Below are 268,753 nucleotides of genomic sequence, written 5' to 3' on the forward strand. Positions count from 1 at the left end.
TCTCTGACTCCAAACACAAAAGGAGAAGCTGTGCTGCAAATTCCCAGCTCTTTATTCCCAAGCAGTTAAGCCAAACCATGAAATGGGAACAGAACTGACTTGGATGAAATAATCTCCCCCCAGAGGGTGCTGGCACTGCCCAGGCTCCCCAGGGAATGGTGACATTCCTGAGGCTGCCAGAGCTCCAGGAGTGTTTGGACAGTGCTGCCAGGGATGCCCAGGGTGGGGTTGTTGCGGTGTCTGGGCAGGGACAGGGGCTGGGCTTCATGATCCCTCAGGGTCCATTTCAGCACATGAAATTAATTCAATGATAAGAATGAGAATTCAGTGATATCCTGGAGTATCCATACCCCTGGTGAGTTTCAGCTTTCTGTGTATTCACCTTGTACACGGTGAATTACACACCCCTGATTCTGCTCTATGATACTCAATCCTTGGAAATTTTAACAGCATTAGTAAAACAAGAAGATGGTGCAGATAATGAAAAAATTCTGTATCTCTTGTTCCTGGCATAAGGGGAAAAATGGGCATGTAGAACAGTTCCAAGTATACTAATCACAAATAGTCCTGGAAAATATTGCACAGATTCTGGAGAATGAACAGCCAGCTTCACAAACATTTCAATACTGCACTTGGCTTCTTATCTTACTCCTTGTAAAGCACAAATCAAATTGTACACATAAGAAAATATACTCAACTAATTATTAAAAAAACCCCAAACAATTGAATTCTTTGAAGACAGGAAGCAAATAAAGCTGTTAGAGCATACTCCCCTTAAAACAGGTGTGTAAATAAACAAGATTTGGCAGATTTGGCAAACTGATGTTCTGCAGAGCTGTGGGAAAGGAACAAAGCCACTTGGGGTGCATGTCCTCACGTGGAAGTCACCCCTGTGCCAGCTCCAGGCCTCGTCTGATCCCCACAGCCAGGAATGATGGAGAGGATGGTGTGCAGCCAGCATGAAACCCACAGCCTGAGTGAAGTAAAGGCCAGTACCAGGCATGGGTTAGAAGCCACTGCAGACTCCAGTTTATAGATACAACGTATGTCCTGTGTGAAACACTTCTGTGAGCAGTGTGCAAGCCACCAGTTTCATAAAATACACAAGGAAATGCAAGTGTTCTGTAGCAGAAATGGGAGCTTGAATCCAGCTGGAACCCCTGGCCAGCAAATATTTAGGAGTTACAAGGTTTTGAGTGTCTATTTTAGTCTCAGCTGCTCCCATCTCCTTCCTGCACAGCACTTTTCCCCCTTCTGACAATAAATTATGTTTGCATGAGCAATAAAGCTAACTCCAGGGGGTGCAGCCATCAGAGCTAACCTCCCAGAGGGAGCCAAGCCACAGATCTTACACAAACAGTTTGGGTGTTGTTTCCTTATCTAGGTGTAGCTCTGCTGCCTCTTGCACGAGCTGCCCAAATAAATGCTAGCCATGCAGTGCTCTGGCACAGGGACAGTGGATTCACCTGCCTTTTGGGGTGCTTCCCAGGACTGCCAGCATCCATGGAAGCTCAAGGGTGCACTTTGTCCCTCAATCCAACATTACTCAGCTTTGCAAGCCAGCAGGAGCCAGGCTGTCTGCTCACACAAAGTGCTGACCCAAACATCCCAACCGGGAATTTATTTCACTTGCAGTCATATTATTGCATTTTAAAGCCACATAATAAAATTAAAACACCGGGAAACTAAATCATGGAATTCAGTGAACATAATCATAGAGATGGGAAGAGGAAGGAAATCCAAAGGAGCTGCAGAGAGGCAGGATCAAGGATATCTTGACCACCCCTCACATGTTTACTTTAAGCATAATATTGCCAGCAGGACGGAACACCTCCCTCCCATGCCTATAGCTCTTTTTAATCCTAGGTTGTGATGTATATTCTTTGTGAAGGAATTGTTTAACCATTTGTTCTACACTTCTGGGGATCAGATAAACCCTTCCATTCTGGTACTTTTGAGGTTCTCTTCTCTCCCCTTATTAGATTTGCCCTTTCCCATTTTCTAAGGGCCAGGCCCTCACCACCCTCACAGCCAAAAATTTCCTTCCTGTACTGTATCTAACCCTCTGGCAGTGAAAAGCCATTCTCCCTCGTCCCCAGTCCCTCTCCAGTTCTCCTGGAGCCTCTTTAGGCCCTGCAAGGGGCTCTGAGCTCTCCCTGGATCTCCTCTTCTGCAGGGGAGCACTCCCAGCTCTCCCAGCCTGGCTCCAGAGGGGCTCCAGCCCTCGCAGCACCTCTGTGGCCTCCTCTGGGCTCTCTCCAGCAGCTCCAGGTCCTTCCTGTGCTGGGGTCCCAGAGCTGAACACAGAGATCTGGGTGAGATCCTACCAGAGCAGAGGGACAGAACCACCTCCCCTGCCCTGCTGCCCACACTGCTGGGTACAGAAGCTGTGACAGGGGATTGAAAACTGCAGGCAAAATAGTTCACAGCACAACTATGTCCTGATAAACAATGACTAGTATTAATTGGATTAACTGAGAACTTAATTGGGTGGAGTGATGGGAAGTACATTCATTCTCCTTTTGCAGAGCATGGGAAGAGTGTTGCAGGGTGTACATGGGTGTAATGTACAGTAGAACTGAGCTCATTAGAAATAAGAAAAAATTCCTCTTTTTCTGCTACTTCCATGTTATTGAATTTCAAGCACGTGTTTTTGATCTCTGCAGAGTATTGCCAGGATAGAAGAGGGTATTTGCCAGCAAGTTACAGTAATTTGAATTTCAAAATGGAAGCTTCAGACCTGCAGGTTGTGAGAGGATGCCTGGTTCATACCAAGGGGATATACTATAAAACAATTACTGCAGCTTGCTATAAGTTTGTGTTTCTACCTATGAGAGGGATGTGATGATACCCATTAAACAGCTGATGACAGTATTAAGTAAGGCTTCAACTTGAATAAAAATAACTATAAGTAGGATTTATTTGCATATAAACAGTAGAAAAAGAGCCATATCAGATATTTAACCTGACTTAACTATTTAAAAGGGACAAAACAAGAAAAAAACCCACCTTGTTTTCTCATACGATGAACAGATTAACAATAGGAAAAGAAGGCAGGCTTTCAAAAGCTACCTCAGCCCTTTATTTAGAGAGCTCTCACAGGGATGATGCTGCAGTGATCCCGAGCTGGCTGCTCCAGGAAGGCTGCACCACTGTCTCCACTCACACAGCAGCTGCTCTCGCACTGGGACACCTGCAGGAGCTACAGGAGGTCAGGGATGGGGGCCCAAGGTGTGGCACAGCACAGCACCACATCCCTCCCTTTGTCATCTCCTCTCCTGCAGGCTGGCAGACCTGCAGATGGGCCTTGACCAGTCTCACATGGTCCCTAAATGCAGAGCAGATTAAAGACCTCCCTCATCCAAAACGATGGGGCATTTAATTAAAACCATTTTTTGGTAGTTCTACCGTGCTACTTTGTAAAAATATGGGGGAGTTTTATTTCTGAAATTCTTACAAAACCCACTGGTTCAGAGAAGACTGGAATCTGAGTGTTGTGTAATTATTATTGGCAACCTCATATGAGGCAAATATGCAAACTGGGTACCACTCTCTAGCTGTGCAGAAGGACATTATGCTTTTGCCATGGTCACACTGCACAGCACACAGCAGAGAACAGCTCTGGACCGACAGCCTCAACATTCATATATTTATTTGTATGAGACCTTGAAGCATTTCTGTTAAATAACCATCTTGGAATATAGAAAACTTACAATTCATATGAATAATGAACTATCTATGTTGTCTTTAAGGCACATTTTCTATCAAAATTTCATTTTGGTCCAGACAAGCAGTTGCATTTCAGACACCAGCTATCCAGGTATCTGGCAGGTTTGTTTGTTGTAGCTATCCTTATGACTGTAGACTTCAACAACGTGTATGGAGTTCACTGTCTGCAGTGTGGTGTTGTGTCTTGGTCCTGCGTGTGTCCCAGGAGCACCACTGCTCTTGGCTGCCTTCAGCAGGTGACTGCTGCCTTTGCAACACCTGGCAACGACATCATCCCGACTCCACTCTTCCTGGCACCTGTGAGCACAAAGGGAAAAGTTATTTCTGTTTCATTCATTCTGGTGAAGATACAGAATTTGTGCATTTTATTGGCACATCAGGCACACAGGTGTTTCACAAATGACTTGTGCTATAACATAAGGAATTGCTTCTCCCAGCATCAAAACCAGTTGGGTTTTATGTTTGTTTTTTTTTTTTACAAAACCAGAAGTGGGGCAAATAACTGTGTCATGGTAAGAGCCTCAACAAGCTCTCAAGTACCTTTTTGCTGGGTACTAACTGAGCACTGAGCACCCCTGTGACCTGCCATCAGGAAACAGAAGCTAGGTGGGGTATTGCCCCACACCTCACTGCCGAAAGAAAATCTTCTGAGATACTTGCTGCTGTGCATTTATTTATTTTTTTATAGTATAAGGAACTCAGTTCCATCTTCTTGAGGTGATAGTCAAAGGTCAAAATAAAAATCAAATCAAAGCAGCACATACACAGAGAAGGACTGGAATTAAGTTTTATTCAAAACAACCTTTGATAAAAAAAAGTCTTTGTAAATTGTCCTGCCTGGATTACAGCTCTGTCAAGTCCAGGTATTCTGGTTCTAGAGCAATAAATATAGCTCACCTGGGCAGAAGGCATCCCACCCTGATGTTTTCCGCTATAAAGCCCTATGTTGTGAAATACTGCAATTACCCATAGCCCACCACCAACTCAGGAACCCAAACTAGCTAAAAGTGTACTTGGAGAAGAACTGTACTCCTGGCTTAGCAACCCGTTCCTCCCATCTCAGGAGCTATTAACCCTTCATTGACATCTGTCAGCACAGGGTGCCCAGAGCAGCTGTGGCTGCTCCATCCCTGGAGTGTCCAAGGCCAGGCTGGATGGAGATTGGAGCACCCTGATCTTGTGGAAGGTGTCCCTGCTCATGGCAAGGGGAGGAATGAGATAGTCCTTAAGGCCCCTTTCCATCCAAACCATTCCATGATTATGTGATTCTGTAAGTGTAGGATTAGACAGTAGGCACCTCTCTTCCCTGCAATGGATCAAATCCTGAGCACATCAGAGGGACAGTGAAGCCAGTGGGGTTTCACCTCAGCAGAGGATAAGAAGAGCTATTAAGAGGGTTGCAGTGTCACCAAGGGATAACTGTGCACGCAGTGGGCTTTGCCCTGCGTGGGTGACCTTCAGTCAGACACAGTCCTCAGCTTGCTCTCTCATCCCTGGAAGCTCTGTACTTTGTCCTGAATAAGTGGGACTGTTTTTTTCAAGCACTTCAACTTTCTTTAACTCTAGTTCCCAACTGGGCTACTTCAAAACATCACAGCAAGAGGATCAGAACCCTTCTCTGCACTCTTACCTGGCAATATAAACCTGCCCTGGGTGCTGCACAGCCAAGTGCATGATGCATTTGACAAGGACAGCCTTTATCTGACAGATAAAATTTGGAGCTCCCATCAGGGGAGAAGAATAGCCATCACAGCATTTGCCAATGGGATTTAGAGGATTCACAAAAATAATTTTTTGTGTGACTCGAGAGCTGTTCCTTGCTGGAGGGAAAACACTGTTAACAGGACATCCGAGACGTGTGAGAACGCAGCCACAAAGCTGCCTGGTGCTGGCACTGCCTCTCAAAACAGCTTTTATGCTAGAGGATGGGAGGGGATTTTTTTGTTGCTGTATGCCTGGTGGCTTTGTACAAGACCCTGGGGTAATCAGGAAAGCATTATGAAAACAATAATAGCAGCTCTATTGAAAGCACATGTTGCTGTACATGCCCCCTTCGAGCTCTTGCTATGACAGTTAAGACTGAAATTCAGAAATGGGTGTAATTTAAAAGCCAGTTTATCCTACCCTTCTAAACAGGGCCCCAAGGTAAAACCTCGCTTTCCCTGACTCAGCTTTCTTTGAAACCTGCACGTTGAAAGGTTCTGGGAAGATCTGAGCCTCTAAAAGGTGGTGGTGGGGAACACAGAGCAGAGGAAAAACAAGAGGGAAAACAAACAAACAAACAAACAAACAAGCAAACAAACTCCATGAATAGAGCAGCTCAAGGCTGGACCAGTCACAGGGAAAAGCAGGGAAAAGCAGGGAAAGGAAATCTGCCCCTCTGCTGTGCTGGGTCTCCTCCCCTTCAGTCCTTTGTGCCATGCAATCAAAGATTTTGTGTAGGGAACTGTATCAATTCCATACAATTGTATCAAACAGGTCATTTGCCCTTGGCAGCCCTTTCACTGGATGCTCTATGTGATGCAGTATTAAACCCCACAGCGATGCTGAAAGTGCTGAGCCACGCTCTCCTAACAGGACTTTGGGATTTTCCACAAAACCTTTTCAGCTGGAATTCTTTGTTGCTAGATTGCCCTTATTTGCTTTTTGCCAGGTACAATGGTAAAGCATCTTGTAGTCAGAAAGGGCTCTGGTACAAAAATTTCAGCTGCTAAAAATATCTTCTGTGTGAGAACACACCAGCCTGCTTCTCTGCAGAAGGATTTTTTCTTCTTGGTAATATGCTCCAGCTGTGTGAATAGCTGAAAGGAGGACTTTAAGCCTACTGAGACATGGGCTTTTCCATTTGACTTGCCCCTGCAGTCAGACCAGCTACTTCATAGAGAATGTTTTATAGCTTGACTTAGAGCTGTGAAAAATAATTCACCTCTAAACAGTCCAAGTCTGGGATGCCCAACTTCTTCCAAATGCTTCCACACTAGACATAAAACCACACCAAATTTCTTTGATTCTCTTTAAATTGCATTTTTGAGCTGGACTACTTTTTTTCTGGTTTTCTCAGCTAACAGAGAATGAAAAGGAGTTAGTGTACAGCTACATTCAGTTCTCCTGAGTGTGGAAAATGCTGGATCACCAATTCCCCCTTACAAAAAATTAGCACATCCCTTGAGTCAAGAGAGTATCAATTCCAGGACAGGCTACAGGACTTCTGCAGTGAAAAGCAAAGCAACAGAGCCCAGGTGTGGCCATTTCTGACCATCACTAGAAAGCTGATACAAACTGAAATGAGTTTTCTCAGTGTTTTCTTTACACTGGCTATCTGTGCTGCTCCTGGGACAGTATCTTCTACACATGATGATTTATAAATAGGTTCCAAAAGGGGAGTGCCTGGTTCTTTAATGTCTCTTCATGCCAGAAGGGTTTGCTGTTTGCTCTTACAATGTTACACTAGGCTGTGTGTATTTTGCCAGACCAGAAGCATTTCAATTGGATTCAGGCTCCCATTTCTGGCACAGGACACTTACATTTCCTTGTGTTATTTATGGAACTGATGGCTTCACTTACAGAACAAGTGAAAATGCTACAAACTACTTAAACAAGCACAAGACAGCCCCCTCCCTGCATGGATACTTAAAATTTAATTGATGTACATTACAGCAGGATAGGATAATTCTTTACAGGTTTGAAAACTGGCAGTGATGTTTATCAGAGCAATTGCTTATTTGCATTTCCTCACCCTGTATTTTAAACCTGTTTCCCTAGAGCAGCAGCTCTGCTGAGGCTGTTGCACCAGTTTGCTATGAAGCTTTGCCTGCTTGCTGAAAACTGAGGGCACTTTTTAAGCTCTGTTGGGGGAGGTTTAGGTTGGATATTGAGAAAAAATTCTTTACAGACAGAGTTGTCAAGCCCTGGAACAGCTTTCCCTGGGCAGCAGGTGAGTGTAGTCCCTGCTGGTGTTAAGCTGACCCCACTCTGCACGTCACACTCTTCTCCTGGACACCCATTCCTTCAACAGAACGTCTCAGTGACCTTCACCTCCGTCTCTCAAACACTACCAGCAGCTGGCACAGAGGAAGGACAGCTGCCATTAAGTTTCTCTTTACTGATATTTTACCCCGTGCCTGTCACGGGGCAGAAAACAACCCACACCTTCTCTGGCAGCTGCCTGGTCCCAGCTCTCCCATGTGGCTGCTTGCTGGCACGGCACAGGACTGTCTGTCTTGGGTGCACAGTGCTCCAGAGAAGTGTTACAGCAGGGTCAGGTTTTATTCTTCATCAGAAAAGAATTGATTCAAAAATAACACATCCTGGTACATCTTGCAGTCAGGCTGTGAGAACCATTCCCAAGATGCTGACAAGCCCTCTGCCCAGCAATCCTCCTGGGCACGGCTTTGAAGGCTCATGGACATTGTTCTCCTCTAACTACGTGGCTCAGGGCTGCAGCTGATCTCCCTTCCCTAGACACAGACCCTTGTTTTCAGCTAATCTGGCCCAAACCTCTGCAGCACAGAGAGAAGTGCTATCTCTGCTGCTCTGAACTTCTGACAAGCAATGCTGGGGAAACACCTCCCTCCCAGCAGCACCATGATCTGTAAATTGTTTTTCCCTGCTCAACATTATTTATGTTTTCAATAATGTAAGAGAGAATATATGCTGGAAATACTTGCAGGTCATGCATATTTCTGCTAAAAACTGATATGTTCATCCCCATTATGATTCTTTACCTCCAAATGAAAGGGGTGCCATCTGCAGTGACTGCACTCTGTAGTTAATGATCCTGGTATTTGTACACATATTTCTTATCATTTTAAAGCAATTTGTTAAACCAGCAAAGCAGTCAGAATGAGGCTCATTATAGCTAAAGCAGTTGCCACTAAAATTCAATGTTTTCCTTGCAAAACTACATGTTTGTAATGTTTGTTCTATGCTTCAAACATGAGGGGAAAAGTTCTAATTTTGTGGCTGCCAGGTCCAGAACAGCACAATGGAGCCCCTACTGTCTCACAGCTGGGCTTCTCTGTTATTTATAACCTCTACACATCAGCATTCTGTACCAACATCAGGTCACCTCATTGCAGCCAAAATTATCTCATCAGCATACTAAAAGCACTGCTTTAACTGATCAGTATTTCAATCCTAAATTTGTCTGTAAATCTTAATACCTTACCTGCCTGAAAGAACTGAATTTTTATTTTATCTCTTCTTACAGTATTTTGTTCCTAAAGTACTGAATCAAAATGTTAATCTCTAAACCTATTCAATTAAGTCTGAAAAGTAGCACAGCCCACATGCTTTTCTAGTAAAAAATGAATTAACATACACTCAAGAGAGTCTTCTTCAAGGGTGGAGGAGTTCTTACTCTTCCAGATACTACAAGAATACTACAAGAAGCAGCAGAACAGTTTTCTTTAAGAAAAGAGAAAGCTATTGTAAAAATGACTGAATTTGTAAGTCCTCCACCCACTCCCTTGTCAGATATGGACATCACTCACCTCAACTTCCCCTTCTGAGTGGACTGCAGAGCCAGTGCCCATGGCTGGGTGTGGGAACTGAATTAGCTGGGGTGGGTAACACCTTGGACCAGGTCCCTGACACGGAGGGAATGAAGCCAAGGCTTGGCAGGGGGTGCTGGGGCGATGCTGATGGAGTCATTCCATAACAGGTCATGTCCCTGGGCTGTGCTCACCCCTGGACCCCTGCCCTCAGGCACCCCTTTAGACTGTGAAGTTAACCATGCCCCAGGTGTTTGGATGCAGCCCCTCAGACCATGCAGTCCCTGTGAACATTAAAATCTCTCTCTGGGCACTGTCACACCCAGCCTGATTCATTCTGCCACGCTCGACCCGGCCAAAGCGGACAAGAGGTCTCAGAACCACACTGAGACAGCTGGGCTGCAGAAAACAGCATGGAAAAGGCAGGCAGGAAAGGATTCATCCCCTGCACCTCTTCAGACAGCTTCTGCATAGGAAAACCAAGTAGGATTGCTGTGCTCAGAGATCTTGTGATGCATTGGGCAATTCCTCCAAGTGTCTGAAACCTTAAGACACAAAGAGGATAGGATAGGATAGGATAGGATAGGATAGGATAGGATAGGATAGGATAGGATAGGATAGGATAGGATAGGATAGGATAGGATGATAGGGTACAGTAGACTACACTACACCACACTACATTAGACTGAAATATTTCATTTGGAAGAGGCTGACAAAGGATCATTGGGTCCAACTGCCTGACCCCTTCAGGGCTGACCAAAAACTAAAGCTCATTTTTAAGGGCATTGTCCAAATGCCTCTTGAGTAATGCCAGTTTGAGCCACCACCAGGAACCCCCCTCCAGGATGCTGTTCCAGGGTCTGACTACCCTCTTGGTACACAAATGCTTCCTCATGTCAAGCCTGAGCCTTCCCTGAGGAGTTTTGGTTAAATTCTCTTTTGGTTTGTTCTTGACCACGGATATGCAGAAATATACAGAATCTTTCCTTTGGGACTGCTTGCCCTCAGATTTTCTGCTGTTTTCCAACCATGCCATGTTCCTGTGTTTATTTCTTCAGACAATCAATGCTGTAACAGCTTCACCTCTGCAGCAACACCCACAGGTTTAGAGATTTCCTCCAGGCACAGGCTGCCAACATTCCCAGCTCACACTGGAGGGGAAATGGTACCACAGCAATCACCCAGACAGGGAACGTGTCCTTTCATGCTGGTCCCAGCTCCATGTTTGCATCTCCCCAGTGTCTGCATCTCCTCCTGTTCCAGCAAGCCAGGTGAACACAGGATGAGGAAACTCAGCCTAATTTGCTACACACAAAAAATAAGCCTTGCAAGTGAAATACAAAGCTGACAGGCCATTTGTTGTCTTCATGAAATGGGGAATTCCCACATCTTACCTTGCATGTCTATTCATTTTACAGAATTAAATAATAAAAATCAGCATCTTTTACTAATTACTTGATTAAACAGCTCTTATCTGAGTGGAAAAAAGGGAACAAGATATAAATAAGGGTCACATCTGTTCCAAGAGCAATTCCAGGACAGTTTTATTCAGAATCACCTTTAATGGCACTTCCATCTCTGATTAGAAGCAGAACCCACTCTCCATATGCAAAACAGCCAGACTTTTGGCTCAGGGTGCATAGGCTGATATACCTGCTCTCATAGCTGGTTTTAGCTCTGCTTAGTGATTAGCCAGGATCCCATCACCTCATTCAAATCCACTACATTTTAACAGCCTTACCTGGAGAAGCCTTGGTTATCATATGCCATGTTAGTCACATCACCAAATACAGAAATATTCCTGAGTTTCTTATTGCTGTTGTTATTGTTTCTTCCCTTATAACCAAAGTAAGCAGCTTGCATGTGCTCTAGTTCTTCAGTCCTTAGCTGGTACCACAGCTGCATTTCTCTGTGAATACACCAAGCAGTAGAAGCAGTACTGTGATAAATGGATATGTGACCACAGAGCTGACTCTCTAGAGTTTAAATCTCATTCCAGGTTTACTGAAGAAAGCACTTAAATATGTGCTGAACTTCATGTGTAAGCCAAACTTGTAGAGATTTAAATGACACCCTAAGATAGGGAGTTCATCAATAGCATAAATATTAATGTGTAAAACAGTGCTATTTTAAGTACTGTCCAGCACTCCTCAGAAGCAAACAAACAAAAAAATGAGAGCAATTTTCTTATGAGCACCAGTGGATAGTTCAAAGGAACAAACCTCCAAGAATTATGTCCATTTGATTCAGTGTTCTTCCAGACTACAGGTAATAAGAAAAGTCATGTAAGGTGGGATGATGTGTCAGTGTTCTCATGGACCTTCATCAGTGACATCAGGCCATATCCCATTGTGTGTGAAAAGACTTCAGAGCATCTCCATTTTATGGGATAAATTATTTCAGGAAAAAAAAATATTTTTTGTGACTTTTTGAATCACTGCCATTCTTAAGGCTTCCAAAATCACCAGGCAGGTTGAAAAGATATTGACTTAAAAATGGAGGAGACAGGTAATGTTGCCTTTGTTCAGCATAGAGCATATTCCCTCACTGTCAGAATTCTCTTCTGGAAACGCTCAGGGCTGTTTTCATGCTGGTCTCTGCAACTCTGAGGCAAGGAAAAAAATCCACAATTTCTTTTCTTGTCTTTAAAAGAACTCGAAGATTCACAGAATCAAAGACACTCTCACTGGCTGAAAGGACAAGATCAAATTGTGAGAACTGGCAATGCTGATTTTGGTGACATTTCTGTCTTCTTGGGACACAGTCCTGCTCTTCCCAAAGAAAACAGCAGCCAGGGTCCCTCAGTGGGTCAAGATCTGTGAGGAGGATGAGTGGTGGGAGGCCTTTCAGCAGCCTAAGTCCCTTTTCTCATCAAAACACATGTGGGTGTGGCAGTTTAGTTGTGAACATGGTGGTAGTGCTGTGCTGACAGTTCAACTTAAGGCTTTTTTCCAATCCTAATGATTATATTTTGATTAAACACAAGATGACACTTCACAGGTCATTAGACACCATACAAGGCAGGTTTGTAGGCAGAGGTGATCTCTCAGGTGACCAAGAGCCAAAAGAAGACAGGCAGACCTCAGAGCTGCAGGCAAGGTGAGGACATCCTCTGTGCTCCATAGGTACAGATTAGCTGGTCTTTCACATATGGTCTAAGAGACACTTACTTTCCCCCCAAGAGTTCTCATTTTGTATTAAGTTATCAAGCCTGCAGCTTTTTGTCAGATTAATGCTTTGTGCATCCAGAAGTCGATCCACTTTTCCACCTCCATCACCAACAGAGATGCTGCCACTGCACCTGACAAGTTTCACACAGGGTTATTTTACTTTTTCTCCCATGACAGGGAGAGTTTGTTCGTGACTTCAGCTCTTTCTGACAGAATGGATAAGACACACCATGTCTGTAGTGCCCTTGGAGCTGGGCTCTGTTGCCAATGGGATGGAGAAGCTCCTTCAGGAGACAGGGACAGGAGCACAGGGGCAGCAGGGAACTGAGAAGGCCTCAGCAAAAGCAATCATTTTACAGCCTGATGACAGAATCAGGTCATAATGTCCAGTGTGAAGGGCTTTTCTTTTGTAAGAGAAAAATATCAAGTCATCACAATAATGGGAATGGCTACCTTTTACAAAATATCATTTAAAATAAATGAAAAGCAAGGATTGTGATATCAATAGTCGTACCAAAGGAAAAGTGGCACTTCCAAAAATGTCAATTAACCTTTCATTTCAAAGCAACTTATTTCATGCTACCAGTAAAAACCTAATATTATGACTGACACAAAGGACTTTCATTTTTTGACACAAAAAAATCTTTCAAGAGAAACAGAAAATCTCTATTTTGGCTACACTTGGATTTTGAATGACAGAAGTTCCCCCTTCAGCTGGTTCCCATGTAGCTTCAGATAAAGCACAGTTCAGCACTGAAACCTTCACTGCTGTCTTCCCCAACCTCCCTCCACTCCACTGGGTGGGCTGGTGGGAATAACCAGCAGGAAAAGTGAGAGGGGAATCAGGTTCCCATGGAAAGTTTTCTGCAGCAGTGACTGCAGGTGGATGCTCTCGTTAATGTGCTCCTGCTGACACCATCCACACTGACTTTTTATAATGGACTGGATTGAAAATTTGACTTCTTCATATTCCTGTTTATAATCCACTGATTTGTGCTCCAAGCCAGAAGACAAAATCCTCTGTCCTTCCAGCCCCACACTGGGACAGCTTTGAGGATGCTCTGCAGATGGTGAGGGTCTGGATGACTCTGACACAGGGAGAGTCCATTTCCCAGCAGTGTTGAAAGAAAGAAAGGAGAAAAAAAGGAAAGAAATAGAGAAGAAGGGGAAGCACTGCCAATCTTCAATAACTTGAGGAGAGAAATGCTGTGCCAGAAAAGAAGACTTGTGTGTTCAGCTTCTGCATAATCCTGGGTAAATCCATATCTCCTCAGGCCTGTTGAGGTTAACTGATATTAACAGGCACCAGGTATTTAAATACTCTGGAATTCCAAGTCTTTCTTTCCAAGCCTAAAGCCTGACCTACAAATTAAGGATATTGAGTAATTAACATCATTGCAGTGCTGCAAGCAGCAAATACCTAGAAACACTTGTTATCACAGCAATGGGGTCCATATGATGTACACTCTTACATTGTTATTAAAAGTGTCTTCTTGACATACCTTTGAGTTCTCCTCCTCTCACTTTTCTTCACACACTTGATCAGACAGCAAGTTAAGAAAGCCATGGACATCAGCAGAATGACAGCACAGCTCACAATGGAGGCAATCACTGCGACCTTAAAGCCAAAAGTCTCGTACTTTGATATGGCTGCAGCAAAGCAAACACAGAAATGTTTCTAAGATCAGTCCACAAATTTTTAATCTTTCACATTTTCATTAAACCATGCTGAAACCTACCTGCTTCACACTTCTGCTCAGTAAGGGCTTTCATATTATTGTGTGTCAAGACACCAGAGTATTTTGGTTTCAGCTTAGACCTATGCAAGCATCAAACTGGACTATGCAAAAATCCCCTGTTTATAAGTTACTAATGAATTGTTCACAAGCATTTCACCACTGCAATTAATTAAACACAGTGCCCTTAGCACTGCAGTAGCTAAAAAGCACAACTCTGTTGGCAGATCAAATGCAGATGAGCTGCAGACTTGTCATTAACAGGGACTGAAGCTACAAAAACAAATACTAACAGTGGTACGTGGTCCTAAAGAAGCCATTTAGAGCAAGGACAGTTCCATGTAATTACATCCTCTTTGGCAGGCAGCAAACAACAGGTCTTCCTCTGTTTGGGGAAGGATGTATGATAGAAGAAGTGGCCTGCAAGGCTGAGTGTTTGCAGGGATCTGATGCTGGAAGTGAGCTGACAAAAGGAGGAGTGGGAATGTGGTGTGGCACAGACCTCTGCCAACTCACTTGGAGCAGTAAGCGTGTCTTGCTTCAAAACTCATCTAGTTCTCCCAATGTCACAATGACCAGCATCATAAATGGTTCAGCTGAGCTCCACACAAAGCAGTATATTTCTGCAGCCTCTGGGGGAAAGATTTCTCTCATTTTTTCTTCTATGGGATCTCCAAACAAGAGGTAAGAACAGCTGAGTGTGTGAGAGAGCACTAAGTGTAAGAGCAATGTATCCACTGGGAAATCAGAAGGACACGAGGTCTGAGGCACCTCAAAGCTCAGGGGCACCAAGTTTTGCTTGGGTCTACTTCTGGTTAAATTAGTAACAACCTTATAACAAACAAGAAGGAACACAGCTAAAAGGTAGTTACTGCTGTTGCCATTCCAACACTATTTCTCTATACCTAACTTCCCCATGCAGCTGCCCACAGACAACAACCAAGAATTGTTCAAAAAGTCTCACTGTGCTTCTTTTACATCAAAAACATTGATGTAAAATTGTTAGAAAATTAGAAAATGTCATTGTTAGAAAAGACAGCCAGGAGATGAGATGTTCACAAATATGCTTGCACATCAGTTGGTCATTCTCATAGTGCTGGGGTGATTTATGATGTGGTCTATTCCCTGATCCTCTGCTTTATGCCCCAAAATGGTTTCTGTATCTCTAAGGTGGGTCGGGGGGGGAGCCTTTGCTGGGCTTTTTCAAAGCCTCACTGCCCCAGCAGTCCAGGGAAGTGGTGCAGTCTGGGTTTTGCTTGGCTAGCTTGGGGTTTCTTTCTTAGCCCAGGCAGAAATTTGTTGGTTTATTTTTTCCTTTCCCTGGGCTTGGAGAGGCTGCAGCAGCAATCCTTTGGTGGCTTTTCGAGGTGAGCTGGAGGGTTTGGTTTTGTTCCAAGATTAGAAGGAACAAGCTTCAGGAGAAGAATTGGCCCTGGTGGGAGAGAGGGGCTGCTCTGTTTCAGCCCCAGACCTCAGAAAAAGCCTGACCCAGAGAGGGAAAGCACACCTGCTCCACCTGCTGTGGCTGTGGACAGGGGACTGACCCCAGAGAGTCACTGGCTTCCCACCTGTTTGCATGAAACTTGTTTTTTTCCCTGAGACAGGAGCTGGTTTCATCCCTCTCCTCACCTGGCTGCTGGTTGTTGTGGGCTTTTATCTTCCCCTGGCATTTTGGGGTTGATATTTTTTTCAGGAGAGGAGGTGGTGGTGGTGTTAAAATCTGACAGTGTCTAGCACTTATTTACCTTTTTTCCCATGCTGTGTGGGCAATCTGTTTGTCAATAAATGGTTGGTTTTTTTCACTTTCATTTCATATGAATGAACTCATAGTATTCATTTCTTATTGGTGGAAAGGGCTTGTTGGAATCTGTTTTTTAGAACACTCATTCCAGAGTGTTTTTCTCCTAAACTTGTCTCTAAAGAGATGAGAGATGAGACACCCATAGATTCTCTAAAGCAACATACAGCTTTTAGCTAAAGCCAGTTATTCCAGGTGCTACCCGGACATGAGATCAGGGATGAATCCAACAGAGTCTTTTTTGCCTTGTGATGATGACAAGTCAGAACACACATGGAGTGGAATTACCATCAGTGGGGCAACTTTGAAGAAAACTGAATTTGTCTTTTTCTTTTTTCAGTTATCTAGAACAAATCCTAACGTTGCAGGAGAGGCAGGGCAAGGGAGGGGCAGGCTTTGGGAAGAACCTTACGCTTGCAGGAGGGCACTCCGGCTGTCCACTGCGTGCTGTTCCCTTTCCAAACGCAGGAGACGATGCCTGGTCCCTCCAGCTGGTGCTCAGCAGGGCACTGGAACATGAGCACTGATCCCACATCGGTGCCATTGCCATGAAGGAGCTGGAGAGAGCCCAGCTGGGGTGGGAGGAGGCGGCTGCACTGCCCTGCAGAGCAAGCACAGACACAATGCAGCCCCACCACCAACACTGAAGGTCCACTGAGGTTTTACCCACTGCAGACCGTAAATCAGTCACAGTTAATGGGCAGAACAAATCCCAGACCTCGGGGTGGCCAACACTCTGCCAAGCACCAGCCCACGGCCACTCTCCATCAGTGCCATTCAACAGCTCCTCTGCCCTCATCCCCAGCACAAAGCAACTGATGTCGTGACATTATCTGCTCAGGCTGGTACATGGTGAACACTAAAACACTAAAAACAATTAGAAAAAAAGCCATTTTTGAGTGGCACAGTACCCTATGGATCCCTGTGTTATTGGATTCTGATTAATTTAATACTCAGGATGGCTGGGAGTATTAATTACACGTCTTCCCCTATGCAAATTTCCAATACCTTCTGGCCTGATCATGCAGTTCAGCACCTTGGCATGATTTGAACAAAACTTCTTATCTTTACAAGCACTGCACCTCTGTTTGGCTTGGCTGAAAGGGTCCAAGGGAAAAAAAAACCCACAGAAAGTGGCATAGAAAGGCATACACATATATATTATCTCCCTTTTCAAGTGACAAACTCAGCTTTACAGTAAATCATTAATTTTTAATACATTTTTCTTCATTCCACTTTTCTATAATTCTGTTGTTTATAAAGCTGCTCCTTGAGCTGTGGAGCTGTTCTCCCTTTGGCCACCTAATGTCAGCCACTAACTTCATACAATAAGTGCTATTGTCACAACATTCCTTGTTTACAGTCACTTTAAACAAAACTTTCAATGTCAAGTCATTAAGACAACATATAACATCTAGATAATTTCAAAGGTAACAAATACTTTTTCTGTGTCTGTACATGTGCATTGTGAAAATCTAGAAACTTGGGGGTTTTTTAACTTTTACAAAAAACCAGCACTGCTTCTGCGTCAGAGCCCAAGTTCCCTGTTTTTCACTGGATTTCCAAATGACTTCAGAAAACTCAGAGGCACAGTGCTGCAAGCACTATGATGACACACACAAAAATATTAAAAGAGGGAAAATGTATTTTCCACATCTACAGGCAAAAAGGAATTACAGACTCCATGAGAACATCCTGACAGAACCACATGTTGCTAGCAAATCTATTTTATTTTTAATGCTAAAACTCCCCCCATGTCATTAATTGCTGTTAAGTCCCTAGATCATACACAGCAGGCAGGTGTCCCACCTATCTCAAATTCATGTTCCTAAACTCCCTATCCCTGGAAAACAAACACGAAGGAATCTCAGCAAAAGACCAAACAGAAGTCCCAGGGACAATTACTGGGCTAATCTCTTGAGTAAATATGCACCAAGCACTAGCTTTTAAAACCTCAGCTCTTTAATTCCATGCAGATTATTTCTGTTTGTTTTGCCACTTCATTCAGCCACTTACTATGGCAGCAATTGACCTCAATGAGAGCAAATATTTTTGATACAAATGGTTTCTCCTCACCTCTTGTCCTTCCCACCCACATCCCTGGAACACACAGGATGTACTGGACAATTTTCCTCCTCACTCCAGATGAGTGTTACAAGTTTGGGCTTTTTATCTTAATCACTCTGTGGCTTACCATGAGTAACCATTGTCCTAAACTGCAAAATAATAAGGATTTTATATATAGATGTTTGGGGTTTTTTGTTTGGTTGATTTTTTTACAATTTCAAGGCTGTTTTTCGAGATCAGACCACATTTTTAAGAGTTCACACTGGCGACTCTTTGAGCTGTACAACATGCAAAAAGTAATGAGAGCTGAACTGGACTGGATGCACACCTGCTGGGCCACCACATGAGCCTCAGTAGAGGCACTCAGCACACCTGGACTCACTGTCCTCCAAAGAACAAATAATATGGCACAATATCCACAATATCTTTAAAGATGTATTTCATTTAAACCAGAATTAACCCTCCTGTGTAACATGTGCAGTTGCTGGGGTGTTTTGAATCTTCCCTGCCCAATCCTTGCCCACGATGGTGTCTGCCAAGTGCTTAAACCTCTGACTGGCAGTGATCTTTGTCAGCACCATTCCTCAGCTGTGGGCTTGAAAATATTTTTGCTCCACTTGAGCTCTACAGAAATGTCTACTTGCCAGCATCCCCTCAAAATGTGGGTATTTCCATGGTAAATGGGTATTTCCATGCTTTGCTGCAACTGCATCACGATTGTGCCCAGAGGATCATTCCCATGTGAATGTAATTGGGGCTGGAACCACAGAGGTGCATCTCAGTGAGAGCTGCACATCCAAAACCTTCTGTAGCTGAGCTGAAAGCTGATCAGCAACTTCATGTACCTGCACTCGTGCAGAGGAGAAACACCATTCTTGTTTTAGGAGCTTCTCAACACCATTTCATCCCACTAAAGTAAAAAAACTTAAATGTGTCACTGCTTTTTGCTTTTCGTTGATTGAAATGCTTTTCATTTATTGAAATGTCCAGATGGAGTTTTTCCAGAATGTTTTTTTGAATTTCATCCAAGCTGAGATTTAGCTTCTCTGCATAAAATTTGCCCTAATTTCAATCATCATCTTCTAAAAACACATTTGGAAAACTTTCCTGCAAGCTCTAGCATCCTTCACTATTAGCTACCTGTAATGTTTTCATAGTCAGCCATGGCATTCACTTTTCTGCTAGGTTAATTTTAGCCTTACATCTCCAAAGAATCATGTTTAAGTAAGCTTCCATCCTTATACTTACATAAACAGATGTTCCAGATAGACTTCTTTTTTGAATACTCTTCAGGCATGTTCATCAGACTGAATATACTACAACCAAGAATTTTATTACTGTTTTTATTAATATGATCAATTTTATTTTTGTTTTCAACTGAGACTGGTGTCTGAAGCTGCACTGCTCCCTGGTAAAACACAAATATTTGTGCTGACCAGACTTACATTTTGATTTATTAAATATCTGGAAAATGTCATGTTCAGGTCTTGGTTTGCATAACTGCTGGCACCCAGAAATGCAAAAATTAAAAACTGTAAAAATTGAATAAATCCCCTGATTAGAGAGCTGGAGGCCCTCTGCTCTGGAGACAGGGTGGAAGCACTGGCATTGTTCAGTCTGGAGAAGTGAAAACTCTGGGGAGATCTTACAGCCCCTTCTGGTGCCTAAAGGGGCTTCAAGGCAGCTGGAGAGGGACTTTGGACAAGGGCCTGCAGGGGCAGGACAAGGAGGAATGGCTGAAGCAGGGCAGATTTAGGTGGGATACTGGGAAGAAATTGTTCCCTGGGAGGATGGGGAGGCCCTGGCACAGGGTGCCCAGGGAAGCTGGGGCTGCCCCTGGATCCCTGGCAGTGCCCAAGGTCAGGTTGGACAGGGCTTGGAGCAGCCTGGGACAGTGGGAGGTGTCCCTGCCATGGCAGGGGTGGAATTGAATGGGCTTTAAGGTTCCTTCCAACCCAGAACCTTTGCAGCTATTTCTGCAGCTTTTTGTAGAGCAGAAGCTGTTTTATAAAAATGCAATTCTCAGCTTGGCCTCACGCTGAGAGGATATCCAGTGTTCAGAAAATCTCTGAATCTGAAGCTGCTGTCTGGCACTGGCTACAACAAACAGGTTATTGCATATGACAAATAACTATCCTCAAAGTAAAGACAGACAATAAAGTGCAGTGTCCTCCATAAACTCTTAATTCACCCGAACCTCTGGGTTCAGAAATAAACACATACATAATTTCCAGGCACTGAAAAACGGAGAGTAATGCAAGAATTAAAATAATCCAAAATATCTCTTCTCATGTACAGACAGGATTATCTGTACTGCAAAATTGATTTGTCAAAAAGAGGAACCATATGGTTTCACTGTCAGCAAGCTCTGGGTTTATGTTTTGCTGATAAGAAAAAATAAATGAGAGAGCAACCTAGGCATGCCTGCCTGGTAAACATTTCCTGTGCTCCTTCCACAGCAAAACAGTGACTAAAAATCAAATACATTGCATAAGTACCTATCAAAATGATCCAACCTACAGAAGTAATTACCTGGAAGCATGTTAGCAAGGGTGCCACTTGGTGTCTGTGCAGAAAGAGGGTGATCCATGCCTTCACCTCATTATTCCCATACACACAAAGGCCAACCCCTTTGCATTGCTTATTGTTGGCGATTTAATATCACTAAAACATGCTGGAATAACTAGATGCCAGAAAGCAAGAGAACACTAGGCTCTCTCAACCCTGTAGAAAATAAACACACCAATATTACTGCTGCAAGTCTCTTTTCCTACAGAAGCACACCTCAGAAATTGGTGTCCCTGCAATCACAGGCATGTTAAGCATCCACAGCAAACTCACAGAAGAGCTCAATGTGTTAAAAAGCAAAAGAAAAGCTGGAAGTGAAACATGAAATAAAGCAGATGTAGTAAAGCATGTTCTATCGAGTGAAACTGTCTGGCCCTGGCACTGGTCTCCTTGACACCATGCTGTTCCTTCCTTGCAAAGCTGGCCTCGAGTCCTGCCAGGGCTGGGCTTTTAAACCAGGAAATGACCACCAGGATCCTCCTGATCCTCCCACGAGAAAATCCAGATGCTGGCATGGCTTTTAAAGAAATTAGTGTGAAACATGACACCAAACCCACAGTGAAAGAGCAGGGTGAGACCCAGGCTATGGAAGCTGTTGTAGAGATGCTGGAGGGCTCTTACAGACCTGTCTGCCTTCCAACACACAGGTATGGCTCTGTGAAGTTACTCCCTGGGGGAAGCTCTGGAGGTTCAGGTGTGGCACAAGCCACGTGCACCAAAACATCTGCACACCCATTACTGCAAGTACCACCTCAGAGGCAGGGCCAGGCTTGGCCACCACTGCTCTGGGAGCTTCACACCCCAGATTCTGATGGAGACCTGCAAGAAATGAACAGCAGCCACAGGACTGTTCCTCCAGGCCAGTCGCATAAAGGAACATCTGGACAACAGCACAGGGTAAAACTTGCAGGTACCTAAGGAACGCATCTGTTACAGCACATTACCTGGCAAAAGAAATGCAGCTTGTTAATATGTGGTTCTGGCACCTGCCTCATATCAGCATTTCCAAATGAAAATATTCCCCAGAAAAAATTCCATGATTCTATTGACAAAATCATTTTTGAGTGTGATAGAGGGAACCCGATATCTGATGATTCTTATAGACCACCATTAACCATTTGTAAAAATACTTTTTCAGAAAAACTTGTTCTCCTGTTAATACATAATTTCCATGCAATTCAGAAGGAAAGCAAAAAGGTATTTGAAGAGAGTTTATCTCTGTGTTTACACATCCATGCTCAAATAAGCTCTCTGCTCCCACCTGTGTTACAGCAGATACCTCAGGCTCACTCCAACCCACTTCCTTTATTTTATTCTGTGGTCTGTTTTGTAGGTAAAACAGATTTTTCAGTGCATGTAATTTACAACGTGCAAGGGTTGATGTGCTGAGACTACCATCCATCACATTTTGGGCAGCATTGCCCATGGAACCACAGAATGGTTTGGATTGGAAGGACCCTTTGTGGCAGTTTCACATTGATCGGCATTTGGGGAAAAAAGTAGGAAAACACCCAAGGAAGTGATTTCTTTAAGCTACTGGGAGCTTCTTCTGTGCCTAGGACAGGCCAATAGCTGGCTAGTGACAATGTTTTGCACCATTTAGAAATTAGATTTGTCTCCGTGAGATCCACATTTTAAAAGCCACAAACGCGGGAAATGTCCCTGTTTGGTTCCAGGCTGGAAAGGAGCAGAGCTGTGGTGGGGCGGGCCCAGCTCCCCTGAGGCCTGTGCGGCCTGGGCTGGGGGGGGAGGCCAGGCCGGAGCCCAGCGGCTCCCGGGCAGGGGATGGAGGCCAGGGGGTCCCGGGCCCAGGCTGGGCCAGGCCACGGCTGCCACATCTTGCCCACACTGAGCCCCCTCAGCCCCCACTGCGGGCTCGAGACCCAGCCAGCACCTGCCGCTCCCAGCAATGGCTGCAGGGAGAAGGAGGGGCCCAGCACGGCCTGAAACCCAACACCTGAAACCCAACACCTGAAATCCTACACCTGAAAGCAAACACCTGAAATCCAGCACCTAAAACCCAACACCTGAAACCCAACACCTGAAATCCTACACCTGAAACCCAACACCTGAAATCCAACACCTGAAATCCAACACCTGAAACCCAACACCTGAAATCCTACACCTGAAACCCAACACCTGAAACCCAACACCTGAAATCCAACACCTGGAATCCAACACCTGGAATCCAACACCTGAAACCCAACACCTGAAACCCAACACCTGGAATCCAACACCTGGAATCCAACACCTGAAACCCAACACCTGAAACCCAACACCTGGAATCCAACACCTGAAATCCAACACCTGGAATCCAACACCTGAAATCCAACACCTGAAACCCAACACCTGAAATCCAACACTGTGACTGCCACGGCCACTGCCCATCTGCAGGCCTGGTGAGATTTAACACTGTCACTGCACAGATGAGACCTGCAGACCTTGATCTCCCTCCAGGGACAGAAAAAGAGTGATGACACATAAAAAGACAAAACACCAAGGTCAGTAAAGAGTCAAGCCTCAGATGGAAGAAGAATGAGGAGATGCCCTAAAGGGGCTGAAATAATCCTCTTGGTAGGGCCATGGAGATGGACAACGATACACTGAAATATCCCCTTTAACTCATGAGAGAGTATGGGGGGATGGAGTATTCAAACTGTAAATGTGACAGAGGCATCCACTGATGAAGCCAAGCAGATGTTAGAGTAGCTGTGATCCCATGAGAAGTTTGAACAGAGAGAGAAATGAGAGTTGATGAAGACCCTTTGGCCCACAGGGAAGAAAACCTCTGTTCCAGAGGTTCTCTGTTTCCTGCTCTGTCACAGAGACAGATGAAGAGAACCTTTGCCTTTGAATAACTCATCCTTAAACTAATACCCCATGAGTTCATACCACATGGACACACCTCTAGGAGGGCTGTGAAAATGGGAGGAATTTCATGAAGGCAGAAATTTTTGCCCCGGTGGCTGCTATTCATGGAAATGAAAAGCCACGAGAAAACAGTTTCTTGTGGAGAAATGACATGGCATGACAAGAGAAAACTCCTCTCCCTACAAGGACTGATGAAAGACTATTGTATAGTTGGTACTGCTTTAAGATCCCAGGTTTTGTCTCTGTGTGGTCATTTGGGAAAGGAAAGAAGTTGGGGATGAGGAGGAAAGCTGTTTAGAAAATTTTACTCTGATGCTTCTTATTCTTGTAGTCCTGTTAATAAACTTTCTTTATACCTTTTAAGTCTGTTTTGCCCTTCTCCTAATCTGTATCTCACAGCAAGAAATGAGTAAGTGCCCTGGTGATTTCAGCCAGGGCTAAAACCCACCACAATATTTGGTGCATTCGCTGAGAAACTCAAATTGGTGAATCTAAGCCACTACACCCTTAAAGCTCATCACATTCTGACCCCTGCCATGAGCAGGGACACCTTCCACTATCCCAGTTTGTTTCAAGCCCTGTCCAACCTGGCCTTGGACACTTCCAGGGATCCAGGGGCAGCCACAGCTGCTCTGGGCACCTGTGCCAGGGCCTCACCACTCTCTCAGGCCACCCTGGGACCTGCAACATGGGAATCCCAGGACAAGCGTGCACTTCCCTTCTGCCACCAGGTCCCTCTGTTCCCAAACGGGTTTTGGTGGGCACATCCTTGCTGGTGTCCTTCATTGGGCCAGTGAAGTCTGTTTGTTTATATAATTTCAAGTTTCACTATTATTTTTTCCCAGCACTCATGAATAATCTCACATTCATTAAACAATTGTGACATTTCTGCAGGGGGGTGCATGTGGAGGAAGGCCAGTCCTCTGACAGGCTGCCTCCCTGGAGATCTGCCCCTAAGATAAGACAAAACTACTTAGTCCTGGTGACTGAGCTGTGGACCCCTTCCTTCTTTGGGTCCTCATGTTATCTTCTTGTGAACTATTGGCCACTTTACCCCAGTCTCAGACCATTGGCCCTTGTCCCAATTCTCCCCTTCCCTATAAAAACCCAGCTTTTGCCCAGTTCAGTGGAAGTTCCTCACTGGCCCCTTGCATGAAGCCTGCTATTAAAGGAATGCTACACGGGCTCCCATCTCTCGTCTACGTGTCAGCTGTGGCAACCCATGAGCAGAGCTGGGCTGATCTGAGCTGTTCACAGAGCAGAAATCCCTCCTAAGCCTGGTGAAGCCTCAGACTGCTCCGAAGGGTTACCCCTGGAAGCTGCAGACTCCCTGGATGGCCGTTCCTTCTCGGGACCTTTATCTGGGATAGTTGGTGGCAGAGCTGGGGGTCAGACAGGCCCCCTGCCCCAGCCTCAGCAGGTGCAAAGGGATCCCCTAGCTGGAAGGACAGCCACTGAAGAAGCCAAAAGAAACCCCATGTGTATTTCCACAGGGAAAGCACATATCTGTTAGGAGCCATGGACAGAGGAAGGATGAAGGATGCCCCACCAGAAAAGTGGACAGGACAGAGGCTGTGTGCTGCCCCATGGGAAGATTCCTGGAGGAAGGGCAACATTCCTGCATGTCCACTGCCCACCTTTGACACAGTCCACTCTCCTCCACTGCTCTGGGTGCTGCAGGACACAGAGCTCAGCCTGGCTGCATATTTGCCTTGCCTGGGTCTGGCTTATCTGCCTGCACCAGCTCTTTGGTCTGGCTTGTGCACAGTGATGTGCACATGCTGGGGTACTGAACAGGGAGGATAAGAGCAGATGTGCCTGGACGATGTGGCTGGTGGTCTCTTGCTTATACATGACACTTGCCAGACTGGGCACAACCTCTATGGATGACAGAAATCCCCACTGCTGGGGCCACATTGCACTGACCTACCTCAACCAAAAAAATTCTCAAGGAGAAAGGGTCCTGAGCAGGACAAAAACTGCTTCAGTCATAAAAAATCTACCCCCAATGTGAAATTTTAGGTGGACCAGACCTGCATGCTACTTGATGGTTATATATAATTTTTTTTGCCAAAAAGCTTAAACTGTAGGAATTGCATTTCCACAAAGAACTGATTTGTAAAGACTATAGAAACTTTTCAGCATTCTCTCTTTGAAACCACTTTCCTGTTTTATAACAGATGATGTAATAGAGGTTTGTTAATTTTCATGGGGAATTTCCAACCACCCTGTTAAGCAAAACCAGCCTGAATGGCACAGACCTTACCTGCATTCCCTCCCCCTGGCTGGCCCATTTTGGCTTCCCTAAGTCTTTCCCAAGAGCAATCTGAAGCTGCTCCTGTCCTTGGTTTGCTGTGTTAAGCTGTGAAATGCACACCACAGAGCTGTGACCTGGCATCCACAACTGTCAGCAAGAATTTCTGTGAATAATTGATTTAGACAGCAGTCTGAAAAAGTTAGCTATATCCTACATATCAACCTTTTATTCTGGTGATAGAAATCATTCATGAGCTGAGAAACCAACAGTCAAATTTAAAACCCTTCTCCGTGGTTTTATCACTTTTTATTTTTCTTCTTTCCTGGTTGGTTCTTTTCTTGAGAGAGTTTGGCTTTCCTGTTCTGGGCTTTCATGCAGAGGGATGTGCAGCCCCCGAGCACCCCGCAGACTGCTCGGGGAGAGCCACGCAGCATCCTGCCAGGAACAGCAATGATTAACAGCACAAGTCAATAAACACATCTACTTTCGGCCTCCCTGCACACAGGAACTGGTGCAAGATGGCACAAAGATTGACAGGAATGCCAGTATAAGGACAGGGAACCAGTGCATTGTGTTTGCTTTTTCCCATTTAAAAAGTCAATGATTGCAGCTGAGTTATGCACAGAATGACAAGCAGCTTGAGAGAGCAGAGCTGAAGGTGGCAGCCCCATGTCCTGCCCTTCCTTTGTACATGGCTAGGGAACTCAGAGCTACACCTGAGAATACAGCTTCTGGGTTGACACAGATTAAAATGAATGAAAACCTTAGCCCTAATCTAAATTTCTGCAGGTATTAAGAATAATGGGCCAAACACCAGAGCTCTCCCTCCTGTGTAAAACTGTCTCTGGTTTTGTGGGGCACGGCTTCTTAGAGCAAAGCAGAACCTCTGTGTCCAGTCCAGATGCCTCTTTGGACCCAATCAGCTAGCAAAGATCTTGGAAATAACTGTGGCTGTAAGCAGAAACCTTCCTGGGTGTAATTCTGCTTTCACACGAAGGCACAAATTTCTGCTCCACTGAACAGGAAAAATCAAAACCCAAAACTTGCCCTTTGAACTTCTCTGAGCTCCACCAGGCCAAATCATCTTCCCACACACTGTTCTCAGCCTATATATGCACTCAGGGAATTTTGTACACCATCCCTTCACCCTGCTCAACTTCTGTCCCTATTTTCACCTCTCCTCAAATCCATTCCCAATCAAAGCTATTCTGCTTAGGAGTCTGGCATACATGAGCAGCGTTGTGACTGGCTTTACTTCATCCCAGAAATAATAATGGAATCATCTCTCTCAGGTCTGTTGGGAGGAAAGGCAAGCAGTTAACCCATCCCTTTCCCCAACACTGCTTCTACCAGCCACCAGCACTCCAGTTTGGGCTGAAGTAGCCGCGAGCGCTGTCCCCCCAAACAGCTACAGACCCCCTAAAGATGCTGCTGGGCCACAGGGCCTCTGCTCTGCTGCAAAGGCTCGTTTGTAACTCAGGCACCAGCTCAACCTCATCTCTCAGACCCTCAGCAGACACAGGAATCGATTTATTTTGGGGAGCAGTTGCTCATTCTGCAACTTCTGCATTTCTCACTGTCATCTGACAGCCAAATGAGAGGCAGACGTTCATGCAGACTGCAAAATCACCTCTCTACCAATCCTGATCCACTCAGCCAGTCAAAACTGCTCCTTAGAATAACATGCTTGCTCATCTACGGCTGCATTTCAAAGACAGCATGTCAATAAAATGCCTAAATGAAAACTAACAATTGTCCTATGTGCCAGCTTGTCCACAGCATAATACTGAGGGCAAGAATCTACAGTGCACATAAAAAGTCAGTGGCAATCATGATTAATAAGCAAAATAATGCTAATTCCAGCACAGTTACAAATCTCTTTGCTGTAGAGTTGCAGAGATGCTTGGGGATGCTCTGCTTTTCCAGGGGAAAGGTCCAAGGATGTCCTGGCTCTGCCACAGTGGGAACAGCAAAACTGGCAGTGGTTTTGCGCTTTAAAATAGACCACACCACACCACCCAGAAAATGCTGTGTCAACCACTGTCATTGGGGTGCTTCTGTGTTTTGAGACTGTGACTTTTTAAATTTCAATGTTTTGGATCCAAAGCATTCAGCTCATCTCATTCATTAGCTGAAATGCAGAAGTCTACTAATAATCTGTCTCTCTAACCTAGGTAATTTCAGAGTCGCTAGGATGAAGCATTGGAGAATACCACCTGGAACAGTCTTGCAGTGTGGAGGACTCAGAAAACCCAATAACTCTCTTCATTCTCTATTTTGTGCTGTTCTAGAGCTTTGTGACAAGCACAAAAATCCTTCCCTCAGAGCACTGTCAGTGCCTGGTGCAAATGCCTAACCACCCAGATTAACAGCTTGCAGTACAGGAGATAAAGCTGACATTCTGCAACTGCCACTTCTTTTACATTACTTAACACAAGGCTTTACTTTGAGCTCATGGGAGAACAAGAAAGGAGAAATAACTGGAGAAATTACAAGCCTATATATTCCAAGTTGTATCACCTTCTGTCCTGTGGAAATGGGAATTTGGGACCCGTGTTTTCTCCTGCAGCCTAAAAACTGAACCACATCTCAGGATCACAGGGACAAGGTGATAAAATCCCATGCACCTGTTCTACAGAGCAGCAGCACTCCTGGCTTTGAAGAACAACTTTGTTTTTGCTGTCCTGGAAGAGAAACTCTAAGTTCTTAGTAACATAATTTTGGTTTCTGCACTGCCAGGGAATTTCCTGGAATTTCACTTCAGAAAAATAAAGTTGCTCATAACAAAAGAGCAAACAGTTTAAGTCACACCAAAGGTACATCCTGGTACCAGCATCCCACCCTGGCCATCAACATCCAGGCCACAACTGAGCCAATATGTGCTGTCCCTCTCCTTTCCTCCAGCAAACTGCAACTTTTATCTGTTCTAAGCCAGAGACCCTGTCACCTTCTTTCAGTGGTGTCTGCTAGATAATGCCTCCCACAACTGGGTCTGAATGGAGCATTGACTGCAGCCTGCAGCACTTCCCACATCATGAAACCTCTCCCCTTCCCTGGTCTGGAAAGTGGAGGGACAAGGCAGAACCACAACTACAAGACAACAGCTCAGCAGTGAAATCTTCTGATTTATAACCTGTCATAGCGAGTGTTTCTGCCAGATCCTGCATTTACTGCCTCTCTGTCTATGGCTGCACTCGTGTTTGTGGATGCATCCCTGTGTTGACAGAAGTATGTGCTGCCTGGTCTGAAAGAGCTACAGGAGGGTATTGAGGAATGAGAGGAATCACAGAAAAAAAAGGTACCACCTTGGATAACCAGAGGGCCAGAGCCTCCCACTTCAGCAACATAAGAACTAAAAATAATTATATGCCTTTGTGCTCCTTCCTCTCTTTCCTGTTTCACCCAGAAGCCCCCAGTAAACTCTGGGCAGCTTCAGAGGCACCAGTACCTCAGTGGCTGATGACAGCACTCTGCTCCACTGCGATTCCCACAGGGCAGGAGAGTGCTCAGGGCACCTGACACAAGCCTTTCAGGATCTCAGAGCCTTCCCCAGAGAATTTACTGAGCCTGGCAAGTGCTGTTTGATGAGTGTCCACAGAACACCACCACAGTAACACTCTAAATGCCCCTGTGACAGCACAACAGCCATGGTACAGAAGGCTCTTCTGAGTTTCAGACATTTGTTGTGCTCTTCCCTTGCCCCATGCTTCTGCCCTGCTGAGCCAGGGAAGCACACTGCTGGCCTCCCCAAACACAGGCTGGGACTGATCTCCCTGCTCCTGTCAGTCCTCCTACAGAAGGCAAGACCAGGAGAAGCACAGGGTGTTTGAATCTCACAGCTGTGTCTCAGGAAGCTCTAAGACCCTCTAAGTACTCCAGGCATCAAGGCTGTACTAAGGAACTTCCTTTAATTTCTCTCTCATTCATGCGTTAATTCAAATGGAAATCCTGCCACATTTTTTTCATCCTCTCAAAAGGAACATGTGAGGGAGTTTATCTGTGCAAATCTTTATTATCACCCTATTGCTCATGGCCTGAAAAAATCATAAAGGATCATTTCACCAATAAGGTGAAATTATTCATTTCAGCAATAAGGTGAAATGAAATGAGGTGTAATGAAAGATACTGTATAAATGCTGTACAACAATTGGCAGCAAACAGTGATGTATAAATAACATTTAAATGAACAAGAGTTTAATTTAAAATTATACAAGCAGCCATCGTTTTAGCTATCTAAACTGCTTAGGACTGCCAGTTCATGCTCCAAATGGGTGTTTGTGAAGGTGGAATGAGGAGCATGGAGAACAGATTCCCAGCTAAGGTCTGGCACAGCCCCGTGTGCTCAGGGATCACAGCTGCTCCTCCAGCCAGTGCAGCAGCTCTGAGCCAGGGTGTTCCAGTTCAGCACCTTGCTGAGAACTCCTGCTCCACAGTTTTGGTGTAGTTGGCTTGGAAAAAATGGTCTTTGTTGTTCTGGCTGGAGACATTGCTGAGAGGAGCCAGGTCTATAGATATCCAAGGGATTAACTGAGGGTGGATTTCTAATTTGATCACCAAATATTTTTTGGCAGATTGGCATTTCTATCTGTTTTGCCACAGATCTACACAGAGCAAGATTAACCCATACAGAATCAGAAAGTCTGAGTGCAACACAGGACATAGGACTTCCAAAACTCCTTTTGGTGTGGGCAAACCCAGCCCCACAAGACTTTGACACAACAAATAAAAGCAGCCAAATATACACCATTCTAAAAAAATATAAAAGTCAAATAATTAGCAACACTATCAGGCTAGAGCAATAAGGTTTACGCTTGGGTTTGAGTTAATTCTCTAAGCAGGTTTCCCAGAACTCGTTTCACATTTTCAAATTAACTGCTTTATTAAATTCAAAGTAAACAATCAAGCACTTTCAGAGGATACAATTTAAAGCATTGCTGTGCTAGCAGCCCAAATACATTTGCCAATTTCTATAGGCACAACAAAATCAGGTCATTAACAAAGTCTGTTAGAGCTTCATGAGGCGAATAAATCGCAAGGATATGCAGGCTGCACACGAGAAGGACGTCCCTGGATTTCAGGAGCACTCAGCCCTGCTTGCACTGAAGGCAGGGAAAAGCCCATCTGCCCTGTGATCTGAAGGACAGAGGAAGAAACCCCAGCAAGCAGCAGGTCACCACAGCTGCCCCAAGCTCCGGCATCCTTCCATCTCCCCTCGCTCCTGGACTGCAGAGGTGGCTGTGGCTGGGAACAAGCATCTCCTGCTGTCCAGACCATGGCTCTGCTCCCTCCAGGCACAGACACCCATCAACACCACAGCCCTGTGCAATGGACATGTCCCACCAGTTCCCCCAAATTATTGAAACCACTTAAGCCAAAGAGTTTTTGAAAGGATGTTATGGTCTATGCAACCAAACTGAGTAACAAAACTCAAAAGAAGAGAAAGATAAGAAGGAAAAAGCTTTGATTAGTTTCTCATTCCACCCCTCAACGTATTACTGCATTCCATTAAAACACCGTATCTTAATTTCCCTCCCAGCGCGGTGACATCTCAGAGTGATGTCTCTGAGAACCAGCACCTTCCATCCCTGTCAGACACTCCTCTCTGCCCCCATTTACTCGTCCCCTGTGCCCGCGGCCATCCCAGCGACTGAACCCCGATCTTCTCTCACTGAACCGCAGCCCCTCCTGTCGGGGATCCCCTCGGTGCCCAGGGCTCCGGCAGTCCCGGGGAGCCGGCTGGAGGCTCTGGAGTGAGGCTGCTCTGGGCAGCCCTGGGGGTGCCCGGCCCGACCCGCAGCTCGGGCCGGCCCCGCTCGGCGTCCGGAGCGCAGCCCCGGCAGAGCCGGCTCGGGGTCTCCGGGACCGCCGGGACCGCCGGGACCGCCGTGCTCGGGACGGCTCCGGGACAGCTCCGGGACACTCCGGGACACTCCGGGACACTCCGGGACGCTCCGGGACGGATCCGGGACACTCCGGGACACTCCGGGACACTCCGGGACGCTCCGGGACCCCCGCAGTCCCGAGAACTTGGGGGTGCGGAGCTCTGTCCCCAGCGCGTTCCGCGGCTGCGGGAGCGGCACGGGGTGAGCCGGGAGGGGCCCGGGAGGAGCGGGGAGGTAGCGCAGCCTCGGCCGGGTGTCCCGAACAGAGCAGCTCCGGCCGGAGCCACCGCGCCCTGCGCCCGTCACCCGCATCCCTACGCGGGAGAGATCCCGCTCCCCGATCCTCCCTCCCTGCATCCCTCCCTCCATCCCTCCCTCCCTCCATCCCCTCCGGAGCCACGCGGGACGGAACTCGAGCGAGGAACGATGCGGGGCCAGCTCGTACCTGGGTATCCGCGGGGGTGCCCGCGGTCCTGCCCCAGCGAGGGGGAGCGCGGCGCGTCCAGCCCGGGCGCGGTGGCTGCCGGCATGGCTGTGCCGAGCCCCGGGCAGGTGCACGGCACGGCACGGCACGGCAGGGCACGGCACGGCTCGGCACGGCACGGCACGGCACGGCACGGCACGGCAGAGCACAGCACAGCACAGCACGGCACGGCACGGCACGGCACGGCAGAGCACGGCACGGCACGGCACGGCACGGCACGGCACGGCACGGCACGGCACGGCACGGCACGGCACGGCAGAGCACGGCACGGCACGGCACGGCACGGCACGGCACGGCACGGCACGGCACGGCACGGCACGGCAGAACACAGCACAGCACGGCACAGCACGGCACGGCACGGCACGGCACGGCACGGCACGGCACGGCACGGCACGGCACGGCACGGCACGGCAGAACACAGCACGGCACAGCACGGCACGGCAGAGCACAGCACAGCACGGCACAGCACAGCACGGCACCGCCTCCGCCGGGGCCGGGCCCAGCACAGCCCGGCCCGGGGAGCCGGGCAGCCGCGGGGCAGGGGAGGAGCGGCAGCGGGGAGAGAGGAGGAGCCGCCCGGGGCCGCCCGGGGCCGCCGCGGGAGCCTCGGGACAGCGCCGGGCCCTGACACGGGGCTCGGCCCGGCGGGGATGGGCAGCGCCCGCGGCGCCAGGCACGGGCTGCCCGGTCCCCGCTGCCAGCCCTGCTTGTCCTGCCCGCTGCCTGTCCCCTGCTGCCAGCCCTGCCCGCTGCCTGTCCCCTGCTGCCAGCCCTGCCCGCTGCCTGTCCCCTGCTGCCAGCCCTGCCTGTCCCCTGCTGCCAGCCCTGCCAGCCCTGCCCGCTGCCTGTCCCCTGCTGCCAGCCCTGCCAGCCCTGCCTGTCCCCTGCTGCCAGTCCTGCCAGCCCTGCCCGCTGCCTGTCCCCTGCTGCCAGCCCTGCCTGTCCCCTGCTGCCAGCCCTGCCAGCCCTGCCCGCTGCCTGTCCCCTGCTGCCAGCCCTGCCAGCCCTGCCTGTCCTCTCTCGCCTGCTGTCACTCCCCGAGGAAGCCAGGCTGATGCTCGTGGGCACCCCAGTCCTGTTCTCATGGGTCTGGTCTTGCAAACAGTCTACTGCTCTTCGTGTGGTTATATTCCAGGAGCGGAATCTCTTGTATACATCCAGTTTATGGTCTACAAAGCTGTGTTTGTTTTCACTGGGATCTGCAGCTAAGCCCACTGGATTGTTCCCAGATCCATCATCCTCTCTGAAGCTGGGTGGCACTCAGCAACCTGCACAGGGTACTTGGTGAAACCCCAATGTGTGTGTCATTTTGTGCTTGTCACATCCTGGCCATGTCACCCCCTGCCACGTACTGCCCTGGCAGCATCACCACACTGAGTCTGGATCCCATAAGTGTTTGCTGAGATCCTCGATTTGCTGACACTGGCAGCGGGTCCAAACAAGGCCTTTAATGGTCTGCACCGTTTCTGTGTCCACAGAAAACAAGAGGAGGAACCAGGCTCTGCTGGAGCAGCTCTGTGTGTGGGTGTTGAGCCCATAGTCTGGGGCCCACACCAAGCACTGCAACTATTAGGACTATTATACCCTCCCATTCTTTTTTTCACCTGGAATTAGAAGGAAGAAAATAGTCTGCAGGAACAGATTAGAGAGATGAAATTCCAAGGTGTGCCAAACCCAAATAGACTGAAATACCTCTTAGGGTTCTTCTGGGAACACCAAATGGAGCAAGATCATGCCCAGATGTAAGGTGACACAGCCCAGCGTGCTGCTGGCTGCAGCACTCTTTCCTGTGAGCTGCTTATCTAGCAGGGAGGCCTCGGGAGTACTGCAGATAAAAGGGACTGCTATTTCCATCTCTGCAACTAAACCACATTCAAAAAGCCATGCCTGGTCATATTATAGCAAAACCCCAGAATTTCTGAAAATGCTGCAGCTTATTAATTAGGTTTGTATTTCCAGTAATGCCAAATATGAATCAATCTAATTAAAGACAACAAGGAACTACAGCTCCTCCAGTCAAGTCTAGTGAAACTAGAAGAATACCAAGACAGAGAAGTAGTTTTTTCTGTAAGTCACTATCCCTGCAGCTGGTGTTACACAATTCAAGTTGAACACAAGTGTGTTGCAAGTCAAATCTTCCCTTACAGGCACTCACAGAAGCAAATTAAGCAGCAGCACCTGAATTCTACTCAGCTCATGGCAGCATTCAGATTTGCTTTGTAAGGTTTTGCTTTTTTGTAAGGTTTGGTTTTGCTCCACATGCCCAGGAACAGCACAGGCACTGTGACCCCACAGAATGTCACTCACCTCCCTGGCTGCAGGTGAGTGCTTTCGTAATTCCAAGGCCTCTGGTTTCACCTTCAGCATCAGGGGAAGCCTTGCAGCCCCAGCCAGACACTTGCTGCTCTTGCTTAGGGATTGTTTGGATTTCACTAAGCTGCCCTAAGGCATTGCCATTCTTTAAATCCTAGTTATTAGAGGTGGCTCCAGGCATGCCAAGGGCACAAGCCAGCTGAAGTGACAGTCCCCAGAAAAGCTGCCTGGGCAGCTGCAGGGCTTGCAGCGTGTCCCACAGGCAGGGACACTCTCCCAAGCCCCAGCCTGGCACTGGCAGCTCTCCAGCCATCCAGCAGCAGCAAGCTGATCTCCTTTCTCCTCTCCTGGCTGGCCCTGCTCCCACCCCTCCTTCCCTGAGCCTCAGGAGCTGAGGCTGCCCCAGCTGAGCCTCAGCCCCTCAGCCCCAAGCAGTGACTCTTGAACAGTACCAAAGGGCCAAATGTAGGTGGAGAAGATGCAGGTGGATCAAGTGGATCCAGATAATTTCTGGAATGCTGTGTCTCTCCAAGTTGTAATTATGTGTGCTCCTCATCCTGACCACCACACTTGCTCACCACCTGCAAAATGAGCACCCACCAATGTGCATCCCAGCTCTAGGAAGGAAATAAATAATTGGAGGCTGGCCCTGTCTTTTTCCACTGCCTTTTTCCCTTGCCCTTGCCAGTTCTTTGTATTTTTGCCTTTGCCAGCTCTTCCTTCTGAGGGTATAACACCACATTTTAACAGAATAAGAAAATTAATAAATAAGTATTCAGAATGAAAAATGTGTGGGAATGAGATTAAATACAGATAATTGATTTGTTAATGAAATCTTCCCAAAATAAATCCAGGGTTGTTCAAACCCCTTAATCTGTGATTGTCAATTTACAGAAAAAATAAAGAAAAAAATGACAGACATCAGTATAATTCAGGCAAGAGATGATGGGCACCTTGGAGAGAGACAGCAGCTCCTGGAGGAGCAAAGGAAAGGTTTATCCAGCTGTTGACAGGAAGGACCAAGCAAGCTCTGACAGATTTTTGAGATTTAGCTCCCAAACACAGCAGAAATGTCGTGGCTGTGAGGCAGGCAGGGTCTGGTGCCTTGACCTGACAGGCACAGTCACAAAGACCTGGTGTGTTTTACTTCATAGCTGTAAGCAGCAAAGTGGAGAGGACTTGGTGCAGCTCCACAGGCCACATCCCTCATGCACAGAAAAGGTTCTTGGCTTATTGTGAGATTTTGGCATCTTTTCTGAGATGTGCTGATGTCACGACACCGAAGCCATGGGTATTGTACTTTTAATCCCCGCTTCATCAAAATTCAGTCCCCTGGTTAAACTTAACTGCTGCTGCCCCATCTGAATTTTTTCCTCTGGTCTTATCATGGCCAGCAGATATATAATTCAGCTCTATACAGAGCTAGAAAGGGGCTATTGGTGGCTTAAATCTTATTTATGCACTAATACGAAGGCATAAGTAGGATTTATGGGATGCTTAATCCCTGTGCTAACCCTCTGCACAGAAGCAGGCTGAGCTCAGAAGAACAGCTTTTATGACAAAGGAAAGTCTAAAGCTTACAGCTTTCATGACAAATAGTGTCAGCAACACCTATTTCTTCAGCTTTGGGAGTTCCCACTTCCTTCCAAAGGAGAGAAAATGAGGAAGGAGAATGAAACAAAAGTCCTGTCCCTCCTGCCTTTGATCTGGACAAGATTAGATCCTGCTGTAAATTTAGGACAAGCCTTCAGAGACATCTAGTGATTTCTCAGAGGATTTGATTGTGATTTCACAGCACTGTATTCTGGGACCTTGTGCTGGTCAATCAATGCAGCCCAAGACAGACTCTTCTACAACAGCATCCTGCAGCCTGGGGCTGCTCTGGGAGAGAGCTTTGCTCTTGCATTATTGCATGTTGGCTTGTTAAAGTGTTCACTAAGCACATTTCCCTTGATTTGCTTAGACTCATAGAATGAGACACAAAAAACCAACCAAATAAAAACTCCCACCTCCAAACCAGAAATGTTACTAAATGAGGAAATTTTCAAGGCAAGCACTCTACATCATTATATTTTCAAGGAAGCTTGGGAGAAGAAATAACATATGCTGGAAAGAATTCCTTTTCATGGTAAAAGCTACTCTTCAAGAATTTTTTTTTCTGTGCAGACTCTTGGGAGGGGGTGGGTAGGGAGGAAAGATTCAAGTCTCAAGAAAATTTTCCAGTAGATAATCAAATACATGACCTCTAATTTTTTATCATCATGGACTTCAGATATATGATTTATTCACCAATGTAAAAAATAAACCAAACCCCAAACAAGGATAAGTCGTTTTCTGTAGGTTAAGAAAATACTCACTGATGCAGATCACTAATTTTCAACAAGCCTAAAAAACTCTCTGTATGGAGCATTTCTTCCTCTCTATCAATATCAGAAAATGTGGAAGGCTGAAGAGGAAATGAAAGTTAAACCAAACCATTTAAAAATACAGTACTGTGACAGATTTTATTTCATTTTGAGTGATACTACATGCTTACTACCACTAGGAACAGCCATGCCTTTTTTTTTTTTGGTTTGTTTTGGACTTTTATATATTTTTTTTTAATCTATATTAAATGTTGACCTAAACTTTGCTGTGCCTTGGAAATCTGGCTCAGGAGTTAACTGCAGGAATTTTTATTTAAATAGATAAGCATTTATGTTTGAAAATAAGACAAAAACAGGTGAACAGAAAAATTAAATTACAAATTCAGTTCATACAAATATCTCTTACACTATGCACTAAATCCTGTTAATTAGCTGAGGTCTTTTAAAAATTCTTAAAATACTTATGAAACATTATTTACAAATTATATAAACAAAATCTAGGCCACTTAAATTAACCAATACAACAAAAAAAGTCACCTTTTTGTATGGTGTGTACTAAAAATGTTCTTGTTTATTGATCATAACCCAGTTTGCAGTATAAAATGTTTGTTCACTTACATCAAAATGGGTTCCAATAGAAGGAAGGAAGGTATTGGTTCCAGAAGAAAGCAATCAATATAATAAATGCTTAAAATCAATGAGGCTTCTTAATGTTCTGTTCTGCACCATTTGCAGTCAGTTTTAGAAGTCCGTTCTACAGTATTTGTCATTTGAACAGGTCATCTCAAAATAGCAGAGACACGGTTTTAGCAACCAGAAAATACTCAGTACATTGCTCACACATCACAAAGACCTTACCAGGAGGGCCAGGCAGAAAATGGAATGTCAGTGGCCAGCACAAGCCTTTACAACATTTAACTTAAGAGGCAGCATTTATAGAACTAATCACAGACTATACACATCCTGCACTCAACAGCAATCAAAAGGACTGGAAAATATACATTTAGGAAAACAAAAGACTGATGGGTTTCCATTACCTCTGTTAAAATGAATGCTTTGCTCCTTGTCTTTTGTTTTAAAACCAGCATTGACACCACCACCAACTATAACTACTTTTTCCTTTAACATAACATATGGCAGGTAACTACTGTACGTGAAAAATGTACAATAAAAGGTGAGAAACCACTGAATTTCCTATGCAGACACATGAAAATATAAAGCCATACAGATTCCAAAGTGCCATGAATGCCAAATTCAAGTGATGGTTTATAGCATGTATGAAAGAAACTAAATGAAATTTGCTCTAAGGGTTGCTGAGCCCTTCAGCTGTATCCTCAGTCTCCCCTTTGGCAGCTTTGGTGAGAATTTCCATCCATTTCATCTGCAGTTCTTCATCTTCTGCACTGAAATAGAGAATTTGATGGGACTGGCAAAGCTTAAAAACGTGCTTCACTTCAAACTTCTCACCGGACCCCGGTAAACTGACTTCGTAGCCAGGCAGAGGGATGGGCCGTGGGCTCCGTGCATCCTAAAGGAGAGAGAGGAGATGTGAGAGCTCTGAGGAGCAGTTTGGGGCAGGAGGGGAGGGCACACGGCGTGGGGCCGGCAGGCACACACTGCAGGAAGCACACACACTCCTTGCTCAGCGGGCACGAGGCACTACCGACTGCTCAGCTTCAACCAGCAAAAAGCAATGACTTTAATCTTGGGCTTTATTCTTACTTCACTGATTTCCTTCCACAGTAAACATGGCCAGGGATTTTAATATCATTTCATGTAACTTATGCACGTGTCTTTTAGAAAATTTCCTCTGCATTAAGTGCAGGCAATGAGATCCAGCAGAGAAGGGTTTGGTGTTGTCCCTTTTGAACATCACTTTTTGTAGGATTGGTTAAAAGGAAGCAAATAAGCAAAGCTGGACCCTGAGAGACACCAAGGCAACTGAAGAGCAAGGGAAAAGTCTTTGAAAGAAAAGACAATTTTTGATTTTCAGTCATTTATGATGCCTTTGAGAGTTGTCAAGGAAGCTAGTGCTTAAATTCTTGACCATCCTTTAAAAGCCAGCTTGACTCACAGATCTAAGGAGCAACATACAGCGCTCTAACAGCCACATCTTGAGCATCAACCAACTCCTCTCCTAAGCTCTCAAGGAAGACATATTTCAGCAAGGCAGGGTGTGCCATGGCCAAGCAACCTCTTTACCTGTTCCCAGCAAACTGTTTCTAAAGATGAGTCCCCAAACTGAAGTCTGAGTCACACAGGCACCAAGCATCTGTACAAAGCTGTCACCTTCTGTTAGCAGCTGCTTGTGTTGCAGCCCCATACCAAAGCTAACAAATCATCCCACAGAGAAGTGGCAAAGTCACTCTTTTCTGAGCCCCCACACCAAATGCAGATGACTTGGTAAATCTGAAAGAGGACCAAAACTCTGAGAACAATGGCCAAAAAAAGTGCCTCCTTTTCCAACACTTTGTCTAAAGTAATTCAAGTATCAAAAATACTCACATCAATTCAAACACATACATTAACTATATGGGCAAGAAATACAGTCAAAAATGTATCACAGTTTATTAAATCAATACAGCCTTCTTGATTTATTCATCTATTGCTTGTTATTGTCCTGCAAAAATGCCAGAGTCCAACTGCTTGAAGACCAAGCACTATTCAGTGACATTTAAGGCAGCTTTAGGCCAAACCCTAAAGTTACACTCAGTTCCCACTTGAGTGTAACTAGCTGTTCTAAATGCAGCACAGTTTCTATTCCCTGACACCACAGCCACATCCCTATAAACAGGAAGGTCTTGCCCATGCAGAAGAAGTGGCATGTACAGAGCAGCTCCTGCACACATGGCACTGCTCAAGCAAGCAAACGTGGGACTGATGAACACAAATGCACAAGAGCACATGCAAGCTCAACCATGCCTGCTTCACTGGTCTTGGTTTGGAAGAGCAGACATTTAGACTTGTCAAATGGAAAATTGTAGGTTGCCATGACAATGACAAATGATGCTGTTTATAGCCACGAAGTGCACTGTAAGAGCAAATTGATGTTTGAGTTGTATGTGTTGCACCTACCCAAAATGTGCAGACACAGGCAAATTAAGCAGTCTGCCTTTGGTCTTGCATCCTCCCTTAATGTGCTGCTTTTGGTACTTTGTCTGTACCTGCCTGATCCAAAAGGAAGGGATTTACATTATCTCTGAAAAGCTGTACTACTGACAGGTAAAGGTGAAACACTTGGCCTTGAGGAATACCCCACCCCCAATCCAGACTTTTCTTTGGGAGCAGTAGCATCTGTGAATGTCCTTTGCCCCTGAGCCCTTCCCTCCTACCTGAAGCCCAGCAAATCCAGGTGCACCCAGGAGGAATTCCAGCCCTATAGTGAGCATGTAAGTAGGATTTACAGGCCTTACAAGAGAGATGAAATTCATGTTTTAGTTTTAAGAGCCTACCGGATTTGGCTGGTTGGACTGTATTTTTAAAATAATTTTGCATGTAACGTAGTATAACTGCATGATACTGGTATCTCATCAAACCAAAATACCCTGTGCTGAAAGAACTTCACCTCAGGGCTGATTACAATAATTTTCCTCAGACAGTGAGTGAGAGATAAAAATCTAGTGGATGTGTAATACCGTCAGCAATCACAAGCACTGTGCACTCATCCTGACTCTCAGCAGCATGAGAGAAATGAGTTATTTATCTGGGTCATTACAGCAGCATGTATTTATTGATCTGTTACAGCCATTGCAACACCCAGGCTTTAAGATTTGGGAGCAGACAACTCAGTTCCACCACACAGGCAGTTCTGTTTCAGGCACCCCTGCATACAGACATGCCTCTTGCTCTTTGCAGTGTATAAACTCTCTCAGACAACAGTGACCCACCAATGGCATTTCCCCCTCCTAATTCTGAGAGGGCTTAGAAAATCCCTGCTTTTTTCTACCCAAACTCCACTCTTTATCCACTCATCATATAACCCCAACCTTACACAAGTCATTGAGAAACTCCTGTGGGGCAAAGATCTTCAGGACCAAAAAAGGGCAGGCAGAGTTTTGTGCAGGGCTGCAGGATCAACAGGCAAGCAAAAAAACCCAAACAACTTCTCAAAAACACTGAGCTAAATTTCAAACTCAGCTACTCCCTTATTTACTAAAAGTAAATCACATTTACATGATGAATGGAAGATTTTTCTTCTTTATAAATCAAAATTTTCTCTTGGATCAGGCTTGATCTGATATATACATAAATACACTAGCTCTAGCTATATTAGTTTTACTCTTTCTCTTCCTCCAAAATCCATTACTTTTCCAGCTAGCTTGGAAGCCTTAACTTTGCACATCTCAGGTAAGTTCATGTCAGAGCTTTGCAAGTAGCTATGCATTTTACAAGGCCAACAAGGGCAGAAGGTCCAGGTGGAGCCCTGGAAAAAACTAATTTATCTCAAAACTGCTGCTCCTTACACTTGAAGTGGTCTTTGCTTTATAAGTAAACTCTTTCAATTTCACTGAGATAAACCTGAAAACAGCTGTACAAATCGTGACACCATTTGAGGACAAATCAAACTGGTATGATTCCCAAACCTAAACAAGCTGGGAATCCTCATCTGTAAAGCCTCATACAAGACTTGAACTGTGAACACTCAGGGGATTAATTCATTCTAAAGCAAAAGAGCAGATTTCTTGCTATTTTAAGTCTGTGAGTCATGTTTCTACCTGCACTAGCATCCCTTCTCTGGCGTGAGGACCAGGGGTGCAGAGGAAGAAGCTTTCACTGTATCCAAAGCTCCAGATTCAGCTTGGTTTGCTCTTTCCCCCCCAGGAGGCAGCCATTCTTTCTGTTCCTCTTTACAATAATCCCCCAACTTTCAAACTTCTACTTTACTCTGTTTCAAGACCTTTAATACTGTTGTTGGCAATATTATTCCCAAAAGACATATCTCAGGCACTGAAATGCTCCTTTGCAGATTTAAAGAGGTCTGTGACATCTACAGAGGTGGCTGTGCAAAACAGAGCTATGCCTGAGGAAAGAATATTTAAGCACATGGGTGGCTCACAACTGATTCCAGACATTCAGACACCAATAATGAAGCTCTGGAAGAGATTTTCTTCAGAATTGTAGTGTATCCTATGTAAACCAGAATTAACAAGAATGTTGGATTAATATTAATAGGACTTGTTTCCTAATTTTTGTTCTGCAAAAAGCTGGATGCAAATTGAAGTATACAAATGAGAATGGCAAGCCCTTGAAGAAAGGAATAACTTTTGTTGTTTGTAGTCTCATTCCAGACAGTAAATCCTGGTAAGATAAATAACCTTGTCCTTTTTCTTTCTTGACACTTTATTGAGAGATTTATCTCACCCCTGAAATAGCTGAGGACACTAACCACTAAATTTAACTGTCACAGAATTGACTATCAGTGCCAAAGGCAGCCTTTTCCCCTAAAAGAATAAGATCTTACTAATAATATCCAGAGGCTCAAGATCCAATTTGGCAGGACATGGACAAAGTACACAGCAACTGAAGCAGAGGAGCTCCTCCAGCTTCCATCTGTGGCTTTGCATGACTGTCAGGTGGGGCCTGCAAAATCAAGCATCATTGAGTTTGCACTGAACACAGGTGATTTATGTCCATGGGTTATTACTGGTGCTGTACTGAAACAATCAGTTGGGTAGTAGGAGAAATTCTCAATCATACTTGTAAGGGGTGCTCTCAACTTCTCAGTCTGCCAACTCTTGGATGACACACATTGTTTCTGAGGAAGGTTGTTGTGGTGACACTGGTGGTTTGGGTCTTTTTCCCTAGGACTGAGATTGACAGGAGAGAGGCTGCTTTCTTCTGTTTGGGATCAGCTGTTAATTGTTTTTTATCTATATTATGTATATACAAGTACAAGGAGCTACATCCACTAAGAAAGAAAGGTGTAAAATGGAGAACAAAGAATCTCTTTTAGGTCTTTTATGTGTCTTTATCTAATAATCAAATGTTAAGTAAGTTATTTTTTTTAGTGGTTTAATGTCTTGATGCCTGTGTGCTGCACTGCAGATTTTTTCATTCAATCACTTATTATTACTTAAAAACCCAAAGAAGAAGAGGAAAGAAGAAGGACAAGAAGGAGAAAGAGACAATGCCCGAAAGTCTTCATCTTAGATTTACTTATTAATATAACTAAAACTCCAAACTCTAACTTTTTTACCTAGTGATTTAAGAGATCTCTAACTTACACACTCACATTATTAGTTTCTTAACTTTAAAAGCTGTCTCTAGAGTTTTAGGCTAAGCTCAGTGCTCTCCCGGGTGTCAGAGCCAAGCATCACAAATAAAGGCCTATTTTCTGTGCCTCAGACTTCAACAGAAGGCCAAAGAATTTAAACTTCTCTCCCTCCCTTCCCACTCTCCTTGCCCAAGTGTGAGACAATCTGGCTTGGTCTGTGTGGCTGCAGGGCTTGCACTGGCCCCTGGCTGAGGCACAGCTTGTGCATCAGTTGAGAAGTTCTGCGGGTGAAGCTGGTGAAGCTGTTCTCTCTGCTTGGCTTTTTAAAGCACTGCTCCTTTCCCCAGACCCTGACTCCAGAGAGAGCCAAAGACTGGATTTGTTGCCTTTGTTTCAGTGCCTTGTCTGAAGCTGTTTGCTTTTCCAGTGTGTAATTTCATGTCCTGCTGGCTAGGAGGGAAAGCAGGCAGCTCACTGCCTGCAGGGTGAGCTGGAGCCTTACCCAGTGTGGGGCTGGAAACACAGAGACAGCCAAGGGGGCTGAAGCTCCAAATTCAAGCTTTCAGTCTCTTTTGAGCACTATGTTTAAAACAATAGACAAACTTGTTTAAAGCCAAAGGTGCTTCTGGTGACAGGCTGCAAAATGAACACAACTCTAATGACAAGGTGTAGTATTTGTTGATCAGATACAGGGTGAGCTTTACTCTGAAATGCTTTATAAAATCACAGGGAAAATTGATTTCCTTGACTGTTCCTAGCCACCAACAGATGCTAATAAAAAGAAAACCTTCTTATCACTAGAACTACAGCAGGGTAATGGCTGGCTGAATTCAGTTCCATTCCTCCTTCACACAGGAGATAAAACAAAGCTCTGTATAAATGTGTCAAATGCCAAATGCAAAACTGGATATGGGCAATCTCCTTTCAGCACTGTTGTTCTTCAATGCTAAGGAAGCGTGACAGATATTTCTAGCTTGGATATAGATGCTTCTATCCCTTGACTTTCATCCCACACAAATGCTAGCTAATTTCAACGGTACATTTTGAGACAAAAAAACTCTTATCAATGTAAGTATTTCAAGCAAAGATAAAACTCTATGATGCTATGACAAGGAGCTTCTTAATTTTTCAGGCTGAAGAACATCTACATTTTCACAAATTCCTCTATCCCATCAACCCAGAACTAGGTTTGTTTTTTTTTTTAAAAAAAAGAAGCTTGAACCAGCAATTCCAGCAATTGCAATATCCAGCCTCCTTTGGAATTCTATATATTTAAGAGGAAAGTGCTTTCCCTAATGACAGAGTAATAAAACCCTTGACCACACCTGTCTGAAACCTTAAAAAAGCTAAAGCATAACCTAATTATTCTTGTTTTATCCTCTTTTTTTTTTGCTAAATATTTGAATGAAAAAGCAATGAGCTTTAACATTTGTTCACAGCTGTATCAGCAGTAAGTACAGGTAACAAGGTAACCTAAAATCTCTGAGGCTTTGTGCCAGATCCAGAATAGCAAATTCAGTTCTGTTGTTGAAACCAAGCCAAATCCTTTGACCCATTTCTCAGCTCAACATATTTAAATTTAGGCTTTCCTTTTCCTGTGTGTTAACCCTTGTGAATGCCATCTTACCTGGCTGCTGCCTTGCAGATACAGAACAAGAGGCTCATTCCTGGGGATGGTCACCCACACTTTGTACCAAGTCTTCCCTTTCTCAAGGAACTGGAGGTAGCTGCTGAACAGGCTGTTTTCAGCCGCAAGGATGCTTTGCTTCTGGATGAGGGGGAAAAAAACAAAACAGAGTTGTTTCCATTTCTGTTTAAGTGAGCAAAATACTTAGAATTAAATAAAAAATACTCAAGTGGTGCAGAGTCAAATAACTCTTGAGGGCGAATGTTGGATAGGCCATAACTAAATAAAAATTAATAATTATTGCATACAATTAAGAAATAGCATCATTCCATGTGACAGAGGCTGAACCACCATTCCCAGCAGACATGAAGCTAAATTCAACTTCCACCCAGTAAATTGGTAATTAAGATGATGCAGCTTATTTCTTGCTTAGCAAAGTAGGCTGGGAGATTACTTGAAATTAATGCTAAGGGATCCTCTTGTGCATGGATGGAGCCAAATCAGAGCACAAAAAAAAGAAGAAATTGTTGTGTACTGATAAAAGCAAAGAAAATCAAAATTCCTGTTTGCATTAGGATTTGCACGGAAGTCTCCTGAAGATCTCTGGCAGCTGCTAATAACATTTAAGTGGCAGTCTCCTCAGCTGCTACTAAGCTTGTTAAGAAAGTTTAATGTAAATAGAAGGGAAAGAAAAAGCCTGACTCTGATCTTTTCTTTCTATACACTGGCTTTCTTGCATTTTATCTCATCCTTTCAAGATTTAACAAAAAAAAACGAGCAGCCTGAGTAGAGGATGGGAAAATGACACACTTTTCCTTGAGTTTTTACAGCTTTTTGCTGTAATCTGCTTCCTGAAGTAAAGCCATGGGTCCCATTTCACTGGTTTGCCTCTCAGCTTTTCAGATTAACAGGGCTCTCTCTTCCTTGTGTAGGTGCAGGTTTGCCCCTGAAGCTTTTCTTATGGAAAGAGTGCTGCAAAATTTGTTATGAGATACCACAGAGTGCATTGGCACCCATGGAGAGCTCATAATCTGTAGGCACAGCTGGAGTACATATATCACAGAATCACAAAATGGCTTGGGTCAGAAGGGACTGTAAAAACCATCTCATTCCAACCCCCTGCCACAGAGGGGAATAGCTATATTCCACACCATTCCACATGTATACCAGATCTGAAGGCTTTGATGGGGTCAGGCTCCAGCTCCAGAACTTTCTCTGCACTCTGCAGACCTGGCAGCTCAGGGCAGAGCAAGGCAAACCTGCAGCTTTACCCCACTCTATTGCTGAGATCTTGGATGTGTTTGGGTACAAAACTGACAAAGCCCCCAAGCAAGAGAGTTGCTACATGAACTAAGAGTGAAAAAACAGATCTTATTTTTTGAACAGCTACTGTGCACAGCTCAGGATTGGAAATACACCATAACAGAAAGCAGTCAGAGGGTTTTCCTTCTTTTTTGTGACTTTGGAAGCTGAAGCTTAGCTGCCAAATCTGTGTGCATCCCTGTGTGACCAGCATCCTATGATGAACGCTCACCATCTACCATCAGCATCCAGGCTGCAGGTGTGTTCAATGAGAGTTACAGGTCAGAGGATTAAATATCATGGTGAGGCAGAAAAGAAAACCAATTTCATAAGTTTTTAATAAATACACTAAAAAAAGAGAGCCACACAAAGTTTCTTAGGCAAAGACTGTACCTCTGCAGCTAGTCTTTTCTTCTGTTCCCCAACTGCCTCCACCCCAGGGCTGCAGGGGCTTGCTGGGAGCTGCAGGAAACACTCTTTACACACTCGATTATGGCGGCTGTTATCTGCAAGTGCCTTAAACTCGGAGCATTTTGCACAGATCACCTGTAACAGACAGATGGTGTTTAATTAGCCATGTTTAAAACACAGCCCTTTATCAGAGAAATTGACTTGCAGAGTGGTTGTTAGTAAAGCAAAATTCTATGAAAGCTAATGTAAACTTAAGATAGAGAGACCAGTATAATATTCAGTATATCTACTTCTATTAATAATTAACATGTTTGTGATCCTATGCCATATACCAGAATACCAAATTAAAGAAAACTAATGTCTTTGGGGAAATACTGTATGACTAACATCATGCAAGTTTGCTTTTCTTGTCTTTTCTTATAAGACAAAAAGAGCTTACGTTTACAAAGCAATTAGTGCTTTTTAATGGTCTAAGAAGGACTGATTTTCAGAGTGAAAGTGGCTGACATCTCTCATCAATCAAGGACATCCTGGAGAACTGAGGAATCTGGAAAGCACCAACTATTTTAAGAACACAGTCCAATATATTATCCATTACAATTGTTTGTGTGCCTCAGCTGCCAAGAGCATGCAGTGGGCACATTGGGCCTGAGGAACCAGTGCTTGGAGACAATGCTGGATCTGCAGCTCCAGATCCTGTTTTCATGCTAAAAACTTGTCTCTAATACACCTGCTCCAGGGAGAAAAACTGTCTCCAGGGTGTCAGCCTGCTGGACATCCATTCTGAATTTCTGTACAATAATAACCACAAACCTGCAGAACACATATATGTTGTTACATGGTTCACTGTAAGACTTTAATTACTATATGAAAAGAACTGCCTTAATTCAGGAAATGTTACCCAAACAAAAGCAAGACAGCATTTTTAGCAACATGATAGTCATTCATTGAGACAAAATAACTTTAATTTGAATGCTATTGCCACACCACAAGGCATTACACAACAAACAATGGTTTAACAATAAATTATTAATGATGTAATTCTTGTTATCTCCCTGCTCCTGGGGGAAAGCCATTATTTAATTTCTTTAGTAACACTGTCTTTGCAAGGGGATATTTTAAACACCCAGAAATGCATTTCATTGTTTAAGCAATTATTAATAAAAATGAACCCAGAAGGTTGAAAATCCCAGCTCTAGGGTAAAAATGCCTCCTCCACAGCAATTTAATTTCAATTGGTGAGATTGAGGTTTCTTTAAATATCTTAGCTATACATTTAAATCTCTCTGCAGCTGAAAATTTATCTCTACTTCAAATTACTACTGTTATTTAAATAACATTTCTCTTAGTTACATTAGGAACACTGAATGAGGTTTCAAGTCATCTTGCAGAAATCCATCTCATCTTGGCCATGGTTATGATTTACAGGAAAAAAAAAAACAAAGGGAATTCAGCCATCAATAAATGGCTCTAGAGGAGGTGGCTGAGGGCCTTCAGTAACTCAGCCTTGCCTCTCTGGAAGAGATTTGCTTTGGTTTTTCAAGCAGGAGGAAACCACTTTTGCACAGCCTTTATTTAGGGAAAGAAATGCAGAATCACGGAGTATGCTGAGTGGGAAGGGACCCACAAGGATCACCAAGTCCAGCTCCTGGCTGCACACAGGGCATCCCCAAGTGTGACAACCTGTGCCTGAGTGTTGTCCAGACTCTCCTGGTGCTCTGGCACGTTTGGTGCTGTGACTGCTTCACTGGGGAGCCTGCTCCACTGCCTGACCACTCGCTGGGGGAAGAACCTCTTTCTAATATCCAACCTAAACCTCCCCTGAAACAACTTCAGGCCATTCCCTCAGTTCCTAGGAAAGACATCACAGAGAAAGAGATCAGAGTCTGCCCCTCCTCCTCCTCTCAGAGGAAATTGTTGACCCCAGCAAGTCTCCCTTCAGTCTCCTCTCCTCCAGGCTGAAGAGAAGAAGTGCCCTCAGCTGCTCCTCACCTGGCTTAGCCATTTTCATTGCCTTCCTTTGGTGATGCTCTCTAATAGCTCAATACCATCTTTAATATTGTATGCTCAGCTGTTTATTTTAGAAGAGCTGCTGTCTGGGTGAAGTGAGGCTGTCTGAAGGCCACTGCTTCTGCAAACAAGTTACAACCCCAGATACACACCCACCCCCAGGAAAAGCACCACCTTTCTTTCTATCCACTGAGGCACTGAATTTGCCTTTAAACCAACACAAACTAGGACCCTTGCACCAGTTTTGCTCTTTTCCCCCTGATAATGAGAGAGTAAAGCAAGTGGAAAAGCCTGCTCTGATGACTTGCCATGAAGCAGAATGACTATTAGTCTCTGGACTGAAAAAATAAAAAATGGTCTTCAATGGTGTCTGCAGAAGAAACCCAGGAGCTGAGCGTGCTGGGATACTTACTGCCCCACACTGCTTACAGTGGTGCCGCCTCTTCGTGATGGAGTTAAAGCTCTCACTGCAGCTCTTACAAGACTGTTTCTCTTTGTCTCGCTTGGATTTGGAAGATTTCCTAGAGGAATCACTCTGAAATTAAAAGTACAAGTACGTGATTAAAAAATAATAATTGGAAAATGACAAAATTGTTCATGGAGTTCCACTGACAAAGATGGGGTTCACTCCTTTCTAGGAAAGAATCTGCATGACTCTGCTGCTTGTCTCAGCTGGAGTTCTCGCTCAACCATCAGGGGTCTTGGGGGGACATTATGTGATCTCAGCCCCTCTCTGCCCACTCATGTCCTTACTGCCATGGAACAGTCTCTCCTCCCTGTCTGTCAGTGGGGAGATGGAGAAATGGCCTCAAGAAAAAGCTTCCCTTCCAGCACTCACCTCTTTCTTTTTCAAGGTACATGTTGACTTTGTGAGTGTGTTGTAAACTTTCCTCCCTTGGTGGGGAGGAGATGTGAAGATTTTGGGGAAAATGGCTTGACTGAAGAAATGAATGGTATTGGGAGTGGACTTTGCACCATCCAACTTCAAATGCTTAATTTAGGAGTTTTATTAGGCTCCCTCCCAGCCCAAGATGAAGCATAAAACTCCTCAGGAAGGCAGGGACACCCACACCAGAAACATCTGCACTATCTGCTGTCTAGGTGGCCAGGTAAGGTTAGCCTCTAAATCCAAACTGGTACCTAAAGTCACTCAGCAAACACTATTGGACCATTTCCTGGTAAATAGAATATCATTACTGGATCCAGCATAAACTGGACTTGACAAGCCTGGAGGTGTTCAAGGCCAGGCTGGATTCAGCTCTGAGCAACCTCATCCAGTGGAAAGTGTCTCTGCTCACAGTGGGGGCTGGAATGAGATGATTTTTAGGGTCCCTTTCATCCCAAACCATTCCATGATTCTGTGATTAACTTGCCAACGCAATGTTCAGATCACAAAAACACAAGGCACTGTATAAAGATGTCTTTAAGTGTTTGATGAATGCCAGCAATAGTTCACAGTATTTCTCAACAATATTGTCAGAATACAGTGAGAACATGAGTTTGAAACATTGTTGTTGTAGTTGCAGAAAAGATAATAAATATGAAAAAGTCTTTATTACTTGGCAAATTCCAGTGAGCTATTTTAGAAGAAAGACTTTTTCAATAATACGTTATTTAACTGCTGACACTGAAAAAGAATTTAAAAAAAACTTCTGTCCATTCCTGTGAAAACGAGGAGACCATCCTGCACTGGAAGTGCCCTCATCCCACCCAGGGATGGTTCAGGTGACCTTACCACATGCTCTTAACACATCATCTGAACAGAGGGGCTTTTGTAACAAACAAGGACATGCACTGTAACTCACATTGTCCATTGTGGATAAATTTAACAGTCACTTTGCAACTGTGTCCTTTATTACACAAGCTACTTTATTTATTGCTGATGCCTTTTAAAAGGGGTGATAACACAGAGCTGCCTTCACTTCAGCTTCTTGATACTAATGAGCTTGAATAATACACTCACATAAAATCTGTTCAGAGCCAGGATCTACTTCTTTCACACCAGGCTGCTTTGACTGCTTGCTTTTACTCTACTGCATTTAACTCTCTAAATCATGACAGTTTCCTCCAATATTAAAATTTTGATGGAAAAATGGAATATAGCCTAGCAAGAGGTACAACTCATGTAACTGCATGATGAAGGCCTTCTTAGGTGAGCAGACATCTGAACTTAGTGAACTTATGCTGCCTCCATTTGCTTCTGAAATGCAGGGAAGAATCACCAAAAAGCTGGTAAGAACAGCAAGAAAACCAGTGGGCTGCTGTTATCATTATTTATTACTCACTATATCATTGGAGAATCACACAGTCCCAGAATGGTTTGGGGTAGTAAGTGACCTTTAAGCCCATCCAGTCCCATCCTGCCATGGCAGGGACACCTCCCACTGTCCTAGGCTGCTCCAAGCCCTGTCCAACCTGGCCTTGGGCACTTCCAGGGATCCAGGGGCAGCCACAGCTGCTCTGTGCTCAGGTATTTCATTCTGTCTGGCCCAGCAAGTAGAAATTCAGCCCCAATGTTGTTCATGTACTCATAAATACTGTCTGATGAGACTCTTACATGAGCAGACACATGAGCTACAAAGCAGTTTTAGTTATTTTCCTTCTCATTATTCTCTTACAGCTGTATTTTCCATTTATAAATTAATTACTTGAAGTAACCCACAATGGTGTAGAACATCAGCAAGTGCTTCTGGAAATGCTTACTATAAGCGAAAAATTATATTAAATTATATAGCGAATTTTGTACTTTGTAACCTTTCAGTTTGTTTCTCTACATGCCAACATTATACATGCAAGACTACATGTAAAACCATTTCCATAGGCTCATATTTCCTCCTGCACACAGAAGTCTGAGCATAACCTTCACCAGCAGCGCAGAGCAGCAAGACAATCCAGCAAAAGGTGGATTGACGTAGAGATGGAGATGATCCTTCCTGCAGTAGGATTTCACTGTCTGCTTATGCAAATGCTGAAGAAAATCCCAGAAGCCTCTCAAGCAGGCTGGGGAAGAACAGGAAGGCACTCCCAGTTCTCTGGCCACCACCACCACCAAGTGGTTTGCACGTGAAGCTGTTGAGCACACCATGCATTGCTTGTGCTCTCACTGAGCTGCTACTAAAGGGATGGCAGCACTAAAAATTCATCTTTTCTGAAGCTGCAACTAACATTTTCATTATTCTCATTGATATTATCCATTTTTAGCAACATTAGAGCCCAGAATCAATACTACACAATTTTGGGTATTTTTACCTTTATCGTTTTGATAACTCCATTTTTATTTCTATGTCAGAAATTAAATTTTTCTTTAAATGCATGATTTAAGGAAAATTACTTAACATACCAAGATATGCTATTCAAATCACTGACACAAATATTTATAATCAACTAAAAAGATACAATTTGTTAATTCAATTACAAATAAAATTTACATTTCCTGAAGATACTTAAGACCAACCAAAATTTTTATGTGGGTTTGGGTTATTTTAATACTATAAAACATCTATTTTTTTTTTTTTAAGTAGCCCACTAAATACAGCATCTGTAACTCAAGGCACAAAACACTAATCACAAAACTGACTATAAATAAGGAAAAGATTGTTTAGTGAAAATATGAAGTAACAAAAAAAATAACCAGTAAGAAGCACACTAATCACAAACACAACTTGCTTTTTGTATAGGTCAGGTTTCTGGCTTGTCTAATGGCTTTGCATTGACACTGTGCATTCTACCAGAAGGTTCCAAGCTTGGCCAGAGGTCTGGTGGAGCTGCTAAATGGCTCCTTTGTTACTAAAATAGCCATGCTAATACATAACATCCTATAGCATGTCTCTACAGGTAAGGGTATTTTTGGTGGTTGTTCTTGTTGAGGCTAATTTTCAGTAGATTCAACCAACCCTAGGCATTTCCTGAAAGTCTTTTTATCTAGAAGAGAGAGATAAGAATGATAAAAAATAGACCTTATTAAGGTGTAACCCTTGGGTTTGCCTCAGCAGCAGTCATAGCTGTTTTACTGAGCAAAATGAATAATACCCTTGAAAGACTATTTTGCTTTTGTGGCAGCCAATGTTTTACAGGCCAGAGACATACAAAAATACTATCATCTCTTCCTCTGCACTAGCAAAAACATGGAAAGCATACTGTGGAAGCAGTGATACTCAAAATTTGGCTCTGGAGGAGAAATTCAGAGTTACACAATACAACAGCATTAAACACATAGGTTTTCTGGTATCTTTTTTCCCTTCTTCCTTCAAATAATCAGTGTAACTCCCTATCACAATTTAAACACATGCACAAAAAACCAACCAACCAACCAAAAAACTACAAAAAAATCCCCAGGAAAAACAAACAAACAAACAAAGCTCACACAAACCTCCCCCCTCTCCAAACCCAGTGCTACAAACTGAAGGAATCAATTCTGATGCAGCATATATCCACTACCTGAGCTATGTTACTTTAAGAAGTTTCTGCATGATTTGAGAAGAAACCCCCACGCATCCAGCAGTTAATAAAGTCAGCTTTCTAACCCAGCAAATCAGTTGGAGAGGTTATTTGCTGTTTTTTGTGACACATCTGAGCAGGATTCAAATTCCCTTATGCTGCAAATGGCGAAGGAGGGGCCCAGCACAGCATGAAATCCAACACCTGAAATCCAACACCAGAAACCCAGCACCTGAAATCCAACACCTGAAACCCAACACCTGAAATCCAACACCTGAAATCCAACACCAGAAACCCAGCACCTGAAATCCAACACCTGAAACTCAGCACCTGAAATCCTACAGCTGAAACCCAACACCTGAAATCCAACACCTGAAATCCTACACCTGAAACCCAACACCTGAAATCCAGCACCTGAAATCCTACACCTGAAACCCAACACCTGAAACCCAACACCTGGAATCCAACACCTGAAACCCAACACCTGAAACCCAACACCTGGAATCCAACACCTGAAATCCAACACCTGAAATCCAACACCTGAAATCCTACACCTGAAATCCAACACCTGAAACCCAACACCTGAAACCCAACACCTGAAACCCAACACCTGAAACCAAACACCTGAAATCCTACACCTGAAATCCAACAACTGGAATCCAACACCTGAAACCCAACACCTGAAACCCAACACCTGGAATCCAACACCTGAAACCCAACACTGTGACTGCCACGGCCACTGCCCATCTGCAGGCCTGGTGAGATTTAACACTGTCACTGCACAGATGAGACCTGCAGACCTTGATCTCCCTCCAGGGACAGAAAAAGAGTGATGACACATAAAAAGACAAAACACCAAGGTCAGTAAAGAAAGAGTCAAGCCTCAGATGGAAGAAGAATGAGGAGATGCCCTAAAGGGGCTGAAATAATCCTCTTGGTAGGGCCATGGAGATGGACAACGATACACTGAAATATCCCCTTTAATTCATGAGAGAGTATGGGGGGATGGAGTATTCAAACTGTAAATGTGACAGAGGCATCCACTGATGAAGCCAAGCAGATGTTGGAGTAGCTGTGATCCCATGAGAAGCTTGAACAGAGAGAGAAATGAGAGTTGATGAAGACCCTTTGGCCCACAGGGAGAGAAGAAGAAAACCTCTGTTCCCAGAGATGATCACAGAGACAGATGAAGAGAACCTTTGCCTTTGAATAACTCAATCTAATACCTCATGAGTTCATGGCCCATGGACACACCTCTAGGAGGGCTGTGAAAATGGGAGGAGTTTCACATTGCAGAACTTTTCCTGGATGGCTGCTATTCATAGGAATGAAAAGCCATGAGAAAACTTTCTTGTAGAGAAGTCTCCATAGTATGACAAAAGAAAACTTCTCTCCCTACAAGGATTGATGAAAGACTATTGTATAGTTGGTACTGCATTAAGATCCCAGGTTTTGTCTTTATGTGGTCAGTTGAGAAAGGAAAGAAGTTGGGCAGGGGGAGAAAACGAAGTTTTACTCTGATGCTTCTATTTCTGTAGTCCTGTTAATAAAGTTTCTTCATACCTTTTAAATTTTAAGCCTGCTTTGCCCTTCTCCTAATCTGGATCTCTGCAAGAAATGAGTAAGTGCCCTGGTGATTTCAGCCAGGGCTAAAACCCACCACAATATTTGGTGTATTGGCTGAGAAACTCAAATGGGCAAATCTAAACTACTACACCTATAAAACCTATACTGAAGTATGATTTTTTTTCCTGCTACAAAACAAACTTAACCCACCTCCCAACACTGCTCTGAATAAAGTATTAGCTTCAAGTTACTCACCCCTCCTAATGCACCACCACCATCTGCTCCTGGCATTGATTCCACTGAGCTGGTGCTGGCTATCTGAGGAGAAACACAATGACACACAACAGATTCAACATGGACATTCATCCTCAAATATATTAAACACTGAAAAAAACAAAACAAAAAAACCCTCCCAAAAAACCAAAAAAATCCCACCAAAAAAGCTACACCCCCATAAAAACCCAAAACAAAAACCAAGGGAGGGGGGAAGAAAAAGACTTTGCTTTCAGCCCCTCAACTCTTTGCTTGTGAGCAGAGTTTAATTCAGATTGCAGAATCATAGAATAGTCTGAGTTGAAAGGGACCTTAAAGCTCATCTTGTTCCAGCCCCCTGCCATGAGCAGGGACACCTTCCAGCAGCCCTGGTGCACATGTTGCACATGTGCTCAAATATGAGGTGGGCTCTGATGTTGATGATTTTACAGATGGCACTGAATTGCTGCAGAAAGCCAGTGCCATGGTTTGAAGGACACTTCTCTACTGGAGCCTGCCAGCCAGACCAGCAAGGGCTCTGTGAAGGCACTTTATTCTGAGAGGAACAAAATTTATTCCAGTAAAACATCACTCTGTTAAGTTTCTCTTCTTCACAATACATCTCAATCCCTAAATAAATACAAAATGGCATTTCTATTTGTTCAGTTATAGTGATGTATATGTACTAAAGGCACATAGGTGTTTGTATATCTATATATATTCCTATAGAGTCCATATATAATATTCATATATCTATATGTATGCCATATATTTAGATATATACACATTCAATAGTATTGAAAACATACAGAGGGCAAAAAACAAGCTTTGTACATTAAGTATCAAAATCATACATTCTAAAAAAAAAGGAAAACCACCTTATCTGTAATTAATTTACAGGGAGTTTGCTAGTTTACACGGGGTTCTCAAACTATTAGATTCTTTATGATAAATTCTCCTGTTGTTTCCATAGGTAATTCTTCCTTTGCCAATCAGACAACATCTCTAATTTCAAGATAATCCAAATGGCCAGTGCATTTTGGCTTCATTTCATTTTCAAGCAAGAAGGTTTAATCTCTGTTTAAGTGGCCAAATTAATTCTGATGCCTCATTGGATCTATTTATATTCTAATAGAATCAATCAACTCTTTAGAACAAGGAAAGGAACATATGCATCTCCTGGGGGCAGGGCTGTGCTGACCTAGAGCACTTCTTCAGGGAATTTGACTGAATTAAGGGAAGCACCACTACTCAGTTCTAATCACCTATTTCTGCCTCTTAAAACACCCAGCAAACCTAAGGCATTCGCATCATCAGTTCCACTGTCCTCTGCAAAGGGGGTTCTTTTCACTGGAATCCCAATCAACCCAGTGTTTTACTCTCCCTAGTAAAAGGACACCTGTGCACTGTGATGGGTCTTGGAAAAAGAAATGTGGAGAAAAAGACATTTTCTCCACAAGAAATGTGGAGAAAAAAAACACAGTTTGAAGAAGAGCTCAAGAAAACCCCCAGCAAATTTAGGGAAGAGTAAATTTGTCCAGTTGCCTATTCAGATCCCCATGTCTGTCTGTTTATTTGGAATAATGGGCTGAAAATCAAATACCCTCTACTCTTACCTGGAAAATATTTCAAAAGGGCTTCTCCCTGTTAAGTTACCATTACCACTCACAGTGTCTCAAATCTGGTAAGAATACAGTTATTGACATGTTTGTCAGAACCACCCCAGATCTATGGGGAAAGAAACAGCAGAGGGAATAATGATGATTCAGCATCTAATATTCATGATTTAACTAACAGAAGCAGTCTCAGTCTCAAATCCTAGGGATGCCACTTCCACAGAGCTCAGCTCTCTGCAGCACTTTTCCTTGCCAGCCTTCCAAGACTGCACAAGCTGGGTCCATCACCACACCAGGAGCTTCCAGCTCTTCTGAGATGAAGAAATGGTAAAAGAGGTCCTTTTCCTTGGGAACATTTTTAGACAGCTTTTAAAAACACCTTTCACATAGCCTGGAAATGCTGCAGGTAAAAATGGAGAAACTAAACCACATGGGAACCTGAAAGCTTTCTAAAAAACTTTTTGAAAAGACAACTGCTACCATTACCCTGCCTGGCAATGACACTGGCAATTGCTCTCCTGACAGCTGAGAGTTCATTAATTGCTGAAGACCTGCACTGCCATAATCTTAAGAGTAGGTAAAATTTCACATCTCTGCACCTCCCAGAAAGCATAAGTTTTCTGTAGGCAGATTTCAGGCTGACACCAACCCTGAATGCTGATATGAGCTCATGTGAGTCAGCAGGGAAACACAAGCATGGTCAGAGTTGCATGCACTGGTCATGAACTGCAACCAGTCCTAAGCACTGTAACAGAGAAAATATATGGCCAAGGATGGGGAAAAAACCAATCTGACTCTTTTTTACAGGCTACTTTCTAGTACCTGTCACAGATTCAGCCAGGAATCCACAAGTGCATATCTGTTTCTTGACACATAAGAGAAAAAAAAGGGTTACTTTCTCCTCTAAAGCTGCTGCCCAATATTCCATAGATGTCTGGTGGATGCTACCCAGTGCAGTGCATTGCAGTTAGAATGTTCTCAGTATTTGTCCAGTTTTCTTCACAGAAGAACTTTCAGCTCATTTCAACTGACAGCAATTACTGTCACATTTAGCTGTGACATCAGTTTCAAAGACGATTATTTAGAGAAGCTAATGTCCTAAAAATGCAGGTTAGTATTCTGGCATTAAAGAAATTACAGCATTAATATCACAGCCAGGGATAAACCAGACTCCTGCTCTGTTTGGCTTTTATGAAGTGTATAATTATGTAGCTACACCATGAACACAGAAGCAAAATCAAATTGAATTTACAAAGCAAGATAGTAACAATGAACTTGACCAGATGCTGTTTCTTAATTACATAGAAAGAAGTGTGCTTATTAGTTAGCTTACTAGCAAAAGATTTTTTTCCATCAAAACATCCTGGCTCTGAATGCAACCATGAATTAATGGAAAAATAACGGCATGAATGGATTATTTTCTAATTTTTTCCCCACGTATTTTTAGCTGATGAATATATCAGGATAAGTAAACTATGCCAGATTCTGAAAATGGCTCATTGCTGGTTGCTATCAGTAGAAGGATTCTAGACTCTATTGAGATCTTCACTGTCAATCTGATTATGCTGGGATGAAAGGGATATCCAGCATCTCTCCTGAGGCCCCTGGGAAATCAGTCAGATAAAAAATCCAGGTTATTGAGTCACCAAATCAGTCCTGAACCTCCAAGGAGAGATGTCAAAAATGGTTAGGTACCAAAACAAAAAAAAAAAGCCCTAAACAATTTTGGAAGACCAGGGAGGAGGAAGACAAAAAGCTCCAAAGTTGAATCCCTGCAGATGGCCCTTCTCTCCCTCTTCTCCAAGACCCACCATGTCTGAAGTCATAAAGTCACAGACAGCACTGTATGATATATCTAAATATTTTGCTCTCCCAAGCCCCATTCCTCTTTGTAGGAAATGCCTGTGGTTATCACCATCATTTTCAAGCTGAATGGAGAGATGCTGTCCTGATGTGAATACTTCTAAAACAAAATACCTACAAAAACACAACACAGTGATTCCTTACGGCTGTAGAGAAACAATTAACTTTCAAGACTATTTTACATATTTAGTTGAAGAGTATTTTTCTGAAATATATTTACTATCTATAAGGCAGTATTTTAAGATCCTTTTAAAATGTGTTATTTTCCTTCCAAGTTTTTAAAATATTTTAAATAATAATAACATCAAAGCAATAATCCCAAACTATGTCTCTGACAAGATGGGGAAAAGTAATGAATAAAACCTCCCAGGGACACAAATAACATTCTAGACAGCTAAGCACTTGTAACATTGAGGAATTATACCTGTTCTGCTAAAAAAAACCACCAGCCTGGAAAACATGCCTGATGGGTCTTGGGCATTGAATTGTCCTGGGTAATTTATTCTGTATCTGCATGGCTTAGTAGCTGTGACTGATACACATCTGAGAGCCAGAGAAATGGAGATGACTGCCCTGTAATGTCATATAAAAATCCAGAACAAGACTCCACTAATTTAAAGGTAGCTGTGCAGTTCTTAACTGTAGGTAAAATTGTTCTGGCAAAGGAGAATGAAGCACTGGTACTTACTGAGGAATCAGGAAGATGCTCCTCCTCTTGTGAAAAAGAGCTATTGAAAGCTCTGAAGGTCTCACTGTTCTGTTTGTGCTTTTCTATTGTGGCTTGAATGACCTGAGACAAAAATGTCAGCAAAAATGAGAAGCATCACAAAAAAAATTTCCCTCATAGGTAGGATTATCATTTGGTGAAAAACCCTTACACTTGTATAAATGAAAGGGAAACTTAAAAACCTTAAGTGGTGGTGCTAAAGCCATTATTGTTTCAGTTAAAAACAAAGACTGCCATCAGACAGTGTCTCCACAAGTCAAACTGGAAGAATATACAAAGTCTCTTTTCATACTGGGCCTGAGGAATGCAGGAAAGGGAAGCCCACTGGAGCCCCCAGACAATTTCTGGGGCCAACTGGTCAGCACTGGGACCCTGACTGAGCTCCACACTTCTCCATGAGCAGCTCCATCAGACTGGCCCACCCAGCTTCCCTGCACAGCCACATTAATTCAGAACCCCAAAATGATGATTTCAAATGCTGCCTGCATGGTGATTCCCTCCTTATCAATGGTGCTTTGTACTAACATGAATCCATTCCTTCTTCTCCTCTTCTGTCCTGTTAAAACAAAAGAAAAATAGAGTAAACATCATCATTCTACTTACAGTATTTTCAGTAAATTCAATTCCCAGCTTCACAGCTTTATATTAATTATATTTTTAGCTCTGCTATCTATTTATAAACATTATTGATAATTCTTGACAGTAATTATTACCAAATGCCAAAAATACTTGAGTTGTTCACACAATGGACCCTACAAGCACTACTATAAACACTGTAAGCATTCAATAAAGGCAATCAACACACTTTGACTTAGGACCAACATTCTCTTACATATCCAAGTTACCCACCTCTGCTGCTCACCTTGTGATTTAAAGTTCTGTCACACTAGCACAGCCCATAGATCAATTTCTCCACACATATTCACAAACCCTCAAAGAAAGAACAAGTACCATACCTGGCTTGTAGTTCCAATGATCTCTTTTTTCCTGTTATGGAAAATGTATGGGCCACATTTTGCTTGGCAATTTCTTGGACCTGTAAAAAGCACATCAGCTTTTTACTCACTGATCTTGTCTTTCCAACTTTTTTAATGACTTACAAATACAGTCATTCTTTGGAATGCTTAGTTGAAAGGATCATTTGGAATAAAGTATACAAATAGAAAAAGTAAGGGACTGTTTCCATAGTTACCTGTCTTGCTACAAAACTTGTGGGTGTGTACCACCACCAAGAGTCCTAGAGCAGTAGGGGGAGAAGGTGGCTCCTGTGCCAGCCAGGGTACAAGGCAAGTCTCTCAATCCAAACATGCCACACAGTCACCATTATTCTGCTCTCCTTTGAATGATTCTTATAAAAATTTTAAAAACCCAACTGTCAGAGACTGAAATGCTGTAATTTATGTCTTAAACATCTTCATGAAAGACTTTGGCCTGTTATAGCAAAACTGTACAAAAGCTGCAGAGAAAACCACCAAAACCCTGACTGGAGCCCTACACAGCTAATGGATGAAGATAAGATGAAGTGACTCAGGGGAGAAGAATACATCCACAGAGGGATCAAGCTTAGCACCCTGGGGTGGAGGCCACAGCCTCAGGACTATCAGCTGCCAGGCTGGAACAGACCCTCTCACCAAAGGGTGGGGGTAGGAGAGGTTTTGGGTGTGTCTGGAGGAGGTCTCTGATCAGACAGTGAATGCCCATCCCCAGCTGCACAGAGGAGCTCAGCTGTGGGCCCCTTCACCCTGGGAAAAGCTGCATCCACACCAAGGACAGCAGAGTCATGGCCCATTACAGACTCCCCAAAGAGGTCCCCAGACCCTGCACCAGAGATGATTTGACAGATCACAGAGTTGCAAGGGACAGCATCAAAGTTGCCCTCCCCACCAGAGGCACCTGAGCATTCCCACCTGGCCCAAAGCACTTTATTAATCCACTGGATTCCATACTTTTCAGCAATGGGTGGCAGGGGGACCACCAAGAAGAGCAGATGGAGGGGAGCAATGCAATGCTGTTGGGACCCTGGCAAGGGTGATATGCTTCCACCTAACCCCAGTCACCCTCTCCCTGTCCCCCACCTGTGCACACCTCTTTTTCTATTTCTTTCCTTCTTTTCTCTTAATTTCTCTTAGCCTCTTTTCCTGTTAAATAAAATATATCACTTTTTTTGGCATCAACATCTAACTTTGTTTAGTTTTAATAAGTTTTGGAATATATTTTGAACCTTTCTGGGTTCAATCCATTTTATTCACAGAGGCTTAGTTTCTTCTGGTCTTCTATGTTAAAGCAGTTCGTAACATCAAACAACCCAAAAAACCCAAAAAGAGACAGAATCATAGAATCATTAAGGTTGGAAAAAATCTTTAAGATCCTCAAGTCCAACCATCAAAACAGCACCATCACATTCACCACAAAACCATTTCCTCAGGTGCAACATCCACATGTTTTTTTGAACACTAACAGAGATGGTGACTTCACCACTTCCCTGGGCAGTCTGTGCCAGGGCTGGACAACCATTTCAGTGAAGAAATATTCCCAAATATCCAACCTAAACCTCCCTGGGTGCAACTTGAAGCCACCTCCTCTCATCCTGTCACCCATGAGAAGAGACCAACCCTCGTCTGGCTACACAAACCTTTCAGGCAGTTGTAGAAAGTGAGAAGGTCTCACTCCATAGCTCCAGACGGAATCCCCCCAGCTCTCTCATCAGATTTATGCTCCAGACCCTTCCCCAGCTCTGTTGTGCCTCTCTGGACACACTCCAGCACCTTGAGGTCTTTCTCACAGTGGAAAAGCTGCACTGATCCAAAGTGATCCAAAGCCAGGTGTGAGAATTTTATTCCATTTTTACATTCACATAATGTTACGTGTTTGGATTCAGCAGGGACCCAAAGCTATCAAGGTGCATTAGGAAATGGGAAGAGATGCAAACCTGCAGTCCTGCAATGTCCATCTTCTCTCGGACACTGAACTTCTGGCCGATCAGCCTCAGTTTTGGCACACAGTACAGCACCATGCTGTTAAACTGAAATGAGGCAAGAGTTTAGCTCAGGCACTTACATGCTGCACACAGCCTGCACCGTCAAACTTTAGGGCTCTGGTGAGTTTTATTTTAAGACATAGTTCTCAAGAAGAGATTTAAGGTGAGAGTGAGGCTGATGGATCACTATTGATAGAAGTGGGCAGACACAAACACATCAGCCAGTCACTTCTCCCTTCTGAATTTGCCATAAAAGAGCTCTTCTCCCAGTGCCAGTGAGAGCTGTCAGCAAGGTGGTTTGGCAAGAAACCACCTCCTGTGGCACTCAGCCTCTGAAGAGGGAGATGGAAGAAACCCCTTTGGGCCTGACAAGGCATCAGTGAAGGCACAGCAAGGAAGGAAAAAATAAATTTTTGAGGAAAAAAGCTACAAAACTTCTGCTTAGAAGGAGTAGCTGGGCTCAGCTGGTGAATGCTTTTTGTCTTTAAGCTTAGGAAGATGGAAACATACCAGAGAATCATAGAGTCAAAGGATGGTTTGGGTTGGAAGGGACCTTAAAGCCAATCTCATTCCACCCCTTGCCATGAGAAGGGACCCCTTCCACTAGACCAGTATGCTGTAAGGCCCATCCAAGCTGAGCACAACCCTGAAAATAAAAGAGCAACTAAAACACTCACCAGGAATAAATACCTATCCTGTGCTGTGCCATTCTTTGCTGAAAGTTTCTGAATGTGTCCTTCTTTAATGAGCTCATTGGCTGGGTTAACAATATCCTCTTCACCACCCAGGCGCTCATAGACTTCCAAAAGCTTGTGCATCTTTTCCTGCAGGTACAAACCCCCATCAATTTAAATTTAAAAAAATTATTCCATGTGGTCTATTGCCCACCATTTAATTTCTGTGGTAAGTGTATGTAAGTTGAAAGAAAACTGTCTTCCACTTGCACTATATCTTTGCATTTATATTAAAACCTGTTGCATACTCTTCAGTGCTATTCCCCACTCTGGATTGCTCATACTGGATTATTTATACTTGGATTGTACCATTTAATGACATTTTGAGATAAATTTATTTGATACTTTTAGACTATTACTATTCAATAATAAATGTGTATCATAGAACCATAAAGGTTGAAACAGAACTCTAAGATCAAGTCCAAATATTAATCTTTGGAATTTTAGAAGCAATGTCCAATAAAATCAATGGCCAAATTGGAGACCTGTACATTACCAAATAATGGAAGCGTGATTTATTTTTCCTACTGCACCACAGCAGGAGTGAACAGCCAACAATTAATTCAACCCTCCACTAACTTCTGGAGATTTTGCTACAGCACTCACTTTCCTTTCAGTCTGGCTTGAACCTCAAGCAGCAAAATTATTAAAGTAGCCTTTTCCAATGGGTTCTTGTCTACTAACAGAAAAAGCAACCAGCACAGAAACCAATGAGCCAAAGAGTTGTTTCATATTCCTGATAACTGCAGAGATACTGTACACAGCCCCCAAGAAAAGTTGTTAACCAGAAAAATTTCCACCAAAATATGTCCTTATCAAGAGAACATGCCAGACTCAAATAGAAACAGATGGTTTCCTCACTGTGTTTTCAGACATACTGACAATACACAGACATCAGCTGGTTACAGACATAGCAGCCACAGGAAACGTGGTCTCATGGTGTCCCCACCAGCTGGGGAAGCAAATATAAACCTTGTTCCCCCAAATATTCAATGGGTTCTAAGCCAGATACACAGCATTTCAGGCCTGTTTGATACAAAATGTCCTGAGACACCCGGGTGCACCAAAGAGATAACATCTGCACCTATAAAGCCCATTTATTTTAATGGTAATGCACTGGTTTTTCTACATGTAAAACATGTGCTAATGTCCAAAATCTCCATCTCTGACTGCACAGCTTTTGAAGCACCACTTTCTGAAGCTACTGATGCATGCAAAATGCACATTCTGTACACTTAAGATGAGCCAAAATCAAATCAAATCAAATCAACCTTCATTCTGTAAAAGAACTGTAGGACTAAAAAAACAGTGTGAAAATCTGCAAGGACACCTTGTGAATGGGCCTAATTGGAATACTTTCAACACTTTTCAAGGAAAAGCAAATAATGTCTTTTTTGAAGACTTCCTTTTTCAACTCATTAGGTCCTAAAGAAAGAGGGAAGTGGAATTTAAGCCCAAAAAGCCACAGAAAACTGCACTCACAATAAAAAGAACTCAGACACCCAACACATGTTGAAAACCTGAGTGACAGTCAGATATTCCTCTCCAGTTACTGTACTGAGCCTGTGGCAATGGGAGGCCCTCAGTTTAGCCAAATGTTTCAGTCAGGTCACAGTTCCATTCTGGAATTGCTACTCACCATCTTCCGGATGGCTGCGTTGGAATGGTTTGCTGCTGTTGATATCAGCTCCAGTGACTCTGCAATAAAGGTACCAATAGTTAAGCATTCTCTAGATTATATCTTTTAATAGCACCTTGGGGGATGGGTTCAGCTCTCTGAGAATTGTTTTCCCTTCAAAACTGATGATACATAAGCAATTATAGACAAAATCACTTCTGCCTGTTCAGCTGATCTATGTTTCATCTTTCTCTCCTAAAAATCTAGATGAGCCAAAGCACACAGTGACAAAGAACCCATCACCAGTCTTCCCAAGCATATTTTTAAGACTGTTTTCCTAAAATAGGGCTTGCCTGCTTATGGTGACATGGACCCTGTTTTGGCTGAGATCAAAAACTCCTCGTTATCAAGAGAAGTCCATTTCTCCTGTTTCACCATATAAATATAGTCTATCTGGCCTTCTTGGCAAGAAATACACATTTAAATACAATACAAATTTAAAACCATTCCTCCTTTCCTCCTCTGGCCTCTGCAAGGATATCCTCCTGTCTTTGTCCTTGGCCACATAATTGGTTAAACATTAAAGTGTTAGATGTTCTACTATAGCAAACTTCAACATATTGTTGCTGTTTATTTGCCAAAGCTGCTTTCATTCCTAGAGCAGGTATTCCAACCCTTTTCTTCTCAACTCCAAAAGCATTCAAAATCCCTTTGGCAAAAATTTGATTAATTCAATTCTACATTTCTACCATAGTCCTGGTTGTAAGTATCTGAACATGTGAAGAAAAAAACTGCCCAAGATTTCATTGTGCTGTTAGACAGAGAGGAGTTTACATGTACTTTCAGCATCTTTCCTGTCTGGAGATTCTTCTGGAAGTTTCTTTAAGTAGTCCTTCAGGAGAAGCTCATAACGAGGAATCCTTTGCACTGGTTCAAGCATGTGATGCTGCAAAGTCAGGTTTCCACACACTTCCTGTTTCTGTAATGCAGAGAAAACAAGAACAGGAGGGTTTGTTTTTTTCCTGCCTTTGGTGTTTAACAGCAATGAAAAATGACCATTCACATAAAACTAGAGGAGTGTACAGGAGCTTCTCAAGCCATCATGGATCAACAGACTCATTAGGTTGGAAAATACCCATGAGATGATAAAGTCCAAACATAAACATAACACTGCCAAGGCCACCACTAAATCAAGTCCCCAAGTACCACATCTGCATGTCTTTTAAATCCCTCCAGGCGTGGTGATTCCATTACTGCCCTGGGCAGCCTGTGCCAGGGCTGGACAACCCTTTCCATTATGAAATTATCCCTAATATCCAATCTAAACCTTCCCCTGGCACAGCTTGAGGTCATTTCCCCTTATCCTGTCCCTTGTTTCCTGGAAGCAGAGCCTGACCACCCCTGGCTCCACCCTTCTGTTGATATAGGAAAAATTATGTTTATGAAAATTCAGAATTTTAAAAGCATATAAAGTGTAAGCAGGTGGAGGGAAACATAAATATAGCTTATTTTAAAGGCAGAAACAACTTGTAGCAAGAACACATAGGAATGTAACTTGTTAGGTAGAAACAGCTTGTAAAAGAACACAGAGGAATTTAGTTGCTAGGTAAAGGCCATAAAGGTAAGATGTATATTGTGAAAACCCAGTAAAGCAACACATAGGTATTGTGATAAACCCCATAAAGCAAAACCTGTGGTTTAAGAAGCCAGCAAGAACCAGGCTTCTAGTTTTGTCCAGGGCAAACTGACCTGGGAGAAAGCCAAACCCCCACTGCCCCTGCCCAGAGACAGAGGTCAGCCAGTGAACACTGAGGAAGACGTCTTTACTTCATCAGAAGACATCTGCTGGTGACCTCCAGGAGGTGTGGATTCATTATTCATATTCAGACTCATTATAATCTGAAGCAGGAGGTGGAGAATGGGCAGGGAATGGGCAGGCAGGGAGGTGTGGGCTTGTGGGATCAATGTGTATCTGAACCTGAAACCTGTCTCCATCACACAGGCGTGCATGGTGGATGATGCCCTGTGTCCCAGCTGGAATAAAACATACTGCTTTACAATTTTAATCGTAAAGTCCTTGTTCCACAACTCACTGTCAGGGAGTTGTGCAGAGCCTGAAGGTCCCTCCTGAGCCTCCTTTTCTTCAGGCTGAGCCCCTTTCCCAGCTCCCTCAGCCCCTCCCCAGCTCCGTTCCCTTCTCTGGACACGCTCCAGCCCCTCGAGCTCTTTCTTGTTGTGAGGGGCTCAGAACTGACCCCAGGACTGGAGGTGGTGCCTCAGCAGAGCCCAGCACAGGGGATGGCACTGCCCTGCTCCTGCTGCCACAGCGGGGCTGGAACAGGCCAAGGTGCCCTGGTCCTTCTTGCCCAGCTGGGCTCCTGTTCAGCTGCTGCCACCAGCACCCCCAGGGCCTTTCCTGCCGGGCCCTTTCCAGCCCCTCTGCCTCAGCTGGGAGCTGCAGGGGCTCTTGTGACCAAGGACAGGACCCAGCACTTGGCCTTCTTCATCCTCAGACCACACTCAGATCCAGCCCCTCCTTCCTGCCCTACAGCAGGTATCAGAGCTAGCAGGTTTTATGTGAATCTTCATCCCATGTCCGGTGTTTTCTGCTGATATGCAACTATCTTCCTTCAGAAGGCTCAGAAAAGCTCTTCCCATCCATGGCCCTGTGCAGCACTGTTCTCCCAAATACATGGAATTAGAAGGCCCCCAGGGATGTATTGCTTGCCAGAGCTCACTGTATGAGCAGCAGACACACTGCTCACACATCAGCTTTGAAAGGCAGAGATCTCTCAAATTCTACTTCTTTTTCACTAGGCCAAGAAGGGGAGGAGGTTTGAGTCTGATTACACTGAACACCATCCAATAAGGCACCGAGGTGCTCCGCCTACAATGGCACTGAGTATTGCAGTGTACTTGCTTTCATAGGATCCTGTGAAGCGAAAGAGTATTTCTATTTAAAAGAGGAGAGATGACAATCTCAGTAAGAATCAGTTACTTGCTTTAAAGCACACAGGAAGTTTCTGCTAGCTAAGTAATCTGACTCCACAGCAACATGTTAACCACAGACACACACCAGCTCTTCTACACAGCATTATTTTTACATCAGGCAACTAATGTGGTCTGTTCTAGTGTAAACAGCCTCTCTACAACCATGTTAATTTTACTGTGTGTTTCTTAGAGAAAGGAACTTCTTTCAAGTAGCTGCAATTTCCTCATAAATATTCCAGCCCACAGCATGCTGCTGACTTGCTCCATTCTCACAGCAAGGCAGGAGATAATGGGATGAATGTCTGAGAGAAAAATATTGGCTATCCTTCCAGAAGTTCAAGGGACTAAACTTGATAAGTCACAGTCATCAGCTTATAAGTAACATTTGATTTTTGTTTTCTGCTTTCCCTAATTTAACATGATTAGTAACAGTGAATGCCTTAACCTGTATATTATATATACAGTATTCCATTAGCAGCTTAGGTAGACAGTGCATCCCTGAAGGATCACAACACACTCCCAACTGGTATGCTGAAAATATTGTGGCTTTTGATAGTGCAGAGATATGTCAGATGGGTGGTCTAAGCATTCTGGGTCCAATCTCTGCCTCCTACACCTATGCTCACTGAGCAACAGAGCAGAACAGAGCAAAAGGTGCTGTGCAGGTGTGATTAAATATCCTCCAGTGCAATTCTGCCATCAGCAGGCTGCCTGTATTGCCAGTGCCTACACTGCCTGGCAAGAGCTCTGCTCAAGCAAAGCTGCCCATGGCCTGAACCAGTGCAGACCGACAGGTGACACACATCATTTGTGTTGGAAGCTGGCTGGTGGGAAGAGACAGGTGAATTTTGGAGAAGGGAGTTGCCTGTGCTGTAGGAAACACAGTCCCAAATGGATTTACCCTGCAGAAAGTCATGGCTTGCCACAAGCTGAGGACAGCAAAACACAGTGCTGGTGTGCATGCCCTTAGTGGGAGCAGGATGGGTACAGGCAGAAAAAGAGTAAGAAAAGGCCATGTAGAGCAGCAGTGTAGCAGGAAATGACCTCCCCCAGTCCCTGCTTCTCCAAACTTCTGTCTGAGTCTCTGACACAGCCCTAAACCTCCACACAGGGCCTCTCCTCCCCCAGCTTGCTAGGGGATTACTTGATTCCCGACAGCTGGCCCAGCCACAGTCATTCAGGCCCCCAGCCCCCATTTAGGGCAGGCAGCTGTGATCCCTGCTCAGCTTAACCCACTCCTTGCCAGCCCTCCCCTCCTGAAGGATGGTGTCTGCTTTCCCAGGACTGGCATGAGTGTGCTGGAGCCTGCATCCCCTCAGCTGGCCCAGGGGATGAGCAGGATAGAGCAGTTTTATGGAGACATTAGCATAACTGGAGCTCTTCCCCTCTCACTGTGCAGCTTTTTGTGTAATCATGAGTAAACACGTGAAAATCTATGTAAAGCATCCTCCCGTGGAGCTGTGATCCCAGGAGCAGCATGCCACTTTGGAAACCTCAGAAAAACCAGGCAAACAGCAGGTGTGGTCAGTGACATATCCAAACTTAAGCACACCCACCTCAGAATGAAAATGTATTTATTAAAAAAAAAATAAAGTTAGAAATGAGGAAGACAAATCCAAAAGAGTCAGAATTGCTTGGCCAAGGGTGAAGTTTCATTCTGTGATTTCTGATACTCCTCTTAAATCACAGAATTGTGAAATGGTTTGGGTTGGAAGGGACCTTGAAGACCATCCAGTCCAATCCCCCATCCACTGTCCCAGGTTGCTCCAGGCCCCACCCAGCCTGGTCTTGAACACTTCCAGAGATGGGCCACAGCTTCTCCAGGCAGCCTATGCCAGGGCCTCACCACCCTCACAGGGAAGAATTACTTTCCAATATCCCATCTAACCCTGCCCTCTGTCAGTTTAAAGCCATATTAAAAATTAAATTAAATAATAATAAAAAAAAAAAACCAAAAAAAAACAAGCTTGTGTGACAGTTGTATACCAGCAAAAGAGAAGAAAGAAATGACACTGAAATTGTGTATTTTTAGTGTAAGTGTCTTATTATCTTGACAAGGTGTTTGTTTTCCCAGTCCATGGACTGGGAAACAAATAAGCACACTGAATTAAGTGAGGATCTCTCACTCCTGATTCCAGCCAGCAGAAACTTAATTTTTTCCAGTAGGCAGGAGTGGGTGTGGCCAGGGCCCCAGTGTTACTGGATAACACCTCAGGTCATTGCCAGGCTGGAAGAAAGGATCTCACTTCAGAGGATAAGGCTCCTTATGGTGGAGCAGGTGTGGCACACTGACTGGAGGGAGTGGTTTGGGTGACATGGCTGCAGCTGGATTGAGCTCTGCACTCTCTCTTTAGTACACTTTTATTTTTATTATTAATATTGTTGCTTTTACTGTTTGTTTTCTTATCTCATTGGTGTTTCCAGTAAATTGTTCTTACCTCAACCCACGATTTTTCCCTTTTGTGCCTCCAGCTCTCCTCTTCAGATGCTCCAGGGGAAGGGGCAGGGAAAAGGGCAGAGAGGGAAAACAAAGGAGTGGCAGTGTGGTATTGGAGTCTCTAAACTGTGGAGTATCATTCCTAAACCATTACAATCTCAAGTCTTATTCATACCAATTAACAACATACCTGTATATTCTGAACAACGTCTTTGAAGGGAGAGGAGCGCTGCATACATGTGTTCACTATGTCCATGGCCCTGTCAAAGTTCTTTACATATTCTCCATACATTTTCAGAAAAGGAGCAAGTTTCTGCAGGATATCTCCCAGCCGTGGGTTGACACTCCTATGGTGAAGAGACAGGTAAGTACTGAAATCTCTGGAAATCAATGGTATCTTCAGAGAGAAAACACGGCTGTGAGATTTCCACAGTTGTCTCCCACATCCCAAGCACTTACACATGTGTGCAATCAAAACAGGCTAAGTTTAGTTTAAGGTAATCTATACAATATCCTAGATGAAACTTCCAACCTGAATCCTGATGTAAAAGGGATGGCATTTCTGTCCTCACTGTCTTAAGTGAAGAGCAGACTGACTACATCTACATATCTCTTCTGCCCAGCACAGAATCTCGTGGGAAACTTGTACTTATCAAAAATAACCTTTTCCACCATACTCAAAGATCTGAATTGGTTTTAATGCAAAGAGATGGTTCAGCTCAGATCCCCAGGGGCCAGTAAGCCCAGGCTGAGCAGCATTAGGCACAAATCTCTCTCCTGCAGAGTCATTGCCAGGCAGAGAGCCAGCCATTCTCCCCCAGTCTGCCTGTGCAAGACTGTCTTCAGCCAGCTGCCAAGCTTCTGTCCTCTTCTGACTCCCAGACTCTGCACTTCTCCTCCCCTTTGTTACAGTTATCCCTGCAAGTGCAAGTCAGGCACTCATTTATTCCTTCTGATCACTGATGAGCATGTGAAGACTGGACTCAGCCAAGAGAGAGCCAAGCCCTGGTGCTGTCTTGGTCAGCCAGGGTACCTGGGACTGCAGGACACCATGCAGCCCATTTGTCACCTCAAATTTGGTTTCCTAGATCTGACTTACAATTAACCTTTCTACCTATCACTGCATTTCTGCCTTATCTACAACTTACAGAATCATTAGGGTTGGAAAAGAGCTCTAAAATCAACAAGTCCCACCTGCAACTTGTTATAGTAGCCAAATTTTATTTGGTATTTGAAAATATTTCTTTCAGCTTTGGAGCCAAAACAAGCAATTTCATTCCTTCCTAGTACTGTAATTTCATAGTACTTCAGTAACAGGAGAGTGAGAATGCAGTAAGGAAAACAGCTCTGGCAATAACTTCGAACTGAAAAAGTGCTCACAATGTATTCTGGAAATTTTGAGTGCTCAGGCCTACTCCTTAAGTCAGAAATGTTTGAGAGACTTCACATTAACATATTAAATAACTAATGTAACTACTGCATTAAACAATAAAAAATTTGGAATTCGACTAGGCCTTATGGTCGCTACAGTTTCTTGAAAATGTATTTTGAAAATAATTGTAATGACAGCTACCTACCATTCTTGTGTAATTCTTGTTTTGAGCTCAGGAAGAAGAAATTGTCCATGGAAACAGTAGATGGAAGAAATATTTGAGAAGATGCCTGTTATCACATCAGATGAAATCCCTGCTTCAGACAATTTAGTGCAAAAAACCTGCAGAAGGCAACAAGACAGTACCAACATTTTTTAGCAAAAAACAGTCCTAGACATGCTGATTTTAGATTGTAATTTTGCAAAGCTAACTGCTTAGAACAGAGCTGCAGATTTTGACCCCTGGTAGCCTTGGAGTCTTCAGGAGGTTCACAAAACTTAAGCCCACTGTCAACCAGGGTTAGATATATCACTACAGGCTATAGAAAAAACTAGGAATATCTGAGCTGCAATTCAAAAAAGACTGAAATAACTGAGAAGATCAGACATCTCATATTTGGGAGTGCAAGCTGCAAAGAACATCCAGTCCCTGAAAAAGCATTTACTGATGTTTACACAAAGCAAAATTAACCAAGTGATTGGGTTTTTCTCAGTAGGAAAAATTACACTGAACAAAAGGGAAAAAGACATTCCCTAGATTTCTGTGGTCTAGAAACAGTCTCTGTTCATCTCTTACAAACACTGTAAGTCTTCCATAGAGCTCCAAGAGTTGTAGGGTGAAGGGTTCTCCAAGTTAGAGCTTCTAATATTTCTAGCCAGGTGACAATTTTCTCTTTTTTTTTTTCTACTCATTTTTAAAAAGCACTTGGCTAGCAATGTGTCTCATCCCCACTTTTATTTCTTTCCTGCACATTCATGGTTTTTTTCTTTGAGATAATTATAGAAATTACTGAATTGTGTAGCATCAACTCAAAGCCTATAAGAAAGAAAGCTCAGACTCATCACACCAGTTTCACATCATCCCCATGTGTAAACATGATGGACAGCAATTACAAAACACAGCAGTAAAGAAATAGTTTGCTGGAGGCATGGGGCTGACACATGTGGCCTGATTTTAGTAAAACTTCAACTTCTTGCCCATCAAAGAGCAATCACAGATTTCATCATTTCTCAGTGCCTTCAATGTCCCTGTGATTTCCTCTCCCCACACACCCAGGGAGGAACCAGATGCTGGCAGTGTCTGTGTCTTGGGCTTTCTCATCTCCCTTCCTGCCATCCCAAACCTCTGGCTCCTTCTCAGAGAACCCTCTTGCCCAAAGCTCACCTCTGGGACCCTCAGCACAGAGCCTGCCAAACAAACTCCATCTTCCACCTACACACAGCATTTCTACTGAGCTACAGCTTAGGCAATGGACAGGAGATGTCATTACTGCCCACTGAAAAGAATGGAGAGTTAATTCAAAATGGAATTACCTGGTCCAAGAGATGGAGTCTTTTAACATACGCTTCCTCCGTGTGGAGCAGCTCATTGGCGATGTTGAACAGCTTTTGGGGCTCTGTACACTGAAAAAAAAGTTACAAATGACATAATCCATCTGCACCTCCACGCCTAAATTCCACTAACTGTGCTGGTTTTCATTCTGTCAGTGTCCAAAATCCCTACCAGCAGAGTGAAAGAGGTTAACACATTTCAGAATCCGCTCCACATCTCTCAAAAGATCACTTTGCTCCAGAGACATTTTTAATGTTGTTTTCTGAAAGAGCAATTAGTAATGCAATCAGTGGCTGGTCAGGACATCACTTGAGTTCATTATGGCTTTATAAAAAGAACCAGAAACATCCTCTAAACCTGTAAATAAGTCTAGTCTATTTGAAAAACAAGGCAACAGATTGTAAATCAACTGTTCTCCTTTTTGGACTCAGGTCCTGTAACTAAAATGAAAACCAGGCTATTTGACCAGATTTCTACCCTTGCCAGCACAGCACTACTCTCTATGGCATATTTCTAAGATTTTGTGCAGCTTTAAACACAGGCCAGTTCCCTGGAAAGAATTTTCAGCAAGGTAACCCAAATCACTCAGTGAAGCCTTTCATTAAGCTCATTTTAAAAAAATAAAATGAGAAAAGGCTACTTTAAAACTCTAAATACAGTTATAAAACACTGACTTTAGGCACAGTTCAGCCAAAAGAGACCCTTCACTCACTAAGTGCTTCAAAATACCTGAATTACCAGAATACAGGCTTGAGGTTTCCAACAACCTTTTTAAGTGTTAGACTTTAAACACCATGCCTAAATAAAATGAAAGCAGTCCAGAACAGAGCATTGGCTGGCTTGCATTCAGGAATACAAGCATGGAAAATGGGCAGCAAGGATGATCAAATGTAAGGAAACTACACTGGGCTGGATCCAGAAAAAAAGACTTGCAATGAAGAGGTGCATTAATGACTCCTGAACTGGAGAACATTGACTGGGTGCAATTAATCACTATTTCTATGGGAAAACTGAAGGGCAACAAATGAAATCACCAAGGTGCTGCTTCAGGGGCTGCTTCCTCAAGCAACACTGCACTGCCAGCAGTAACCTTCACAGAGATTCACAAAAGAACCAGAAATATCCACAGAGGAAAAATTCAGCTGAAGTCTATTAAACACATGGGGCAATTTCCAGTTCAGGAAGCATCTGGGCCTGACACCAGTAGCTCCATCCCAAATGCCTGTCTCTGGTGCTTGCATTTGGGGCAAGGACTTCCAGATATAACCCTGTGGGTCACCATCAGATTGCTGGAAAATACCAAATAAATGCTCTCTTTAAGCTTCTTCAACATCACTCTATTTTGTTTCCAAATAAATGATGAGAAACATTTAATCACCTGCCCTCCACAAACACACTCAGACAAACTGCAGGACAACTGAAATCCTCAAAGGCTTTTCAAAGCAAGCCATGAACTCCAACAAATCAGACCCACAGTTGTCCTACATGGAATGAGATGTCACTTGGAATGATGCACCCACAGCTCCATGATGTATTATTGAAGCAAAGTGAATAGCTTTCCTTTATTTGAAGCAACATCAGACCTCCTTTGAAGCAAGGAGTGCTCAAATTTGAAGCGCTCAAATGCTTCAGATTTGTGCCTCTTTTTCCAGGCACAAATCTGAAGGTAGGCAAACATTCCATGAGTGAAGTTTTGACATGGAGTCTCTCTGCCCTGCCTCTCCAATTATTCCAAGTCAATTCAATATTCTTTCAAGCTCTTTCAACATGCTACGCAATATCCTCCTCTGTTCAATGTGCATTAATATTTAGGGGAGGAGAAAAAAAATCACAGCACAATAAGTTTTGGAATTGTTCCAAGCAAAGACATCTTATTAAAGTTTACACTGAAGTGCACTGCTGGCCAGTCAAATCCACTAACTACAAGGATTTCTCACTGAGAAAAGAATTTATCTGCTGGTTTTGCTGGGCACAAAGGAACACTCAAATGAAAGGTACTGATGTAACCAGCTGGCATGCCAGCCACCACCAGCACACTTTGAGTTGTTTGAATTCAGAATTGGAAAAATACTTAATTTCCAACCAAATGCATTTGTACTCAGAAGTAAATCTTTACATAACACAGGCGCTTTTTAACCTCCTGACCTTCACCATCTGCAATTCAGTTTATATTTCAAGAAAACTTGCTGACATTTGCTTAAATACCAAACAAGGGCTGAATAGACTCAGCTTGAGCTCAGTTTTACAGAGTGACTCTATCTTCAGTTGCTCTCTCTGCTAGGCAGGGAGACAGGAACACTTTTCAGACAAATTTGCAACATATTTGCCTTTCAATGGGCATAACATTTTAAATGAAACTGTAGATTAATTAAATGTGAGGCAGTCCCATTCTTCTTACTTCATTTTGTGCCATGGCAGGATAGTTTTAACAAAGCCTGAGCCATCATCCAGTTCACTAGGAATGAGATATTTCATGGTCCATGTTTCTAAAGGAAAAGATAAATCTGCAAACTGAGATTATGCTCTGCTTTGTGCAGTGCTCCTGCCACAGCCACAGCATCTCCTGGGCAGCCATCACTAGGACCTCACACCTGCTGCAGAGGCTGGGTGGAACTGTGTGGCTGGGGGGGTGACAAGAAGGATGAGAAAACTGAAGTGTTGACTTCATAACACAGAAAGTTCACTCCAGTGCTTGAAGCAGCACGATGCACTTTCACTTCTTTGTGGAAGATTCAAAAATTCATTTTCAGCTGCAACTGTCCATAAAGCTTTTTAAATAAAAGGAAACAACAGCCTGAAATCAAACAGAACCAGTTTCTCATGAAGGTCAGATTCATACTTGGAATGCATTTGCGCCTCAAATCTTGCAACCATTTTTCATACAATGGGTGTGCACAACTACATTCAGTCAGCATCTGTCTCACACAGGGCTTTCAGCAAATCTTGCAAGAGAGCTGCTGGGGTAGAGCTTAGGTTAAAATCATACATGATTATGCTTCAAAATCCCACCAGTCAGCTCTGCACAGAACACAAAAAGTCTCAAAAAGATTATAGACCACTTCCTACTCAACAATTCTGAAAACAATATGGAAAAGTTATCCTGTGCTTGGTTGTCCTTGTTGCACTGAAATCACATTTTCATTAACATATTTAAACCAAATATGATGATGATGATGGCATATCTGAATTTTCTCAACCAACATTATGACTAAAACATTGACATATGGACTTTTTTTTCAGAATATACATGGAGCTAATCTCACCCAAAGATCTGAGTAGCAGGACTGCAGGCCAAATTTTACAACACACACTGCACTATGAAATCAGATGTGAAACTCCAGCCATGGACATGCAGAATGGAAGCATGTGTCCATGAATGCATGAGATCCATGTGGGAGTCAATTGTTACTATTTACACAGCAGGAAGCAGGACAGAGGGAGAAAAGCATTTTTTGGTGATGACAAATGAGCATGCTCATTTGCTCATTTGCTCTTAGTGAAAAAATACCTAAATAAAAAGCTATGAAGCACTGATACCCCTCCCAGAAGCATTACTCAGGCTCTCCAGGCAGTCAGCAGAAGTCTTGGGACTTTGGAGTGTGACAGTCCCTCAGTCTCACTTTCATGTCACTTCTTTTCTTTGTAACCATCCAGGTTACTCCAGCATTACTTCCTGATGCTCCTGACATTTTCTGAGACATTATCAAAACTAATAAGCTCCCCTTGGTTCATTTTTATTTTGATAAAAGATAACTGGAAATCTCAGTAAGTCACTCCTGAGATTTTAAAACATGGTTTGTGCTCATAATGAGCCCTGTTAGACTTCTACAGACTCCTAAAGAAAGCCATGTCACTGCATAGCTAAACCTAGACTAAATGAAACAACACCAGTCACACATCAGGCAAGGTTACCTTCCCCAGCCATGGGCTGTGTGCAGGCTTGGGTGGAAGATGGAGAGATAACTGAAGTAGAACAGAATGGTTATTCATGAGCTTCACTTACCCTGATATCCTAGGAGCTACTGAGCCATCATTAAATCACTCTGCAGCTGTACTTATGCATTCTCCTCCAATTATAACAAGTTTCATATTTAATGAGACCACTGGTTACCTTCATGGTGCATCTGCAAAGCCTGGTACTAAGGGTAGGAGGGGGAATGCAGGAAAAAGACACTCTCTCCCAGCTAAAGGTTTTCTGAAGGAGATGAGCTCTCCCCAGCTCCCAAGCCAGCAGCTGATGCCAACTGAATTCTCCTCTCTTCCTTCAAGCAGGAAAGTTATCAGTTTTGTCAAGAGTGATGTGAAATTCCAGCCTAAGAATAACTGTGGAACAAGTCAACTTTGAATCACATTAGTTGTCCTTGCTGGAAGCTATAGCCCTTCACTCCAACCCTGAGTCCATAGTGCCCCAAATCTGCAGCAGAATCCAAGGGGGGAGCAGGGAAAGACCTCAAGTTGTGCCAGGGGAGGTTGAGATTCAGTATCTGGAAAAAGTTTCTTCACTGAAGGGTCTGGCACTGGAAGAGGCTGCCCAGGGAAGTGGTGGAGGCACCACCCCATAAGTGCTCAAAAAACAGGTAAATGTGGTGTTTAGGGACACAGTGCAGTGGTGGACCTGTGAGTGTTAGATCAGTGTTAGACTCAATGATCTTGGAGGTCTTTTCCAACCATAATGATTCTGTGGTTTTATGGACACTTGACAGAGAAATTGGTTTCCCCCAATGTGCTCCCAGAAGAGGGCACAATCTTTACACTGAAGAAGAGGCAGCTGCTTTCTCAGCCTTCCTCCTCTATGTGACTGCAAAAACAAGGTGACTTAGTGTAGCTTGGTAAACTCCAAACTGCCTTTTAGATGGAGAAATCAGCTCAAACTGCCAGGGAAAACCTGCAGTACATCACATAAATGCAACTCAGGAAGAAGGGTAATATAAAAAAAACAAACCAGATGTGTTTTCTTCTGGAGATACCTCTCTCATAAATTCACCAGGTGAGCTCCAGAGAATTAAAACCTTATAATTCTGTGTTTTGTCATCTTTATTTCCTACTATATGGACACTTAACCTAACAAGACTTAAAAACAGCCATCAAATCATCAATGTCTTACAAAACATTGGCATTTGTCAACAAAGAACTCCTTAATCATATGGTAAAGCGTTTAGCTTGGGGTTGTCACAGTTGGTTTGATACAGCATTCCTAGTCCAAACTGTAAATTTAATTACCAGATTAAAGATTTTTTTCAATGTAATGTATTATTTCCCAGAAGTTGGACTTTGGTGATTTTTATGGGTTCTTTCCAACTCAGGAAATTCTACAATTCTATAGTTTCTTCCTGGCCTGTTGCAACTAACAACATATCTTTTAAATAATATTTCAGTGGCACACATGCACATACATACCCATTATGAATATAAAATAATTAAAGTATGTCATAGCACGTGTATGTATATATGAACACACTTGTCAAGCTCTAAGAACTTGTTTGCCATTTTCATGGCTCTTTTATAGTCACCAGATGATTGACCTAAAAACTAAGAAATGCATTCTAATGTTCACATTTCCCAAGGGACAAGCGCTTGACAGACACAAATCATGATCTGCTTGGTGATTTCAACAGAACCACCCACATTTGTACAAACTGAGGTGTGGATGCTGCACTTTACTAGCTACAGATCATTAGCTGCAGCTGCTCATCATATCCTTCAAAACACAAAAATCCCAAATATTAACTTTACTGTCATCATGGCTTGCTGGGGGGGGGAAAAACTAACAAAACCAAACACCCCCAAATACAAACAAAATGAGCCACCAAACAAAAAGTGCAAGAAGTGGAACATTTTGCAGATATTTTGCAATATTCTTGGGTTTTTTTTCTGGAAAAAAGTCAAATCCCTTTTAACAGCACTTTTTCTAAAAATAACTGTCCTGATAAGCTGATAATCAAAGGAATCTGTCATTAATCTTACATAGGTGCTGCAAATGCACAACAGCCTGGACAACATTAGTTTGGAATCAAAGAAAAATCTCTTTTCCTGCTACAGTTTCCTGAAGAGTAATTTGATATAAAACAACTTTAAACACCATACAACAACATTAAAACAACTTCTTTGCACTCCAGAAGTGGTCACACCAACAAAAGCACAAATTTCTGTAAAATAACCACTCTAAATTCTGTGTGAGACAAGATTCTGATCCTGCCTGTTTGCAAGGTCCTGACCCTGCAAGATGCACTTTCCAATTAACTCTCTGAATAACATGAAGCTCCACGGAATACAACATGCTCTAGCAAGCTGAACCTAGACAAACCCAAACAACAAACACAACTTGGGAGTCTCAATCTACAAAAGTATTTGAATTTCAACAGCTTACCTCTGGCTGTGATGGATTCTCTTATATGAAACCTTTAAAAGCAAGCTGGGAACCTTTCTAAAAGACTGTCTAGGTCAGGAATAAGTTAGGACCTGCATAAAGCAGGAAATAATACTGACTTATCATGATCCTTTGAGGAAAAACCAGCCAAGCAAATAATCCAAACAATGTGTGAAAGTGATGCAAGAGGCCTCTTGCCAGTGTCAAGAACTGGCTTCTGAGCACTCAATAGTAAGGAACAAGCTGTCTTACCTTGTTTACATCCAAATACTCTAACTTTGGCACTTCTGCTATCTCTTGCTCCTCACTGCTTCCTTCATCAATGTCACTGTCCTCATCCTGCATGGAGTCTCTCTTCTGCTCTACAGAGGAAGGTTTGGTGCCCTTTCTGTCAGGTTCCACCTCTCCTGGGTTCCCAGCCATGCTGGGCTTCCTCTGCTCTGCCCCTTCTTCACTGGGGAACGTTTCCCCAGCCACACTACAAGAAGGACTGTCAATGCCGCTGTCTCTGTTGGGAATTTTACCACTCCCATTCAGTTCTGCACTTGAGTCTTTATTGCCAAGCTCTTCTTGGGGCTCTTTGCTCACAGTCACAGCAGTACAGTCTTCACGGTTTTTGTTATCACCTATGCTCAGCTCTTTGATTTTCATGATGTCTGTGTTAGTCAGATCCGTGCTGCACGGTACATTGGGCTCGGCTTCATCCAACTCAGTTTTGTCACTTGTGGAAGAGCCACCAGAAGCTGCTGTGTCACAGTCACACAAGCTCGTCTGCTTGGATGAGTCCAGGCCAGGTTCCATCTTAAGAGCCAAATTTAGCTGGTTTCTTTGAAGAACATGTACAGGTTGCCTGTGGGTGGAGAGAATGCACCACAGTCATATTAACACTCAGGTTTCACAAGTGCCCTGCAAGGGAGGGTCTGACTGTCCTTCGATTCAAGTTGTATTTCTTGCACCCCACTGACAATCCCAGAAGGTAAAAGTGTGCACACTGCAATAATAATGATCACCCAACAACATCCAATGAAAAAACATCACCCCTACACTCAACTGAAATGGCAGCACCAGAATCCTGGGCCTTTAGTGCTTTCCATGCCACCTTGAAGAACAGTCTGGTTTGAGGGCTCAGAGAAGAAGGAATCGTCTCTAAAAAGAAGCAATTGTTTCTGGGCTCATTTAAACAGGAACTCTCATTCTTCAACAGAGCAAAGTCTTTGTGGCAAGGTATTTTCTGCCAGAGAGGATGCAGCATGAGAAGGCACTGCTTTTCCTTTTTGAAACACAACAGGTTCACCTGGGTGATAACACTCCAAGGCACAGTACGGTGCATCTCTCCATCACCCTCTTTGTGAAAAAATCCCATCACTTAGCTCCATCAGGCAGATTTGTTTTTCGGGGAAATATTTCATGTGTTTGTAAAATGAGTTGGTTTTACAGCAAAATACATGTATTTTATCCAATTTAGAGTCTTTCATATGCAAAGTTTCAGAACAGCTGCTGTTGCACATGGCATTGTTTCACAGTACTCTATACCCTTCCCTGCCTCCAAGAAGCAAGAGCTGATGTTTATTCTATCTCAGACAGAAAACTCAATTATTTCATATCATAACAATCAAGTTCCTATGCTGCAATTCCCACATTGAACCAACTTACTGAAAGCAGATTGTGGGCTACTTGCCTCTGTTAGAATCTTAGCAAATTCAGCAGGTCTTAAGCTCCTTAAGCATAACTGTATGTTACAAATTAAAATTTGCAGCTTTTATTAAAAAGATACTTTGTCCTCAGTGAAGCTTTGCACTTGCAGTAGAAAACATCCCAAGAGGACTTTCCATGTGATCATCACAGTTAATGTTTTCTACTGTTACATTTTAAGTTAAAAATGCAGAAAAGGGAGAGTAGATCTCTCAAAGCCATATTTACCTAATACTTTCAAATTTCTCAATGAGCGTGTTGACTCCTGCTGATATTGGTATTTCTTCCTCTCCAGGTGCTAAGCTCCTTGATGACTTGGGATCAGCTGGCAAAGGCCGAGATGGTGCAGGAGGAATTCTTTCCTGCCCAGGTTTGAGATGGACAGGTTTAGGAGGTACTAATGAAAGAGAAGGGAAAAAACAGGATAAATCTCCATTTTCTTTATCCTAAACTGGAAACAAAATCCAGACCGAGAGGTATGCATTCTTTCCTCCTCCTTTTTAAGTGGCACAGGTGCAGTCCTGAAGTATTGCTTACACCAAAGCAAGCTGCTAAAGAAAAATGTCAGGCTTCTATTTTGTGTTTCTACAGCTGGCTTAGCCGTGCTAACAAACTGAGCGGCTTGCAGCACTGCACTGCTTCCTCATTACCAAACAGGATGCACAGCTTACACTTCAGTTTAAAAGTTTGCTTGCCATCTCAATCACATTAATGAGCTTCCCCTTCTATGACTTCTCAAAATTCTGGCACCCCATTGAATCTCATATTGGGGGAAAAAAAAGGCAGAGGGATGAACCACATCCCAAAATAAACCATCAAAACCCAGCCCCAGCATGGATTTCAGTGCCTTGTGTTTGCTTGGTCCAAAATGCCACAGGCTGAACATAATGGCTTTTCTTCCTCTCATTCTCCCTCCCCCTCTTGTCTGTGGTATAGTAGTCTTCACAAATTTCCTTCCTCTTTTAGTTCTATGTTGAGTTGTGTACGGTATAAATAAAACAAGTATTATTGTAAGAACATTCACATTCCACTTCAGGACTCAAAAGGAGGCCAAGGTACAAAGTTTAATATAATATTTAAAAAAAGGGTATTAATATGTAATGTCATTTTAAGCAATTTCAAATCTTCCACTGATTGCAGAGTAAAGGATTTATCACACACAGGCAGTAATTCATGACAACAGGTTCCCATGCTGTCATGGTTTCATACAGGGAAAGCAACTCCCATAGCTGCTGGGACTGACACTGGAAGGCAGGAAAACTGGCTGTGGGATTGTTCCCAAAGCACACACTGCATGGAGCAGCACTGCCAAGTGTGCTCACTAGACTATCCAAGGAGCTGACAGGTTAAATGAGGAAATTCTAACTACATGTTGTATTAAAAAACATTTTCTAGAACATTTTCTTTCAACCATTTCTGACTCTGATCATCCATTTGGCACACGTGACCAGCACTATAACGGGGCTTGAGTTAACAACTACTCTGAATATTACTTGCTTTAGGAGCACAAACAGAAGCATGTGCAACCAGAAAGTCAATTCCAATTGTCCCTTTCTTGCAGAAGGCTTTGCATCTGTTTTAAGATCCACATCAGCCCAGATGTCTGCCCTGCTCCAGCAGATGGGCAGCTGCCATAGTAGTCACAGCCAGGCAGTGGCCAAGGTCAGTGATGAAGAGCTGTTAAAGCATTTTGGAGTTCTGAGTACAGGGCAGATATTAAACTTCTTACATTACTGAGTTTATTTCAGCATGAAAGAATAAAATCAAATTTTCTAAGGATTTGATAGGTCCTCTTCCTATAAGAGGACTGATCTGCCCAATCTCCAAAACCATCTGAAATTCCTATCCTAAAATAAAGTTGTTAAAGTCCAATTTTGAAAAGAACTCTACAAGCCCTATCTTATGCAGGCATAACAGGGAAACAGGAAAAGAAAATCTTTTTGCATATAAATGGTATGGTGAAGATCTGTGTTATGTTCACCAGGTTTTCAAGTGCACACCATGTGACCAGTGAGTGTCTGGCTATATTTTTCCTTGTAAAAATATTTAAAAATATATAAAATATAAAAACAAGTATCCACACAGACATCTGGTGCATCTAGCCAAAGACAAGCTCTGTGCTCCTTACAGAGGGTGCAGAGTGCAGCAGCAGACATGTCAGAACCTACCCCACATACCCCATCAGGCCTTCAAAGCTGGCCCTGATCCATAGCACCCAAAGGTTATACAATAATATTGTAAAAGCATTTATAATATTTATAATAATATTGTAAAAAGCATTTACACTGGGTCTCAATGCTGTCCATGCAAACATTTGATGTCTTTCCTGTTAGTGGAATCATCTAAATCACCTCAGACAACACACTCTGCACTGGACCAAAAGGAAGCAGGAAAACACTTTTGTTAATTCTGAATTTTTACCTACTGAAGTAACGTTGAGAAATGGAGATGTCAGCATGGAGGCAAAGCCACTAACCCTACCAAGAACTACTTAGCAAGCGAAATTTCAGCCACACCAGATGTGGTTCAAGGCCAAGTTCACCTGGGTCAAGGCAATCCCAGATGCAGACTGGGTGGAGAATGGAACAAGATTAGCTCCGGGGAGAAGCATTTTGGAGTGTGGTTGTCAAGATGTTTGACATGACCTGACCACATGCACTGACAGCTCAGAACCTCATCCTCACCTGCAGCATGAGCAGCAGGTAAGGCAGATTCTCCCCCTCTCTCCACTCTGATGAGACCCCATTACAGCTCTGGGGACCCCAACACAAGAACAACGTTGATCTGTTACAACAAATCCAGAGGGGGCCACTGCAGGGGCTGGAGCCTCTCTGCTCTGGAGATGGGCTCAAAGAGCTGGCAGGGTGTTCAGCCTGGGGAAGAGAAGGCTCCAGGAAGAGCTTAGAGCCTCTTCTGGTGCCTAAAATGCTCTCTCTCCAAGAGAGCCAGAGAGGGACTTTGGACAAGGGCCTGGGACACCAGGACAAGATGGAATGGCTTCCTAACTGAGGGCAGGGTTAGATGGGAATGAATTCTTCCCCGTGAGGGTGGTGAAGCCCTGGCAGAGGTTGTCCAGAGAAGCTGTGACTTCCCTATTCCTGGAAGTGCCCAAGCCAGGTTGGACAGGGCTTGAAGCAACCTGGTCCAGTGGAAGGGGTCCCTGCCCATGGCAGGGGATGGAACATGATAAACACTAAGGTTCCTTTCCACCCAAACTCTGATTTTTCAGCTACAAATTTGCTACATGGAGGATACTAGTGTTTCAAATCATTTTCAGGTGCTGCCTGAAGGCTGAAGCCACATGCTGGAAAGGTCTCTCCTCATTCCTCCTCCTGCTGAAGGTTTTACACAGCAGCTCATGGCTTCAATTCCTAACTAGGATCCCTCCAACTTTCTGAAATACACACATAGAAAAAGCAGTTTACATCCCCAGTGATTGGAAATCAGTGCCATGAATACAACAGCAAAGTATTTGCACCAGGTGAATTCATTCCAGATCTCACTAAATAGACACTTTTGCTATTCCTTTTTGTTGTTATTACTGACAGTGGAACAACCATTAATGAAACTTGGAGTTTTCACCTAGAGGTCTTGGTGTAGTCTATAAAGACACAGACCATGTGAGGTGTTTCAAGCATGGATTAGTATATTAACTTAATGGTTAAGGTTTACTTCCAGAATCAGAAAATGCAATGCTTTCTTTGTTGTTGTTTAAGGCTGAATTGCTTTTGTATAGATATTTTAATTTGGAGCAGGTGGAGGGGCAATGGATCAATGTGTACAACACCAAAATATCTTCTTTTTCAGATGAAAATGACCATCTATCACATGGACCCATATCTGCTAAACATTTTGGTTTGTGAACCTAGTGCCTTCTTGAGGCTTAGCTTCCTTTGTTCCAAACACCTCTCAAGCTCCATGTTTTTGCACTCCCTTGAGGCAAGCACCCAGTACATACACCAGGGTAATCAACTCTACAAAGCATGGGGTGCTGAGAGTGGGGCTCTTGGAAAACTGGCATTACAAAGAGAGACCACATGCCATTTTGCTGATAAAGTAACATGAAAATAATTTATACTCTTTCAAGAAATTTCCTGCAGTCTTTTTTGCAGACTTCAGAAGCCTGGGGAGACCAGAAGAACAGCTGGAGACCAGCTGGAGCATGTTTCTTCATGGCTCCTCTTCCATCATACTTGAGATTGCCACCTATTTGACTATTAGGTGGCAGTTCTGTGGAAGTACCACAGCCCACAGGTGATTGATTTAGCTTCTACTTCTTATTTTCAAAATACATTCGTTCTATTTAGGCATTTCCTGTTGCTATACATGGTTCTTACAATAAATGGAAAACAGACCAGGTTTTAACAATAAGATATTATTACCTAATTTATATAAACCTAATTTTTATAAACCTATTACTACTTCTAAAAAGATTTATCAAAAATATAAATAATATTGTTAAATTCAACTTACACTTCATAGCTACAGGAGGTATAACAGGACAAGAAATATAAAATGACAAGCTAAGTAATTGGTTATTGCTGAATCAATTTCTTCTTGAAGGCTTCTCTAGGTGGTTATCTAACAGTGGAAAATGAAGATAATAAAACCTTACCAGCTATACATTACAATGTAAAAGTAACTGTTTTGCTGTGACTCAAATCGAAACAATAATTTAAAAATATTGTACTTCCTGTGCAATAGGAGCTTATACAATTTCTAGAAGGACAAAGCTACTTGCCTTGGGGTTTCTGTAGAGGATGCATTTTGGACAGTGCAGTTTTGGTTTTGGGCTTCCTTCCAGCCTGATGGAGACATTGTGCTGAGCTGAGGTGCTGCAGTTCCCCACATGCTTCCAACACAGGATTGGAGTCAATGTGACACTTGATTCGAAAAGGAGAACAAGGGCAACCTGAGGGAAGGAAAGAAGCCAGTATTTATTTTGTTCTATTGATCCTGAAGAAAATTTGTGCTACTTCTGGAAGTATGTCACTCATCCAAGCTCCTGAGGAAGGGAAGGGGAGGAGGAGAGGGGTAAGCCCTTCGCTCACAAATTATTACAACCAATACACCCAGCCTTTACAGCCCTGTTAAACTGCCTGACTGATAAGACAGACAGAATTTCAGCAATCCTTTCTTTAATTAATTATTTACTTCTTTACCACAGACACACAAAATCAAAGAGCAAATATAAAAGCTAAAAACCATTTCAAAAGGATTTCTCCAAACAGAAATACAAATGCTGCAGCATATAAAGTTATGTTACTTGATAAAATACAACTGTAATAGGATGATTCAGAAATATGTTCCACGTGGTGGGAATGGTACAAATGCCATTTCTTGAGATTTAATCAGTCATTTAATCACTAATTACATTTTATGCCTATTTATTACCCCTCCTTACATAAAATATTAACATGCCTGCAAAAGGCTCCAGTGTAGAAGATGCCATTAAGATACAATCCAGTGGCAACACAGAGGAAGATGTGATTAATACAAATGTTGGTCTTCAGTTTTACATTCTTGATTCACTTCTGTGAAAACTCGGAAAACAAACCATCATGGACCCTGCAGTATTTGATTTGGAGTTTTTCTGGACTTGTGGCAAGCCCACACAAAACCCTTATGTCAGCTTTTCTAGTGTGTCATGAGAAGGTTAAAAAAAAAGAGTTTAAAAAGGAATGTGGTTTAAAGTTCCTGCGTATGAACATATAAATATATAGGGTTCTGGCACTTCTCAGAAATGAAAAAGCACATCAAATTTAGAAATTTGAACATAAATGCACTAAAAAAGGGCAAAGAAAACATGACAAACATTCTTTTCCTATTATTGTTTTGAAATGGACTAGCTGAATTTACCAGAATCTTGCCAGAGTGGAGTGTAGCCTATATCACATAGAAACAATTCATCTAAAGGTGAAAAAACAGTCTTTGCCTTTCTGTGATGTCTTCAACAACATGGCTTTAGCTTCAAAAATGCAATCTACTTTCAGCCAGATTCCTATTAAGATCAACAACCTGAAATGAAAAGCACTCCCATTCACATCAACTAAATTATGCTGGATTTATATTAATGGTATTAAATCAGGATGTGACCTTTTGAATAAAGTCCCTGGATCTGAGCTATGCAGACTGAAGATTTTGTTGTCAAAAATAGATTCAGATGGCACAAATCTACTTACTGATCTCTGCCACCCAAATATACAATCCCTAAATTCCCCATGTATGGCTGCCAGTTGTTGCTGGTTGAAGCTTCATTAGCATTTCTACCACAAAAATCTTCTTTTCAGCAGATTTGAGACCAGCCATTAAAACATCCTTCCAGCTAAAACCAGGAAATTAAAAGTACTAGGTTCTATTCAAATATAATTTCATTTAACAGAAAAATGCAGTGAAAACAGACAAGATTATTAAAGAAGATTAATAGATTACTGCAAACACATCATCACTGACAGAATTTACACTGATGGCTCAGTTCTGGGTACCAAAAGCTCCCTGTGACAGCAGCAGTGCTGCCACAGGCCAGCTTTTAAGGGGAAGGACTATGACTTCTTCCTTGTGAGCAGTAGCTCAACACAGCCAGAAATTAAAACAATGCACAAGGGAAAAGCCTGAATTTGAGAAAATTAGAAGGGTGGCGTGCAGAAAACAGAGCCCAGTGTTTCAGCAGGTATTCACCAGCGTGACAGGAATGTAATCTAGCAATGTTGTATTTTCTTAAAAATTGCTTCAGTGATCCAGTTCCTCAGTGGACAAATCTCTGCACCTACCACAGCTCTAGAAAACTGGAGAAGACCCCCCTAACCTGTGCTGTGCTGTCTGTTGACACAAGCATGGCACCGGTTTCAGCTCTGGCTGAAAGTCCTGGTAGATGCCAGACACGTCCACAGTCCCCCACAGCAGCTGGAGGAGAGCCACAGCTTCTCCTGCCCCCAGGCACCACATCTCCAGGGGATGCCCAGCTGGACATCCTAAGCTGAGCCCAGCTACCCCACGCTGACTTGGGATAAAGTACAAGGTACCCTAAGCATCCGCCATTCTTCAACCACTGCCACAAAAAATAGGACTATACTGTATCACTTTGTGAAGTTTCAGAAGGAATTAAAACCCAATTCCTGTTTCTTTCCTCCTGGGATTCATTGCTGTAAGCCACCTTATTTTTTTATACTGGAAACAAAACCTAGTGTTTCCTTCACTGGTGTCAAATGTGTGGCACCACCAGACACCCCTTTTGTCTGGGCTTAAACTTCTAATCACTATTTACAGTACTGCAAAGCAGGGTGTTTTGACCCTTATTTTATAAATTCACACATAAATTCTTCCTCCTATGCTGTTCTATTAACTCCAGCATTTTCCTCAAAACCACTTAAAGCTCACCTCTTCCTCCTGTCCACAGCACAGCTGGGACCTCAGCAGGGGTGTGGGCAGTGTGTGTACAGCCCTGCTACAGAGCCCAGCTCAGGGACACTGACAACCATTAGCTGACATTATTCTGGCATTCCAAAACATCAAATTCAGCAAAAAGAGTGACAGAAAAGTTACCACCATAAGCTTTCAGAAACAGATGCAATCAAGCAAACATTTATGTTCCAAAGCAAGCAAGAATCTGGCATGGACTGCAATTCCCCACCCAAAGAGTGGTGTATCACTTACTTGTGCTCAAGCAGAGACTCACACATTTTCTCTGACTTGCTTAAGCTGCAAGACAGCCGAAAACAAGGAAGAGCAGCTCCTGCTGCAGCTTTAATTTAATGGGTTAAATGCCATGTTCACAGGAACTGACCTCCCCCAGCTCACTTCCGACCACCACTGCGGTTGGTGAGTCAAAGCATATAAACGTGGCAAATGCCCGTGGAGGAGTGTGCTAAGCACAAGTCACAGGAGATTACTGCTGGCTTTGACTTTCAAACCCTCTGAAAGGCAACACAGAGGATGTGGATGCTTTAGAAGCCTGAATCTTCTGAAACAGAAAAGAGAAAGCTAGATAGTGGAATCACCGATTCTCAGGATGGTTTGGAGTGGAAGGCACCTTAAACAAAAAGCATCTTGTTCCAGCTCCCTTCCACTAGACCAGGTTTCTCAGAGTCTCATCCCACCTGGTTTTGGACACTTCTGGGGATGGTTGGATCTTCACCAACCTCACAGAGAAGAATTTCTCCCTAACATCCAACCTAAACCTAAGCTCTTTTCATTTGAAGCCATTCCCCTTGTTCTATCACTACATACCCCTGTAAAAAGTCCCTCTCTAGCTCTCTTGTAGGCCTCTTTCGTATTTTTATAGAGATTTTTGCTTAGGTATAGTGTGATTTTAATGCAAGAACAGCCAGTAACAGCCAAAACATGTCATGGAAACCAACAAAAACACAGTTCTCAGGACACAAACTCACAGTCTGCTTCACAGTCTGAGAAGGGAAATGGGGGACCACAAAAAGTGACAATAAATGCAATTCTATCAGCAAGAGATGGAGCTTGCTAGAAGATTTACATCAAATGTCTTCAAAATGTTCAGAGCTTCTTCTTCCCCTATCCTGCTCTCCCATCAGAACCTCCACAGGAAATAATAAAGGATGAAGCAAAATCTAAAATTTTTGAATGAATGCTGCATTTCAGGACAGACTCCATCTCTGAGGAGCCACAGAGGGGCTGCTGCTTTGGGTTCTTACAAAAAACACAGTGCTGAGAAACCCTACCAAATCCCTCAGTCTGAGCAGGGCTGCCAGAAATTTGGTATATTCAGTTCACCTCACACCACCACAGAAACACAGACACAAAAAAAAGCTTTTCACAGAGAGAATTGCATCACTAAAATCAACAAATTTGTGCATGTAAAGCACAAGAAGGACCAAAAGTTTCCCTAGACCTATAACAGTACTACTTGGGATTTTTGGATTTGTTGTACCTTCATCCTGTTCTGACTAATTTTAACTGCCTTAGGAGAGAATGCTTTCTCTAACAGATGTTTCATAGCATCTCTAGTGTCACTACTGAACATCATTACCATTGTATCTTCCATAAACCTGCAGCAAAATACCCTGCCTTTATTCTCATTAGATTCTCCTAAAGTATATTCCTGCAAGCTAATCCAAATAAAGGCTGTGCTTTACCGCAAGCATTGGCACACACTTTACATCTCTCATCATCTGAATCACAACAGGCATATTCTGGAGAAAGGAGCTTTCAGCTCTGGCTTCTGCTCTTCTTGAACAGGTTTTTACATAAAAGGAGTAAAAACCTCTTTTACACACTCGTATCTGTCATTGCAATCTTGTTTTTACTGCCCTATCCAAAACAGCACCTAATCCAGGTACCTCTGCAAAGCTCTTCCAACATTCCTCTGCCTCTGGGACATTTCACACTTGATCCTGCAGCCAGGGATTTCTCCACAACTGCTTTAAAGAAACCATTCACAGAATTTTAATTACTCATTTAATCTTTATTTTCATTTATTTTCATTTAAAGAATTAGCTTTTCAACAGACCTACATCAAGCCTTTCCTCACAACAATAAAGCACACTCCTTGGCCCACCCAATGCTCTCCAGACAGGGTACTACAGCACAGCCCTCAGTTTCTACCCTGCATGTAAAATTCAGAACTACACCCTCCAGACTCACATTTGTCCAGACAGAAGCCCTGCTGGCACTTTTAGTTCTACATGAAGCAGGAATGCAGCATCAGTCCAGGCTCTCTGGTCCCCCACCACTGCAGGGGCAGCTTGGGCACCAGAGCCTTTCCCTCACACATGGCTTAGCTGGCAAGCTGCTATTAAAAATTGGCTATAAAAGTGATTCTCAAGTGTTTACATTTATATAATTAGAATGGTCAGAAGAGTTCTGAGTGACAGAAATGAGGAGCTTCAACACCTAATTCTTTATTGCAGCACTACTCAACAGAGATGTGCAAACCAAATTCCTGACAAAATCTTGGTACTTACCCAGTGACAAGGTAAAGAAAAGGCAAAAATACAAGCATGTCTCAGAAATCCTGCTGCTAAAAAGGCATTGCATAAAACTTTACACTGGGTAAAGGAAAAAAACCAGACAAAAAAATCAAGCAGGCATTTCACTAAGGAGGAAAATGAGAAAGAAAACAAAGTAAAGCACCACAGAATATATTCTCCTCCAGGACTAACAACAGGCACAATAAAGCCCAGAAACAAAAATATTTTTCTTTCCTGTATGAAACAGGATGTGGTACTGCAGTTAGCAAGCACTTACCTTCAGGTCCTGGGGTTATTGGTACAAAGTTTTAAAAAAAAGGTCTGATGTTTTTACTGACTGTGTTTTAATTGAGCCCCCTGTTAACATCCACACTGAGGACACGCCTCTGCTGCACAGCCCCAGCCTCCCTCCAGTCACAGGAGTCAGCCCCAAACTACAGGGCTGTGCAGGTTTATCAGTCTTTTCTGTCACTCTGTTTTGCTAATAAACTTCTAAGTGATTATAATTTAAACTCTGCTGGAGTATAGACGAGGACTGATGGATTTTGGGGGGCTTGAGGTTCTTTTAAGTAGTTATATATGTCCTCTCATGTGGTTTAACACAAATATTTTAATTTCTAGATCTGTGTCTGCAGTGCTGCTGAGTGTGATAATGCAGTCAATGTCCTGAACCAATATCAACATTGTGTGCTTTTCCACAATATCACAGGATCATGGAATGATTAGGAATGGAAGAGATCTCTGAGATCACCAGCTTGAACCATCAATCCCCCACCACCTGCATGTTCACCACTGAACCATGTCCCCAAGCGTCACCTCCACACATTTCTGAACACTTCCCCTTTTTGAACACTCCACCGCTGTCCTGGGCTTGACCACCTTTTCAGTGAGGGAATTTTCCCTGGTATCTAACCTAAACATCCTCTGGCACAAGCTGAGGCTGTTTCATCTTGTCCTGTCCTTTGTTAACTGGGAGAAGAGACTGACACCCACCTATCTGAGTGGCAACTCTCAAGTTGTCTCATGATGTTCTGTGACAATCTTGTACCAGAGTTATTCTTTCTTATTTTGTTCATATTTGTATCCCTTTGGAGAGCATCAGTCTGGCCTTAGGTTTCATCTGTCAGTTGAGTTGGACACCAGTAACTTTTGCATTAGCATTTCTAAAATACCTCAGAATTTGGGCATATCTTTACGGATCTGGTCCTAAACTTTGGCAAACTTAGGATTTCAAGTTTCCAGTGACATTCTCACAAGGCACACAGGAAACAGATTTCCAATTTGAAAACAGCATGTTTAATTTCTCTGTCTAGGGCTGGAGACTGCTCATTGGTAAGCAAATTCCTGCATTTAGCCATAGTCTTCTCAATATTTACATTTAGCCTGCTCTTCATATTGACATACAGAAAATAGACATTAGGGGATACTGAACATCAAATCCCCATAAGTGGAAGGCAATTACAAACTTTTATGATCTAACAAAATATAACAAAGAGGCTGTGAAAATCTCATTCTCCTGGAGGAATCATTTAGCTGACTTTCCCCCTCAAATGGCATGGCTTAATTAGGCTAAAATAATCACCACAGTAACTTTCTGTGACACAACATCAAAGGTAGAAGAGAAAAAACCCCTGAGATTCTCCCATCTAGTAAGAAAAGCAGGTTAGATGACATAAAAAGACTGAGGCACAAAGAGTGACAAAGTAAAGAAGAAGGAGCCTGGGGTAGGTGTCAGCCAGCCTGACATTGCAGGAGACAAAAGCCCTGCCAGAACGCTGCTCACAGCACACATCAGGAGGTTCAGACATCACATGGGGCTGTCAAACGCTGCTCCTTTACTCGAGAGAGGGAGGCAAGAAAGGATGAGCAGCCAGACGCATTCTTGGGTGCACACAAGTCTTGTCCTACTTTTGTGTGATGAAATGCAAAGCAACTCGTTTAACTTCAGCAGATTTCAAGACTTAATTCCTGCATTGGCCAAGGTGCAGATGCCAAGGTCCAGATATCAAAGTCCATCTTAAGTTGTTGCAGATGCCTAATTTAAAAGGGAAAAGGAGGACTAGTTTCATAAATTCATATATTTCATTACAATTAACATGAAACCCAGAATTCATTAATTTGTAAGACTGTGTTTTGCTTTGCTTTTCTCTTTGGCAAAAGGATTCATTGAACATAGAAGATAATGGGCCTTTTCCCCTTTTTCCTGAACTCAGGATTGAGTATTAAGCAGGTAACATGCACAGAGTAAAAATTAATTACTAGAAACAGACTAGAACTCTGTCTAAGGAGGTTTTAGTTATAGTGAAGTATTTCTCATGATGATTTTACCCTCATCATTCTCATCCTAGCCAGGCAAGCAGAAGTAAGGGCATTTCTCTGACTCACAGGACAAGTCCCACACACCACCACTATGGGACCCTTCAGCACAGCAGCAACATTTCTACTTATCTTTTCCTCCTCTTGCCTCGCCCCATTCAAACTCACTTTGCATCTCCTGTTTCTGGTTATTAACTCGGTTTAGCTCTGGTCTCCAGTTTCAGTCTGGCTGATTCCACCACGACACAGGGAAGCTTTCCCACAGACAACTCCTGGTCTCCCAGAAGGGAACATCCCATACAGAACTGATCCCTCTGCAGTGTCCCCAGAGATCAGCCAAAGGCAGCTGAGCATGACGTGCAGTGTGTACCTGCAACTCTAAATTCATTTTCACCACGGATTTCCTAACTTGAAGCTATCATTTTGCCTGACAGCCTCAGAGCCCTCCCCGATTTCAGATGTCTGTATCATCTCTAAGATGCCCACACTGGATGAGTCTCCTCTAAGATGCACACACCAGAGCCCCATGAAGGGAATGCAGGCAGAATCTTTATTCAGCATTCCTGAGGTTTTCCTCTAGGAGTAGCAGAGAGTTTGTTTTTCTTTTTCCCCCGACAAATAAAAGGTTTTTCATTATGATGAAAGAGCCCTAATTTATAATTACACTGATTGTGGAAATCAAAGAACTATTTCAGGCTAATAATACACCTGCAACTTCACATCTGTACTACTTTAACACAGGAATTGCAACACCAGAGTGATCCATTACTGTAAAAACCTGAAGAGATTTATTCTACAAACAAATTACTGCAGCCAAAGCCATCTCAGTTTGTTCCTTTCAGGTTACCTGCAGCTGGGTGATTTAGTGTCTTTGGGATTCTCTCCCAAGAACAAAGAGAAAGATGGCAGATCTCCAATTCCCAGAACTGGTGGGAAGAGGGAAGAGAAAGAAGCATTACAATGCCCACCTTCCAGTGATTTAAAAGACACAATGATGAGAAACAGCCTGATCAAGTCCTATGAGCAAATTCCAGCCTTCATTCAAAACCATGTCAAAAAATGTTTCATGTGCTTCATTTCTTTGTTTATTAAAAGCTTATTAAATTGTTATTCCTAATGACAAATGCAGCATGCAAGGATCCCTCTCTGCTCAGTTGATGTGCCTGTGCATCTTCTAAATGTCACACATTGCAACGTGCAAGATCTCATTTAACCAGCAAGATGAGTAAAAATTACCCTCCCCTTAAGATTTAATGACAATATAATTAATCTCTAACAGTGTCCCAAACAACTGGCTTTCTCTTTATAATCCTGAATTGCTTCATTAATTTTAGTAAACCAATAATTAGCCTTTGCTGATTTAAAAGTCTATTTAGGTACTAAATAAAAGTACGTAAAACTGAGCTCAGGTTCTTTGCTACAGACGTGAGTTTTGCAGGGCAGGACTCGCTTTTCTGTGTGATCACAATGTGCTGTCACTTCACACTGCAGAAATTAAGAAAATTCTACTTCATTATTGAAAAGCACAGTGAATATTTTTACACTATTTTGACAGCAGAGCTGCATATTTCAAAATCCAGAACCATTTCACAATAATTACTAAAACAAAACATATTTCATCTCTCAGTGTGGCTCAGCAACACCCTGCCTGAAGTTTAAAGCTTTGGCAGAAAATGGCCAAGCCACAGAGCCTTTGAGGTTGGAAAGGGCTTGGGGAGATCACCCAGTCCAACCTCTCTGCTCAAAGCAAGGCCACATGTAAGATCATATTTACAGGAAAATGGACATGGGCTAAATGAACCAGCCTAACCTTCTGGAACTAAAGGATGAGGTCATCTTTGTGGATAAAAAAGCTGATGTTGCAAGAAGAAAGAAGAAGCAGAAAAGCTGACAGACAAAGGGGTGTCAAACCAAGTAAAATGATGCTTACAGCATCTACCAGTTGGATTAAGAAAAGAGATGTGTGCTTGCCTGGTGGACACACAGAGCTCCCGATCAAGAGATGCGTGGACAAAGTGGAGCTACCAATTAAACAATGCCTGACTGTGTAGACCCAGGTAAGAAGTAAATACAAACAATGTTTAGAAGCGAAATAAATGGCTTTTGCCTGATTCACATTGAAGTGTGCAGAGTCCTTTGTCTCTCAGCTGACTAGAGAACACAATCTTTACCCTCTCTGCAGCCTCAGGCTCTGCACCCTGCTCCTCTAGAGACCTACACACCCAGGTTATCCCAGAGCCGCTCCTGAGCTCAAACTCCACACCCATTCCAGCCCTGGGGAGACACAAAAACATTTTCTGTACATTGCAGATGGAGGAACCAAGAGCAAACAGATTCTTTCCCTTGCACTTGGCTTAGATCACTGCTGCCTCACTCTGGGATCCACAGTCTCTAGGATCCAAAGTGAAGGCAGGAAAAAGAACCTGGGAAAGGTTAAAGCTGTCCACAGGAACAATGCACAGATAAATAGAGTGGAAGAGCTTGAAAACCACCGAACCACTTCCAGTATTTTGGATCCCAGTCACAGGATAGCATAAAGCATCCTTTATTTCAGCCAAAATTTCAGCTTTGGAGCTATTTCAGCTCCAAAGAAAGTAACACCAGAACAAAGGCCTCTAATAAAGTACAGAGAAAAACTGGAGTAAAAGGAATTAGTATTAGTTTTCCCAACAAAACTTCAGTTAATTCATGGTATTTATAGCAGCTGTTTGATCTCTCCTGTTATCTAAAATTGCACTTTCATCCAATCCATAGCCACTACAATGTGAAAACCAAGGACATTTTGCAAGAACCCGTTATCATTTGGGACATCAGCTTTAAATCACAAACAATAAAATCACTGTGAACGACTGCTAAATCTTCATTCTAAAGAAAAAAAACCAACATACTTCATCTCAAAATTGAATTACAACTCTGCCAGAAATTATTTGAAAAGAAATATTTTTAAGCAGTTGGAAGCTCAAGCTGAACAGAAACAGGCAACAATTTCAGAATCAGACCATTAACCCAAAATATCCATCCAAATTATTATTGTGAAAATAGTATACATTCTCTCTTGCTTAGGTGACAGCTTTCAATTCCTAAGTAAACTTAGAGTGTGGTCTATCATTACATAAAATATAACAGACAACTAGCATTTTCCAATATATATGTATAGCTAACATGGATAATTATAAACTACGTCACTTGCACAGGATTTCTGAATATTTGTGTTTTAAATTAGATTGCATAAAACAGCACATACTGCATGGTAGTCACTGTTTCAATAATTACTGGTTTCTATATAATTTCTGCATCATTATTATATATTATTCTTCCATTAATGGAGAAATATCCATGCATACAATGCATCTTTGCTTACTGGCAAAGATGCATTATTAAGAAAGGATGACTAGAGGGATTAAAAAATAAAAGCCATTATAGAAATTAAGATGCTATTAAGAAAAATCCAAAGAATTTTCACTGTAGAAGAAAGTCAGTGAAAGAAAAGATCATTACGAGATTATTTCAGATAATAAATGACTCTTGTAATAAATTTACAATTTTGAGCTCTTATAATAATTGACAGTGAGAGTGTAATTTAGTACTAACATCATAATCCTAACAGTCGCTTAGAATGGGTTGTGGATAAATAATTTTTGTTTGGTTGGAGTTTTTTCAGATCTATTATGGCATATTGGCTTCAGAGAGCTTTAGCTGCTGTCAACATCACAAGGAGAGGAACAAGACACTTTTCAGAGCAGTACCTTCACGTGTAAAATGAGGACCTGAGTTAGTATCCATCAATAAAAACAAAGCAGTGACATGAATACATCTCCAGATTGCCTAGGACACTTCCTGCTTCCTTGACAGCACACTGGTGTCAGCAAACACCACTGAGCCCTCCACAGCCCTTCCAAAAAAGAAACCAAAACCCATCAAGCAAGTGCATACACGAATTGCAATAAGAATCAATAACTGATGATGCCCTGGCCACCCTGCTTGACTCTGGGAATGATTGATACATTCCAACTCACTGACTGTCATTGATCATGACACTGACTGGCTGCAGTCCTGAGCCACACTCCCCTGTGGCACTGAGATCTCCTTCGGAATATGATGGGCAGACCCCTCAAAACACTGGGGGGATTGTCACCACAAAAAGTTACTGCTCAAAAGGCACCTTAAGCCATGTTATCCTAGCTCATAAATAAACTGAATTCAGAGATTAGCTTAGAGCTCAGGTGTGGTCCCCCTATATCCAAATCTGGCATTCAGAAATTCATGCAAAGTCTGCAGCAGCTGTGTCTCCCCACCTGCCCTGCCCAGGGGGGACAGCACTCCTCAGAGAAGCCAAACAGGACAGCTGCAGCTCTGGCAATTTCTAAGTCAGGCCAAGTGCACAGTCTGCTGTGCACATCCTGCTCTGCACAGCCCTGTTCCCCCAGCCCCACTCCAGTGTGTGCCACCGTGTGTGGGGCACATTCCCCATTGTCCATTCCCTCTTCTGTGCTCCTGCCTCACCTCTCAGCCCTCCTGAGACATTCCACACCAGGGACCAGCCCTGAGCTCCAGTGTCCACTGCCTGAAGCTGTGTTCTCAGAATGGGAACTCTGCTCAGGTTCTGTGCTCTACTGTGGCAAAAGAAAGACCAGATTTGTCAAGCAAAATGATTGCTTTGAGGTGTTTTTTAATTGAAAAGCTCATTTGCATGAAAGGTCAGGAGGATCAGGTATTCTGCTCCCTCTGGGATGCAGTTACAGAATCACAGAATGGCTAAGGTTGGAGGGGACCTTGAAGACCATCTCATTCCAACACCTGCCATGGGCAAGGACACCTTCCACTGGACTAGGCTGGTCAGAGCCCCATGCAATCTGGCCTTGTGAAAAAACAAACAGAATAAAACTAGAAACAAATTGAAAATCCTAGGTAATCTCTCTTCATAATTTTCTGGTCACAGATCCAAGAGTATTTCCTCTTTTTCACCATGGCTCACCTTCTTTTCCTGCCTAGATACATGAATGCAACTCCTACAGCATGCCCAACCCAGTATCTACAATAAAACATTCTTGAACTGAACAGATCCCTCTTCCTCTCCACAGAGCAGCCAGTCTGGGATTCTCAGATGCACAAAAAGGCAACGTCCCCTGCCACAGATGTATGCTGAGAAAGGCACAGAGCACAAGATGCACTCTACTGAGGACTTCTACATTCATCTCCTACTAATCTTCCACAAGGGGATAAATTTGATAACAGGAACGTGTGACTGGCTTAGTGTAACACACATTAAGTGTGCTAACCTCCAGTTCTTTTTGCATTTAATACAAGCAGCTACCCAATACGTGCTGTAGCCATCTTACAATTCTGTACCTGCAATTTTAAAACATTGAATAACATTTGAATGCCAGAGTGCACAGCATACACAAAGCACAGGCAGTTTTCAGAGTAAGTGACCCAACCAGGGATGTTCTCCAAATACTTCAGTTCAGTGACCAGATCTGATGATGGAATTACAACAGCTGGTTACAGTTCCATCAAAGAATTCATTCTAGCCATGAAAACATACAAATTTCTTCATATCAAGTAAAATTTAATTTCTTACACGTTCTAAACTATGTTATACATTAGGGTTCCTTCTTCTATACAGTAAGATATGTTTTATTTCAAAACATTTTCAGGATTAAAACCATAAAAGCTGTATAAAAACAAAAATATATTGGCTTCTTTGACTAAAGAACTTAAGTTGTATTAACATTTAACAGCACAAATTCCAATCCACTCAGCAACCTATTAGAAATACACATGATAACATTAAAATTACTGGGTTTTAACTTTGAAAAAAAATGTTTAAACAAACAAATTGTTAAATTTGTTAAATTTAATTGTTTCATCACCTGAAAGTGGCAAAGGCTCCAAGCAGTTTTGGTGTTCAAAGAGGATGCAAACAAGCCTTTTAGGAGTCACCACCATCTGGCCATAAGGGACAGCAGGCAGGAGTTGCCTCTCTCCCCAGGGACATACACACACTGAGCTCATCATTACCATTCTTATGTAGATCACACCATGGATGTTCAATGACATTTTACAGAGAGATAAGACTTGAAAGCCCTGCCCTCAGGAACCAAAGCCTTCAAGGACAGGGCAAAGCCTGTATACCACACTTTTCAAACTGGACCTATCCATGTCACCGAGAAGTAATTTAGGGGTCAGAGCCCTGTAAGAAGTCAGTAAGACATTGAATTTTGTAACCATTTCCTCAGAAAAGACAACAAATTACCTGAAGATTAAAGGTAATCTTCTAAATACCTGTGATTATTAGGAAGTCAGCTCTGAGTAGTGCTGCAGGACATGATGAAAGACACAAGCAATGGTTCTAGAAAGCCCACTGCGGGTCATACTGAACACCTCACCTCCTGCAAAGCAACAGCAATGCAACTAAACATAATCACAACAGAAAGTACAATTACAAAGTCAAAATCTGGTACTGCTACTCCACACAAGATATTCCCCCACATAAACCCCCTGGCTGTCAGTAATGTTCTGTCTTTCTCCAGTCTCAGTCCTCCATGACCTAAATATTCACTGATTAGTACTTCTCTGTATTTAACTCTTTGAGGGCCCAGCCCTGAAGCCCTTCATATTTTTCCATCCAGGCTGGACCAAGGAAACACAAGAATGCTGGGCAGGGAAGGGAAGGGAAACTCAACACAAGGCAGGACCAGCAGACGAGCATTGCTAGCGTTCCACGTTTTGTATCTATCGTCATTCTGCTTCTCAGAGTAGTATTTCCAAAAAAGGACATTTTAACAAACCAGACTAAACACCCAACAGCAGAAAGAAATGGTAAATCCTGGGCTAAAGGGCAGAATTTAACACAGGTACAAGATACAGGTGGTGGGACTAATGGTGTGGTTTTATACTACACTTAACATCCTCCCACTGAAAGAGTTTTTCTTCCCTGCTCCCTCAACCAAAGCCATTACATTCCTCTTACTTAGAAGGTTTTGACTCGACTCAGAATTGATTGAGCTGATCCCATGCATAGGGCAGTGGTGTGAAAGCCACAGTGACACCAAAGGCAGCAGAAAGAGGAGTTGGGGCTGCTGCTGTGACAGGTACTACACTCTGCAGAACCCCGGGCATGACATGGTTTACTGCAACTCAATTGGCCAGCAAACAGAAACACTTCCTTTCAATTATTATTACCTAATGGCACAGAAAAAAAATATATCAAAACCTCTTGTTCTGCAATAAAATACTTCTTCACTGGGAATCAGAAGTATTGAAAGTATTCAAAAACTGATACCATTTATTCCTCTTAAAAGCAAAGTCACCTTTACAAGGAAAATAACTCCGGTTTGATCTTTCCACCTTCACAGACCATGACATTTTTACCACTCATTTACTAAATATAACCTAAGTTAAACCAGTTTGCCTTTTATAACCAAAGAGATCGAGACCTTGAGCTTTTTCAGTGAAGTATGTTTCCCAAACCTTTACAATTTTTGTGGCAAGGGTTTTCTATTGCCATATCACATTTATAGGGGAAATTAAACTTCAACTGATCCCATGCTTAAGTGAAAAGGTTCAGTTTTGGTTTCCTGTTGGAACTTGCACATGAAGAAATTTTTTGGGGGGGGGGAGGGGGGAGGAGTGGAGCATGGCAAAGAACAACAGTTTTATTGAAAACAAGATTAAATTTTAACACTGAATTGCGGATTTATCCACTGTGATGAAGTCTTCCCTTTTTTGAAGGATGGTAAGTGGGACCCTGTAAGCTGGAAAGAATTTTTAAATTTTGGATGCAGTTCTTCATGGCGATCCATGAACCCACACTGCCTCTGCACCAGGAAGGGACAAGAATCAGGATTACACTGCAAGCTCTGACACTCAGCAAAACAAGGCTGTTCCTAAGAAAATACTGTAAATTAACTTAATCCTATTCTGTAGGACTGAAATCGAGACTTTTTTTTTCCCCCACTCAGAAATGAATAAAACTAATAAGAAAAAAACCACAGATGCCTTGATTTCAGGTGATCATCACTGAGCTCTTAGAGGACTACTGCTGAGAGCAGGTGGAGCAAAAAAAGCATCATTTCCATCACCAGAATCCTTAAGTACCAAGAATGCCATAATGGCATCACCAGTGTCACTCTGCCCTATTCCCCACTGGATTTTCGTACGTTAGAGGGATTTATTTTGGTGTTGATTTCCTTGCAGCATCAAGCTTGACTCCAACACTTGAAATAAAAAGAGGTTTCTTTTGTTGTTTGTGGTTGGGGTTTTTTGGCAGGGAAAGGAAGCGTGGGTTTATGTTTATTTTTTAGCTACTCCTAAATTCAGGACTTTAAAGTTTTTGCCTCTAGCATTATGATATGCATCCTAACTGTAAGAATCTTGAAAGCAAGGTATGTAACCACAAAAGTCTGTGTAACTCCACCAGGCTCTTGCTCTTACTTGTTTTTCTCATATTTGATAAATCTCATATTGAGATTTATCTCATTATTTGAGCCTCTGTCTCAAAATAAATCTTCTCAGATGTTTGAGATGAATTTCCAAAGGACTATGTTTTCTGCACATTTTCTATATTCAAAATTATAACATCAGGTAAGTTCAAGAAAAAGGGAAAATAGGCTACATCACACAGACATGTGTTTTTTCAAAGGACAAAATCCTACCCAGCTGTAGAAAATTTGTTTTTAGCATTACTTGAAAACTTAGCTCCAGCATAAGACAGAACTCAAGATTTTCCAAATTAAAAAAAGTCATTTTATTATTCATTTGGCATCAAATAAAATATTAGGTTAATGGGTATCCAGAGGAAAATGCATGGTTCTTCACATTCTCATGTCGAGATGCAGTGTAATAATACAAGGTGAAAGTCACTGGCATGTTGTACTTTCTTTTCATTGCCTCAGTACTGAAACACACTCAACTCTGCCACAAGGGCAAGTAAATCCATACATTCTCAGAAAATGTCACAGATGTCCTTTCCCTCCAAGTTTAGATGGGCACAAGCGACAACAGCAATGATTTTTACTTTCATTTACCCAAATGCTAGTGGGGTTTTTTCCATCATGAAGTATGATGATAACTGAGGAGTATGTAATTACCCTCCTCTGCTGACCCTGAAACGTCACCTCCACAGAACATCTGCTACTAGTCATTATTCCACCAAATTCATTATCAATTACATAGGGTGCTGCTACAAGTACGAAACAAACACTTCTCCAACCCTAGAAAACCTGACAGGAGGAGGGAGAAGACAACACCAGGGAGAGATCTCCAGGTAAGATGTCTCCTCCCCAAAGTCAATACTCTTCTAGAAGATTCCTAAGCTGGATCACCCCAAAATATCAACCACAAGATAAACACATCTAATTCCACACACGTGCCTGCAGCTGTGGCAGTGGAGACCAGAAATCAAATGCTGTTCCTCCACAACTCCCCATCAAAGCCTCTTACTCACTGTGCTGCAGCTACTGCCTTCCCTGCACACCCTCTCTAAGCTGGGGAAACTTTCATTCCCTTCTGAACAGTGCCAGGGCTTCAGGAGAGTGCAGAATTGCTGTTTGGTTCAACTCCTCACACAGTCTGCGTTCACCACTCCAAAATTTGTAAGTGGTGAAATGTGAAAGCCTCAGATGAAGAAAGGAGCTGAACACAAACCTTACTCCCCTGAGGCAGCATGGCTTCACTACGTCCCAACAAGTGGAGAGGAACAGCCAGCAACACATCTCACAAAATCCTCTTCCCCCTGAGAGGTACCCTCAGCACCTCTTGGCAAAGAAGGGTGCAAGAACTGTTTGTTTCCTGAGCATGATCAGTCTTTTTCCTTCTTGTCCCTGAGCCTGCCCCTAACTCCAGGCACTCCTGAACAAAGATTCTCTTACACCTTAGCTTGGACATAACTTTCAGGAATGGCTCTGGGTTCCACATGGGAACACCACAAGCACACGGGAATCCTCAGGACCACGGAAGAGCTCAGCAGAAGATCTGCAACACCAAAATTGCAGGAAAGGCAGGCCCTTAACTCCTGCTGGAGGTGCTCATGTCCTTGTTTAGATCCCACCTTAATTGTACAGCAAACTGTATAGATTGTGCTGAGCTTAATCCAAAAAAGCCCCGCATGCACCATTTACTTTAAGAGCTGGATATCATTAAAAGCCCTGTAGAAGCAGGAGCTGTAAGATACTCCTCATATACCTTAAGGAATAAGGATATGAGGAATCCTCATATACCTTAAGGAATGCCTAAATAACAAATATTTTAAAACAACAAAACAGCAAAAGCATGGAAGGGAAGTCTGATCCAGGTCCCCATGTTGTCATGGTGACTTCTCAGTCATTTATGTACTTCAGACACATTTAGAAAAAAAGCTACATTTTCACCCCTCCCCACCAAATAATGTAAGAAAGGGGAAAAAAATCCTGCCAGCTTGTCCCAAGCCAATCAAATGGCAACTGAATCCTTTGATCAGGCAGCACCCCTGAAATATTTTAACCAATACTTTTCCTGCACTGTGCATCAGGTACTCAGACAGGATGGAAACAGACATCAGCAGAAAATTCAAATTAATAATTCATCCAAACCCTTTACCATACAAGATTCTGACCACACTTGGACCCAACAGGTTTCCGCTTCCAGATTATTTAAAAAATAATTACTTACAACATCATTTCATTCATCCCCCATTTGCAGGCACTGTTTGCAAGCAATTGGTTTTTTCTTTTACCAAGTACTATGCGTTCCACATGCTGCTGTTATCATACAGAGCAATCAAACAGCCTTAGCCAGCTCAGAAAGAATAAAATCCTCTCAACATTTACACGCAAATGCCGCATAAATACGGATTTTCAAAAAACAAAACCAATACAGCTCATTATGGAGCTGCATGGAAAGAGCAAATGTTTTACTACCAGCACTAAATTGCTCACACTCAGCAACACCGCCAAACCCCCCCACACTTCCACAGCAGGAAAAGGCTAATGCACACCACAGTGGAAGAGCAGGCACCCAGTAAGACACCATTTTCTACATGATACCTGAAAAAGCATTCCAGACTCCACAAGCAAGCGCTGTTTGAACAGATCACAGCATGCACGCTTACCGGCAGCTCGCCAGCCCAGCCTGGCCAGCCATCTGCCCCTCGCCCACCACCTCCCAGCACTGAGGAAAACAAGGCATTCGCTTCACACACACCATCCTGATGACCCCCACCCTCCCCGTTAATCAATTAATGAAGCAAGACTGGTTTTTCCTTACTAAGCAATGTACGGACACTAGGTCACTTGAAGGTTGCCCGTTCCTTCCTGCTGCAGGGCCTCCCAAATAGAAATTGCCCAGCCAAATTCAGGCTTCTTCTTTTTTTTTATATATATATTCATTCAAAGCTGTAGGAATACACTCAGCCCTTGACAATGCCGGCTTGCATGATGAAAGAGCAAAAGTAGTTTTGAGGCTGCAGAATGCCTTCTCCGGGTTACCATGGAAATAAATGTGGGAAGGGGAGGGGGCTTCGCTGATGGCAATTCCTGCTACTTAGTGGAGATGTTCTGAAGCCAGACTGCGTGGGAGTGTAGTCCAGGAGAAGAAAATGTGTTTTACTATTACTACTATAATTTTACCTGCACTTCCTTTCATTTGTACCATATTTCACACAGTTGAAAAGCATGAAACTTCCCTGAAATGCTGAGAGGATGCTACTTGAAATAAGTACAGGATCCCTCCAATGAGGAGCTGAAGAAACTTCATTTACATATTGGAATTTATGCAGGAATTAATGACAAATTAATGTTCAGTTGCAATTAAAACTTGATTGACAAAGATGAACCTGTTGCAGCACTGAGGCTGTAGCAAGGAGGACCAGTTTCAGGAAGGCTTGGTAAGGAGCATCACCTTGTCATTAAATCACAGGGTAACCTTTCTCTTACAAACAATTCTCACACATAGTATGAAGCAGATCACCTCAAGGATCTTGTCCCTTGCAGAACTGAAAAAAGATCATCAACAAAAGCCCTGTGACACACTGCTCCACAGTGCTCCTCTGTGAGATCCTGACCCACACCACTGCCACCCTCCCCCTCCTTGGGTCTTGTCAGGATCCCCATGGAAAGTCAACAAAAATAATCCATGGGAGGTGGAAGCCTGGCACCAAAATCCCAGTGAGAACAGCCAATACAATTTCATCAAAATGATTATATTTTATACAAATTCAATTAGTATTTTTAGGACATTATTAGTAGTATTTTTTTGATATTAAGAATAAAATCTTCCATTGAAACAGAACGGTTAAACATTGGAACAGGCTAACCAGAGCAGTGGTGGAGTCACTGCCCCTGGAAGAGTTCAAAAAATGAGTAAACATGGTGTTTGGTGACACGGTTTAGTGGCTATCATAAGATTCAGAGGTTGGACTTGATGATCTTGTAGGTCTTCTTCAACCTCAGAAAGAGGTAAGAGCTGCTCACTATAGTGACATTAACACAATGCTCCAACCAAAGTGCAATACTCACTGTGCAATATTTGCCACAGAACAAAGCAACTTCTAGTCACCAGTTCACCACTGACTATTACCAATGTAATTTAATTTTGCACATCAAAAAATTCTCCAAACACTGTCTCTGAACACACAGAAAAAGTTTTTTAACAGTAGTTTATAAATAGAGAGCTCTACCTTGGCACATGAGCCAGACCTCCCTCCTTAGCCTCTCTGTAGAGGACACCAAAAAACCTATACTAACACAAAGACCACTTCGATTTACAAGCACAGAAGCTGTAGGTGATCCACTCCAAAATCCACCATTTATTTATTTATCATTTCCAATCGGCTTGTTTAGAAAGTTAAGCCAAAAAGAGAGGAGGTAAGCAAGTTGTGGGCCATATAAAAGGAGGGGTAGAGACACTGTGAGAACAATTACAAGCCAGCTGAGCACAAGGCTGGAAAAAACCTGTCAGGCTTTGGAGTTTCTTCTGAAAAGCCCAGTGCTGGCTGCTCCACAGCTGCTCCAGCCAGCCCCCACGCAGCTGCCTTCTCCCTGGGGCTCCCTCATCTCTCCAGTCCATGTCAGAGAAAGGGAGACACCACCAAGGTCCCAGTGCCCCAGGAGAAGTGGCTGATACCTTCCACCCAAGTGGGAGCAGGGCAGAACTGGTGGAAGAAGCAACCTAGGCCAGGGCCCTTTCTGACTCCTCCCTCACTTGCAGCAATTTCTGCCCCAGTCTGAATTGAGAGGAAGAAAAAAAGTATGAAAAGATTTTGCAACATGTCACAGCAGTAAGATGAATTAATACATTACATTCACACATATAAAATCCCTAGAACACACACTGCTGGCCCAGGAGCAGAGAAACCCCTCCTGGACCTGAGGGAAGGTCCATCTCCCTGTGAAGCAGAGCAAACACTCCCATCCATTTATTTCCACTGTTTCTCCTCCTCCTCAGCCAAATACAAGTTCAACATTTCTTTACAAGGCCACGAATCAAAAACCCTAATACAAATAAAACACAAGTTTGATTTTATGATATGACAATAAAAATCAGTTTTGCTGATCACATGTGACCCAGATCACACAGTACAACTCTCCCTGCTTTCCCAAATTCCTACAGGTGGCCTGGCCATCATGTCTTTATAATCACCAACAGCAAAATTTCACCCACAGCAAAATCTCACTTCATACACAAAGCCAAAGAAAGAGCAGAATTAAATCTGCTCATGTAAACACAGCAAAGCACTATAAACCACAAACAATGGGGAAGGGCTGAAAGGGGTTAAAAATCTAAACAGCCAGAAACCAGAGCAACCCAAAGCCATGGAGCAGCTCTGCAGGGTTCACCTGGCATGGGCTTAGGTGTTTCCAGCCACATCCCCTCACACCATGCCAGCTTTCCATGGTGCCCCTCTCCCAGCTCCAGCAGGCACCAAGCAGTGCAGGATGGGGCTGATCCAGGCCAACTCACGTGCCCACTGTCCAGCTGGCAGCTGCCATCCTGATGCCTCTGCCCACTTGTCTCCTTTCTAGGGACCCGTCTATCTGGCTAATAAATTTCGGAAAAACAGAAAAAAAAAAGAAAAAAAAAATGTTGTATAGATCCTTACCCATTTTATTGACTGCTCTGAAATGACCCTGAGGAGCAAGATGGGACAGAAAGCACAGTGCATAAACCTCACTCAGGAAAAACAGATTAAAAGCCACACCATCAACTACCAGGGGAACTCAACAAGACCAGGGAGCTCTGATTGATTATTCTGTTCTTTAAAAGGCAGCTGCCAGGGGAAGACAAAGGTAAACAGTGAGGCTGAGCAGAAGGCCAAGAAATTGCAGGGAGAGCATATATTGATTATTAAAAGTCACGAATATATTTATTTATATCTGTATACAAAAATTGTACATAGCCAGGAGTGTCTGGAAAGGGCAGCCAGGAGATTTATTTGAAGCCTCCCTGAACAAATAAAAAAGCATCACTGTTTTAGACTTTCTAACAGCTAGACAGCAACAGACTGACCAGCCAACATTCCTGTGATTATGGGGGTAAAATCACTGTGCTCCAGGAGAGGAACATACGCATCATACAAATCATACCTCGTCTCCTAGTAACAAGGCAAGGTATCAGATGTGCAAAGCTGAGGAGAAAAACAGGCTTTTGTCTTTTATCGCAAAAAAATAAATGGAACAAAATTGAAAAATGAGTGGCTATTAATTATTACATGATCCTCCTGTAATCTTCTTGAAGATTTTCATCAGAACTTTCCATGTGCAAAGAAATGAAGAGTTAATCTCATGGTTGGTGGTAGCTTTTAGATGACTGATAACCTCTTATTGGAAGAACTGATATAAAATTACCCAAAAAATCCCCAAAACAAAAAGAAGACATTGTTAAGGACAAACTATCACTTCAAATCATGTACCCAGAAAAACAGGGAACAAGTTGATATCTATTATTGGTTTGCCCTGTATTTTATGTTCTGACAACTACATTCACCTGCCAATGAAACAAAGGAAAAGTCAGCTTGCCTAACTGCAACACTGGTATCTGATGCAGCCACTTGTGTTGCTGTATATCCATATTATCATTAGCTGGATGCACCAAAAATAAATTAAAAACAAACCTTAGAAGATGCAATGAATCACGCACGCCACAGTGGAGCAAGCAAAAGAGCCTTGTTTTTTTTGTTTTTTTTTTTTAATGGATTTATATCTTTTAAATAACCAACAAAAATAAGTATAATTACTAATCTGTCAGAGCTGCACAAATGCATCATGTGATCTGATCCCAGAATTTCACTAAAGGTGAAATGGCACACCAGCCCATGGAAATGGAGATCTACAGAGGAGTTACATCCAGAGACACTCTGTGGTTTGCAATATGTATTTTTACAATTTTCTCCTTTGCAGAGCTAACTGGTTAAGGAAGGCAGAACACTCAGGGTATTTTTGTCAGCCATACAGGTTTGCCATATATTTCAACCTAGTCCAAGTCACCTGAAAGGAAACTGAAGTGATTTTTTAGAAGGTGACTTTTCACAATTCTCCTCAAGTTTTCGACATTTTAAACCCCATCTCTGCTAACACCCAGCATTTCCTTCTCATACAGCAGCAGAAAAATTCCTCATGTGCACTAATAAGGCATACAGGTGCTACCCTACAGACCCTGCTTTAAAATATCAATTTTAAAAAGCTACATAAAACAGTTTTCATTGATTATTATTTCCCCCAGCATGTCCAATCACTCCAGGGGCACTGCAACTTTAAACCTTGATCATTCCAGGTGACTAGGAGGTACCTTAAAGGCATTAAGACAGCAAGAGTTCTGTCCTGTTGCAAGAGAAACTTTTGAAAACCACGTAACTTTTGAGAAAATGGAAGTAGGTCTGTTGTCAATCACCTCTGCTGCCAAAATATATTCCTTTAAGAACTTAGCATCTTTGCTCTTTTAGTCTTAAACAAACTAAACAGAAATTTTTGCCCTGGTCATACAAATTTCTGAAACTTATTTTAGAAACTCCCCTCATTAAGACCTGCAGTAAAAATAAGGAGAGGAGTTTAAATCACTTGTATGGTTTAAATGGTGGCAAAAAAAGTTTAAACACTCAAATAACTTCACCTACTTAAACTGGGTAATTTTTCTACTAAAACAACAACAAAAAAATACTCCTCAATAAAGCTAGGTGAATGGGTCTTTAGAGACCTTTGATCCAGCCATTTCATACCACATGTTCAATAAGTATATTAAATTTTACTGTATTAATAATACTGAAATAATAATAATATATAATATATGAAATATAAATTTTATATATATATATATATATATATATAATAATAGTGATTACCATCATGAACAACAGACAGGCAGTGCTAACCATTCCTTTAAGCACAAACACTTCTGAATTTCATCCTGGGGCTGTGTGTCTGTGTGTCCCCAGAGCTCTCTGCTCTGGAACCACAGCAGGAGAAAACCCAGAACCGAGCCAGCAGGAAATGGGGAACAGGGAGAGCTGCAAGTTCAACTCAATGAAATTGATCAGAAACAAATATGAAAGGTGTGAAGTGCCTTTTCCCACTTTCATTTTATTTTCGTAGTCAGAAAGTGCGCTGGAATTAAACAGAACTTATTTGTAAGAGGTCACTGATAGGAGCTGTATATTTCTTCCAACACATTTAGAAAAGTGGAACAAAACTTGAAAGCTGAAACCATAAACCATGACATGGACATTTATTCACAGTTGACTTTGCAAGCTCCAGTTTGGTTTTTATCAGGACAAAGCCTCATGGTCTCATTTCCTTCAGTTTCCAGTGAACTTCATTATTAAAACATGGGGTTTAAAACAGACCATGACTTCACCCAAAAAACAAAGGTAGTCTTTGTGCAAGGAGAACCACAGTCATATGCTCTGAATGGTGCATAACACCACACAGCTTTAGCAAGAGCATGAGCCAGGCCAATTATTTTTAATTTTTTACATTTAATTCTTAATTTTTAGTATTTTAATATAGTAAAATTAATAAATTAAATCACATTATATTAAATTATAAAAATAATATATTGTATATTGATTATATTTTATATTTTAATATATATGCATGCATCTATACATTATACATATGTACACATATCCATATGACACATGACAACCACTCCCTTTAATAATTTCAAACTTAGGGAGACAGCTTGCTAGTGTTACAGTAATTGTTCATGATTAATTTTATTTATCACCTCTTTAAGAAAAACATGAGTATAAATCTATCCACAAATAACACCACTGAACAATTTTCTTCCCAAAATCCCTATCAGTGCTCCCACAGCAGACGGTGCACAGGAGCAGCTCAGCTCTGTGACATTCTGAAGTCATCAGTGAGGAGAATGAATCTCTGCAGTTAGCTGAATACACGTGCATGTATAATGTCAGCAACTTCCATTTCCAGGGACTGCACAGCTTTTTGGAAGCTCAGGGATGTGGAACACCAGGGCTTGCTCTTGATGAGAGTACTTTGATAGCAGCTTGTTGGACCACTGGCTAGTTTTAATTTTATTATTCTTACAAAGGCACCCAACAATCCCAAAGGAAAGCAGAGCCCATCGAGATAGGCACTGTACAAACACTTACTAAAAACAGGCTTTGTTCGCAGCTCAAACAAAGAATACTTGAAAAGGAAAGAAAATGAAAAAAAAAAAAGAAAAAAAGGCAAGTGTTGCCAAGGTTTCACAGCAGGAACAGAACTGTAGCATGGACTCCTGGCCAGTGTCCTGCCGGCTCCTGGGACAGGGCTGACTCCCTTCAGCACCAGTGAGCGAGCTGGTAGCATTGTTTCAAACAGAAAGAAGTAAATAGGAGCCTTTGTTCTCCCACCCCACAAAGAAAAATAACTGAAGTACATGTATTCCTTGTGCACACAACTCCTCCACATGGGAGAGGCAGGGGAATTCTTGTGGGAATCCCCTACTAAAACACTGGCAGAACATCACTGGCACTACAGAAAGTGAATCTGTACATTAGTCACAGCCCTATGCAAACAGAATGTGCCATTCTGCTGGAAAAAAAACGTGAAGAGGCACACAGAGCCTGACACCATGCAGAGAAGTTAGTGTCATAACAGCATTTCATGCAAGAAGCGGTAAAAAGAACAGAGAATTATCCCATATGGATTCAGTTGCACTGAGCAGGAAGGGTATTTGAAAGATACCAGGTTTAAATCAATTCTTCCAAGCAAAACCTCAAATATTTCAAAGAATGCAAATCCTCTTCACGGCACACTTGAAACAGGGTCATGCCACTGCTGCCATACAAGGCTTAATAGCTCAAAGATTTTGTCTTCCACATGTAGAAGAGCCTTGGATTGGTTTTTACAAGCCCATTAAAAATTGTTTTTAAAGATATTAACAAATATGCACATGGAAAGAGGCAGGTGGGCTCATATAAAGGTTTATATCAAAGTAACACTATCCAGAACAGAAACCATATTTCTGTAAGAATCTATAATAATGTAAATATGGGATGTCAAAAAAAAAAAAAGGGCCAATTCCCATCCAAATTCCATAATACAGCAGCCTTAGACAAAAAAAAGAAAAAAAAAAGTGGAACATTTCATTGAATTAACATCTATGTTTTATGACTAAAGGTGACAGAACCCTGCAACAGAATCATAGAATCTTTAAGGCTGGAAAAGACCTGGAAGATCAGCAAGTCCAACCACCAACCCAGCACCATCATGTTCACCATTAAATCATGTCCTCAAGTGCCACAGCAACAGTTTTTGAACATTTCTGGGCTGTTCAAACACTCCAGCACTGCCTGGGCACCCTGTCCAATGCTTCACTTTCAGTGATGGGACTTGCCAATCTAAATCTTCCCTGGTGGGAAGGTCATTTCCTTCTGTCCTGTCCCTTGTTCCCTGGGAGCAGATCATGATCCCCCTTCTGTCATGTGGAGAGAGACATTCTCTGCTGAGCCTCCTTTTCTCCAGGCTCCCTCAGCCCCTCCTGCTGCTCCAGACCCTTCCCCAGCTCTGTTCTCTTTCCTGGACACACTCCAGCCCCTCCAGGTCATGAGGGGCCCAAAACTGAGCCCACAATTGAAGCACAGCCTCATCAGTGCCCAGCACAGGGTGGCATAGGAGACCTCCCCTCTGCACTTCTGGCTTCAGTGCAGCAGGAACAGGCAGAATGCTACACTGCTTTCCTCTACTGAAACATCCTACTAGGCCACCAGAGGTATTCTTTCTCTTACTTGGTTTCCAAATTATTTCAGAAACAACAAAAAATGGCGTTAAGGCAAATTATTCTGCAGAAATTTGCACAGTAACAAAGAGCCTGTGATTATATCAGCAATTTTCACATGGACTATTGATCTACTTCTGATTTATGAAAAAAGCTTTAACATTCAAAGCTTTATTCTGCTGCTTTTGTAATCAGCTGTACATATGCATGCTCTCTAAAAAACAAAGCAAAAGTATTTTTGTTTAATTTTGCCTTTCAGTTTATCCTTTGCTGTAAAGAAAAATGTTACAATTCACTCAATTGCTCATTTCTCTACCAGGCCTAAGAGGTACAAATGCCCTTATTTCCTTGCCAGGAACCAGCAGCAGCACACTTGCTTGACAAGGCAAATCCATGCAACATCCACACCAAAGGCAAATATAAAGCTTTATAGACACAAATTTAAAAAATAAATAAATAAAATAAATTTTTTTTAAAAAAATTGAAAAATCCTAATTTCAGTATTGCATCGATCCAAATTCAGTGCCTGTAGAAAGACCTGCAAAATTCAAACCAACTCAAGCCTGTAGTTTTTAGAGTCCTCATCTTGGATTTTGGAATGTGTTCAATGATAATTAGTCAGGCTTAATAATAATCTTATTATACAAAAGGTATTTTTCAAAACCCCCCCAAAACCCCAAAGCACTTAATGAAGTAACACTTCCATTCACATGAAACAATATATCAATTACAGACATTCAAACACCTCCCAGCTGAGATTTTGCAGGTTTTTGCTGAAGGGACCCAGACAAAGAACTACAACTCAATTTGAATTTTGCCAGCTGCTATTTTGGGTGCTGAGCATGGCAATTTGGAGAGCACTGCTTTGTGACCAGAGCCTGGCCTGAGATGCTGTGGACCCAGAACCAGCTCAGTAACTGCAGAAGGAGGATTTACTTTTGTCTTTTGATTTTTCAAATAGCCATGAAACTGCACCCTGGCTTGAGGAACAAGGTTACAATGCACTTGTCTTGCACTAACTTGCCTATTTTATGGCACCCTTCTGCTTTGAATGTTTTCCTTTTAAGCACAGCCTCTCACACGTGTTTAAATGTTTGGCACAAAACAGTCGAAAAAGCTCTTTGTTGTAGCTTGCTGCCAAGAGGTTTGGATTTGGGCTGGTTATTGTTTGTTCCCTCCATACTAATGACATCCTTTAGACAAACATTTGGCAACACACTCTTGGCTCAGAAATCCCCACATTTTCTCAAGGAAAGATCCTTCCATACTGCTAAAAGAATATGAAAAATTGGGATCTCTGTATGAAAAAGGTGGAAAACTACTGTACTGGTTATGAAACAAAGCAAAACTTGGACCTGTTGGACTAAGGAAAAAATTGGGGCACAAGTGAAGACAGAAAAGGCAGAGCACCACTTTCAAGAAATTCCCAAGTTTCCCACAGTGAGAAAAGGTGTGTAAATGGAGTCAAACAAACCACCCATGCCCTCAGTTAATGCCAGCAGCACTAAAACAGAGCTGTTCTGAACCACCTCATGACTGGTGTCCCACTCCACTCTTCCCTGACCTGTAAAACACGATTTTCCACACAAGTAATTTCACGTTCATATTAAGGTAAATATTCTGTTGCCCTTGAAACGTTGCAGTCTTCTGCCTGCCTTCAGGAGCTGTTCACATCCTCTTTAATCCAAAAGGAAATAATTTTTATGCATCTTTTTCCTCCTTCAGTAGTACACCTTGAGAATATCCTGAATGTTTTGGGGTTTTTTTGGGAGGTGAAATAAGTTGATTTTAAGAAGGACAATTTTCTGCACATTTGTAGTAAACCCTGCACAGCTGATAGAGCCCCAGGATTGCTGGGACTGGTCCTGCAAACACAGCACAATGAAGCTCCTCCAGGGTCCCACAGGCACCCAGGAACTGCATCTGAGGCAGCAATCATCTGCTGTCACTTATTAAGTTGAGCTTCAACAGATGTTTAAACAGGACTGAGGTTTATCATCAATAAATCTGTCATGCTCACTTAGCTTTGCCTCTAATTAGGGATGCATAAACCCCCTCTTGTTCAATTTCAAATTTTTTTTGAACAGTTTAAAAAATAAAACAGTTAAAAAATTAACAGTTTAAAAAAGAAGCTGAGAGATTTACAAGAATTAGCAGAATTTAAACAAGAATTGTTTAAAAACAATTTATCTCAATTACTGCTTTATGGTTTTGGTCTAATTTTTTTATGGAGTTTTGAGACAAAACTGAATTGGAACAAAAGAACATTAATGAACGTAATGAACATTATAAGAAAAGATGTGAAAAAAGAGTGAAAGTAAAAAATAAAGGATTTGGGAAACAGATGGTAAGGGAAGAGGGAAGGCAGCAAAGAACATGACAAATGCATACCATGGCCTGTAAACTGTTTCATCCCAGCCTGAAGGATTTGTAATTGCTGTCAATATTGTGGTAAAACCTGCAGAGGTACTGGGGTCTACCACACAAATGGATATCAAAACTACTCACCTTCTGATGAGGTAAGGAAACACCTTCTGAGGGTCTTTGCTCCCACCAGTAACTTCTTATTAAACAAGAGTATAGAATCATGGAAAGGCTCATCTTCCACTGTCCCAGGTTGCTCCAAGCCCTGTCCAGCCTGGCCTTGGACACTCACAGGGATGGGGAGTGTTGTACACACCCCTCAAATTTAACAAGTACCATATGAAAACATTTTGGAAATAAAATGATCTGAACCTTTTTCTAAATCAACATAGGAATACAGAATTTTTCATGCAGGGCCACTTATGTTTTCATCCTTAAGCATCAAGTGTCATCTGGTGGATTGACACAGAACTGCACCAAAGAACCTCTCCCAAAAAAATTTACTAGGGAGGAACAGATAAATGAATTAAACAGAGACAAATATTTACCTATGGCCTCAGAGATGCAAAAAAAATAGAAACCCAAACCTCTACCAGGTGCAGGTGTTTAGAAGAGGATCAGCCATAAGATTCTTATAACACATCCAGGGATGTGGTGGAATTACTTCTGGAATTTGAGAAACGCAAATTTTTTTATGACTTACTGTCTGAAAGTTACTAAAAAGCTGTATGCCTCCAACAAAGACTTTGAAAAATCTCAGTCAAATATTTATTTAAGTTTTTTAATCTAATCTGAGAGTCATAGGTAACTACTTGAATCTGGAACTGCAGCTTTAAAGGAGAACTGTCACCTTGGGTGAAATGTCAAGCTGTTTTCCCTCATGAGGAAAAAAAAAAATCAAAAACGTGGTAAAGAATCAGATGCCTTAATCAAAGCCAACAGGGATCCTGCAAACCTATAAATAAAAAACCAAATATTTAACTAGAAATCCCTATTTCTTTCTATGCCTTTGAAACATACATCCTGTGCTTCTCTCTCAACCAAAATTAATCAAATTAATCAGCTCTGATATCATGATTTTAAAAACCAGTCATCTCCTTTTTTAGCACTAAAGAGAAGTAAGAGCCTGAGCCAAGAAGAAAAAGATAGATTACAAGAAACTCCTACTAATGAAGCTCCTGGAGACAAATAATAAAATTTTAAAACAAAAACCCCTCAAAAACCAAACCAAAAACCCCCACAGAACAAATGAACAAACAAAAAGGAGCCATTGCCAGCATCACCACAAAATTATTATTTTCTATCAGTTTTAATGCTTTAATCTGAAAAGTAATCCCCCCTCCAATGAACACAATACTTTAAAGACATTGATTTTGAAACATATTTAGCAATCTTGGTAAGCAAACAATGGGGCACACACCTCCAGGAAATAACTCCAGTTTATAGGAAGAAGACAAGTGTTGATTAACTTATGAAACAGAAAAAACAGCAGCATCTTCCTGGCCTTTCAAATAATTTCATTGCTTATTGTGGAAGGTCATGGTCACAGCTGCTGATGGAACTAAAGCAAGTTTTAATTGTTTGAAATCACAGCAAAAGCCAATTGCCAGAGAAGGCAGCCCAGCCTCCACAGCATGGTTTTATTTGTCAAGGTCCTAGAATGATTTGGGCTCGATGGCATTTTAAAGATAGTCTAATTTCAACAAGATGTTCCTGCCATGGGCAGAGACTCCTTCCACTGTCCCAGGCTGCTCCCAGCCCTGTCCAGCCTGGCCTTGGACATTTCCAGGGATCCAGGGGCAGCCCCAGCTTCTCTGGGCACCCTGTGCCAGGGCCTCTCCACTCTCTTACAGCCAAGAATTTCTTCTTAAAATCTAATCTAACTCTGCCCTCTGGCACTGGGAGGCCATTCTCCTTGTCCTGTCACTCCAGGACCTTATCAGAAATCCCACTATAAATTTCTTAGAGACTCTTTGGGCACTGCAAGGGGCTCTAAGGTCTCCCAAGAGCCTTCTCTTCTTCAGGTTGAACGCCCCCAGCTCTCTCAGCCTAGCTCCATCTCCAGCTGGTACAACTCTTTTAACTCTTATTTCCCATGCTGTATTAATGTGCATAGAGGAATTTAATCCAGGCCCTAATGAAGCCAATCTACTGGCTGGAGTAGCTGGAATTGCTTTGCATTGTCTTTCAGGTGCTCTCCTGCCACCTGTGATCCCTCTCCAGGCTCAGGGCATCTCTTGCTGTCACTGCCATCAAACCAGAAGGAGTGGGACAGATTGAGGTTCTCCTACTTTAGTTTTTGGGACAAGTGGCTGAGTTCTGTGTTAGACTGGGTTGTTCTGTGTTATGAAGTCAGACTCCATCAACTTCATCATTTTCCAAAGTCATAATGATGAGCAAAGGACACCTTACAGACACAGAATTTATCTGTTCTCTGACACTTCTTTCCTGTGTGGGATCAAAGAGAAGAGCGGCCAAGGCTCAATTTGAGCCTTGAGCTATGGCCCAACCATGGCTGACCAACTCCACTATGCAGGTTTTCCAGGGGCTGACAAGGGATGTGTCACCATCCTCATTTTAGTGCTAGCCAGAGAGCTCCTTTGAAGCCAGCTCCCACCTCGCTCCACATTACTGTGTTTTGGTTTGTAGCCAAGCACAGCCTCAGAGCACACGACCTGTAATAATAGCAAAATTACTAATATCTACTAAATACTAAATAACTAATAAATAAATACTAAAAACTAAGAATACATCCTAAGAGGAACAATGTCAACTAAACTGCTTTCTACTCCTGAATCAGAAACAGAAACACTCAAAGAATTGTTTATACTCCTTCCTTATAAGCCAAATCCAGTCTTCCCCCAAACCTGACACAAGAGAGAAGGCAACCACAAAGTCCAGTCTATCCAGGAGAAAGTGAGAGCAGACTTCTCAGCAGGAATTTCTAACAGGCAGCTGAGAAAAGGTTTGTTACTCTCTGCATCCCATGTCACAGCTGCCACTAATAACTGGCAATGCTACAGATGGAGAGCAGATCCATCTGGCTGCGAGGAGACCGTGTATCTGTGCACTCTGGTTCAAGCTGAAACCTTAAAGGTTATCCAAAACACCACCAGTTCTTCATGCAAAGAGCTGTCTTGCTGGTCACACGCTAGCCTAGATCCAGCCCAAGCTTTTGGTCAGCCTTAGAGCTGAACCAAGTCCAACAGGGTTTTACAGACAGCTCAAATAACCTAATCTTCTTTTTTACAGGCTCCAAATAAAGTCCTCAGGTAACCAAGATGAAGTATGGAAGAGCCAAAAAGCTTCAGGAGGTCAAGAGGAAGCAAGGCCAATCCTCTTGATTTTCTCAACTGCTGTCAGACGTCCGTCCAACTGAACTGACAAAGACCAAAGAGCATTACCTCAAAGCTCAATTCAGAGGTAGCTGATTCAGCCAAAGTGTGAGCACTGTATATTAACATCTGAAGGGTCTGTTGTTTCAATCATACAGTCTAAGTCAGTACTTGAAACAGGACAAGTTTCTGATTCTCCTGATTAGAAACTGTCAAGCAACTGAGTGCAAAACATGGTCTGCTTAACTGCAGAGGAAGCTAAAGCACTAGAGCAGCACCTTACCTCTCAGTAACCTCATAGTTCCATGCCCAATTACTCTGGGTGAAATCCAAAAATACTCTAGGTAGCTAAAGAGGTTAATGCAGTTATTAAAATAAATTTAAATAAATTAAAATAAATTTTGAAAAATTAAAAAAAAAATAAATTAAAAAATCAGTCTACTGTAACATACCATGCATTTACCCCTGGTGCTCCAAGGTAAAGATATGATCTTGCTATTAGTCCTAGAAGAACAAAAAGCTCTGAACTCTGCATGTATAATAAGAGGAGCCCTCCTCCACAAACTGCACAGCAGCAACAGTGCCAAAATTGTGTTCCAGCTCAAGGCACCAGAATGTCTTACCACCCTGACAAGTAAAGCCACTTCAGTGAGGAGTCCTCATGCCCCATTAGGGATTGCAAACCCCATGTTTAGGAGAATGGAAAGAAGCTGAGAGATTTACAAGAATTAGCAGGGACACATCCTGAGTTTCCTACAACACCCACTTTTTCCAGTGAAGATCTGTGCTCTCACAGAGAGTGAGTCTTGAGGACTCAATCAAATGCCACTTTATCCAATACAAAAAGATGTAACTCCAGGATGACACCAGCTTCGACCTGAAGGAATCTTTTCCTGACATACATCTTACAGATTCATTAAACACTCATCTTTCTAGCTCTGCCTTTGGTGTTGGTGCCAAGACTGCTGGCTGCCAGCACAGTAGCAACTCAACTTTGTACCGGGGGAGGGGGGCAGGGAAGCATTCCTGACAATATTAGCAATTAGGAGTTTCCTGTAACATCAGCAGAGCACTCACCGGTGAACAGCTCAGAACTACAGAAAATTATTTTCTTCTCTCAGATTTGATCAGTCATTATTAAGATGCCAAGATGACCTCTGTCATCAGCCTGCAGGACCCCTGGAACTGCTGCAGAGCCAACAGTTTAGACTATTCCACAATGAATAAGACTCTTTCCTTTGCCAGAACCCAAATTCTCCCACTTTTCAGCACCCCATTTTTCCCCTGCCCTCATGTCACCACCTGAGCCACTGATCACTAAACATCTTATATTTACCTCCAGAATGACAGGTATCTTTCTCTGACTGCTGCAATTTTTCCTAATCTCCCAAACTGAAAGAAGTCTAATCTTTCCAGATGGACCCATGTACTTCACAAGCTGAAGTACAAAAGGAACTTCTATCAATTTCTACTCTAACAAACACATCCCCTCTGACAAAGAGGAAAATTAAGGGGGAAGAAAACCAAAATTTTGTTCCTACTTTTATTTTCCCATCAGAACAGAGGGGTGTAACAGGCAATAAACATTTTTTTCCTGGTCTTACGGACCAAAGCCTTCTTGCCACATAAACAATAATACTCCTATCAAGCCTGTAAATAGAGAGTGTAAAAGATAATATAGAAACTATTTAGAATAGCCTGGCCTTTTTCTTAATGATATTGACATCTTGAAGACAATCCCCAATTGTTAAGCATCCCAGATCTTAAACTAAGATTACTTTACAATCTGTATCCTCAAGCACTTTTATGGGTAATTGAAGGAGATTACCTAACATTTGAATACAGAGAACACTCATAACATGACTTGTAGGGAAGTCTACATTTGGTTCAGAACTCTGAGCATACTTGGGACCTAAATCTGGATAAAATAGATATCCATTTTCTTACAAAGCTGATGGACTCAGAAGAATATTTTTTCCCCTAACAAGACACTAGTCAGTATTTTCCCTCTGCTGTACTGGGTCTGCTTAGTATTGCAGGCTGACTACAGCACTAAAAACCTGACTACCAGTGCTTGTTTCTGAAGTGTCATCCCAAAAAAATCCCTGTGTCCTGGTTACAGCAAGGACAGGGTTAATTTTTACTGCAGAACCCAGAGGTTATTCCATGCCACTTCATATAATTTTCCAGGTCATGGTCAGGTATTGTCAGGGGTCCTGCACATGAGCTTGTTGGCCACTTTCCTGTTCATTTTGTATTACTATTGCTGCCTTCATTATTAATTTTCTTACCTCATTGCTGTTTTCAGTAAATTGATTTCTCAGCTCATGATCTTTACCTGCTGTGCCTCCAATTCTCCTCTCCAGCTGCCACAAGGGAGAGAGCAAGTGGAACATGGTTTGGAAAGGCTTGGTGGGAGCACTGAATTGAGGAGTACTGTTCCCAAACCATGACACCATGAAATTAAGCACAATGACAAAGAGCAGGAAACATGCCATTGTTTATAATAATCCTGGCTACATGATACAAAACTATGGTGTGCCCTCATTTACAAACACTGCAAGCCAACTTTGAATAGTGGGTTAGCCTACCTGAACTCAGAAAATAATGCTTCTTTTCTAGTGGAAAATCCATCCAAGGATCCAATAACATATAAAGCAAGCTAAAGCCGAGCTCATACTGCCAAGGATCTGCTGTTTGCCTTCACTGGGATGAAGCTATTCCAGCATGTATACAACACATGACATTATTTTTGAAGGCCTTTTTAAAAACCAAACACACTCAAAAAAATCCCAAACAAACAAAATAACCAAACCAAACAAAAGAAAAATCCCAAACAAAAAAATCAAACAGAACCAATCACAACATCCTTCCTCCCACCAAAAAAACCCCACAAATCCCCCAACAGAAACAAGAAAAACACTCTCCAAAACAGTACTTGTAACAAAGATTTTAGTCTCTTCCCAGCCAGAAGACCCTTAGCCATGATGGCCAGACCTCAGATGAGTTTACATGCACAACCCCAAAAAGGCATGAGCTGACCACCTGCAAGATGCTTTAGCAGATGAGCGCTTAAAGAGTGCCCCAAATTTGGAGACTAGCACAGGGAAACTAATCAAATCTAAATACAAATAGCTCTTTTTACATGGTCAGTATGACAGAAGCTGAGAGAAGGAAGAAGGTGGAGGTGTTTGCATTAACTTTCTGGAACAGTGTTAACTATTAACATTAACTTTCTGGGAATGTGTTCAGAAGTGGGTGTGCCTGGTGGAGCGTGGCTCTGTCAGCTCAGAGCTAACATTTAGGAGATAATCGTCACCACTGAAAAACAGACTGGAAAGAAGGAAGTCATACTCCTGATTTCTCACAAAAAGCAATTAGTTTAAAACAATAATAAAAAAATCCCAACCCTACAAGACAAAGACTAAGCCAAAAACCACATCAGATCTAATATCAGTAATCAACAAAACCAGAATATTTATTTAATTAAATTTTAGCCCTTGGACTACATGGAGAACAGATGTAATGGGTGGGATTGACAGAGAGCAGCAGCGCTGACCTATGTCAACTCCAAGTAACAGAACAAAGATATCAATATCTTTAATGAATATCCTACATATTTCAGCCAGATAACAGCCAAACATTTTCACTATGTAGCCTCTACAAACATTTCTAAGCTATCTATAAACTGCTGTAGAAATCCACAGCTGAGCTACACTTCAAATCCTGCATAAATCAGCCTCTATCATGACTGTCATTAAATAAATGTAAAAATAACAATGTAGAAAAAATACAGACTTCCAGTTTTTGTGGGTTTTTTGTTTAAACAAACTAGTTCAAATCCTGCAATTGTGACATCTAGCTCTTAAAAATGCATTTAATGTATTCCAAAAGGAAAAGGAAAAAAAAAAAGGGGACACTACAATTTAATCAATACCAGCAAGTAGAAATAAAGACTCTACGCCACATCTTGAATAGGCCATCTGGGTGCAGGGAGTGGGGACAAATTCAGAGTCAGCTGAAGAGCCAGCTAAAGATGCAGCAGCGCGTTTTCGTCACTGAAAATCAAATCTACTGCAAGTCAGAGCCAAAACAAGGAAGTGTAACAATCTACATCCAGTTTTTGCATATTCACAGAATTACACAATCACATATGGTTTGCTTTGGAAGGGACCTTAAAGGCCACCACATTCCAATCCCCTTCCCATAGGGGTACTGCCATAGGTACTTTCCACTAGACCAGGATGCTGGACAACAAAGACAAACCTATCTGATAAATGCAGTCCTTATGAAGAAAAATCTTGTTAATTCCATTTCTTTTATTCTGGACATTAATTACACATTCAGTCAGTAGACATATTTACACAAGTCTATTACCCAGCTGAAACACCACCTAAAAATACATAGAATTAAGAAGCATCGTTTTAAGCAGAACTCTGATTATAAATCAAACAGTAACTTGAACATTACCACCATATTTTCAGTTCAGGCTTCCTTTTGGATAAGCATTTTTCCAAAAGATTCCCTTTCTCTGGGAAACTCTGGGCATACAAGCTGGCTGATTAGCTCTAGTCCTGTACTGGTTACCCACTGACATGAGAAGACATCCAAGAAGCTACACCCAGGGAAAGCTCTGCCCACTCTATTCGGACGAAGCTTTATCCTGCTCCAGCCTGTGTTAATCCCTGGAAGTGTGACCTCCCTCCAATATATCTATCTGGCAGCAGAATCACCAGGGGGAAAACTATAAAATTTCTTTGGGTCATGTCTTTTAACACCAAAGTTGCTGAAAAGCATGCTCTGCTTCTAAGTGAAATAAATGACAGTCATCATCACTACACCAGACTGAAAAGTAAGGACTTGGATTTGAAGGTCTGCCACAAGCCTTCTCAGCAAGGACACACCACTGCAATCCCCAGCATCAACTTAAAAAATCCTTAAAACACCGTCTGATTTTCAAGTCTTAAAAAAATAAACAAAACCAAAATGGAAGTTACGGAATCACATTTGAACTACTTCCCCTTCTATAACTGTGCCCCCTTTGAGAATGCCTACTAACATTTTAAGAAGAAAAAACTATTTTATTTCATAAAAAGGTATTTTAAGGCCTTTACTGCAAATGATGATTCTGCACTATTTTCAGAAACTAAGGCACATGACATTTAAACATCTTGAATGCATTTCTATAGATAGATAAATATATTGATTTACTAATCAAATGGATATTAGATTTTATTTTATTTTTTCCCAGTACCTGGTGATATAAAAAATCAGCTTTTAGTGCCAAGCACCTCCTCACTCAGTAGGTTCCTGAAGGATTCCCTGTGGGATGCATGGTACTCAGGAATGACAATGATGATGGGTTTTGTTATTTATAACATCACCACAACCAGAAATCTTCAAGCTACACCAAGAGATTACACACTCAAAAGCCTCATTTAATATGTAAGATAGCTTCTTCCATCACTAGATAGTGGAACATAAAGTCAGTGGTGGGTGGAGATTAAATTAAATAAAATAAAAAAAACAGGGAAACAGCAGCACAGAGTTATCATAGGTCCACAAGCACAATCTATCTAAACCTCCATGTTTTGGATCTAAAACTAAAAGTTTAAGAGAGTTGGAAATAATGCACAAGAATGCACATTTCTGCAATCTGGTCTCCAGAAGGATCTGAAGATCAAGGCTAAGTTCAGCTCAAACTGCAGTAACTCAGGGTTTATTCATTTTTATTAGTCATCCAAGCAGATGTCACAGCAGAAACATCTTGGGAAAAGATGTCATCAGGAATATCCTGGAAGTTCCACATAACTGGAATATGTTAGAGGGAAGAGACTGAGAACAGTTGGAAATGGAAAAAATAAAAAAAAAAAGTGGTAGGTTGATGCTGAGCCACATCAGTAGTACTCGAGGATTCCTCAGGCACTGTGAAGTGGGACAAACAGATGACCAGGACTCAACAGGAGTTTGATGTTCATCCAATAAAGCTGATGGAACAGATCAGGAATCAGCAGACAGGATAATATAATGTGTTTGGCAGATTTGGAATATACTCTTAGCAGCCAACATCTTTGTGGTTGGAGCAATGTAGGTGCAAAAAGCAGATGTAAGGGAATCAAACAGCCAAATTTAAAACCTGTGTTCTCATGGTTGAGGATTTTATCAAGCCTCTTCCAGATTACTGGTACCACCTATGACTCCAGGGTTTCTGATCCTCCATTGAAGAGAGAGGAAAGCACCCTATAGAGGCTCTGCTGTCATCAAAAATCATCCAGCAAGATCCTGCTCGATTCTCCATGGTGAAACCTAACCCAAAAAGAGAGGGAGGAGAGAAAGGAGCAATAAAACAGTGCACACTGTGCAGTTGGAGGCAACTCACCTGCGGGTTCCTTACAGCTTGGAACAAATCAGCTCAAACCCAAAATACAACATTTTGCACAGAGGAGAGAGGAGTGGGGCGAAACATCCACCCTCATGTTGTCATGATACAACATTTTAACACTTCAAACATACAAGCAAAACTATGGCACAGCTCTCTATATAGTTTCTGAGCAACTAGAAATCCTGTTACCAGCCATAAGGAAAGTTCTGCTTCCATGGACTCCATGAATTCTGTGAGTTGATGAACCCTCCAGCTTTAAGACACAATGGAATTTTTGAACAATTGAGTGTAGGGGGAAGAAAAGAAATACTAAAACCACCTCTTGCTGCCAGCTATTCTATAACCATTTGCTACAAAGGTTTTTGGTCTGTGGCCAGAACCCCAAAGTAGATGGACAAGTAACACAGCAGCTCTCCTATCCTCAAAATTTGCTTCAGCAGTTTCTTTGTCCTAAGAAGAGGATTAACAGTTTTTAAAATAACTTTTGGGACTTGCATGGTCTGGGAAATACCAACAAAGCACCACACTATCCTTTCAAGTGAATAAGAAAAGCATCTGTTCTGCATTCCAAGTGAAGCAACTCTTTTGAGTGCACAACCATCAAGATCAAGCAGCCATAACTCCAACCAAAGACCCAGTTCCAACAACGCCACACAGTATGGATGAGACAGGATTTTAAACAATTATTACTTTTATTTTACTATTTTGAGGAAATCTTACTCTCCCCTAGCTATGAACACTTGAACTTCCACCAGTAAATTAGGAATGGCAAAGCAAGGCACATATTTGCATAAGATTAAAAAAATTTTAGGAAATGCATTTCTCAAGTGTGCAATAATTAGAGGGAGACTTCTCCCCTCAATGTTGATGTTTGGCTCTGTGTTTCTACCAAGAAACAGGCTGTAAGAATTTCAATAGCAATCAGTAAAACAGATCTGGGAGAGCTCAGCAGGCAGCACTGTTTGTTCCTCCATGGGAAACTTCACTCTGCATGAGCCAGTGAGAGCAATTCACAGAGGTGGAACACCTGGCTCCAACAGGAAATTGGAATGGCTGAGGTTTTCCATCAGGCAAAATTCATCTACCCCCAGTCAGGGGCTTTGCAGATAATCAACAAACAAGGGAAAAATGGGGGGAAAAAAATAAATAGAAAACCCATATATGTTATTTCAATACAAGTCCCTAAGAGCTCCAAGACAGACACTACTACAGCCTGGGGACCGGGCCTTAATCACTGCTGGCTTTTGCAGGTTCAGCCACAGCTCCAGGACAACCATGTCAACCAACAGCACCATTTTACCTAAGGGGGCACAATCCCATTTTCCATCCCATTTAAGAGGGAATACAATGCCCACCTTGCACTATGTTCAGCTATCCCAGCAGCAGCAGCAGCAGCAGCATGGAGCTGCAGTGGTTGACCCAAGGGCCAGACCACAACCAAATCCCTGGAGCTCCAAACACCTCTCCAAAGGCGTGGTCAAGGTGGGCTTGTGTGAGGGAGCTCCATCCTCCACTGAGAGCCTCCATGAAGAGCCTTGCACATTTCCCCCCACAAAGGGTATGAGAACTGAGTAGACTCTCATCCCCTGTCTTTCCCAGAAACACTTCAGCCAGTACCAGGCATGATGCTGGATTGTAACAGTGAAATCTAGGAAAAAACCAAACCCACAGGAAGCTGAGATCTGGCGGTATTTTCATTCGCTGGTCTGCAGAGAGAGCACTCCTTCCTCTACTGTATTTATTCAGCTCTCTGTTGGTGTTAGTTTCCCTTACTTCTGCAGTGACCACAGGTTAATCTCCCAGAGCATTTTGTACAGGATTCCTCATCTACAAAATTTCAGATTACTTACTAATTTTGACTTTAAAACCCTATTTCCCCAAAATCTCTTCCTACACCCCGTCAGCTTTTTTTGCACTGCACTCACTTTTTCCTGCTTTTGTATCTCAGTCTTCTGTTCTACTACCTCATTCCCTTCCGTTTTCACACTAACATTTTTATTCTGCTTTTTAAAGCTTTGGGTGAAATTCAAATCACAAGCCCCCATAAGACACATAGGGCAGAAAACACAGTATCTCTGTAGATCTTATTCTGGAAGTGATAATCAAACTACACTTAGCAGGTGATTCATATCAAACATGGCAAACCCATGTTTGGAGGCTTCTTTGGTCTTCCTTTCACATTTCCTTGCCCCAATGTTTGGTACATTAACTTTCATCCTATTCCAACCTCAAGGCCCAAAATGATTACTGAAGTAGCCAGAATCTCATGAATGTAAATATTTGCTCAGGGTTAAGTTACCAAGAGAGAATTTCTGCTCAGAGACTGCAAACCCAAAAAGAAAGAATAAAAAGAGGCCAAGAGTTTAAGAAAACTAGAGCCCAGTGTTAGTTTCCTTCATTATAGTCAGACACCTGCCTGTTTCTCAGAAGTATAAAATACTGCCTGCTTTTCAGAAGTACAAAACAAAGAGGAAAAACCTCTGACATCCAAGTGATATTTAGATGTCACCCTGTCTTTCAAAAAATACTGGGACTACTGGGTTCTTTGGACTTTTAGAGATTAGGTTCTTTAATATCAAGACTGGTACCCTCCAAAAATCTCCATCCAGATTGCTGTGATGCCATGTGCAGATGTGTATGCTGCTTGCACACACTGTACCCAAATGCTCCATCCCAAGGACAGAGGTTGGGCTTCCAGTAACAGACTGATATTTAACCAGTGACAACTCTGCACCCTGTGTTAGTGTCTTAGCCATGCACATTAATTAAACAGCTCAGTGAGTACCAGAAATTAACCATAAAGGTATTACACTTTCAGCAGTGGTTCTGTATACTTCAGCAGAGATTATTCAAAATGCTTGAAGAGAGAAAAATGGCAAATACCATATGTAATTGATTCATTCAGTAGTCCAGCATAAAAATGCTCTCTCCTTGAATAGTCATTAAACAAAAGAATTTCTATGAAGCAGCATCAAGTTAGATGAATAAAGAAGAAAAAAGAACTAGAATAATTTTTCAGAAGGGGACATTTCAGGTTTTTAAAATGCAATTACAGTAAAGTAATTGCTCATGGCCATGCATGAGGACCTAGAATGTTTCAGAGCTCCTCACCTCTCAGCAATGGCCAGTGTTCTGCTCTGTCCCTGTTAATATCTTGAAGGTTCTGTCATCTCAAAAGATGCATTTTTCCTATGACTAACAACAGATTTGAAGACCATTAATTCTACATGAGTCTATTCACAGCTCAATGACTGCTTCTGACCCAACCTCAAGAGTGCCCTCTGAACAGTTATCAAGACTTCCAGCACATTTAAATGTACCCTAGAGGACTATGGAATCTTAAAATTTAGAAAAGGTTATTCTTGCCTTTAATGACTCTGAGCTCTCTAGAAAGTCACCAGCATTTAAGACACCAAAGTTGGTAATACTTGACATATTTCTTCAAGACACAAGACATCCTTCTCAGGCTATTGGTGCCCAACACGAGTGCAGAGAGGGACCAACAATGCCTCTCAAGGATGCCGTGTGACAGTAAAGCCAGATTTATTGGCCCCACCACTTAACACACATTACATCATCAGGCAGCATCAACAAAGGAGAAAAATCCCATTTTAGCACTCCTGCAACTTTTTTATGCTAATGGTTAACTGTGAAAGAGCAGGTGGTTTTTAGAGTTCGTAAGCACAAAATAATTATACTAAGAAGGAGAGAAGAAAGACTGAGGGACAAAAGTATCATGCCCATATCTGAAAGGTCATTCAAACTGCCTTGCTTCAAGACAGGAATTTCATGTCCCTGTTAATGGAGGGACTATAGATGAGGAGTTGATGAACTCACTTTGCTGAGTCCTTCAAGGATCCTGCAGGGAGTCCTGCATGACATGACTGAGATTATGCTATGTCAACCTCCTCTTCTTGGTCTTTCACCTCAATTCTTCACCTAGCCTTCTCATAGCAGCTAAATCATTGGCTTTCTGTCTCACACAAGGGTCTTAACCCCAGGCTAATAGTGAGAAAAGTGCAACCCAGTAAACAAGAAAGCAGGTAATAGAAACAAACTCTTTCACAGAAAGACAAAAATAGCAACAAAATCAGTAAAACCAGAAGAAGCAGGGAGAGAACATTTTGTGAGTTAGTGGTCAGGCACCACAGAGGCAACGTGCTTTAAGTAATGCCACTTAAACTCAACAAGTTAACCCTGAGAAGCCAGACCACAACTGCAGATCTGGGTATTTCTCACAGAAGGACGTGGTGACCACTGCCTGAAAAAGCAATGGCCACAGCACCAAGGCAGCAGAGATGAGCATGAGGCTGTCACCCCAATCAGCATCACCCGGGGGGACACCCTGCACCAGCCCATCTCTGCACAGGCTGGCACGGCACCCATCTGGTACCCAGGTAAAGCAAATCCTCGGTGCTGTAGTACCAGGAACTCCTAATCACAGGCTGCACAGATGGAATGGACAGCCACAACCTGTGAAATAAAACCCAAAGACCCATACAATTTTAAGATACTGCAAAGTGTAAAATTCCAATCTAGTTATAATAACCCTTGCTTTTAGCAGCTGGCTGGGAATGGAAGTGGGGAGAGTAGAGGGAGGGGAAAAAAATTCCCCTGGAAGTACTTTTCAGTGTACCTCACTATTGTTCCACCAACAAAGGCATCTCAAATTTCACCATTCATAACCTCCAAAGCAGCCAGAGCTCTGTGCTGTGACTTGACTGCCTCCTAAATGCTCCAGAGAATGCAACACTGAGCTGCAGACATCTATTTACAATTTCACATGGATTTTCACCATGGAGGCCTGGGGTGCTCAGGGGTGCCAGGCTCAGTTCTCAATGGGGGTGTTCAAAGGAGTTGGCAGAGGACAAAAAAAAAAAAGAGAGCCCTGAAAGCTGATGACAGGCATGCAGCATGGCTCGAGAGCTGCCACATCATGGAAAGGAATTCAAATATACTCCCTCCTATTTTCACTCTTCTCTCTCTTACTCATGTTCAAGTTCATCTTAGCTCAGGCTATGTCATATACTCTGTTCCCACATCTGAAATATATGAAGAAATATATGAAGTCATGTTATTTTTTACTTAAAAGGAACTTTCAACTAGTTCAGAGAATTTGGAACCAGACACATTTTCAAAAGGATATCAATATTTATCATTATGTAAGAATAGCAAATCATTGTCGGTCTCTGGAGTGAAACATAAATTTCACATTAAAATTTGATAATGCCAATACAAATGGATACCACAGTAGTTATTACAGCTTTTAATCTGCCACCATCCAGTCAACTCAAACAAGTTAACATTTACACAATCAATGGCTCAAGTGTCTAACACAATATCTGTATCCAGGGAGCTAGAAATATTCATTACTTAGGTTTTACCAGTCACCTCTTTTAGTTTCAAATTGAGTTTTTGGTAGATTAAAAATTTAAATTTAAGAAATAAAATGTAAATTATAACAAAACAGCTCGAAGAAGAAAATTAATCTTCCTCAAAAGCACTTCACAAGTTCATAGCTTTAGTAGAAACCAGAGTGCAGTCAGAGGAATTAAAGCATTAATCACAGTATTGCTGCATGTACAGTCCCTGCCCTTTCAATTCTCACACAGACCACTGGGTCACACTCACTGACCAAAGCAGGACCATTACTGACCTCCAATAATCTTACCAAGATCCCTAAGTAAAAAAGGACCATACAATCTGGAAATGAGCTTGGACAGCAGGAACAGACACACTTCAGTCAGGAACATTCAGTGTTCTTGGAGCTTGCAGACACATGGGAAGACAAAGCTGTTTCCACAACCTCCTACAGAAGTTCACTACACGTTTTTCATTGAAAACCAGTAGGAAATGGTTGGAGTTTAGGCCATATTTCAGAGGGCAGCACTGCCCACACCACTCCACCTCACACACTTCGTTTGAGAACAAAGCTTTCTCAACACCAAACACATTGCACCTGATCAGGGAACGCGGGGTATGAAACCATAGCAATACTTTGGAACACCAAGCCACAAGAACTGCCTTGAAAACACTGCAATGCGAACAGTGCACGAGTGAAAAATCATCGCCCGGGACTCTGACTTCCCAAGTCTGTTGCTCCTGGTGTCACAAGGTTTCAACATTCCACTTCCACCACCACTGACCTAAGGCAGTCTTCCTCATTCTGGATGACCCTGCAGAAGATCATCCCACACAAAAAGCCATGAGCACCATCACTGCTATGATTCTACTGTTTTTATTGTTTTGAACATAATATTCTCTCTTGTACCTTTGAGACACTCCAAGACCAAATACGCTCTGCAGTTCCAACCTTGTCCTACATTATCACCTCAGCCAAAGCTGTGAGCTGGGGAAACACCCACAAGAATTGTGTTGGTCAGTATTTCTGTAGCATTAGTACACTACACTGGGTTTCCTTAAGGAAAGGGCAACCTGGCATCAGCCCTGTCTCCCTTCCCTGCCTCTGTGGAAGATACCTGACAGGCCTTAGATCTGCACACTTGGCAAAGGGCAGAGTCCGCTGGAAAGAGAAAAGTCCTGGGTTCCCTTTCAGCAAGAGCTCTAGACATACATTTAAACACAAGAAAGTGCACCAAATGAGACTGAACAGCAATTTCAGCTCCATCCAAGAATGATTCCAGACAGGACTGTGCAAGCAGGGCACATCAGATCAGAGCCACGAGAGCAAGCAAGCTCTACAGATTTCCCTTAGATCACTGAGTGCCCTGACTCTGAAAACAGGAATAAAGCTCATTGGCATCTCCATGAAGAGCATTGACAACATTCAAGAAAATAAACACACATGTACAGAGGGCCACGTTTTGCATCAATCTACAAGCAACTGCCCTTGAAGTTATACATTGCTTGTATTGTAATCTACAAGCAACTGACATGAGAATCCTGGCTCCTTCACTGACAGAGCCAAAAACTGCCATTTCAGCTACTGCAGGCTCCAACCCATGTGGGAGGACCACTCTAAAAATTAATGTACAGAGATTGATAACCAAGAAGTTCAGGAGGTGCCAGAAGTCAGACTGCCTGAATAGCTCTGGATCCTGGGCGGGTGGGGAACTTCAGCAGCTCTGCAAGTCACCATAATCTTTCCTAGGTTGATCCAGCTTTTACCTACCCAAGAAGCAGGGCAGAAAATTTTCCCTTTTTAAAAATAAGAATTTATTTATTTAAAAGGAGTTCCTTCAAACAGAATCTCATTTTTATCATTCTTCTTTAGCGTTATTAAGGTAAGAAAACATACAATATAAAGAACTGGGTCACAAGTGAGCTAAATCAGGAACAACCCAGCTTGCTTATTTCAAGGGATTTTATAAACACAGCTCTTGCTAGATGGAGTATGAACTCTAAAACATCCTCCAAGCATTGTGAAAAACAGCTTTCTATGAAAGACAAACTTCTAAAGAATGCATTTTATCAATGTATTTGTCACCATACAGAACCCCTTTCCATTCTGCATGCTTCTCAACAAAACCAATTCTGGTCATTAACAATTGCCAATAGTCACTCCCATTCTTTGGTGCCGCTGCCTATCAGGCACTTCAAGATTCTTTTATGCTGCAGAGATATTTTCCTTTGTGTTAAAATTCCCTATATCTTGCAATGGAACTAAGGTAGAGTATATCCCTTTAACATAATTAAACCACTCTTAATATTTGGAATGGAAAATGTGACATAGGTACTGAGGTTTATAAAACAGCTACGATACATGTGGCCAGTTTTCTAAACATGAACCCTAAAGGGGTTTCAGGGCTTCTTCCCCCCCTTTGTTGCTTTTTTTTCTTTCTTTCTTTTTCCACGAGAAAGCTGCCTTTTTACAGAGACAGACAACTAAACATAAGAGACCATTATGGTTCAGAGATTACCAATTTGCAACTGAAAATGTTTTACGTTCAAAGTACTAACAGTTCCAGAAGGTATTTAAAAAGGAGAAAGGGAAAAAAACCTCAGCATTTCATAAGTGCCTGGATTGGCAGGAAATACATTTAATCCATACAGTTAATAGCAGTCTTACTGAATGTTGAACAGAACTGATTTTGTGTGGTCTTGGGAGAACTAAAAATACATTTCCACAGCCCAGGGCTGCATTTACTCAAACATGGATTCCCTGGCCATTGTGAGGCGCACAGGGAGCCGGCAGTGTGTGCGGGGTGAGCCCGCAGCTGGAGCTTGCGGGGCCGTGGGCAGCGCGGCCAGCGCCGCTCTGGGGAGGACGGGCCGGCCCCGCGGGCCATGGGTTTGCATCGGAACCGCGCCAGCCGCTGGCGGGGGCAGGGAACGAAAAAAAAAAAAAAAAAAATCAATTAAAAAAAGAAAGTTAGTTGAGCGTGCCCCGGGTCCGTGCGGGCTGCTCCGCTGGGCCTCCGCCGACCCCCGGCGGAGCGGCCCGAGCCCCTGGCTCCCCGCCGAGGGCGCGGGCGGACCGGGGCCCTGGCGCCAGCGGAGCCGGCGGGACCTCGCGGAGCGGCCGCCGGCTGCTGAGGGGAGGGCAGGGCAGGGCAGGGAGGCGGCGGCGGGGGGCCCGCACACCTGGAGCGGGGCCGGCCCGGGAACCTCCCCGGGAACCTCCCCATCCGCGCCGCTGAGACCCCGCGGCCCGCCGGGACCCCCGCACCGCCGCGCCCCCGGCCCGGCTCCCCGCGGCCGCCGCAGCCGCCACCGAGAGCTCGGCGGGCCAGCGCGGGGCTGCCCCGGAGGAGCCGCGGCCGGGGCGCTGGGCGTAGCCTTACCCTCCGGTTCCATCTGCTCCCGCCGCCGCGCTCCGGCGCTCCCCGAGCCGCTGCGCGCCGAGCTGGGCCGGGCGCTTACAAAGGCGGCCGCCGGGCGAGGGGGGTGGGTTTCCTCTCCCTCCCACTGCAGCTGCATCGCGCCATGAGGCGCCGCCAGCGGGACGCGGCGCCCCTGAAGGCGGCGGAGGCGGGATGCGCCCCTGGCCCGGCCCGGCCCAGGCGGCGGCGGGACACGCCGGAGGGGCCGGCCCGGCTGCCGGGGGACCAGGTGCTGCTCCCGGCCCGGGGGCAGCTGCGGGGAAAGGGCGCACCCGCCTGGGCTGGCCCCTCCCTAGAGCCGGGAGCGGGGGCCGAGGGGTGGGGGAGAACACCCTTTCCTGTCCCCTTCCCGCCCGGCCCTGGGGGCAGAGCGCCGGCCGCTTGCGGGGCCCCGGGGTAGCGCTGCGAGGAGCCCCCGCCGAGCCAGAGCCGCCCTGGGCTGACCGAGGGCATCCCGCTCCCCTCAGGTGAACCGCGGGGCTCCGCCATGCAGCTGCAGGGAGAAAGAGGCGCCCAAACTCCTCGGCACCCGCATGCCACAGGAAGGTGTGGATGGGTCCCTTCGGTACGAAGGAGGATGAAGCCAGGGCGAAGCTCAAAACAAGCGATAGAAAGGGAAACCTAAGGGCTGCAGGCTCTACACCGGCTGTTGCCCTTGGAGCCAAAAGCTTCTCGGTGCAGCTGCTGTGAGACACATGCCGAGGCCCAGGAGAGAGCCCGGGCTGTGTACGGCTTCTCTGACTGATCTGTTCTTCCCTGTACGTGTCACAGAGCAATTCAAATACGAATTTTGTCTGAGGGGATCAAACCCTGCCAGCCTCTTCCCACCTCCCAGAACCATTACAGACAGCAAGAGGTTCTTGAATCCTCAGACCCGAAGGCCCATCACTGTTCGGTGCCTGGACAGGTCGTAGGACGCTGTAGGTAGGAAGGATTGCAGCTGAGTTGGAGGGTGATGCTCTCTTTTGTAGTCCTGGTGAAGTTCTCCTCCCAGAGAGGTAAGGAGAGATTTCTGAGATTTAAGATCCCAGAGAAAAACAAAAGTACCTATCAAGCAATCTGTTTCTGAAAGCACAAAGACTTGTAAAATGGTCTTTACAAAGGCATTTATCTTCAGGAAACAACAGCAACACAATGAAATGAAAAGTTATCTGTTTTGGGCTTTAGTCTATTTTTTATTACCCAGTAGTTTGTCATTGCTCTTTACCTTCCCCCTGAAATATCCAGTGTTGATGATTAGTGTGGAAATAGACTGTTGAGCGCTTCAGTAGTGTGGTGGAATGGACATGCAGTTTTGCAGTCACATTCCCAAAATTAATATCTGAGGACTAATCATTCCAGAATAAAAGAAGTAGCTGTTCTAGATCAACTCTATGGATGGGTCTAGATAAACCAGAGTGAGAAAGCATATTGATCAGTAATGAACCAATGTGGATTTCTTATCACTCTGAAAATCCAGCCTGTTACTTTCAAAATCCTAACTTAAAGCATTAATATACATACACAAATTAAATACACAACTAATGATTTCAGACATTTATTGCTGTAAAAATTGATAGGGCTCTCTTAAATTAGTCTTTTCCTTTAGGAAAATGTGGTGGGTCTTCTCTACAGCATTTACACCAGAACAGATCCAAGCTTACCAATAATTGCTGCATGGTTATCAGGTATAATGGAGATTCAGTAACAGAAACAAACTTACAAATTGTTGGAAATTTCCCAGATTCTTTGCTCTCATGAAAGCAAGGTCATGCTATCAAGTGTGAAGCTGAGACAAGCTTTATTTTAAGCATTTAAACTTGTTAGATGTAACACCAGAGCATCAAATAACCAGTATCCCTTAAAATTACCTATTTATTTCCTGTCCAGTTCTTTCCCTACCCTAGCCAGCATATTGGTTTGGTTTGGTTTTTAGGTTGGTTTTTCTTGTTCATTTTTTGGGCTTTTTTTCTTTGGGCTTTTTTTTTGTTGTTGTTGTTGTTTGTTGGTTTAATTCAACAATTTTTTCGTTTTAGGCACTTAGTGTCTATAGTCTGGGTATCTGCAGCATTGAATTTATATTTCTGAACGGAATCAGTTAAGTTATTCTGGACTGAGTCAACAATTTAAGCAAGTTGTAGGCATTGCTTTTTACCAGCAAATTTGTAACAGAGGGCCAGTGTCAGTTTCTGTACATCTGGGAAATAAGCCATGTCTCCAGCCGAGGTAAATCGTGTGGAGTCAGAGAAGTTTCAGCAGATAAACAACAAAGAAAAGAAGGGCTCTGCTTTGCAGCTCTGCTAGGGATTGAAAGGAATAAAAGCTAAGAAGAAGGTGGTCTGACACCACTAGCAAAAGAGCGAAACAGTGCAGATTTGGGAAGACAAAAATTGCTGGGACACCTCCCCTGAATAGTGGAACTTTCTTTCCACCTGAATTGAGAGGCATGCTGTCCTTTAAAACTGTGAGGAGCAAAATGATCCTGGCATTATTTACAGCACACTTTGTGACTCTTGAGCAACAAGCATGGGACGAGTTCATTTTCACTGAGTTGCAGGCAGTAGATATACACAGATATATATCCAGCTCTGAAAAGCCCTTTTCTTCTCTCCTAAAGCTCTCAGGTTCCTGAGCTGTTTCCCTTCGTGTCTTGTGAAGTCATAATAGAAACAAGTCTGCCTTGTCAACATTTCTGTCATTTCTGCCATTCACAGTGTTAGTCTCAAACAGACTAGATTTAGATATTTCTAATTATATATATATAATTTTTTATATATATATATATATATATATGTATAATATTTAGATATCTCTAATCTAAATAGATTAGAAACTGGTTGGAAACCTGCAATGAACTGGACCTTGCTGAGCACCTGAAGGTCTTAGTTTTATTAAATCTTAGCTGCTAATTCTACTTTGTGGTCAGTACAATGAACTCCTTTAAGCCTTGAAGCACTGGGCAATGTCCATTAAATATGGTCTTTATCTTGGGCTGGTTTTCTTTTCAATCCTTTGGTGTCTAATGCACATGTGTGCAAGGGTAAGAGTAAAGGGCCAAGAAATGCAGTGTGAGTGGTTAGCAAAGTTCATACAAACATTCCTTCTCTCCAAAAATAAAAAAGTTGCCTGTCATATTGCATTAAAATTCTGTTACAAGATTAGCTCTCTCAATAGAAAGTAATTCTCCTTCATGGTAGCTCAATGAGGATTACCACTGCATGTCCAGGAAAGATAGATTTAATGAGGGCAAGAATAACCTCTTCTAGATTTAATGAAACATTGGAGACCAAAAAGCCAAGGCTTTGCAGATACATGGGGCTTGTCTGACGTGCTTTTCCTGTAGGAGATGCACATTTTGCTTTGTTCAGGATCATTTAATCCTTGGGGTGACCCTCATGTGCTTTTTCCATCATATGACACTCTACGGCAAACACAGAGTTCCTTTGTGCACAGATTCCTTATTTATAAATCTTGGAATTTTGGTTGGAGGTTTTTTCCTGTCTGAAAAGACTAGTTTTTATGTGAAAATGAAGATTTGAAGATTACTGTGATGTCTTCTGAGTATTTGTGCAATCTCATTCTCATAAATTTGAAGCTGGGCCTTTGCACTTGCAGATAAAGCATTACTACTTCATTTCTCATTTACAATGAGATTAAACCAGCAAATGCAATAGAAACAATTAAATTTTACCACAGTGCAGAAACTCATTCTGTTGCTCTTAAATTTGGAAAAAAAAAAAAAAAAAGTCAGAAAGAAATGGTTGATCAAATGTAGTTTTCAAGGGAAAATATTTTTAAGCCAAATCCATACTGTGGTAGGGTTTGTGTTTGTTTTTTTTAATGGTATCTTAGGCAAAAGCAAGTTTATTCCACATTCACCAGTCCCACTTACCACAGCAGCCAAGAATCCAGGGGGGAAAAACCCACAGAAAAATATACAGAAATAAGGAACTCTAGATAAAAGTAAAGCAGGCCTCCATTTGGGACACAGGTCCTATGGTAGCTTTTAAACTCTGGCATGAGATTTTTACAGCAGAGTGGAATAGTATTTTAGTTGCACATCATGAAGTAGTTGAACTTAAACATTTACTGGGGCTTCAATGTTAATTTTTCTTAGCACTGAGACATTTCCAGTCCTGGGCTTTCTAATATCACTGGTATTCTTTATACACTGACTTAACAGGTTTTTTGTTCTTTATTTAGATTGATTCAGATCTTTTTAAGGTGATATACCTTAGAGTTGTTACTTGGGGCCTCTGAAAGCAGAATTAGGTTCATACAACAGGCAATGGATGACCAGTGCACCACCTGTTTTCAGAGCCTGATCTTCATAACTGAAAATGTCCTCTGTGTCCAAGGAGGACACAAGAACCATTCTTCATCTTTTAAATGCTGGGCTGGACAAGACAGCAACCCTGTTGCCATTGCATGACAAAGTACAATGAGCTACAAGGGTGGTGGATCCATTCACTTCTGTCTTTGGGGTATAAAATGAGGGTGGATTATTAGGGGACACATCATATGTTGACCAGAAAGGCAAAATTTGATGTGTGACTGTCCATGCTTGCCGGAGAGGACGATGAGGATGAGGAGGTGTAGCTGACCACTAGCTGACAGCCAACACGTGTGACAGACAGCAGGATCCTCACCTGTCAGTAGGTGTCTCTCCGTTTACTGGCTGTTGCCAGAATAGCAGGGCTGAATTCATGACAGAGCACAGTAGTGTTATAGAAACCTCTGTGCATAGATTGGGTGCTGTTTACTGTGGGTTTGCATTTTTATTTTTAGATTACTTAAAGCTGAAGCCTTGTCAGATGTGCACATTAATTTTCAGCAGTGGGGGTGAACTCAGTGACCCAGAAGATTGTTTCAGCTCCCATGTTCATAATTTATTATTGTATCACATTATAAAGTAAATGAGGAGCTACAGATTGTCACCATTCAATCAAACATTTTAAAAAGCACTGACTTTTGCATTACCTTCAAAAACAAAATGTGCTTTATGAATTGAATCATGCATCAAGGGTGATGTGTTTTGCAATCAGTGACTTTCAGGAACACAAATCCCATTATTCAAAAGGAAGAAGAACAGAGGTACCTAAGTGCTTTTACCAATGAGCAGGATTAGAATTAAACCCTTTCAGAAATTAAATAATCTAAAGGGCATTGCAGATTTTACCCAAGATTTTCAGTACCCTGAAAGCCAAACTGAGATTCTATCAGATTGCTGCTTTGATTAGAAAGGTAGTAAAACTGGAATCTTTGTCAAACAGCAGAGGGAAATACTGTTTTTTCCTGGGCACCACTGGATTAGAAATTTACTCCAGAAATGTTGACTTCTAATACATGCCACAGTGGTTTGGCAGACATAAGGTATAGCTTTTAAACAGAAACAGGGAATTCCAGCACTTAATTTTTGTCACCCTAGTGACTGTTAATCTGGGTTCAGAAACAAACACTGACTAATTTTGAATTCTGATAAAAGACCTCTCATCTTTTTTTTTTTGTCACTCTACATTACATTTCATCAATTATGGAATTACTCCCTTACTCAAGTGTGACCCAGCAAATCAGCTGAAGCCAAAATATTTAGTAAAACTTTACTCTGATAAAACCCAAAACCAAAATGGTTAGTACAATATTTCTGTAATCTATTATTAAATTATCCAGAATACAGATGTCTGTTTTTTAAAAACAGATTCTCTCTGACTCTTCACAAAACTACTCAAAGATTCTCATGAAGTTTCACACCAGCCATCATCGTTGCTGTGCTCTGAGATGTGGCTGGTCTGTGTGTTAGCAGGAGTTTCACGAGTTCCTCTGCAGCCCTCAGAGCTGCCCTTGCAGCTCATGTGCCACAGCCCAGGGTGATCATCACAGCCTGGGCTGGGCTTAGCGGAGTCATAAAGCAGAGGTGGAGGAAAGGTCTGCACACAGCTGCTGCCCTGCAATGCCATGCCTGTTTCCAGCCACATGGGAGACCTCATGGCACATCTGTACCCAGGAAAGCAGGAATGTGAACCTCATTTATTAAAAGCACAGTCAGTTTGCATCTCCTGTCTCCAAGGAGTCAGTGGGCCAACCCTGGCACAGAATGTATTGGGTACAATGGATCTGCACAAACACCTTGGGTGACTTTTTCCAAACAAAAGTTATTAAAATCACAGAATCATGGAATGCTTTGGGTTGGAAATAATCTTACAGATCATCTAATTCCAACCCCCGTATGTGTATATATATATGTATCTACAAGTATGTAAAGCCTGAACTTCCTTGAAAGTCAGAATTTGTGAACGGCTTTTTAGCCAAAGCACTTTTATTTCTAGGTATTTATCTCCCAAAATACATACTACATGTAGTTTTCACCTTGTGCAGACATTTTGGATATACTTAATAGACAAGAGCTGTTAGACTATCTGTTTGTCTTCATACCTGTATTTTCTCAGCTGCCACTATGATGAGAAAAGGCAGGGTTTAAGTAGTGTGGTCTTAACTAACAATCCATTTGTGAGGCTTAAATACTTTTCCACCAGCAGCAACTGTTCCACCATATGACTTCACTCACAAGTTAAAAAATACAGTTGGAGATGAACTGCAGATCAAAGAGTGGAGTTTCTTCCAAGGTGGAGTACCTTCAAATCTCTGAGAGAAATCAAATCTTTCCAGGAGTGCTATTAGCCTTTAATTGTTGATTAAATACTATAATTATTTATTACTTTTCATGTAGCAGGTTCATCTGCTAGTGAGAAATTACACCAATTTTAGCAAGTATGCCACTGGGACTAATTACTGTAGTTTCCATATCAGCTCCTGGCAGCAAAACTTGCAAAACTAATGAAACTAGGCATGTATGTGGCACGCGTGTGCCCACGCTATCCATTACATAATGAGATTTTTGGCTGATTTCAGTTTTTTTAGCTTTGCTCCTCTCTGTTCAATAGGATGATGCGTGCTGCAGGACCCTTGGCATTGCCTGCCTGGTTTCCTACCTTTGGCAAAGCCCCCTTGGAGCTGGCAGTGCCAGTGAGCTGGGAATGAGCACAAGCTCTCACTTACAGGCAGCTGGACTCAGCTGGGGTGAAACCTTGGCTGTGCTGACTGCAGCAGAGCTCTCAGCCTCGGGGTTATGGGCGGGCAAAGGGGAAGGTGCAGACTGAACTCTGTCAAACCTGTGACCTGGCACAGCTGAAGACAGCTTTTGCTGCCCCAGCCCATTCCTGCTAGGCATTGAAATTAAGAAGCAGGGCAAGTACTACGCACAACATATTCAATGCAAGCCCAGAATAGTTATGTGACACAGGGAAAAATGGTGAATACTCAGGAAGTGAACTGGGTTATCAGAGCAATTGAAAAAAAAGAGAGAAAATCTTCTTCACAATTGTGGTTCCATTTATTGTCTGTCATGTTACTCAGGGTAATGACTTGCAGCACTGGTACCCATTCATAAAACTTCATACTCCTGAGCTGCCAAGCCAGTGACTCACTGAAGAGCAAGAAATACATCCAAGGTGAGCAGTGCATGGGTAACCATGGCAAACCTGAACAAAAGGGAGAAGGGCAGGGGTGAAGGGGGGAATTCTTGAAACAAAAGTCAAATATTTTAGTGTGGAGGAAGTGTGAGCAGCTCTGATCGGCTCTCAGCTCCCGTTTTCCTTGAAGCAGCAGAGGGTGGGTCCTGTGGCTGGTGCTGCCCGGCTCTGCCGAGCTGGCCCTGGCCCAGGCTGGCTCTGCCATCTCGTGTTCTCTGCCAGAACTGCTCCCCCATCACACACAGTTCACAGTAATTGTATTTTGCATGTTCAAGCACAAGGGTCGCATCCCTTTTATGTTTCTTACTGTTTTTCAACTCCTACCACGGCTTCTCCTCCCTTCATGTAGACCACAGTCAATGTTATTTCTCCGAGCTGACTTCCAAAGGGAGCTGCTCTGGTTATTCAGCAACTGGGAAAAACAGCACTGGTGAGAGCTGGTAGCAGGGAATTCTGTCCCTACGGAGGAAGACAAAACCATAAGGAACTTACTTTTACAAACCAAATCTTATTTCTGAGACCCTTGATTACCAGCTAAAAAAAATGAATGCTTTTCCCATCTTAACAAGGCAGGGCAATTTTAGGATACTCCTTAGAGCTGGGTAGGATCACAGGGTAAAACCCCCCTGTCCATTGCCTGTCAGCACTCTGCTCCCTGATGGAGAGAGACATCGGGCTGCTAAACAGGAGAGACTTCTGCTCCAGCTCCAGGACTCTGATACGTGACTCAATAAAGGTTTGTTGTTCATCTGGCAATAGCAGGAAGCTGATGTTTCACTGCTGGATCAAATATTTCATTCTTTATCCCTTGTTAAAGCTTTGAGCTGCATTAATTTGAATTCCAGGGTTGAAGCCACAGAGGGAAAAAAGCTAAGTAACATTTGAGATCAGTAGAAGCTGCCTGAATGTTTAGTCAATATAATTAGAAATAACTGTCATAGTAAGGAGCAGTCTCACCACCAGAAATTAAGGGGAAAATGTTTGTTATTACAGAACTGCCAAATTGAGTGTTTTCCCTAAATTTGAGTTAGCATGTGTCTGAATGCTGAGACAATGTTGAAATGAAAATTTCTGTGGAAAAAATAGGGACTAAGGTTTTGTGGAGAAGATATAGAAGAAATGACGTCAAGCAATATGAAGAAGTGTGTAGTTAAATGGTTTGTTTCTTACTCTCCTTAATAATGGAGAATTGTAATTCTTCAAATAAATCACTGTTTGAAAAGCAGAAATGATCAGTTTAAAAAACAAGATTTTAAAATACTGTTATTGAGAATGGATCACGTAATTGCTAGTGAGAATTTATTTTTTTAAAGTTTTGCTCTTTTAACATTTTTTTCCTCTCATGATTGCTTTAAAACCATATTCTTAATCATCAGTATGGAAGTTTCTCCTGCCTGTTAAGCCTGCTATAATATTTTACCCTAGGACATTCACAGCCCAAATGTCCACCTGCTGACATTTATTTTAAAAGTAACATCAGAGATGCTTCAAACATAAAGAGAATCACACAGGTGCATGTTTGGCCTACACAGAGTGTCCTTGTAATATGACACTTGATTCAGTCAAAAGCCACAGTATTTGGGGGTTCTGCCCTGAAATTAATTTTCAGCTTAGTTAAATTCTTATTCTCATGAGGCTGGTGGAGGTCTGGACATGCACTAATTCAGTTCAGCCTGCCTTAAACTCACCTCATCTACACATAGCTAACTCAGGCTTTGCTCGTGTATGTAACTTTCACCTGCAAATAACACATTACATACATTGTCCTAGTTAGGTATCAGTACAGGTTTGGTCTAAACTTTAAATTTTTTCTCAGGTTTTCTCCAGCACAGTCACAAAAATCAGCTTTCATACACTGCTCCCACTCAGTGAACCTTTGGTTCAGAAGTACTCTAAAATCTAGAACCAGATCCAGCTTGTTAGTGGCTTTCATGGTTTGAGTTTTTTTGAGTTTTCTAAACAGTTGCTGGACCTAGGGCATTTTACAACCCCTTCACTTGATAATTATCAAACCTGATGCTTAGTTCAGGAGAAACACATCCCAAAGTCACAGGGCTGGGTAAGGTAAGGGGCAGATCAGCTCTCAGGTAACCTTTGAGAAACCTTAAAGATGAGGAAAAATATTCCCTCCCCAGCTGTGATAGCTCCTTCTTGGGGAAATTTGCATGGGAAAGCAGCATCCTCCTCTTTTTTCCTGGGAAAGGCAGGTGAAACTATCACCTATAAACCTGAGTGGTTTGAATGAGTGATTTTCCCAATGACTAATGAATGTTTGCTTGAAGCTTTTATAGAAAAACAATTCAAAGTAACACTCAAAATTAATAATATCAGAATAATCACATTAGCTAGCTGCTTTGCTTGGTTATGAGGTGATCTTCATAGTTTTTAATTGTTTCTTCAAAGTTCTTGGATGCAAAAATACCTTTTCCTGATCCTGTAGGCCAATCTACTACATTAGCCTTTAAAAATCACAAGAATGTAAATATATTTTTGAAACTCTATTGTAAATATTTGTCTAGCTGAATTTTACCATGTTATCTAGTGGGATCTCCAAAAAGCACTTCTCTTAATTTTCATTGCCTTCATCCCACAAAACCAGGTACCTGGGAACTTCCAGGTCTCTGGTCTTTAGGCATCTCAGTACATCCAGAAATCTGCCCTGTTCTTCTTTTGGGAAGTGAGCAACTCATTTTCAAGCCTCACTTGCAAGAAAGAAAAGACCACTGCTGGATTACTGATTCCTTAGCAAGCAGTAGTGTGACATTTGCTGGCAGATTCCTCTCCCAGAGACTTAATTTCAGCCACATCTGCAGCTGGAAAGCTGAACCCACCCTCCATCTCTGCAGAGGCAACATTTCCCCCAGAGCTTAGGAAGGGGGCTCTTCTATGCAGGAAAGAGTCAAAGAAATTAATGTTTTAATTAATAGCCATTCACTAGACAAGCTTTTAATGTAAATACTCTCCTTTGACTGTTTTCTCATTTTCTTTCTTACTAAAGCATTCTTGAATCTGTTCCACTGTCTGCTCTCACATGCACACAGATGGATTTACATGTTTCTTCTGTAGATCACCCTGCAGGTAAAGCTCCTGTTACACAAAAAGCAGACCTCTAGAAGCAGGGCAAGTGTCCCAGCACAAATGCTCTGCTAGTTCACAGCACAGCCCTGAGCAAGTGTTTTCCATGCCCAAGGAAGAACTGGCATCTTGCACTCCAGCTATAAATTACATTGAAGAGCTGGTGTCATGCAGCTGACTGCTGCCAGATAGAGAAACAATCTGCAGAATGGTTCTGAGAATCCTGCCTGGGGGCACAAGAGTTAAACTAGGGTATAAAACCGTATTTCATGTTTCTAGGAGACAATATGAAGTAATTGATCCAGGAACATCTTTGTATTTACAGGGCAAACCTCAGCGGTGCCCTCAGAGTTTTGGCATTCTCCTTTAAGGGCTTTTTTTGACTTTGTTTGCTAATTCTACTGGACAAACATCAACTTAATGCATTTTCACAGAATGGGTTGGAAGGGACTTCGAAGACCATCTTGTTCCACCCCCCCTGCCATGAGGAGGGACATCTCGCACTAGACCAGGGTGCTCAGGAAACACTGCCAGGCCAGGAAATACTTCCAGGGAAGTGTTCAGGGCCAGGCTGGATGGGGCCCTAAGAAGATGTGAGTATTTTGGAGGGTATACAAGAAATTAAAATGTAATTTCAGGATGACTTGTCAGCACTGACACCACAGCCTTAGTCCTACCCTTACTTTCTTTCCCTGTACCAGTAGTACAGGTGTTTGCAAGGCTATTCAGTGACACACATTAAACCAGTCTGATCCACACCAAAACCAATCCATGAAGATATCACAGGAGTGGAGAGGATGGTGCTCCCTGAATGTGAGAACAAATAGTTTCTGCAGAAAACTTCATGTGACGTATTCAGTTTCTTTCAGATAAAAAACAGTATTTATTTGGCCCCCAGCTGAAAATCCCTTCAGCAGACTACTTAAACCAGCACTTTCTTAAGCCACAAAACCAACAGGCAGAACACGCAATTCCTTTTGTCTTTTATTGTTCCTGCCAATGTGACTACCTTTACGCAGGCACATTGCTTTCCTAGATTAAAAACTGTTTTATTAATCTGGAAGCAGTGTTTTGACCTCCACCCCTCCTCCTAAGGTTATCCAATTAACACACAGTTATCCTTTTACAAGTTTGTTTTTTTTTTTCAGATCTGTGTAAAGGTTACTTGGCAAGAATACATGCACAGGACGTTAAATGGAGACCAACCCACCACTAAAAGGTAATGCACATAGAACATAATACAGTACTTTGACATCATTTCAAATAAATACCCACATACAAATGTAGTAATTTTAAATGTAACAATATTTCTTATGAATCAATAGTGTAACAGAAGATGGAAATATAAGTCCCCACATCTAGGAATAATAATGCTTTTTCCAGCAAACAGAAATCTTTTCTGCACTGTCAATATTAGCTCAATTTGTACTTTTTTTGAGAAGTGGGAGGGCTCCCCTCCAGCAAGTACCAATTTAATCATCCACACGAGCCTCACCAAGCCACTGAGAACCCGGCATGGCTCGTTGATGCACTTGTCTGTTTCTGTTTGCTGAAATCACAATTAGATACAACATGCAAAGGAGATCCCGATGTGCTGCGGTTCACATCTGCACACAGCGCCGTGGCTCCCGCCCCACCGCCGCCCGCGACATTCCCCACGCGTTCCCGGACCCAAACCAGAAATGTGGTCATACACTGCTCAGCTATTCCTCATGAGTCCATTTGGTTCCCAAAGTGTAGTCAGCTTTGTTCAGCTTTGTGGTTTTGATTTTTTTTTTTCCCCCCTCTACACCCCTGAATTTGCAAGGATTTGCATGATGAAATATCATTGACTAACAGAATTTTTTACAATTCCTTGAATATATAAACTCTATAGTAAGCCTACCGTTAAAAATGTGCGAAATGGGAGTTCACTTTGCACTTATTGCTCCACATCTTTAACAAATTCCAAACCAGCCATTCCATTCCTTCTAAGTGACAGGACTTAGCCTACACTACTCTAAGAGTCTCCCTTCAAATGATCAAAGGCACTACTGGCAATAATGAGTGACAGAAAGGCGCTGACAGATAACACCCTATCACTGACCACTTTAGAATTTTTCTTTCTAAATGTACCATAATTTGGCACAATAAAATGAAAAAGTAACAAAACAATTCCAATTTGGAATTTAACTGGTATAGTTGTATAAAATTCTGTTAATCGGTAATACTTCAACTTCCTAAAACCCAGGAATTCTGGAATTTATACGTAATACTACTTATTTAATATTTTTCAAGTGCCTATTACTGTTTTAACCAGAGCAAAGTCAAGTTTTCTTCTTGTTACATTGAACTATTCCTAAGAATAATAATACAATATGAAAAAAACCCCAGAATTTGAATACCCTGGATTTCTTAATGAACATGGCAGTTAAAAAAATCAGTAATTTAAACATATAAAGCATAACATTTTAATAAAAAAAAGATGCTGAAGCACAGCACATAGTTTAGCAGAGCTCCTGCTTTTTGTTGAAACTCTTTTCTTATCACAATCTAGAGCCCCCCCAAAATCTCTGCCACATGCTGATATATAATTCATAAGTCACAAGTTTCAAACTGGAGAGAGACTATGAGCACAAACCACTGCATTTATATAAACTCTTCTACATAAGGAATTAAAGAAGCTAACAAAAAATATCAAAAGTGCACAGGTTTAACAATCAGGTAAAAAATGAGCATCAGCAATGAAGTAAATTCCCCCATCCAACATTTTTCTAGGAGAGCACAGACTAATATGGTGAGCAGTACGTTTGAAGTAGGTTTCTTCAGCACTTGTAAGGTTTCTTACTGCAGCAGCACTTATAGGTAAAGCTTGTTTGTTTTATAGCTTCAGGCAGAAAGGGAAGGTTTCAGGTAGTATATAGGAAAAGGTGTTTTCAAAAGTTAGGATCAGGTCAGTGGTTTCCATTCTGTGTGCAATGGGCCACCACTTTGAACCAGAGTGAGGAGGGCTAAGAAATGATGTTGCACTGTTGGAAAGGCCTTCTCCAGGGACTACTCTACAGCTGAAAAATGGAAAAATAAAATAGCATTAGGAAAAAAAATAAATCAGTGTTTATTTCTCAATCAACTGAAAACTTAACCCCATCCATGTGCTGCACAGGCAGGTTAGTTGGCTGAGGGTCTGTTAGCTGGCTGGGGGAACAGCAGCCACTCCAGCTCACATATGCCTTCCCACTGGGTGAAAAAGCCTTTGTGGGCCCAGCCTGGAAGCAACAGCTTTGCAGAAAGAAGGATTCTTACAAGTACTGAATAAAGCTTTGCTCTTCAAGCATAAGTTAAAAGCAGTGAGAGTGCAAGAAATGTTTTCAGTGAAGCTTTAGGTTCTCCAGAAACATGCAGGTCAGTATATCATGCAGGCCTATGCAGAGAATCATTGAGAAAAGCCTGCTTCCAGAGGTAGGTGATGGCTTAAGGAATTTTCCATGCTTTACCCCAACCCATTGAGACCGATATGAACGACTTACAGTAGCAAATGAACACCTCAAGAAATTGTTAAACAAGAATTAAAAGACTCAGTCTTAAATATTACCTAGAAATACAAATGTCAGGATCAAGTCACTTTACATGATTCCTAAGTTCTTTTTCTGACAGGATAAACCATAATGGTGATAGACTAACACAGCAGTCAGGCTGACTCTTAGGGCTTTTTAAATATTTGCAGGAATGACTGAAGATGGAAATGATCACTAAGGCTATTGGGCTAATAGCAAAATTGCTCATACTCAGAACTGAAAGAATGAGCCAAGCCTGAAAGCAATAGTCACTGTCTGGTAACACCAGAATTGTTACAGAAAATTCCAACTAATTTGAAAAAAACAAACTAACAGTGCATTCAATTAGTTTCTCCAGTTTACCTTTTTGCCTTCAGTATTTCGCAAAAGTACTGTCACTAGAGATGTGGAAGCAGTGAAAACTGTGTTAAAGCTCCCTATTATGGTGGAAGCAGAACTGTTACTGAGTCTATTACAGCAGAGAAAGTTAGCACTCAAAAGTCTGCTTTCACCATGTATTTTTAAATTGTACTTAATGTAGGAATGAGAAAAATAAAGGCCTTTTGGAAGATTGTGCAGCAAAGAGAAAAGCAGGATTGAAAATTATAAAAGATGTCTCTTCTAAAATATCAAGCCTGCTACTTAGCAATATTAAAGCTCAAATTCAGGAGAATTCAGTATTTTCTAAAAGAAGTAATAACAGACACACAGGGCCTAGTTTCTAAAACCAGAATTGAAATTTGTTTAAACCCCAAGCGGTCTTGTTTTAGAAATGTATTAGAATTGAATCACTTGAGGATTTTTTTCCTTCCTCTCAAGATCAATAAATGCAATTCTGTCTCTGGGCTGCAGCATTTCCATGGTTCCCAGCTTCGCAGCAAAGTTTCATTTGCTTAAAATCTCACTGTATTAATTTTTAGGTATGTTGAGGGACTTCCCCTCAACATACCTAAAAATATCTGGGAAGCCAAAATCTCCCATGGCTTCCCCTCAGTGGGAAAACCAGCCATGCTCTTATTAGCTTTGTCAGCACTGGGGCATCTCCTGCGTGCCCAGAGAGCGAGCTGTGAGCACCCACAGGGACGGGCAGGGCAGCACAACCACAGCACAGGTCAGAATGGCTTTGGGAACCACGGCACCGGCACAGGCTCACATTTCTTTTAGTAACACTACAGGCATAAAAAAGTATTTGAAAGAGTACAAAACAAACAGGGATTTACATTAAAATAAAGTCTGAGGCTAGGCACTTCAAACTCCGGGTTAAACAAAGAACTGTGCCTTTCAGTGCTCCACAAATTTTCCACAATTTTAGAAGCAACATTTTCAATCTTTTTCTCTTATGTAGGCACCAATTAGAAAGTACACTTTTATACTATCAACTTATTGTAATTAAGTGGGTATAAAGGCCCCTTAAAAGTCCAGTATCAGACAAAGGTTTATTTGTTTTTAAAGATTAGTATGTGCACTAAGCTACTTCATAAATCATTATTAGCAGGATGATCTGGATCAATTTCCTGTGCCTCTAATGTAGAGCCCTGTAAAACACATGGCTTGCATATGGAATGCAGTATCTTCCATTTACTTAAAAAAATGATCAGAGCTCTGAAATGCTACCTATTTAGGTTAATACTGAGAGCTGAGAAAAACTGTTTGTGACCAACAATGCTAGACCATAGTTGCATTAATTCTACACATACATACAGTGTGGCTACAGGTTCTTTCCTGTACAGGACATCTCAGACAGGTTTTTTCCAAAGTGTTATGCTTGCAAGGAACAACATAAGACCACATAGATCCTTTCAGGACATAACTTCTTAAAGAGGAACTGTACCAGGTAGAATCCCAATTCTTAACATTTTAAATTTTGTATCAGATGGAGTTAATATTGCATATTTTTAATATAAATGTGCAAGTTTCTTCTGATTATCCCTCTGAAGAGAGGGATGCAGAGTGTAGATAATGTACCAAGTTTTCTTCTAGCTCTTATAGCCTATAAAAGCTTTAGGACTTTGGTTAGTGGTGATTCAACATCAAGTATTTAACATCCGCTACAACAGGCAAATTAAGTTTTACACCAGTTTTCAAATGCTCTGCATTCCCAAGACATAGCTCTAATTTTAACCTTTGCTTTTCACCACTTAAGCTACAGTAACAAGGAAGGTTTTCTGTTTGTTTCTGCCTATGAAAGCATTTATTGAAGTATGCTGCAATCCTGGAGAAAGGATCACATTTGTGCTATACAAACTACAGTAAGTAACACCAGATATTACTCTATCAGGTGTACTCTTAACACTTACCATAAACAGCAAACACCAGACATGTTAATTGTGGAAAAAGCAAATTGCCTTCCACTATTAACTTGTTAAAACAGCATCCCCATACTTATGCATTAGTTACAGTTTAGATCATTGTAATACAATCTGTATTACCTGGTTCAACAACATACTAGTACGAGTCAATTCACTGTGACGTTAGATAGTGGGGATTTACGCTGACAGTTACAGCATAAAATAAGATGCAGAATATGGTTTTTCTAGACGTGTCCTAGTCACAATAGATTTTATATTTCTCACTACAAAACACCTGGTTGTTCAGTACAGATCCATCAGACCTGTCTCCACAGGACCGAACGTGACTTACACTGGGGTTACTGCCCTTGGCTTTGGAGGCAGACTTTGTGCGCACCCTTTTGGACTGCTCGTGGTCCAGTTCCAAATGTTCCAGGCGCTGGGTCAAGGCCAGTTTCTGTTGGATGGCCATCCGAAGCAAGGAGTTCAGAGTCTTCTTCTCATCCTCGGCTGCTGCAAGTTGCCGCTGCATTTCATCCAGCTGTGTGACATATTCATCACATCTGCAATGAAACACATCAATCTTCAGCACTTCCATTATAAACACCTTCTAGTATAAGCCGCTGTGTCCATCCCATACAGCAGCGATAGCTTTGCAGCTGCTTACACTCTGAAACAGGAACTTAACTAAACTTGTAGAAAACCACAACTTCTCCCCACTGGGGTTCTTAAAATCCCATACTCAGCATTTCATGTTTGTGCCTTTCAAGATGGTGTCTAATTAACAGCCTCCTTGCAGAGTGGAATTTGGATATACTCACATCTGAATGGCAGTGAGATGTCCTCCCACAGCAACTAGACCCCATGCAGTCATACTACTTTTGTCTCTGCTTACACAGTGGTTCTAAGCTTCAGGCTGGAGGGGGTCTGAGAGCAGCAACAGGAGCATTGTGAAATGGCCACCTGAACTGTGCCATTTGTTACTTTACGCAAAGTCCAAGTAACAAATCCCCAGTGGTGACTGAACTGTATTATTAAAAATAAGCATCTTTCAGAAATATATTTTAACCTACTCCAATAATGCTATAAATAGTGCTGTCTTCTCAATAGCAAGTGGCCTTTTTATTTAATTGTTCTCACCATCAAAATCAAGTTTAAAACAATTGAAGGAACTGATTTATTGGGAAGGCTGTGGTAAAGCTGTATAAATGCCTCAAGTTGTTCCATCTACAGTCATTGTCACTGAGCCTGGAAGCTGTTTAACTTGCATCATGAACAACTTAAAAAATTAAAGTTTACATGTAGGTACATATTTACTGCACAGAGACAACATTTATGCATATGGATAGAGAAGTAAATATTCATAAGTACTAGCCGGAATTTACCATCTGCAAAACAAAGCTTCTTCATAAAAGCAAAATTATCAGCAGAGAAGTTCCTTTAAATTTTGAAATGGAAAAGGCCCTGACTTTAAGGGACATTTATCACTATTACATTTATCAATATAAAGCAGACTGGAAAAAAAAACCCACCACAAAACAAAACTGCATTGATATGCAGATTCATCAGCTGTGCTTATACTTACATCAAGCATCAAAATTCTACTCTCCCTTTAAATAGCAGGTTTTAAATAGCAGATTTTAAATTATTTTAAATCCTATAGGATTAGGCCTATATTCCTAATTATATTTGCCTGGGAATAGAAATAAGAAAAAAAACAGATTTTTATTTTTGAATATGCAGAGAGATTAAACAGTAACTCAGAAACAGAAATGTAAAACTGCATGAATTATAACTGTGCTGCAGCTTTACACATCAAGAAGTTTGGGTGAGTTTGGGGCTCCCACATGCACAGGAATCTGTCCCCTTGCATGTCTGGGCATCCTGCTCTGAAGCTCCTCACAGCCACTCCCACACTGTGCAGCCCAGGAGAAACCAATATGTGAGGGGTCTTTCTTTAAAAAGAAAACAAACCCAGGAACCTTAATCTTGCTGGAAGCAACATGAGCCCTTCTCAGTGTGGTCAGATGGACCCACACCAACTGCCACACTCCAGGGAGTGGAAACCAGACTCAGGGCCAGATCTTGTCCCATTGACTCATTTCAGCTCTAGAGATGAACTGAGACTGAAACAGCCCTGGGAAGTCTGAAAAGACTAAAATAATCTTGAAAACGTAAGAGTCGTCCCCTCTGAGGGAAGGTGTCACCAGCTCCAGAAGGAGGGTGTGGTCCCAAAACTGAACAGCTCCCAGCATCCTGTGCCCTGCTCCAGAGTGTCAGAGAGGTGTTTTCTTCCCCTGAGGGAGGAAGACACAGGTTAAAGATTTCTGGGAGATCAGTGAGGCCATGGGTTTTTTTCCCCAGCTTTCAAACACACTCATGACGTCTGAGGTGAAAAGCAATGTCTGATTATATCAGAAGTGACCTTTCTACTGTCTTTCCTGTGCACACCTCAAACCTGATTTCTTCCAAGCTCCACTATTGCAAACCAGGGGGATGCCCAGAATAGCACTGCCAATTCCTTGAAGAATGGAATGCAATTGCTTCAGCAAAATATGATCTGGCACTGGAGTGACCTGTCCCTGTTCCCCTTGTTTCATGCTCAGTATTACCCTCCCAAGAGATTTGGGCAACATAAAAATACAGGGAGGTTTCCCCCCATCCTCTTTGAGCTTCTTTCTTGTGAATCAAAATATATCCATGTTTTTGTACAGAATGCAAAGTTAATGTAGACCCAAAACTTCAGCTCAGTGAAGACATACAGCAGAGAAGCCTTAATACAGGCCAGCCAGACCAAAGGGGGCAGATCTCTTCACCCCCACCCCATTTGGAACAAAAAGAGATTAGAGAAGAGAAAACAAAACCATTGCAGTAAAGCAGAACAGAGACTTCCCACACCATCTTCCTTATATTCTGGTATCGCTCCTGCCTCTGCACAAAGCACAGCCAGTTGTGCCAAAGCCAATGGCTGACTGGTGACAAAGATGCCTGGCATAGTCTAGAAAGCAGTGAAGCCTTTCCCATGTGAGCCAAGCTGCAATTAAAGCCAGGATTTTGACTCCAAAAGATTATTGTAGCAAGTCATTATCTCATAGAGCTTCCTGTTAGCACAAAAGTTCACAGCATCAACTGACTGTCCTTAGAAATTACGAGGTATTCACTATTTCAAATATCTAAATTGGTTGTTTGGTCTTTTTTTTCCCATAGAACCCTATTCAGGGAGTTTTTCCTTCCTTCCCCACAAAAGGGAAATGTTGTCAGTAGAATATATGCAGCTGCAGTTTTTAACTACCTGAGCAACTTTTTTCTCCTTTAGAAGAGACGACTGGGGGAGAGGCAGGAGTGTTAACTACTCAGCCTACACATCCTGAACCTGCTTTCCTGATTCTTTAATCCAAAAGGAATCATACAGCCTCAAACTCAAACCTTGTCCTGGTGCAAGCATGGCTGTCCTGAGTCAAGGAACATCCCACTGTACAAAGCACAGCAATCATTTACTGGAATGAAATGGCAAGGAGTTTCCTGGCAGTGACTGTAGATGCTGCATGCAGAGGTGGATTGGGATCTGCCCCACTTTCTTCCTTCATGCTGCTCACTGACTCTCAATTTAATTTTCTCAAAAAAAACCAAACTAAAACCCAGCAATGTTGCCTCCCTAACCACCTAGGACAGCACAGGCTCTAGACCTGCTTTAGCTGGCAGCAGCAGCAGCTGTGGCAGCAGATCTTTGTGCTCTGTGTATTTTACATTGACAGAACAATAAAGGCTCCTTCCCTTTTACAATTAAATTTGTCCTGTGCTAGGCTACTTCCCAGCTATATGTTCAGTAAAATCAGAATAGAAGATGTCTTTCTTTTAAAAACACCTTTGAAAGAAAATAATTTTGCTTTCATGCTTTTAGGAAGAATATGAAATTAGTATAAGCCTGTTGTACTTTCACACATTTACAGCTTTAAGTACATAGTGAACACAAGGCTTTGATGTTCCCCATTTTCTTACTACTGCTAATTAACAACAACAAAAAAAAGAAGCTTAAGGAAACATCAACTATTTTTTTAAAAACAATGCCAGCTATATACAAATATCTACACAGAGAAACTAAACATCCTGAGTGTTAAATATAATGATGAGAAATAAAAACTAAATCTTCTAAAACTCTCTGAAGCCAAATTATTGAAAAACCTAACATGACATTTTCCAAAGCTGCATACCACTGCTTCCCACAAACACTGGTTTGGCCTTAGCTCTACAGTCTGTTTTATGTAAGGGTCAACATGTAGTAGTTTTAATACCATTTACAGGTAAATTCACTAGTGAATCAAGCTTTGTTCCAGAAAAAAAAATTAAAAAAATGATGTAACCAAGTGCACCTGGGCACACCTCTGTTTTCCTCTCTTCCCTGGGATCAATGAGGACCACGTGACAACTCTCAAGGAAACAAGATAAGCAACTCAACAGTGACTGAAGGAGGCATTAGAAAGAAGCATCAACTACTTCCCCCTCAAGAGATTAAACTGTCAACTCACTAAGGAAATTCAAACATGCAGGATTAAAATCACAATTTCTCAGCTTTATTAAAAGCTGGGAAATGTATTAGCAGAGACACAGTTATAATGACATGTAAATGAGCACTGACTGCATTCAGCTGTAAGAGATCAGCCACCTGCTGTTTCTAACTCAATCTTTATATTAGAAATTGATACTAAAGACAGATTTTAAATACCTTCCCCCCACCTTTTCCATACTCCAGGATCTAATTCCAAGCTCTTCAGCTCTCTCCACAGCACTCAAACTGTGCATGTGCTTTGGTTTTTACAACATACAAGCACTGGCACTCTCTATGAATTGTCAAACAAAACCAGGACTTGTCAATCTAAAATACCATGGAGACACGTAACTGCTGCTGCAGTAATCTCCCATATTTTAAAGACTTTCCACTTTGATTAAAACCAAAAGGGCAGATAAACTGCCAAACAAGAGCTGGCACAGTATACTGTGAGGAGCTCTCTCACCACTATTATTTCACAGGAATCCTGTGGCTCACTCTCCTTAGCAGCAGTGTCCAAGCAGAGCACCAAGAACATGAGACGGTCGTGTGGACACAGACACTTCAACAAATCCCTGGAAGAACACTGCTACAACCCAGGGCCTAGCTACAAGAGGCACCTTCACCAAGGGTGAATCTCTACATATGCAGCATTACATTTTAGTTCTCAGACACAGAGTCACAGAGTCTAGAGCAAGCACCTCAGTGCTATAAATGTGAGTGTGTGCACAGTATCTCTTATGGGGTTTTGTAGCATGCCTATTGGATACTGCAATGCCTTTGTCTGCCTGGACATCCCTTTGCTTTCACATGGATGCTGGCAGCCCAGACTTTTTAGTGTCTCTAGATGCCATTCATTACCTCTAGATCTAGCACCAGGAGTAGGAGGTAAATGCTATTATTCCCATCTGAGAATCCCTTTCTGGAAATTCTCAAAATTCTTTCTGGCTCTTCTGAGCATTAACGAGGAACAGCTGAGGGAGTTCAGAAGAACTGAAGCTGAGGGAGAACAGGGAGCTGGGTTTATTTAGTCTTGACTAAAGGAGGCTCAAGGGGGATCTCATTGCTCTCTACAACTGCCTGAAAGCAGCAGTGACAGAGGGGGCAGTTTCTTCTGCTGTGCCAGTTTCTTCTGCCTCCTGTGGGAGGATCACAGGAAACAGCTTTGAGCTGAGACAGGGAAGATTCAGAGCAGATATTAAAAAAATGTTTTCACTGTTCAGGTGGTCAGGCATTGGAATAGGTTGCCCCAGAGGGTGGTGAAGTCACCCTCCCTGGAGGTGTTCAAAAAGCATCTGCATCCAGTGCTGGGTGATGTGGGTTAAAGGTTAAGTGGCAGTGCTGGGTTGACAGTTGGACTTGATGATCTTAAAGATCTCTTCCAAACTTGGTGATTCATTCAGTGATTCTGTGTGTCAGCAGGGTTTTATTTCTGTTAGCACCACAAAGCACAACTAAGCAGAAGCAAGCTCCAAAGACAAAGCAATAAAATCAGCTGACACAGGTCAATGAAATGACAGACACCAACTGCAGGATGGACAACCTAAGAATACCAGGATGTTTGCAATAGCTTTACCTTTTTCTAGATCATCAAGATAAAGCAGAGTCCCATCTTCAGTGTACAATAAATGCTCATTTTGCATTGTTAAATGTCACTCCTTCTCAAAGCTAATGGCTTTAAGAACCAGGGATAACAGGTAATCTCCCAAACAATTTGAATAGATACTGCCACAAGAGCTTTATGTTTTGTAGCAGCACATTATATGTTCCTCATCAATAGGAGCATATCACAGACACACACACTGCAAGCAATGAGCTGGGGAAAAAGCACCTACTGCTCCACTCTCTGCAGGGTGGATGGGAAGGATGTTCAACTCCTCCCCACACAATCAAGGAACTAAATTTTGTGGAGTTCACTATACTCTTTACCTTGTAGCAAACATAGCTCTCAGAGAAGAGAAAGTGGCAGCATCTTCTTTTAAAGCCTTCAGCTCATTTCGCAGCTTCATCATGGTCTCCGTAACCATCGCTTTCTCATTCTCATACTTGCTTTTTAAGTTGGCAAGGGCCACTTCTGCAGTCTGTTGGTTACCAGGGAGAACAGAAACATAACATTTAATGAAACTCTTCAACAAATGGCTGGCTAAAAGATTTTTAATCACTATTCACATAATGAAACAATTACTTTGTACTGGAATGTTAAACTTGTGGTCAACTTATCTTGTACAGATAAAATAAAGTTTCATTTCTGTACACTGGGAACAGACATAGCTGTCTTTTACTCCCATTAACAATGCAGCAGCATCAAGGAAGTTACAGAATATAGATTTAGTGAAACCTATCTTCTAGCAACACAAAAGAACAACAAAATCTACTTAGTATCTTTAAATGCATTTGTCGATCACTAGCACAGTTCTCTAACCCTTAGAGAATTTTACCTAGCTTACATTTGGGACACCTCTATTAAAATGTGGAAACTCACTGTGCTTATTTCATTCTTAAGCAACACTATACTTTTTTTTTTTTAAGACAATTTCAATTTAAATGTAGAGAAGAAGACAAAGTATGTCATGTGGTGCATCAATGGAAGTTATTTTCACCTACTGCACTGCCGATGTTGTTGAATGTCCAGTCCCAAATGACTAATTTTATCTTTCACCTCTGTTATTTTGCCACATTCTTGTATCACATTCTGATCTTGGAAAGCTCTCTTTTATTTCTGAGTTTGAGAGAAAACAATACTTAAATCTCTTTCAAGGGTAGCTACTAGAATTCTTTCAAGTAGAAAACCTCTTTATTTTAGGTGTGCTACATTAAATATAACCTTATCTAATTCAGACAGACAGTAGATTGATGCTACCTGAACCTTAATAAAATCTCAGGAGCACATGAGAAGCTGAAGTCAACTACAGCCCCAGTGCTCATCTTTAAGTGGGATAGCTGGATGTCTCTAATGGAACAGTCAGCTTCAGCCTCAGACTAGCCAAATACCAGCAACAAAAGCCCCACAGAGCTGAGGGAATGGCAGAATGACCTCAAAGATAAATCCTCTTGTGCTTATGACCTAATTCCCCGACATGGTAACCTTCAAACCTCTAAGACATGGTTACCTGTTTGTTTGCTTTCAACACAGTTCTCAGAGTTGCTATCTGCTCCCTCTTGGTACTCAGCAAGGACTTCAGCTTCAGGATTTCTTCCATGAGAGCTTCCTTGTCTTTGTCTACCACTGGCCCGAGTTCTTGAGTAGCAACGCGTTGCCTGGACAGCTCGGTGGTTCTGTCCACAGCAGCCTGCAGGTGTTTGATCTGATCCCGAATTATAGCAATCAAGTTGTAAATGTTCATGGGCTCCCTCCGAGGATCTGACACAGGAGATGGCAGAGATGACACCGGGGATGGGCTGCTGTCACCACTTCCATTCTCTGTCTTTCCCAGCTCAATAGTTAACAGCCCTTTCGAGAGAAGAATGGGAGACCTTCTTCCCTTGGCCTCTGGACTACTGCGCCCACCTTTACCTTCCTTGTAGTAGTCCAGCATCACCCTGTTTGGAGTTTCATTGTTGCACATGCACACATGGTGGTATAAATTGGCCAGTTCTTCACTGAAGGTGACTAGCTCATCTTGGGCCACGCTGAGGCTGCCCTGTGTTTCTCCAGCAACATCACTGACTTTCTTCAGCTCCTTCTCCAGCCTGCCCATCTGCTCTCTATCGTGCCTACTGGACTTTTCCAGTGAGGTGATCTTTTCAGTGAGAGCTTGGCTCTCAGTCTCATATCTACTCTTCTCTTCCTCATACTTAGACTCACATTCTTTGTATTTTGCCTTCAAATTTTTGAGTTCTTCTTTCAGGTCAGTAATCTCTGCCACAGCCACTTTGTACTTGCACTCCAGGATCTCTGGCCCATTGATGTCAACCTCGTAATAGTCTCCATCTTCATGGCTATCTCGGTCCTTCTCGTTGTCAAGGGCAGACTGGCGCTCCTTACTGGCCTGGAGTTTCTTCATGGCATTCAGATTTTCAGTGAGCCTGCCAATCTTCTCATGCTGCTCTGAGAGGGCCCCCCGTGTATTTTCCAGCTGCTTCTGAGATTCCTGCAGTGTCGTTAACAAGTTAACCTTTTCTCTTTCCATCTGAAATGCAGGAACACAGACATCCAGGTTAAGGGAACTGTATCACTTAAATGGTTTTAACTCTAAGAGACAGCAACTTAGCCAATGGTCCATATGGTTACAGAAATCCAATCACTTGCACATTATGGGAAAGGCTCTACAATGTATTCTAAAATTATCTCAAGTACAGTGTTCATTGCAAATTCTTTCTTATCTCCTCTTCAAAATGCACATTTTTACACATTTATCTCCCTAGCTGATGGTCTCATTGTGAAAACTTCCTTTCAGCTAACGACAGGCTAAAGTTTATTGCTATCTTCTATAATATCAAGTAAATTCTAGAAAACACACAGCTACTCTATAGTGAAAGCTTGGAACTTCATGAAAAACTCAGAAATACCAAAACCTTTTCAAGTTTTTCCTCTTAAATTTCTAATTTTAAAAAAATTCTGACAGTTTTTTGCAAAAGGGCTTTTTCTTAGAGAAGATAATTTAAAACACAGTTGACAAAATATTAGTAGGAAACAGAAATGTGTACCTTGCTGTAAACTTTCCAATCTCCTGATTGCACAAATATAGCACAGAAATGCTTGGTGGTGATTAAGATTTCGTGCTCTTTGAGCTAATTACAGAAAATAAAAGTACAAAACACCTTTTGATGAAGGTGATTAGAGCAATTTTCAATTTTGAAACAAACCACTATTGTTTTTGCTAGTGACACAGTGAAGTACACACAGCAAGTATTGCACAGGAGATGCATTTCCACCAAGGAAAGGATATGACTGTCACTTCCACTGCATTTAAAAAAAAAAAAGGAAAAGAAAAAAGCTGTGGTTTTTCACTGACAAACATTTAACATCCTCAAATTCTAAATCAAATTAAGCATTTAAAAATACAGTATAAACAGTACTACATGAGATGCCGAAAAGACTGAAAGTACATCCCAAACTTGGAAGTGTACAGCTCTTTAGGAAACCCATTTACCTGCACAAGCTGCTGTTTCAGCTTCTGGATTTCAGAAATGTTTAACTCGCTCAGAAGATCTGAAACCAGACTTGGGGCTGGAGGGAAACTTTCATTTTTCTTGGGTGTTGAAGTACTGTTCTTGCCATTGCTGAGTTTGCTGAGGCAGTTTTGTTCAAATCCATTCATGATTTCATCATTATTGGGCTCTGTGGCTTCATCACTGAACTTCAGCCCATCCAGAGAGATGTTTAAGTGGCTGTTGTACATGGAATCGTTGATGTTCATGTAGTGAGACAGCTCCTTGCGAAGGTTGTTCTTCTGCTCCCGCTCTGTCTTCAGTGTCTCCAAGGCCTCCTCAAGCTGGCGCTCCGAGATCTCCTTCAGCCGGATGGCATCTTCCAGCTGGCTATTCAGAAACTCAGTTTCCTCTTCCAGCCTTTTGATTTCATGTTTCAAGCCTTCAAACTCCACCTGGAGATATACAAATGGGGGGAGAAACCTCTAATGAAAATGTCTGCTTGCAAGGCACCAAGTAATTTTGCTTTTCAATGTTTGATGTCACTTAAATATTAATATAGTAATGGAATACTTTTTCTTGTTTCAGGAGTCTAGTTTTAGCACTATGACTGTAAACATGCTTATGTAATTTAGAGACCACAGAATAAATTCACTAAGCAAACTGTCAAATGAGGTCATGTGTTCCAGCTCAATCAGGACAAGTGGGAGATACAGTGTGTCTGATACAGAAGCATCCCAAAACAGTCTTTCCTAGCATTTGTTTGATTAACAAATTCCCTGGACAGCCTTCCCACAAAGTTAAGCTTCATATTTCCAAAACTTGGCATGACAAAGGTACACTTTGACACTCTGCTTCACTGCCATTCAAATACACCACTGGGTTAAAACTGTGATCAAGCTCTGCTTTTATACATTCAAAATAAAATGCTTTAGCATTTCTCTCATCATCATTTCAGCGCATCTTGAAAAGGCTACAATTCAGACTCTACATTTCAGAGTCACACTGATGACCTTGATGGCATGTTATCTATTACCTCTAATACTGCACTTTTTTAAACCTCTCTTGCACTGAAATTATGTACACAAACAATTAATGTAAAATTTTTAATCACTTGTGGGAAGCAGGGAAGAAACAAAGAATATTTTTCCTTACCCTGAAAGAAAGGAACTCATACCATATGATATGTGACATTATTTATTGTTTGCAAATTGGTAAATGCATCTTTGATGTCAACATACAGCAACTTGGGAGTGCTGAGCCACACACAACTTACAAACCAGGAGCCAAGCATGACAATTCAGTGTTGCCTGGGAAAACTTGACAGCTGCTTCTAATTACATCAGTAACTAGAATAATTAAAAACTAGAATAATTTAAAGTTCATAAAATAGGATTAGGACAAGGTAGAAAATTAGATAATCCACTGTCATGAAAAGAACAAGCTCTTTGCTCTGTATACTTCCACTGAGATAAAATATTTCAGATTGTAGTCTATTTTCAAAGTTTCCAGAATAAAAATACAGCAGTCAATAACAACTAGCAAGTATTGAGATTGCATCTAGGGTTAAATTTGACTCTGGCCAGAATGGCAGCACTCTCCAGTATTGTTATTCTGGAATGTGAACATGGAGCTGGGAACTTTCATCTGCTGTTCTGAATATGATAAGAAAAAAAAGGTAAAACCCAAAAGTAACCAACTGCATAGGTTTGACTTTACCAGTTCCCTCTCTCTTCCAGCCTGCATCTAGAGCAAAATAGCCCCTTTTGTCCCTCCTACAGGGCACCCAAAACTGCATAATTAGACCCAGTATATGCAGGTGCAGAACAGGTCCAACCTGGAACCCTGTTTGGGGCAGTGAGGCCCAAAGTAATAAAGACTACCAGAGAGTTTCACTTGGACATAAATAAAATACATTTGATATCCCACATATCTAGCTTGGGAGGGCAGCTTTCGTTCAGACACTGAAGGAGCTCGGCAGCAAATGCTAAAGAGATTTTACTATGTGCTGACTACAACAGATGTATTAATGTTGTGCCTTCTAAAGAACTTTGATTTTAGGAATATTATAATGGAATTGTAGAATCAGAGAATAGTTTGGGTAGGGAGGGACCTTAAAGTTCATCTCATTCCTTCCCCTGCCATAGTAAGGAACACCTTCCCCTAGACCAGGGTGCTCCAAGCCCTGTCTGACCTGGCCTTGAACCTTTCCAGGGAGGGAGCAGCTGCAGCTGCTCTGGGAAACCTGTGCCAGGGCCTTACCACCCTCACAGCCAAAAATTTCTACATAATCTATCCCTGCCCTCTGGCAGTGGGAAGCCATTCCCCCTTGTCCAAGGTCTCTCTCTCAAGGGCTTTCTTGGAGCCCCTTTAGGTACTGGAAGGTCTCCCTGGAGCCTTCTCTTCTTCAGGCTGAACACCCCCAGCTCTCCCAACCTGTTTCCAGAGCAGAGGGACTCCAGCCCTTGCTTCTTTGTTGCCTGTGTCCTTCACTTCCCCAATTGAGATTTATTTATGCAATGGGACTGACAGCTACCTGAAGAATAAGAATAAGGCCAAGACTAGGATAGAAATAGGATAGAAATAGGATAGAAATAATAAGTCCCACACTGATAGATGAAGATAAGTGAAGCATTCCAAAGACCATGTCTAATCTAATTAGCTCCACAAATGATAACTCAGAGAAGTTCTTAAGAAGTTCCAAGAATGCAGTTTTCTAAAACTCTGGAAATAGCTGGAACTGCACAATTAAATGTGACCTTTCAGACAAGCTGTCACACCGATGTGAAAGTGCAGAGCAACTATAACAGCATTCCAAGTTTAATAAACGTAGCTAGAAGAGAAGAGGAGCACAGAAATGGAGAGAGAAGGTAAGGATTAAGTAGCAATTAAAACATATATTTCAGAAACACCCCCATTTCCAGATACTGTACAAGGGGAAGGATGGAAGATGGATGGATGGAGGGCATTGTAAAGAAACACTGAAAAACTACTGTAGCAAAACGACTAAACCAAGTAACAAAGCAGAGTGATAGAGACTTTTCTTCCATCAGAGCAAAAGAAGGCAATGGAAGGACTTGGAAGTCAAAGTAGAATCAATGAAGTATTATGGCTATGTATAAATAGAGTCAGAAAGGACAAGTCTTTGTGCTAAAATAGAGGTTATAGTCTCAAAAGTAGTACAGAGGTAGAAAATGAGTAGTTGGATGTTCAAATGAGACAGAACCATACTGTAACACAGGAATTAACTGGTGCTACCAAAGCAATGCTCACTGGTAGAAAAACTTGCCTGACTTTGCTTCAGGACAGACACTTGTTTCTGGAGACAGATGTTTTCCTCTTCAAGTTCAGTATAGTCTTGCAACAAACGTGCTTCTCGGAATTTATATTCCTTAATATCATCTCGCAGGCGAGTCCTTTGAATCTCCACATTCTGGTTAACCTGGAAAAACAAACAAACCCCCAAATGATGGCAACTGGTTCAGCTACAATTAAATTCCAAATTTTTGTATCTTTTATGTATTTTTTATGTGCAGTAATTAACTGAATTATATTGAAACAGAAACTCTTCCCCTCACCCCCTGAAATTACAGAAAACCAAGTCATTTACACAACAATAAGATTTTGCATTCTTGCTTTTCTTACAAATTCTCACCACTGACTCTGAAAAATGTCACAAAACAAGCAGGGAAAGCAGCATTCACACCTGTGTTGTTTCACTGGCTGTAGCAACCAGCAAAAGTTTTGCAGACCAGAAGTCAGTGCCCAAATCTGTTTCCACTTTAACAAGAAGGGCCTTTTCACAAGAGACAGACAGACTCAGATGACTCCAGATGTTCTTATTTGGACATGTATTTGCTGCTGCTTTTCAACAGACATTTTCTTTTGACCAGAGCAATAAGCTGAAAACACGATACAATTAATCCTTTTGGAGAGAGACACAGAGTTAAAACTCATGAAATCTAAGATCTCAGGTAGAAAAGAATAGAAACTGATTGACATAAAATACTCCTTTCCCTCAGGCCCAAGATTTATGCAGGACTTAACAAAAGACTTCAAAGAAAAAGTTACCATTGTTTTGAAATAGATAAGAAGTAAAAACCAATATATTGGTGTAGTATGATCTTGGGATCTTTCATGAATATACAGACACTTAATAAACTGAGCTGGAATATATACAACTATAGGATGGCTCATTGTACTTAGCTTTTCCAATATTATTTTTCTTCAAGCCTTATCTTCAAACACTTAATTCATACCAAGTGGAAAGTATGTTCTAAAACATTCACAGAATTAGCTTCAGATACAGGCAAACAGGGAATACAGATTTTTATAGCCGTGCCCATGATGCAATAGGGTGGGTTTCCACAGTTCTAATTCAAAACCTCTGCTAGCTGCTAACAGAGGCAGCCTGTCCCTTCAGCTGGCACACAGAATCTGCTGCCTGATCTCACCTGTCCTGCAGCCCAGCCAAGCAAATTTCAGCCTCAGGCCTACAAACTCAGATTCCCTCCAAGCTCTCCACTCCCAGCCAGACACAGACATGCCAGTGATAACTAAATACGGTCTCAGCCCTTGAGGCTGTGCAGCAGGGGTCCACTGAGTAACCACAGGGGTACCAACAGGCACACACAGCACACTGAGATAAGGGAAATGTCTGCAGCTGGAGCACGTGCCAAGGCTTGAATCTGGCATGCTCTAAACACAAATACTGAATCACCTCCAACTGTTAAGACTAATAAATTTAAATTACAATTCCCTCACACATAAGGTAAAGATTAGACTATATAAAATTGTCTGCTTTTTTTTTGGCCACAAAGAGAGCACAACTTCACAGCACACCAAGAAATCAAAATTGCTGAAATCAGACACTATAGTACACCAATGAAAATTATAAGTTCAACAGAATTCAACAGAACAGAATGACTAGGTTAGATGAGACCTCCAAGATCATCAAATTGCTATAGCCCATACTCCATACCTAAGTGTTGTCTCTCTATCTTTGCATAAACCCAGGGCCAAAGGAAAGCTGAGGGTTAACACTCACACTTTTATGTCTCCTTAAAAGATGACTGGAATGTGGCAATATCTGGAAGAATTATCACATCTAGTTTCAGTGACACTGGAAGCAGACTGGAAATCTGCTGCTCAGTGCACTTTGAGAAGTGACCAGAATCCCTCACAGACAACGTGCTACCTCTTGGGTGGGCAGCTTTTCCGTTAAGCTAGTCTTAAAGGTTGAGAAATACAGACAAGAGCTGTGTCTGTGTTTCTAGGAACTGCTTCCCTGTCCAAGGACAAGGCTTGATTCCAGCTCTGTTCCACAAAGTTAAAGAAGTTGACTGGCCTGTTTGATCACTTGTGACCGTTTGTACCACAAACCTTCTCCGTCATACCCCAACAAGAGGCATAAGTGAATCCCCACATCTCCAGAGAAGTAACTCACATCTTCTCATCGATTTTACCACCAAATATTATCCACATATTTGTTACTATGTCCTAAAGAAATTACATGAGACACTTGCAGCTGAGGTGCCATGGAATAAGCTGAGCTTCAGATGTGGTGTGGGCTCTTGGACAGCCTCCCCTCCTGGCAGGGGAGGCCAGTTGATTAGCTTAGGACTAGACAGGTGTTTCAAAGGAAGGTGCAAGAAAGCTCAGGAATAGTAACTGCTGACTGTTTTATCCATCCACCTGTGGCTTACAGACTCTGTAGTTTTACCAGTCTGAATTTAAGCAATGGTTTGAGCTCTCAAAACAATTTCTGCACCAATGCCACAAAGACTTCTGCTGAGCTACAGATTTTATAAGTAATTAAACTCTTTAAGTAATGTCTCAGCAATTATTTCCCCTTAAAAATATGTGGTTTCAGTAGGAAAACAATAAAAGGTCAAAGTTATGTTCAGCAACGTATCTAAATGCAAAAGCCATCACTTCATCAGAGAAAACACACAACTATAAACTTTACTATCCTTCTCTTTGTGCATTGCAGTGTTCTGTTATAATTCCACACCTTCAGAAATAAAGGAGGAAAAAGGGATAAAAAGGGAAATTATGCCACAATTACTTGCAGCAAGAAAATATGCACTGGGAATGAAGCAGAAAAAGTGCATGTCTCTGTGCTTGGCCTAAAAAGGTTCCACTGCTTTCTAAGGCAGCAAATCTGGAATTGAGGAAACTGATGCTCAGTACCCACAGGACCAGCGTGGCCAAACATGCAGCTACTTGTCTGTCAAATCACCTTTCAGCTCAAGAATCTTTCCCTTTTTCATTACATAGCACCAGAAAATGTAACAAATCCAAACTGCAGTGCACCTCCTGCATCTTCACTCACCTCCTTTAGTTCCTGGGCAACAGAATTAAGGCGTTCATTTTCAGACTGTGTGTTGGCAAGGACATTTCTTATCTGCTTCAATTCTGTCTGCAACTCCATAACCTTCTTCATGTAGTATTCTTCTTTGGTAGCTGATTCTTGAATCAAGGTTTCCTCTCTGCTCTCTCCATCTGCTGCTACCTTCTTGTGGTTGGTATGGGCCTGTCCAAAAGCCTAGAAGAGTCAGAAAACACATCTTTTATCAGTAAAGCTATAACTCTGCATAAGTAACTTCAATTTTAAATAGTTGAAAACATTTACCCTCATATATTTCTTCAAGGCAAAGAAACGTAACCTCCTACACCCTGCAATTCTGGGGTCAGATTTACAAATGCTAATAAGTGGCAAACACTGTGCTCTTGAAAGTAAACTGCAGCACCCAAACAGTGCCTTGTGATGCAGAACGCTTAAGCAGAACCTCATATAAACCTTGTAGGAGGGAACAACAATGTAGTGACCCGAGTCTGCTGTTAAAACAGGATTGGCTTTCAGACTGCAAGATGTAGGTACTGCTGCACACGCACATTCTGCAAAACCAGAATCACTGAGAACACATTTGGCATTAGCAGCCTGCTCCCTTTCCCAGGCTGGCAGCTCCCAGCAGCTGCTCCTGGCTGGGAGATTACAGCCCCCTTCCCCTGGGCTTGGCGATGTCGGCAGGGCTGCTCCGGATCCAGGCTAAGCCAGTGGGGTCACGCTGGCTGAAGTAGGTCAGCGGACAATCCCCCAGCCAGCCCGACACATCAATCCCCAGCAGTGTGCCAGCAAAGGCAGGTCAGAAATCCAACCCACTCAGCACAGCCTGCCTCTGCCTAGGCCTGACATTGGCATTACTTTGCCTCCTCACATTGCTTTTTTGGAGTCTTCATTCTGTTTGACACCCTTGCAGGTGATGGTCCCTGTGGTGGTGCTCTCCACACGTGCCCCTGGCACACACAGACACCCCAGCTACTGCGGGATGGAGCAGCCTGAGGCTGGCACTGGCACATGCTGGAGAGCACAGCTGGACACTTGCAGCAGTTTTATTTGTAAATATAATTTGTAACACACCGCCAGGCTGATCAGCCACGTTCAACAGGATTAAAAAGGTGATCTGCTAAATTGTTGCACCACAATCCAACCCAAGGCATATTTGGAGCTTCCAAGTGCCACGGTATCTTTTTGAGATACCAAAACATGGCAAATTTTCCTAGTCAACATTAATATCAGGCCATGTAAAGGACAGAGAAACATCTCATCAAGCTCCTTATCTTATGCATTTTCAATTGATCATCTTTTCCCAGCTCTTCAGAAAAATACTGTCAGAGAAGGAAAAAAATCTGCTTTGAAGATAAACAGATCTCAGTGTTTTATTACTTCTCTATATTACAGCAGGCACATTAATAGCACAGAAACTACTGACTATACCAGGGCTGAAACAGCTGATCAAGTATGCTAGCTCTGCCTATAATTAAAGGCAAACAGATATTGCTCCTATCAGACTAAATTTTATTTCAGATAAGCAATTCATAGATACAGGAAACAAACATCCATTGCAGAAATTCCAGCCAGATTCATCAAGATAACCTAAGGGAAATTAAAAAGCGCCATATTTCAGACAAAAAGCACCATCTGTGCAAGTCCTTGTCAAATGAATTTCAACAAAGCAGCTTAAAAGCCTAATACCCAAGATCTCCATAAATGTTAAAGGGATAGCAAAAAGCACTCCAGCTCCTCAAATACACTATTTTTTCACCATAATAAATCAAGATCCACCTTTTATACACAGCATGTATGACAGATCTCTGGCACAGAGAAAGGGACAATGGGCATCTCTTTGCCCTGTGAAGTTGCACCATTTGCTTTGCAAAATGCCAAAACAGCAAATGGAAGTTCAGGACACTTAAAGCCACAGCTGATCAGCCAGACCTCAGAGTCCAGGCATGATTCCATCAAGGAGCTCAGTAATTCCACTACAGGAGAGATTCTTAAGAATAATGACTAATTTGCTCATGAAAGTTCCAAGGCAGATGCTAGGCCTTGGGTTTCTTTAATATCTGGAAAGAAAATGTCATCATTTTTCCCAAGTCACAATTGATGGGGAGTATTTAAATACAGAAACTACCACAGAGGGTGAGACTTTTTTTTTAATCCAATATCCTGTCTTCTACAGAGGCTGCTGCTAGATGCTTCAGAGAAAGGTGCAAGAAACCACATAATCTCCTCAAGCTGGGGACTGCCTTAAGCCTCAAAGGAGAATGCCTAATGTAAATTTGGAAGAGTTACTAACACTGAGTAACCCATGTAAAACACCTCTTTATTTTTCAGAAGTTTATGCATTTTTTGGCCTCGGTAAAACAATGAATTCTATATATAAAAACTTACTTTTACAAGTAACAGTTTTTCATCAGTTTACAAGTTTCCCACATTTCCATAAAGAATGCATATTTTTGTTCAGAGGCTTGAAGGTGTGTTGTTAACTCCATGGTCAGCTGTCAACCACTCACTATGTTTTGAGACATCAATCACAACTCTCTATTCTCTGCTGATGGCAAGCTGAAGTTCAGTGTGTTATCACTACTTTTATGTGTGAGAAGCTTTTCCATTTACTACAACAGACTCCCTTTTCAGAAACTGCCTTTTATTATGGTTTGTCCCACCTGGAGCAGCTGACCCAACCAAACAGGAACTGCTCACATGCACTAACTGCAGAAACAAGCTCATGGTCACTCCTACCAAAGGATGCTGCTGTTCCCTGTGGACTCCAGTTATTTCTACACAGTAAGGCTGTTATTTGCTCTCAGCCAGCATGTTTCTGAAGTGTCAGCAGAAACCCTGCCGTTAGCTTGACTATTACTGTCTGGAGTACAGAACTGTGAGTAAACAGACTCTGACACACACACACAGAACACAAGAAACCTTCAGAGCCATGGTCATCAGGACAGGCAGCCTGGAACAATTCAAGCTGTGTGCATTTATAAGACAGCACTTGAAAAGCACTTCCATTCCAACCAAGCTTTGTTATCTCTCTTGTATGTACTTAGAAACAACCTCAGACATCACTGTTACAAGATATTTTCATAATTCCTGTGTAGAACAGGAAATGTAACTTCTAACAAAATTGAGCAAAATTACAGGGCAATGTAATTGCCTGCCATAGCTACAAGCCCAGACCTGTCTTAAATCAAGCTAGTAAAAGGAAAACTGATTTTTTACTGCATGCATGAAATCCCTAGACCTTCATACATCCTGCAGTCCAGCATCTCCACCCCTCTACTTTTGCTTTAATATTATTTAAAACACAGAAGCAGAAGTCAAATTTATCCTGCTCTTCCTCCTCTTCCAAAACCTCATTCCTTCTGCTAGGGAAGAAAACTGTTCAGAGTTATATTGGAAAGGCAGACTTTGGAGTATCTCTTCACAAAATAAAAAGTTTCTGATGTGAGGGCTGCAAAACATCATGCTCTGCCCAACAGCTGTCTCTAGGAATTATGAGACACTAATGTTAAGGGATTATCAATTATCTTCCAGATTCCCAAGATCAGGGCAACAGCAAAATCAAAGAGTTAATGAACCAAAATGCTGTCTTGCTATTTGCTCAGCTGTGCTTGTCAGTGCATTGGAAAGTACTTTTCTGGACAAAGGTACAACTTACTCACAACTATCTCTTCAGAAAGCTGCACAGGACACACAGCAAAAGCCCTCCTTGGGTTTAACACCATCTGAAACCAACATAAATGAACCCCTACCCCCAACACACAGCTTCAAATTCTGTAAAACACAACCCCAAATTTTGTATAGCCATTTAGCTCTGACCCAGGCAAACATGAAACAATTCCCAGCTGGGGACTCAAAGTTATGTGGTGCAAGGGCAGTGAGATTAGAGAAGTGCACCAAATCATTCGGATGCCAGTTTTCAGTTCGTGCTCATAACCTGCTGGCAAAGCTGCAGAACAACAGAAACCCTGACAGGTTTCCTTTGATCAAGCTGCCACCCCTACCAGCCATGCCAGTCCACGAGATCCTTCTCCTCTCTTCTTTCAAATACACTAAACAGCATTGTCCAAAGGGCAATTATAACATCCCTGACACACACAGGAAAATTTACCAGTTTGCTGATGAAGGTTCACAAAAATTAGTACCAAAAATGCTATTAAATCAACCTTCATGTTTGCAGAATTACTTACATCAGCAGACTCAAGGCATATAGAAAATACATGCTATCATACTCTTAAATAGCCCAGAAAATATTATTGCTGAATTAAGGAGATTACTACAGATTTCAAATGATGGTGTCTTAAATCTCAAGAATTCAAAGCTCTCCACAACAATTGATAATGGAAAGAAGAATCTGGACAGCAAATGGATGAGGCAGACTCATCCAAAAACTGCAGTGTTATATCAAATGGGCAAACTCAGCTCACTTCAAATGAAGCCCTGAATCAAACTACATTTAGACTGAGTTTAAAGTACTGATTTCCAAAAGACAGACTCCATAAAAGGTGAAACTTCCCCTAGGTTTGCTGACAACAAATTCATCTGTTTATATTGCAGGAGGAACAAGATCTCAGTCGTGCAGATGCAGATAGTTTTTTGCATGAAACAGTACATTGAAGGATGCTTTTGTATAAAACTCCAAGTTTTGAGAAGAAAGTTTTCCCAATTCTCTGAAGTTTAGTGTACTGCTCAGATATCAAGTTCTTAAAAACATTGATAAAATTTTAAACATGATCTTTTGAAAGCAGTTCTTTATCACAGTGCAGCTGTTCATGGAACACATGAAATGTGAAGAATCTCTGAAACACACTTCTTGGAGAATTCCAAATGCTTCTCTCAGAACAGCTGCTGTGATATGGGAGAAGCACAGACTGATCTCAGTCATGCTCAAAAGCAAGACTCTCAGGCCTTCAGGAAAATCAGAGCAGTTCTGCCTTATTTTCCTCTATAATCTGTGACTCCAGATCTCTACTTAGCCCAAAAGTCATCCAAAGTATGCTGGTTATGCTTCCATATTTTCTGGGATCCTGAACAAAAAACAAGAGTAACACAAAATTCTGGGATGCCATTATCAAATAAAACCCCCCAAAGAAATGCTAGAAAGGGCTTTTTTTGAACAAACCCAGTAGGATTCCAAACCCTCTATTAACCTCTGAAAAGAGCTGATGTCCCTAAAGGCCTGTCAAGAGTCCTGTCAGAATCCAGGTGCTGCACAGGGACTGTCAGAGGCTTTGGAGGCTGCCCTGTACTGTCTCTAGGGCACTACCTTCACTCTGTACCTGTCTTCTTACACACATTGAACCACAACAACTAGGAAAGGGGGAAAAAACCAAAACCAAACCTATCTATATTAAAGCAGATACACTGACAAGGAAAGTCACAGCCCACCTGCCCTGAGATGAGAGATGAACAGAGGAAGTGACATCGCCCTCATTCTCAGTCAAAATGACAGGGAGGTCCCTGTGCCATGCAGGAACACACCCAAGCAAACAGAAAACAACACAAATATTTCACTGAAGGAGTTTCATAGAGTAAATTGCTTAAAAATTCATTTTTCACCTAAACCTGAACTTGTGTTCTCCATTTAAAGTAGGGAGGGGGCAGAGAGAGACAATTGCTTATACATGAGCTGATATCAACTCCTGGACATCATCAATCCCCATGATCATTTCTTCTCAAATGAAGCCTCCTTCACCTGTGCATGTCCTCATTCTTTCCCATTTTCTAGGCTGTGCATCCAGCCACACATGATGCTGAAATGTCAAGCAGGAGGGGCAGTCTTTAGAAAATGTCACACTGGCCTTATCTCTGCAGTGAAACACTGCTGTATGATGTGAACCATCCTCAACAGATGAAGCAGCATGAGGTATTAACCCCTTCCTTCACTCACACAGTGATGTTTAAGAGACGCTTCAGCCCCTCTTGCTATCAGTCACATTAACACAGCTGCTGCACCACCACAAGCAGACCAGAACATGCACTCGTTCCTCCAAGAAGCATGTTAGGAAGAAGAGGAAATAACTTCAAACTCATTTACAAGAAAAGCTGACATAAATACAGGGAAAAGGCAATAAGGGAGAGCTTGTCTGAAAAGAGTCCCTTGCCTTTCTCAATCAAGTTTGAAAAGCAGAGTGATGCCTGTGTGCATGCATGCACAAGAAGAGCAGCACCACCTATGCCCATCACCAGAGGAAACACACATAGAGGTGCCTATTCACCTTTGTGCTGAGGTTTGAGAGCACTCTGGTAAACGTGTTTCTGTTTCTTTTTTGCTGAAGATCAAGAAGGATTTGCAGAAACTGCCCCTTTTAGAAGGCTCTCATTAGCTACTTTTGCAGTGAAAGAATGTCTTACCCATAAAAATTAAACAGAACCCAAGCTCCCAATAAGAAAAGTTGCCATTAATCAAGATGTCCTTTTTTAAAAAATAAGGATAACAATCATGAGACTAAACATCAAACAAGATATTTTCCTTCAGGTGTTCTCTACCACTACTCAAGAGAGATTCAAGTCTTTTTTCAGGAGGCTTTCTACTTATTAACAGAGATCAGCCCTGATCCTCCCCTCCTACAGCTGCAGGCACCAAACTATGACAAAGGTACATGCTCTCTCCCTTTGATGTAAAAAAGCAAAGCCAGCCTGCCAGGACTCTGTCAGTCCACTCTGACTTCCAAGAAGAGGTCCTGGAAAGCTTGGAGTTAAAAGCCAAGGACATTAGTCACAGGGTATTTCATTCACCACTGTCATTCATCAGTGCCATTGAAAGACTGGGCATCGCTGCTATTGAAGATGTGAATGCTGCTTTTGTTTCAAAGCTCATGCTATATATTAGCTAAATATATATCCTCCCAAAATGTGGTCTCTGTCACTTACAGACACATGTGATTACTGACATTGAAAGTACATTCCCTGACAGTGTGGAGCATTTCCTCATCCCCAGTGTCCTGCTCTGGAAACAGTGGGCAGGGTGGTGTCCCCATGGCCACCCCAGAACCTGCTGCTGCCTTCACCATCAGTCACCTTCCCAGGAAAGCCACACAGCCAGCAGCCCCCAGCACAGCCCACCAGCAAACCCAGCTGCTCTCAGCAATTGCAATGGGCACTCAGCCAAAGCCTGGGGTTTTGGTTGGGGTTTTTTTGTAAGGAAAATTCCTGTAACTGTAACAGGGAAAGAGAATTAAAAAGGACCAATTGCATTCTACTGAGTTTAAACCAGAGAGGAATGGAAGTTTTGGCGAACATAGATTTCTGCTTTCTTATAAATAAAGAAAAGGTACATGTGAGGGGAGAAAGGTGAGGTGGAATGACACACAAATCAACAGAGAAAAGTACTCCTTTAGGGATAACTTTAACTGATGGGTTAAGGAAAAACAAGCTATCCTGAGGCATCTTTCTCTGCTGTGCATCATAACAGATCAATGAACTGCTGCCAGCAACATCGACACAGCTCCAGACCAAGCCTCAAAGGAAGGAAAGAAGGAAATGTGTAGGAGGAGTTAATGCTGCTGACCATCAGTGCTGTTTAGGAGCTAGACAGCAGAGGAGACTAGAGATTTAAGCAGGTCACTGCATACAAAACAAGAAGTGACTGCAAGTGGGCTCTGTACAGTAATGTTCTGGTAAGACTGTTGCACCTCTGCAGGCACTCGAGCTAAGCACATGGCAGGATGTGCATTACAAATGATTCTGCAGAAACTTGATGTAGGTATGATCTATAATGAAATAACTTTTAGAAACTGAAAACCAGGAGCAGTGATCTGTAAGTATCACACTAGATCTCTAGCAGCTGACCTCAAAGAATAATTTCACTAAAGTCCACAATTAGTCTTGAGAAGATGTTATGAACCTTCAAAGGGTGCAGTGGACACTAGAAACTTGGAAGCAGCCTTTTACTTCTTAAAATGTTAGCTCTTTACTTAAAGCTCAACAAGATCTTGCTGTTTGTAGTAATGTGTAATTTATGAAATTACACATTTCATAAAGGAAAATGTAGGGTTATCTGTAAGTACACTAAAATTAATTAAGGCCTAAGATTAATGAGGCCAATTAAGGCCTCACACAGCCGTTATTGTAATAATTCATAGAAGAAAAAAACTTTCATCTAGTGTTACTAATCAAATTATACCCCTTGCTGTTCAGTAATCACTGGAAACTGAGTAAATACATCATGAAGTACCTCTGCTGACATCATTGCCTTCCTTCTCATCTTCACCTTTGGTAAAGATAGTAGACTAGAACAATACTTTTTTTACTCTTATCAAACAAAGGGAACAATGTAACCTTGGAAAATAGATAAGGCTGACAAAGGAGAAACCGTGCAAAACAATGATACTGCACTTCCTCAAAAGCAGGGGGTTGAAAAACTGCCACCTCTAAAGGACACCAGAAATTGAAGAACACCAAAGAAGACTCCAAAGAACACATAAGGACTTCCAATTATGTAAAATAAAGTAACACATATACATCAGGTAAGCAGGGATATCTAATGAGTATGTAATCTGTGTGTATGATAAAATCTCTGTTTACCAGGGAACTTGATTAGAGAAGAGATCCTCCAAGTGACCACTGCTGCAATAAAGAATCCCTGCTCTCTAATACTCAAAACTGTGTTAGAAAGTTTCTACTTGGCCAGTTTTGGTTCCACCTTAACCTGTCCTGTGGCTGTGTGGGGCCTGGAGGCTGCATGGTATAAAAACAAAACATTACCACTAAAAGATCCTGCAACAGCATGAAAGAAAAATCAAATGAGATCTCAGTCCTCTAAACATTATGTGGATGTATTTAAAGTTAGGGGGAGAAACTTACTAAAATCAACTTAACAAAGCCAGTATAGGTATTCTGTCCTTCATATCAGACCAAAATGGAAATAGTTTAACTGCCCCACACACAACTTGCAAGAACAAAAGCTTTATTTTTCTATTTGAACACAAGGGTTTGCCTGCAGTCTATAAGGCATATGCACTGGGAATGTGTGTGGCCTTGCAAGTAGCAGGTGTGACCAAATTCCTCTTGGCAGCCTTGGATCTCCAGCCCAGCACCACCACCTCCTTCATCCACAGCCCAAGCCCACATTCAGCCTGTGGCCAGCCACCACCTGGGTGCCAGTAGAGCTACACAGATCTCAGCTCCTCATTTGTTCCTCACCACCACAAAAGCTCTCACATTTCCATGAGTTTGGGAGTAGGCTCTTTCTCCCACGCTTAAATATCCCCAGAGGCCAAACACAAACCTTAACTAAGCAGCAGGCATAGAGTCACAAACAGCTTGCAGGAGATCTGGTACCTTCAGGGAAGTTGTGAAGCTTTTCAAAACATTACATCACTTTCCAGCATGTCAGCCCACTCCATACTGACATCAAGTATCTTCCAAAAAGTCATGCAATGGTGCAGATTTGTGCATACTCCAGGGAAGAGTCCAGTCCTTGATCCGGTTTTCATTTTGTTAAAATAATGGTTTACATCTTCTTTGGAGAAAGCCAAATTAACACAAAAAATAATTCTAGATCGCCTTCCATAAAATGTTGTGGTGTGAGCTGGAGAAGGATTATACCTTCCAGAGTGTCACTGCAGTGCAACCCTGCAGCAGAGCTTGCTTACCCTTAGGTGCCTATAAAGTAATGCACGGTAGGGAGTGACATTGTAGAAATTTGGAGTATCAATTTTACAGCTATTGCTGTAAAAGCCTGCTGAACCTCAACATGATTAACTTCAGAATTTAGAAAAGTTGCTGCAATATTATTAATTACTATTCTAGGAAAGGAACATAAAAATAAAGCACAAGCTATAACATCCTTGTTCCCACACAAGAAAGATTACTTATTATATATGAGCACAATCCATTTACACAGCTGATGTGTAAGTGCAGGCTTCTCCAAGGTCAAGCAAGAGTTTCAGCTGGCAACAAAGAAACTGCTACCTGGCTCAGCAGCCAGTCCCAAGAAATTAAGTTTAACCTCTCTCTCACCCCCCTCTGCTCCAACCCCACACTTGAAATTAGAGAACCCAGAAGATAATTGTTTTAACTGGGAGCAAGATTGAGATGAGAAGACAGCCTCCACTCTTTAATTATTGGTAACCAAAGGACCAAACACACACACGCACATACACACAGAGTGGTGACAGAAAACACTTTCCATTCTCTTCACTGGCTTTGCTCCCCAGCCAAGGACATTTTATCTGTATGGGTAACAGTAAGCATGAAATCCTCCAGTGATACTCAAGTAAATGTTTTTGGTTTTGTTTTTTTTTTAATACAATAGCTCACATCATTAGCATCACACTGCATGAGGACTCCTCCTAATAACAATGCTTGCCTGCTGCATAGGCACACCCACTCCAGAAATAACACAAGGAAGTAGGCTGCATCCGGCAAAACATATGTAATATACAGCTTATTACACTGTTGCTTGTTACAGCATAGTGACTTCCCCTGGTGTGACAATAATAGAGGCTTCCAGGAACAAACCCTGCTCTACAAGGGTCAGAATTATGGCTGCATAAACAGCTCAGCACATAGTTGTTGGTACCTACTACTAGTTGTACCAGAACCGACCAGGACATGAGGCACTTTGGGGAAAACTAAAATAAATTTTTAAAATCTCAGACTAATTATTTAAAATGTCTAAGCAGATTTTTAATCACCAAAGTATTAAAGGAGGCTGATGCTAAGTGTGGAATCACTTCCTGCATATGTCAAAGTTACCTGTGCTCCTGTGAGCTCTGTTGTTCCTGTACCTGTACTCAAAGAGCTTTATAAAAACCAAAACTACTACTCAGGATTTCTGGTTTTAGTGGTCTTCAATCATTCTCACACAGAGAGGCACACACACGTGCACAGCTGCACAAGGCATTTCATTATATGTACCATGTGATGGTAGCTAGTTCTGCATGGCAAAAGCAGACATTTTCTTGTTACCTAATTGCACTTTAATTAAGAACTCATTACATCTGAATAACAAATTTATTTCCCCCCTAGAACCTAAGCAAAGGTCCAGAGAGTTTAACCCAAATACAACTGCATAATCTTTTGTGTCCTACTAGCACAGTATTTACAACTAACTCCAGAGAAATCTCGATTCCCTCTGACATGTTCTGCTTGCAGCCTACATCCAGGCTTCACACTGAACTACATACATGGAACTACATTACCATTGCCCATCACAGTTGTGTATTGCTTAAAAAAATCAACATTAGATATATTTGAGCCTCTATTTTAAGGTTAGGGTTAAAAAGCAAGAAGGGAGAGGGACAAAACCCAGCCTTCTCAAAATGCAATTTCTACAAACATCCTGTAGAGAGCAACTGCCAGCTGCAACAGCCACATGGCCAAGTCACTGGTGTGCACCAGTTAACCTGGAGCACTCAGCTCAATCGGTAGCCAGTGTGTGTGGCTGGTGAGGTACTGCCCAGTCCCCTCAGATGTCTGTCTGCCAGTGGTGTCAGGGTCGGAAACAATTCAAGGACAGGGTTTTACCATCACTTCAGAAAGGGAGGACGAGTGCATTTCCATCTGCTCAACTGGAGTAAAGGGGAGGATTAGCAAAGAGAGAGCTACAAAACACAGGAGGAAGTGAAGCCCCGGTGCATGACTTAAACACTGGCAAACAGGAAGCAGAGGCTTCCCTTAGGGCCCCAGCCCTGGAGGGGTCCCAGCAGCAGCGCACAGGAAGGGAGAAAGCCCCTCAGCTCATGACAGCAGAAGCACAGTGGCAGCTGTTTTCACAGGGTCCTGTCAGAATTACAGCAGCCACTGCTCATTTTGAAGCAGAATACCTGTCAAAACAGAATAATAACAGGCACTGTCCTTGCTGGCAAAGGCAATAGTTTTGGCTAAAGCAAACAGCACAATAGAGAGCCATGCACACCATCACATAGGTGCTGAAGATGTTATGGATCCTGCAGCTTTGTTCAAGCCGGTTCTAGCAGCATCCAGCACACCTAAAGAGACTGCAGGTTATCCTGGGATGTGTCATCTGTGGCCATCTGAGAGGTCCTACATCACTATGACACTATCAGCTACAAAGCAAGTGCCTCTTCTCTCCAAACATTCAAATTCTTTTCATGATTTAAGTTGTTTTGTTTCCCACCTTATGAGCAAACACACAGTCTCCAAAGTTCAGGCCTGATGGTACCACAGGAAGTCAATGAGTCACACTGCTTGCAAGACAAAGCTGCTAATTGCAACAGGAGACCTTACCTCAGCAAGACCCAAGATAAAACTTATCTGAAACCAAGATAAACTTGGGAATTCTCTACAATGGATGCAATCTGAGAAACCCAAAGATAGCTTGTGAATACAGTCTGCTCCTGACTTCAGGAAACTTTCACAGAAACTATCATTAAAAATTGAAAAATTGAAAAAATCCCCACCAAAATCAAAATGGGGCCTCAGAAAACACCCGAACAAAGCCCACAATGTTCTGTCCTTGCCAGAAATGCAGCAGCAAGCAAGCAACAGCAAAGGGTCAAGCAAAAGCTGTCCTCAGATTTCAAATTAATCGAACACAATTGCTGGGTACAAAAAAGAGAGCAGAATTAGTTAAAACAAATGACTGAATAACAACAGTACAAAAGCCTGATTTTTATTGGACGTGGCAAAGGGTGCTTCTTTTTTGTTATTTAGAAGACTGTGCAGATTTTTAAATTATTGGCTGAACTGTAAAGCACCTTGTCAGAGGTGCTTTAAAAATTTTTTAAAAATTAAAAAATTCTTCAAAATTAAAAGATACTTTAAAACTCACAGGAGTCAACACAGAAAAGATGGAATTAACAGATTCTTCAGAAAATTGCCCAGTAATGTTAATTACATGCTGTGATGTCTGGTATAGCAGACAGCTGGTCTGTAGCTGCACAGATAAAACTGGCCATAACAGACCCCTAAACTCAACCAGCCTCGTACAATAAAGAGCAGAAATAAACCAGTCCCTGGGTAAAACAGTGATAGGCTGGATTTGAACTTAACCAGGGGACCCCAGCCAACCCCATTCAATCCTGAACACAGAAATCTCACCAGCCAGTGAGCTGAGCAGTGTTGAGACCTCAACCAATCAGGTGTTAAACACAGGAATTTTGAACCCCCTATAGAAGGGAGTTTTTATCAATAAACTTTGGCTGTTGACATATAACCTTTAGTGTGTTCAGTCGTGTGCCTGTCTCCAAAACTGCAGCCCAAACGTAACAATGCACAAAGAGTTCTAACTACAGTTAGAAATTAACAAAAATATGGATCGTAAGTTCCAAAGGATGTCTTGCAAAAGCTCTGTCTGTTGATTCTGTGGAATCCAAGGCCAAGGCCTGAAACCCGAAATGACAACAGTGCTTCAGAGGACCCAGTGAAAAACAAGGAAGAATTGAAACAGCATGATGGATTCACACATAGAGAGAAACTAGAAAGGAAGTCTGAAATTAGGAAGGAAATCTGTTCAAGACTGTCAAAGACAAGAAACTTGAATAACTACATTGTTATTTTATCCTAAGGCCTTAGACATTCAGAATTAAAAGGAAGCAAATCAAGTCTGTGAATTTTGGAGACTTTGAATGTAGATCACAGAGCTCCTAAAATAGCTTTACACAGCTAAGTCAAACCATAAAGAAATCTTGTATTTCATTAAAGAATTAATTTCCAACTAATAATATTGAGACTTTGTAGGTACAAATAGGGAACTGAATTTCTCCCCCCTCCAGACAGATTTAAAAATAATTACATGCTCTTCATCATTTCAGGAGACAAGAATCTCCATAGTTATTTGCTTCCAACTGCAAACCCAGGCATGAAGTGCTACTGATGTAAGTCCTGTATGATTTCACACTCTCTGTGTAAAGGTGTGCAGAGCTGTGTGGTTTGTATGGTAGGCAATAAATACAGCCATCATGAGAAAAACAAAATCCTGACCATGAATAGCAGATCCCAAATTGCAACACCACAAGACAGAACTGCATACACAGAGGTGAGAGCTAAGTTCAGACTCTCTTTTTATAAGGAGTACTAATGAAGAGATAATAAAGGATTACTCAAAAATAAAAAATAAGCATTTTCCTTCCAAATAATGGATCTAATTTTATTTTGTGCTCATAAGTTCATCACACCCCTGATTTCAGCAGAGCAAGACACTGCAGCCAAGCACAGCTGAGCAGCAGGAAGCAGGAGGAATATTTACATTCCTGAGCAGTGCTCTTACTGCCAGATACACTGAAAATAAATCAATGTCACTATCATCTTTAAAAAAAATGCATACAGTAAACTTCATTTGGGATTTTGGACATGTAAGGCACCATCATTCTAACTGTTCCAAGGATTAATTCAAAGGCCACATTAATTCAAACACCACAACAGCTGTTTGGTCAGCTCCTCTGTTTTGCCTATGTTTTTGTTTTGTTAGATGGGGAATGTCTGTCACAGATTCATGTCTGTCACCATCCTCCAGCCAGCGGCCCTTCATGTAGTTGCTAACTGAAAATGCATCTTAAAACAAATAAACACATCTGGACTTAAATTCTGACCTCATGTTCAGTAGGAACACAATGCAGGTTTTGTTCTCTCTAATAATTTAAACATCTCTGTGAAGGTTCAGTTGCCCAAGGTCACAAACCAGAGGAAGTGATACGTGTGAACCCCTCTGCCAGCATCCAGCCAGAACCACTCACTCTTGCACTTGTGTGAGGACCAGACTTTTCAGGAGCCATCTACTCCCGGGGCTGCAGACAGATCAAGAAGGCCCACACCAGGTCTGATCTTCGTAGTAATGCTACAGACACTGCTATATAGAATCATAAGCGAATAGGATGGAAAAAAAAAACAACTTACATAATAAGGATTTTAACAGGACTTTATATAATAGTATATTTCAGATCCTATTGCTAGAATTATCCCACTGAAATTCTCCAGATTACTTTTTTCTCCTCCAGGAACTTGTGTAAAAACATGGTATCATAGCAAACTTCTGGATATGTTTCACTGATGAGCTGCCCACAAAATTGTGTCCTCCATTACTTCTCCCCCCTCCATCCTATTTGACTGCATTTTCTTTAAACAAATCCACATATTTATGGCAAATGAACATTTTGACTGCATCTTGCTCTACAGACACAGTAGTTCTCTTAATGAGAGACATAAAAGCCTAGTCTTAACAAGGGCTCCAAAGGTAGTCTCCTCCTGTCCCCAAAGGTGAATTTTGTTGTTTAATAATCCAGATCAGCAATTCCAAGAGTGGGGAAAAGTTAGATTTGTTAGATGGGGAATGTCTGTCACAGATTCATGTCTGTCACCATCCTCCAGCCAGTGGCCTCGTTGATTTATGTTCTGGCAGTAGCCTTATGTAAAACAGTAATTTAAACTACAGTTCTGTTCACACAGCTGCCTTGATTAAAACAAACCAACCTGTAGTGCCAGGACTGTTTGCTTCAATGCAACCCTAGCACAGCACATGGCTGGTGGCTAGTGAGTGGAGAGCCAACAGCCTGGACCCAGCACACACAGTCACAGGCCAAGTCGTCTCCCATCACCACAGCATCCAGGGTAAGGGCTTCAGCAACAGGAAACCTTCTCCCAAGTTTCATATGGTATGAGCCACACAAAGAAGTGGTAAAGAACTCCTCTATTTCTCCATACACCTCGTAGGGGACTTGGGAGTTGGATCTACAGGCAGAGCAATCGAGAAGCCTGAGTCCTCTCCACAGACAGACCGTCCAGGACCATTGTTGTACGGGTCCGTTGGATAGTGGCCCAAACAATAAGCTGTTTTCAGAAAACCAGGGATTCATCCTCTTATGTGGCATGAGGGAGGGATTAAGCCTTAATTTAGCACCATTTAGAAAAGATTACCCTTTAATTGCAATAGGAGTTGGCAGACAGTGGCAGCAATGAAAAGCCTTGATCCTGCAAAGCTTCCAAGCGGTCAGTGGCAGCTCCCAGGCCAGCAGCAGAGAGCCAGCCCATGCTGTCCCCAGCCAGCTGCTCAAGGCCACCAGACAGATGCCGTGGAACGTGGAGGGCGCACAGCTGCAGAGACAAACCCCTCATTCACTGGCATTTTCAGATTGGGTAGGGCATGTGGGGCTGCCACACTGCACTGAGGAGCCAATGCCTTCAGAAGGGCTCAGCTGCCAGTACCACCCAGAGCTCTGCCCGGCAGGACCCAGCTGGTTTGGGCAAAGATCCAGTCCTGGGGATATGCCCACTTCCTGCCTGCTGGTATCAGCCTGGCCCTGCCAGCAAAGGAAGCTCCCCACTGACCTCAGCTCTGCCATTCTCTGGTGACAGGGCAAGAGAGGTGTCATGCTGTATTTTGAGAGAACTTTGAGAACTCTGCTAAAGCAAATGCATAATGTGCCTCAGGTGGAAGGTTGCCAGATCCCCGCCAATGGCTCCCAGTAGTCCATTGCCACTCTGGAGCCTGTTACAAATATCTTCTAATTTGGAGCAAAGCTAAGTGCTCTTCCAGATTGGCACCCAGGAAAATGTAGTTCTTGTTCAAACAGATTTTGCTGCAGCTGCAATGTCCAGTTTACATCTGCACTGGATTAATCCAAGGTTAGATGGCAGAGGACATCCAAAGCCTACTGCAGTTTAACTCAACCCAGCTTTAGTTTTAATAGTTCAGTGAAAAGTAATAATTTCTATGCATAGACAAGGCCTTAAACCAAAGTTTAACCCCTTTTCTCTCCACTTCTTACCCATGCCTGGCAGTGCCTGGCATTGCTGACAGCCTCAGGCCTGAAAGATGAAGCCACTGCCCATCTGACAGAGCCATCTCAGTTTCCTGGGAACCAGTGAGGGGAGAAAGAACTCTGCAGCAAGGAGGCTGGGAGCTGGAGAAGAAAACTGACAAAAAAAAGACTGATTAGATGAAGAGCCATAAGAAATACCAGTGTCAAGGGAGAAAGCAAATCTTATGAGAAGGTGACAAAGAATATGTGTCCAAAGGAAAGATAAGAGATGACAGTCAAAACAGTGGCATAGGGTAACACTGGCAGCAGGATGATCAGCAACTGTGATGGAATACAGCAGGAAACCAAGGAAGAGGAACAAAACCAAGTGCAGGATGGAGGAGTGGGAAGAAGAGACACAAGTCTGCAGCTGCTTGCTCACTTCAGATATGAACAGGCAGCCTCATCCTTTTTGTGCCCTAACTGTTTCCAGTTTCTTAGCATAAGGCTTGTCTCCCATCCTGGAAGACAGGACATTTGTCTCCTGTCCTGGAAAAAAACCTGACCAGTAATTGTGTCATTTGCTTAGGACATTCTTTCTTAAACATTTAAGTTTTGAAAGTTCAACACCAAGTAGCCTGCAACTGCACTCAAAAACACCTTAGAGGAAACTTTGGAGTACATTATTAGTTATCCTTGGACACTATTACACTTCTTTTCATTCACTCTTGCTGCTCATTCCCAAACAAAATACTGGGTACATCTACACAGGACTGATGTCTAAAGCACAATTAATTCAAAACAAAATTATGATTCCAACACAGAACTGAGAGTTGCATCTTGTACTCAATGACACACTGAAGCAGACCAGTTCTACTTTTTAAGACTACAAGGAAGAATTCTCTGTCTCTCCAGGAGTTAATTTAATATTTAGAGTTTGAATTTCAGCAAGTTGATTTGTTGCATTATAAACCAACACTAGTTTTATGCACATGAAGACCACAAAGTTAAAGAAAAAATGAAAGAAATTGAGTAAGAGGCACTCTAGTCATTCCCACAGATGTTATTCAAATTCCTCAAACATAACTTTTCCATTATTACTGCAGTCTTCTGCACTGCACTGCAGAAAGAGAACTGGCATATACCCATTAGCTACAGACCTGAAATTTCAAGACAATAGGTCAGTAATCCAATAGGAAAACTACAACTATACTCTGTTGCAGCACCAGTTCCAAAGGCAGCATTAAGACAGATCATAAAACACAAGAAGAGGAATTAAACAATTCAAGAGTTAAACAATCTAAGCCTGAGCATTGGAGAGCATTCCTGAGTACACAGACACCAAGTACTGGGCTGCTCCTGATAGCTCTGGAATCCTTTAGAAGTAAAATCTAGCTTTAGAGCCTCATTGAATTAAGAGGCAATGGCACAAAACTTGGATCTGAATGAACTCCACATCTCGTGGAGGCTCTGTTCCCTTGTACAGCAGTGCCTACTGAAGATTAAGGCCACATTCTTCATACAAAGCTTAATGTTATATGCAGTAAGACAAAGCTAACACATGACTAGCACAGCATGGTACCAGGCAACAAATGGAGCCCAGGGCAAGAAAAATACTTTCATCAAATTAATCACTTTCTACAGAGACAACCCTTGCCACAGAGAACAATGATAATCAAAAAAGAAAATACATTTCTGATAAAGCACACATAGAAATATCATGTCAACCTTAATGCTCTTTCAGGTGTATTGTGGGGAAAAAGGGCATACACAGCCACATAGAGAGCAGCAGACCACAGGGCAATAAATGCTCTTTGAGGCCAGATCTCACAATTCCTGGAGCCAAGAACCTTAAAAGCAAACAGATGTCTCACAGGGGCTTTGCCAGCCCCAAAAGCCTCCCTGGATGAGCCAGATTCCAAGATGCTCCCCAGCTGCAGTCCCTCACACTGAGGAGCATGAAAGGAATGAATGCCTTACTATGCTCCCCAAAAACCCTAACAATAGGGAGGTCAAAGGGAACATCAGATCAGTTTTAATGTTAACAGACTTTGTGTCACATCAAAAGGGTCCATTTGCTTCAGTCCCAAAAGAGCATTTATATTTTAGGGCACTTGGCCACACAGGCTACATTAGAACAACTAGCTACAAACCAGTGGAGTAGCTATTTTTATAGCTACTCTATATATAGCTACTATATGTGTGTGTGTGTGTGTCTGCATATACTACCAGCTCTCTACTGTACTATTATTATATTATATACATATATATTATATATATATTATTTATATATATATTATATACTGTACTCTTATTATTTGGTTTCTACCTGTCTCCCAAGTGAAATGAGTAGGCATTTCTCCTTGTCTCCTTCTACAGAGAGGATAAGAATAAGCCGATTTATTATTAAGTGCTCAAGCGGAAGAGCTGTCTGAAACAGGACACTGCCAGGAAAGCTGTGTTCTCCCTTTCCATGTGAGACTGGAAAATAGAGTATTTCAGTGAGAAAGTTTTCCTCCAAACTTCCAGGACAGACAGTGCTCAAGTCCACTATCACAGCAGCTTTGACAAAAAGTCTACACCCAGCCCTCGGAGGCCCTCTCTACTTCCTAAAACCCTCCCAGATTTCAGAAAGGAGAGATCACAAGATACCTACTTAAACCTCAGTTAAACCTTGAAGAGTCCTAGTCTTTCCCTCCAATTCACTACTGTGTCTACCTCCACTGTGAATCCCAGGAGGACAGGAAAGTGTACTGGCTCACATGAGTGAAAATCAACCCTGGAATACAGGATTTTTCCCACCCCAGAACCCCACAGAAGTTAAAGGTTACCGAATTCATCCACATTTTTTAAGGAGTTACATTAGCAGTTTACAAGCATAGAGGATTGAATGATGCTGAATACATCCAGGGGTAAGAGGAGGGCTTCAAGACTGCCAAACATCAGAGTGATTAGTAGGATCACTGCAAAAGCCTACATGCAGGAATAAAACTATAAAGCCCGTGAAATGCCTGACAAGGACAGACAATTAACTCTTCTCTGCATTCCTTTCCTAAGGGGTAATACTGCAAGTGTCACAGTAGTCAGCATTCCCTGAAATCCTGACAACTACTATGTCTCACATGCTCCACTTGGTAAAATGTAGATTCAGCTACTCAATCCTTCAGTGTATATTCACTGATTAAAGAGAGCTGGAGGGGGTGAACCATAATAATAAGTTTAAGCTTTAGAATTTAACCTGTGGGGCATATTTTAAAGCACAGTACGTAAAAACCATACATATCTAAGCAGCTAAATAACAGAATTGTTGATAGTGAAGACTGGAAGGGAGCCCTGGAGGTCATTGACTCCAACCTTCCTGCTTCAAGCAAGGTCACACCAAACACGTGCTCAGGACATTGTCTAGTTGGGATTTCAGTGACTCCCAAGATGAAGGTCACATAACCTATGGGCAAAGAATAGAAAATAAGTTACACATGGCACATTGTGTTTGTGGTTACTTATGTATGTGCTAGGATTCAGTATTTAGTTTTTATGGATTGCTCTGTAGCAACACAAATAATACTGGAGGCTAGAGCTGAACAACTACACAGCTTTTTTTGTTCCAAGTGACTCAAATCTCCTCTTATAATATTTCTATGATTACTGAACAATCTTAGAACAAGACTTTGTTGTATTCAGTGGGGGGAGGGGGAAATGTTTTAAAACAATCCTACTCCCCAAACACTGCTCTAATTCAGCCATTAAGTCTTGTTTCCCAGGCAATAGTTTTGATATTTTGGCTTCAGCCCACCTTTAAGTAGCTTCCTGAAGTAGAATCAATTAGTAGAGAACATACATGGAAAAATTAGAGGTATTAATAACCCCTAAAAGAGGAAACTTGTAAAAATGCTTTATATTTTGCATTTTGTGTCTGAGTCAAATGTGTCCGAAATGGTGGAAGCAGATGTTACACTCAACCCTGGTAAACTGCACCAAGAGCCAGAAGTGTCTAGCGCATCCATATGAACCTTCCTACCAGCAGATACTCCTCACCAGCACATCCTGAAACCTTTTCATCCATGCCAACCACTGCAACATGAATCTCACTCTCACTCAAAAAATACCATCTCTCATCAGCTGTAGTGTGGCACCTTCCCAGGGAACATTCCATCTCTGCTGCTCACCATCACAGCACCTAGCATGCTTTGCCCCGATAAACCATCTGGAGCAAGAGAAGACAAACAGCAAGCTATTAACAGGCAAATCTGGTGTAAAACCACCATCAGCTCTCCACCACTGACAGACTTGACTAATCTGTCTGCAAAGACAAACTTTCATGTGAAACTGGCTAGCCATTTCTTGGTTAAAACCACGTACTTTCTGAAAGCATCCCCAAAAGGGAGCCAAGTGGAACTGCTTTGCACAGCTGTTGAACACAGTGAACCAAGATACAAGTTAGACAGAAGCTTTTACTCACATGGACACAAGTCTCATAAAGCTACTGTATTAAACTGAGCCAGAGAAAAATTTAAATCAGGACCACTGCTGGATGATTTCTGCTGAGTCAGAGACCTAAATTTATTATGGAAGTATATTTTGGCAAGATGAACTTCCTTCGTTTGATAGTACGTACCAAAGCTGAGGGCACATGCTACAGGAGACACTTCTTACTGCTCATTACCTGTTGGGGACAGTCACACTCATCCAACAATAGTTCATTTCTATTTCAAAGGCCAAATGCACTCTCCAAATGACATCGTAGAAAACCACTAAATAATTATATACTGACTGCTTGAAAACACATTCTTTCCATTTGCTTCCTAATATCACATTGTTGAGAAGTTCCACCCATAGCTTCCAAGAGCTAGAGGGCTGAGTGGACTACAGATAATCTGTCATGCTACTCAGCCACTCTGGGCATCACAACCAAATTTCTCCCTCAAAACACACAGAGCCTTGTGCAACAAGATGCGAGAAAATCCCTTCTGGTTTAGAGTTACCCATTCATACAACATAACAAGCTCCAAACAAACAACATCCTTCATCATCAAAAAATACAGTGGATTCTGACCTTGGAGATTAAAATCAGATGTAACAAACTCTCTGTGCAGAGGAAGCAATGAATCTTGCTTGGTTTGGGCAGGTTAGATGCCAGTTATGGTATTAGGCCAGTAAACTTCTCTGCCTTGGAGCCAGATCTGAACTACAGCCCCAGTTCTGTCCAGCACTGACACTGAACATGCCAAAGGACTTCCTAATGAACTTACCAAACATTGTGTCACTGCCTACAGCACAGCACTCTGCACCATACTGGGGGCTTGCACACTGCACACTGGCAACAATTGAGGAGTGAAAAAAAAATAAATTAAGGAGAGCAAGGGCTGCAGCACACTGCAGAGTCTGGGCCAGCCAGCACAACTCAGCACCCCACCAGACACACCACTTGTTTCAGGGAGAGCTGAATAGGTCCTCGTATGGCACAGCTGCTTCCCGAAGATGGACACAGGACTGCAGAGAATCCATATCCATTCCCATGCTGAGCTTCAACTATGCTGGGGCCAAACATTCAAAATTAGCCCCATCTCCCTGCTTGCCCAGAGCCCCAGTGGCAAACCTGTCTGTTTGTGGGCAAGACACACCACACCTTTTAGCAGACTCCTCAGGCAAGCCCCCACACCAAAGCAAGGTGAGCCTGACATCTGCTGCCTGGTATATATTTCAGCCAGATTAGTGAAAACAGCTGAGAAGAGAGGAGAAGGAGGAAAGGAGGAAGCAGAAAGAAGGAAGATGAGCTGAAGAATGGGGAAACTAAGAAAAAAAGCCACAGTTTGCAGCTATTATACCTAAAATTTCAGCTCTTCTCTGAAATGGAGGGTCCTCCATTCTATTTGGATGGCAAAGCTGATCTATGTCATTTCCCTCTGCTGAGGTTTTGTAGATCATATTTCAAACCCACACTATATTATTCCTCTGTTGCTGGGTTACCAAATCTGAACAAACAATTCTCTGCAGTCTGCCAAAAGCAGAGAAAGAAAGCAAATGAATGCCTGGAGTATGCATCACCCTCTGGAAGTCATCTTACAGCCTGAAGCTGCTACAGATTAGTCACAAGCTCACATACCAGAGTGAAAGAGGAAATGGTGAACCTATTAAGTCTGGGGGGCAGTGCATAGACTTGAGAACTGCTATTCCCACCCTCCTGCCCCTCCTAGTAAAATTAGGCAATTTTCCAAATCATTAGGATTCTCTTGCAGACTAGAAGAAATATGGTCCTAATTCAAAGGGATAAATTGGGTATTAATACCCCTGAAACTAGCAAGCATGTTCCCATAGATTTTTGAAAAGATGAATCAAGATTTGAAATGAGGAAACTGCAACAGCCCATGTGACAAAACACCAGTGACTGTAGGTTTGAGACTTTCAGTTTCCAGGCAGGACGTCTGCCACATCGGGGCTGCACAACCTTCTGCTTCAAGGGTGTAGGAACACACAGATGTGTTCCACTCTGCAGCCCTCTGAGTTCACTCCAGCCCTCAGCAATACTGCTTGGAAGGAATCTTCCCTTGCAGCACCTGTGCAGAGAAGCCACCAGCGTGCAGCATTTGGTCTGGTGTTTTTCATGTGAAGATGATCTGCCCCTGCTCTCTCAAGACCCAGGCAGCCTCCCATCCCACCTTCAATCCCCAGCTCCTACGTACCTGCATCTGGGACTGCACACTGAATGATGCCAAATGAAGGCTCTAATGAACAATTTATTTGTGTAAACACAAGAAATGCTGCAAAAGAGACTACATCCCAGTGCAGTCCTCCAAAGCCACCATCCTGACAATAACATTGCCACTGCAGCATCCCCAGGACTGCTAATTGCCAGCAGCCAGGCCAGACAGACCCTGCTCACTGCAGCTGCTGTCTGTGCTGCTCAGGCAGCCAGGCTCAGCAGAAAGACTGGCTGAAGATGCTCCTCTCATTCCTTGTTTGCTGCTGCTTTAACACACTCTAGGTGAGGAGGTACCTGCACAACCACATACAACATGCCCATGACCCAAACCGGGGTACTGACCTAATTCAAGAACAAAACCAAAATAAAGAAAAACAACAAAGAAAATCTGTCTCAGTTCCACAGCATAGTTTTACTACATCCCCTCCACAGGATAGCGAGCACTCAGTGCTGCCACACTTCCAGGGAAAAAACAGGTAGCAAATTGCACTACTGTTGCCAAACATTGAAACCCTGTGTAAAACCTAATGTAGTAACTTAGAAACAAATTATCTAATGCTTGTTGGAGGTCAGGGACAGCCCTCGTTTTGGGCCACGGCACAGACAAACACCACAAGCTAAAAATAAAACATGACTTTTCCCCAAAACCTCAACTCTCCGCTGAGACTACAGCAGCATAGGGAAAACCACTTTGCAGAAACATGGGTTTTTTTCAAATAATTCCACGTGAAGGTCCTTACTATTCACCCAAGTATTTGTGGATGTTCTAATATGTAAGGTATAGCTAATTTTATCAGAGAAAGACCAAGAAGAACATCCAGAAATTTCATAAAATAATCTGAAATCATCAATTCAAGAATATTATTAATTATTTTTAAGAAAGACAGTTCAAGGAACACTGGCAAGGAAAATTAATTTAGTAACATGAAGCATTACAGGTTACTATTTCTAGTACACCAGGAAGAACTGGAATGTTTAATTTTTCATATTTTGTTTTTTTCCTAAATAAGGGTACGTGAGAAGAACAGTTTTTCCAGAACACAGCACTAAGTGTCTATATCACTTCAAACATCAGATTAATATCAAGGGGTGCCTCTATTCTTTATATAAAGCAACAGTGATTTATCAAAATATAAGAGGTTCAATTTACACAGGAATATTTTGCTTACCCCACCCACAGTTTTCAGTTTGATTTGACAGTAGAGACAGCAATTGTGTTCTAACATTTCAAGTGTGGCAGGTGTTGAAGTCCAGGTAATGATCACCATTAAGTCTCCAAGACAGATTCAGGAAAGTATAACCATTTTCTATTAGTATATGCAAAATGGGTATCAGTTTCCTAAATTCAATTTGCAGTTGTACTTTTCCTACTCTAGATTTACATCTATATAACCAGAATTAAATTTCACCTAAGCTGGTCTATTTAAAGAAACATTTTATGCATTAAAGCCTTTGATTTTAATAGTGCTGCAAAGTTAGAGGTAATCTCAAATGACATTAATGTCCTTTCCTTTCAGCAGGAATCAATATATCACCTGAATATTTATTAGGAAGAGGCTGCAGAGGTGTACCTGAAGCCTTAGAGGTATTGCAACTGAACATCATTATTTACCATAATTAAACAGAAAGACTTGGTCAATCCAGCATTGATTCATGAGCACAGAGGGTCTAATCCCAGTCTGTCACGGGTTTCTCAGGTAACTTTAGTCTAGCTGTTTCTTACCTCTTTGCCCTTATGTTCTAACACACAGAATGAGCACAGCAGTACAAACTGGCAAAATGCTCTGATAAATCCAGTGGGGAAAATCACTGCTACTTCAGCAAGCAATGTCTGTCTACAAGGGACACAGCACTACAAGAGATAGATAGGAAAGGGAATGATTCCTCCTTCACTTCTGAAGATGCACAGTTAAATGTTACGTTAATAACAGATAACATAACGAAATGTTAAACCAGCCTGGATGAAACATACCCAACTAACTAGAACATACATAAGTCAATTAAGCAAAGCAAAACTTCTGTCAGTGATCACAGATCCTACACACTCCACCTCAATATAAACTCACAGTACAAATATTACGGCCCCAGGACATCACCTCAGCTGCATCATATGCCCCACTTGGGCTTCATAGGAAACGAAGCAGCAACGCTTCTGAACGTTCCTTTCAAAGTCAGATTGCAAGTTTACCCAGGAATCATCTACAGAGAAGTCATAAAATAACATTAAAGTTAATATACTATTCCTAAAGGCACAAAACAGAAACAAGAAATTACCATACAAAGAAATGAAGAGCTCTGTGGAGATCATTGCCAGTATTCCTGTAACCTGGCTCCCCCTTAAAAATCACAAACCATACACATTACACTAACTGTGACATACTGACATGTGCTTTTAGACTTTAAGGATAGACATAGTCCACTTACGAATTTTTGCATTATTACAGAAATAACTAATCATAATACCCATGTTTTCCAAGGGTTTAAACACAATTCTACCACCACCAATACAACACAGCCACTTCATCAGAAAGGAGCTTTGGACAGCTGCCAGTTTCATAACTGAGCTAGTAGTTGGTTATAAATCTGATATCTCAAAGCAACTCTGAATTACTGAGCAAAGCAGATAACCTCTTCTTCAAGCAAACCTTCCATGCCACATTCCCCAAGAAACCATCAGGAAAGCAATAACAGCATCCTCATACAATCACTTTTGTGAGCTGGAGTGCACAAAGGCATGATCATATGTATTATCCATGTAAGAAAAATGGTACAGCTTAGGCAGGTAGTCAGCCCTGTCACTTATACAATTAGCACTATCACAAAGGCTTGCAGAGTGACTTATCAGCTGAAACAAAGCCTACAGAAAAAACTTAGCTACATCATCTCCTTAGGGGAGTAAAAAAATTAATAAAATTATATGTTCACAACACAATGTAGTATTTCACTACAAGAAAACCAGTATCTTATTTCTCTGAACTAGGGAAAACATTTACCATAATCTTTATTACAGTTTGAAATTAGTTTCCTTTTACAAAAGCAAAGGTGGTACCACAACAATAAGTCTACCTGAGAAGACAGTTTGTATTTCTGTTGTGTTCTGTCAAATAAAATGACAGAAGAAATACAGCAGAAAGTACCTTTAAAAATACATGAGATCAAGTCAGTACATATACAAGTGAAAGAACAAACTTAGAGAAGACCTGACCCCAGTTAAAAAGAGGTTGGTGTGGAGGCTCAGCAGTTCAAGGACAGAGCAGCTCCCCATTTTCACCAGAACAACTTGGATTGCAAATACTGAGAGTACACAGACATCTTTACAAAACAGGGCACAACTCTGACGATGCCATTCACACTCACCAAAGGGATACAACAGTGAAGGTTAAGGCTCTGAATTTGTGCCACATTGGGGATTGGGTGACAGGGAGGAGAATCTGGCCAGAAAGATGTGATGACTGTAGCAGAAAAGCCTGTACTTTCAACAAACTGCATTACAAAGTTCCCATGCTCAGAACCCATTTATTTACCTATGGTATAAATAGGGCCACGATACAGGAGTGCTCCATAGTATTAAACAAATTAAAGCATATCCAAATCTACAGTACCCATCAGGACAGAAAACCACTGTGTGCTTGCCCTTCACCCTGCCTAACATAGCCTTGTGCTGCTTAGCTCTCTCAGCATAGATGAACAAAGTAAGATCTAGAGACTAAATGGGCTATATCTTAAAAGGTTGCATGAAGTCACAGTTAAGAAGCAAGAGATGGAAAACAATTGTGTTCTAGTTTGACATCAATCTCCCACATTCCCCAAGAACAATTTAGGTAACCCAAGGTGGAGTCCCTTTAGGCTGGAGCACGACATGTAGGAAGTCTTGTGTGCAGCGCTCCTCTAGCTGTGTGTGAGAAAAACAAGTTGCATAAAACAGCAAAGATCATAAACTCCTCTTCTGAGCATATGCTTCACATATCTACTTAAGGTTTACAAGATCTACAGCAGACCAGATTCCTGCACAGCACCATAAGAAAGCTAGAGGAGCAATGCTCTTTGCCTGTGTGGGCTATCCTACTCAAGCTGCTCCCAGAATTGTCTGCCTCCCAGGTTTTGACTTAATAAGAGCAGGACATGCTCCCACAAAGCAAATCCTTCAAAAAGTTAAAAGCAAAAAGGAGTGAATCATTGCTGATTCTGCTATTTTCTTTTCTTTTTAATCTCTTTGAAAAGCTTCTCAATTGTTACAGCCCTAAAAGAATGAAGACAGTATCATCAAGCATTTTTCCACCTGCAAGTCAAAACATGTAATGCCCAACACACACAGCACAGCCCAGTGACTAAAGCACTACCTGTGATCAAAGCATCCTGGCTCCCACTGGTGTGTCAGGCACTGCCTTGCCCAGTGAGGTTGTGCCAGTCCCGTCACCTCTCCGTGCTGTTTCACACCTATCAACCGGCTTTAATAACTTTTCTCTCCCTTGAACTCAACTCTACAGCTGCCTCTGCCCTTGACTTCCAAGTTTCTGCTTCTGTATGCTGCTGTAACCGTGCTGGTCTCAAGTGACTTTAGGAACAGCAGCATATCAGTTCAGCTTGCATATTTAGATAACCAGTTTATAGCTGTGTAATTCAAAGTAATTAATCTATTTGCTTATGATTGTTTAACACAATAAAAGCAAAATAAAGTTTTATTTACAAGACCAAAAGATACATACTATGCAGGAAGGGCGGGCATTCACTGATTCTGCTGGTTTTGTACCAGTCTGTTAGAAGGACTTACTTTTCCTTGAAATACTGTATTCTGATTTTACTTGAAATCAATTTCCAACTGAATAAACTAAAGCTAAGTCCCAGTGGATACAATTTGTACAGGTTAAATCCACGTATATTCATCTCTTAGGCTGTATCAGCTGTTTTGCAATCAAGGCAAGGCCTAAATCGCTGAAAAGCAGCACAAGGTTTGCCTGTATGCCAAATCACTGAACCAAGAAAAGCTATATGCAGACAAGTTCCCATGGGTCATACAGTGGGCTTATGGAATCAGTTCATAAGGAGTGCAAACCAACACTCTGCATTCTCTGACTGCTCCCTGGACGGCACTTTTCCCACATTCTAGATATCTAGAAGATATCTTGCACGACAAAAACTTAATGTGTCAATTGCCTAATACAGCGTTTCTACTGACAAACTTTACTCTCCTGTACAGATTAGATCTGGAATTTCCCTTAAATATAAAATAATAAAAAAATATGCCAACAGCAGGACCTGCACCAAAACAAAGCTAAGTGAACTGGAGTCTGCTGTATTATTTTCGTGGTGGTCCCCACTGAGGAAGTGATCAACACCAAGGTAAGGTTTCTCCTTCCACACAAAAGCAGGCATATGACAGCATCACCACGGCAGCCTGGTCCCGGCCCTCGCTCCCCCGCCGCCTGCTTGGGTTTCTCGCGGTGGCGACAGCCCCAACCCGGGGAGGGGCAACCCCGGTCCGGCTCCTGGCCCTACAGCAGCCCCGAGGAGGAACGAGACGGGAAGAGAAAAGCGTTTACCCGCCTCCATCGCACATCCCCGTTCACAGGAGCGGGGGTCGGGGCAGAAAGGCCTTTATTTTTTTTCCATCCCTTCCCTCTCCTGGGCCGGCCTGCAGCCGGGTGCCTGGGAGCTGTCATTCTGGGGAAGGGTGCAGCCGCCCTGCCGGAGCCAGGCCGAAGCCTGGGAAGCCGCCGGTCGCCCCACAGCAGCCCCGGGCCCGTCAACCTGCCGCCCCCGGACTCCAAACGGGCCCTGCTGCCACCGCTCCGCGCTGCCTTCGCCCCTCCACCCGCCACGGCCGTGCTCGGGCCCAGGCCGCCCACCCGCCGCCGCCCCCGCCTCACCTCCTTCAGCTGCTCCATCTCGGTGCGGATGGTCTCGTACTCCAGCTCCAGCTCCTCATACTGCTGCTTCAGCTGCTGCTTCTCCTCCAGCACTGCCAGCCCGTACTCCGCCGCCTGGATCTTCTCCCGGGTGGTCTCGCCCAGCTCCTGGAAGAGACGCTTGATCTCGCTCCGCAGCCACTCGGGTTCCGACTCCATCACCAGCCGGGCGTACTCCTCCTCCTCCATGGCCAGCGACATGTCGGCGGAGGGGCCGCCGGCCGCCGAGGCGGATGGGCGAAGAAGAGAACGCCGCAGCCCGTCTGCCACTCCTAACAGCGGCACGGCCCGCAGGCGGCCACGACAGGGCCTGCTCGGGCCGCCATCGACGGGCCAGGCGCGCTGCTCCCGCCGCGGATCCTCCCAGGATCCCGCCCGCCGCCGCCGCACTCGCCGTAAGCGCCGAGCGCAGTGAAATCATTCAAAAGGCACGGCCGAGCCGGCGCCCCGCGGGACGCTGGGAGCGGGAGTCCTCGGAGCTATTCGCCCCGCTCGCAGAACAGCTCGTTGGACTACAACTCCCGGCAAGCACCGCGACGAGCGAGGGTGGTGGCGGACGGGGATGCTAACGCCCCCTGGCGGGAGGCGCGGGTAGCGCGGCGGCGAGAGCGCGCCCCCCGGTGGTGCCTGGGGCGGGCCTGGCCCGACACCGAGCCCACCCCGGGACGCCCCCAGTAACCCCCGACACAAATTCGGGCACAGGCCCCGGGACCACGGGCACATACCCCGTGCACACAGCCCGTGTACGCACCCTGGCGGCCCGGACCACGCTCAGGAGGGCTTTCGGGGCGGGATCGGCTGGGTATGAAAGATGGGGCCCGTGCAGCAGAGCGTGTGGGAGGAGAGACGTTCCGGTGGGGCGGGCGGTGCCACAGCAGCACGGAGGGGACCGAGGGACGCAGAAGAAGGCTGGCAACAGCTCCACGCCATACCGACAGCTGCCAGCACACTATTCCAGGTGTTCTGCACCTAGAGGTGGGCTTCCTGCTACGAAGTGTTCCCCGCCCACCGACAGGGACCTGACCGTGTCCCCTGAGTCATCCTGAGGATAACCACGGCCACGGAACAAGGTGTTCCCCTGTAGCTGAGCTACCTGATGAAAGGAGAATAGGTGGCATCAGGCCCAGTGCCGTGAGCAGCCGTGGGACAGTGACACTTGGGTAGCTGCACTGTGCGGCCTGAAGAGGATTTGCCAGCTTGTGAAGAAAATGCCATCGGCCTCTGCCCCATTGGGCACGTTTGGTGACAAAGGCACAGAGATTGGGACACGCATTGGGGCACCGCGGATAGAACTAATTTCTAAAGCATAGTGAAGACTGAACAGAGACAAACCTCTGCTAGCTGGACCATTGCAATTCCTAAGCAGCCCCATAAAGGTGGGGGGTGTGTGCCAGTGTGGGGTGGGGAGATGCTTCACTCCCATTGTCAGGAGAGCCCTGCGGCTTCACCGTCCCTTCATTCCAAGCAAGTGCAGCCTGGACTTCCTTCTAGTGTCAAAAACAATCCGTAATGAATGGGTGAGCAAATAGCAAGCATAATAAAAACAATTATGTGCTTGAGAGCTACACAAGGTCTCAAACATAAAGCAACGTATTTGCTCACAGCTGCAGGGTTTTTTCAAGCTGCTTTGAACTTCTGCCTGTGAACGTATCCCTTTAATAAGCTGTGTCATGGCTGAACGTGCCTGTTACTCATGCTGCTGCCTTGGTCAATTTTTCTTCAGGGCCCTGGCACTGCCTGGAGTTCCCTGTGCATCAAGTGCAGGTTTGTCCCGTGAGCACTGACAAACAGTGTGACACTCAAACAATCACCCAGACCTTAGAAGTAGCAAATCAATGTCCTCAGCCTAGAGGGTGCATATGAAATTCCTTTAGTTTTTTATTTTCAGAATTCTCAGTAGAAGGCATTTTCACTCTTGTGTACCATCGTGACTGTCACAGAATGTTTTTAAGGGGTTTAAACATTCTGACTCTTTTATAAAGCTAAGTGAGGAAAAGAGCAGTATTATCTCTCCTCCACACTCTGCTTTTCACTATTAGGATTTGTTCATGGTCTTTTATGTTTTTCTTTTGTCTGCCCCAGTAGGTAATATTGCTAGTCCCACCCATTCACAACTGATTCATTAAGATATTTTTGATAATAAATACTGGCTTTTTTTCTTTCACCTCATACTTTCTGAGCCTTCATTCCAGTTTTTCTCTGCAACTCTGGGCTCAAGCACATTAACTACCTTTGGTGCTCCTCCCTCTCATAAACTGAAACCTGCGTGTAATAACTTGCTCTCAGGACACAGACCTTCAGTACACGTCCTGAATATTTCTGGGATTACAAGTGAATTGTGACATATGACTAGTTTGGAGGGTTAACAGAGATGAGCTTATCAACTCATCACAGCACAAGGGACTTCACTGGGTCATTTGTTTTCTAGGTCATATCTAGAACTATTGCTCGTTTCTAGGTTTCAAACTTTGTTATATTATAAACTGCCCAAGATGCAAAGGCAGAAATTATAAATATTGCAATAGCTAATTCAAAAGCATTCCTGCTCAGTTTCAGAAAACTGGAGTCACTTGTCGAAGTTAAGGTTCCCATCATCCTTCAAGGTAATAATGCAGGATAATAAAAGTTTGTATAATGAGTGGAGGAGTGCAGCCTGGCCAGTGCCCATCACCTGCTCCTGAGCACAGCCAGAGACAACTGCCCATTTCCCCAGGTCACTGTCCCCAAACTCCATCAATGCAAAGGCTTCGCTGCCACCCCACTGATTCAAGGTGTCATGGCTAAGTGTATTTTGGTGATACAGACTTACACAGTAGCTGGAGATTGTTGCTCTTCTTTTTCCTGTTGAGTTTTTAAAGCTATCCACTGAGAACAAAGTGGTAGAATTATACAGGAACCATGTTGAATGCTACAATAAATTCGGGTAGTGTTTCTTCTCGTGGAAATTAACCCACAGAAAAAAAAAAAAAAATTCCCTAGTGGAAAAGTCATAGCAAAGACAAAGCCCTGCAATGCCAGTTTTATTTAGCCTGGGTCCAAATCCCAAAACAGGAAGGCACAATATCCAATGCTGCAAAACATTCAGGTATCTGAATGTGTAAACTAACCTAATGTGTGCTTAAAATTTGGGTCACTGCAGACAGGAAACTCCTTCTAGATGTCTTTCTTTTCATACATTACTTTGGATAAGGTCAAGTGTTCCACAGTTAGCGTGATACAGCATATCATAATTTCTATCTCCTTTTATCTACTGCATTTTTTGTACAGCTCAGCTATAGCAAATACCAGAACAAGAAAGTCTTAAAACTGGCCCTGAAACAGCCATAAGAAACCCTAGCAAGCTGTTCCAAAATTCTCCTCTTATTTTCTACTAAAAAATTAAAACCCCAGAACTTTAGGACTGCTTAGATATTTGGTAAAGGTATGGTAATGACCCTAGGTGAAAATGAACTTAAAGTCCTCTAGATTGTTCAGTATATGTGGCCTATGTCAGAGAAAAAATACCCAATTATTTTTCAAAGTATTAAAACTCATTCTGGAGGAAAAAAAAAAGAGAACTGCATGATTGCCTTGGAAATACCCAAAGTGGGTTTTAGGAGAAGAAAAATATTTTCCTTCTCTTTTACACAACAAGTGAATTCCAAAGAAATAGTCTGTCAGCACAAATATACTTAATGAAGATTGCTATAATAACTTGAATGCTCTTTCCCTGTTTATCACAGCTATGAGGATTAAAATTTAACATACTATTGTTCAGTACAGTATGCATTTCTCCTTGGTTGAAGTCTTTATACGCAGATTGTCAAATTTTTCAAAACTGCAAAACACAAAATAATCCCCAAAATAAAGATCCAGCCCTCCAAAAAACAAATAGTGTGAAGGAAACCAGATCCCAGTACTGAAAGGGAGTTGATATCTCCATCCTCAGGCTACTATCACACAGAGTCTGACTGTTGACTTAATTAAGGTGACCTCCGTCACCTGCAACAAAATTTCCAAGCAAAGAGCTGAATCAGCTGATGAATTAGCACAAATGCTCAGATCACTGTGGCTGGCAGGAGAGGGAGAAAGGAAAAAGGACAGAGTGAGATATCTTCAGATTTCAGCTTTACTCTGGTATTCAAGTCCATCTATGTTGCCTGCAAAATTACATTTGCTAGTGCAGCTACTGCCTTCAGTTTTGCTCACTGCCAGTTGAAATGCTGCTCTTCACAGACAGCCATTGCTCTTGCCAGCAGCATGAGAAAGGCAAAGGAAAGGCAACTTCCAGGTGCCAAACTGTCACCTCCAGTGGCAAGAGCCCTTGGTCCCAGGCTTCCATGGCAGAACTGCTGTCCTCCATCCCTGTGTTGTTTCATGTGATGCTGCTTTTACGTCTGGGGAAAAAAGCCTTTAAAACATCAGACACAACTCACTTGCACAAGCACAGATTCACAGGAACTGCAGTCCCAGTACAGACCATTGTGAGTGGGTAGCTATAAAAAAAGTGAAGCTAAAATGAGCTATAGTCAGGAAACCATTCCAAGAGGGCTGTGTGGACCACGGAGCTGGGTCTGTGCTGGTGGAAGGTGATGTGGTGTATGGGGCTGAGTGATTCTAGCTTCCAAGTAAAATAAGTGTGCTACTGGTTCAGTAGCTGAACAGAAAAAAAACTCCAAAACATTACAAAACAAAACATTACAAAACAATAAAAAACAATACAATACAATACAATACAATACAATACAATACAATACAATACAAATAAAACCACCAGAAGAAGGGCTAAAGTGAGGTAAATAGTAATGGCAAAGGATTAAGAGAATCCACATGGATTCCTGGTCCTTCTTTCTCTGGTATGTGTGATGATTGTCTGGTAAGTTGCTGTGGCCTTGAACCACAAGTTCAGACTAAGAACTTCTTGTTTTACCTTCAGGAAAGCCAAAGAAGGCAATTAGAGAAATTAGTGATCAGGCTGGAATAATTTGCTGGATGGTTTTACCATGTTTACCCCAATTTCTATACCGGAGGGAGAAATAGGAAGAGTGTCTATTTAGTCTCTATCTTCCAGAAAGAAATTATCCCTTGCCCATTTTTGAGATGATTATTAAAATTTGAAGCATGTTTACAAAAGTAAAAATCTGGAACAAGTCATTTTGCAGCATGTTTGAAGCAGTTCCTGAGTCCTTTCCCAGTCACTCAGTCCTGGGATCATGTGAGCAGCAAGCAGCAGCCCTGCAGCCCTTAGAGAGATTTCTAGAGGACAAGAAATAACAAAATAGACAAGGCAATAAAGAGATGTGTAATTGACCAAGGAAGGATGCACTTCCAAAATTCAGGCCAGAATTAACTAAGTTCAGATTATTTGTAGGAAACAAATGACAGAGAGATGGCTCTCCCTCCTTATCTAAATATGTTTGCTCCAAACAGGAAGTATCTTGGAAAGAACAATTAAGGTTTCTCTGTCATAAATTATGGATGCAAATACACTTTCCACTCTGCTGAACTGCTGTGGAAAGCGTGGAAGGGAAGGTGGTAATTTTTGCAGACCAGTAAGAAGGTAAGCATTGCTGAAGAAGGCGATGGAGAAATTGCCTAAGACAAAAAAAGCTTAACAAGCAGGTCTGGAGGAACTGGCATCAGCTGAAAAGCTTAACACCTTGCTGGCACAGATTCATGTGGTGCCTCTCTCATATGAGGAGTAGTGGGGGAGTCACATCCTTCCATGTGCTCTGAAAAACCGTATCAGGTTATTTGACCAGAGCATGCAAAATGAGGATTAACCCCTCTGCTTTAGCTCCTTCTCTCTAAAATGGGGCTCCAAATACCCCCTCCCTCCACAGGGCTGAAAAAAGGTGTGCCATAACAAGAAGGATTTGGTAATTTTTAACAGTTATCAGGGATGCAGGAGGTAAGACTTGAGTTGCCCACTACAAGTGAAAAGAAAAAAAACACTTAGACACAATTGCTCTTTGCTGCTTGGCTTGGTTGAGCTGAAGGAAGTCCTGAGAAAACATTTTTTCCAAGAAAGGTTACCAAAGCTGACAGTCTTTGTCTGCATTGTAACTTCCACTGGAAGACTGAGAGAGGGATGTGGAATGCAGTCCTGGGATCAGGAGGTTTTTAATGGCTAATGCATTTTCTGCAGATGTACAAAGCGTCATCTGACATATGTATACTTCACATGGATCTTATTTCCCAGAAATTGAGGTGTAACTGATAGGTCTCTGTGCCTCTTGGAAAGTGTGTGCCTTGATTAGAAAGTATTGGGGCCTTCAATGCCTTTGAGGGGGAATAGAAAACTTGCATCTTGGCAGAGATATTTTGGTTGTGGGGTTAATTCGGCATCAAGAATTTAGGCAGGAAAGCATTTTCTGGGGATTAGTGACCATCTGGGAGAAACCAATGGCCTAAGAAACCCTGATTATTAGTGTACAGACCTTGCTCTTACTCAAGGTCATTAGTAGGGCTGTAGAGTGTGGCTGGATCAGAATCCAAATATCTGTTAAAAGGTGGCCACTGACCCCTGAGGAGTTTGTGCCTGGTTTGTGGCCAGCTGCAAATTAACTGGTACTGGTGAGAAGGTTTTGAAAGCATTCAGAGACCATGTTTGAATGAGGGATAAAAGGTTTACTGATCAGGTAAGCTTTAAGCTTTTCAGTTTATATTATCCATCAACAAATTAATTTTACAATATAGGCTTTACCCTGGAGCTCATTAGAAGCAGTTTTGCTGGTGTCAGTCCCCAAAGACGGTAGTACCTTGGTGTCTCAGATCTCTCTCTGCCTGGCATACCCTCTAGCAAAAGATGTTTCTCAAAAGAAGCAGGAATTGCAGGATAACCCACCCAATCAGGGAGATTGTATTGCATTGATAAGAAATCTGAAAGTTTAAATTTTCAGTAGTTTTATAGACACGCTTTGTGTACATGCACATAGGTATGTGCCTTCATGTGCCAGAAAGAGGGAAACGATGTGATGACAATGAGGTCCACAGAGCTCCAGTCATTCTGGAGCAAACTGCTTGGATTATTTCACTCTATGTCTCTGGCTCCCCCAGACAGGTGATGCAGCACGGCTTTGGGTGTTTAAACAAACTCCTTCCCGGTTTTTTTGCCTTTATCTTGAAATCCGGAGCCGAGGCGGGAAACGCCTTGGGCTCATCCTCGGCTCTTCAGTGCTGGGGAAGACGGAGGGCTGGACCCGGGGACGTGCGGAACCGGGCGGGAAGCGCCGGCCCGGGTTTGGGCAGGGCCGAGGGCAGGGCCAGGGGTCCGGGTCAGCCCCAGCACCCCAGGGGGCCGCCCCAAGCCCGCCCGGTGACCGGTGACGTGAGAGAAGCACGGATGGCATTGGCGAGCGGGCCGTGGCACAGCCAATGGGGGCGTGGGGCGGGCGGGGCAGCGGCACCGGCATCTACCGGGAGCCAGGTGACGTCAGGTGCGGCACGGGGCACCATTGGCACCATTGGCACCGGGAGCCAGGTGACGTCAGGTGCGGCACGGGGCACCATTGGCACCGGGAGCCGGGTGACGTCAGGTGCGGCACGGGGCACCATTGGCACCATTGGCACCATTGGCACCATTGGCACCATTGGCACCATTGGCACCATTGGCACCGGCACCGGGAGCAGCTGCCCCGCGGCAGCACACCAAGGTCCGCACCTGCAGAGATCCAGCTGCGGCCTGCGGAGCAGCCCAGCGCCGTGGAACAGAGAGACTGTGACCCTATGGAGACACTGCGCTGGAGCAGGTTCCTGGCAGAACCTGAGACCCTGAGGGGAAGCGACGCTGGAGCAGCGTTCCTGAACCCATAGAAAGGACTCATGCTGGAGCAGTTTGTGAAGAACTGCAGCCCGTGGACAGGACCCGTGCTGGAGACGTTTATAGAAGACTGTCTCCTGTGGGTGGGACTCCACACTGGGACAGAGTAAGGAGGAAGGAGCAATGGACAATACATAATGAATTGATGACAATCCTCATTCCACATCCTGCTGTGGGGTGTGTTCCTCAGAGTCTCCCAGAGCCTCAGCATGGCTCTTTCGTGACTGTCAGGCGTAGGAGAAGGGTGACAATGCCTTCTTCTTCCAGCTTTTACAGAGACAGGAGGCAGGCATGGGGGCAGGAGTCAGAAGTGGAGGAGATCCTGATCTAAAACCATTCTGGGCTGAGGGTGAGATCAGCCCTGGAGATGGAGCAGCTCAATGTGCTCAATGTCTCAGGGGTGTCACTTGGGTCCTCCCTTCCCCTTCTCTTCCCAGGAAAAGAGCTCACATCTCTCCATCCCTCCCTGATTTGTGGCCTGCTCCACACCACCTCTCACTTAGCAGCCCCACAGTGCTCTGGCCTAGGAACAGACACTGGCCATGGAGAGATGTGGGAGAGGCTGTCAGAGGACTGGCTTCTCCTGCCATGCCAGGTGGAGACCAACCTCTGGCTGTAATACGGAGTCTCTGTAGCGCACTGAGGAGTCTTCTGAGGAAAGCTCCTGAGGGGGAAGAAGGGCTGAGAAGCACAGGAGTCACGTGCATCAGGGGAAGTTTGTAGCTGTTTAATGCGGTGGTTTTCCAGAACAAAACCGTGTCAGTGTTGATGGGTCAGAGGTGGGACATGAAGTAAGAAGGGAGAGCAAGCTGTTGTTTCTGTGTGCAGAACCAGGCCTCAAATGATGAATTCCTGGGTATCCCATGCAGCCTCGTTACCCTTCCTGCAAAGGGTATGTATGAGCTGGGCTGGCAGTCATGCAGTTCACTCCTACAGAGCTTTGCTGCTGCAAGCCCTGGACCGATAAATCCTACAGCAGGTGATGGGAGGGAGAACTCACCTGCGCTTCCACCACCAGAATCCCCCAGCAGAGGCTGTGGCCACAAGAAGCAGCACTGCAATGATGATGCTGATGGTTGAAGCTGGGCTGCCATTTTCTGGGACAAGGAGAGGAGAGGGCGACTGTGAGGGTGGCAGTGCCAGTCAGGAGCTGTTCCTCACAGAGGCAGTGGCTGCTATCTGCAGCCTGCATCCCATCCCCCATGGGTGTTCCCTACCCCATGGGATGAGGAGGCTGCGGGTGCCCAGGCTGTGGTGGCGCACACGGCAGGCGTAGCTGTGCCCGTTGCGGGGGGTCACGGCCAGGACACTGCGGAGCTGGTAGGTGAAGTCAGCGTTGGGCAGGATGCTGCTGGTGTTGAGTGCTGGGCCCGGGGGCACCTCCTGCCCATCCCGCAGCCAGGCCACACTGATGGGACGGGGGTAGAAGCCAGTGACATGGCAAACAAGCAGCAGCTGGGCTGGGCTGGGGGTGCGGGCGAAGACCGTGGCCACAGGCAGCTCTGGGGAATGAGAGCAAAGGGGTGGGGCACGGCTGGGCCCCAGTGTGGGGGGCTTTGGGGTGGCTGTTGCAGGGTCAGGGTGGTCTCACCTTGTTTCTCCAGAATTTCCCTCCCATACTTCTTCAGGGTGAGGAAGTTTTTGTGGCAAATCCAGGTGGAGAGAAGGTGCTCCAGGAGCACTGTGACGGACTTCTGCCTGTTAAGGCTCTCGCTGACCAGCTCTGCCACCTGGGATGCTTGCTGGACTTTCCAGTGCTGTTTGTCTACCTCAAAAGCTATGAGGTCTCTGCCACCCCAGCCAACTTTCAGGAAGCTCTGTCTTGTCGTATTGGGGTACAGCACACAGCCTGCACGGGACTGGACCACCAATGGGTCTGTCAAGGGCAAAGCCAGTGGAGAGGTCCCGTGAGTGTGTGGAACATGGGTGGCATGAGATGAGATGTGGCTGAGGGCATATACAGTGCAATTGGCAGCAGGGGGTAAGGCCATGCTTCAGGAGACCCCAGACACCCTGCAAGCCCTCAGGCCCCTTGGAAGAATGGAGTGATATCGGTGTGGGGCGCTTGCTTAAAAAGAATTCTGTCCCCCAAAATATTTGCCCCCAATTTTCTCTTTCATGATCTTTGCTGTGTCAGTCCTGCAGCTCCAATAAATTTGGTTGCAGCTCCCTGATGTACAGAGGGGTTGCTTATGCCAGATGGCAGAAACCCCAAGGGGTATTTTTGGTCTGCTGCTCTACCCACTCCTGGGCATATGCCCCAGCAGCTGCAGTGTTGCAGGAGCTGTTGCACCCTGTAAGACCCTCCCAAACGTCATCCTGGTGTGGAGGAGGCTGCAGCCAGAACGTGGGGAGGAGGACTGGGGCTCTAGCAGGGCTCATTCCTGTACTCACAGTGCTGTTTTGTCTGCTGAGCCATGTTGTGCACAAATCGGATCATATTGCGCAGACCAATTTTGTACTGGGACATCAACTTTTCCCCCTCGCCTTCAGCTGCAGCCTGGCTGACCCAGGGCCAGTGGAAGTGGATGCTCCAGTTGGCTGGATGCAGTGCTATGATGGGTATATCCTCTACGAGACCCACGCATGACACCTCAGCAGAGCTGATGTTGGCAAAGACACCAGTCAGGAGGTACTGGATAACCTCTGGCTGTGCTAGGAGAGAGGATGGAGACAGGAAAAGGTGCAAGAAGGAGATGAGTGGAGGCACTAAAGGGGAAATGGGAAGTGGAGGTACTGGAGAGGGAACAGGGGATTCAGACCAGATAATAACAAAGAAATTTTTTAAGTGAGGGGTAGTGAGACACTGCCACATGTTACCCAGATGTATGGTGGATGCCCCATCCCTGGAAGTATTCAAGCCCAGGTTGCTTGGGGCTCTGAGCAGGGAAGATGTCCTTGGCCATGGCAGAAGGGTTGGACTGAATGGCCTTTAAAGGTCCTTCTCACCCCAAATCATTCTGTGCTTCTATGATTCTTTGCTCTTCATCCTGCTCAGGGTTGCTTTCCTGTCTGAACTTCCTCTGACTTCACTGCTCTTTTTCCTTCTCTATTTTACTTTCAACAAAGTGGTTGTCTCCTGCAGAGGATTTTAGGCATTTTGTCCCCTCCGTGCCATGCCTCCCTCCCAGCCAGAGCTGCTGTCTGACTGTGCAGAGCAGATGAAGGGGCACCCTCCTGCTTGTTTGGGGTGATGTTCCTCCCAGGAGAAGCACCTGTTCCAGGACCTCTATCGGCCAAAGACCTGGACGTGGTACAGAGGATGGTTGATAGGAAAGGGCATTTTGTCCAGGTTTGGGGCTCCCTGATAGGACTGGGACACCAGATCAGCCTTTGTGTCTGATGCTGCCTGCCCTGGAAGTGTAAGGTCTCACGAGGCTGTGGTAAAGCTCTCGGTGTGACGGCAGCACCCGAAACTCCGGCAGGTGCGGCTCCCTAACGAACGCAGGGCTGCTGCAAGGGGCCCTCAGCACCATGTGGGGCTGAGATCCTCCTGGCACCCCTGGGCTCCCTGCAGGGGGAGGGCACCTTGCAGGCAAACTCAGCACCCAAGGGTGCTGGCTGGGGACCACTGCTGTCTCTTCTGCCTGTGTGCCCAGGGCCCTGTGTTGGAGCTGCTGGGGCAGAAGTCCTGAGCTGGAGGCAGGAACAGAGAGGGTGGGCAGGGACAAAGCATATTTGGGTGATGCACGGTGGGAGGTGACCCTCTGATGCTGGGAATCCTCTGGGAATCACTGTGCCCCCATATGGCACAGTGGCCTGGCTACGCCTCCCCTGAGCAGAACTTATGGGGTCCTCTGGCAGGGCTGGGGGGGTGAGAGCAGTTGAGGTGAGCCGGGGCTCCCACTTACCCTCTGGGTCTGCCCACATCCCAGGGAGGAGGCTCGGGAGAAAGAGGAAGAGGAGGAGGTGAGGGGGCTGCATTGTGCTTGCGGCAAGGCTGAAGCAGCAGCAGCAGTGACTGTTGGAGAAGAAAGAACCTGTGGGACCCCAAGCTTCAGCCCAGCCCAGCAGTCACTGCGGTGGCTCTGCACCAATTGGGGAATCAACGTAGCAGGGAGGAGCTCAGAGGTCCCGAGCTGAAGGCTGGGGACGTATGGGAGGGACAAAAGCTGAAGTAAGGTTTTGAGCACCAAGTGCTGTGACAGGCTGGGATGGGGAAAAGCCCAGCCAGAAGGAGAAGGCAAGGAAAGAGAGTCCCAGGAAACAGCACTAGGAAAAAAAATATTCAAGCATCTAAGTTGGGTTTTCCTGACTCCCCCTCCCCACCAATATTACTATCCCTCTTCTTGTGGGATGCATTAGCACCAAAGCAGGTGACGATGGCTTTTGGATTTCATTCCTGACTGGAGAAAGATGGTTGCTGTCTTCTCAACCTCTACACAGGGAGAAGGGATTCTTTGGGACAACCCCTCCTGCTCCTGGCACCTCCAGCTCAGGCTGCTCCTGCATCACTTGTCTAATTCTGGGGATAGGGCTCCCAGGGAGGAGCTGTTCCACCTAGTCCCAAGCTGTAGGACTGCTCTAAACACCTAGGGATGGGCCTGGCAACTCCCCTTCCCACCAGCTCTGGTGTAGAATCCAGTTCCCCACCCCAAAAGCCCCCTGTACATGGGGACAAAAATGGTGGGAGCCTTCCCCCTGCTCTGGCCCCTCCAGCACCAGTGTCCAGTGCTGGAGGGATCATGGGGTGACCAGAGTCAGCCTCCCCCACAATGTCCCCACTCGACTGCTCCTCTCTGATTCCTCCCATCAACATGCAGTTTCTCTTCCCTTTTTTGGGTTAAGCCTGCACTGGGTGGGGGGAAGGCAGAACTAAAACCACAACCAAGGGCAAGTCTGAGGGGTGCATCTTGGTAGCAACCAAACACTGAATACTTTTTCCATGGAGCTGTCCCAGAGAGAAGTAGGGATGCTGTGGTGGCCTGGTGGGCCCAGAAATGACACCAGCTTCCCCAGCAGCATGACACAGGGGATGTCCAGCTATGCCACCACAAGGTCCACACCCCTCCCACTAGTCCTAGTCCCAGAGGAGAGTGTTTGGCTGTCAGGATGTCAAAGCACAGCCATGGGGCAGCCAGGGAGGGAAGAGACAAGGGGCCTTTTATCTCTGCAGTCCTGTGAGGTGAACACTTGTCCCCATGGTCTTCTCTGAGATGACTGCTGGTCACTTCTTGCTGAGCAGCTGAGAGGCCATTCGCAGCCCTCTGTCCTGTGCAGGTGCATGTGACACTGTCAGTGTCTGCTCACAGGACAGGACCAGGCACCCGGCTTGTGTGGGTGGTCACAATGTGTTCATTGGAAATTCTTCCAGATGTCTCCCACTGTTGCAGTGGATCTGTTTTAAAGTTCTGCTTTAGCCCTTCTACTTCTCTACTGAATGTACTTCTCATGTTTGGAGGTTTTTTCACTTCCTTTTTTGCTTACAACTTCTTCCTCCTTCATATTATCACTTCTCTGGTGTGAAAATTATGCAACGGGGTAGGGGGCTGTTGGTCCACACAGACCATTGGTCCTCAGAGTTCTCTCAAGTGATCATGGTCCTCAGAGTCACCCCCAGGTTACCACTGGTCCTGACAGTTCCCTCAGGTGACGTTGGTCCTTACAGTCCTCTCAAGTGATTACTGGTCCTCAAAGACCCCAAAGGTGACATTGGTCCTTGTAATCCCCCCTGAGGTGGAGGCTGTAAGCCCCAAGTCATGCCTGGGTAAGTTGGGGTGGGGTTGACAGGGATGCCTCTGGGTGCCATACTGGGTGGGTGGGTGAGCAGTAAGAACTGCTGCACTGGGCTGTGATGAGGTGCCTTAAGAACCCTCTAAAAATGCCTGGGTGGGGCATGTTATTGTAAGGTCTGTTAGGGGATGTGAGCAAACGCTTGCAGACACCCCCCTGGTACCAGGTGTTTGTGTGTGTGGTACTATAGGGTCTCTTGGGAGGTCATTCACATGAACAGCTTTCCTCAACAGGCTTCCTCACTGGCTGCACCTGCTTTCCAGGTCTTCCCTGGAAGTCATGTCCACAGCAAAGAGGTTCATCTGTCTGTCCCAAGTCAGCAGGGGCTGGCAGAGGCTTGGTGTCATTCCTCTTGCAGCAAGGTCCTTGAGCCCTGTGATGCCAGCAGGTTCTGGCTGCTAGGGAAACACAGTCCTCACCCCAGCATTGTGGTTTTTCCAGGGTCTAGCCAGGGGACAACAAACACCATTGGATTTGTGGTGGATATTTGTGGTGGCCACAAGCCCGCCAGATTTGCTGGCTTACACATGGCTGCCAGACTTATCCCAGGAAACGCTGCAGGAAGTTGTCCAGTGAAGCCAAACGTTTTGAAGCTACGTGTTCAAGTTGGTTGGGAGCATGAATTATCTGCCTTCCTGTGTGTGTGTGAACTCTGCTATCTTTGGTGGGACATGGGCTTCTTTTGTCTCCTTTATTAGGAGCCTTGGGGTCACTTTATCCCCATGTGCACAGTTGCTTATTTCCATGCAATGTGTGAGAACATGTTCATATATGCACAGACACATATGTACTGTTTTTTCCCCATGCCTTGGTGCTTTCTGCAATTAGTGTCAATAATTCAGCGGTGTTTCAGCTTCTATATGTGGCTGATCAAAACCTCTGCAAGCCCATTCAACAGCTAAGGAAAGGCAGATGATCTTAGTGAAAATATGAATGGTTTATTTCCTTTTCATACACATCTGCAGCTCCCACACATTACACCAGAGTTTCAGTGTTACTCAGCACTTTGTAAAGCCATTTATGGCCAGGTTCTTTTAGTCTGTGTGGAACAGTTCAGTCTCAGCACAAATATTTCTGGAGTATGGTTAATAAAGGCATTTTTAAGGAAAAAACAGTACCCCAAAGTGACAGTAGAAGGGGACAGCTTTTCACCTTCTGACAAAACTGTTACTGAAGCAGAACCAGGAGAATTTGCCATTGGGCACTGAGGTGCCCTAGAGCAGCAGTGGGTAGACAGGTCAGTGGCACAAGCTAAGAGATGATCACGTGAGGAGCTCTCAGACTTGCATTTGTGTTTGTTTAAAAAATTCAAGTGAGTCAAAACCTCAGTTTTCTCTTGCCATGTTTCTCTTGTGCATCTCTTGTGAATTGAGTTAGTCTTGCAATTGACAATGCCCAGAAGTTAGGTGAAGCAGAAAAACATAGTTCTTGCTGTGAAGGCAGTGGGAGGGGATAGGGACTGCTGGCTCCCTTCTGAGCTAAGCTTCTTTGCTCAGGATGGAGTTCCTGGACTCTGATTCCTGCATCTGCTGGTGCTTTCTGAAATGAGAGTGAGACAGCTCTGCTCAATGGCAGAGACCTTGTAGGAGTGCAGACAGCATCTGACAGGAACAAAGCAAGAGCTTTACTGCTCAGTGCAGAAATCCCCATGGCATTTCCACTCCTCCTCTCTCACTGCTGTCCCAAGGGGCAGACAGGGACTCACCTTTGTCTCCACACCCAAAACACCGACATGGCAGCTATGGCCATGGCTGCAAGCAGCCCAGCCATGAGCCCTGTGATCAGCACCACTTCTGAATTCCCTGGGAAACATAAGGAGAAGCTGCCATGAACTTTCTGGGCTTTGCTCCATCTTGTGGGGCAGGGTGGCTCAGGCCCCATGGGTGTTCCCTACCCCATGGGATGAGGAGGCTGCGGGTGCCCAGGCTGTGGTGGCGCACACGGCAGGCGTAGCTGTGCCCGTCACGGGGGGTCACGGCCAGGACACTGCGGAGCTGGTAGGTGAAGTCAGCGTTGGGCAGGATGCTGCTGGTGTTGAGTGCTGGGCCCGGGGGCACCTCCTGCCCATCCCGCAGCCAGGCCACACTGATGGGACGGGGGTAGAAGCCAGTGACATGGCAAACAAGCAGCAGCTGGGCTGGGCTGGGGGTGCGGGCGAAGACCGTGGCCACAGGCAGCTCTGGGGAATGAGAGCAAAGGGGTGGGGCACGGCTGGGCCCCAGTGTGGGGGGCTTTGGGTTGGCTGTTGCAGGGTCAGGGTGGTCTCACCTTGTCTCTCCAGAGCTGCCCTCCCATGCTGCAGGAACACTTCAATGTCATCGACACAAGTGTCATTGAAGATGATTTCCACCAGCTCACTCAAGGCGGTGTAGTTCTGGAGAAATGACTGGACATACCGTGACAACTTGGTGTCCTGGGAGAGGGTCCAAGTGATGTTCTCTGTGTTGAAGCTGAGGAAATCCTCACCATTGTAACCCACATAGGCAAAGGCCTGGGAGGTTCTGTTGGGGTACAGGACGCAGCCTGCGATGCACTGAACCACAAAGGGGTCTGGCGGGGCAGAGAGGAAAGAGAGGTGCATGAGGGGCTGGGATCACTTTCCTGCACACATGGTCAGTGTCCCCTATACACCACCAGCACCATCAAATCACTCCTCACTTCCCAGCTGCTTTTCAGAAAGGGGATGCAGGGTGGGCACTCACAGGGGACGTCCTTTTGCACAGCCTCTTCATTGATCAGATGGTGGAACTTCTGTAAATAAATCTTAAGCAGGTTATCAATGGTGTCCCAGTCAGCGTAGGGCAGGGCTGGGTGCACCCAGGGCTGGCAGAAGTGGATGGACCATGTGTGTTTATCAAGAGAACCAAGTTCGATGTCTTCCAGCAGGCCCAGCCCCTCCGTTTCCACAAACGAGGTGTTTTGGAAGGTGGTGGTCTGGAGCAGACGGATAGTGAAGGTCCCTACATGAGACAAGGGTTGACAGGGAGGAGATGGGACTGGGAGAAGAGGGCTGAGGAAAGTGTAGGAGCTGAGGGATGGATCCTTGAGGTTGCAGGGATCCACAGGTCCCCCATAAGCCCCTTACAGCCTTTACAGCCCCAGTTCCCATCCCCTGCACCCACCTGGGGTAGCCAACCCCTGTGGAGTCCCATGGAGGTAGATGTGCATGAGCCAGGGGTCCCACTTACCCTTGAGGTTTGCCCATGTCCCAGAGAGGAGGACGGGGTAGAGGAGGAGGGAGAGAAGGCAGCAGTAAGGGGCCTGCATGGTTCCAGCAGTGAGGCCCAGAGTGTGCAGCAGAAGGGAGAACAGTCTGTTGAGAGATGTGGCCTCAGAGGTCTCCTCAGGCTGGCTCTGCCCGGGCAGCTCTGCTGGTGTTAATGCCCCTGGCAGCCAATGGGGCTGGCACTGAGGTTTAGGGGAGGGCTCTGAGGTTCCCACTTGGAGTGAGCTGGTGCATCCTGAGTATGGCTGTGAGTGCTGGGGGAATTTGATTGTCAGCAAGGTTGTTCCATTGCATGCAGGAGCAGTCTCTCATGGCTGCAGCAGCACCTTGACAATGAGTGATGTGGGTGAACTGAGTCCTTTGCTGTACCCCCCTTTCAGGTGGGCGTGTCACTTGGCCATGTGCTGCATTCCTGACAGGAATGTCCCTTACTTGTGTCTGGTGTATCTGGAGCTGCATAGAACAGACATTGCCCCCTGCTCTGCGCTGCCAGGTGGGTTCACAACAACAACATGGCTGTTTTTCCCATGGGGCAGGCAAGCCCTGTTCCCACCATAAGCCTCATGCCTGGGCTCTCTGTGCCCCCAGGCTGTGCACTTGTCCCATGCCTCTGTCACCTCCCAACCATCCCACGGCTAGGCCACTCTGATGAGCCACAAGTGCATAAGCCAGTGATGTGGCAAACCTGCAGGAGAGCTGGGCCATGGCCTTGGAAAAATCTGAGGGGTAAGAGAGTGAAGGAGAAAAGTGTATGGTAATATCCCTTGACCCCTCAGCACTGCTGGTCTCATCCTGGGGAAGGGACTTCCCAGAGTTGAGGTGATGAGCACTTGTAGCCTGGACCACAGCTGTGGCGTCAGGGATGGTTGCAGGAACAGCTGGAGGAAGCAATCCTCCAGGAGCTCTTCTTGAGGTGCAAGAAGTGAAGGGACTAGATACCATAGGGTGGTGGTCCCCAATGTGACAAACAGGCCAGGAGACCAGCTCCTTTTAAAAAGGCCTTTATTAAGCAGGACAGCTCTGGGGCGGGGGCCCGAGGGGTCGCGCACACCGCCACTGCTCCCACTGGACACCGCAGAAGAGGAGGATCCGTGCAGCTCTGTCACTAGGGCAGAGCTGGGCCTTTCTTCCTCACGGGAGTCCCTGGGAAGACTCATTCTTTTGGGCTCGTAGTCTAGGCTGTCATCCCAGTCGAGTCTCCTCGAGGTTATGTCGGCCCCTGGAAAGAAGTCAGGGGACCCCTCTGGGTCTTCCTTGTTAGATGGTGCTGGTTCTATTCCTTCCCTTTTGCGTGGCTCGTTGTTTTGGGGTCTTTTCCAGTCTGGGTGCATCCCATAAGTCTCTGGTCTCTCTCGTTTGCATAAAAGTCAGTATGTCATCTTCCTCCTCAGGACGGTACAGCAACTCGGGAAAAGGATACAATGTTGCCATGTGGGAGTCTAGGAGCAGTGGGGGCAGTGCCTGGCTGAACACAGAACAAGAAACGCAGGGTACAGCAACTTGGGAGAGGGGGCAGGGCCTGGCTGAACAAGGAATAAAAATATGGGGTACAGCAATTTGCGACAGGGGTACAAGGGTAAGTAAACCTGGGACAGGGGTACAAGGTAAGTAAGAGGTTTACAAACAGCAACTGTAACATATTATTCTTAACACCCAAGAGGAAAGAGGCTGCAGGGCCTGGAAAGACCTGTTTCCCACTGACAGTCACTGGACTCCTGGAGCAGTGGCAGTTGGCTGGACAGGATCTTCAAGCTGGGATGGGGATGGGATCCCACCATCAAGCCCATTCCAGGGAGTTGCAGTGGATATTGCACCTTCCCCCTTTCCATGGAGCTCTATCCATGCCACGGGGCCTGGGAGTTGCCTCTCTGCTTCCCTGCACCTTTCAGTGTAGGGGAGCCTGAATTCTGCCCCAAATGTCCCCACAGGGAAGGGCCTGAGGATTGGCTGCAGCCTGGCAACTCGCCTTTCCTTCCCACCAGCTTTGGCGAGGAATCTGGTCCACCTCCCCAAGAGCCCTTTCTGCATGGAAACAGAAACTGTGGGAGCCTTCTCTCTGCTCTGTCCAAATTGGCAGCAGTGTCCAGTGCTGGAGGGACAATGGGGTGACCAGAGCCTGCCTCACCCTACAATGTCCTGCATCCACTACTCCTCCCTCACCTGCAGTTTCTCTCTCCCTTTCCTGGGGGTGAGGGCTTTGCTGAGGGCAAAGGCAGAGCTGAAACCACAGCCGAGGGGAAGTCTGAGGTGGGGTGCCCTGATAACAGTCACACTCAACAGGGGCAGAGGTATCCATGTTGCTATGTGACCCTTCCAAGCACAATTGGGAGTGTCACCATTTTTGGTGTCTCCAGCTGTAGGGGCACTGGCAAAGTCCATATGGAGCTGCTGCAGGCTGAGCTCCAGCACCACACGACACTGAGTCAGACATCAGGACAAAAGGACACCAAACCTTTTCCCTTCCATGTGAGACAAGGGAGTTAAAAATGTAGGGATTAATTTATTAGGAATAGTTAACTTGGAAATGTATATTACATTTAAAATGTATTTCGCCTGGTAGAGAAATGTATATAGTCTCTGTAACCTCTGCTATGCTTTCAACAGCGGATGAACATCTGCTAGCTGTGATAGCAAAACAGTGTGAAAGAATGCAGGACTTTTGTGACAGGGAGGAGTTTTAACCCAAACACAGGATGAGAGAAGGCAAGAATGCCAGGATACTGAGATAAAAGGGTTGGTCAGACACCAAAACTGGCCAGGACTAGTCCTGTGGCTTGGACCATGACCAGGGGGCCAGGGAGCATGCATAAAGAGGAAAGGTGAAAAGTTCAGATGCAAAGAAGAGCTTGGAAGCCTTCATCAGGAGACCACTGGTGACCCTCGAACGGGGGAAGCGCAGACAGGACTGGTGGCTAATTACCACACGAAGCGAGGCTAGGCAGGGCCAGGGAATGAAGATGCATTAGGCATATTGCACAGTCCTAGTTCACAGAGAATAAACAAGGAATGATTGCCACTTTCAGCACATACGACTCTGGGGTAAGATCCCACATATGCCCAGCTGCTGGATTTAATACTTATCTAATGCATAATTACAACTTTTACGAGTTGTGGAGTCTTCTGTGTATCACACAGAGCTGTCCCAGAGAGAAGTAGGGATGCTGTGGTGGCCTGGTGGGCCCAGAAATGACACCAGCTTCCCCAGCAGCATGACACAGGGGATGTCCAGCTATGCCACCACAAGGTCCACACCCCTCCCACTAGTCCTAGTCCCAGAGGAGAGTGTTTGGCTGTCAGGATGTCAAAGCACAGCCATGGGGCAGCCAGGGAGGGAAGAGACAAGGGGCCTTTTATCTCTGCAGTCCTCAAGTGAGGTGAACACTTGTCCCCATGGTCTCCCCTGAGACGACTGCTGGTCACTTCTTGCTGAGCAGCTGAGAGGCCATTCGCAGTCCCGTGCTGATTCATGTGACAAAACTCAAATAACATGCAGCCCCTGTAGGTCAAGATGAGGTCCAGTGTACACAATCCACTTAGATCTATTCTTACTTAATTTCTCCTTATTGCTGGAAATAATTACTAGATACAAAATTGCTAAATCCCACAAATTCCACAGGAACAAAGAAAAACTCAAAATAGAGGGGTACTCCCCCCTTTCAAGATGGAATCCCCCACAGGCAACCATGTTTAGGGAGACAAAGGGAAAATAGAATCAGCCTTCCTCCCTACTTATCTCTCCATCAGCAAAGGCAGCTGACACATTCTGAGAGGGGATACCCAGCAAACAGAACTCATGAAGTGATTTTGCCTTCATTGTGGCAGAGAAGCAGCTGGGCTGGGGTGACTTGGTGCCTTCTTGCCTCGGTTGGGCACTGCTGGCAAGCTATGGGCAACTCAGACTGGAGCAGGGCCACTGTTCTTTCTGGCATCGTGCTGCTGATGAGCACTCCTGGAATTTGCCTTATGGCAGCCCAAGATGCAAGAGATGAACAAAAGGGAGGGGGGAAAAAGAAAAACCAACAGAAAAACCCAAGGCAAAGATTCTGCTTTGAGCAAAGACCACAAGGCAAGAAGGGTCTGCCTGCAGGACCCCTGACTTTGAAAAGGAACTCCAGCAACCCCTGTCCCTCGCGTGTCCACTTCCAGCCATGGCACTGGATCTTAAAGAAACAGTAACAAGTTTGGGCAGGACAGATATGGACAACAACATCTTGGGTTAGCCAGGACACATGCTCATTTGAAACAGACCCATCTGGCCTCCTTCCTGCCATTTCCCAGGCTCAGCTTCCCCTCAGACTTCCCTTTCTCCTTACACTGCAAGTCACACTCAGTGCCACTGGCCAAGCACAGGGGTACAGGGTGTGTGCACAGAGTGGCCTCTTGCTTTGCCTGTGCTCCCACCTGGCTTCTCTGTGGACTGCAGTCCCTTCTGGGGTAGCCCTGGCTGGCAGGTGACCCCCCATCCTGCTGCCCTCTCCCTCAGGAGGACTGAGGAGAGAGTCACAAAGGCAAATGTGAGAAAACACTCATGGGCCAAGATACAGACAGTTTAACAAGGGAAAGAAACTCTCTCAGGCAACACCTCATCACATCACATCACACTGTGGCCAAGGCTGGCAGGGAACTCTGAAGGCCACTGGCCCCAAGCCCTTGCCAAGCAGAGTCACCTGCCCAGCCAGCTGCCCAGGGGCTGGCTCAAAGATGATAGATCATTTAAAAAACATCAGCATGGCGACAAAAAGCTGCCTGAGTGTGGCTTTGGCATGTCCGACATTTTCAATTCTAACCTCAATCCATTACATATTGAATGCGTAAATAATTATCCAAGTCATAGTGTAGTGGCAATATCTAATGCAAAATATTTATCCATCATTTTGACCTTTTTAATGCTGTGAAGCATAGTACTGGAATGCATCTAATACTAGAAACCTCTGCTTCTTCTTTGAGGGAAAGAGTATCTTCAGCATGGGTAAGTCTGATTAAAATAACACACAGTTCCAAGCTGATTCTAGTTTTATTAGAATACCACATAATGTAAAATTCACAATTTACGACACTTAAGGGTCAAAATCTTGCTCTATTCCAAAACCTCTATGATGTGAAGAAAAACCCAACAGGTTGTTCTAACCCAACATCTTCAGAATGTTACTTTGAAAACATTAGCAAAGTAGAATTTAATTTAAAGCATTTAAGAGCTGAGACATGCAATGTGAAAAGCTGAATTACAGAAGAAACATTGCAACCCAATATTCATACTACAAATCTACCTTTCCGCAACAATTAGTATTTCCAGGTCAGTTTTTTCCACCAAAAAGATGTTGTAGTGGTGAAAAGATGCTGGGGAAACAATAACAACAAAAAAAAAGCACATTAGACTTCTCTGAAAATCATGAAAAAGCTAATTTCTGTCCAACAGAAAGACACAATGCCAGTACAAAACAATACAAAGGGAAACTGAAAAAACAGAGGAAACAATAACTTGTGCACTAATGGTCTGGTCTCAGTCATTAAAGGAATGGCACACATTACAATTAACAAGGAGTTTTATTTTTTAAAACACTAACAAAAACCAGCAGCTGCCAATATCCAGCTGGTGCTGTGCAGTGATGGACAGCACTCACAGGATCCAGCCTCAGCAGCATGAAATAACTCCTTTAGGCAAACAGCAGGTGTCTGCACAGTGACACTGATTTCCATTTGAAATGGTGACTTTGGGAGTCAGAGTTACAAAGTCCAGATTTGCTCAGTGGCCAAATAAAGGTCACATGAAGCTTAATGGGGCTGAAGGTCCATCTGGGAAGACCCTTTTAGCTGGCACTTCTCAGCTGAGGAAAGCCACTTTGTATAAGGGCTGAGATGGAGATTCAGTGACTCTCTTATCAGGAGTTTTTCCTAAAGACAGTTCAGAAGAGGAACATTTAGTGGGAATGCTGCCCCTTAGCACAAGATAAAACAACATCCCTTTCTTTGCCTTGGGGGACTTTGGTTCCATCACAGAAAAGATGTCTCCATTCTTCAAAATGATGGAAAACAACCTGGCACTGCCAACCTTTGACATAGGCTTGGACAGCGCCAGGATTGCCTCTGCCCATCAGTGCAGGATTAGTACCTTCTCCAGAACTGTGAAAGACCTCTTCCCTCTGACTTTGTGCTTCCTTTCTTTCCTGTTTGCTCCATTTGCTGCAGCAGCTGCACTGCACCCTCAGCCTGACTGGCTACTCTTTTTTGTTCAGGGGCAAATTCCACAGGTTCCCCTGTAAGAAACAGCAGCAAGAACAAAACCACAACCTCACGCTCTACACACTTCCTGTGTACCCAGGGGAATGAAAACTCAGTGGAATCCAGGAATTCCTTACTCACAGCAACTCAGTTGGTCACAGTCTTTAGTAAGGGATGCTGGGTTAAACTCAAGCTCATTTACTTTGGAGGAATTCTAAAAGGAAAAGAAACCCAAGAACTGTTACATAATGCTAAATTCTATTGTACAGAAATTTTTGTTGGTTTGCTTCCTGAAAGTATTAAAAAGCAAGCTCTACACTCCTTGTTGTGTGGTTTCATTTGGGGATTTTTTTCTGCTATGATGAGGACTTTCTTCACTAAGGTATTTTTACACCTCCCTCATCAGGACATAACAAGATGTAATTCATTTAGAAGACTTTAGCATAGCACACAGTGAACTAATAGTAGCTATGGAATAAGCAGAGATTTCAAAAAACATGAAGAACTGTGGGAAATGCCAGTCCCTGGACAGTGCAGGCCCTTGGGCACTAGCCCTTCTAAGACATAGTCCTGGGATATAGACTTAACTCACAAGGGACAAAAATGAAAAGTGCCAGAAGCAAGAGGTGGGCCAGGGATACCCATTAGGTATCACTAATCAACACTGATCAACAACACAAAGTACTACAAAAAACCAAAATAAACATAAAAAAACACAACAAAATCAGCAGGTAAGCTTCTAAAAGAGAGTAAACCCTAAAACAATGACAGGTCCTGATGGTGTTTCCCTTGCACTAATCTCAGAACCATTTAGGTTGGAAAGCCCCGTAAGATTGATTGCTAACTGGGCACTGCAAAAGCCATCAATAAACCCTGTCCCCAAATGCCACACCTAAACTCAGGTTAACACAAAATTCCAAACCTCTGATGGCCTGAGATCTTTGCAGTTTAGTCTGAGAGCATTAATTAAGTTAGGAAAATTGTCTGGAATGACAGGCAGAGTGTCTCTTTCTTTCTTTGACTTTCACTGGTGCACTGTGTAAGTGAAAAGACACGCAGGTTTGACTACATTCATCCTGACCAGATGTCACCATCACAGGCCTGGGAGACATCTGGATGACAGCTGAAAATGCAATCCATTTAACAGTCATGTGCCTGTGGCACTTCTTTACTCCTCGTTCCAAATCCAACGTCCCACGTGTACTATGTAGACTGACTGACCTCCTGTTTAATGAGACCCTTCTCTTTTTGAGAAGCATTATAAAATACTGGGTGGATTTGAAACCAAAGCCATACACTGTTGAAAAAATGAGAAAGAGTGTTGGAAGAATGACCAGAAAAGCTCTGATAAAGTACAGGAGCTACTGACATGTTTTTATCTTAAACCTAATCTTTCTTCTCATCCTGAATTGAAAGGAAAAAAACCCAACAAAACCAAATGGAAAGCATGTCACACAAATATTTGGCTTTCATCTTCTAAGAATGCATGTTAGGAAGAGGACTTCTGCCCATGATTTCAACAGCACTAGTGACACCTGATCTGCTGTTCATCAACAGAACAGTGTCCAGACATCCCTCTCAGTGTAACAGTGCCTTCACTAGTGCAATTTTGAGGACAAGTAGTGATGCCACAAGCAGCTGCTCCAGAAAAGGTTCTTCTCACCTGAGTTGGTATCTGCTGAGTTGATTTTTACATCACAGTTCCCGTTTACCCAGAAAGTGCTCAAGACATGTCCTCCCACATTAGTTAACACAAGAGGAACTTGCAGTGATCTCTGCCACCTGTAGTATGTTTCTCAGGGTCCAAGCTGCTAACCTGGAGCTCCAGCTTTCAAGGACTCTAATGTCTTGAAAACTGTACAAAAACTAGAGGAATTCTGGAGACACTGATTATAGCAAAGTGGGGAATAAAAAAGCATCATTCAGAAAACGATCCTTATCTCACCAACAGTGTTTTGAGTACTTGAAGAAAAGCCAGAGAAGGCATGTGTAGACACCTGTCACTAATACTGCAAAGGTAAGCAGAGTGGGGGGAAAAAAGGGATACAAGTTTTACAGACAAATAAACCTGCTTGTTTTAGAGAAGTTATTCTTTACTGAATGTTCCCAAGGAGTTACCAGGCAGTCTTCTCCTGTCTTGCAAATCCAACAGACCTGTCAAAAAACCCTGCTCTGAAAGAAAGTTTTGGGCTTCCTTTGTGGGCAAACCCAAGAGAAATGTGTTTGCCTCCTTGGAAATAAAACACTTCCAAAGAGTTAGAGAGGGGGGGGAAAAGCCAGAAAGGTGATAGTGTGGTAGGGATTTGAATTGAATTTAGAATGGGTATCCAGAAAATAGATGAAGTGTATTTGGGAGGATGTGCAACAGCCAGGAGGACACGGGCATTGGGGTATGCCTAAGAGCAGCTCTGTCTGAGCAACCTTGGAGCCTGTGGGCTACAAGAGAAAGAATCTTCTCCTCCTAACAAGGTCTTTGGAGAACAGTGGCTTTAGAGACCAACAGCCAATCCCTCTGGAACAATCCTGTCATGAATCTGCCTTCTGATGCCATAGTGAGAAAAGGCATGGCAGTGTTTCAGCCACAGGGTGATGCCTGCATGGCCATCAGCAGAGAGAGGTGGGGAGTGGCACATGGTCACAGCGAAGCCAAGGTAAAGATGCCAGCACCTACTGTTGGCCCTTTGTGGAATCCTCCATAAAGGGGCATGTGAGATGACAGAGGACTGGAGTCCTGGAGAAAAGGCAGGGCATCCCTCAGGCTCACCTCTCAGAGGCTGAGCTTACCCCCAAGCTTGTAGCTTGACAGTCAGAAAAGCTTGTGTCATCTAAAAAAAAACATAATTCATCCCTTTGCAGTCTGGAGAGGAGTAAAAATTTATTAGGGTGATGCAGGGAAAAAGGAGACTAATTACCTGCAGGCATTTTTATGTTTGCCACTGTAAGGGTCCAGGACTAAATAGGTGCTGTTGTCTCTTTCTGAATATTCTGTAGCTTACCTTTTCAAATCCATGCTCTGCTTTACTCATCTGGTGAAGACACTCTGCTCCAGTTCTAAAGATAAGCAAATAAAAACTGAGTTTACAGTAAGTCACAAGAAGGAATCAGCTACTCCAAGTACATCACTAGAAACCAGGACTATAGTAAGACTCTACTCAACAAGATAGATACCCTTAATCTGTATTTGTACTCATGTTTCAAACCCTTCCTTAAAAATGAAAATATGCACTCATTTTGCTTTTCTATGACAAACAAGCAGTTAAAAAGTGTTAAATGAAAAGGGGGATGAGCAGATAGCTGAGAGAGCTTGTGAATCTTACAAGGTTACCAGAGCAGATAGCAAAGAACCACAGAAAGATCTTGCAAGGCTTGGTTGTGGGGCATTAAAATGACAGAGGAAACTCCATATGGAGAAGTACAAAGAGATGCATGTGCAGAAAAACCATCCCGGCTTCACTTGAGGTGATCAGAATCACTGGCAGTGTCACTTGGAAATTCTGATTTCTCAATGCTCAGTAGCACCCCAAGAAAACCCAACCCCCCCAAGAGAACTTAGGAGCAAAAGAGCTTGTCCAGAAAGAAGACAGAGAGCTGGTCTCACTACAGCAGACACACTCCTTCCTGGGGCAGGGAAGATGCTCAGCCTGAATGAGCTCTCCAGTATAACAGTGTAACTGGAAAAAAATGACAGAAGGCTTGAAGCTAATGCTCACAAATTTGATTTTGAATTCAAGCATACACTTAGGAATTATGGATTGTTCTAATCATACCTGCTGAGGCAAGATACAGGACCTACAGAGAACTGCTAGACTGGATCATGAAATAGTCTTTTTTCACCTTGTATTTTATTAACCTACAACTTGATTGTCTTTGGCTAAAAGAAATAAAAGCATTCTGAATCCTGGGCTCATTCTTCCCTCATATCCAACAGTTGTACTGCGAGTAGAAACAAGCCAGGGGGATGGGGGAGGGATTAAAGGACTACATTTGCATGAGCAGGAGAAGAACTGGCTTCAAACTTTGTTAATATCCCTGCATGAAACACATCTGGGAATTGGGAAGGATATAAGGCAACAAGGTAGATGATTGCCTATAGTCTGTACATGGGAGGGGAAAGGTGTGTGTAAACACTTCTGACCATGGATTGATCCACGACTGTTTGACACATACTTGTGAGGATCCAATACAGGTATACATTTTCTTCTTTTAAAAAAAATAAAAGAAGCCTGCCAGCCTGAAAATAACACTGGATCTCTGAGAGGTAGTCAAGAACTAAGCCCAAGGTTAGCCAAAAGCCAGTTCTGTACCCCCACACTGAAGGTGTCCAACAACACCCTGAGCTGAATTAGGCAGAGCTCTGCCAAATCACTGTCCTCAAGCAGTGATCTCTGCCCTCTGCTCAAGGCTGCTGAGGCACCTCTGTCCCAGTCTGGAGCAGAAACCCCAGTACATGACTGGGACTCACCGGGGTAAACTGAGGCTTTGAGAGATGAGGCTGTTTAGCCTGGAGAAGGCTTAGGTGGGATCTTACCAATGTACACCTGATAGGAGGGAATGAAGAACAGAGAGCCAGGCTCTCTTCAACCCTCTTGTCTTCTGGCAGGACAAGAGGAAAAAGGCACAGACTGCAAAACATGGAATTAAATTTGAACACAAGAAAAACCTTTTTGACTAGAGAACTGTGGTCATACACTGCAAGTGGCTCTCTACAGTTGTGGTGGTTCCACCCTCAGAGTCTACTCAAGACCTGAGGGAAATTGCTTTGGGTGACCCTGCTTGAGCAGGAGGGCTTGAACTCGATGGTATCAAAGGACCTGTCCAACCTCAACCATTCTGTAAAATCCAAAGCTAGAGATCTACTTGGGAATCACCATGAGAAGTATAGCTACAGAAGAAACACATGGTGAAGTTGTGGGAGAATACTCCTGTGTACACACAACATATGCAATTTCTTGAGACTTTAAAGCAGTTGGAAAAGAGCAAATTCCAAGGTGTTTTGCCATCAGCCTTGAGCCAAGAGGGCAGAATTCATCAGCTGGCTCAATGGAGCAGGCTCGGAGGCAGGTGGAAAACTTGTTCCAGTTCTTCCCCTGCTGTCCTAAACTCAGGTGTGCAAGTCAGTGCACTGTTCTGTCTGGCTGCTGAGCTATCACCTCACTGTGACTCAAAAGGTGATGTGAACACAGAGGAATTAAACAGGCAGAGCTTTGGTGAATGGTATGGGAACTTGGAAAGTACAGGACCACTTTCTTCCCAATATAAGCAACAATGCTTAGATTGTGTTACCCAAGGAAGAAAAGGAAGAAGAAAAATGGGGCAAAGGATTGCACAGAAATGAAACATGAAGAAGGTACAAGGGACATTAAAAATATTAATATGTGTCCTGGGAGACTCTTTTGGAGTCAACTGACCTGTCCATACATGATTGTGGGCATGAGATATCATCTCTGACTTCCACTCTTCTCCTCTTCACTGCTTCTTTCGTTGCAGTACTTTCTGACACTTCGTTTCTTCTCCTGACCTTCAAAACATTGCAAACTGGGTATTGATAACAATTGATTTTGACTTTTCTATTTTAGAACAAAATTCATAGTTAATGTACATTCATATTTTGCAAAAATTGTTCCTGCTTATACACTGAAAACCAAAAAAGAATTCAGGACTGAAGAAGCAAGCACTGGCAGGTCAGCCAGACAATTATGCTCAACTGTTTTAAACAAAGTATTTCTTTCTAGGATATTTTATTTCCTCCATTTTCAGAGGACTGCCAAGGAATGTAAGTAGCAGGAATGCAGAGGTAGAAAAAAAAATCCGTAGGGGAATCTGGACACTTCTTTGGGGAAATTTGGATTTGAATTATTCTTCTTTAATTCACTTCAGACACTTACCTATATTGAAAATAAACCTACCCTGAGCTCTCATTACACAAAACCTCCTCAAATAAGCATAACTTTGCTGTTTAAAACACAGTACCTGGGGAACTAAATTGTTCAGCAATATCAACCTCACAGATTCTTCCAGTGAGAAAAGACTGGACAGCTCACTCAGGCTGGCAGGAAATCCGGGGAACTCAAGGCAGCAGGCTCTTAGGTCCTGATACAAGACTGCTTTCGAGGCCCAGCAGAACTACCACAAGAACTTCTCTCCCTTGGATGGTTCCAGGTGAGAATTTGGTGCCACTTTACACTGACTGACTAACTCCTAGTGGTAGGAGAACTCTAGCATTGCCTAAAGGCATATATTCTGCTTCTCAAGAATACTTAGAACAACAAAAGAAAACCAGATGCACAACTTACAAGCTTATCACTGCCCTTTTTTACTCCTTTACCTGCAAGAGAGGTATAAAACTTGGTGAGTATTTAGACTGGACTTTAACCAACTGAAAAATACATTTTTGCACTGCAGTTCCTCTTCCAGGAGCAAGATAAACTACTGGACCTGCACAAGATACACTGAAATTGAAAATGTTCAAATACAGCTCTTCCTGAACCAGAATTCCTGGCTATGAACACCAGATATCAATGGGATGTGACAATTGCTTGTCTTCAAGAAGTCAAAGGTGTCTTCAGAAGACAAGGGCCTGAAGAACAGTTAGCATCTCACTGTGCTTTGGGCACCAGATGGAAGATGCAAGGACATCTGGAACACAGCCCCTAGAGAATACTGGCCAGCTGTAGGATGTATGGGGTTCACATGTATTTCCCTGAAAACAAATCCCCACCAACAGAAATTTGAAACATTAAGTCTGAAAGGAACAGAGCCTTATACTGATCCTAATTTTAGAATAGTAATGCACTACAACTATCTGGATAGGGCAATTAAATACTGGAACAGGTGTAGAGGGAAGTTAGTGAACTCTCCATGGCTAGAAGCTTTTACATCCAAACATGGGATGTTTGATAGTCTAAGAAATTATTAGTTTCTTAGACTTCTTCTTTCTCTTGGTCATTTTATAAAGATCACATTATCAGCTAAGCAGTCATTAAAAAAAAAAAAAAAACCAGTAACTTTTTTCAGAGCTTGATAATCAGAACAGGAAATATTAAGAATACTCAGTTTTCACAAAAGAAGTTTAAATGTAGAGTCCCACAGAGGCCTTAGTTGCAGCCTGAGGTTGTTCAGAGAATTCACAGAAAACCTGGAAAACGAGACACTGTTGAGGGGAAAATGTTTGCTAATTATATAAAAGAGGCTATTACCATGATTACTATCATTATTTTTTTAGAGAAATCCATTCTTTCTTTAGTAAAATAGCAACAAAGAGTGTGATGTTCTCTGTCAACAAACATAGTAAAGCACAAGGAAGAAAAAGGTGTCCCATATACATGCATGTGCTGGCTCCAGCCCAATGACTGACATTAAAAATGAATGTTGGGAGCCAATGGGCACTGCTTCATAAAAATACCAACTAAAGAGTCAGCCGTGGTTGGAAAGACAACAGGAAATTCAGGGAATTTTAGAAAAGCAATATGAGACAACAAAGAACACCCTGTTATGCTCTATTTCAGACTCATGGTACAGTTATCCCACATGCAGTTTTGCTTTCTCTGATTCAGATACAGTAGGAGAAGGAAAAGAGAAAAGCAAGACATAGATCGTAGATGTTTCCCAAAATTACCCAAACACAATCACAGTGACTTACCACAAGATATACTTTGCTGAAATGAGTTCAATTCTAGGTACAACGTACAAATGTAGGGATAAGGCACAAGATGGACATTCTCATGTTTGAATTTCATCTTTGATACTCGCTCCCATTTACTCAAATCTGAGAAGAATGGTAAGACTTAAAAACACAACACTAACATTTCAAAGGAATACGAGTCCTGAAGATATCTCCTAAAGCTTCAAAAGACACAGCACACTGCACATGTGCACAAAGGAGCAAATACAACCTGCTACTATGAACTTGTGTAACGCACTACAGGAAACACTTATCCAGGTTTACTTATCCACACTGCCCCATCAGTCACCTGTATTAAGAGTGTTCTGTTCCCTTAACTGTGTCTGCCTTTAGTATTGGCACCCTCCTGCAAAAAACCATGCCAGGCTCTTCTAAACCTATGAATAAAAAAAACCCCTCAGCAGTCTTCCTAATTAAAAAGGAATTATTTTAAAATTTTATTTAAAAATTTTATTTAAAAATTGAAAAAGATTTGGATTCATAGAAGCAGCATCATTACTTCACAGTTCAAAACAGGAGGAAAAAGATAATTTACATGACAGCCACCACAGTTATAGCCTTTCCTTCATGTGAGTGCAGGTCTGACATCCAGGAGCTTCTGCTTGGAAGAACAACTGGTGCTGGACATGTCTCTTCACACACCTCTGATCTCAGGGAGAAAAAGGTGAAATGTATACTGTCAGTCCACATTTGCTAGCAGAAACTAACATCCCAGGGACAGACGATGATGAAACATTGATACAATCAGTTCCTTTAAGGACTGAAATTGCCTGGGTTTTGGCTTGAAGGACTCATAGCTGGTGATTAACAAAGAGTCACTCTACAGAGAGGAGCCCGACACACCAACTGAAAGACAACTCCTCATGCCAGGCCTCTGAGCTCACAGTTCTCTTCCAGGCCCAGTGCTGCCTGAGCATGTGGATGGACTTACAAGCTCTAGAAATACAAGTTTGTGAACCAAACACTCCTCAACACACAGGCAGAACTGGCTGAGCTTAGAGAAGCAAACCAATAATGGCTGGGTTGGCTGCCTCCTGTATAATGATGCTCTTGGCTACATTATCTTCCTGCCTCTAACAGGAATAGGTTGCTGTCGTATGTACCTGCTTCAAACAGAGAAAGAGGATGGCCTCATTCCTGTCTGCTATTAGGAGGCATAATGCAGTCTTCAAAGACAGGAGGGGAATGCCTTGGAGCTCTTCATGACTCCTGGGCACTCAGAATCACAGGAGGTGATGCCAGATCTGATCCAAAAGCTGACACACCTTTAAGATAGAAAATGCTAACATTTAACTGAATTACTTTTCTCTTCAACAAAAGCCTCAGGAGAGTAACTTCTTAACCCATTACACAACAGCAACTACAACAGAAATATGAAGTCATCTCTTTTTTCAAATTACTGCTGTTTTAAATGAACAATCTGCAGAATATGTAGCAGACACAACTAAATTCTGTCCAGTTGCACAAGCCAGAAGACAAAAATGAAGGCCAGTCCGTGCATTCTGATGAAAAAACACCTAGAAAGCAGAGGAGCCTGCAGTACAGCTGCTAGCTAGAATAATCCAATCTCAAATGCCACAGCACTTCTGTATCAAAAGTGAAATCCCAGGAAACCACACTCCTCAAAAGCTGTGCATGCCAATATTCATGTATAGTATCAGCTTCTCTATGACCATGCTGTGCAACTGCACAGAGCTTTTACAGCACTGTCTGTGGACAGCAGCCCAATGCCTCTGCAAACTTTAGGGAAGATGGAAAAGATCTGCTGACTGGTCCCAAAGGAGACAAGATACAAGTCATTGAATCTTCTACGAGTAGGGAAGAAAGGATACATGGAAAGACAGTGAAGTGGTCTGTAGAAAATGGATGTAAATCATCAAGATTTCCAAGGATTACTCGAAAAACTTCCTGGAGAGGCCAAAAAAATAAACAAAGGAAAAATATTAAAAACATCGTCACAATTCCACTGTCAAGTACACTCTCAAGGCTTGGGGAAAAAATTAACATTACATTACAGTTTCTGTGAATTATGGAAGACCAGGCTTGAATTATGGAAGACCAGGTTCTATATACTCTGCTTTTCCTTCTCCCCTTCTCCTCCCCACTCCCTCCTGCCATTTTAGAGTGCACTGCACTGACAGACTCATAGAAATTTAGGTGAATGAGTATCTTAATCTAGAATTAATATAGAAGAATTACTATGGAAAAATGAGGAAAATTATATTTAAGAAGCTTTAAATTTAAGGAGTGTCATTTCATTTTTCCAGCAAAACACACATAGCATTTACCTACTCTTCTTTCTCTGAATATTGACTCAAATCAGTTACAAGGGAACTGCAGTTAAGCCCCAACAAGCTCCTCCTCTACAAACACAAAACTTTTTCTTGTAATACCTTTTAATATTTTCAAAAGTGAAAAAAAAAAATGTAATTCTTCCTATCAATTAAAATCAGCACATTTTCTTCAGTAAGGTTTTTAATGCTATTACTATATTCTGAATATCTTTAGAAATCAATAGGAAGGAACATTTTTAAGCAGGCAATATATTTGTCTCAATTTCTTAGTAATGGCAGAGTCCTTCTTATGTCTCAGGAAGAAGATAATAACACAACTCATCAATTGTGACCATCAATTTGTGTCCAAAATTTGGACACAAAGCAATGGCATCCTTAAAAGAACACCCATGGGTTCCACAGCTGCAAGGAAAACACATGCAATTTAGCATTAGATTAGCCTCCATCAAGCCAGCCCACCAGTATTGCCACAGCTCCTGAAAAACCAAGGGGTATTAACAGCCAGTCAAGCCTGACAACTTGAAATTGATGGTCAGTTTTGAGGTGGAGACTAAAATCCTGAGAAAGAGCTCCTGCAAGAATCACTCTGAAGAGGAATCAGATAGAAACTGTCACTAACTCAACAGGAAATGTTGAAACATGGAAACAGCGGTTTCCATTTGTCCAATTTTAAGAGTCAGTAGCTTCTTTGGAATATTTCAAACAAAAGCATGACTCTTCTACACTAAATTTTGTCTGTTGAGGAATATTTTTCATTAATGTAATTTTTTTTTTTCCCACACTCAGACTCTCTAGGAAGTTCCCCATTATTCACACCTGAAATGCTGCATTTGACAAAATACTGTCAGTGCCATAACAAGCATTTGTTCACCTAACACCCATCTGAGGTCCTATGGACCTGTCTCAGCTCCTACCTCTGACTCCTTGGCAGCACTTTCAGTGAGACTGAGACTGGGAGAACTGTGAAACAAAGAGAGAGCTGGAACCATCCCAGTCAAAATGCAACAAAGCTACATTTCATGTAAGAGTTTAAACAGCAACAAAACATAATTCCCACTGAACAGGAAAAAATACTTAACAGGCAGATTAATTCCTCATTTATTACTCTTAAAAAAACATCCCTTATTCCAAGGATTGCTCTGTGCAAACTTTCTACCCACTTGTATTCTGTGTTTTAAGGTCTTGTATTAACTCACTACCACATGCAGTCAACAGACAGCAGGCTGACTTCTTGGCTTTAACACACGTACCTGTTGAAGTTGCCATACCGGATTTTAAACTTGTACACATGCCTGCCAGCATGAAGAAACCTTGTTTCTGGCAATGGATAGGTGAATGGTTTCAACGACATCTCTCTCCCCGAACGCCAGACTAGCAAAGCAGGAGAGTCAAAGGTTAAGTCCTAACCCCCCTCACCACATCTCGTTCTGTCATACGAAAAGATTACATGCAGGTTTTTTTCTCCAGGGGACATCAGCAGAGAGAACTCTCCTACCAGTCAGCAAAAGGCTGATCGGAGTGTCCGTTTCAATAGCGCCTATTTTTGAGCAGGATCCGAGGACAGACCTAGAGCAGACGGTCACCCCGTCTTCAGCTGTGCTGCCCTGCACCTGTTTCTGCCGAGGTCCCTGGAGCTTTAGTGGCCTCCCGCCCCGGGGCCGGCAACCCCCAGCCCCCTCCGCAGAGCCTCATGGGGCCCGCGACCCCCTGAGGGGGAGCCCCGGCTGCCGCGGATCCGGGAATCCCCGCGAGTCCGGCCCGCAAGAGCTCGTTGCTCCCCGCCCCCCCCGCACGTCCCCGCTGCCCCTCAGCCGCCGCCGCCGGCACCAGCGGCGAGCAGTGCCCGGCTGCCCCCGAGATGGGGCGGAGAGCCCAGGCCCGCTGGAGCAAGGCCGGGCCCCGTTGCGGACGCCGGCCCAGCGTCTGCCCTGCCAGACGCGAGATGGCGCCGCCTTCCCAGAGTCGGGGGCGGCCTGAAAGGTCTCCGGACAACTCCGGCGCCTACCGACCCCCCTCAGCTCCGCGTCCACCGGGCCGGGGCTGCCGACTGAGCGGAGCCGAGTGGCGCTCAGCCGAGCCCAGCATAACCGAGCCGAATGGAGCCGAAGCAAGGCGAGCCCAGCCCAATGGAGCCGAACCGAGCCGAACTGAGCCGAAGCAAGGCGAGCCCAGCCCAATGGAGCCGAACCGAGCCGAACGGAGCCGAAGCAAGGCGAGCCCAGCCCAATGGAGCCGAACCGAGCCGAATGGAGCCGAACCGAGCCGAATAGAGCCCAAGCAAGGCTAGCCCAGTCCAATGGAGCCGAACCGAGCCGAATGGAGCCGAAACAAGACGAGCCCAGCCGAATGGAGCCGAACCGAGCCGAAGCAAGGCGAGCCCAGCCGAGCCCAGCCGAGCCCCGATGCAGGTAGCGAGGAGGGACGTGGCCCAGAGCGGGTCCGCAGCTCTCCAGCCCCTTTCCTCTGAGGGGTAGCGGAGCAGGACGTGGTGGTGGCGGATGCTGGAGCTGGGCGGGCTTGGGCTGCTGAGGTGGCATCTCAGATGAGACAGAGGCTCCAGCAGGCACTAGACCTGCCACGAGAGGGGCTGGGGGTCGATCCTTAGCCACCACAGCACGTCTTTCTTTTCCTTTTCTGACTCACACAGCTCCTCTTCTGCTGCAGCCCCTGTTGTCCTCCCTTTATGTAACTGGAACATTTTATATACTACATCTTTTTAAGAAAGACTGGAATTGAAAGATCTTCCCTCTTCCCACGGTGTTAATACCCAGGGACTTACACAGCGTCCCTCGCCATCCACTCAGTGGGATGATCTCAAGTGCAGTTCCTATAAGCAGCTGCACGATGCAGCCCCTCAGCATTGGTAAAGACATGATGTAGAGAATAATTCAGCAGCTGCAGAACAGTTCGATTTTCACTGGCTTTTGGTTTTAAGAAAAGGAAAATAAGCTTAGGGAGTCAGGAAGTGAATTGACACATGAATTTCATGCACAAGCAGGAAATCGATAACTACGGGGAAATGATGTTCAAGCAAGCAGATAACGCAGTGGAAAACAAGCTTCACTAACAAAGCTAAACCCACCCTTCTGGGTGCATCTCAGCAACAAGGGCTATGTCCTGCTTGAGCTGCTCTTCAATAGCAAATGGGCAGCTCTAAGTTGGTTTTACAGTAGGATAGCACCCTCAGGAATCCTACTGCACTACTGCCAGATAAAGTGACCTCAAAAGCTGGAATCCAATTTATTTTTTTTTTTTTTAAATTGTCTTAGCACTACTGTGCTTCCTGATACCCTCTGGTCATTCCTGGAACACTGTATGCACCTCCCCATCTTTAATGTATGCCTGTCTTTCCAACATTTTCATGTCCAAGATCAATATATTTTATACACTACGTTCTTGTGCTCAATATTCCATTGATATGAATAAATGAGGAAAAAACCTGGTTCCATTCCCCTTCTCTAAGAAAATTATTATATGGTTTCTTTCAGCTGTACTCTAAAGAACTGAGATATGTGCCATGCAAAACTATTCAAATTAATGCCTAAGATGTTTAGGCACTTAGGAATTTTATTCCATTTTGTGTTTCAAAACAATTCCAGTAAACAAATATTTTTGGTAATAAAATAATAATCCAGTAATAAAGTATTTTTGGTTTATATAAAACACATGGTAAGCTCTTAAGGTGAGTTTTGGGCACAGGAAGTTGTCTGAGATTGACTTTTTGTGACAGCGACATGGCAATACTCTCTGGTGAGCAATTCCAGTATCTCCCAGTCCTGGCTGCTTCTGAAGAGATCTGTGCCAAGGCAGGGGAAGGTACTTAGGCATTCTGAATATTTCTTTGTATATGCTCTGAAAAATGTCATTTGAACATAATATGTGGGAAACAGTAAAGGTAAGAGGACTTTCAGAAGCTGTGAAAATAGGCCTCAGAAGAGAAAAAGCACAGAACTTAGAGCTAGCTGCAGCTGCAAAGCCTAAAAGTAAAGAAGGTACAATATGCAAGGACATGAAACAATAGTTGAGTTGTTAGGCTTGGCTAAGCTGGACCTTAAGACTGCAGAAAAACATGCTTACAAAATAGTAGAAGGTTTAAAGCTTAGTAATAGAATATAACAAACTGTTAATAGAAAGCAAACAAGCATTGTTTGGAGGTGTACATGTGCTTTTAATGTTTGGCTAGAACAACTGTCTGTAAGCTTTAGCAATATGCTATTGCCTGCAAAACTTATAAAATGTTCTGTAACAAAGAGATTTTGGAGCTGCTTGTGGTAGACGTGAGCTTGTGCCATCTCCTGTGTCTGTAGCTGAGACTGGTGCCTGAAATAAAAGCTTCAGCCGGTGGTCCCATCCCGTTTGTGAGAAAATTACCCTCCAACAGTAATACTTGAAAAACAGTGAAAATGGCCAATGTGATAATTTAACAGTGTGACTGTATTTTTAATTTAAAAAAAAAAAAGTTGTTTTCCAGTACTTTTTAAGGGATTATTATGAATATCCTCTAGACAGGTGGTAACGTCTTGCTCTGCCTTGGTAAGAAAACCCAGTGTTCTTCAGTCAGTTTAGCTTTTGTGGGCCTACTGTGTTAGAAAAAGAATTTGTTTCTTTTCAATGCTTGTTAGACCACCCAAATTTTTTTTTTCATTCTCTTGCTGTTATATACCTAGATGTGACTTGTTTGAATGTGTTACCAACAAGTTTTCAGGTTTATCTTTCTGCAGGATTACTATGGAGGAAAAAAGCCTCAGATGGGAAATGCTTGAAGATCTACCAAAAACATTTCAACACTGTGCAGGAATGCTCAGACAGAAACTACTGTTGTACCAAAGATAGGCACGTGTTTACTATAATTTGTCTCTGAGAGGTAAATTCATTCAGGTAAGGCTTTTAATTTCTTATGTATGTAATTTTTCAGTATGTAGCTGAAAAGACCAAGAATTTTGTCATTGTCTTAATCCATATCATAAACCAGAATCAAAATACTGAAATAAATGCAGCAGACTAGACACAGCTATTTGGAAGAAGTTAGAAGTGAAACCAGACCTTTGCATATATTTGTTCTTGTACTATAGACACTCTAGAAACTGGATACATTAAAATTATATTTTAGCAACAGTAGAGTATGGTAATTTGCTGTATTCACAGAACACATAACAGCAATTACCTAATAGATTTTCAATACATTTTAGTATTTGATAAAGTTCTGTGTTATGTATGCAAGAATATAATTTTTAATGTTAATGCCATTGTCGTGGTTTTAAAGCAGTAACTAAACAATTACTAGAAAACTTACTTATTTCTTGCTGTGAGATGTGGATTAGAACAAAAGCAAAACAGGGGTAACACTTAAAAGGAATAAAGAAAGTTTATTAACAAAAGTACAAGAATAAAAAAACTAAAATAAAACTTCCAGAAAACTCCTTTTTTTCTCCCACTACCCAACCATTCCCTTGTTTACATGACAACATAGAGACAAAAAACTTTGGAACTTTGGTGTTTAAACAGTCCCCAATTCCTGCTAGAATCTTTTCATCAGTCTCTGTAGAGAAACAGAAGTCTTCTTCTGCTAATCTATGGAGTTTCTCACGAGAAAACTATTTCTGTTATAGTTTTCTATTTCTCTGATGCCAGCTGCCCGAAATCTGTCATCAGATTTTCTCCTCCCATTTCACATCACTCTGAGGTGTGTATGGGTCCATGAGTCTAGGGATGTCATTTTTAAGGATGAGTTATTCAAAGGCAAAAGTTCTCTTCATCTGTTTCTGTGAGCCTCCCTGGAAACAGAAGTTTTTTCTTTGCCTCAAGCAGCCTGTGATAGATTGGCATTTAAGAAAACAAAGAGAAACACCTAAGGAAGTTAAAACCGCTGGAGGCTGGTGGGAGTTTGTCTCCTAGCCAACAGCTGGCCATTTCTAAGAATTGACAGCAGTTTTAACCATTGAAAAGTGAGATCAACCTGTGAACACCACCTTAAGACCTAAGCCTGGGAATTTCTTTGTTTCCTGGCTGTGAAAGGTAACAGAGCTCCAGCTGGCTTCCCGTCCCCGGCCCAGCCCATGCGGCCCGGGCAGGGGCTGGGCTGGGCCCAGCGGCTCCAGGCCGGGAGATGGGGCCTGCGGGGCTTGCCCTGGGCTCTGGCCGGGCCAGGCCGGTCCCTGGCTCGGCTGTAGTTTTTGCTGTGACTGAATTCACCACAGACTGCTGAGTAAAGAGAGAGAAAGCTCTTGACCTGTGGCGGGCTGAGACAGTGACCACACTCTCCAGAGCAGCCATGAAGAATCTTCCATTGCAGACAGCTCCAGCCGCTGCTCCGGCAGAGATCACAGAACCATCTACAAAGCCTGGGCAAGATTTTAACCTTTTCATTACCCAGATGAGACTTGCAGATTAATCCTTTTACCCAGAGAGAGAAAAAGAGAGTAATCAACATGTAAAGAGACTTTATAAACTATAAGAGACAGTAAAGAAAAGAATTAAGCTTCAGAAAAGGTAGAGAATAAGGAGATGCTTTAATTAAGCTGAAATATTTTTCTGTTAAACCTATGGAGATGGACAATAGTGTCCTGAAAAAAACTCCTTTAATTCATGACAGAGTATATTGGGAGGAATAGAGTGTTCAAAGTGTGGATTTTGAGCAAAAGGTGGAGTAATTGTGATACAGTGAAGTGCTGGAACAGAGCGGGGAGAAGTAATAGTTGAAGATTTGGGGCCTTGAGGGGCAAAGAGAAAACTTCTGTTTCCAGGGAGGCTCACAGAGACAGATGAAGAGAACTTCTGCCTTTGAATAACTCATCCTTAAAAATGACATCCCTAGACTCATGGACCCATGCACACCTCAGTGATGTGAAATGGGAGGAGAGGACTGATGACAGATTTCTGGTCAGCTGGCATCAGAGAAATAGAAAACTATAACAGAAATAGTTTTCTCGTGAGAAACTCCATGGATTTGCAGAAGAAGACTTCTGTTTCTCTACAGAGACTGATGAAAAGATTCTAGCAGGAATTGGGGACTGTTTAAACACCAAAGTTCCAAAGTTTTTTGTCTCTATGTTGTCATGTAAACAAGGGAATGGTTGGGTAGTGGGAGAAAAAAAGGAGTTTTCTGGAAGTTTTATTTTAGTTTTTTTATTCTTGTACTTTTGTTAATAAACTTTCTTTATTCCTTTTAAGTTTTACCCCTGTTTTGCTTTTGTTCTAATCCACATCTCACAGCAAGAAAATGAGTAAGTTTTCTACTAATTCTTTAATTACTGCTTTAAAACCACAACACAGCCCCAAATCTTCAACTATTACTTCTCTTCTGTTCCAGCTCCTCACTGTATCACAACTACTTCCATGTTTTGCTCAAAATCCACACTTTGAACATTCCATTCCTCCCAATATACTCTGTCATGAATTAAAGGAGTTTCTTCAGAACACTATTGTCTATCTCCATAGCTTTAACAGAAAAATATTTCAGCTTATAAAGCATCTCCTTATTCTCTCTTCCTCATCTAAAACTTAACTCCTTTCTTCACTGTCTTTGATGATTTTATGATGTCTTTTTTCATGTTGATTGTCTCTCTCTCTCTGGGAAAAAGGAGTAATCTGTACGTCTCATCCAGGTAGTAAAAGAGTCAAAGTCTTGGAAAGCTGCAGATGTTCATGGTGTCAGGTTTCAGTTCAGCAGCAGAAACTGCAAACCCAGTCAGGCCGGCCGGCTCCGTTTCTCTTCCCCCCGCCCTCTGCAGCCTTGTCCGGCCTGGACGGGGGAGGGGGAGGAGGCCGAGACAGAGCCTGTTACCTCTTCAGAATCAGGAAACCAAAGAGAGCAAGAGAACCCTGGCTTTACATCTTAAGATGGTGTTCACAGGTTGATCTCACTTCTGAATGGTTAAAACCACCACCAATTCTCAGAAATGACCAATAATTGGTCAGGAGAAAAGACTCCCATCAGCCACCAGCAGCTTCAACTTCCTTAGCTCCCAAAGCTATCTTAAAGGTAAAGTCACCCTATGACAGCCATGATGTCACAATTATTTTATTTTGAGGAGTAATAGATTAAAATTGTTATTTATCATGGGTTTTACAGTCAGGAGTGGTAATTTAACCAAAAGTGTCGAAATAGTTCCCAAGCTGCATGTTATCGGCTTATTATTAGTTTTCTTTGAATAGCAGAAAATGAGACATACTTGATTTGTTATATATTGCAATTCAAAATATACTAGTATTAAATATTAATGTCATTACTGTCACACTATGCTTGTGCAACTGTGAACATCATCAAACCTAAAATAAATACAGAATTTCTGCTTATACTCATTTATGTATTAAAGCTTTTATTTTGTATTCCAACACAGGAGTATTTGCTGTTGTTATATTTCTATATTCCAGCCCAGAGCTGGAAAAAAATGAAAGAACCCTGGTAGTATGCATAAGCTATGAAGTGAAAAGATTCTTTCCAACAGATTCCAGCTCTGCTCTTTGTTTGAAGTAAAAGAGGAGTAAAACTCTTCTGCTGGTCACATCGAACCAACATAAGTTTGAATACTCTGCGAAAGACAGAAGAGTATAAAAATTATTTCATTTTATAGTACTTCAGCCATAATTCAGCCATAGGATAATTATGCTGTAATTTACTTGATTACACTCAATTAATCAAAGAACTGGAAAAAGAACTGGAAAATAAGTTTTTCTAAAACTAAGTTTAAAAAAAGTGAATTAATTTCATACACAAAGCCATGTAGTAAAAATATAGTCATTTAAACTTCTCAAAGCCCTTTGATAATGGAGCCCTGCAGCCTAGTCACGTGCAGTGCAGCCTCAGTTTCCTCTTGGAGCCCAAATCTGCTAAGGGTCAGGTCTCGGATGAGCCTTCACCCAGAACTGGCTCCAAGACTGATTGGGAGTCAGTCCAGAACAGGGCTCACACAAAGAGCAAAGTCTCAAGGCCAAAGCCAAAATTTCATCAGGTTGGATTGGTTTTAACACTGAATTGTAGCAAATTTGCTTGTCCAGTAACATCACTGTTACCATGAAACTTTACATGAGCTCTTAAATAACCTCTGTCCTATCATGAAATGCACTGCCAAATATTGTGAACTTGCTTTGCCTCTGCCTGCTGTTCCTGGGGCTGCTCTGGGCCAGGCAGCCTCAGTGGCAGCCAGCACTGGCTGCAGCCCGAGCGGGCTCCCCAGGACAAGGCCCCGCAGTGAAGAGGCCAAAGAAAGGCCTGGGCAGCAGCAGAACTCTCAGCAAAGTTATTTGGGCAATGAAGGACTACCCACAAGTGCACAGCAGCATGACTGTAGACAAAAATCAACAACTTTCCATCTCATGTCGTAAAGCTTCCAAATCCCAAAACAGCAGCATATCAGGACAAGTGGCACAGTGAACAGTGTCACTACTGTGCCTATCATGCAGGACCTGTGGACATCCTGGGGGCAGACAGTTCACTGCATCCTCGACATAGACTCCTGTTTCAGTGATAACATCTACAGAAGCAATGGGCAGTGTGAGCCCGTGCTGTGCTCTGCTGCTGAGCTGGCAGCATGCTGGATACGGCCAGGACGTTCTCTGTTTGCCCCAGAGCTGGGGCCTGCAGGCACCTTGCTGCCCCTTGGCACAGGCTGTGCCACCCAACAGAGCCCAGAAGGCCGGGAGCAGAGCCCAGGGACAGCGCAGCCGCTTGGGCAGTGGCTTCTTCCAGGGACTCAGGCCAAAGCCATCCCTGAGCAGCCACAGCCACCCCTGACACTCCCTGCTCTGTGACAGCTCCCCCAGCCCAAGGGGACAGAGCCAGGCCCTGTCAGGAGCCAGTGCAGGCCGTGCCCAGTTGGGAGCCAGGGCTGGCTGTGGCCCTGGGCTCATGGCAGGGCTCCCACTCGGGGCTGCTCCTGTGGCTTGGGCCTGTGATTCCAATGGCCTGTGCATGCAGCACTTCAAGCAAGTAATGCCTGGCTCTTAATATTAAAGTTGTGTTAAAGACATTTATTCCCAACTTTGACAAGATGAAAGAACTGAAGCCAGTTTTTGTAAAATGCCTGCATAAGCACTACCATAAATCACAGCCAAAAGGTGCCCCACAAGGTATCCCACAAACATGGACCAAGCAGCTGCTGATCCTTTTTCAATCCTATCTGCATTGCAGCCCCCCAGGCACCAAGAAGAAAAGGCTCTTACTGAGAGCAAGCAAACTTAACCCTCTGCCAGGACACAAATTTAGAGGGCAAAAAATTTAAAAACGCCACACCAGCAGCCATGCTTCCCAGTGAGAAGGGTTGGAATTCTCTGCCCCTCAACACTTCCCCAGCAGGTTCACAAAGGTAACTGGCATCGAAGCTGTGCCCTCGGAACCAAGAGAGCCAGCCTCCCTTCAGGGTGAGAAGCCACTGCCCCAGTTATACCCCTGGGTGCCTCCTGTGCCCCAGAGAATGGCCATAGCTGTAAATGTCTGTTTGGCTGCAGCACAGGGCCAGGCTGAAGCTTGGCAGCCTCATCAGACCCCACAGCTGCAGCCATTCCCTGCCAGGGCCCTCACCAGGCCCAGCCCGGCCTGAGCAGCCCAGACTGGCCTCAAGGGATGGGCTCCACCTGCCCACTGTGCCCACAGGCAAGGCCCAAGGGCTCACAAGAGGTTTTCTCCAAGCACTGCAAAACCTCAGCCAAGAGTGTCCCCTTTGCTGTGCTGAGAAGAGTAAAAAACCCTCTCAATTAAACCCTACTGCACACCTCATGTGGGAACCCTGCACACTTCAGGAGAGAGCTGAAATTTGCCCTGCGTGCCTCATGAGGTGCAGGCCCAGGTGATGCCACTGAAGGAAATGTGCCCTCAGCCCAGGGACGCTCAGCTTGGACTCCCCCAGCCCCTCGGGGCCCCACCGCTGGTCACAGCAGCCCCTGCCTGGCTCCTGCCTGCCCACACCGTGGTCAGCCCCGGCTTGTTGTGTCATTCCCCTCTGGCTGTCAGCTCGGGGAGTGCCCACTCCTCCCCCCTACCCCACTCCGGGGGGAGCGCCACAGGTTGAGGCTTTTTTCCTCTGTCCTTCCCCGCTCCCTGCCGGGGCCCGGGTTTATCGTTGTTACTGGAGTTTCCTTTTTCCGGACCCCTCTGTTTGAGTCCTTGCTGCCGGGGGCCGTGCCGACCGCCCTCCCCCTCTGCCCCGCCGCGGGGATGCAGCGGGGAGCCTGAGGGGACGGAGAGAAAGCGCCGCTGTCATTTCCAGCAGTCGGGGCCGCTCCGTGGTTCTCCGGCCCCGGCCCAGGAACGTGCGGGGGACTCAGCCTTTTGGTTTCCCGACGATAGTGAAGTGTTCTCGCCGGTGGTCCCCGGGGCATTTCCGTCTCCTGTGTCCCATCTAAAGGAGGTCGGGTGACTGTCCCCCGCCCCGCTCTCCCCGAATACCCCAAGTCCCCTCCCGTGAGTTTACTCCTACACCTTTGTAGGCATTCGAAGGAGTCTGTGTCTGTTATTTCTTATCTTAGCGTGTTTAACATTGATTTGTAAAAAGTTTTTAAGTTTGCTAGCTGTGAAAAATAATTGGTTCTTTCTGAAACTCGCACCCTCCAAAGAAGTCCTGTTAAAATAATCAGCCCAGACCCCCAAACCTTTGCCTCTTCCTGGCGTTCCCTTTGCAAGAATACATTGTGAAATATAACCCAGAAGAGTCCCCCTTATGGCTTCTGTTATAAATTGTCGTGACAAAATAGAAGGGACAATTTATATAATAATTAATGAAAGCCAATTTTTATTAATTCAGCAAGCAGTAAAGCAAGCAAAAACCCAGCTGGGGGCGAGCCGGAGGACACTTCCTCTTAAGTGTCCTGCACATGGCACGCACCTTGGCTGAGGAGGTTCCCTTTTTTATACAGTCCCTGCATCTGTGTCTTCCTGGATCGCATCAGCACCTGCGCCTCCTGTTGCTAGGGGGTCTTCTTCTGCCTCTTGGTGGTCGTGGGTAGGCAATTGTCCTTAATAAGGAGATGTTCTACTTCCCCTTTGTACAGCCGGATAACATTTTGCAGCTCCAGCTCTGCAGTTTCAGCTTCTTGCCTTCACAGCCACATATGTGGTCATTGTGGTTAGGCGTTTCTGCAATGTTAGCTTTTTTAAAACAACCTTAGCAATCATGTTTTAGTAATAATATTTAATTTGATTAACAAATAATAAAAATTTATTACAGCTTCTTTACTTGGTCTATAGACTTGTGCTCAGAGGGAATTGGACTGCTCAAATCCTGATCTAAACCCAGACAGCAGCTCTGGCCAAGATCCCTCCTGGCAGTGGGCCGGAGAGAGAAGAAAACCTGTATTTGAGCTAGCTGGAAAACTCTGGCTTGAGTCACCGGCTGCTCCTGGACATGGAGCTCAGCCGGGGCTGGTGCCCTGTGGGCTTTGCTGGTGCTACCTGCCAGACACTGGGGTAACAGTTTCAACTCTTTATTTGAACGCAAAACATGGGCCAATATTTAAACACAAAACATGGGCCAAGGCCTGCTCTGGTGGACAGGGGCTGCCCACCTTCAGTCCTGGCCAGGGTGCAGGGCCAGGGGGCTCAGGGGCAGAGGGTCTCGCTTTGGAGGTTTGGGTTTTATGACGCCCTCAAAACGGGGCTGCACCCGCAGCAAAGCAGATGGGGACAGAGCTGAAGCGCAGGGATAACAGGTCAAGTGCTCGCTGACTAAAGTCTTTGTCAGGTCTTCTGAAGGTGCAGAGGTGCTCCTGAGCAGAGAGGAGGCAGCTGAGGCCCCATCTGCTCCTGGCACACAGGGCACCTCCTGCACACTAGGGAGCAGATCCAGGGGGGTCTGGGGCATAGGGTTTAGCTTTGGAAGTATAGGTTTTGGGACACCCTCAAAATGGGGCTGCAGCACAGCAGATGGGGACAGATTTAAAGACCAGGGATGACAGGTCAGCTTCTCGCTGAGTGGAGTCTTTGGCTGGTCTTCTGAAGGTGCAGACGTGCTCCTGTAGAGAGAGGAGGTGGCTGAGGCCCCCAGCTGCCACTGGCACACAGAGACCCTCCTGCACAGCAGGGCCCAGAGCGGCCAAGGCTCCCCAGCACGGCTGCAGCTGCTGGCACAGCTTGGCCCAGCTGGACAGCTGCCCCTCAAGGCCCCGGTGAGCAGGGAATGGCTCTGGGCAGGGTCCCTGGCCAGGAGCAGGCCCCAGAACGCCTCTGCCTTTCAAGGGCAATCTCGTTCCTGCTCTTCCTCCTGCCCACCTTGCTTTGCCTCTGCCTGCTGCTCCTGGGGCTGCTCTTGGCCAGGCAGCCTCAGTGGCAGCCAGCACTGGCTGCAGCCCAAGTGGGCTCCCCAGGACAAGGCCCAGCAATTAGGAGGCCAATAAAAGGGCTGAGCAGCAGCAGAACCCTCAGCAGAGTTCTTTGGGCTACCAAGGACTATCCACAAGTCCACAGCAGCCTCACTGGGAATGTTTACTATGAGCAGCCTTTCAAGAAGCTGTTTGACGTAGAGATCAGCAAAACACTCACCCTTTTCTGTTCCAACAATACCAGATTCCAGCACAGCACATCATCAGAAAAAGGGCTCCAGCAACCAAAATGGCCATTAGCTTAATCAAACCATGTGTTCCCGGGCTGAAAATTCTTCTCATGCTTTCCCAGATAGTCTGAGCATGAGTTGTGGTGCCGGCTGAATCTGTGGGAGCAATGGGCTGCGTGAGCCCGTGCTGTGCTCTGCTGCTGAGCTGGCAGCACGGTGGATATGGCCAGGATGTTCTCTGTTTGCCCCAGAGCTGGGGCCTGCAGGCACCTTGCCACCCCATTTTGCACAGGACATCTCAGTACCCAAAACCCCTGAGCCTGCATGGTATAATTCCTCTGCGCTGTGCTGGTCTTCTTCAGGCAATACTTGTCAAAGATATGGATAAGGATCAGGAACAAGCCCATGCTTTTGAAACTGCTCTGGGGCCCTCCCTCTTCCAAACACCCCCTATAGCTGATCTAGCCCGAGACCGAAAAATTTCAGGGGATCTCAGGATGTGCATGGCCTGTGATATACTTGGGGCTCCCTGTCAGCTGATGCCAAATGCCATCCTGCAGAGGCTGGGGAGAAGCTGCAGCCAGGCCAGGCTGGGAAACAGCCCTGCAGGCCGTGAAAGCAGCAGAGGGGAAGTGAGGCTGCCATGGATCCCTTCCTGCTGTGCTGGGCACGGCATGTCCAGATGTGCAGAGAAAGCCCCTGGGTGCTGAGTCTCAGGAGAAGGCTGAGGGACATGGACCCACCTTCTCCTCCCTGCACTTCTTTCTCTGTTGGTCTCAGGAAATCATTTGATGATAGAGACTTTTTGGTTCCATTATCTTGGGTCTTTCTTTTTGGAGGACCTTAATACAAAGTATTTCCATTTCCCAGGAATGGATCCCAAAAAACCAGTCCCCAGCCTGTGGGGTCAGGAGGGACACACCACTTACCCCTGCGATGGGAGCCAGGCTTGGGTGCAGTAACCACCTCAAGATCTGGGGAAGCGCTCCCTGCAGACACACCTGTAACTAAACAGCCACAGAAGCTTCTCTCATCTCTGCTGATCTGCACAGGCAGCTCTGAGCTGCAGGAGCAGTGAGGGGATCGCGTAGGCCAAGGGCACACACGTGCACGGCTCTGTCCTGGCCCCTGCAGCGATGCTGCCCTGACCGAGCTCTGGGCTCTGAGCTGGCCGCTCTCCCTGGGGGAAAGGCCTTGACCTACTCTCACCACCTCTCTGAGGCTCAGTCCTGGGTGTGGGTTGAGAAGCTGCATCACCTTCACCAAGCGGCTTGGCTGCAAAGAAAGGCAGGACAGAACAGCTGCTGTGGCTCTATAGGAGATTCTCAGGGTCCCTGGGGCCAGCAACGGAGCCGTGCAAGGCACAGGCCCGGGGCACAGCCCTGGGCCTGGCCCCTTCCCTGTCTGCTCCTCTCCGTGGCTGCACAGAGCACACAGAAAGAGACACTGGTATTGCACATGGGAAGAAGATTGACAGCTAAATGCTCCTTCCTCCCACTGACAGCAATCCTGTGGGATCCCTCCAGGCTGCAGGAGGCAGTGGGACAAGATTTCCAGAATCCATCACCCCTGAGATTATATTAAGGGAAATGGCACATGGCTGAGCTCTTGCCACCTTGACATTGATTATTCTGTAAGTAAAAAGGGAATTGAGAACTTGCCTCCAACATCCTCCAAGAATTTCAAGCCATTTTCCACCAGGGCTTCCACATAATCCATATCACAATCCCAATCTACAATGGAGCACACATGAGAACCCTTTTCAGTCCATTCTGGGATCCCCTTCTGCCTTAGGGGACTGGGCACTGCAAGGGGTTTGGGGAAGGCTGTGGGAGCTATGTGCCAATGGACAGGGCCAAATCTGCAGAGGGGCCTGGGGAGCTCTGGGCTGGCTCCTGGTCACTCTCCACCCTCTTTCCGTGCCCTGTGCAACATCCCTGGAGAGGAAAGTGGGGCAGCCGGGGGCTCCTGGGAGCTCTCTCCCCTCCCAAAGAGAAAACCCTCCCTAAAGCCCTGGGGAAAACAACAGCAGGTAGTGCCACAAATATCCCTTCCCCGCTCCATCCCTCCTGCCCTCCCTCTGCTGGGACAGCTCCTACAGCCCAAGGGGACAGAGCCAGGCCCTCTCAGGATGCAGTGGAGCCTTGACCTCCCCCTCTGCCCTTTCCCCACCACGGGCACCCTTTTGCAGCCACTGCTGGGTTTTGAGACGTGTCTCCCATGCAGGGAGCCCAACAGGACTGATCAGTAGCCGACTGTCCTGAGCCTGCTGGGGATAATTCCTCTGGGCTGTGCCGGTCTTGTCCAGGCTGTGCCTGCACTGCCAAGCAGCAGAAATGGCAGCTGAAGCCTCAGCAGGGCTCAGGCCCAGAGGCACAGCAATTACCTCCTGGGACTGTGCCTGGCATGGCCTCCCTTCCTTAAGCAGAGGCTGCCAGTGAACCACTGCTTCCTCCGGGAAACACCGCCTTCAGCACAGCCTCTTCATGCACTTCTGCAGAAAGGAAGAGGCAGAGCTGGATCAGATGGAAACATTCCCCATTGGGGAGGTGGCATCTTCAGAAGGCAATGCTTGTCAAAGGCATGGTTAAAGATCAGGAAAATGTCCATGCTGTTGGGGCTGGGCCATAGCACTCCTTCCTGCAAACAGCTGCCCCTCCTGGTCTGCCCCAAGATCAGGAAATTGCAGGGGATCTCAGGGTGTGCATGGCCTGTGGTGCACTTGGGGCTCCCTGCCCGCTGATGCCAAATGCCTTCCTGTGGAGGCTGGGGAGAAGCTGAAGCCAGGCCAGGCTGGGGAACAGCCCTGCAGGCTGTGAAAGCAGCAGCAGGGCAGCAAGGCTGCCATGAATCCCTTCCTGCTGTGCCGGGCACGGCGTGTCCAGATGTGCAGAGGAAGCCCCCGGCTGCTGAGTCTCAGGAGAAAGCTGAGGGACATGGACCAACAAGGTGCTGTTCTCCCTGCTTGAATTCCTTCAGCATTTTCCACATGACTTCAAAAGGCCCCAGGGATTTCTTGTCTGATGTGTGTTTGGTCTTTTCTGTTGGAGGAACTTAAGAAGAAATATTTCAACCTCCCAGGAATGGATCCCAGAAAAGCAGTGCTCAGGCTGTGGGGTCAGCAAGGACACACTACTCACTGCTGGGATGGGAGTCAGGCTTGTGTGCAGCATCCAGCCCAGGTGCTGGAGAAATCCTCTCTGCAGACACACCTGTAACTGAAACAGCCACAGAAGCTTCTGTCACCTGATTCCTGACAGGTTGTCAATGATTATTCCTCCATGGGATACTGAGAGCATACCTGCAGGAGGCCCAGTGGGCTTCACAACTTTATGCAGCCAAGCTAATGGAGAAACCTTGCCAGGAACCTTATCTGGAAGGGTGCACACATGAGAACCTTTTTTAGGGTATTCTGGGATATTCTTCAGCCTTAGGGAACTGGGCACTGCAGTGGGGCTGGGTAAGGCTGTGGGAGCCACATCTGTCCTGAATGGACATGGCCAAAGCTGCAGAGGGGCCAGGGGAGCTCTGGGCTGCTTCCTGGTCACTCTCAACACCCTTTCCATGTGCTGTGCAACATCCCTGAAGGGCAGGCACTGCCAAGCAGCAGCGATGGCAGCTCAAGCCTCAGCAGGGCTCAGGCCCAGAGGCACAGCAATTACCTTGTGTTACTGTGCCTGGCATGGCCTCCCTTCCTGCAGCAGAGTCTGGCACAGAATCAATGATTCCTTCGGGAATTGTTTCCTGCTGCACAGGCTCTCGTTTCATTCCTGGAGAATGGAAGAGGGACAGCTGGATCAGATGGGGCTGTTCCTCATTGTGGAGGTGCCATCTTCAGGAGGCAGTATTTGTGAAAGGCATGGATAAGGATCAGCAAACACCCAGGATTTCAGGATTGTCCCAGGTTGGTCCCTTCTCCAGACAGCTCCCTGGGGCGGGGGACCGGGCCCTCGGCCAGCTCCTGCGGGGGAGCAGCTGAGCCCCTCCACAGGCCCAGTGAGAGAACGGGGCCCCCAGAGCCCGGCAAGGGTGGGTGTTGGTGGGGAAACCCAGGGCATACCAGCCCTGGAGAAGATGAAGATATGTTTACAGCTGCTCCTGTAGTATATAATAAAGGCAGAGGAGCAATGCAAATCCAACCTCGGCCTTTCAATTACCAAGTGATCAGAGAGTTATGTAAAATAAATAAATAAAAAAAATTTGGCACGGATAGTGAGGTTTTAAGTGGAATAATAAGAACTATATTGAAATCACAGGATTTAATTCCTGCTGAGCTTAAAGATTTATTCCAGTGTCTACTGACTCCTGCTAATCATTCTAAATCATCCTCAGAATCACCCTAAAATAGGCACATTTGTAAACAAAGTATCACATGTGAATCACAAACACAAATCCAGTTTAGCAAAGAGGCAAGGCAGCATGACAGGCAGTTCTGTGTTAGCATTAGCAGTCAGGTTAAACAAATCTATTTTACGGAATGCCCTCTTCTTCAGTGCCTGCCCTGATGCTCTGCCATCTCACACACTGGAGTGTGATTCACATACTGCAGCCCAGGGTTAGGTTTTTGCAATATTTTAAATGGGTGTGGTCAGCACGATTGCTGGGGATAAGTTACTAGAGAACTAAACAAAATGTGTGCACCATCCCAGGCTGGACCTGACTAGGCCCATGAATTTTAGAAAGATGAGGACAAGGTAGCAGAGCAAATAGAACAATATAAAAATCAGCTGAAAATAAAAGGAGGAAATGGTAAAGGAGGTTTATTGGTTAACAAATGGTTATTTGTGCACTTTTGGGGGTTTATTTATCTTGGGTGCAAAGCAAAATCAAAAGCTCCCAAATGCCCAAAAGATTGGAAATGTAGAATGTACTCCATAGCAGACTGTCAGACCACTGGATCCTTCAAACAATGTTATCATGGTGCAAGAGTGGCAGCTTGAGCTGGTGCCTCTGGGGGACCCTGAACCAAGAACCCCTGGGCTTTTATACCCTCCCAGCTGAATTGTGATAGTCTGGGGTCTTCCTGCTGTGTGCCAGTCACTGTGTCCCCAGGCCCTCTGCTGAGCTATCCCTCTCCTACAGTCAAGTTTAGTCCATCAAATTTGGCTTTCCTCTCTGATCCACCATGAGGACCACAAGAGCACACCGTCCTGAGGGTGTAAAAATACCTGCTCTTGCTGGAATATTGCTATTGTGTGTTAACTCTGAAGGCAGAGAGGGCATCTGTAGGGATGTGAACTCGTTTCCCTTGTCCCAGCCGTGCTGCACACAGCAGAGCTCCTGGGTGCTGGTGCTGGCTGGGACAGCACCACGGGCCTGACAGGGAGTTGCAAACAAATTGTTTTAAAAAAATCAGCACACATTAGAACACACTATTTAGCCTGGGATTTGAAGTTGTTTCTCAGTTCATCTTTAGAAAGGCCTAAAGAAGTCTCCTATGAATTGTTTCTCTCCCTGGCAAGTTCAGTTGCAGCCCCAAATCCCCTCAGCATTCCCAAGGTGCTCACTCGGAGCCCCGTTCTGTGGGGAGAGCGCGGCACAGAGCGAGCCGCTCCCGCCCGGGCTGCCCACAGGCCCGGAGAGCCGGGCAGGCCCCACGGCTGCTCTGGCATCGGTTCTGTTCCCCTCTGTGCTGGCTGGGGCCCGGTGCCGCCGCTCTGCCGGCTGGGCTGTCTGTGTTCCCAGCACGGATGGAGGCAGTGCAGGCCATGGCCCCTCGTCTCGGGGTGCTCAGCACCGCCCGAGCCGTGCCCGTGCAGCAACCACCTCGGCCCCTCGGCACCGCCATCCCGGCACGGCGGCTGCCCCTGGGTGCCCCTGGGCCGTGGCAGCTCCGAGCCGGACCTGCCCCAGGAGGGACCCTGGGAGGGACCCCGTCCCCTGAGTGCCTCAGAAGAGACTCCAGCCCCACTGTATGCAGCAGGAGGGACACAAAGCACCAGCAGGCTGATGGGAGCCCACAGCCCTCTCCACATCTCAAATAAGAATGCAAACCCCCCTCATGTACCTCAGGAGAGACCCCATCATCCTGCACACCTTGGGAAAGATCCCAAACCCCCTGCATGCCTCACATAGGATTCCAAATCCCTTGCATGACTTACAGGGAACCTCAGTGCCCTCCATACCTCGGAGGGAACCTGAAGTATCCCTGTGTGTCACACAAGGGACCCCAGCCTCCCGTGCACCTCATGGGGGACTCCAAAGCCCCCACGTGCCTTACAGGGAAGCCCAGCCCAGCTACACTGAGTGTTTTGACCTGGAAATCAAGTGTAGTTGCAGCTGGGTTCTTGTGCCTCCAGTGCTGTTTGTCAGCCCCATTGGGGCCCACAGCTACCTGGCCCTTCCCTTCCCTTCTGGCCCTTGCCCAGAGCAGCAGAGCCTGTGCAGCACCCTGCAGGATTGGTGATGGCCCACCAGTTAGGTCCTATCAAGTGTGTGTTAACTGGGGAGAGACTTTGTTTTCCCTGCTGACATTGCTGGTCAGGCTGTGTCCCTAGAGATGGTCTTGATGGTTCCCTCTTTTCCTGGGAACACCAATGGAGGAGGTACAGGCCCAGGTGATGCCACGGAAGGAAATGTGCCCTCAGCCCAGGGACGCTCAGCATGGCTTCCCCAGCCCTTAGGGCCCAGCCACTGGTCACAGCAGCCCCTGCCTGGCTCCTGCCTGCCCACACCGTGGTCAGCCCCGGCAGCTCCTGGACATGGAGCTCAGCTGGGGCTGGTGCTGTGTGGGCTTTAGTGGCGGTACCAGCCGGACACTGGGGTAACAGCTCCATCTCTTTATTTGAAGAGAAGAAGGGGCCATCACCTACACTGGCGGATGGGCTCACCTTCAGTGTTGTTTAGAGGGCAGGGCCAGGGGGCTCAGGGACAGAGGAAGGGCCATGTTGGTCTCAGGTGGGGCTGGAGGGTGCTGGGCTGGTCTTTGGGTCTCTACAAGAACTAAAGAACGGGCTAGGCCGGGGCAAAGGGAGATCAAAAAAGGGAGTGAAGGCAGCTTGGGGATATCTATGGGGAAAAGAGGGGGCAGTGGGATCTACAGGGTTATAGGAGGTTTCTTCAAAGAGAGCAGTCCTGGGGTCCTCTTCGCAGGGTTCTTCAGACGGCTGCTCAGGCCCTTGTTACTGCCAGAGGTGCTGCTCAATCTGTCTGTGTGTTTAGTGCAGCCACTGTCCTTCAAATGCTGTCCAGAAGTGCTCCTGTGGAGAGAGGAGGTGGCTGAGGCCCCCAGCTGCCACTGGCACACAGAGACCCTTCTGCACAGCAGGGCCCAGAGCGGCCAAGGCTCCCCAGCACGGCTGCAGCTGCTGGCACAGCTTGGCCCAGCTGGAGAGCTGCCCCTCAAGGCCCCAGCGAGCAGGGGATGGCTCTGGGCAGGGTCCCTGGCCAGGAGCAGGCCCCAGAGCACCTCTGCCTTTCAAGGGCAATCTCTTCCACTCTTCCTCCTGCCCACCTTGCTTTGCCTCTGCCTGCTGCTCCTGGGGCTGCTCTTGGCCAGGCAGCCTCAGTGGCAGCCAGCACTGGCTGCAGCCCAAGTGGGCTCCCCAGGACAAGGCCCCGCAGTGAAGAGGCCAAAGAAAGCCCCAGGCAGCAGCAGAACTCTCAGCAGGATTATTTGGGAAACCACTGGCTACCCACAAGTCCACAGCAGCCTCCCTGGAAATGTTTCCTGTCTACAATAGGCTTTCAAAAGAAGCTGCTGGAGGGAAAGATGAGCAAAACACTCACCATTTTCTCTTCCAGGCATAGCAGATTCCAAAGCAGCACAACATGAAGAAAATCTCCAAACAAAGCACGCCTGCTATTAGCTCTATCCAGCAGAACATTCCCTGACAGAAAGCCCTTTCAAGGACCTTCTGGGAACCAGGAACTTGTGTTGTGCTGGTTGCATCTACGGAAGCAATGGGCAGTGTGAGTCCATGCTGTGCTGCACTGCTGAGCTGGCAGCATGCTGGGTATGTCCCGTACATTCTCTGTTTCCCCCAGGGCTGGGGTCTGCAGGCACCTTGCTGCCCCTTGGCACAGGCTGTGCCACCCAACAGAGCCAAGAAGGCCGGGAGTAGAGCCCGGGGACAGCACAGCTGCTTGGGCAGTGGCTCCTTCCAGGGACTCAGGCCAAAGCCATCCCTGAGCAGCCACAGCCATCCCTGACCCTCCCTGCTCTGTGATAGCTCCCCCAGCCCAAGGGGACAGAGCCAGGCCCTGTCAGGAGCCAGTGCAGGCCGTGACCAGTTGGGAGCCAGGGCTGGCTGTGGCCCTGGCTCATGGCAGGACTCATGCGTGAAGCTGCTCCTGTGCCTTGGGCCTCTGGGCACTCAGGACCAGCTCCGGGAGCAGATGCAGAGGGAGTGATGTTGGTGCATGAGTCCCATTTCCCAAGGGCTGGGAACGAGCTCCAGAGGCCTCGGAGCTGAGGCACCTCCAGCTTTGGCTGCCGCCGCACTGTGCAAGGGCCGGCCCTGGGGGGAGAGCTGCTGGCACACAGCACCGCCGAGGGCTGAGCTCAGCACAGCAATTACCTCCTGTGTCTGGGCCCGTACTCATGTGTGCCATCCCATTCCTTCCTGCAGCAGAGGCTGCCGACGAGTGACCGCTGCCTGCAGGAAATGCTGCCTTCCACAGAACCTGTATGTCCATGTCTTGAGAAAGAAAGGAGCCAGCTGGATCATATGGAACTGTTCCCCATTTGGGTGGTGGCATCTTCAGGAGCCAGTATTTATCAGTGACAGGGACAGGAAAGTGCCCAGGTTATTTGGCCTGGGCCAGGGCCCTCCCTCCTCCAAACAGCTGCCCTTTCTGATCTGCTCGGAGACTGGGGAATTGCAGGGGATCTCAGGGTGTGCACGGCCTGTGCTGCAGTTTGGGCTCCCTGTCAGCTGATGCCAAATGCCTTCCTGTGGAGGCTGGGGAGAAGCTGCAGCCAGGCCAGCTTTCATGAGCCTTGCAGGGCATGAAAGCAGCAGGGGGCCGTGCAGGGACCAGCGTGTCCTGATGGGTAGAGAAAGCCCCTGGCTGCTGAGTCTCAGGAGGAGGCTTAGGGGGACATGAACCCACCAGGCCCTTTCTGCAGTTCCTCCACAATTTGTTTCCAGATGTTGTTTGACTCCAGTGATTCCTTCTCTCCTGTACGTTTGTCACTCGGAGGACCTCAACAGAAAACATTTCCATTTCCCAGTGTTTCCCACAAAACCAGTGCTCATCCTGTGGGGTCAGCAGGGACACACTACTCACCCCTGCGATGGAAGTGGGGCTTCTGCACACTAATCAGCAAAGGAGCTGGGAAAGTCCTGTCTGCAGACACACCTGTAACTCAACAGCCACAGAAGCTTCTGTCACCTGGTCCCTGACAGGCTGTCAATGATTATTCCTCCATGGGACACTGAGAACATACCTGCAGGAGGCCGAGTGGGCTTCAAAACTTTATATAGCCAAGCTAATGGTGAAGCCTTGCCAGCAACCTTATCTGGAAGGGAGCACAGATGAGAAGATTTTTCAGAGTGTGCTGGGATCCCCTTCAGCCTTAGGGAACTGGGCACTGCAGTGGGGCTGGGTAAGACCGTGGGAGCCACAGCTGTCCTGAATGGACATGGCCAAAGCTGCAGAGGGGCCAGGGGAGCTGTGGGCTGCCTCCTGGTCACTCTCAACACCCTTTCCATGCTCTGTGCAACATCCCTGAAGGGCAGGCACTGCCAAGCAGCAGCGATGGCAGCTCAAGCCTCAGCAGGGCTCAGGCCCAGAGGCACAGCTATTACCTTGTTTTACTGTGCCTGGCATGGCCTCCCTTCCTGCAGCAGAGTCTGGCACAGAATCACTGCTTCCTTCAGGGAATGTTTCCTGCTGCACAGGCTCTCGTTTCATTCCTGGAGAATGGAAGAGGGAGAGCTGGATCAGATGGGGCTGTTCCTCATTGTGGAGGTGCCATCTTCAGGAGGCAATATTTGTGAAAGGCATGGATAAGGATCAGCAAACATGCAGGATTTCAGGATTGTCCCAGGTTGGTCCCTTCTCCAAACAGCCCCTAGACCTGATCTACCTGGAGACTGAGAAATTGCAGGGGATCTCAGGGTGTGCATGGCCTGTGCTGCAGTTTGGGCTCCCTGTCAGCTGATGCCAAATGCCTTCCTGTGGAGGCTGGGGAGAAGCTGCAGCCAGGCCAGGCTGGGGAACAGCCCTGCAGGCCATGAAAGCAGCAGAGGGGAAGTGAGGCTGCGATGGGTCCCTTCCTGCTGTGCCGGGCACGGCGTGTCCAGATGTGCAGAGAAAGCCCCCGGCTGCTGAGTGTCAGGAGAAGGATGAGGGACATGGACCCACCTTGTGCTCCCTGCTTGAATTCCTTCAGCATTTTCCACATGACTTCAAATCGCTCCTGGGATTTCTTCTCTGAGGTGTGTTTGGTCTTTTCTGTTGGAGGTACTTAAGAAGAAATATTTCAACCTCCCAGGAATGGATCCCAGAAAAGCAGTGCTCAGGCTGTGGGGTCAGCAAGGACACACTACTCACCGCTGGGATGGGAGTCAGGCTTGTGTGCAGCATCCAGCCCAGGAGCTGGGGAAATCCTCTCTGCAGACACACCTGTAACTGAAACAGCCACAGAAGCTTTAGTCACGTGGTCCCTGCCAGGTTGTTAATGAATATTCCTTATTATATATATATAATAATATATATAATGAATATACCTGTAGGTGGCCCAGAGGGCTTCAAATCGTCATATCTCAGGGCTAAGGAACGAGCCTTCCCCGCAACCAAATCTAGAAGTAAACCAAGATGAGAATCATTCCCATGGTGTGCCAGGGCTGGCTGTGGCCCTGGGCTCTCAGCAGGGCTCCCACTCCCTGCTCCTGTGCCTTGGGCCTCTGGGCACTCAGGGCCAGCTCCGGGAGCAGATGCAGAGGGAGTGATGTTGGTGCATGAGTCCCATTTCCCAAGGGCTGGGAACGAGCTCCGGAGGCCTCGGAGCTGAGGCACCTCCAGCTTTGGCTGCCGCCACAATGTGCAAGGGCCAGCCCTGGGGGGAGAGCTGCTGGCACACAGCCCCGCCGAGGGCTGAGCCCAGCACAGCAATTACCTCCTGTGTCTGGGACCGTACTCATGTGTGCCATCCCATTCCTTCCTGCAGCAGAGGCTGCCGACGAGTGACCGCTGCCTGCAGGAAATGCTGCCTTCCACAGAACCTGTATGTCCATGTCTTGAGAAAGAAAGGAGCCAGCTGGATCATATGGAACTGTTCCCCATTTGGGTGGTGGCATCTTCAGGAGCCAGTATTTATCAGTGACAGGGACCAGGAAAGTGCCCAGGTTATTTGGCCTGGGCCAGGGCCCTCCCTCCTCCAAACAGCTGCCCTTTCTGATCTGCTCGGAGACTGGGGAATTGCAGGGGATCTCAGGGTGTGCACGGCCTGTGCTGCAGTTTGGGCTCCCTGTCAGCTGATGCCAAATGCCTTCCTGTGGAGGCTGGGGAGAAGCTGCAGCCAGGCCAGCTTTCATGAGCCTTGCAGGGCATGAAAGCAGCAGGGGGCCGTGCAGGGCACAGCGTGTCCTGATGGGTAGAGAAAGCCCCTGGCTGCTGAGTCTCAGGAGGAGGCTTAGGGGGACATGAACCCACCAGGCCCTTTCTGCAGTTCCTCCACAATTTGTTTCCAGATGTTGTTTGACTCCAGTGATTCCTTCTCTCCTGTACGTTTGTCACTCGGAGGACCTCAACAGAAAATATTTCCATTTCCCAGTGGTTCCCACAAAACCAGTGCTCATCCTGTGGGGTCAGCAGGGACACACTACTCACCCCTGCGATGGAAGTGGGGCTTCTGCACACTAATCAGCAAAGGAGCTGGGAAAGTCCTGTCTGCAGACACACCTGTAACTCAACAGCCACAGAAGCTTCTGTCACCTGGTCCCTGACAGGCCGTCAATGATTATTCCTCCATGGGATACTGAGAACATACCTGCAGGAGGCCGAGTGGGCTTCAAAACTTTATATAGCCAAGCTAATGGTGAAGCCTTGCCAGCAACCTTATCTGGAAGGGAGCACAGATGAGAACCTTTTTCAGAGTGTGCTGGATCCCCTTCAGCCTTAGGGAACTGGGCACTGCAGTGGGGCTGGGTAAGGCCGTGGGAGCCAGGTGTCAGTGGACATGGCCAAAGCTGCAGAGGGGCCAGGGGAGCTGTGGGCTGCCTCCTGGTCACTCTCAACACCCTTTCCATGCTCTGTGCAACATCCCTAAAGGGCAGGCACTGCCAAGTAGCAGAGGTGGCAGCTCAAGCCTCAGCAGGGCTCAGGCCCAGAGGCACAGCAATTACCTCCTGGGACTGTGCCTGGCATGGCCTCCCTTCCTGCAGCAGAGTCAGGCACAGAATCACTGCTTCCTTCAGGGAATGTTTCCTGCTGCACAGGCTCTCGTTTCATTCCTGGAGAATGGAAGAGGGAGAGCTGGATCAGATGGGGCTGTTCCTCATTGTGGAGGTGCCATCTTCAGGAGGCAGTATTTGTGAAAGGCATGGATAAGAATCAGCAAACACCCAGGATTTCAGGATTGTCCCAGGTTGGTCCCTTCTCCAAACAGCCCCTCGACCTGATGTAGCCGGAGACTGAGAAATTGCAGGGGATCTCTGGGTGTGCATGGCCTGTGCTGCAGTTTGGGCTCCCTGTCAGCTGATGCCAAATGCCTTCCTGTGGAGGCTGGGGAGAAGCTGCAGCCAGGCCAGGCTGGGGAACAGCCCTGCAGGCCGTGAAAGCAGCAGTGGGGAAGTGAGGCTGCGATGGGTCCCTTCCTGCTGTGCTGGGCATGGTGTGTCCAGATGTGCAGAGAAAGCCCCCGGCTGCTGAGTCTCAGGAGAAGGATGAGGGACATGGACCCACCTTGTCCTCCCTGCTGCATTTCCTTCAGCATTTGCCGTATATGTTCAGATCGTTTCAGGGATATCTCTTCTGCTGTATCTTGGGTCTTCTCTCTTGGAGGACCTTAGAACAGAATATTTCCATTTTACTGGAATGGATCCCACATAACCAGTGCTCAGCATGTGGGGTCAGCAGGGACACACTACTCACTGCTGTGTTGAGAGCTGGACTTGGATGCAGTAACCAGGTCAGGAGCTGGGACAATGCTGTCTGCAGACACACCTGTAACTGAACAGCCACAGAAGCTTCTATCACCTGATTCCTGACAGGTTGTCAATGATTATTTCTCCATGGGACACTGAGAACATACCTGCAGGAGGCCCAGTGTGCTTCACAACATTATGCAGCCAAGCTAATGGAGAAACCTTGCCAGGAACCTTATCTGGAAGGGTGCACATATGAGAACCTTTTTTAGGGTATTCTGGGATATCCTTCAGCCTTAGGGAACTGGGCACTGCAGTGGGGCTGGGTAAGGCTGTGGGAGCCACAGCTGTCCTGAATGGACATGGCCAAAGCTGCAGAGGGGCCAGGGGAGCTCTGGGCTGCTTCCTGGTCACTCTCAACACCCTTTCCATGCTCTGTGCAACATCCCTGAAGGGCAGGCACTGCCAAGCAGCAGCGATGGCAGCTCAAGCCTCAGCAGGGCTCAGGCCCAGAGGCACAGCAGTTACCTCCTGGGACTGTGCCTGGCATGGCCTCCCTTCCTGCAGCAGTGTCTGGCACAGAATCACTGCTTCCTTCTGGAATGGTTTCCTGCTGCACAGGCTCTCGTTTCATTCCTGGAGAATGGAAGAGGGACAGCTGGATCAGATGGGGCTGTTCCTCATTGCGAAGGTACCATCTTCAGGAGGCAATATTTGTGAAAGGCATGGATAAGGATCAGCAAACACCCAGGATTTCAGGATTGTCCCAGGTTGGTCCCTTCTCCAAACAGCCCCTCGACCTGATCTAGCCGGAGACTGAGAAATTGCAGGGGATCTCAGGGTGTGCATGGCCTGTGCTGCAGTTTGAGACTCCCTGTCAGCCAGTGCCAAATGCCTTCCTGCAGAGGCTGGGGAGAAGCTGCAGCCAGGCCTGGCTGGAAGACAGCCCTGCAGGCTGTGAAAGCATCAGAGGGGCTGTGAGGATACCATGGATCCCTTCCTGCCGTGCCGGGCACGGCGTGTCCAGATGTGCAGAGAAAGCCCCCGGCTGCTGAGTCTCAGGAGAAGGATGAGGGACATGGACCCACCTTGTCCTCCCTGCTGCATTTCCTTCAGCATTTGCCGTATAAGTTCAGATCGTTCCAGGGATTTCTCTTCTGCTGTATCTTTGGTCTTCTGTCTTTGGGGAGCTTAGAACAGAATATTTCCATTTCCCAGGAATGGATCCCGCAAAACCATTGCTCAGGCTGTGGGGTCAGGAGGGACACACCACTTACCCTGGGAGCTGGGCTTGTGTGCAGTAACCATCCCAGGAGCTGGCAAAGTCCTCCCTGCAGACACACCTGTAACTAAACAGCCACAGAAGCTTCTCTCATCTCTGCTGATCTGCACAGGCAGCTCTGAGCTGCAGGAGCTGTGAGGGCATCACGCAGGCCGAGGGCACACACGTGCACGGCTCTGTCCTGGCACCTGCAGCGATTCCGCCCTGGCCGAGCTCTGGGCTCTGAGCTGGCCGCTCTCCCTGGGGGAAAGGCCTTGACCTACCCTCACCACCTCTCTGAGGCTCAGTCCTGGGTGGGGGTTGAGGAGCTGCAGCACCTTCACCAAGAGGCTTGGCTGCAAAGAAAGGCAGGACAGAACAGCTGCTGTGGCTCTATAGGAGATTCTCAGGGTCCCTGGAGCCAGCAAAGGAGCCGTGCAAGGCACAGGCCCGGGGCACAGCCCTGGGCCTGGCCCCTTCCCTGTCTGCTCCTCTCCATGGCTACACAGAGCACACAGGAGACACTGGTATTGCACATGGGAAGAAGATTGACAGCTAAATGCTCCTTCCTCCCACTGACAGCAATCCTGTGGGATCACTCAGGGCTCCAGTGGGACAAGGTTTCAAAAACGTATCACCCCTGATATTATGTTAAGGGAAGTGGCACATGGCTGAGCTCTTGCCACCTTGACATTGATTATTCTGTAAGTAAAAAGGGGAATTGAGAACTTGCCTCCAACATCCTCCAAGAATTTCAAGCCATCATTCATTACTTCCAGGTAATCCATGTGATGATTCCAATCTAGATTGGAGCACAGATCAGAACCATGTCCATGGTGCATTCTGGGATCCCCTTCTGCCTTAGGGGACTGGGCACTGCAAGGGGTTTGGGTAAGGCCTTGGCAGCCAGATGTCAATGGACATGGTCAGAGCTGCAGAGGGACCTGGGGAGCTGTGGTCACTCTCAACACCCTCTTTGCAGTCCCTTTGCAACATCCCTGGAAGTGTGGCAGGAGCAGCCCAGGGCCCCTGGGGACTCTCTCCCTCCCACAGAGGAAACCCTCCCTTATGCTTTGGGGAAAACCATTCCCAATGCTTCCCAGGGAGAAGGGAGTGCTGTCCTGAGAAAGGGGAACCAGGCCGTGGGCTCACCTGCTCCCTGTGCTCGCCAGGGAGCAGCCTGGGCAGCCCTGTCAGGCAGGGCCACTGCCAGGAGGAGCAGGAGGAAGAGGCGCAGAGGAAAGGCCATGGTGCCTTGCCCTCTGCCAGTCCTCCAGCTCTTGCTGTCACCACTGTCCTCACAACGCTGTCCCAGTGTCAGCACCGCTGCCACCGCCGCTGCTGCCACCGCCGCTGCTGCCACCGCCGCTGCTGCTGTAGCCGCTGCTGCTGCTGTAGCCGCTGCTGCTGTAGCCACTGCTGCTGTAGCCGCTGCTGCTGTAGCCGCTGCCACCACCGCTGCTGCTGCTGTAGCCGCTGCTGCTGTCGCCGCTGCTGCAACAGTCGCAGTCAAGGACTGACTGCTCTGTCCTTGTGGTGCTGTGCAACCACGGGGCTCTGCCACCTCTGTGACCTCAGAGCCTGTCGTGACCTCAACCTGTGTAACCCCAGAGCCTGCTGTGACCTCACAGCCCCGGCTGTACCCCTTGAGTGTTCTCCCATCTGACTGCCCTGATTGTAAATCTTTTACTTCATCAAAGGGCCATTGATAAACAAAACCTTGGTTTTGTCTGCTGACATTGCTGGTCAGGTGTTGCTAGAGGACACGAACTATAGAACGAGGGTTCCAATCACACACAGCAACCAGAGTTTTTTTCAAGAGGCAAAAATCCTTTATTCTGGGGTTTTTCAACACTTTTATAAGGTGTTCTGATACAGGTTATCTTGACTGGTAGAAGGAACAATACCTCCCTCATCTCATTGATGGGAAAAGAGAAAAACACTCTCAGGACATCTGTGTCTTGTTTTGGGAAATGAAAGCTTATTTTCATAAACAGTCCTTGAGAGAGAAAAACTCCTCAAAAGACTTTCTCTTGGGAACAATCAGCTCCCGAGAGCATGAAATTCTCTCAGGTTCAGAAAATCATGTCCACAGTCAGGCTGCGTCCCTGGTGTTGCTCTTGATGGTTCCCTCTTTTCCTGGGCACTCCAGTGGAGGAGGTACAGGCCCAGGTGAAGCCACGGAAGGAAATGTGCCCTCAGCCCAGGGACGCTCAGCTTGGACTCCCCCAGCCCCTCGGGGCCCCACTGCTGGTCACAGCAGCCCCTGCCTGGCTCCTGCCTGCCCACACCATGGTCAGCCCCGGCAGCTCCTGGACATGGAGCTCAGCCAGGGCTGGTGCTGTGTGGGCTTTAGTGGCGGTACCAGCTGGACACTGGGCTAACAGCTCCATCTCTTTATTTGAAGAGAAGAAGGGGCCATCACCTACACTGGCGGATGGGCTCACCTTCAGTGTTGTTTAGAGGGCAGGGCCAGGGGGCTCAGGGACAGAGGAAGGGCCATGTTGGTCTCAGGTGGGGCTGGAGGGTGCTGGGCTGGTCTTTGGGTCTCTACAAGAACTAAGGAATGGGCTAGGCCGGGGCAAAGGGAGATCAAAAAAGGGAGTGAAGGCAGCTTGGGGATATCTATGGGGAAAAGAGGGGATCTACAGTGGGATCTACAGGGTTATAGGAGGTTTCTTCAAAGAGAGCAGTCCTGGGATCCTCTTCGCAGGGTTCTTCAGATGGCTGCTCAGGCCCTTGTTACTGCCAGAGGTGCTGCTCAAGCTGTCTGTGTGTTTAGTGCAGCCATTGTCCTTCAAATGCTGTCCAGAAGTGCTCCTGTGGAGAGAGCAGGTGGCTGAGGCCCCCAGCTGCCGCTGGCACACAGAGACCCTTCTGCACAGCAGGGCCCAGAGCGGCCAAGGCTCCCCAGCACGGCTGCAGCTGCTGGCACAGCTTGGCCCAGCTGGAGAGCTGCCCCTCAAGGCCCCGGCGAGCAGGGGATGGCTCTGGGCAGGGTCCCTGGCCAGGAGCAGGCCCCAGAGTGTGTCTGCCTTTCAGGGGCAATCTCGTTCCTGCTCTTTGTCCTGCCCACCTTGCTTTGCCTCTGCCTGCTGCTCCTGGGGCTGCTCTTGGCCAGGCAGCCTCAGTGGCAGCCAGCACTGGCTGCAGCCCGAGCAGGCTCCCCAGGACAAGGCCCAGCAACATGGGTGTGCATGGCCTGTAGGTGCTTTGTGAGGGAGTGGAGATTTTTATGGTGTAAGTTTCAGAAACATTTTAAGCTCCTGATCAAAATTTGAGATATATATATATATAAAAAAGGGGGCAATTATTGTGAGGTGCCCCAAGAAGGCAAAGATTTAGTTTCAGATAAGTACTGTTAAAGGGGAGGCAGGGCTGAAATGCTCAGCTAGTGTGAATTTTGACCTCCTGCTTTGGGGGATGGGCTGTGTGAGGCCTGGATGAAGTTGCCCCATTCCAGACTCTTTGTGAAGGGCGGCCCAGAGGAGTTGGGTTTGAGCCCCTGGGGTTTCTCCCTTGTTATGTTTCTAGTGGTCCTTGACTCTGAACTCCACCCTAGTTCTGTCCCTCAAAACCCCTCACCCTGCCTTTGTTCGGGGCTGTAACAGATTGCTATTGTTTGTTAATCAAATTTAATATAATAAGATTGTTTAATACGATTGCTGAAACTCTTTGCTTAATACAATGTGAGAGCTGAAACTGTGCAAGGCCAAACCACAATATCCAGCTGTATAAACAAGAGCTGAATCTGTGGAAAGGCCAAACCACAATATCCAGTTGTACAAACAATAACAAGAACATCTCCTCATTAGAAGTCATATAACTGGTATAGAACCAATGCCTGTGCACTCACATCAAGAATGAGGCAGATTACAACCACCTAGCAACTAGCGACACAAGCACAGATGCAACCCAGGAAAAGTAATGAAGACACGTATACAGGAAATATGAACTGTATATAAGGGGAAACTTTATCAGCCAAGGCACCGCTGCTGGTGGAGTGGAGATTCCCCGGCCCGCTTGCTGAATTAATTAAATTGATTTTCATGAATGATCATTTAAATTGGCTCTCTGATTTAGTCACGACAATTTATAACAGGGGCTCTCTGTCCCTGAATCTGAGTTTGTTCCCATGCTGAATAAATGGTTTCATGAACAGAAGCCCGTCTCGTTCCTGTCCCATGCTGGTTCCTAGTAATTGTAGCTTCTCTGGACATGATGCTGTGGTTGCAGACTGCAGCAATGGGTCTACCCATGTTCAGCTGTCTTGATGGCTGTTTCTGTGGTCAGCAACACTTGCACAGGTCTATGCTACTTTGCTTCTAGTGGTGCTTCTTTCTACTCCTTAACTAGGACCCAGTCTCCTGCCTGGATGTTGTGAACAGCAAAGTCCAAAGGCAAGGTCTGTGCCAGCTGAGTTTCCTGTTGAAGAGATTTCACAAGAGTCAGTATCTGGGCCACAAATTGTTTTAAATATACATCACTTATCTTTAGCCCTGCCCCAGGCGGAGAATTACAAGGATAAGGAATTCCAAACATCAATTCAAAGGGAGACAGTTGAACATCCCCCCTGGGTCTGGCCCTTATTCTTACTAAAGCCAGTGGCAAGAGCCATACCTACAGCATCTTAGTTTCTATCACCAGCTTCAGAAGGTGCTTCTTTATTTCTCCATTTATCCTTTCAATCTGGCCCAAACTCTGGGGGTGCCAGGGGGTTCCATTGTATCCCTAAAGCAGTCATTACTCCTTTAAGAATTTTTCCTGTAAAATGAGTTCCCCTATCTGAGTCTGTTGCCTCCACAATCCCATATTTTGGAATTATTTTTTCCAAAAATACTTTAATAACTGACCCTGTAGTTGCTGAAATGTCTGGAAACGCTTCTGGCCACTCTTTTAACTGACATACTATTACCAGAAGATATTTAAATCTTGCCACTTGAGGCATTTCAGTAAAATCTACCTGGCATCTCTGAAAGGGATGTACAGGCCAAGGCCTCCCTCCCCTGGCAAGTTTCTTTGTAACTGTTACTTGTTTTGGCACAAATTAAACAATCTTTAATAGCTTGCTTTTCTAGGGTAAAAAGACTTACAGCAGCACACATTTTGAGGAAGGCTTTTGCCAGTCTTTGGGAGCCTTAATGCCTTTCATGAAGTTAACAACTGTAAGGCCGAAGCTTTTGGCATCTAATGTTTACCATTCCTTACAAACTAATTATTTTCACTTATTCTTTGCCTTACTCTTTTTAATTATCTCAAGTTTCACTGGCGGAAAAGACTGGTTTTTTGGTAGCAGTGCAGTTACTGGGAGCAAGGAGAGGATCTTCAAGACTTCTGGCAACAATGCAGCTTTCTGAACTTCTTTATCATCCTGTCAGTTTCCTATTGCTTCCTCTGAGCACTGTGCCTGCTGCTCCTTGATGTGTATTATCACCACCCATTTTGGTAAGTTTACTACTTCCAATAGGTGGGAGACAAAATTCTCAAGAGCCAACATCTTTCCCCTGCAAGCTAATATGCAAGCTAATAAACTTTTTTTTTTTTTTTTTTTTTAGTTTTTTTCTTTTTTTTTTTTTTTTAGTTTTTCAAATGCTTGTATTACTTCATATGCATATTTAGAATCAATAGAAACGTTTACTCTCTTGTCCGCTGTCTGAGCTGACCAGGTGGGCGGTAACCTCTGCCTTTTTTTTAATTGCTATCTATTGATGATAGAGTATCTTATAAATCGTTTCTCTTCTAGCACTCTTGAAGACTCATTTATAAACACATTTTCTCCCTCAGGCCAGGGACTATCTCATAAATCTTCTCTCATTTGCATCTGGAGATTTACTACCTGAATGCAGTCATGGGTTTCTTCCTGTCCCCCCTCTTCAGGGCTGTTCAAACAGGAGGCTGGGTTAAACCTTTTCCTAATTTTAAATTCTAAATCCTCTGGTTCCATTAAACAAGACTCATACTGGAATAACTGAACACTGGTCATCTACTTAGAGGGTCTCTTAGTTAACAAAGCTTTAATCTGATATGAAACTTTAACAATCAGATACCTTCCCCCTTGTCAGCTTTCAGGCTCTAGCCGTGATCAGAGCTGTGGCTGCACAGTTTTGCAGACAAAGGGGCCAGCCTCTGGCCACCGGCTCTAAGGGCTTGGGAAAATAGGCAACAGGCCTCCGTGTTCCCCCATGCTCTTGCACCAAAATTCTTTTAGCATCACCCTGTTTTACATTCACATATAGTTCAAATTCTTTTTCTGAGTCAGGAAGGGCTGAGACTGCAGCATTAACCAATTTGTATTTTAATTCTCTAAAGCTTTGCTCTCCTTCTGGTGTCCATAGGATGACATTAGGATTGTCTTGGGTTAAAAAGAAATATAAAGGTCTGGCCACAACAGAAAAATCTTCAGTCTATACTCTGCACTACCCCAATAACTCTAAAAACTGCTGTAACTCTTTTTTCGGCTGGGCTAATGGTACCAGTAAAATCTCTTGTATTCTTTCTGGATCAATATATGTAACATTCCAGTCAGAATACGTCCTCAACATTTGACCTTTTTTTCTACTAACTGTCCTTTTTTTTGGACACTCAAGTCTTTTTTTAGCAAGAAAATTAAGCAGCTTTACAGTAGCCTCTTCAACTACCTTTTCCTGTTTCCCTGATAAAAGCAAATCATCCACATACTGTAACAACCTAACTCCTGAGGCTGGAGTAAACTCTTTTCATATTTTCTGCAAAGCTTTCCCAAACAAAACCGGTGACTCTGGATATCCCTGCAGGAGCACTGTCGATGTCAATTGTTGCTTCCCTATTTTCTTTCCTTCCTCTTGTTCCCACTCACAGGCAAAATACTCTTTACTGTCTTCTGCAATTGGACTCCCCTAGAAAGCATCCTTCAAATCCAGGACTGAATAATACTGATGTGAAGAAGGGATCTGGTTCAGGATTGTAGAGGGGATCTGGAACTGTGGCATGCCTTGATCTGACAATTTCATTTATTATTTTTAAATCTTGCACTATCTTGTAGGTTCTAGCTGGTGCTTTAACCAGCAGGATAGGGGTGTTGTAGGGAGACATACACGGCCCTAAAAGACCTGCTTGTAGCGGGGACTCAATGACAGGCTGTAACCCCTTCTTTCCCTCCCTTGAAAGAGGGTATTGCTTTTTAGACACCACTTGTCCTGGTTGCTTCAAAGTCATTTGGAGAGGCTCTGTGTCAAGTTTCCTGTATTTCTTTGGGTCTCACCACACTTCCAGGTTTATTTTAGCATAAGCCTTTTCAGACATTTTCCACAAAGATATTACAGTGTTGGACTCCGTGTCATTTTTTATAATCCTAATTTGCATTTTCACTTTAGCCATCAAATCGTTTCCTCTTAAATTACAATCACAATTAGGAAGAAACAGGAATTCATGCATTTTAAACCTGTCCTCCACATCTATTAAGAGAGGTTGAATAAAATGCACTCCTTCATCCTTTCCACTCATTCCTTGAATAACCAATGATCTTTTTGGCAGTTTCTGCCCCTTAGGTATCTTAAAAACGAGATTCACGTAATAAATTATAAAAAGAATTTAATATAAACAAAAGACAATTAGGAGACAAAAGAAATAAAGCAAAGGGTTAAAACGGCCGGGTGCCCTGGTGGGTTGCCAGGAACACACCTGGTATTTCGGGGAACCCTCTTTTTATTCCCCCCTGCTGTGAAGGTTTAATGCATATTCAAAGCGTCCCCTCTTAGATCATGCTTTTGTACAATTTTTATTTTGTGCTGGTCAGCATTTATTTTTGCTGGTCATCATTATTCTTGCTGATGAGCATTATTTTTGGAGTTTGGTTTCCTTTCTTTTGCACATGGTCACTTGTTGATGACAGTCCGGGCCCCTCATCCTTCACCTGAGGGCAGCTGGTCTTCATATCTTCTGCTGATAACAGTTTGGGTTCTATTGTTCTCCTGGTAACAGCTTGGGCCCCAGTGTCCTTGCCCTCTGGGGTTTCCTTGCCTTGTACCTAGGAAATTCTTTTAAACTTAAGACTTGTTAGCAAGAAAAAAAGTACATACATAGCTAAAAAGTATTTAATATATAATATTCATCTGCAAAGGCCAATATCACAATACAAATTTATAACAAACCCCTCCTCTTCTTTTTTATAAATCATTTGGCTTGAGCAATAATTCTTGTTTTCTAGCTTCTAGCACTCGTTCATTTTTTTTTTTGTGCCGTTCCAGATGTAGCCAATTTTGAGTCTGTAGGCATTGCTACTATTTGCATGCCTTGCACTACTTTGGTGATTAGCCAAATTAAACAGGGGATTAAACAAGGAAGAAATATTAAACCAGCTGTAGCACTGCTACAAGGAGAAGAAACTTAGCTTTTTCTACTACTCTATCCCTGATATATTATCCCACCAGTTAGTGGTCATTACTGATTTTCATTTTTGGACTGGCACATGGGCCATTTTTCTGATATCCTAGGCGATATCTAGAACGACATTTTTATTGTCATTGAAAACAACAATCTTATGTATTAATTTTCTCACAGAACACCCCTTCTTTTAGACAATAAATAGTCTAAAGCCAGTCTATTTTGATATATTGCAGCTGTGCCTTTGCATCACTGACTGGCTATTAATTCCATAGCTCCAGCTGTTTCACTGGTTATGATTTCTACAACAGCTTGGAGTTTCATAATGCAAAAATTGGGGTTTGATATCCCCAACTTCCATCTTGTGCCCAAGAATGTTTCCAATATGCATTCAGGGGCCATTTCTCATCTCCCCATTTTTGAGGTGCTCAAAAGCACTCCCTTTTATTTCTTTTTAGGACCTCAAAAACCAACACCCCCAACTGATTTCTGTCTCGTCCTGACAAAAGGAAAAATCCTAGTTGAATCATTCTCAGTGTACAACTCCCTTTCCATTGTGAAGGGAGCTTTGGGTATGCCCTTTTCTCACATATCCCAAAATAAGACATCTGGTGCTTTCTAATAGTCATTTTTCTGTTGATTTATATTTCCCCAAAATTTGGCTATTTCTGGGATTCCAGAGTAAGGATTTTTCCCTGTACTATTACACTGGGAGAATCTGGTTCTATTACCATGTACACAAGTTTTTCTTTTACTTTCCTTTGAGTCTAATACAGAGTTGGTTTCTCTGGAACTTACTATGTACAAGTTTTATTACCAGCTTATTACTTTTTACCAGGAGTATTTCTCACTTCATGAAGAAATTTTCTCCATTTAATTGCTGTTTGAGCTTTGCTTACATGTCCTGACATGAGGTTAATACAGGTCTAGGTTGCTGTGTTGGCTTTATCTTTTCACTTACCATTTGCTCTCTTACCAAATCTTGCTTATTTCTCCTGGCAACAACTGTGAAGCAAATCCATCTTTTTCTCTTTTTTGGGCAGTTGTTTTCTAATCTGTTACTACTTGTTCCTAGATTTTCTGTGGTCTAATATTTTCCCTTTTATGCATACAGGTACTTAATTTGGATGGGTTGTAACAGTGATTATTGATACTGGTGTGGGTAATAAGAAAGAAACCCCGGTGTCTTTCCATGTAAAGCTTTTGATAGCATTTGTAACATGGCTTTGCTGGTGTCCCCAAAGGGAAAAAAAGGATAAGTGACAGAAGAAGGAATAATAGGGGTTCAGGATGGCTTACACCCCCACCAATCCTGCCTAGGAGGTTGCAGCTCACAGCAGGTGTTTATATTCTTCTCGGTGGCGAGTTGTAGTGGTCAGTCTGGTCTTGCCCCCTAGTTCCTTGTCACTTCCTCTTTTGTAATTTCCAAGCAAATTTCTTTTGACACCTTTTAACAGCAGTTTCCCACCGTTCCTCAGGTACTTCCCACTCAACACGCACTAGTAATTTCCCATCTGGAAAAAAAGTTATCATTTAAGTTATTCTTAATAGATTTGGCACCCAACACTTCCTGCAATGAGAGGCTTAACTTTGTGAACCACAGTACCTATTATTCTCTAATTTAAACACTTATATTTAATCCAGATAGCATGTCCCATATTGGGATGATTTAGACAAGGTATATGATGTGGCACTGATGGAAGTTGTGGTTCTCCCCTCTCCTTTATACAAATCACAGGCAAAAGCAAAAATATACGAGGATTTCCCAACCAATACAGCCCCAGTCGTCCTCTTTGGAGTGGGAGTTTTCCTCCCCAAGGTGGATATCGAAAGTGTCCCAGAACTTGTCCAGGCAGGACTTGAAACTACTGATACAGGCTTGGTCTTACTTCCCAGTTAGGCGTGATTCTTAGCTCATTCCTTGGATCATTTGGATTGTCTCAGTTCATTACCGCCGGTCTCTGCCCAAGAGTACATTTGGTATCACTGGGTTTGGGTGTTACAGTCCAGTCCTCAGGTCTTTTGATCTTACTGGTGTGACTCCAACTTCACTCTTGGGTCCAGATTGCAGCTTCTCTGCCTTAATTATCAGTAGTACCTGAAAACAATTTCTTAATAACACAGGGAGAATGAAAACATCACATCAAAAGTTTCCATCAGTATTCTTTAAAATTCTTGGGTTAAGCGAAATTTAACAGTTAACATAGGAGCCAATCTCTTTCTGCACGTTCAAATTAGTTAAACAAGAAAGGCTAGGTTAGTTTTGACTTCAGATAAATTACATTCATTACCTTTTTACCCTTTGGTTACTATTTACTTGTTTAGCTTCACAAACTTCTTTTATCGGTTTCTTAGAACAAACCCCTTCCTTTTAACAACAAGAGAAAAAGAAAGAAAGGGAAAAAAAAAATAAGAGAAAAAGAGATCCTATTTCAAGAAATTAAACACCTTGATGAGGTTTTCAGAACCTAACGAGCAAGACTACTTTTGCTTTGGTCTCATCATCCTCCGGTCTGTTTCTCGACCTTTGTTCCGTTCCTTCTTTCCCATTGACAGCAGTTTTTCAGGCTATCTCTCTCCCCCACCCCTGCTGCTGCAGCTCTGGGCTGAGCAGGCTGTTTCAGCCGCTCGCTCTGCAGGGGCCCACTTGTGTCCTTGCCAGTCACTTGCTGACGTGCTGACCCTGGGGCAAAGCTCGTGTCCCCTCTTTCCCTGCTGTGCCGTCCCTTCACACACAGGACTGGCATTTTCAAACACACTCAGCTCCCGCCACTGCCGGGGGGCAGAGCCCGGAGTCCACAGCGCTCTGGTCTGGGGCTCCTCTGCTGGGCCAGCTTGCTCTTCAGCAGCAAACCTCACCCAGCACCGCTGCCGGGCCGGCGAGCACTGCCGGCACCCCGCACCCCTGGAGACCCTGGCACAGACAGGGCGGGTCCCGCTCCAGCAGCGCCACTCACGAACCGCGCTCTGCACCCTTCACATGGGGTGGGAGAGGACCGGGAACCGCCACACCAGGCCCTGCTGTTCGCCACTCACAGGGACCGGGTCCTGCTGCAGCCGCTTTACATAAAAGCAATAAAACAACACCTAAACCTAGCAACTCCTAACCCAGTGCTCCAGATGCTCCTAACATCCCCTATTTCGGGCACAATTCTCACCTCTCATCGCGCTTGAAAGTTTTTCTCCCCACAAGCCGGTGCTCACTCTTCGGAGCCAACAAGACACTTCTCGCTCTCTTTCTAAAAATCTCTACAAATCTAATGAAAGGAATCACAAACCTCTCTCTCTTTCTCTCTGCCACTATCATCTCGCCACTCTTTACAGCACATCCCTCCAGAATCTCCACTACACAAATCACTTTGCTTCAGAATCAACAACAAATTCCAACACCTCCTTTTGGGGACCCTCCCCAAAGCCATCAAAGGCGCTAGACACAGAGACCAGTCAGCTAGCCAGCTACTTTTACCAGCTAAAACAATTCTGCAATTACTATTTCTACTGCCTTGAACAGATCTTCAGTCAAGCTAGAAATGAAGACACAGACATCATTCTTCTCTAAATTTTCTTCTACAAGTACAAAGGAGTCCATCTTCATACAGCTGCTTAATGTGAATTATCTCTAGTGTAACTTTTCTCATGACAAGATATGATCAGGTCTTTTATTCTTACAGGCATTTAGATACATTGACAAGCTTCTGACAATACCTTTATGTTTCAACAGTACTTGCAGCTTATATACTATGAACCATCTATAGCAAGAACTAGTTTTACAATTGTTTTCAAACTCTTCTTTCACAAAAAAAGACTCATCTCTAAATTAACACATGTACTTATTAAAACAGACCAAGTTTAGAGTCTCCACAATTCTTTTCTCAATTCAAAACACCAACAATCTTAATTCTAATCTTTTAACTGGGTCCATTTCTGCTTCTGTAATAAGCACAGCTGCAAAACAACACAAGCACTCCTAGAGACATGTGCACTTTCTTGGCAAATTCAAAAGAACAAGAAATCATGGCAGTTCTGAGCCTGATCTTCAGCTAAACACACCATCACAATAACTCTTTTTAGAAATCATCAGAGAGATGATCAGCATTTCATATTGTGAAAAGAGAGACAAAATAATTTTCAGCAGCAGTAAAAAGATTTACAACAATCCACAGGATTTTGCTTTTAGGCTGGTACCAGGTTCTGCTGTTAAGAACCATGGGCTGTGCCCATCAGCACGGAATACAAACAACATTAGGGTTAACAGCTCTAACACTTATTGACAACCTGATAAGTTTTCACCTCAAGAAGTGACTACTATGCAAATTACTGTAACTTGCCTTCAAAATTAAAATCAACCACAAAATTCTACGATATTCACTAAAGTAAAGAAATTGGAAGGCATACTAAGAAATGGGCTTGTTTCTCTACAAAATAAATATTGCAGTCACTCAAGAAAAAACAAACAGAGCTCACTTCTTTTTCCACTTTCTCCCAGGATGCATTTCTTGGAATTCTTCTAAGCTTCTCTCCAAAACTTTTCTGCTCTTCCTGAAATCTCAAATTTTAAGTACCGACACAGCTTACTGCTGCAGAAGCCCACAGCACCATCATACACGGAATTCTCTCAGAACCTGGTAAAACAAAGGCTTGCAACTTGCAGCTCCTTGGTTTGGAGCTGATACCATACGCCAGTACTGCTCCATATCTCACTCACACATCTGGCTAAGAAAAAGCTCTCTGAGACAGTTTGACACCAGTCCTTACTCTCGATATCACAGAACTTAATGTGCCCAAGGTCTCATAAGACCCCAGCATAGAAAACCTGGGTCCCAGAGGGACTCACCTGGCTCTCTCACCATTGGGCATGTTCCCAGCCTGTTTCACAGCTTCAGGAGGTTCCAGGAGTCACTGAGAGCTCCTCTGATCCCCCTGTGCCTGGAGCAGGGAACCCGAACCAGCATCTGTGGTTCAATCCAGCCTGCCTGCAGCCGCCTAAACACAGCTCTGCGGCTCGAGAGCTCCAAAATAAGTTTAAACAATGCAGGGGCACCAAGACTTAGAAGGCCCCTGCCCTCACTTTACTCAAAAGGGATGGGCTGAACTCATCCCCTCAGGGCACCCTCTGTGCCCTGATCTTATCAGGGTTCGGCCCGACCCACCGCCGGTCGGAGCTCTGGGAGTTCCCTTGCACTCCTGAGGCTGACCCGCCCCTCCGTCCC

At 44.2% G+C, this 268,753-nt stretch overlaps 8 protein-coding genes across 37 annotated transcripts; all 8 read right to left on the reverse strand.

The window, feature by feature from the left end:
- Positions 1 to 2,902: 2,902 nt before the first annotated feature.
- On the reverse strand, positions 2,903 to 53,120 carry SUSD3 (sushi domain containing 3). 7 transcript variants are annotated; one of them, XM_086846328.1, is made up of 6 exons: positions 53,093 to 53,120; positions 20,525 to 22,825; positions 16,338 to 16,526; positions 13,894 to 14,041; positions 10,963 to 11,130; positions 2,903 to 4,026 (listed from the first exon to the last, which is right to left on the reverse strand). In XM_086846328.1, exons 2-6 carry the CDS (start codon positions 20,580 to 20,582, stop codon positions 3,813 to 3,815), a joined length of 777 nt encoding a protein of 258 aa, XP_086702454.1. In that variant the 5' UTR covers positions 20,583 to 22,825; positions 53,093 to 53,120; the 3' UTR covers positions 2,903 to 3,812. The 7 variants fall into 7 exon arrangements, with proteins under 7 accessions (XP_086702454.1, XP_086702453.1, XP_086702455.1 ...); XM_086846327.1 differs by lacking the exons at positions 20,525 to 22,825; positions 53,093 to 53,120 and adding exons at positions 32,016 to 32,160; positions 32,529 to 32,626; XM_086846329.1 differs by lacking the exon at positions 53,093 to 53,120 and having other exon boundaries at positions 20,525 to 22,545; positions 22,602 to 24,855.
- FGD3 (FYVE, RhoGEF and PH domain containing 3) lies at positions 36,845 to 133,123 on the reverse strand. Of its 7 annotated transcripts, none has more exons than XR_015275060.1 (20): positions 132,775 to 133,075; positions 85,240 to 85,410; positions 80,727 to 80,895; positions 79,059 to 79,656; positions 72,421 to 72,510; positions 71,093 to 71,229; positions 69,706 to 69,862; positions 64,928 to 65,066; positions 64,109 to 64,167; positions 62,413 to 62,559; positions 61,688 to 61,780; positions 59,715 to 59,794; positions 59,284 to 59,314; positions 58,720 to 58,821; positions 54,556 to 54,618; positions 48,710 to 48,832; positions 46,270 to 46,422; positions 44,575 to 44,715; positions 39,809 to 39,901; positions 37,027 to 38,261 (listed from the first exon to the last, which is right to left on the reverse strand). XR_015275060.1 is itself a non-coding variant. In XM_086846325.1 (20 exons), exons 1-20 carry the CDS (start codon positions 132,908 to 132,910, stop codon positions 38,183 to 38,185), a joined length of 2,757 nt encoding a protein of 918 aa, XP_086702451.1. In that variant the 5' UTR covers positions 132,911 to 133,075; the 3' UTR covers positions 37,027 to 38,182. The 7 variants fall into 7 exon arrangements, 5 of the variants coding, with proteins under 5 accessions (XP_086702450.1, XP_023791417.2, XP_023791418.2 ...); XR_002867651.2 differs by lacking the exon at positions 132,775 to 133,075 and adding an exon at positions 88,152 to 88,278; XM_086846325.1 differs by having other exon boundaries at positions 39,809 to 39,897.
- A 7,040-nt stretch (positions 133,124 to 140,163) lies between these two features.
- Positions 140,164 to 195,302, reverse strand: BICD2 (BICD cargo adaptor 2). 4 transcript variants are annotated; one of them, XR_015275061.1, is made up of 9 exons: positions 194,414 to 195,302; positions 165,189 to 165,401; positions 162,144 to 162,296; positions 158,857 to 159,309; positions 156,874 to 157,893; positions 155,693 to 155,844; positions 149,570 to 149,780; positions 140,629 to 140,780; positions 140,164 to 140,330 (listed from the first exon to the last, which is right to left on the reverse strand). XR_015275061.1 is itself a non-coding variant. In XM_086846344.1 (8 exons), the coding sequence occupies exons 1-8, from the start codon at positions 194,651 to 194,653 to the stop codon at positions 140,727 to 140,729; spliced, it is 2,496 nt and encodes an 831-aa protein (XP_086702470.1). In that variant the 5' UTR covers positions 194,654 to 195,302; the 3' UTR covers positions 140,164 to 140,726. The 4 variants fall into 4 exon arrangements, 3 of the variants coding, with proteins under 3 accessions (XP_086702470.1, XP_086702471.1, XP_086702469.1); XM_086846344.1 differs by having other exon boundaries at positions 140,164 to 140,780; XM_086846345.1 differs by having other exon boundaries at positions 140,164 to 146,440.
- A 7,657-nt stretch (positions 195,303 to 202,959) lies between these two features.
- On the reverse strand, positions 202,960 to 206,283 carry LOC111935266 (T-cell surface glycoprotein CD1b-3-like). Of its 2 annotated transcripts, none has more exons than XM_023935652.2 (6): positions 206,105 to 206,283; positions 204,648 to 204,908; positions 203,845 to 204,129; positions 203,471 to 203,755; positions 203,254 to 203,350; positions 202,960 to 203,136 (listed from the first exon to the last, which is right to left on the reverse strand). In XM_023935652.2, the coding sequence occupies exons 1-6, from the start codon at positions 206,175 to 206,177 to the stop codon at positions 203,091 to 203,093; spliced, it is 1,047 nt and encodes a 348-aa protein (XP_023791420.2). In that variant the 5' UTR covers positions 206,178 to 206,283; the 3' UTR covers positions 202,960 to 203,090. The 2 variants fall into 2 exon arrangements, with proteins under 2 accessions (XP_023791420.2, XP_086702477.1); XM_086846351.1 differs by having other exon boundaries at positions 203,254 to 203,375; positions 206,105 to 206,275.
- Positions 206,284 to 208,904: 2,621 nt separating this feature from the next.
- Positions 208,905 to 211,330, reverse strand: LOC111935267 (T-cell surface glycoprotein CD1b-3-like). Its single transcript, XM_023935653.2, has 6 exons — positions 211,175 to 211,330; positions 210,689 to 210,946; positions 210,255 to 210,536; positions 209,881 to 210,165; positions 209,692 to 209,788; positions 208,905 to 209,525 (listed from the first exon to the last, which is right to left on the reverse strand). Exons 1-6 carry the CDS (start codon positions 211,251 to 211,253, stop codon positions 209,465 to 209,467), a joined length of 1,062 nt encoding a protein of 353 aa, XP_023791421.2. The 5' UTR covers positions 211,254 to 211,330; the 3' UTR covers positions 208,905 to 209,464.
- Positions 211,331 to 212,197: 867 nt separating this feature from the next.
- Positions 212,198 to 232,844, reverse strand: LOC111945893 (membrane-anchored junction protein-like). 4 transcript variants are annotated; one of them, XM_086846349.1, is made up of 11 exons: positions 229,416 to 232,844; positions 228,657 to 228,777; positions 228,321 to 228,366; positions 226,945 to 227,020; positions 225,071 to 225,196; positions 223,725 to 223,756; positions 222,840 to 222,949; positions 220,428 to 220,482; positions 217,573 to 217,645; positions 217,322 to 217,466; positions 212,198 to 216,549 (listed from the first exon to the last, which is right to left on the reverse strand). In XM_086846349.1, exons 1-11 carry the CDS (start codon positions 229,489 to 229,491, stop codon positions 216,507 to 216,509), a joined length of 903 nt encoding a protein of 300 aa, XP_086702475.1. In that variant the 5' UTR covers positions 229,492 to 232,844; the 3' UTR covers positions 212,198 to 216,506. The 4 variants fall into 4 exon arrangements, with proteins under 4 accessions (XP_086702475.1, XP_086702472.1, XP_086702476.1 ...); XM_086846346.1 differs by having other exon boundaries at positions 229,412 to 229,693; XM_086846350.1 differs by lacking the exon at positions 229,416 to 232,844 and adding an exon at positions 228,902 to 229,012.
- A 6,265-nt stretch (positions 232,845 to 239,109) lies between these two features.
- Positions 239,110 to 246,696, reverse strand: LOC147651089 (uncharacterized). The gene is made up of 10 exons (XM_086846352.1): positions 244,550 to 246,696; positions 244,189 to 244,260; positions 244,028 to 244,105; positions 243,274 to 243,940; positions 242,549 to 242,620; positions 242,091 to 242,162; positions 241,817 to 241,894; positions 241,631 to 241,729; positions 240,878 to 241,043; positions 239,110 to 240,351 (listed from the first exon to the last, which is right to left on the reverse strand). Exons 4-10 carry the CDS (start codon positions 243,293 to 243,295, stop codon positions 239,907 to 239,909), a joined length of 954 nt encoding a protein of 317 aa, XP_086702478.1. The 5' UTR covers positions 243,296 to 243,940; positions 244,028 to 244,105; positions 244,189 to 244,260; positions 244,550 to 246,696; the 3' UTR covers positions 239,110 to 239,906.
- A 955-nt stretch (positions 246,697 to 247,651) lies between these two features.
- On the reverse strand, positions 247,652 to 258,309 carry LOC147651090 (uncharacterized). 11 transcript variants are annotated; one of them, XM_086846359.1, is made up of 24 exons: positions 256,335 to 258,309; positions 255,916 to 255,984; positions 255,467 to 255,538; positions 255,199 to 255,270; positions 255,010 to 255,111; positions 254,450 to 254,557; positions 254,089 to 254,160; positions 253,929 to 254,006; positions 253,740 to 253,841; positions 253,181 to 253,288; positions 252,826 to 252,897; positions 252,666 to 252,737; positions 252,489 to 252,581; positions 251,953 to 252,072; positions 251,564 to 251,635; positions 251,388 to 251,459; positions 251,199 to 251,288; positions 250,640 to 250,747; positions 250,279 to 250,350; positions 250,119 to 250,190; positions 249,942 to 250,034; positions 249,407 to 249,526; positions 248,616 to 248,778; positions 247,652 to 248,086 (listed from the first exon to the last, which is right to left on the reverse strand). In XM_086846359.1, exons 1-24 carry the CDS (start codon positions 256,429 to 256,431, stop codon positions 247,924 to 247,926), a joined length of 2,262 nt encoding a protein of 753 aa, XP_086702485.1. In that variant the 5' UTR covers positions 256,432 to 258,309; the 3' UTR covers positions 247,652 to 247,923. The 11 variants fall into 11 exon arrangements, with proteins under 11 accessions (XP_086702485.1, XP_086702480.1, XP_086702483.1 ...); XM_086846354.1 differs by having other exon boundaries at positions 251,199 to 251,300; XM_086846357.1 differs by having other exon boundaries at positions 251,388 to 251,465.
- Between the last annotated feature and the right edge of the window lie 10,444 nt (positions 258,310 to 268,753).

The sequence above is a fragment of the Cyanistes caeruleus genome, chromosome 11, assembly GCF_971803275.1.
Source record: "Cyanistes caeruleus chromosome 11, bCyaCae1.hap1.1, whole genome shotgun sequence".
In the NCBI taxonomy this organism is placed as follows: Eukaryota; Metazoa; Chordata; class Aves; order Passeriformes; family Paridae; genus Cyanistes; species Cyanistes caeruleus.

Bases quoted from the DNA above. Each gene is read 5' to 3' on its own strand.
- SUSD3 (XM_086846327.1), bottom strand. From the start codon at position 32,100: ATGCCGGCAGCCACCGCGCCCGGGCTGGACGCGCCGCGCTCCCCCTCG. The intron at 14,042-16,337 runs GTAAGGTTCTTC...GCTTTGCTGCAG, and splicing joins CGGAGTGCCCTCCTGCAAGC to CCATATCAAAGTACGAGACT. The intron at 11,131-13,893 runs GTATGTCAAGAA...GTGTATTCACAG, and splicing joins GAGAGGAGGAGAACTCAAAG to AGAAATGCAGCTGTGGTACC.
- FGD3 (XM_086846324.1), bottom strand. From the start codon at position 132,910: ATGCAGCTGCAGTGGGAGGGAGAGGAAACCCACCCCCCTCGCCCGGCG. The intron at 71,230-72,420 runs GTAATTCCATTT...TGCCTTCTGCAG, and splicing joins GACTCCATCTCTTGGACCAG to GTTTTTTGCACTAAATTGTC. The intron at 58,822-59,283 runs GTTAGTACAAAG...TTTTTGTCTCAG, and splicing joins AGAAGAAGGAATGGATTCAT to GTCATTCAAGCCACAATAGA.
- BICD2 (XM_086846343.1), bottom strand. From the start codon at position 194,653: ATGTCGCTGGCCATGGAGGAGGAGGAGTACGCCCGGCTGGTGATGGAG. The intron at 155,845-156,873 runs GTAACCATGTCT...GGTAACCAACAG, and splicing joins TGTTGAAAGCAAACAAACAG to ACTGCAGAAGTGGCCCTTGC. The intron at 149,781-155,692 runs GTAAAGAGTATA...GTTTCATTGCAG, and splicing joins AGAGCTATGTTTGCTACAAG to ATGTGATGAATATGTCACAC.
- LOC111935266 (XM_023935652.2), bottom strand. From the start codon at position 206,177: ATGCAGCCCCCTCACCTCCTCCTCTTCCTCTTTCTCCCGAGCCTCCTC. The intron at 204,130-204,647 runs GTGAGTACAGGA...TGCCCTTGACAG, and splicing joins TCAGCAGACAAAACAGCACT to ACCCATTGGTGGTCCAGTCC. The intron at 203,351-203,470 runs GTAGGGAACACC...TCCTTGTCCCAG, and splicing joins CAGCCTCCTCATCCCATGGG to AAAATGGCAGCCCAGCTTCA.
- LOC111935267 (XM_023935653.2), bottom strand. From the start codon at position 211,253: ATGCAGGCCCCTTACTGCTGCCTTCTCTCCCTCCTCCTCTACCCCGTC. The intron at 210,947-211,174 runs GTAAGTGGGACC...TGTCTCATGTAG, and splicing joins GACATGGGCAAACCTCAAGG to GGACCTTCACTATCCGTCTG. The intron at 209,789-209,880 runs GTAGGGAACACC...TATGTTTCCCAG, and splicing joins CAGCCTCCTCATCCCATGGG to GGAATTCAGAAGTGGTGCTG.
- LOC111945893 (XM_086846349.1), bottom strand. From the start codon at position 229,491: ATGCTGGGCTCGGCTGAGCGCCACTCGGCTCCGCTCAGTCGGCAGCCC. The intron at 228,367-228,656 runs GTACGTGTGTTA...TTTGTTTCACAG, and splicing joins CGGTATGGCAACTTCAACAG to TTCTCCCAGTCTCAGTCTCA. The intron at 216,550-217,321 runs GTACTAATCCTG...TTGTTTCCCCAG, and splicing joins CTTTCACAGTTCTGGAGAAG to CATCTTTTCACCACTACAAC.
- LOC147651089 (XM_086846352.1), bottom strand. From the start codon at position 243,295: ATGCCAGGCACAGTCCCAGGAG. The intron at 241,044-241,630 runs GTGGGTCCATGT...TTGCTCCCACAG, and splicing joins AGAAGTGCAGGGAGGAGAAG to ATTCAGCCGGCACCACAACT. The intron at 240,352-240,877 runs GTGAGTGTTTTG...CTCTCTCTACAG, and splicing joins TATTGTTGGAACAGAAAAGG to GAGCACGTCTGCACCTTCAG.
- LOC147651090 (XM_086846353.1), bottom strand. From the start codon at position 256,431: ATGGCCTTTCCTCTGCGCCTCTTCCTCCTGCTCCTCCTGGCAGTGGCC. The intron at 254,161-254,449 runs GTAACTGCTGTG...GCACCCTTCCAG, and splicing joins GCCAGGCACAGTCCCAGGAG to ATAAGGTTCCTGGCAAGGTT. The intron at 252,738-252,825 runs GTATGTTCTCAG...GTTGAGTTACAG, and splicing joins GCCCACTCGGCCTCCTGCAG to GTGTGTCTGCAGACAGGACT.